General features: G+C 40.5%; 1 protein-coding gene across 1 annotated transcript; it reads right to left on the bottom strand.

Annotated features, from left to right (window-relative positions):
- Positions 1-26,591: 26,591 nt before the first annotated feature.
- cdh6 (cadherin 6) lies at positions 26,592-160,803 on the bottom strand. Its single transcript, XM_042498026.2, has 12 exons — positions 160,720-160,803; positions 119,802-120,144; positions 90,467-90,761; positions 89,402-89,521; positions 85,782-85,955; positions 64,215-64,402; positions 58,027-58,277; positions 53,707-53,843; positions 52,467-52,588; positions 41,351-41,468; positions 39,070-39,321; positions 26,592-30,825 (listed from the first exon to the last, which is right to left on the bottom strand). Exons 2-12 carry the CDS (start codon positions 120,051-120,053, stop codon positions 30,278-30,280), a joined length of 2,457 nt encoding a protein of 818 aa, XP_042353960.2. The 5' UTR covers positions 120,054-120,144; positions 160,720-160,803; the 3' UTR covers positions 26,592-30,277.
- Between the last annotated feature and the right edge of the window lie 108,504 nt (positions 160,804-269,307).

The raw sequence follows: 269,307 nt of genomic DNA, 5'->3' as shown, positions 1-269,307 counted from the left end.
TTGGAACAGTCAGTGCAGCAGCTGCTATCTATAATTTAACAGTAGCACAGGGAGTGAAAGGAGGTATGAAGAATTCAGAGAGGTGCACGAAGAGGGGAAACCAAGAGCCTCAGAGGCCTCTCTCTCTCTCTCTCACACACACACACACACACACACACACACACACACACACACACACACACACACACACACAGCAGAGTACAGTGTGTCTTCCGCTGGGGAATCTAAAAGCAGATAACATTAGTTGTCTCTCAAGTCTGGACCTGGTGGACTTGAATCAGTGATTTGTTTTTCTTTTTTAACTTCATGCTCGGGGATTTGTATTTTCTCCTAAACACCAGGATTTTTGCCCAAAGTCCTCAGAGTACTTCATTTTTTTAAAGTGCTTAATAAAAGCAAAAATTATATTCTTCATTTATTTTTTAAAACCAATTTTAGTGAGAATTAGTGAGTTCAAGTTCTAAGATTGCAAAGCTCTACAATGGTATTCTTTAATATACCGGAGTTGGATCGAATTCAGGCTTATGAAATATGTATTTCTGCAGAAATGATCAGACAAAAACACCATCAACATAGTTTTTAAAAACTAAAATTGTAATGGAATATTTATATATTCACAATCTTGATTTAAAGCTCCTTTATTTTCATATACTCTCTTTCTTGTAATTACAGTTTATATGTAGATGCTTTTAGGTTTAATTTGGAGTGAGATTTGGTATCAGTGAAGCCAATTAATTTTATTTGAGTATACTTTTTTTTATTACCCAACTGCAAGGTTCAGGATAATCACTCCTCAACCCTGTGTTTGTTTCATAAGTTCAGTAGCCATCATAGCCTATGATTTATGAAGTGAATTCACTCAAAGAGTTAAAACTGTAAAATGGGAATTTTCAAATGTGAATTAGTTTGGTAATATGTGTAATTTAGTTAATTGTAACAGCAGCAACAACTGTATTCTCCAACATGTTAACATTGACTTTTCAACCAGCATTATGACAACACCAGCTAGGCAGGATAAAGCTGTCTTTCATGACAGCTGGTCGTACTAGACTGAAGGTTTTTGCTTTACACTGGTGTCTCTCTTTACAGACACATGAAGGTATCTGTTTCATCATCAGTCTCTACCTGGAGTGTTAATGTCACTTGGCAGGTTTCCATTAACTCTCAAATTGTGCAAATTGAAACTGTGAATACAAAATACGCCTATGGAAACATGTCAATTTCAATTTTGCTTTTATAGCTCATATGATGTGCAACAGTGGGTGGCGGTAATGCGACTTTATGGATGCCAACCGCTATTAAACCCAAATGGGGGAGAAGAAGAAGAAGAAGAAGAAGAAGAAGAAGTAGTAGTAGTTGTACAACAAAGTCACATGACATTTTACAAAACATGGCGAGATGTGTGTGGGCAGAAGAAAAGACCGAGAGCTTCTTAACTCTTATATGAGACGGAGAAATTACAACGATATTAGATTGGCTTTATTGACCGGCTGCAATAGAGATAAACCTGCTAATGTTTTGAACATCCATCGTCATGCTTTTTTGAATGTTATCACCAGAGAAAAGTTGCATAACATTGCAAGAAAGGTTGCATAATATCACTCACTGGAAATGCAATGCAAGTTTTGTGCAAATCTGAAATGGATATGCACCTACAGTCAGTTACCTACAGCAGATCTGCTGGTTAAATTTTGTGCAACCAACATCATGCTGTACATTCTGAATCCCACCTTGTTTATGTGCACATCATGTGTCTGTTTTATTAACTATTTTACACAGCTTCTCCTGCACATCAACAGGAGTGTTGGAGACTGACAATGAAAGCATTTTATACAGCTCCATGAAAAAATGTGATTCACCCAAAACTGCTTGCTCAGTGTTCTCCCTAAGGACCATCTGCAGCTGAAAGTTTTCACCAAGTGTCTACAGCAGGTAATGGGTAAGTGTGCCCGCTGGACATGTAATCTTTTTTTTATCAAGTCTGGCCAGAATGTCACCTGGAGGTCCATACATTTAATTATAATTCACTGGCAAGCACCACACCATAAGCAAGGTGCACTTAAATGATTTATTCATGAAAAAGTTATTGGCATGTGAGGCTTGACAGTCACTTGTAGTTCTTACCCCCGCTGGAAAGTATGTGGCCGAATTGCTGGTGGACCCAAAATGGAGTACCTAACAGTCCACACTCAGAGATGCGTCTGCTCTTGGATATCTTGAATTGCACTTGTGTCTTAAAATAATTCAGGAATGATTGGATTTTCATGTAAAAGACAAGTGTAAGCTTAGATTGGTTTTAATTAGCATTAAGTAGACTACAGTGGTGTCATCTGAGAAATAAGGCAAGTCTGAAATGCAGTTGTGATAGTGTGGGCTAAAGTGGAGGGTTGAGGTGGTGGATATAAAACATTTGAGGAACCAAAAAAGCAAACAAGAGCATAGCTTCTTAAGTTTGGGCATATACATCCACACCATCCATGCTTTTCCAGTAATTCTGTGGAAAGACGATACTGGTGAAGATTCTGAGCTGGTTCTCTGAAAAGTGAAATCCCAGAGGAAGATAACAGCAGTAAGGTAAAAGGTGACAGTGTTTTGATGGCTGTCATGGAAATAGGTTGTGGTTTTGAGATTGAATAAGTGAAAGTTATGTTATACGAGTAGTGAAAGTGGCAGACGCTATTTTTGCTGACCAGTAAGACGAGAGTGTTGAGTGTGGTAGGTTATTGATGATGGAGTTGTGGAAGTGGACGATCAGTAGTATTAGTACATGATTTATATGTAACCCTTTTCACCATCGGCTCGTTAAATATGAGACAATTTACTTAACACTAAATAAAGCATCAAGGCTCCTCAAACTCTAATTTATACTCATATGGTGAAAGAGACATCTCATTGTAAAGTAACTGTCTAGGGAAAAATATGACTCTCACTGTCTTGTATATTTAGAGGCTAACAGGCATACCTCTGGTTTTTTCCTTTAAACCTTACCCTAATATAAACAGGAGGAAAAAACACAAACACTGAATCTCAGTTGTAGAGTTTGTATTAACAATATTTAAAGACAATGCAAACCCTTTAATATGAAAAATAAAAAAAAATAAAATACCCAGGTTTTTTTTAGTAATTAGTCTTTCTTTTGGAGTGCACTCTGTTTAAATTTGTTTTAGCAAGCTTGCTTTTTTTGGGATCGTTGGCGTGCTTTAGAACTCATGCAGGACAACAGTACCTCCGTGTGGGGAATGTAAACGGCTCCTACCGCAGGGAAATCCTCCTCCAGCTTCTCCGTCTGCAGCAACAACAGCAGTGATGAGCAGCAGCCTCCACAGCCTCTCCAACCAGTGGGAAAAGTCGGTCCTCGGCCCTCGACACACACAGCCACGACGTCCCTGAAGCTCCCTCAGCTCCGGCAGCCTCCTCCGACATCCGTGCGGGGAAAGGAATGCGAGGAATGCGGCGACGTCTTTCCCACGATGGCGGCGGCTAAGCTAACTCCGCTAGCTCAATTTTGCAGCCGAAAACAGACACGCTCTGTCGGCAATTCACAGTCCATAACTCTGTAATTTAAGAGCGTGTTGACTGGCGAACCGTTAACAATCAATTAAACCCAAAAATAAATAAAACAAACATGGAGTAGTCTGTCTCCTCTCACTCATCTGTGTCTCTGCTCTCCGCCCTTGTTCTTCTCCTCCTCCTCCGCTGCGCACTTTTTTTATCTACTTCCTCGCACACCCAGGTGAACCGGAAATGATAACATTACAGATTATTATTATTAAACACAACTTTTAACATTTTTTTAAAAATATTGAACCAGCAATGAAATACATTTTCTAAAGGCACATATTTACCTGTAAATTATTAATAATATTTTAACCTCTTCTTTATCATGTGAATTTGTAACCATGACAACTGAATAGTAATCAGGCATCTCATCAGTAATTCAAAATATCCACACATTTTAAATGACAGGAAACCAATAACTGATAATATCAGGTTATTACATATAGGTGAAAACTTAGTTCCAAATGAAGAGGACACAGTGTTGGTTGTGTGTCTGCAAGAGGCGCTGAACTTCTGAACTTCTGGCATTGATTTGCTAACTACAAAAGCCATTCTGCTGTGAATCATCCTCCAATAAAGGACTCCTCTCAAAGATGTCAGAAAGAGTGGCTAGATCTTCTTGGTGCATTTTAAATTGATGCCTTTGTTCATGAGGAAGATAATGATGGCGCTGATGGTGCTGGCTTTGAGGGAGAGGTGCTGCTGGGGCCGTTTACAGTAATGGGAAGAAAGCTGAAGCTCTTGTTTGGGCTTTGATGGGTGTTCTCCCTTTTAGGTGGAGGTACCGTTTATGCACCTTGAGGAAACTGTTGGCAGTTGGTTGGTGAGAGAAAGGTATGATAAGGAGTGCAGGATTTGTGTATTTACTGTTGATTTGTTTGCATAGTGTGGTGGAAATTGATGGGAGATGAAAGAGTTAGGATGATGAATGAGAGCATTAGCTCTAGACAGGGTGAAGTTTATGGTTGCCCACTAGGCTAGAACGGGTGGAGAGAGAGGACCGCAGTTTAGTATGTAAGGAACTTGCTGCTGCAGGACTGTGGAGGAAAGTGCTGACATCCTGGTGCTGAGAACAGAAGAGATTTTCACTAAAGCTGTTCAGGGAATGGTGTGGGCTGATGGAAACCTTGGATGGGGTCATTCTGATTTCATCTAAACAGATCATCGTCTGATGCTGCATCCACTGATTTCTGTGAGGGAGGAAGATTCAGTTTTCCTTACCATTCACTAATGATCCATTAAATGCCTGAATTTAACATAACTTGAAGTCCTCAGTGATGTGAAGCCATGCTAACATACCTTTGCTACCAACATATTGTCTTTCCAACTCGTAACATGGTGCATCACATGGTGACGCAGAAGGTCACTTCTTTCAGTGACCTTCTGCGTCTACTTATTATGTTTTAGGTATCCTTCTACGTCAAGTACTCTGAGCTGTGGTTACCGTGATGTCAACAAATGCACATGGTAATATGAAGCAGCATGGTTCCTATGTTAACACAATAGCACATGGCAACCAATGTGGACCATCATTATGGTTTGGATTTGGCAACAAAGTCACAGATGGTTGGAATTAGGCAAAAGATTGACATAGTACCGTGTAGAAAAAAACCTCACACCAACATAGGAAGCGAACCCTGGGCTCCCACACCAAAGTCAGTTTTTTGTGGGACCCATCTACCTCCCCAACCACCCACCCACCCATCCTATAAGCACACTTGCGCAACTTATATGATGTTGTTACTAGCAGCATTATTACCTTATGTCCTTCAGCAATTCATGCACATGCACCCGATTCCATCCGAGTTATTATGTGAGTGTGACACCATCCAACCCCATTCCAGGTAGATGTGGAAGGTGGCTGTTTGGCATTGATGAGCAACATGTGGTGATTTTGATAACAATTTTCAACACATTAACTTAAAAATGACAAATGTGGGTATTTATAATGGCATACACATTGGTAAAGTCTAAATTCTGCATTATTAAACAGCAAAAAGAAAAAGTATGGTGTTTGCGTTCTGTGTATGTAAGTCCTGTATGGTGATATATGCACTTTTACTTTTGTATTGACAAAATTACTTTAGTCACAAATTTTTGGGGTCTGTTGTTGTGAATATACTTTTATGTATGTTTTATGGATTTTGTCAAATGTGGTACCAAGACAAATGCAAGAAATGAACAGTACATCCCAAATCCAATTAAGCAGCGGTATGAAACATTGAGAGTGCAGCGCTACATGAAGTGTTCACATGTGTCATTTTGGCTTTTAGGCAGAAATAGATCATCTTATCCCATTATGAACCTAAGATCTTATATGGCTGTATCAGAATCAGATTGTGGGCTTACGCATGAGCACAGAAGACAAAGACGCCTGATCTGCTTTGCATCATTGGCAGGTCTACATACGATTTGGATGTAATGTATGTATTCATCTTTAATTTGAACAAAGAAGGCACAGAAATAATCCCATTTAAAATTCCGTTTTACAGTGTAAAGATCTCATCTTTGATGATGCATGGCTGAAAAGAGAATTATGTAGGTGTACTTAGCATATTAATTTAAGCAGTGTATTGATTAAGTTAGAGTGGTGCTTTTCTTGCCAGGAAAAAAAACAACCTATTTTTAGCACAGCAGCACTCTGCTTTTGATGGCTACATGCATTCAGTGGGTTTTAATCGATGGGATGTCTGAAACAGAGCATAAAGGTATGTTTTAGCTGGCTGAGGGCAGTGATGTGAGCTGGATGTGATAAGATGTAATTACTGCACTCAAAAAAGGCACAGCAGCATCATTAAACCCCCTCTACTGTGGACAAAAGATCTGATCTTAGCTCGAGGTAGAGATCACAAATCACTCCGCTTGTTCGAATTGTTTCTTTGACTTCTATTTAGAGATCAGTAGTTACTCACTGACAGCAGTTAATTTCCTTTTTTTAAGAGAAGACATAATGTTGCTGTCCTATTACACATATGCCAGAGACTTCATTAGTTATTCATGATGGTCATCACTTTAGTAGGAGTACTGTTCACTCTTTTGCCCATCTGAACTCTGCACTAGCAGGGCTACTGTAACTATTCAGAAGAGTAAAACTTCAGCAACCACAGTCATCTGCCTCACAGTGATCCAAATATGATTGTTTCTGTCCCTTCTGTTTACGTGCATATGAAATGCAAATATAATTCCTCTCTATAATACCATAATGTTACCACTCTTTTTATTTCACTGCTGGCATTGCAGCCAATGAAACACAGAAAGGAAAATAATTCAAAAGACCAACGATTCTAATCAGTCCAGGTAATATGTTAAAATTACTTTAACTTTTTCATGAAAGCATGAAACTTGTTACACTTGCACAGTTTGGGGCCCTGAACATTTTCAGAATTGCAGCCATTACAAATATGCCTGGCAGTGGCCATGGCAACCATTTTAGTGACAAACCAAATCAGGTTTTTTGCATTGTATCTTCTGAACCAACAATGATGTCTACCCCTATGTTTTTATGTTCGAGGATTACAGTGATATGATATACAACATCATAAACCCTTCAGGTGAATAGTTTAGGGTAAATTCAGAGATGTAAGAAAGAAATCAATCAATCATGCAGTAAGGACTCAAAGGATTACAATTTCAAAGGCTGCAACGGTTTCTGTGCACTTTTTTCTTTTTGAAGCTAACAATCTTGCAAGTAGTGATCCAACAAAATCCCCAGTCTTTGTGAAATCTGATTCTGTGACCCTAAACAGTCAGAGAGTATCAGACCTTTGTCTTTGAAATGCATTTTTAAAGTATTCTAGGATATGGTAGGTATTAATTACGTATATTGCAGCATTAGATTCTTATAAATGCATGAAAATGAGTACACTTGACTTAACACCAACAATGAAATATTATGATGAAGCATGGATGTTTAGAAATGCATAATATGTATGTCACTTTACTAAACACATACAGTAACCCATGATACTGCATGGACTGTTGTATCACACAATGAGTCCTAACTACGCTTGACTGTTGATGTGTGAGTAAGTGATTATAGATATTTATAATGCATTATAAGCTCCAGCAGTCAACCTCTATATTAGATTGGCTTTTATTGAGTGGCTGCAATAGAAATAAACCTGCTAATGTTCTGAACTTCCATGTTATCACCAGAAAAAAGTTGCTCAGCATTGAAAGAGAAGTCACATGATATCACTCAATGGAAATGCAGTCATCTTGCAATTGTGTTTTGTTACTATTTTATAAATATCGCTTAAGTTTTGCACAAAATTTAACCAGCAGATCTACCCACAGTAGATCCCCTGGTTAAATTTTGTGCAACCACCATCACACTGTGCAGCTAATTTATCATCAAAAGCATCCATAAGACACTTGACACTCATAATTCATTATCAGTCACATGTATAATGTTTTATGACTGTTGATATAGTGCATCAGTAAGCATTATGTGTTTGTGTAGTCAAAAAGCATTATGAATGCATTATTATTCACTATGAATGCCCTCATAATACATTATAGATGTGGTCTTCATAGAAAGTGTTACTGAAATGAGAGGACCTAGTCCATGTTCCTAGCGGCAACAAAGTCGACCAATGCCAAAACATCGTCTCAGCCAAAACATTGCACACAAACACACCACAAAGACTACAGCCAAATGCCACATTAAATATGGTATGAATACAATTGAACATTTTAATTGAATTTGTTCTGCACCTGCGTGAGAGGAAATAACTCCATTGCAGCAGGTGGCAACCAACTGTAATAGTCATTCAAAAAGGAAAGCTGGAGGGCCAACCAGGGTCAACGAGGGCCGATGGTGCGAGACACACTGCAGCATTGACGGCAATGGATGCCAACGGGCCGACATTGACCATTGGCCAACCATGAGCTTGCTGTGGTGGTTGCTCATGGTTGGTCCTTTTAAGCTCAAAGGACCTTAAAAGGACTGATGTCAAACCATTGGTCAAATCCAGAGGCAGCAACCCCTTTGAATAAACCAATCACAGAGCACCACCTATTTCTCATACTGTCAAACACACACACACACACACACACACAAGAGACATCTGACACATGAAAAAAAAAAAAAAATTACCCAGGGTCAAAACAACAGACACAAAGGTTTGCAGCACAATTTGCATGAGTAAGTACATGCGGGCAATGACAGTAAAATTTAACCTAAATTGCTTCAAACTTATCAGAAATCACATAACTATCAAAGCAGCACAATTGTACCTGCATGCAATGGTATTTTTCACATATTTCTAATTGTTTGACAGTGTGGAGCCCCTTTGACAATAATTAAAAAAACATGAGATGGCATCACTGTCACAACTTAAAGCAATACAAATTGCTAAGATAATTTTCTTAAATTCTCATCCCTCATGCCTTCAAAACTTAGCACCAGATATTATATATATATACATATGTAAGCGGCAGTTGTAAAGTCATCGAATCCTAAGATCTCCATGGGGCAGTTAGCTTTTTCCATAAAAAGCTCTAAATGTGATATAAACAATTTTTTCATTTTTTTCATTTTATTTTTTTTGTCTTATTGAGTTTTGTAAGTGCATGTAACCCTGATAATTGTGTCTTTTTGTCTTTTTTTACTGTAACTGTATGTTGTAATTCTGTGTAATTTTGATGTAAATATTAACCTTTTTCTCTTCTTTTTTACCATAACTATTATTGTGTGCACATTACTGTCCCTTTTTTTCTTTTTCTTTAATAAACAACCACAAATATTAAGATTTTTAACAAAAGTGTTAAAGGTTAGCTGAAATGAAATATGAGATGTGTGCAGTTTTTACTATTTTTAATTCTTTAATGAAAGCCTAAAGCCTTACTAGGGACATCAGTAAAGACAGGAGCAATAGTCAATAATCAATTACTACAGCGTGTTTGTTAACAGACTGAGGTTATAAGTTATTTTGCATTGTCCCTAACAAATAAACAATATAAATAAATAAATGGAAGCACACCTGCAGAGGATATCGAGTGTGGCTTGCCACATAAAGCACACTGGAACTCTCAACACTCAACATCAGTTCACTAGTAGAAGCCTGGAGAATGTCTCCAAAGCACCGCTGCTCATATGGACTTCACAACCTTGATGAGATTTGAGACAGACTCTCCTCTTTATCATTTTCTCTTCATCTGCCAGCGATGGTGCCATTCATCTGAGCAGTGTCTGTTTCCAAGCAGTTTATTTTTACTGGAGAAGACTCATCAGTCGCTGTAGAGAAGTTTCTGCTTCTTCTTGTCTAGATGTTTTTTCTCTCAGCCCATCTGTGGAGGATCTGATTCACGATGAATCCCACCAAAACAGATCCAACGAGTCTGCTCTGAAGTAACTGCTCAAATCATCTGCTGTTTATTCTTAACTTAACTGCCAGGAAGAGGAGGGTTTGCCATTTTGATGTCCAAATCCAAATACAGCAAGAACAAGTCTTCAGCATATTAATGACTGGATCATTTTAGCCAATAAGACATAAACATTATACATAACTTAAATCTGGGATATGCTCGAGCCAGACATGATCACAGCATGTTTCAGCCACAAAGTGAGTCTATGTCACAGATTCTTCTCCAACAACATGCTTAGTTTCCAAAAGCCGAATCGGAGCTGGCAAAGTTTATTCATTTGAATTGAATCCATTTTTTCTTTTTTGTGGAAACAGATGCTCCTCCATTCTGTCACTCTAACGCTTTCCTCTGTTTCACGCTTCACTATTTCATACAAGAAAAAGAGAACTCTTCAAACCTGCATCCCTTCAAGTCCTGATGCTTGGCATCTCTACCAGAATCTATTAAGGGTCCATCTTCCAGAAAGCATTTAGGAGCATCCGACCCTCCTTTCTGTTCTTCTTCTCTTCCTTTCTCTCCCACTGCTCCGACAGCCTGCACATGAAGGGTCTGGATCTCAGGCTCAACTTTTCCTGAGCTGCTTTCAGACGCCTTTCACAAGTCTTCCTCTGAAACCTCTGAAAATTAGTAGAGGTGTATTTTTAAAAAAGCTAGGGGAAATGTCCAAATGTCTAGAAAACTGTATGTATAATAATCAGAATTATATTTTAAAAATGTTGTCATAATAATTATTTTTATGCACTTATTTTCAGGTTTATTTCCTGTGTTTGTTGTTGTTTTTTTTACTTTCTTTGGGCAATTTCTTCCTAAGTTGCTCATTGCTTTTTTGAAAGAAATCAGGCGAGTTTGCTCAGTTTTCCAAGGGTTATCATGTGTCTACCCCTGCAGATAACAACATGGAAATCTAGTTTACTTCCTCTTTTTTGTGTCCATATAGCATTTTCGTTTGTTTGTTTTGTTTGTTTTTTGTTTGTTTTTTGGTAGCAGAAAATTGCTGACAGGATACTGCAAATGCATAACCCTTTAAAACCTGGATCCATATCAGTTTTCTTGTACTGCACAAGCCTTTAAAACTCTGAAACATAAAAAAAAAAAAAGTTTGATTTACTATGAAAATGGGGGAAAATTACAATGAAAACAAGAGAAAAAATACAATGGTAATTAGGGAATATGCAATGAGCAACTTGGCAAGAAATTGCAAAAAAAAAAAAAAGTTAAAGACAACAACATATACAGAACAACATATTACAGAAAAAAACATTATTTTCTATGTTATATATATTTTTGAATAATCTTCTTGTTTAATTTTGTTTTGTGTGTTTTTTTTCCTTTTTTGTCACTTATTATCAGGTCATTTTATTGTAACTTTTGCGTAATAACTGGCAATTCTTCGGGCCATTTCTTGTTAAACTGTTTGTTGGCTTCTTCCCAAGCTTTTAAAAAGAAATCAAGCCAAATTGCTCATGTTTCATCTGAGGGTTTCAAAGGCCATTTTGATATAGCGCTAACTTAACGTTTCGTTAACAGGGTTTGCTAGCCTACACAGCTAATAACAGGTTTACAGCACAAAAAAAAACATGACATTCAGCAGCAACATTCAGTGTTTGATTGATCTGCTACAACAGATGAGCCTTTCTGTCTTTGAAGTGATCGTTTCTGTCTGAAACAATTCAAGATGGAAACGAACATTTTCATGGTAACCAGTGATGACTCCTGCACTGCCTAAGATATGATTGGCTGGATTAAAAGGAGCAAAAGAGCTTTAATGAAAATTTTTTGAATTTTCAACTAGAAGTGCTTCAAGCTGCCATCTTGTTTTATAGGAGGCAGAAGTGACCATATTTGAATGGACGGGTGAAGCTGTGGAGGAGTGAGGGGTGGAGAGGTTAAGGGGATTGGACTTGCTTTCGGAGCCAGCCTCAAGTGGCTATTAGAAGAACTGCACTTCTGCACTGACGTCGTTATTCAGTCATGGATGTTACCACTTGGTTTTGGGGGTTTGTGTATCTTTGACTTTACATGTGTTCTATATTTTCAGTGTGTTTATTGTATTTGTTTTGGCTTTCTGCAGCACATTTCTGTTTTTGTTTTGGAGCTTCAAGTGTATTTTTAAATCATTCTGATTTGCTTTCTGTCTGTCTGTCATCTGTCTTTCCTTTCATCTCATCATTTATCCATCTGCTTTCACTTACTGCCTCCTTAGTTTTAATATTTATACTTTTTTTAAAATTGTTTGCTTCTCTCCACCTCCCCAGTCATCACTGCTGGATTATATCTGATAATATGGTTCATATTTTCAAAGACTCAGCAGTTTGATGTCAAATCTCAGCCAATTATATTTCTATTATAACTTTATGTATTTATTTACCTATATATTCATTAATTATTTGCATGTTTATTTATTTTTCTCTTTCTTTGTATACCCTGCCTTCTTTACTCATGGAAGTGTTTCCTCAGGTCCTGGTTTTAATGAGTACTGTTTTTTGTTTTTTATGTTTTCATTCACATGCTTGTGTGTGTGTGTACGTGTGTGTGAGAGGGGTTGGGGGGGTATTGTATTGTATGAGTTACTTAGTTTTGCACTTTACTGATTTTGATGTGATCAGTAATTATAGACGTTTTTCATAGCCTCAGTGCTCTGCCAGAATGATGGAAATGCTTCATTTGTCCTGACAGACAGCACCCACAGCCCGCTGTCACAAAGTCCATTTGGCAACAGTCATAGACACAAACTGACTGCTGATCAGCTGTTTGGCATCCTGACTGATCTCTGTCTGAATAGGGAAAACATGTTTAAGTAAGGTTTTAAGGTCACTTGATGTCACCTCTTCCTGCAAGGTAAGACCGCTCAATAAAAGTAATGAGGAGCTCAGAAAAAAGTGACTTCAGAGTAGATGATGCCCATCAGTCAACTTATCCGGGGGCCATGTCCCGGGGCCAGCAGGTTGAACAAAGCACTCTCCCCCAGCAATGCTTTCCAGCGCCTCCCTGGAGACCCCGTGGCGTTCCCAGGCCAGACAAGAGACACAACCTACTATGACATTTTTGTAAAACAACATTCTATTCTATGACATTTTTAAGATTTCTTTAAGGACATAGTATACTATAACATTTCTACAATTCTTTTATGGACATACTTAACCATGACATGTTTATGATTTCATAATGACATACTATTTTATGACACTGAGAATATAATGTGGTTCTTAATTACTTTCCAAACAACATAATATAATAATAATCATTTTTATGATTATTTTTAAACAACACACTATACTATGACATTTTTGTAACTACATGCTGAAGTAATACAGTACTCTAAATACCAAGAGGGAAAAACAGCAGAGCAAGTGAGAAATATTGTTGAAATTATTACATATTGCAAAACAACCCTTACCACAAGAACTAAAAATTACAAATATTATTTCTGTATCTATTTGCATTTTTTCTTATCTAGGAGCAGGAGTTCTAGCCTGCTTTGACCTTGACGTGTCTCGTTGTGTTCACCATGCCTGTCCCAGTGATGATGTCAGTAAGCTGAACCCTTGATGGATTCTCTTGAGTGTTTTTTTTTGTTTTTTTGTTTGTTTTAATGCCAGTTGACAAAATTTCCCAAGTTTGTCAAAAGAACCGATTCCTTCACTGCCCTCCGTGTCTGTCAGTAGCAGCCCTCTTCCACCGGTGTTTGTTGTGCCTGTGGCACAGGGAGAAGTTCAGCACCTGAATCAGTCCAGGCCTTGAAGAATGAATGGTCATGCATTTTAGAATTAATCTGTGTATGCTTTCCTGAATATACCAGGTCTGTCTGTGTGTGTGTGCTCCTCTTTGTGCCGGGTGGGGTTAGTGAGTTTGATAGTCATTTTTATCTTCTTACATGACAGCCCCATCAAAGATTAACAGTGAGCAAAAACATGAAGCACTAATGGAGGCACGCAGTGTACTTGTAGCATGGTAAAGTTACAGCTGTCATCGTTAATGCTGTAACCACACACAAACGTGCGTGCACGCACACACACACACACACACACACACACGCGCGCACACACACACACACACACAGACACACACACACACACACACAGACTGAGAGTTGGACTGAAGTGACCGATGTACTCCACCTCTTGCAGTCTCTTGTCCATCAGCTGCTGACAGATGGTGTGAAAGAGAAAAAGAGCAGAGCACAGAGTAGAACAGGGTTAAACCTTTAAAATCTTTTACTGTGAGAAAACCAACTGCCCTCCATCCAAAAACAAAAACTGTCTGACTTGAGCCCAGAATAAAGAGACTGAATCTTTTATGCGACTCTGTTTTATCTATGTAGGTTATTTATTCATTTCTTCGTTTCAATTACTGACAAAAACATGGTCATGTGATGTTAAACATTTATATCAAAGCAACACTGGCCCATTTTTAATATATGATATTGTTCAGCGTGTGTGAAAAATAAAACATCAGTAGAATCCAAACACACTGCTAAATTCATGTCATTGTCAAATGTCAAAGGTGTTATGACAGGACCAGATTGACCCACTATGGAGCCTTGGGGTAAAAATAATTTGTTAATAACCCTGTTTCACATGCTTTTTGCGTATTGTGGATTGTGCACGTAGGACAAATGAGTCATCTATCAAACTCACTGAAGTCCTGTCCACACCAAGCACTGTAACCATAACCATAACTATCACCACAACGTTGTGAGCATCCACACTGATGAATGATAAAAAGTGGTGCTATGCACATGCTGCATGCTGACGTTGCGGCAATGGTAAAAGAGGACATCAGTAAAGACAAAATCAACTTCAGAGACCCCATCAGTGCCAGAGAGTGTTTGGCTGCCTGTCTCAGGAAAAAATGACTTTTTTTGTGTCATCTGCAGCATCTGCATTGAGTGATCATACCATGTCAGCGATTATTCTTAAATCTGAAATGTAAGAGAGAAACTGCAGTTAAGAAGCCAATATTGTAAGCACTTCTAAAACTTAATTTTGTAGAAAAATGTGCCTGAAATGTACTGATGACACCCAAATTGACGACTTTAAATTTGATTTTGATCTAAATTCAAAATATATTATGTAGCCTTTAAGTCACCATTTGGTGATTTTTTAAAATAACACAAGGGACTTTACAATTGAGAGACAATTTTTGGTCCAAATTAGATGTTAGGATCTATGTTGGATGCGACGTCTAAATAAGAGAGATTCTGATTAGCTGTTAGTATTTCTATCTTTTACAAAATTGCCTCTGGAGTGATCCAAACAATATAGTTCACTACTTCCCTTGTCGTTATAGTTGTCATTGTAGAGTGGACTCCGCCATCCACTTGAGTTGGAATGATTTTTAAAACTATAATTATAGTTATAGTTAAAGTTATGGTTCTTCCGTACGTGTATTCAGTGGAGCTGTTACAAAACTAGAATACGCATTTCCTGGGGAACATGCCTGTGGATGCTTAAAACTGAAATTAATTTAAAACCATGGCTGAAAATGCAGAAATACATAGCTGAAAATGCAGAGATATATTACAAATTGCCAAAAAAATGTCTGAAAAACTGGCAGAAATGAAAGCTGAACTGTTTTAAACTAATGAAGCTGCAAGATGAAGTGGAAGAGTGTCAAAGAAAGAAGTTGATGTTAATTGATAAGGTTAAAATAATAAATGTTTTATATGAGGCATAAAATGTAGAAAACAATTGAGAGGCATAAATGTCCTTCAAGCATAACATTTTGACATTCGAATGGTGTCTGTAGCTGAAAGTATGCCGACGTTTCAGGGAGGACAGGAGAAGTACTGCTGGTATTGATAATAGCAGTAGTAGTAGCTGTAGTGATGGAAGTATAAGACATAGCAGTAGATCTATCACTACAAGGAGTAGTAATAGTATAAGACGCAGTAGTGGCGGTAGTAGTAGGGATTGCAGTAGTAGTAGCAGAAGTAGTTGTATTAATAGTAACAATAGTTCCAACCACTAGTATTAGCAGTAATGGCAGTAAAATTATCTTGGTACTAGTAGTAGTAGAAGGTGTTGTAGTAGTACTACTATAGTAGTGTCAGCAGTAGTAGTTGTATTAGTACTACTAGTAGTAATAGCAGTGGTAGTAGAAGTCAGTTTGCTGGTAGTAGCAGTGGTAGTAGTAGAGTAGTTGTAGTAGTAGTAGTCATAGTAATACTAGTAGTTGTGGTAATACCACAAAAACAAACGGGAGCTAAAGGAGTGACCTACTAATCAGAAGCACCTGTTTGTCTGTCTGACAGTGATAAGTCATTGTCAGATCTGATAAAACACGGAGAAGTACTTGTAACCCACATAATATAATGGACTACATATGGGAAAAAAGTAAAAGAAACAAGGGACATTGAAACTATAAATTACTATGCCTTAGAAATCCTATTTAAGAAAACATGACACATTTGTTCTCATTATTTTATTTATTTATCTTATTATAAATTTTTATTCTTGTTTTTTTATTCTTCTTATTCTTATTTCTTCTATTCCATTGGGGTATTTCCATCCAATAGATACTGCAGAAAGTGGTGTGACAATGATAGTTTAGCCAATCAGAAAGCCGCTTCCTGCAGATAGTTTCACCCACCTGTACAGGTTTGTGGGTAGCAAGTTTAGGTGTTTTTTCACTCTGTGCATGCAGAGAGACAGAGAGCATTACGTCGTAGCTTCTAGATTCAAGTGAAATAAAAGACATAGAAACTGGAGAAAAACAGGAGGAGTGATTGAGACAGAGTCTTCGGAAGATAACCTCACTGTCCCCTTAAGCGGTCGCTTGTACAAATGGCTACACAAGAGTTAATTCAGCTCAGTGGCTGCTGTTTACCAGTAGCTTGTTAGTGCTAGCTTGAAGTACTATGCTAACTGACTAGCTCTCGTCTGTTCACTTTGGTTTTAAAGTGCGAAGATTTTCAGGTGTTTCTCCTTGTACTGTTTCAAGGAGCATGAGCCCCGTGGCCTTACTGGGCACAACTATATTTTATTGTGGTGCTCAACCCACTTACGGAGATTGATGAGCATAATTAATGCCTTTCTATTAGAGATTCCTTCTACTCAGCAGTTTATTGTATGATTTATTTTACTGTCTGACTTATTCAGTATATTTTAGTTGTCAAATATAAGGTTATTCACAAGGTCTATGTGGTGAATTGAACTTTTTTACTTTGCATTTGTGAAAAAAGTTGTTTATTATGGCAGCTAAATTGTTACATTTATAATTTGCACTGTTAAAGGGCATGTACACAAAAAATAAATTGAGATTCGGACAAAAGGAATTTGCAGAATTTCATATTATTTTAATCTAAATAGTTCATGTTAATATGAATTCCATGATGTTAAAAAACAGGTAAAACATACAGTTTGAAGTGGTAACTCCTGTTATTTTTCTGACCCTGTCTGTTGACAGGTCAGTTTTTTTGTGATGGGTTATTTCTTCATATGGACTTGTCCAGTAAGATAGATGGTGAGCCTCACCACCTGGATCTAGAGAGAGACCAAGATATCCTCTAAATCTTAATTGAAGTAATACTTTCCATACCCTGTGTTACATACTGCTTGAAAAAGACACCCTACAGCAAAAACTCTCAGTAGTGCTGTTGAAATGTTTTGAGCACCACAAGAGGTTAATGAAGTGATAGATATGTCATATGTGTGGATAAAGTGAAAAATGACTGAGATATTGCAGTTTAAAAAAGTCTCTACATTTGAGTTTTGCTCAAACTTGATGACAAAAATTAACATTAAAGCATATGGGAGCTGGAAGGGATCTCTTATTGCTTTGAGGCAGATAAAGAGAACAAATCTTATGCCTATTGCTTAAATATGAGGTGAAAGAAGACAAAAATGCCTACGTTTTGATGTACAAATTGTGTATGAAGACCTTAAATTGTGGGCACCAGCGGAGATAGTTTGAAAAAAAATTGTGAAAGGCCAGAGGCAGAAATATCTAGAGTGGAAGATGTCATCAGTGATGTCACCCACTCTAGCTCTGAACATTCTGTCCCCATAAGAGCCCAATATAAACTCAAAAAAATGCCTGAAAACAGCATAAAACTTGAACTGCTAAATTAAAAAGCAGTAAAAGATGTTAACGAGCTGAATAATAGCTGAAGAGTTAAAGGTTTTGTGACCCGTTTAAAGTTGAAATGAAGTCTCTAGCTAAAAGTGTGTGGAAACAGTTAGCTTTCAAAATGGAGTGGGTTTAAGAGGATTTGAGGATTCTCTCCTTTCGTTTTTTAATGGGACAAAAAAGTTGATAAAAGTTGAATATTTTCAAGAGTTTAAAGAGTTGAAATGAGAAAAGTCATATCACCCATGTCCTGAAAGAGCACAACATTTTCATAGTTGACTAGTTAAAATGGCTGAAAGTATGCTGAAGTAGTTAGATGCCAAAAAACATACAGAAGAAGAAAAGAGAAAAATAAAGATTAGAAGAACATAATAATAATAGTAATACATTGGATTTATTTCTTGAACTCAACGTCGCTGGGGGCTAGGAATTGGCAGAGGAGAAGAGATGGGTTTTGAGGTGGGACTGAAAGATGGCCAGGGACTCAGAGTCACAGATTTCTTGGTGAAGGGAGTTCCAGAGCCTAGAAGCAGCCCTGGAGAAGACTCTAGCTGTGTCCCAATTCAGGGTCTGCATCCTTCGGAGGACCCAGCCTACGCAGCCTTCGGAGGCGACTCCTTCGGAGGCACCTCCGAAGGCTGCATTAACGGTTGTTAATTGGGACAGTCTAGCCTTCGGAGGATTTCCTGGTTGCGTCACCAGATGTTCCCGCCCTTACCCCCACATCAGCTGATTCCTGCTGTCAAGGCCAGAGAGAGAGAGAGAGAGAGCGGGGGGGGGCACTAAAGCAAAGAAATTATTGTATTTTTAAAATTTACTTTTTATTTAAATTTTGCTGGAGGAGGAGGACAAGCGCCTCTGTCCGCGTCGGAAGCTGATTTTTCGCGCAGTAGAGCCTCCGTCAGGGGACAGAGCTCTCCGCTGCTGCGGACGGAGCTCTCCGCAGCTGCGTACGGAGCTCTCCGCAGCTGCGGGCAGCACAGCGGGGCTGCTAGGTGGCTACATGTTAGCATGACTAACGTTATGACTAATTATGAGATTTTAATGTCCCTCTAAGTTTAACATATCTGGCGTTTGATTTTCATATGAGTAAAAACCCACATTAAGTTAAATCAACGCTCCGATCTCCACTCTGTGCCGCCATTATTTTTGAAGATCGCGGGCGCGCAAGGAATCTTGGGAAATGGAAGGCCGCGAAGGATAGTAGCGATGTGTCCTCCAAACAGAGGGAAAAGGAGGACGCATTTGTGGGCTGCGAAAGGAGGAGCCTTCGAAATTGTGACCAAATGGGACAGCCTTGGCATGGCCAGGACGTAATCGGCCTTCGAATGCAGCCTCCGAAGGATGCAGACCCTGAATTGGGACACAGCTTCTGTCCCCAAAAGTGCAGAGGATAGATTCATGGTTGGAGAGAAGATTTGTGGAGGCGGAGCTGAGGGGCAGTGAGGGTTGTTAAGGGGAGAGGAGGTCACTGAGGTAGGGGGGGGTCCAGAAGGTGAAGGGCTCTGAAGGCGAGGACCAGGATCTTGAAGGTAATCCAATGGGAGACAGTGAGCCAGTGAAGGTTTTTTAAGACTGGGGTGATGTGGTGCCAAGATTTGGTGCATGTGAGGAGTTGGGCAGCTGCATTCTGGACTAGTTGGAGTCTATTGATGGAGGTGGAGCTGATGCCATAAAGGAGTGAGTTGCAGCAGTCCAGACTGGAGGAAATGAAGGCGTGGATTAGTCTTTCAGCAGCAGGGGGGGTGTAAAGGTTGGATCTTGGCAACATTCCGGAGATGATAGATAGAAGGAAGTTTTGACAACTTGGTGGAGATGAGGCTCAAAGGAGAGGGTGGAATCAAATATCACGCCGAGGTTGCAGGCCTGAGGAGAGGGGGAGACAGTAGTGCCGACAATGGTGAGTGTGGGATAATTGATTTTGATGAGAGTGGATTTGGAACCGATGAGGATGAGTTCTATTCTATCACGTCCACACTAATAACACAGAGTATAATAACAGCACAACCGTTTCTGTCTGTGTTCTCAACTGACGCCGTCCAGCGGTGTTCTATGTGCACTTGATAGGTGCCTTTTAGCATCACTGCTCTTACCCCAAAAGCACTGACTAAGCCCCACTATTTTCCAAGTTCAGAATGAGAACAAGATGGATTGCCGACAATCAATGCTACTGCCACTCAAAGCAGAAGAAGAAGTAAAAGCTAGACTGTGACCTACACATTGGAAAAAAAAATAGGACATCAAGACCAGGTGATCAGACTGTATTTGTATTACTGGATTTTAGCTGAACTGGTGGGGCTTATGCCAACATTCTGCAAAAAAACATTTGAAATAGATTCTTTTATAACAACAGCTCTTTTTCACTGCCTGGTCAGGGCAGGAATATGCCACTTGACCATTCTGAAGGTATGATTGTGGAATGGGGAAACAGAGTTGTCATGCTTTTAAGCCATCTTTGGAGGTCACAGCGCCTTAATGGTTTCTGTATAAACAAGACAGTCTGCGGGCAGGACAATGAGCGGGACAGGTGTGACGTTTTGATGGCATGTTATGCATGCACCCAACCTTGAAAGATTTAAAAAGTAGCTCTTAGCAGTTAGCAGCTACTGTTGGTTAACTCAAAGAAGATCAGTGGCCGCAAATGTCCACAAATTGGAAAAACAGTGAGACTGGGGAGCTCCTTACACTCCGAGCAGAGGACGAGATCAGCTACCATACAACAGGGACAGTAAATCATTTTTATTGCCATGTTTATGCCATTGTTGTTGCCAGCGTGTGTTTTATGTCACACTAAATTCAGACGCTGTTGTGTTACACATCATGCCTGTCAGGCCTCTTTTAATTCTCCATCTCTGAGCCAGCATGTATAGTACTGGCAGCCTGAAACTGTAGCAGCTAAATTTAGCTAAAATAAGGCCATTAATCATTGTATTATTCATACCTTTGGTTTTCCTGCTGTGATAAGTCAAAATGTCTTTCACTAAATAAGCAGATGTTTTCATATTAAAAATTGAGTGAGTATTGTATTGTGTATAGTGTATATCAGCAGCACAGAGGTTGACTGACTGCGTGTAGTGACTTTGAAATGTTTAGTACAGAAGTGTGACAGCTTGAAGCCAGAAGTCCAGACAACACACATTTTCCCCCAATTTCCTCATTCCTGACAAATGTTGGCGATCTAAAGGAAAAAGCCTCCAGTCGGCACAGCATTTGAACTTGTGCCTGTCACTCTGTGAGACACGTCTCGCTATGACAGTTTTCAAACATCCTCTGGAGACGAGTCTGAGACAGGAGGTCAGCGTCCAATGTGAGCACAACAGGATATCAGTTGGAAGGCAGTGGACACACACAGGGGCTGTGTCTGAAATCACAGACTGCATGCTACAGACTCCATAAGTATGAACTGCATACTGTGTACTAAATTCATGATAAAGTATGCCATAAAACTTGCGGTAGATGAGCCAGGTCTACAGAATCCATATCCAGTGATCACTGACCAAATCTGCCCTTGCAGACTTTACGTGATGACAGTGAATACATCACAGTATGTGTTACTGAAGTCTACGAGGACTCAGTCCAGAAGTCCTGAGAGTGGACATTTGAAGTCAGCCTCAGACTTGCCTGCAGCTTTTTTTTAACCCCTGGTCATTTATAACATATGTTTTCTCAGGCCTCTGTGATACAGATGCTGAAGGCATCCTTTGGCATCTATGAGGCACAGCCTTTACTGTCTGAATGTCACACAGTTGTTTCCTGGGTGAAACATAGCAACTGTAACCAGTGGTTCATATTGTCAAGCGGTTGTGGTTTGGTTGTAGGGCAACAAAACTACTTGGTTAGATCCAGATTCAAACATTTTTTGGATTAAAATAAGTACATACTGTGATGTACTGTAGGTTACGTGACAACAGCACTGACTTTTGCTTTCAAACTATACATGCAGCACAGCAGTCTTATGGATAAAAACTCCAGTTTTGTTTGACTCATCATCTGTCCCTCCCACACTACGCAGATGATCTCACTTTTTATACAGTCAAATGCTCTGAATGTAAGTACAGCTGTGCATGGGTGAACACTGGAGTTAGCTGAAAGCCTTGCCTTTCCACAGACATTCCAAAGGATATTTGACAACATGGAATGGCAGCTGGCTGGTAACATGTAACTGAATTGATCATGACCATACCTGTCTGAGCTACTGTTGGAAGAGAAGTGATTATCACAAATGTAAACCAACTGTCACATAAGATTTCTGATGAGGACCCAAATGCAGAACAAGAAACTGCAGACAGGTGTACAAACAAAAAGCGAGCTTTAATGCTGAAGAAAACCTTAAAAAAAAGTAGATAACCAAAACATAAAGTACAAATGAAACATAAATCAAAAACTAACCAAACAGGAACAAAGGAGGATGACGAGGAGGAATCCAGCAGCAAATACTGTGGGGACAACAGGGAGGATCACAGATGAAATGACCAGGAAGAAAGGGAGACACAGGTATATATGCACAGAGGGTCCTTTCCAATAGGCTAATTTATGATTCCTCCCTTCCTACCTCTTCCGATGACCCAGAAATCATTTCCCCTCCGCCATCTTGAAAGATCTTCCAACGGCACAAATGCACTTGGAGGAGGCAAAGATGGAAGAGAGAGGAGGCTTCTGGAGGAGCCCAGAGAAAGGATACATCGGTGTATCCTACACGGAAGTCTTTTATCGCGTGGTGAGACAACAGAGCTCCCAGAGGGTTACGGAGATTCTTAAGTTGCGTTGTGTCATATATATATATATATATATATATATATATATATATATATATATATATATATATATATATATATATATATATATATATATATATATATATATATATATATATATGCCACAACTTCTCATGCGTCTTTATTTATTCACACAGTTTATTCTCACAGTGTGCGTTCTGCAGATTCATTAAAGAGATCTATGGATATCATAGAACACCATCACATGATGAAATGTAGGCCTGATTTAATGCGCCGTCTAATTGTGTGTGATAACACTGACAGAGAAGAAGTGTTTGGATATTTTAATTATAAATGTTCTGGCATCACACAAACAAGCAGCTTATTTAACTTTGGCCTTTTTTGTTTTCATTGTTTTAAATTAACGTTTCAATCAATGATGTGCAGGTCAGGCCGCCCTTTATCAGAACTAATCCACCAGCCGACCCGTTTACGTGCATTAATCAATGACCTGAACCCAAACCGCACACACTGAAACTGTGTGTTTCTACATAGTACATTGGTATGAAGACAGCAAGTTCTCATCCATCTTTTATGTGATTACATCTCCAGTATGATCTCGTGTGCACAGCTGATATCCTACCGAGGTTGGTTTACCTGATGTTAGTGTATATTTAATATAGCCTATTCAGTGTGGACACAGAGAGGCTTCCTTGATATTAAAACATGCCGTTAGACCTTCGTATGTGCAGAAGGAAATATTTTTACTGCGCATTATGACTGGAGAAATGAATCAAAATATGTTGGACTTGAACAGATGTTACTGCTCAGAATCAGAATAACGCAGCGCAGCAGCTGATGATGAAGCTGCTGCTGTGTGACAGAGGAGAGAGAGGAGAGGAGAAGGAGGAGAGAGTGGAGGAGGTAGTGGCACAACTTTGTTGTCGCTTTTTTAATTATTGGGGGGGTCACTAACACACACTCTTACACAGAGAGGCTGTGTGGTGTATAACTCTGCAGATAAATAACAAGGAAATAAATGCCCTAAATAATTATAACTCTGATCCCTATATGAATTAGATTTTCACGGATTCTTCCCTCCATTTCAGTCTGATAGCTTATCAGCTGTGCAGCACATCATCTGTTACTGACGCTGTGGAACCGAGGATTTCCCAATTCACAGCTTCCCCTCCTCTCTCCTCGCGTCTCCTCCTCGACTCCTCCGCCTGCATCCTCTGTGGGAGGGACTACGAAAGAAGGCGAGTGCAGTGTTGACAACTCCTCTGTAAGGAAAATAGCTATTGGCTCTCCCAAAAGTCGCTAGAAGTAGCTAGATGATGTAATCAACTAATATGCATAAGATGAAATTCTGAGAGAGGCAAAACTAATAGAAAAGGCTGACCAGGTAGTTTACAAACTAACTATTTATGTATTTACAAAGTTGTTTTTGTTGCCATATAACTATAAAGTTAGCTTTTTTTTCCCTTTTTGCAGCTTTTTATTGAGACCTAATGAATGCAGAGCAAAACAAAAACGTGGTCTTGTAGCTTATATTTGGATAGAGGAGGAGAGGGACAAGAAACAGAGAGAAGAGAACTGTGTGAGGGATTTTTGGGTGTGAAACTAAAAAAGAGTGAATATTTAAACAAATACGTAATGTCTCTGCTGTAACTGTACAAAATCATCGTCTGTGATTCGTCGTAAACTGCACACGCTGATTCATTTGCAGGGCAGGCAGGTGTTGCTCAGAGTGGTCACAGAGTGCGCTGCAGGTTGGGACTGCGGGGCTGCTGGTCAGACTGGCTGCATGAGTGCTGTGTGAGTGGTGAGGAGGAGACGGCAGCCGCCCTCTCTGTACTCGGCTCTCGTGAGCGCAGTTGTAACGTGAACTGCAGTACAGTACATGTTAGATGCTTTTTGTAGACCTTTGTCAACAATCATTCCCCAAATGACCTGAAAAAGACGCTAGATTTGTTGCTCGTCGCTTTTGACTAATTAAGTTGCCAAGGGGGTCTGAAAAGTCGCCAAGTTGGCAACACTGGGCGAGTTGAGGATGCTTGGAGTTGGGTTAGTGTATTGGAAAGGACCCAGAGAGCCAGTCAGGAGAACGAGGTGAGGGAGGTGGACACAGGGAGAAGGAGGGAAACACAGGGATTGGCTAACAATCAAAGGTGTGGCAGGGAATACAAGGGTGGAGCAAACAATACTAGAACAAAACAGGTGTGCAGGGGAGACTCTGAAACCAGGAAAGGACAAATCAGGCTGATAAAAGACATGAGTGACAGAAAACAGGAGGGAGACAAACAAAGGCAGGGAGGACTAAGGACACAGAAACCATCAGGGAAAGTGAGAACAGGTGAGGACAGTACAACTAGTGAGAGCCAGGTGAAACCAATCAGGGAAACACTAAGGCGAGAAAACACACAAAGATAGGAAGTAAAACCAGACATGACACATGAGGAGTAATACTACAAAATAAAACAGGAAATAGAACATAAGTAACAAGAAAACATGACAGAAAACCCCAAAACAAAGTCCACAAAATGACACACGACCTACAATCACACAATTCTACACAATTAATAGTTTTCAGTATAATAGAGTGGTGAGTAATGAGTCACAAAACGCGGAAGTCCGTTAGCACTCCCGGTTCCCTTGTCCAAAAGTCTATGGGTTTTTTGAATGGGTTTTCGGTAAAATGCCCTAAATAAGGTCTTTGGTTGACACAGGCTAAAGATATTAAGACGTTTTGTTCTGCAACATAAAATACGTCCATTTAAACCCGATTTTTGAACTTTTAAGATTTTACTCGTCTTAAAAAAGGCTGTTGCTAGCAAGTGGCTAAATGGGACTACATTATTTGTCGGGGATGTTTGACGTCATCACAGCAGACACAGAAACTCATTAAACCCACTTGTCCGCCTTTACAGCTTTACAGGGTCCCACTCGAACTTGTAGATTTATCTGTTTATAATATTTTTTGATCATGTTTTAACATGTTTTTACAGTGTTTGTAGTGCTGACGTTTAATACGTGTGACCGCGATGTAGTTTGTGTATAGCCTAACAATAGCTTTTTGCTTCTGTTGATTTAATTTACGCTTTAAAACACACAAAAGTGGTGTTCATCTGTGAAGATTATTAAACTGAACAAAACGTGTGAGTTTCATAAAGTTGCGTTCGTCACAGAGCTTATTTTTGGCGATAACCAAAAATCCCATTCAAAAATCCCATAAGGTTTTTGATGAGGGAACCAGTGCGTGATTACTTCCTGGTTGGCCTACAAAAATACGTCATCCGTTCACCACTCTTTGTTACAATAATCAAATATTTGAGTGTTTAACATGTTTCTTAATGTATTCTAAAAAAAACTCTTTGTATGACGTTCTATGAAAATGCACACACAACAGTTCATACGATATCATACAAATTAGCACCCCATAAATGATGTTACATCATTAATGTACAGTTATGTTTAAGTAACTTATAGTGGTTACGTTTAGGCAATGCATTTTGGGATGGTTGTGTATGTCCAAATGTCTAATGTCAGAAATTCTTCCATGTGACGAGCTGGGTTTGACAACGTGTTGAAATAGTTTGTTGGTGTGCACATAACATATAAAGTGACTTTGCATGTTTTTGGTGAATATCCTGATTTTACTCTATCTGCACATTTCTCTGAGCAGCTGAGTCAGTCCATCTTCTCTGAGAGGAGTTTTCCAGTTCATGCGCCTCCATGTCTTCTCTCTCTGTCGATTTCTTGTGTGAATAGTGCATCCATTATGACTTTCTGAAAGTGTTATTGAGTAACTCTACAGGCACTTTTACTGAGTGAGATGCAGATGATGTAACAATGATAATCAGCATTCCTTCCCGTGGCTGTTTCTTTCACTGCAAAACTTTATTTTGATAAAATTAAACAACTTGATAGTACATCATATAGGGACAGCAGTCTGCCCACAGCGAGTTTCACATCTCCAAAATGACATTAAAAAACAGTGAAGCTGGACGATAGTTTGATTTTTTTCCTTCCAAGAATATCATTGTTGTGTCCTATAAATATTTGGTACAAAAAGAATGAGTTAAAATAGAAAGAAAAATATGTGGACATTTTTGTTTGAAGCCTTCAGAGCAGACCACGGTCACAAAACACAACTGGAACAAACTGCTGCTGTCACTGAACTGTCAAAACTCACGCTTCAAACTCCTTATATCGACTCAGGTGGACAAAAAGTCTAAATCACTACATGATCCTGACTTCATAGATTTGTCCCCAACTTGAAATATGTTATTTTGATCATAGCACTGAGGTTGACTGTTGTGGTTTTGACCTTTTGCTTCAGTAATTACTGTGACATCAAAGCAAATAATAAATACAGTGCCTTCCAGTTAATTACAACATTGAACAAGAAAACCTCATCAATCTGAACGAGACACAAAGCTTGGTTGAAGAAAACTAGGCAAACAAACTGGTAAATAAGAAAATCTGTTTTTTTTTCTTTTCTCAGACAAAGCAGTGAGTGAAATCTCTGCCACAATACCTTTGGGCAAAAACAGGTGGATCATATCCTCAAACTCTGTGAGTACATGGGAGAGAGCAGGTGTGAGCAAGAAACAATATGAAGCAGAAAATGAGCTTAGCAGTCATTGAAACACATTCAAGCTGGAAAGCTGGCTGTGTAGTAGAGCTGTCACTTTTTCAAAAGGTCATCTTTAAATAAATGAGTCGAAACAAACAATTTCTTCAAATTTATTTAAGTGCAAACCACAGAGCCCTATTCTAATCTTAGTGCTACACTGTAAAAGTGATGTTTTTGAGTTAATCTGTGGTGCCTTCACTGCCTCTTTAGAGATGAGCTGACAGATGCCTTTGAAAGTTATGTTGCGACAATGTTACTGTGAGGCAGTTGCATCAAACAGTCTGACTTCCTAGCCAACATCTGTATGTGGGCTCCATCTGGGCAGTGAATGGGCAGAAAAATAGGTCCTTTATGATATTGTTTATGGGTTCCATATTGGCCCCATGCCAATTGCCAATTGGGTTTAGGCAAGTGTGCCCTACATGGGTTATGCTCGGGCTACCTGGGCACCAAGTGGGTACAGGTCCAAAATGGGCATCTTATCTGGGGGCCACTTAGGTAAACTCACACTGTGAACAACTGGCCTTGGGCCAATATGTTACTCTTGGGGCCCATTTTTAAGCCTGTTTACTATCTACATGGGCCCCACATACAAAGAGTTGTATTGTTGTTGAGTTGAGTTGTACTTACTTATATATTAGTTTGTTCACTATTGACTTTATGAAATGAGCATCTTATATGTCAAATTCATGTCCTTTGCTTTTCATATGTCCCCCTCCCAACACTGTTATTTCTCCAGAGTTAAGCTGGTCAAGCTGGGGTTTTTTTCTTCTTTAGCTGGGTGCCTAGTTCCCAAAATGTTGAATGATTGATTTAACAAAACACTGACTTTCTGTCTCATTATTCTTGTAAATGCTAATATGTTAGCAGCCATATACATACAGCAGATAAAGAGCAACAATAGCATTAGTTTGGAGTTAGGTTAGGTAGGTTAGTCTAATATTCTCTCTCCTTTTTGCTTTGGTTTTGGTCTCCACCAACTCCTGAGAAAAATATCTGTCTCTTTGGCAGCTAAATGCTCTGCTGTGTTCCCCAGGTATCTGCTGCTGGAATGCTGAAATCAATACTTTTCTTTACATTACTTGTAATCATTTGCCCCATTGTTATTCATTCAAGTATGGATCAGTGCAGCTTCACTATTTAACCAAAACTTCAGTCTTTGCCTAACATGGTAATTTTGAGTTTGGTAGCTTCAGTAACACTTAAACAGTAATCTGAACCCCCGAATCAAAAGTGACAGCTCTACTGTGATGGCAAGGCTTCCCCCATGTCCTTCATGTAAATATATAGCATATTATGGATGAAAACACTTGTTAGCATATGTCTGTATGATATCTAAAGATGTATTTTGTTATTTTTGGAAAAAGACAGTAGTTAAATGAAAGATTTATAGAACTTAGTATACTTCCAATGTGACCCAGTTCAACCACATTTCAGACACAATATACATGTAATCAAGAAGAAATCTAGAAATCTAAAAATTATACCATGAACATTAATCTTCTTTTTGTGTTGCACAAAAAAATCAACCCCCAAAGAAGAAAGATCTTAAAAAAAAACCTACATAAACGTAAAGAAATCAGTGCATTTAGTCAAATGAATTGTCCTCTTTCTACTCTGTGTCCCCGAAGAAGGCGATTTTTTCAAGCGAGGATCCTTCAGAGCAGCTCCTCTGGAATGGTCCTTTTGTACAAGATGCCAAAAAAAGACAAAACGCAATCATGTAAGAGTCATTAGCCCCCTCCAGTCTCAGCCAACCTACAGGCGTCCACAGTTCAGCTCGAAGGGCAGCAGAAGGGCACTTAGTCAAAAAGAAAAGAAAAACTTGTCCTCCACATTCTCTTAACTTCATATCTGCAGAGGTACTTGTGCGGTTCGCTCCTGGAATTAACGTTTTTTGTTGACTGATTAAAACACTTTCCTCCATTCAGTTAGCTGTGAATGGCACATGTAAAGCCACAAGAAACACAAAAATGGTTATTTGGTAACCCAGGAGAGATTAAAGAAAAGCCTCACAGTTTCAACTCTCAATACAAAATACAGATATTTCACACTCCATTCAAGACTGAAATTAGTCTTTGAAGAGGTTACCTCTGATGGAGATACTTGGACTCCACTGTTGAGCTGGTTAATTTACATTTCTACATCCATTAACCCTTTGAAACCCGGAGCAACATTACTTTTCCTGTGCTGCTTTCATACACATTTCACAAGAATTTAAACCTTTGCACCCTAAACAAATTAGCTTGATTTTTTTCAAAAGCACAGCAAAGATGCAGTTAGCAACTTTGTCATAAATGTTCGCGAATTGCAAGAAATATGTATATTTAGAAAATTATTTATTTAAAAAGAAAAATGTTGGGAAAAAATGCCTAAAAAGCTAGGGAAAATGTTTAGGGAAAAATAAAAAGAAGCTTTAATAAAAGTTTTAAAAAACACATAATTATGATTCTTTTAGCACTTTTTTTTAGGTCACTTCTGTGTTTTTTTCATTCTCTCCTTTTGTTTTTAACAGAATTTTCACATTTTCAACAGTTCTTTTGCTATTTTATGGGGGTCATCTCTTTCATTGCTTGTTGCCTTTTCCTCATATCCCGTTGCCAAGTTGCATGGGTTTCAAAGGTTAATTCTCATTCCCCAATCAAATATTTCGGACTTTTGTCCCTTATTGAAAATTATTTGGTGAGCTCCATTTTTCGATCCATGTGTAGTGAAGATAGGTCAAGAATCAGGTGGTTTTCTTGAATATCCCATTAAATGGAATTTGTTTATATTTTTAAATGACTTTTCTTAAAACTCATCACAAATGTACACAGTCTCTATATTGAGTTTGTGGTAAGATGATGCTGTCCTGAGCCCTGCATTGGTCTGAATCTTTCCTGAAGCGGTCTTTGACATGAACATGAGTGTGGCTGTGGTGTCTCTGTTAGCAGAAGTCACTGTCCTCAGCCCCGTACAGGTCAGCTAGTTTCCTGAACCTGGGCCCCCAGTCACTCAGGTAGTGGTAGTCCTGCTCGGCCTCAGATGACGCAGAGCCCAGTGAGCTCAGTGACTCGGCCACTGAGCCAGCACCCTCGTAGGCATAGGTGGCCAGTGAGTCATACGGCGGTGCTGTCGGGTTACAGTCGTTCTCCAGCACTCTCTGATTGATGAACTCGCGCACGTCCCCATTATCCCTTGTCGCCATGCCGACTGGCGGCATGATGAGGCCAGAGGCGGCGGGAGGAGGGCGGCGGTGTGGTGGATACAGCAGGGTGTCAGTGGGGATGATGTCACGCCTCTGTTTGGCGGACTCCTCTAGGGCGGCGGCAGCGTCCGGGTGTCGCAGTGCTCCGATGTCGAAAGCCTGGGTGTCTTCCTCGCCTCCGCCCTCGTCATTGTAGCTCACTACGTTGTCCCGCACATCCTCCTTAGAGATGATGAGTGGCTCCTGCTTTCTTTGGCGTTTCAACGCTGTGAACAGAACCACGATCACTGCAGAAGACAACAGCAGAAAGACACACGATTAGACATATTCACAGGGAACAGCACTCATGGCAAAATACAGACAAAGAGGACAGATTGTAAATCTGAAGCCCATTCATGTAACACTGAATTCATCAAAAAAGTACTCTAGCATCCATATGTGGCCATTTTCAAAATTCAGTGTTTCTCAACCTTCTTTCAATTTCCTTTTGTTGCCTTTGGAGTCTTAGTGTCACAGTTGGAGGCACTAAGGTTTTTTTTAATCTTCAATATACCCCTTAGAAACTGTTTGGTGCATTTCACACGCTTTTTTTGTTTAGCTTTTATCTGTTATTTTATTGTAATTGTTTTATCTTTGTAAAGTGTCCTATAGTGCTGAGAAAGGTGCTTATCAATAAAATGCATTATTGTTATTATTATTATTATTTTCGTTCTCTAAGTTTTGATAATTTTGGCTGTGTTCATGCATATGGCATACATTTGGCAAGATTGTGAATTTTTGTTTAATCTGTGAATTTCCAGCTCACCTTCTACAATAAGTCTAAAATACACTGTGGAAACTAAATTGTTACATTCAGACTGTTGAGTGCAAAAAATGCACCAATGAAACCTATCCAAACAGCCATTTTTGATCCCACAACCATCAAAGCATAAAAACATGCATTGTATGATTTCTGGGTGTCATTCTGGGCTTTTGACTTGGCTATTTTCCACCTGACAACATAATTTTCACCATATTTGGTAAATGGAGAAAATACATGCTATTTCCACTAGATGCACTGTCACAATCAATGTCGATGCTGAAAAAAAAATCAACTTAGCATGAAGTATATTAAAATAATTCAGTTATTTAATTTTTTTTTTTATCCAAAACATTGTTACATCATGACAAAAACCTCGTATTCAAAAGGTTAAAATTAATGAATATTTGATATTTATAATTAGAACTGAAAAATGGAGTCAATGGAAGTAGGAAAACATATTCATGTATAATACTTTTTAAAGCTTGATTTTGACAAGCACATTTTGTATGCAGAGCGATCCAAGTGTGTGCAATATTAAAGCGGGCACTAAGGCTTAATGGATGCCATCCTGTCACATTTCCAGTCTGTATGTGTGAGCATGGCTGCCTGAGTGAGTTGGGGGTATGTAGTATAATAAGTAAATCAAAACGATCGGTAAACTGTGATGGATGTAACAAACACAAACAGATAGACTGGTTTATATTGTTCCTGTCTGCATTAGGTTTCTTTTTCAGTTAGGTGTGGCTAACCTGGGGATTTGTTTGTAATAGCTGTGATTGTGTGACCACTCGTGTTTCTTGAATTGTCCGATTTCCTTTTCGAGATGTTGCCAGATTCCCAAATCTAAGCAATTAACGTGGTGAGTACTATCTTAGGGTACAGATAGGGCTGCGCAGGCCGGTTACAGGCAGCAAGAAAGGACAGCAGCCTTTGATTTCAGAGAGGGCTCAGCCATAAATAATCATGCAGAACATTTGATTGGCTAAGCTCATGCAGGCCAGTTTGAATTTAAATCAAGTCAGAGCACAGTGGGAACAAGAAAGAGCAGAGGCGGAGTTAAGGTCAGGGAACTGAAATAACCGATAATGCATACACAGAAGCACTGCAAATCACAGCATGAAATGTCTGCAAAGGAGCAGGGGAGCGTCAGCTGTGCTGTGAATGAGAGAATATCAGATACTGAGAGAAAGTGTTAAGGTAGATACAGAAATACAAAAGCAGAAAGATTTGTTTAGATAAAACTGGTGGTGACTGCACAGTGTGTACACGGCAAAGAGAGCAAAGGATGATGATAAACAGTGGCAGAAAAAAACAAAAGAAAACGATGTCATTGTAGAGGTGATGATGAATGCATACATATCAACACTGCTAAAATACTACAGCTTAAGGCTGCCTTTGATTCATGTTGATTTCAAATAGGAGCCAGACTGAGAACTAGGCTCAGAATTTGCTATTCTTTCTAGTTTAGATGCACGTCTGAATATACTTCCTCTGTAGGCTTGGGTGGTATCAGTGTATACCAGGGTATTTATATATCCATAAGGTATGTTATTCAAAACTGTCATAAAAACAGGTGCTCCTCTTTCTATTAAACTCATTGTATGTCGTGCACAGCACATCAGGGTGATGAGAACTACCTTCAGTGACAGAAATCATCTTTGGAAAAATTGATTCGGTGTGTACATTGAGTTTTTAGTTTGGCCTATGTCCTATTCACTAACATGGAGAGGCAGGCTTTATGACCTATACTGCAGACAAACAGCAGGGGGCGATCCAGACTGAAAAGTTACACTTTGGGGGAGCTGTCATGTTGTCCATGTTTATATAAAGTTTTTGGGTGGAACAAACAGCTCAGTTGAATGACACAGTGACAGCTAGTGGTGGAGGGAGAAGTTACAGGACTATAAACAGCCAGACGCCAGTAGGCAGAGAGAGAGAGACTATAGGTATAACGGCATGTTTTTTATATCGAACTTGGTGAAATGAGGATTTATTTGGGCCAAGCTGGAGCTGGTGATAATTGGAACAGTGGACATACTAACTAGGTTACTAGCAAGAGTAACCAAGCTGGTCTGGTTGAGTTTTATTTTGTTTCTGCCAAGTTTAAATTTAATGGAAGTGTTTTTTATGAGGTAATGAGGCAATTAAGCCTTTTCAGTGTTCCATGACTGAAAGAAAGCTTAATTCAAATGATGTGCAGTTGTATTTCTCTCTTTGATTACGAAAAGAGCTGTGACAGTATGACTTTTCTTAACATTTTCTGGTTTCCTTTAAAGCTGAAAGTTAGCAGCACAATTGTAATTATACTTTATATCCCAGAAAATGTGTCAGAATATATTACATACTGCCCAAGCCCATTCCTCTATTTGTGTGAGTAACATTTTCTTTTTCTTAAAGACACTGTTCTTTGAGCATGATCACACCTACAGTGCAGTTTCTTTGCTGAGAACATTGGTCTGAAAGTTAGTGTATTTTTGTGCACAGTTCCAAGCACACAGGACTCAACATGATGAGTATGATGGACCTGTCTGCACTTTTTGCTGTAATTTATCTTCACTACTGTTCATCCCAGTTGAGAGCACTTGAAGAACTATTGTAGCTGAACATGAGCAGCACTCCAGAAAGTAGTTTGCCTGAAGTTCATTTTGGAATTGCTGGCTATTATACAAAGTATATCTACATCTATTTCTTTACATCAAAACTTTAATTTTGGGGTGGAAATTATGTTTGTATTCATAAACCCCAGTTTTGGAGGACAGCTGACACCCACATGTCAGTGTCGTGATTGGGGGCCACCTGATAAAGCAGGAAAAAAATATCTGTTTCTTTTAAGGGCTGTAACTATACCTAGTATTGATACCTCTTACTCTGTACCATACTGTGTAAGACATGCTTTCATATCATGTTGTGTTGTATCTAATCAGATTGCATCATACCTCATCATACATTATTAGACTGTGCATTGCATTGAGATGTACCATACTGTCATATTATATCATATCACATCGTATTACATTGTATCGCATCGTGTTGTATAGGACTGGGTATTGTCAAGAACCTCACAATTCAATTCAATTTCGATTCTTTTGGTCATGATTCGATTCAATTCGATTTTGATTGGATACTGATCCAGTTGCTTCGATATCGACTTCAGTTATGTGTGTTGATGTCAGAAATAACAAAATAATTCATTCGAATACCTTCTGATGTGTTCAATAAAGTGTGCATTTTCCGTACTGATTTGAAAAAAACTGACACCAAAACTTATTTTATGATGACATTATTCTTTTTAAATGAAAATTAAATCTTAAATAAAGTACAGAAAAGTACATGTTTTTGCCTGAGCCGAACTTAACAAAAGTAATAAACATTCATGCAGGATTTGTCTACCTGCATTTGTGTGTGATCCACAGCTTTAGCGTTAGCAACAGATTGCAAAACATCTGCATGTTGTCGGCTCAAATGGTTATGTAGGTTCGTTGTATTGTTGCAGTGTTTAATCACTGACTCACAAGGCTCACACACGATGTAACTACTATCAACTTTGTGTATCCAAAAGTCGGCTTTTAATGTTGTTGGCGCTGATTTTAACACACTGCTACCTCCGCTATTGTCGCCGTGATCTCCGTCACCTCGAGTCCAATATCAGACAGCGCGCCTGTCGGTGTCTCTCAGGCTGCAGTTAGCGTCAGACGAGTGTGTCCCTGTCTCACTGCACATCCCTGTAACATCTGTAACAGCTGGTTTACTCCCAGTAAACAGCGGTTTACCAAAACCTGTCCATCACAACTGCCCCCCCTCCCCCGGGGCTTTTAGTAACCCCAATGCATGTACAGTTAGCTCAAACCACACTTCAAAATTCCCATCCTTTTTTGCTTGCCCCCCACTCCTTTCTCTCTCCTCTCTTCTTCTCTCCTTAACCTGACCAACATATCCCACTCTCACTCTCTCACACTAATTAATGGAACAGCTGTGAAGCAGAGTTATACATGCACAGTTAAAAGTTAACAGTCCAAGTGATGTTGTACTCCTTTATCAGAGCCCTTTAAGAGATTAAATTGTTTATTCTAGTATACTATCCTATATCAGCACTCATGGAATGCCTCTCAATCAATCGAATTGCATGGTCGGAACTAACTGTTGTATAATTAAAAATGTTCCGTGTGTCTTGTATCATATTCATATTCATGTTGGTGTTTATGCTGTTGCTAGGGCAACAGCTTTGGTCCCTATTAACTTCCTATAGACCACATCACAATGCTTATTTAAAATATCTTATGGATAAAACACTCCATCAGTTAGTTCTGAGCCACCTAAAAAATGGGCCACAAAAAAAAAAAAAAAAATCAGTATCAGTTTGTGTATGCTAATTTTACTATATGTGTAGCATTATCTCCTTTGGTGCCATATTTTATCATAAAATGATGTAATAACTTAACATTGGGTATCTTGCTTGATTTTTCGTGCCTTTTGTGTTTTTAGCTTTTCACATTATTTTCACATTATTTTATCTTTTACTTTCTGTTTTGTTTTTGTTGTGAAGCACTCTGACATTTGCTCTTAAAGGTGCTATAAATAAAACATATTATTATAATCAGTCTAGCATTTACAACCTGTCATTCAACAAATTCTTTATTTTATAATACTTATGTACAAACTTGTCAAACATCAAAATAATCACCTCAATTAAGGCATTACTGCTATTTTATCTTTCATGCCTTTCATACTTTAAAAAAAAAATCCACATATTCCTGGACAGTTCCACATTCAAATGAATATTAGAAGTTTTTAGAATTAAAATATTTTCATTAATTTTAAACTCACATGTTCTCATCCATTCTTTCTTCTAGAAACTCCCATTTATTTTTTTAAAATGTTTTACAACTTTCATTCATTGTGGTAGTTATTCAAACACATTTAAACTCTTTAGAATATTTAACCGTCTTTGCAGCTTGGTAAAAGTAACCCTTTTAGATTTTAGTGTAGACTGTAGTGTCAGCTTTTCACCATCCAGCATTCACACTGCAATTTTTAAGGAAAATACCTTTTTTTATCTTATAAGAATTGGACTGTTTACATACTTGACATACTAAACCCTTTGAAATCCCCACCTGGAAAAAAAATGGAATTTAAAAAAAATCCATTGTACTATTCCAAAAAAGTTTTAAAAAATCTTTTTTTTCACCATAATTGGGGTGTGTGTGTGTGTGTGTGTGTGTGTGTGCGTGTGTGTGCAGAGTGGAGGTTGTTGATGGCTGGCTGCTCTCATCTCTCTGCACTCATGTTCACATGGACACTGTATTACTGCCCTGCCTACATCCCTGACTCACATACAGCTCGCGGGTGGGTGCTCACTGTAATTAATGCTGTTGCACGGTGACAACCGCAAATGAGATTTATCGCTCCTGATTGTATAGCAAAATAGATGTGGTAATTAAAGAGTTATTCTAAATCTAAGGGGGGTAGCACAATTACTCATTCATTTATTTTTCAGTGTCATCTAGCCGACTCTTCTGACAGAGAGCGAGAGAGAGAGAGAGAGAGAGAGAGAGAGTAGGCAGGTTTCCATTACAGATTTGCGCAAAATTTCAGCGATCTTATCGAAATGTTGATAAAACACAACTGTGAGATGACTGTGTTTCTATTGAGTGATGTTCTGTGAATTATCCTCTGGCAGAAACATTCCAAGAAGCATGGTGATGGATGTTCAAAACATCAGCAGCTTTATTGCTATGTAGCCAGCCGTCATTATTTCCAATCCAAGGCCACGTAGGCGTGTTCTGGAGCCATAATGGAAAGGCAAGCCCCTTATACGTGAGAGTGGCCATGTATGAGGTATCTGGGAGGTGATAGTCCACTATTTTACAGAAGAATTATGGATTCAAAAGTTGTGGATGATCCGCTCAACTTTTGAGGAGTCATGAGATCCAATAACAGCTCTTGTAGCTCCTGCTACATCATGAGGGAGACAGTTCCTACTGACAAGCACATAGTCATAGCATCATGTGACCTTTCTAGGTCACATGATGCTATGACTATGTGCTTGTCAGTAGGAACTGCCCAAAAAGTGTTTCTATTACAGTGTTTTCAAAATATGGCTTTTTTGAATCACCTGAAATGCCACCTCATGAGTGTTTTTGCAATAAATGACAAATATTGACATGTTTCCATTAGGCGTATTTTATCTTCACAGTTTCAATTTGCGTAATTTAACGGTCTGTCTTGTGACAGAGTGACTGCTGTCTCATAGACAAGGTCCAATGCAGGTTAAATACAGATCTGTACGTAAATGCCACTATCTGCATTACAAAAACCACTGTGTGCAGGAAAGCTGTTGCGAATTATGGACAAGGGGACAGAATTTTCTAAATTGGGCCCCTCATCCACACCCACACCTACACCCACACAGTGTTGCATAGACTTCAGTGTTCTTGCCTACATAGTTGCTGCGGCTTCTCTGATACACAGTATGTTGGCATTCAAGATCTCTGTCTGTAAAATATTCTAAAATTGGTGTAAAATACTGGTAATAACTATAATATACATTTTTCTTCTGGCCATTCAAAGTACTGCAAAACAAAAAAAACAAACCATGAATGTGGCACAGCATTCAGTATGACATCATTACACAGACTTTCTCCAGCAGCCCCAATTTCTGGCGTCCCTGGTGTGTGTCCACTAAGTCTGCAATGACTGCACTTTCAGAGGCATAAATATGTATTCATTTTCCCAGCAGCCCACTGGACTGTGACCACTGCATGAATAAGAGGATAAGTGGGGATGTGGTGGCAGATGAGATGCATTCATTTCCATGTGAAGTTTGATTCTGACGAGCGGCAGCAGCAGAGAAGAGCTATGGACCCACATTGTTTTCTATCACAGCAAATGAGAAAGCATGACGCCAAACAACATGTGTACAGTGCTGTACAAATGAATCCACTGCAATGGCTGTAATCATACATGTTGTGTGCACCCATATTTCCCTTCAATTCTGTAACTGTACATTTCCTGCTATTTAGGGCCAAAAGACAAGTCCAAACTGTTCCTGGCACTGGAAGTGTGACAAACATATTGCTTTTGTAAAAGTTATTATTTTGCTGTGCTATCACATGTTTGAAGGGCTTAGGATGCTCAAAACTATACGGAAATTGGCACACATGTCAAAAGTAGCAAAACTGCAAAGATGTGCAGTGATTGGACTGCGCTGTGGCCAGATGGCTCCACAGAACCACCCAATGTGTAAAAAGCCTCAGCTGGGACAAAGCTGCTCGAAAATTAATAAAATTTGGTACCCATATTGCTGTCATCGTCTTCAACATGTTTCTCATTGGCTTTCATAAGCTCCGCCCAACCAGGTTTCAGCCATCTTGAATTTTTCATTTTTAATGTATCGTAAGCACATTTGTTCATACTTCTCACAGAGGGTTTATTGTATTATTTTCAAATTTGGTTGGTAAAGCATTCCAACTAATATGATGCTGAACTGCACGAATGAGGATGTCAGAGGTCATGTGACATTGCACCATTTTAAGTACTTTACAGATATGGGACATTTCAAATCTCCACTGAGGGCATCGTACATATGACTGCATGCCAGAACTGGCCAAATCGTCCAATCTGGTCCACTGGATGACTTTGCACACCTAATATTAGAGCACTAGTGAAGGCTAAGAGGTGCCAGCTTTCAGCGTCAAGTTAAACAGTGAGGAGCCGATGATTCTATACTCACTCAGCAGTATAATGGCACACAGCAGGATGGCGATGAGCGCTCCGGTGCTGAGTCCAGGCGAGCTGCTCAGAGCCTCAGCATTACACAGCTCCATGTTGCCTTCACGGTCACATGTGCACACCCTCACAGTGAGAGTGCCCGTGCTGCTCTGCATGGGGTAATCGCCATCGGTGATCACCACAGGAACCAGGTAGATGCTCTGGTGAAGACGGCTGTAGCTGGCACGACGTGTCAGGATGCCAGCGGTGTTATCTGAGAAGGAGAAAGTATCATTGTAGCATGCATGCAGTGCACAGTGTGCGTGACACTTTGTCACACAGCAGCAAGCCAATAAAAATCACTTTATTAGCAGGCTGGAGAGAAAAATGTGGGTCCAAAAAGGCAAAAGTCACTTGTTCTGTATCAGTGAGGAGACAGAGCATGCGGATAGAATCTGTTTTACAACTTCAGGCAAAGAAACCATCCAGCAGACTCGAGTGACACAAACTTCATTCATCTAACTTATGTCAGTACAAGAAAGTTTCACAATCAAAAAGCAGAAAGGAACTATTTCTGAGTAAAAGGATCAGTGTAGAATCTTCAGATCTCAGAACAAATAATTTAAAAATCTCTTAAAATTACATACCATGTCCTTACGAACTAACAGCCCACACGTAACAGTGGAGTGTTTGTGAGGCAGAAAGAACATGAGCATTTGTTACGAGTACATACATATTGAAGTATGAGATTAATGATGATAAGATTTTTGTTATTTATTTGTGGGAATAGATTTTCTGGTTTGTAGTTCTGAGTCATTTATTTGTCCTGGATGTCCTACAAGAGAAATACAAGCGTGAAGGAATAAGCCAACATTTTAAGAAATGCATTTTTTCTTTCAGAGACTTAGAAAAGAAGATTGATATCACTACTCTTGCAACAGATAACACAAATTCAGCCAATCCTTGTGAATTCTGCACAAGCTTGCAATTTTGTCCAATCACCGCAACTCTACCTTTAAATTTTCCATTTAAAATGGGTGAAATGTCATTTTGTTGTAGAGCTGCATGCAGCGCATCGATTCACTCAGCCACTCTCTCTGTTAATCATGGGACTGCTGCTGCAGGACCAGAGCTCTGTTACTGGAGTCACAGACAAACAGTGACAGGGCTAACAGTTAGCATCACACGGCTAATGGTACCGAACAGTTTTTTAAGGTCTAACATCAGTCAAGCTGTTTTGCTGTCAGTGTGAGATTAACAGCTTGGTGTCAGATGTTAACTATGGCTGCAGGGCCTCCAGAGCATATTTTGCAGAGTGGCAAAATATGGTAAGTAGGTGTGTGATCAAGTTGTGTTGTGTTAAGTCTTACTATTCCAGCAAATTGTCTCTGCAAACTCATCAAATGGGCCGTTCTGTCAGTGTTTTCAGTGTAAAAGCGTAACGCCAAAAGCCAACTGGAACACGGTTGGACAATATCAGATGAGAGCATGCTTGGACAAAACCTGGGATGTTGTTATCATATGCTGGTGGACAGCCAGATGGCACTGGACGTGTCCACATGCAACTCGCACAGGTGGCATCACTTGAGAATGCAGCCGGATGGATCCTATAGTGTACGCATGAAACGCTGAAGGACAGCGTTAGGTAATAACGCTGCCATTAACAACATGACATCAGGAACATGAGTGCACTATAGAATGGGTGGATGGGTCCCAAAAACAACTAACTTCCATGCAGGAATCCAGAGTTCACTTCCCATATGGATGTGTGTTTTTTTTCTATACCATATCAAATTCTGTGGGAAACACTGAAGCCTCATAATGACATAAACTACTCCTTCTCTGAAGCAGCATCACAACTTTTTTTGCAATTTTCATTTGCCCCCACAATGTCATTGCAAAAAAAAAAACCTATAAACATGACAACTTGGATCATAATTTTTTAGGAAAGATGCTATGAAATCTGGCATTTTAGGTGGCAACAATCACAAAAAAAGGCTAAAAAATCCTGGAGATTTCTTTTCATCTAGCTCTTAACCAGAAAGTAAGTTAGCTATTTCCAAATGTCCAACTATACCTTAAAGACAATCTTAACAGAAAAAATAAGTAATAAAATCTTTTGAGATATTGTCCCACCCTGCTATATAACAAAGTATCTGGACCCTAATCACTTCATTTGACAATCACAATGATTATGGTATTTTGCGTTACAGTATGACTTAAGTTTATCAGTGTACTGTCAACTGATACGTTATTATCACTGGGGAATAATGCCTGTTCAGCATGTCTCTGGTTTGTCCCACCTCCGTTGTCTCGGACAGTGAAGTTGCTGCGATGTGTCCCTTCAGGAGCCAGGCTGAAGAAGAACTTGTGTCCCATTGATGGCTCATCAGCGTCCACCGCGCTCACTGTCTGGATCCGCTGTAAGAGACACAAACACATGTTAACAACATGCGAGTGGAGTTGAGTGAATTAAGAGCAGTCAGTGAGTGGGACACAACTGTCAAGGTTAAAGGTTGTGTTCACAGTGACAGTCAACACTGCCGTTCTTGTTGTGTGCTTCCAACACAACAGCTTGACTCTGATCAGCAGCATAGTGTCTGTGCTCTGTAAGTCAGCAATATCTATACACATATTAATATCATACCCAAATAAGACAGCTGGGTTTACTACATCATACACAACAACTAATCCAATGACTGCCGTCAACCCTTTGTAACCTGGATGGACAGTTTTTTTATGTGCTGCTGCATTTCGACACCCTTCACACGCAATTACACCTTTGAAATCTGAGCAAAGAGGTTTAATTCTCTGTGATGATATGAAAAGGCAATAAGCAAATTGCAAGAAATTGGTGAAAGGTGACAAAAAACATTGAAAACCTGAACATTAATGTTTAAAAAAGAAGAGAGAGGGGGAGAGGGAGGGAAATAGAGAGAGAAAGTTACTTTACTTTAGAACTGATTTTGAATTAATACATTGTTGTTAATTGCTTCTCCGTTGATAATTATGTACTTGTAATGTATATGTATATGTATATGTATACATATATACACACAGAGAGAGAGACATAGAAATATTGATATAGACACACAGAGAGAGAAAGTTGGGCCTGTAAATTTAATAAATATATAATGAATGACTGCATGTAATGTATGTAAAATGATTTTTTTGTGAACTGCTTTGGCAATAACATATAGTTTTTCATGCTAATGTGTAACTATACAGGCAGTGTTTTTCCTTCTTGGCATGTTGCCTGTAACACCTCCACTGCTGCCCTTTGGGTCAGCTGCAGGGACGTCAGCTGGAGCCACCGTTCACTGATGTTTCGCCCCCTACCCAGTACATCTACCAGTGGGGGTGGACAGTGGCCAGTTGGGGACGTCTCCCCGCCACTCCCTGCAGCTGGCACTATCAGGGTGTTGTACCCCATGCACCATCCCTCCTCCATAGCTACAACCAGGAGCTTGACTTCTCGGCTTCCTCTGCACGCTCTTTAATGGCCCTCTTCAGTCCAGTCATCCCAACTAACAGTAGAAGTTGGATTGCCGGCTTCCCCACAAAGCCCTTACATCCGACTTCAACTGGGTGAATGGCTGCATTCCAGCCTGCCTCCCTGCACTCTGCTGCCAGCTCAGAATATTTATGCCGCTTGAACTCATTTGCTGCTGGTATCCCTTCCTCCCAGGGTACAGTAAGTTGAATGACGAGGACCTTCCTCGTCGCTGGAGACCACGATGTCTAGTCTTAGAGTCGTCTTTGTGATCTCAGATGGAAATACTAGATGCTTCCCCAGGTCAACCTGCATTTCTCATGCTTTTACAGGTGTGCACAGTGATGTCTTTCTTGGTGTAGACCTCTGGGCATTTGCTCCAGCCCTGACGAAGGACATGAGCTGCTGATGGTGACTTGGAGAGTTGTTTGCTGTCACCCTGCAACTCTCCAGCAGCTCAGCCAGCTCCCATAGAACCTGATTGCCCCACCATGTAAAGTGCCCTTGCGCCAGTGCAACCTTGCACCCTGCCAAGATGTGTTGGAGGCCAATGTTGATGTTACTGCACAAAGGGCACCGTCCCTGACTCCCAAACCACTGGCATTGGTTTCAGGGGCATGGGAGTGTGTTGTACGCTGCCCTTATCCGGAAGCTAAGCCGAGCCTGAGGGTTGTGCCAGATGTCTGCGCAGCTGCTGATGGTGTTGCTTCCCACCATGTCCACGGTCTTTGATGGCCCTGTGAGACTGCTTTGATGTAAGCCGCTCCTGTTCCACACAAGAGGCCTCCTCAACAACTATGCTCTTCCTTTGCTGCGTTGATGCTTTGGAACAGAACTGCACAGGTTCGTCACAGCCCAATCCTGCCCCGATGTTTTACACAGACTTTACACAGACTGCAGTGTGGGGATGGCTTTTTCAACTTCTGCCGATGCCCTCCACCTTTTCCCTGTTCGGACATCCACCTCTGCACTTCTTAACATTTGGTCCCTGTACTCCCCCAACTCAAGCACTCCTGCTTGTACCCAATAGTGAAAGACTTCAAGGGAAGCTGCAGCGTGTTTTTACTAAAAAGACTAAAAAGCAGTGGGGGAGGCCCAGCCACTTCCTGATGTAGTTGTTGACAACACCATCCATCCTGCTGACTGCTGATGTTGGCATTTCAGATCTTGAGAGGCCACATGATGCACTGGTAAAGGGGGAACTGATAGCATCACATCTTGTATTTGCCTGGAAGTTGGCTGCTGTCAGTCTTTGCCAGGCCATCCACTAGCTGCTTCTGTACCACTCTCCCCATTTGTCTGTCCGAGAGCTCTGCGGAGTACTCCCTTCCAAGGCTACAGATTGGCTGCTCTTCCAACCACAGAATTTCCTATCCTCCTGCACTGAAGCCTCTCAATCCTCACTCCCTTCTGGATCGAGAGGCTCCGAGATTTTGACGGCTTGATCTTCAGTCTCGCCCATGTCAGCTTATCCAAACGCTTTAGGAGTCTTGAGGTACATGGGGCTTTCTGCAAGATGGTTGTTACATCATCCATGTAACTTCTCAGTGCAGGGAGTCTTTCTCCAGATGGTACCTTCATGCCTCTGGCTACTTGCCTTGCTCCAATTAAGATGACCTTAAAGGCAGTGATGTAGAATATGGGAGAGATGGAGCACCCCATGGCAATGCCAACCTCCCAGATCATAGAGGCATGCTCGATACACCCGAGGAATACTGGGAGACAAGCCTTTAGACAGCCTGTGTCAATATAGTTGTTGCCCTTAATGAAGCTGGCTAACCTTTTCGATAAGACAGGGAAGAAGATTTTCCCCGCCACATTTAACAGAGCTTTACTCCTGAACTGGCTGATGGTTGTAAAATTCTGTTCTTTGGTGGAACTTTGGCTCCATCTCAGTATTCGTCCTTGATATACTGCTCCAGATCTTCTTTGGGGATGTCAAGCATACTACTTCTCTTCTCATCAAGCAGCTGGCAGGCATACCTGAAAGGGTCTTTGAAGAAGTCTCTTCTCTCCTTCTCCTTGCTTTTCCTCCTCCTCCTGATCCGATCTGCCCTTCGAAGTGTAGCGAGCCTCCGTTTGAGATTGTTCCACAGCACCTTCAGACTGGCTTTGTCCACCGGGGCTGCTTTCCTCCACCTCTTGCTCAGCTGGTGTCTGTTGTGTATCAGCTCTTCAATGTCTTTCTCCCTTCGTCCTTTGTTTCTGGGTTGCGGCTTGTCTGGGTCTCATTTCGCCGAATCTTCCTCTGCACTCCGCGTAAATGATGTTGCCCACCATGTTCAGTTTGCATTCCGCTTTCCCTTGCAAGGAGTGCTCAAGGACTCAGATGTTCATCGAGTCTGTGCCAGTCCTCCATGTTGTTTGACCTAGGCCACTTGATTTTAATATAGCTAATTTGAATTTCAATTTGAGAGGCAGAAATATTAGAAAATTACCAGGGGGAGTCTATACCTATGAATATGAGAATTGACAAAAGGTGACAAGAAAATGACCTGAAAATTAATTCAAAAGGAGAGAGAGAGAGAGAGAGAGAGAGAGAGAGAAATATTAGAAAATTATCTCAAAAGGGATGAAAAATATCCAGAAAGTATACTTGTGAATATTGGAATTACAGATTAAAAATATGTTAAAGAATTTATGTTTTTTTAAAGTCTTTGTTTGTTTTTGTTTTTTTCTCTTATCTTCTTATTAATTTGATGGCCATTTTTTGGGTCATTTCTTGTTAACTCATTACTTTCTTCCCATGTTTTTGAAAGAAATCAAGCCAATTTGCTCAGGTTTCAAAGGGGTAATAAACCCTTCTGTCTTTTCTGTCATGCTTAAAATATTGCTGTTTTCACAACTTTATTAGTTTTGTTTTCATGTAAAAGCTATGTTCTTGCCTCTATTCTACATTATTTGCTTTCTTTCAGTATTTCTCCTGAGTGTGTTCAAATGGGACTGAACAGAGTGCTTCCCGTGGAGCGCTGAGGAATGAAGCAGCAGCGCTTGAAAGCAGTGTATTTGGCTTTATTTGAGCAGAACAATGAATGTTTGGATCTCACTGAGTGTATGGACTGACAGTGGAGGAGCAGATTATGCTACAGTAGAGGTTTGGTTCGAAGTTACTCTGGGTGTTTTGATGCCTGTTCCCACAGTGTAAACTTGTCACCACTGGGATCCATTGTAGCTGAGTGAGCACAGCTGCCATTCTCTGTGAAGAAGCACGCTGCAAACTTTTTACAGCTAGCTTTCAAGTCTACAGGGGTTGAGGGCTTCTTACTCCAAACATAGACTTTGGGTGGGGAATAACTTGAAAAGCCAACCAAAACTGACAAAAGAGCTGAATGGAATCTCACTGGGCTTTAGGGTGTTGGATGGATCTATGAATTCAGTGTGGAATATGAGCTTCAATGTTGAGTTGAAAAAAGGCAACATTAGGGCTGAATAACAAAACTGATGTACACTTTGAGTTTCACTACCAATACCAAAACAATGATGTCTGATATCTTAGTCCAGCAAATTTAAACATATTTTAATCCTTTTTCCTTGAACAGAATGGCAAACCTACACAACACATCTGTGTTAAATAAAAGGTCCTATGAAATCAAGTCTGACATTAGAAATATTTGTTGTTTGAGATTAGGAAATTCTTGATGAAAGAATGAATGAACATGTTGAAGAATCTGACCTCACAATTGATGCCACCTTTACCACACTACACTACACTACACTACACTACACTATACTATGCTATACTATAATACACTACACTACACTACACTACACTACACTACACTACACTATACTGTCTGGCTGTCCTCTTGCGTATTATAAAACTGTGACCGATTCTGTTTGGCCTCATTCTCAGTTGATGTTGTCAAGCGGCATATCATGCGCACACGAAAGTGGCTTTTGGCGTCACAATCTTACAATGAAAGCACTATCAAAGCTGCAGCATTTCACAAAGTGAGAATGAGAATGGGCTGATTCATCAGGTGGACCAAACAAGAAACATGACTGGTAACATTTCTACTGCTTCATGTGTATAAGGCGTCTGTTTAACTGTGTTAAATCATAACGACTTTAGAAAGTGGTGATATGTTAACATTGTGTTTGGCTTCCCTAAACAAAAACAATGAATGCAGCTCAGAGTAGCGATAAATCCACATCACTGCACTGCAGGGGCTCTGGTGGATGCTGAGCCCTGGGGAGCTGTACAGAATACTCCTGCTGTTTCTCAGCTGGTGACTATATATGTATTTTTTCACTTTGTACCTACACTCTTATTTAATTGAATGTGAGACACTAGCTTTGAGATTAAAGGCTTTAACAAAGATTTATGTCAATAACACACACGTGCACATGCACACATACGCCGAACAAATCCGGAGCCTGAGGGAAGCAAAGAGGGATATCCAGCCAACAAATACTGATGATTAACAGTGATGGACAGATGAAAGGCCAAAGGAATTAAAGGATAAAAGGACGGCAGGATGACAGGGACCTGAGGAGACCAGTGGCAGCAAGCCACCACAATGAAGAATGTCAGGATGCTGGACTGAGTGTGTGTGGCATCAGCACAGTCTGTTTGCACAGTGACTTGTGTTTTATGGTGTTATTTTTAACCTGTTGTGTGTGTGTGTGTGTGATTACACATACAGAATTTAGTTTTTATCCAATTAAATATGGCATGATATTAGATGCATGATATACGTATGTGTGTGTGTGTGTGTGTGTGTGTTGACACCCTGTTTACAATAGTTAATGTATGAAAGCTACTGTCAGCATCCATGACAGATTAGCTAGTCAGCACCACAAAGAAAGAAAGCAAGTGGTCTCCAGGAACACAGCCAATGAGCTTCACAGCTGCAGGAGTGTGTGTGTGTGTGTGTGTGTGTGTGTGTGTGTGTGTGTGTGTGTGTGTGTGCGTGCGTACATACAGTATGTGCACATAAGCCTGTGTGCTTTAATCACATTAGTTGCATTTCATACAGTATATGATGATTCAAATCAGTGGCATCACAGCAGAGTACAATTACACTAAGTACGGTTTAAAGCATTCAGATTTTTGACTGATGAAATATTCAATATTACAGAGGTCTAACAAAGTCACAGTTGTTTCCCATTGGACACAAAAGTCCTGAATTAGAAAGCTAGAGGGGAAGCTAGCTAACAATGATTTATGCCAACACTTACCTTGGTTCAGTGGCTGTCTAACACACATAAAACAAAACCAGGAAAAAAGTCTGTTCTCTGTTAAAAGTAACGCCATGTGGCTGTATGCCTCTGTGCACCAGTCAAGTTGCACTTACAGTTTGCATCTATGTCTGTGAAAACATGGTTGCTTCAAACACAGAAGATCTCTACAGTCAGCACAGTTTCAGCATTAGTGTCATGAATTCAGTATCTGACCAAATGTCCCTTCTATTCCTGAGATATGATGTTGGGTAATGGCCAGAAAAGTGTTTTTGCAGAATACTATAATGTCACAGGTGACCTTTGACCTCTTAGATATAAAAGTCAACATCAGAACATCATTAAATCCTATGAGACGTGTGCAAAATTTGAGCATATGAATTCTTACATTATGGCCAAAAACATGTTTTATCACACTGACCTTCGACCTTTGACCATCAGATTCTTATCACTTCATTCTTGAGTTCAAGTGAATGTTTGTGCCAAATTTAGGGAAATTCCATCAATTCATTCACAAGAATGAGATGGAGCTCAAGGTCTTAGTGGCCAAATTCTAATCAGCTCATCATTGAGTCCAAATGAATTTTTGTGTCAGATTTTTAAAAATCCCTATAAGGTGTTTTTGAGACATTGCTTTCACAAGAAGAGGTGAGTGCAAGGTTACCATGACCTTGACCTTTGCCCACCAATGTTTAATCAGTTCATCCTTGAGTGTATGCAAAAGTTTTTGCCAAATTTGAAGAAACTCCCTTGTGGTGTTCTTGAGATATTACCTTCACACAGTGAGACAGATGAGGTCACAGTGACCTTGACCTTTGACCTATGACTACATAAGTGCAACTTGAAACCTTAAAATAATCCTTAAAAATTTCTTAAACTCTGCAAAAAGGAGGTTGGTTTCTTGCTCTGTAGTGCTGACCAGTTAATCTATCATGGATGCTGACATGAGCCTTCATGAATTAAATATAAATCACATAAACCATGCAAAATAAATTGTGCCTGATTCATGTAAAAAAAATTAGCAGTTTTTGTAGAAAAAAAAGGAATATTTCAGATTGCCGTGATGCACTTGTATATATAAAAATATTAAAAGCATGAGACATGTTGACCTATATTCATCAAACCCAGAACAAGGGTCAGTGTGGTAATAATGGCTGATTCCATGCAAATGCTGTGTTGTTCTATTCATAAGAGGGGATTATCAGCTCACTCTAGCCTCTTGCACTTGGCATATCCCATAAGCGATTCATAAAAGCGCAATAACTGGAGTACCACCTGCTCTGCTGGGTGGCCTATAGAGCGAGGTTGATCAAGTTCAGTGTTTCACACTCAAATAATATCACACAGCAGCCACTGGTTGAAAGCAGTCCACCACTACAGTATGTGTGTGTGTCTGTGTGTGTTTTATATTTATGTATAACAGTGTGTGAGTAAACTATTTATTTTTGTAAATTTTTTGTAAATCTGACTCTTCAATGTCATGGGAAAGGTAACATCACTCTGCAGTAGTCACGGGTATTTATTGCCTCTGGCTCTTATTAGCACTAATGGAAACACAACACCCTAGTGAATGCGTTAATTTCAGCTCCTTAAATGGTAAGTTGCAATTATACGCTACCACTAAAGACCGCCCGACTGTGCCCAAGCAGCACTAAAACATCAATCCAAATTAGTCTGCAAGCTCTCTTTTTTTAAAAAAAGAGAGGATCTATAAAGAGAAGTAACCACTGTAAAGTTTTCACAGGCCCATGTCAATGCTCATTTACTGTTTACCAACTTATTTTTCAGCTTGTTCGTGATGTGTAACCTGACACAACAAAAAACAAAACAAACAAAAAAAACAATCTACACACAAAAAGACAAACTTGTCTGCTGCAGAGCCGTGTACACAGCTCTATTCGACCACCAATGGGAAAGGACATATTTAGCATGGTAAAAAGTGGAAAAGGGGCTTTAGACTGAGTATTAAAGGTGTTCCGGACTAAGATAAGATCAGTCTGATCTGTCTGATTCATGTGATTCCATCCCTCTTACATTAGACAAAAGAGATGAAACACTCCAATTTAACAATTTGTCTTCTTGACTCGTCATGAGCGCTTACTTTATAATAAGATCTGTTCCATCCAGCGCTGTTTGTTGCATTTTGTGGGTGCGTGTGTACTGTAGGTCTGTGTGTGTGAGTGTGTGTGTGTGTAGGTGCAGCAGCGGCACTGTCTACAGCACTGAAAGGGAACAGAGAAGATCGATTGACAGACAGAACATGTCACTTAGTTCGGATCCTGCTTGTAGGAAACAGAACTTTCCACTTTCTCGAGGAGAGGGAGAGAGAGAGAGAGAGAGAGAGAGAGAGAGAGAGAGATATGCAACAGTTGTTTGTATGTGGCTCCCCTGCTGATTCTGACAAAGAATCATTCCTAAGTCAGAGCTCCACGCTCTTATGTGACTGCTCTGATTGAATACATTTATACCAAAATAGGTTCAGATTATGTAATCCTGACATATAACCTATATTATGATGTACTGGACGAAACCAAACAAATCTATGTAAGATCAGACATTTAGCACCCTCATGTAGACAAAATGGAAAGACACAGACATTTTAGTGTTGATTTCTTGAGCTATGGCCAAAAAGCATGTTTTATGAACAGCCAGATTCTAATCAGTTCATTCTCGAGTTCATGTATACGTTTGTGCCAAATTTAAGGAAACTCCCTCAAGGCCTTCAGAAAATGTGTTGATGAGAATGAGACGAATGCAAGGTCACACTGACCTTGATCTTTGATTTATGACCACTGTCAGTCAATTTTTGAGTCCAAGTGAATGTTTGTGCTTAAGGCAACAGGGTATAGTGTTCAGGAAAATTGTATGTATTGCATAATAAGAGCAAAGTTATAATAACTCCAATTGACTTTTAAAAGTTGCTGCAGACCGAGAGGACACAAAACCTGCAGTTCCACCTCAGAATCTCCCCTCATGCTCTGCCTCCAGCCCAAACACTTAACTCATTTTATTGAACAACAGCCAGAGCACATAGTAATTATATGAGTATGACACAACATATGACATTGTGCTGGTTGCTCTGATTGAAGCATTTGATTATTTTTAGTCGCAGGAACCCTCTAAAATGAAAAATGTTAGGAGCGTTTATCTAATCAATGGCGTCAGCCAAAGCTACAGTGTTTATACAGCTAGCGCCTATTTAGTGTCTTTATGACTATGTTGGTGTGTCTTGTGTGGGATTATTATGTTAATTTAAATTCTAATATACTTTATTTTCCTGACAGTGCAGTCCTGTCCTGTTCCACTCTCTGCTCTGTCTGTCATTTCTCTGCACACAGAGCCCCTGCTGGCTGGGGTGAAGTAATAATTAGCAGCTTCTCCACATAGCCACGGCAGTTACGGTAAAATAATTCGGGTAATTGCTTAGAAGAGAATAACCTGTGTTTAAAACAGGATGCAATAAAATGAGTGCTTTTTTTGTCATCATCTTTTTTCTCCACAAGAAGCACAGAGGCCTGCAGGGAGACCCCGATCTAATCAATTATGTGTAAAATACTTGGATGTGCTAAGCTATGAGGGCAGCAACACATTTTCATGTGTCTTTTATCTCTCTTTACCCTTACCCTTTCTTATTTTCAAAGTGAAATAAACATTGAGGAGGCAGGACTGTCAGTATGAGAGCGCTCTGATGCTTGTGCTGCTCAAAATGACAAACATAGCTGGTGGCAGATTAAATCAGATGATGCTAATTAATATTAATTCTGTGAGTAACTTGCTTGGTTAATGTGCTCTCTGCGTGTTAGTGTCTGCACTCAGCAAAACACTGCTGGCGAGAGAAAGAAACGCCACTATATCAGATTGCGAGTCTGCGGCAAAACCGGCAGTGGTGAGTCTTCTCTTCATGTGCGCATCAGTGTCAGCATTCCTGAACATAAATAACAGATGCAGACGAATACCTAGAGCATAATATGTAGACATTGAAGTCCACTGCAAAGCTGCAACATGTGACAACTTTGCATGATAATGTGTTGGCTGCTCAAATGACCCTCTGTTACAAAATCTCCCTCTGGAGTCAAAGTGCCAAATACTTTTTGTCAAATCTTGATCATTACATCTCAGTTGATCTATACATCTGCAATCTGTATTAAATACTTATCTCTACTCAATTAACTTGTTTCTCTTGATTTAAATAGTAGTGAACCCGAACCCACAGATCTCATTGCTTGGACAACCAATTTTGATGCTGCTTAACCATTTAAAACAACATTAAATTGGCTCGACTTCTTTCGAAAACATGGGTAAAAGGTAAAAATGATACAAACAAGAAAATTACCTGAAAATAAGCAAAAAAAAAAAAACATTAAAAAACATTAAGAAAATTTCCTAAAAAGTGCTGAAAATAACAATAAAATATCTAAAAATATTTATATTATTACTATAGCTTTTTGGACATTTTCTTGCAATTTTGAACATTTCTTGCCAAGTTGGTCACCCCCCCCCCCCCCCAAAAAAACAACTTTTTGGAAAAAAATCGAACCAATTGCTGAAGTTTCAAATAATGCAGCACAAGAAAACTGCTGTCGATTCAGGTTTCAGAGGGTTTATCAGATCAAGTCTGCTTCACTGTCAGAATTAAAATGGAAAGCGTCCCCGAGTACAAAGTGATCGTCACTCTTGCCTCTATCTGAGCTTTACATTATAACATGTCTAATTTCCCAAAGTGTAAAGTGTTCAAGCATACGTACCTGACCTGCCTTGGTCCTCTCACACACAAAAGTTTCATATGTGGTGGCAAAGGTGGGGGCGTTGTCGTTGATGTCCAGCAGGCGGATGTATACAGGAACATGGCTGCTCTGACGGGGATTATCTGAAAGGCAAACACAGGAGAAATAAAAACCCAGCTCCTCTCTCACACACCTCCACACACTCTCACTGTGAGCTGTCTGCTTCTCCAGCCACTCCACTGACAGCTACCACTGCGCAGCTCGCTGCCTTGCTTAAGGGCACCTTGTCATTGGCTGATGGAGGAGAAAATTAGTCATAATGTTAGTCACATTTAGCCTCCTTCCCTCCTGTGTCTTCACCCTCTGAACGCACACACAGACAGCAAAGATCAAATGCTGAAACAGGAAAGTAAACAACAAAATAAGTTTTCAAGATGTAAAAAAAAAGCTATATTTCTGGAGCCAGTCTGTTTATAGAGTCCTGTCATTTTCCCAGCATGACTTAGTGGAAGCCAGGAAACCAATCAGGCGTCCATTTCACACTTCAGCCTGAGTCAAACTGTTTGTGGAAGCTGGCACTATTTGATGGGAATAAAACCTGAAACCAGAAAAATACATTTTTAATTCAACAATAACTAAACATAACAATATTTGGCAGGACTCTGTTTTCATGATAGGATGGGGAATCAGCACCAGGCAGCCCTCATTATTTTTATGTACATTTCTTTACATTGGCTGTACAGTGAAGCTTAACCCTTTCCCCCGAGCAAGTTGGTGCGATTTCTTTCAAAAAAAGTAGAAAAAGGCAAACAGCAACTTGGTAAGAAATGTTCTACAAATTGCTAGAAATAAACACATTTAGAAAACAATTTTTAAAAATCTATAGGGAAAAACCTTATTTATAAAAAGCATTATATTGTCATTATTATTCAAAATTATATTACAAAATTGTAATAAATTGTAAGCATTTATATCGAGGTCATTCACTTGTTTTTTTTTTAAGTTTTGTTTCATTTTCTCACACTAATTTTTCGCTTTCCAATTTTATTTTTACATTTTGTTTTTCATTCTTTTCATTTCTTCCCCCATTAATTTTGCTTAGTTTTCTTGTTTTTGCATTATTTATCATTCTTTTCCCAATAATATTCAAGATTTTTTTTCTTTTTTAAAAAAAATATTTTTTTCTTTGTCTTTTTTTCACTTATTTTCGAGTAATTTTCTAAATGTTTTAATTTTAAAATGCCATTTTTAACTGACTTACTGAACTCAGTGGCGATGACCGAGATGTTGTGCCAGGCGGTCTCCTCTCTGTCCAGGCTTTTGAGCAGGAACACAGATCCGTTCCCTGGATAGACGTTGAACAGGCGGTCCATGTCAGTGCGGCGGTCGATAGAGTACCTGTAACCAAACCAGTAAGTGAGAGGGCGAGAGAGGGTCAGAGGGTGAGATGAACCACAGTAACCTTTGGATCTGTCCCTCAGCAAGGAGTCCCTACAATGAGCAAAATAATTGAATCCTCTCAATCTGAGTCTTTAAAGCAGTGAAAGGTACGATGGGAGATCATAAAGTCTGCATCACAGCGGGCGTGAACTGCTGTCTCAAGCTGCTATGTTGCTTCCCACAGGAGCCTGTGGTCAAATGAGCCATGAGCCCTCTGACCAGACAAAACTAAAGCCTAAGGTTTTTATAATAACCCAAATCAAACTATAATAATCACAGAAATGTTTCTACGGAGGCCTGTTAACTTGTGAGGATAAATGACAAATAGTGTTTGCTATAAAAATATGCAGAAAAGTGTCTTCACTAACCCACATTTGAATATGCCACTGAGAACAAATGGTTTTCATCAGGACATAGTTAAAGGAATAACCTCACATTTTAGGAAACCATCTTGTTCACATTATTTCACAGATCAGCTTCATGATACTGTGTTGAGTACAATTTGAAGTTAAAAATATGCATACCAAACCTGGAGTAATCAACACATGTCCCATAAACATTTGTGTTTTAACCCCTTTGAAACCTGAGCAACTTGGCTTGATTCCTTTCAAAAACATGGAGAGAAGTTAGAAGTTGCTAGAAAATTACCCAAATTTTAGCGAAAAGACAAGAAAGAAAAAAACAAACAAATAAAAAGGGTAAAAAACAAAACAAAACAGAAGATAGGTAATAATAATTCTAATAAAAATTCTAATAACAACAGCAAAATTTAAATAGTTTTCTGTACATTTTCCCCTAATTTTTAACTATTATCTTCTAGCAATTTCTCTCTCTCTCTCTCTCTCTCTCTCTCTCTCTCTCTCTTACCAAATTTTCAGGGCATTATCTTTTCCCTAATTTCTTTCAATTTGTGGGACATAGTTTGCCAACTTGCTCAATGCGTTTTTAGTCGTGTTTTCAAAAGAAATCAAACCACTCAATGGACTGTAACTACAATTAATTTGTACTGAAACTGCTCCTCAACACTGTATGTGTGTGTGTGTGTGTGTTGATAGATAGAAAGATACAGTAGGCTAGATACTGTACATTGATATAGTGAATACTAAATGAGATTCAATTAGAATACATTAGATTAAATTCAGAAAACAACCAACATGATAAATAATACAATACTAAACCACAGAAATGGTGATACTTTGATCTGTGAGGCTGGACAGAAAAAGCGCTGTTGTACAATGGCCGACCTTGATATTCTAACAAATGGAATCACATAATTGTGCTGCTCTGGAAGCTGCTGCATTCTGTTCTCTCCTCCTATTCAATCTATCAGTAGCTGGCTCAAAACAGCAGCGCTCCTTGAAAATCTCTACCCAGTGACTGTGGACTGCTCACAGAGCATTCTCTATTTTTGAACTAGTTGCTGAATGCAGCTATTCACAGCTTTACAGCACTCCATAGATAATAGAAGTGAGATGCCTTTGCTTCTGTCTTTTTCTCCTGCCTGTCAAAGCGCAGGCAAAGTGCTCTGTGAACAGGAACTGCACATTGTACTGTATGTGAACAGTGTCAGTGTCTGGATCAAGGCTGGTTTCACTATCGACTCCAAAATATAACATCACACTGCTGTCAGCTGTTAATTATGTACCACTCAATCTTAATTATTGTTTTCCATAGAGAGATATATGAATCTGAAAGGAAACATTTCTACAGTACACCCTGCCTCATAATTAGAAAGCACTCAGCAGTAATAATAGTTCACTGACGCAATGTGAATAGCGATATAGTCACACACACAAAGGCACAAACACAGGAATAATTGGAATAGTGTCTGTGTGTGTGTGTGTATGCGTGGCCCCTTATGACACATCATTTTAAGAGTACTCCATGGTTCCATGCCTGTTTTAATTGGAATACGTTCCTCATCAGTTGCCTGCTTTCAATGTGGGGAAATAAGGGCTTAGTTCCAGTCTCCAGCTGTGCTGTGTCCTGCCTGCTGCTGCTGTCAGCTGTCTATCCATGCAGAATGATTATTTCCGTTTAGCTTATCCTACACGTTTTACCCAATTTTAATTTAGTCTATTACCAGTTTATAGACCAAATCACAATGTTTATTTAAAATAACTTAGGGATAGAAAACCGCTGCGTCATGTACATATGATCAAATTGCACTGAGCTCTGCCTACGCTGCGTTCATGGACCCACAAGACATCTGAATTTAGAGAGGGGACACAGAATGATACAAAGGGACACGTATGTATTTAAAATCATCATCAGCCGCCACACATAAACTCTACTTCTGTGGGAAACACTGGAGCTCAAACTGTCCTAATTCCATGCATCATCAGTATTGGACAGTGCTGCGGTGAGGCGGGGGGGGCTTTAGATCCAGCCTGTGGGTGCAGCTTCCTGTTGTGTATGTTTGTAGTCAGCAGTTTTTACACACAGACGGCTCGGTCTATAATCTTAATAGTGATCACTATAGCACCAATCTTTTAACCTACTTCTCATTTCTCCTCTGTTCCCCCGCTCCTCACACTCCTATCAGAGCTCCTCACAAGCCTTTAGAGAATCCAGGTCCATTTGAAGTCAGACTTTATCCGACTTCAATGTCGTTTTGCTGAGTTTTTTAAAACGTCAGGACAAGAAGTGAAGATATGCCAACTCTGGCTCTTGTGTTTCAGGCTGCTGATGATAAAGCACTGACTATTACCGCTTCATGACAATGCAGTTAAAAATGATTTAATTGGCTATAGGCTAAAAAATCTCCATCTGGAGGAATATAAGCCGAGCACCAGCCTTACAGAGTAGATATGTATCCTGTAGCAGAAAAATAAACACGCAATTTATTTTCAGATGGATTTTAAAGCAGCTAAGTACACAGTTTCCCCAAAATGTGTGACTCATCAGGATTGCAAAGTGGGGCTGCAAGAGAAAAGAGTGTACCATCCCCACTGAGCGACATGCCACACATTCACCTTATTTATCCAGATTTATCTAAATCCTGATATCAGCAGGACACTGGCAGGCTCCAAAGGCTCACATTAGGTAAAGTTGGTACAGCAGCTGTGACCAGATGAGTTTTTTTCTAAATTGAAAAATTAACAACATGTCCCATCTGGCTCTACTGCTGTCAGCAAGCACCAATGCTGACATAAATAATCTTATATCTCTATAATTGAAAAAAAGAGAGATTTGGTGATTTGAATAATAAATGGACTGTCAATCCGCAACAAACTCAAGTACAAAATATAGCTGATAGTAGCTGTCGTCTGTAACTGGAAACTAAAGCTGGACTTTACACACTTTGCTACAAGTTTTGCTCACTTGGGCACACTGCAGGAAAATAAGCACATTTCTCATAATGTGATGAAAACACAATCTCAGCTACAGTCAATAGAATTTGAAAAAATGAAACACAGTCCAGTAAGACTGAAACTCTCTGAATTCCAAAAGTGTCTCTGAGAAGTCTAGAAGTAATTTAGTGGTCGCCTTAAAGCAGTGATATTCAACTTATGGCCCGCGAGCCAAACATACCCTAATAGGGTGCTGGGTGACCCCCAACCATTTTCTAAGTCCCAATAAAAATAAAGTGACTCACACTGGGAATTCTTTTTGTACTTTTAGTATACATAAGGTGCCAGAGTGCATAAAAAAGCATCTAAATAGAGCATGTGCCGGTGGAGGATCCCCCACAGAGGTCCTAGCTAAGAAACTAATGTCCTTAAATCCTTGAAAAGTCCTAAAAACGTCCTAAAATCTTTGAAATGTCCGAAGATCCAAGAAATTTTCCAAAATCCTAGAAACACCTTAAATCATACAAATGGCCTAAAATTCTAAAACCACCCTAAAATCCTAGAAACATCCAAATCATAGAAATGTCCCAAAATCCAGGAAACATCCCAAAATTCTAGAAGCATTTTAAAATCCTAAAAATGTCCTAAATTCGAAAAATGTCGTAAAATCTAAGAAATGTCCTGAAATGTCCTGCTGTGACTGGCCACCTGGCCTCCTGTCATTTTGCAAAAGTGGCCCCAAAGCAGAACAAGTTGAGTGTCCCTGCCTTTAAAGATTCCATGGGTTAGTTCATAATCTATTTTTAAGGAAAGTTAAAAATGAAAATACCACTGAGGTTTTTCCTTACTTGACCATGCTGCGAACTCTATCAGGGTCCATGGCGCTGACCGAGCCCACAGCCGCGCCCACCGCAGCGTCCTCCTTCACCTCCATCAGGTAGCTGGCTTTGTCGAACAGTGGCGGCTCATCCTCGTCTTCCACAGCAATCCGAACCGTGGCCATGTCTTTGGAGCCTGCGGACATGAAGCGAGGGTCCACCTGGGTGTTCTGGACCTGGATCTCCACAGTGTACGAAGGCTTCTTCTCAAAGTCCAAAGGCTGCAAAGGCAAAGAGAAAAAACAGGACACACAGGAGGGATTATAGCGGATCCTCTCTGTTGGTACAATCATGGGATCTGTGGAAACGTAAAGCTCATATTAACACTGCCTGGAAAAGTAAGGTCACCAATCGACTTTATTAGATTTATTATATGTACAGTTATACAGATGGACAATGTACATCTGATAGGACAATATTCTGACTCCAATACAGCTCATGTTAGCATCATGTTCTGTTTAAATATTCTGAATTAGCCCTTTTCCCAAATTTAGCATTTTCTGATTAAAGGGATAGTTCACCCAAAAATTTAAATTCAGCCATTATCTCGTCACCCTCATGCTGATGGAAGGTCAGGTGAAGTGTTATAGTCCACACAACCACTGCTGGGGGTTTTCTGGAAAAAGGCATTGGAGTCATCTCCAAAACGAATGAAGCAAATGGTGACCAGGATTCAAATGTAAAACAGAAACATAATATAACTATAAAATGTCTCCATACTGTTCGTCCAAAGTTGTCCAAGTGTCCTGAAGCCCCAACATGCATTTTTTTTAAATAAAAAATGTCACTGACACTATGTGTTTGGCCATAGTTTGTTCTACATTTTAGTGATGTCCTACATTAGAAGCTACAGGCTACAGTACAAAATATGGCTAAAAATATGGTGTCAGTGACGTTTTTTAAAACATCTTTGCATGCTGGGGTTTCAGGACACTTGGATTACATTGGTCGAACAGTATGGAGGCAGTTTATGGTTTTTTTTTTTTTTTTTAAGTTTGAATCCTGATCACAATAAGCTTTATTTGTTTGGGAGATGAGTGCAGTGCCTTTTTCCTGTCAAAACTAAGCTATAAAATTTCACCTGACCTTCCATCAGCATGAGGGTGAGTAGAGAATGACTAAGAGTTTCATTTTTGGGTGAACTATCTCTTCCAGACATAAAGGATATGCCTTTTTTATTCAGGCTTTAGGGACATTATTTGGGCATGTATACAGAGCATTCCCGATATAAATCTGAAAAAGGCTTTGAACGGCATTTTGCAGCACACTCCTGTCACAGGTAAGTTGTCACAAACCAACTGTCAGTTTCTCAGGCTGTGAGGGAGAGATGCATTGCCAATAGAAAGGCCCACATTTCTGGTAGGAAGGAGAAAGGCGCCTACTTCTTAACATTATGAAAACTTGGGTATTGACAGGTTTTTTGGATATGCGCAAATTTCAGACAGTGCTTGCACAGTTCAACAAGTCCACCACCTTTGAAAAACCTTGAAAAGAATCCAATTTTGATGCAAAGCAGCTCCAGTTGTTCCACTTTTTCATATTGTCCATTTTCGATGTGATAAACATCACGTTAGGGCGCATTAACGGGATGTAAATGGTAATATTATATCACATTCATTTGTAATTAGTCATATAAACAACTTAATGTGAATACTGTGTTTTTTGGAATAAAGCCAAAAACCAAAGACTTTGTGCCTGCAAACCTTCTTACAGAGCATTTTTGTCTCTTTTAAGGCAATGACACACCAAGCTAACCCCCTCATTTCCACCAGATCCGTGTTCAGTCCAGCTCCGATACGTCACAGCAGATGGAGCAAATAGATTACACTCTAATCTATGTGTTAATCACTGGCTCCACTGTGTTGTGGATCGACTCCATCTCAGCACCGACAGTCAGGATGCTTGTGGATCAGATACTCAAGGCTTCTATTTTTGCCGGGCGCCAGAGCACTTTGCATCAATTCAGCCGAATTGAACACAGAGCAGACAGGAAATCAAACAGCGATACAACATTAAAACATCTGGTTAATTTTCAAAAAAAAAAAAAATCTCTGTGTTTACATCTGATCATATTTCACTTAAATACATCAACAAAAGGTCACAATGAGCAGATCCAGGCCTGTATTAATAGGTCAGAGGTTTTCAGAGGTCACTACCGACAACACCGACGAAGAGAAAACCACAAAATTATTTATGACACTTAACATCCTGTTTTATAGGGAGAGCCACAGAAAGGAAATGGCGTGGAACAATTTATTGGGAGTTATGGGAGTGAATGGAGTTACTACTTTTTCTTCTGTACTGACATTAATTTGCGTGATTCTGCAATTAAAAACTCTGATTGGCTGTTCATCTCAGCACACGACAAAAGAAACATGAGTGAGGAAAGTAAACAAAGAGCTTTAGTCGTAGGAAGAGATTATGAAACAAATTTATATAAGGTCAGATGGTGTTTCTGTAGCAGAATCATTTCCTGGTGGTTTGTGTTGTTGTTCACTGGCACACTGTAAATATGTTTTGTTGTTTCAACACTGGACTGGATTGTGTTGTTAATGTGCTAACTAGCATCACAATTCTTCCTTTACTCTTGCTTCTTTATTATGTTGTGACAGGGTTATCACCTGATGCTTTCCTTTAGCATTTCATGCGAATAGTTCAGTCTGGCCATTTTCTTAAGTTTTCTTATTTTCTCCCACTTGTGCGTGTTGCATGTGGACGCATCCAGTGGTGTCTGAATGCATTCTCTTGTGACGGCGTCCAGCTGCATACTTGGTGTCATGCTCACATGCCAAAATCCCTGACAGAACGGCGCTCTTGGATGAGCCTGGAGTGAGAATGGGCTGCTGACCTATATTGACATTTAGACATCAAATGCACATGCTGACAGCTTATTCACTTGACAAGTGGCAGTTCGGGATATATGGTACAGTTATTGATATAAGAACTGCTGTAGTATCATGACATACTATGTTAAATAAAGATAAGCCTGAAATGCAGACTAAATTTTTATGTAGGCAGGACTTGTGAAGCAGGCAAAGATTGTTCTGGCTAGCCAAAACACTAACAGTTTGTTACTGTACATATTCACAGTAGCATTGATATCATGCAGAACATCACATCTACTTGTGATCCATCAAGGGAACGACTTTATTATATGATTTAATTTGATTCCTGAGCTGTAGCGCATTAAAGGCAGGAGTCACAGAATGTGTGAAAATATCTGTTATTGTATCAGGGTTGTCTGGGTGATAACAGAATGAAAAGAGCAGCTTATGCTGTTAGAGAGAAGTCGAACATTAATAAAAATGTGATATAATTCAGCTAACACATTCAATATGATACGATAATAGTTTTTAAAAAGTGCAAATAATGTTGATAAAATGTGCTTATTGATATTGGCTGTGACAATGCTGCATGTTGTTGTTTCAAACAAGAACAAGGCATCAGATTTAGCCGAGCAGCTCGACATGAGCCGCCGCTGCTTCCTGAAGGAATCCTGGATATTGTGCTCATCTTGTATCCTGCTGACAGAGAATCATTATTTCTTTGTTGAAACTTGAAGATTTTCTTAAGGTTGTGTCAGCAACAAGAACAAAGGAATGTCTTAAATATCAATGGTGATTGTACATCAGTAAACAGGCGCTGTGTGAGGACACTGATAAAAAGCTGCCATCCTGTGTGGTGGTGCCTGCTGCAAAGGCTGTGACTGCGGGTTGTGAAGGTAAAGATGAAGAAGTTTAATTTGGCTTCTTTCATCTGTCAAGCATGCCCAGGCTTTGCATATTTAACAGTACGTGTAAAACAGACTACGTGGGCAGGATCCTTATGAGTGCAAAGTGTGGGATCTGCTGAATCACTGTGTTACATTCATTTGATTTAACCAATGCCCAGAGAAAAATATCCAGATAATTAAAAGCTAGCCTTGTTTGAATGTGGGCATCAGGACAGCAATACATTTTCACATTATTTACTAAAGATGCAGTTTGAACTCTGCTTTTCATTCTGTGTGTGTGGGCGAAACGGTGGTGCTGTGGTAAGTGCTGTGGCCTCACAGGAAGAAGGTTCCAACTTGCCGGCTGGCTGGGGCCTTTCTGTGTGAAATTTGCATGTTCTCCCCATGTCAGAGTGGGTTTTTTACAAGTTCTCCAGCCTTCTCCACACAAAGATATACAGGTCATGTTAATTGGTTACTCTTAATTCCCCGTAAGTGTGAGTATAAATGTCTGTCTGTCTCATTAGCCCTTTTTACACAGAGATGGCACTAAAGAGCCACTACAGAGATCCTTCTTTATGGCGTCTTTGCATTTTTACACACAACCAAATGACAGCTGCATCATGTCCCTCCAGTGTGTGATTTGGACAGCATGCCAACAATGCAGAAACAAAAAAGGCATGACATGTAAAACAACAGCGTCTGCCTCTGGTGTTAGCAGTGCTTTCTAAACATTAACAATGACATAACATGTCAATAACAGTAATTTATTGTCCCTGTTTTACAGTGGGTGCTCTTGTCCTCTGTTCAGAGGGTAAGGAGCTCCCAAATTTTTTCTTCTCTCAATTTATGGACATTTTCGACTACTTTTCTGATTGATAGCTGCTTTTTAAAACTCCTGCAGTGGGTCTCACACATAATACACTGTCAAAACATCACAACCGTCCTGTCCAAAAGCCCATTCTGCCAGCAGTCCCTTTTACACAGTCCTTGATTCTGCGCTGTGTCTACCTCTGTGCCAGCTCAAAGGCAAGACAACTGTGCCCCCATTCTGCATTCTCACCTTTTATACAGAACAGCAAGGTACAGTAATGGCTGTTTTCATGGACAGCACCCAACTAACTCTAAGCAGGTAGCAGTCTCGCCATCCGCACATTTGACTGTGCAGGACACCAGGGAGGAAGAAGTTTTTAAAATCTCTGTGCATTCAGCTCTCAGGACTTTTGTAGCTTCTGTTTGGTTTGGAGTTCAGTTTCTTTCCTGCGTCCTGTTTGCACTTCAGATCTCTGCGTTCTTTTACTGTTTCATGTTTGCTTTCAGACAGAGTCTACTAAGTCACAGCTGATGAAAACCCAACATTTCCTAATTATCCAGCTTCATAATAAAATCCTCTACGTAACTAAATAACAGGGCACTTTTATTGTAAAGCATCTTTAGGAAATACAATGTGTTTGGCACCAAATTAGTGGAAAGTTGTTAGTTGCTTTTCTTCAATAAAATCAAGCCTATTAATATGGCAGGGAGGAAAGTAAAAGCCCAAACAGCCACAGTGAGATGTTAGATGCAGAGCTGGTGACCTGTTAAGGGTCTGCAGCCCCCTGTGATCCTCAACAGGATAAGAACTTAATTTCATTCTGTGATACTGGAATTTACTCTGCTGTTAATTTACTAGCCTATATATTATATTAAGGTTGATATATTGCCTCTAACAATCACATTAAGAAATACCTTTGTGAAAAATGATACAACATTATAGGCATTAATTAACATTAATGCATGTATTCATTAGGGGAAAAAAAACACATTTTCCTAGTATAATGCTTTGCAAAAAATCAAAACGTCAATGTAATATAATAGAAATCCGAGAATAAAAGTAACTTCATACAGTAAACATATGAAAGTAAATACAGAAAAAAAAATAAATAGATGAAAATAAAAATGAATCTGGTAAAAAAAAAAGTGTAAAAAATGTATGATGATAAACAAATTGTCAGTGTTAAATAATGAATATTTGAAAATTAAAGTAACATAATAAAATAATCATTTAAACAAACAAAATAAATTTAAAAAAGAAAAAAAGAATAAATACAAACAATAATAAATCTAGTAAGAAAATCACGTTAAACTATATGGTGAAAGAAAATAAATAGTCAATTTACTATTAGAAAATAGAATTGAATAGAATTACACAATAATCAAAATACTAATATGCTTTGGATAAAAACATCCATATAGAATGAAAATGGGTTTTGCCAAGTTTTTAGTGAAGCAATTTAATCACAAAAAATTGTCAACCTGTTAAAGGGTTAAAGCTATTAAGATATTTTTCATTGTGTTTCCGTCTCATTATTGCTGTCTGTAACTCTGGCTGTCACATTACACCAGCAGCAACAATTTACAGAGGTACTCAGTGCTCTGAGCCCAGTTTGGTCCCTCTGCCTCTCACCTTGCTGACACTGATAACTCCCTCCTGGGTGTCTTTGTCGGTGGAGATGTCGAACATGTCCATGCCGTCTCCACTGACGATGGAGAAGTACATCTCAGCATTCTTCCCGATGTCTCTGTCTGTGGCTACAATCCTTCCAACTGAAGTGCCAGCCTTGGACAACTCCGAAATTTTGAACTGGTAAATACCTGAAAGCACAGAAAATGAGACTGTCAGCTGAGGAATAGAAACGTGGTTCTCAGTAATTCTGCCATCAAAGGTTGTTGGCAGATTGTTGCCATTATTAGCCAGTATGTAAAACAGCTAACTGCTGGCTTCGAGGACACCCAATGGTAGAATGAAAAGAGCCCATCTGGACAAGGCCACCTTCCACATTGCATTACTTCAAGGGCCTGTGTTAATTTTTCAAAGATAAGGCCATATTCAGAATGACATGAGAGCCATGTGAATAAAAACAGCTCAATAATGTATATGAACAGAGCCAGTCCATCAGCACAGAGGGCTCCAGCAAAAACAAAAAGTTTAACCTTTATCAACTTTTGCTATAAGGCAACATGACGTCATCCAGCAAGGGATTGCATTAGCCAGTCAAATACATGCAAGCACACATTCCAACATTAGGTGAGTTTCCATTACAGATTTGAGCAAAATGTATGCAATATTTTCAAAATGTCAATAAAACACAATTCTGAGATGACTGTGTTTCCATTGAGGATGTTCTGCAACTTCTCCTGGTGATAACATTCAAAAAATCATGGCGATGGATGTTCGAAACATCAGCAGCTTTATTTCTGTACTAGCCGTCATTCGCTAGATAGATAGCCTTTATTGTCCCATGGGAAATCCTTTTTCACATACAAGCATCAGCATCATCAACGCCCCAACAGAAGCTTCTTGATCATCTGGTGGCGTTGGATCGTATTGAAAGCTGAGCTGAAGTCGATGAAGAGGATGGATGCAAAGGTGCCAGGTGATTCCAGGTGTTGAAGGAGTGGGTGGAGGAGACATGCCACAGCATCCTCTGTCCCCTGCCTGGCCCTGTATGTAAACTGATATGGGTCCAGCTGTTGTCTGACAGTTGGCAGGATGGAGTGAAGGATGAGTTTTTCAAAGCATTTCATTATGATGGAGGGGAGCATGATTTCTTGGGTACAGGGATGATGGTTGATGTTTTCCAGATGGTGGGAATGGATGCTGACCTGTAGGAGTCCCAGAAGATGGAGTTGGGGGGGGGCAGTTCCATGGCACAAAACTTCAGCAGCTTGGCAGACATGTCATTAAGCCCAGGTGCCTTTCCAGCTTTGCACCTATTAAGTTGCTGCTGCACATCCCTCACAGTGAACGGAGGAAAATGCAGGTACGTCCGGGGGGAGGGAGGGCCTTAAGCAGCTCCTCACATGTAGCAGAGGGGTCTTGGGTGTCAAAGCGTGTGTAGAAGGAGTTCAGGGTGTCAGCAAAGGTGGTGGGATCAGAGACTGTGATTGTGGAGTGAGCCTGGCTGGGTAACTGACTGGTAAGGAGCTAGATTTTATTGAAAGCTTGTTTTGTGTTCATGCTGCTGAACTGCTGAGAGTGGTCCAGTCCTTGTGCTGAAAGGCTTTGTGCTTTTCCCTCAGGCTGTTTTTGATATGGTAGGTGATCCAGGGTTTGGAGTTTGGATATTTTCTAAAAGTTCTTATAAGGATGATGTGTGACACGCAGAAGTGAATGTCGTCCATGACCACTGAAACCCTATAATCCATATTTTACATTTGTTATTTCAAATTGTGCATTTTGAGGGTTAATGGAAATGGATGGATGAGGATGGATGGGGATCGCAGGTTCACAGGGGGGACACACACATGCTCTGGTCCTGTCTGAAGCTACACCTGTGTTGTGTTTCCTGGTTGCGCAGATGTCTTGATCCAGCTCGACGTGACCTTCTGCTGCCGTTATTATGCGTCATGCCTCCAATATAAATATACACAACACCTACAATTTTTACAGGTAACATCAAATGCAATCATAGAGTGCATTTAGTAATTTTACATCTATCACTATTGTGATATGATATGCTATTGTTAACATTATTGCTGTTGCATCTCTCCCACTCGCTCTCCCTCTCTCCTTCTCTTTCCTCTTGTCATTACTGTAATTGAATTGTTATTTACGACATCTATTGCACGTGTGTCCGTCCTGGAAGAGGGATGTCTCTGCAGCCGCTCTTCCTGGGGTTTCTACCATTTTAATTCCCTCATTACAGGTTTTTTCTGGGGAGTTTTTCCTTAGTTGATGTGAGGGTCTAAGGACAGAGGGATGTCATATGCTGTAAAGCCCTCTGAGGCAAACTGTGTTTTGTGATAATGGGCTTTATAAATAAAATTGAAAATCATGTCATGAATGTTGAAATTGGCTCTCAAGAGCAAAACTGTTTGTGTACCAGGCTGTAAACGTCTTAATTTCTGCAGTTAAGTTGTGCATGTTAACATGTGCGTATGTGGGGATTGGCTCTGTTTTGAAGCCGGCCTCAATTGGACAACAGAGAAACTGCAGTTTTCAGCACTTAGGCATTGGCTTCATTTTTCAGCCTCGGAGGTTGCTGCTTAGTTTAAAATTATTTTTACAGTATTTGTCTCACAGTCTTGTAGAGTTCATATTTTATGAGACTTTTTTGGTTTAGGGATTCATTATTATTTTCTCTTAAATGATTAAACCTCCAAGATAGCCACAGATTTTCAGCTCTGAAAGGTCCAATCTCAGCCATCACAAAGACTTCATATTAGGTTCTAATGCAGACCTTCCTAGCCTTGTTTGGGCCAGCGTCCCCTATCCATCATCCAGGTTCCTTAGCCCAAACTATTCATGTTGAAGATTATTCTCTGTTACATCAATAAAAAACCTGTCATGGAATTCCAAATATCAGAGGTAACTGGAGCTGACAGTGTGAGTATCACTATCATTAGTATCCCAGGAACCAAAAAGCAATGTGAATGGAAATTATATTTATGATTGTTAAACAAATCAAGGGTAGAAATTTGATATTCTAACTTTAATTAGGTCTCATTATTGATCACAACAGCAGCCAATCAGAGAGTGCTTTGGTGTTCCAGCTGAACAAGAAGCCTTCTCATTTAAGGAACAACATTAAAAAAGCAGGCAGCTTACCAAAGAGAGAGTCTAAGTACATATTTTAAAACAGGTAATATTACATATGAAAAATAATCTAATAATAAAATCATGCATAAAATTCTTATAATTTTTAAGCACTTTTCCAGGCCATTTACTTGTTTGTTTTTTATTTTTATCTATGTATTTATTTTTACTAATTTGTTGTGAATTTTTAGGCCATTTCTTCCCAAGCTGAGCATTGCCTTCTTCCCATTTTTTTTTGAAAGAAATCAATCAATTTTCTCTGGTTTCATAGGGTTTGAGGAAATAAGTTCATTGCTTTAAAGTTAGCTTGAGCTATCTAAAAATTAGTTTCAGCTTAAGTACTTGTAGATCTAACAAAAAGCAAGGGCAGCCGACTACAGACCTCTGACCAATAGACAAGTCTTCTTGTTATGCAAAAAAAAAAAAACTAAATAAAAAATTAAGGCAGAAGCAGCTGAAATATCTCAAACAAATCTCTCTCGCTTTCCCTCTGTCTGTGTCTCTAGTGCTTGTAGTTCTCCAAAGTGCCCTGCTCAAAGTAGGGTAGCTTTCCACTTTTACGCATGTTAACAGAATTCACGAAGGAGTGTGACCGCAGCGCTGGAGCATGCCGCTCCAGAGGGAACAATGAAAAACTGTGCGCAAGTGAAGAAAAAAAAGCCTTGTCTGCAGCAGGGACAGCCTGGTTGAAGTAAATCATCAGACGATGATGATAAAAACATGTCAAATTATAGAACTGTGTCAGTCTGCATGTAGGACTAGACTGGCATATAAAAGCAGACACACACAAACACCCTCCAAGGACACCTCAATAAACCCCTTTTAAAAATATTGCTCGAGGTGCCCCCTCTGATGTTCGCTGATCGCAGGCCTAGAGGGAGGCACCACCACACTAATGAAAAATCTGCTCATGCTGAGTTGAGTAATGGACAGTTAAGCTAAAGGTAAGTTCACAGAGGTCATCTCACAGGTAAATAAAAAAGTTTGTTTGTGGTCAATGAGGAGCAAAGCTTCTCTCTCCACAGTCACACAACTACTGGAGGTGACCTGTGGGCGGGTCAGAGCTTTTACGTGGCACAAACTGAAGAAGAGGGGTGCAATCTGTCTTCCACCTGATCACAGTATGTTGGATCTTCAACTGGAAAGGACAAACTACATGACATATCGTCAGCTCCATGACAACCTGCTAGAGCATCCCTCTCCCATTGGTCAAACTGAAAAACCATAAGATTATGGAGACAAGCAGTGGTCCATTTGTTTTGATTGTAAAATTGTAAATTCAGGCTAATTACCTTGTTAACCCTTGTTCTATCTGTGAATTTCCAGCTCAGCTCCTACAATAAGTCTAAAATACACTGTGTTAAACAAAATTGTTACATTCAGAATTTCATTCATTCAAAATGCTCCATTGAAACTCATTCAAACTGCAATTTTTGATCCCACAGCCATCAAAGTATTAAAAACATGCACTGTATTATTTCTGGGTGTCATTCTGGACTTAGAATTTGTCATTCTTACTATTTTCCACCTGATGATGTCATCTGGACCATATTTGGCATATGGAAAAAATACATTCTATTTCCACTAGGCACACTGTCATAATCAATGTTGCTGCTAATCATTGACATATCCCAGACTGTCATTAGAAAAAAAAGATCTACTTAGCGTGAAGTTATATTGAAAATAATTACTTTTTTGTGTGATTTTCATCCAAAAACATCATGACATCATGATAAAAACCTGGCATTAAAAGGGTTAAAATTCTATAAATGTATGGATATTTTGTATTTTTACATTGTATTTGATATAAAAAAATAAACTCAATGAAAGTAGAAAATTCTGTTAATACATAATATTTTGTATAGCCTGATTTTGAAAAGAGCATTTTGTGTGCAGAGTGGTATTAGTGTGTATTTGACACTGCACTACTACTACTACTAATAATAATAATAAAAATACTACTACTGCTACTATTACTACTACTACTTCTACTAATAATAATGATATTAATAATAATAAGTAGTAGTGTCTGAGTAAATGTCTCCCCCTCAGTTCCTCAGATAAGATCAGAAAAGTGTTTTTGCAGAATATTATGATGTCACAGTTGACCTTTGACTGACTCTTGGATATAAAATCTCATCACTCTATTATTTTATCATATTAGACATATTTGTGTTAACTTTTGTCATTATCAGTGTGTCATTATCAGTGGATTCTTGAGTTATGGCCAAAAACACATTTTGTGAGGTCACAGTGACCTTGACCTTCAACCACCAAATTGTAATATTGTATATTGTATATTGCATTTATGAGAAAGAGAAAGATGTAAGGTTACAGTGACATTTGACCATCAAATTCCAGTCAGTTAATTTTTAAGTCAATGTTGAGGGTTGTGCCACATTTGAAGAAATTCCCTAAAGATCTTCATGAGATAACTCGTTCACAAGAATGGCACTGATGAGGTGACAGTGATCTTGATCTTTGAACTATGACCACCAAAGTTGAACCATTTCAATGTTGAGTTCATGTGAACATTGGTGTCAAATTGAAAGAAAGGTGTTCTTGAGTTATAATGGGTTGGACGGATCAATGGACAGACAACATGATGCAGAGCTGTCGCTGCTGCTGAAACATAAAAAGACAGACACTGACCAAAGTCCTACTGTCTGCTGGGCTGCAGCTTTGTCTTTCTTTAATATTTATGTGTTTTTTGTTTTCTATCTTTCAGTGTCTTATTGTGTCAGTGACCCTCTACCTTGTCATTTGCTCCTTGCTGCCTTTTAAGCCTAGCAGGGGCTTTGTCTCATGTAATCCCTCTCACGGTTTCATTAATTCTTTTCCTTTGGGGTTTATAGGGGATTTTTCTTGGTGTCACTTAGGCAGGTGTTTGTCTGTCTTGTCTAATGTGGCCCTGTGGGGCCCCTTTAGAGTGTTACTCGGATTAAAAGCTGCACAGATAAGCCTGATTTAACATAAAAGCTGAAACATCACCACCTGAGTCAGACTGACTGCTATTGATCAAACCCCATTAATCCAGCCTTTCATGTGCTGTGAGTCAGTGATGGAGCAGGCAAAGCAGGTCATCAAAAATGGATGCAGCGCATAAACTCAAACCAAGACATTGAGAAAGTTTGTCTCCCCTTGAAAAAAAATCTTTTGACAGCATAAGTGCTGAATAAAGAAACAACATCTTTCTGTTATCTTAGAACTTCATAAAGATGGTTAGACAGGTAGACAGCAAGAACAAAAGAGGCATTCCTGGTTGAAAAAAAGTGGTGTAAATGCTGATGGAAGCCAGGCGCTGGAACAATGTCTCCGCCAGACTGCTGACTATCATTAAAAAATGTGTTTCAATGTATTTTTGTGAGTGTGATGTATCCCTTTGTTCTCCGAAATAAGCACTTACACCGTGTTTTGCCATCAGTTTGTTATGGCAGTTAGAGATGGCTGTTGTTGAGTTTTCCTCTTTATTGTGAAACAAACAGCCTTGTCCTGTGTGAAAGACAGCTCGTTTGAGTCGCTGAATGGAGTGCAAGCACACAAACATGTTTAAATGAATGCAAATGAAATGTCACTCTGCTCTATGAACCCGAGGCACTTCCACATCAGGACGCTTTCCTTTACTCACGATGTGTGAGTGTGTGTGTGTGTGTGTGTGTGTGTGTGTGTGTGTGTGTGTGTGTGTGTGTGCGTGCGTGCATAAACTCTATCTCAGAGATCTTTTGGTGTGTATAAACCACTTGAGTGAGTAGTTTTATGCTGCTGTGACACAGCAGGTGTCACCAGCCTGGCAGCTAGACAGTACTCGACCTGCCACTGTTTTGGTATACTTATATATGTGTTTGTGTGTTTGTGTGTGGTATACTTATATATGTGTTTGTGTGTGTAGCCTCAGGGAGGGAGAGTGAGATAAATGATGCACTTATGTGTAAACACAGTACACACATTATCACACTGCCACAGCTGCAGCTGCTCTCACCCACTATCTTATCATTTAGCAAATTATCATTTCACCATCTTCATGATACATCCACATGAACGTGTTTGAGGCCAGCTTTCCAGCCCTGGGTTCTCAGTGAGGAGTTAGTGAAGTGGAACAGTGAACTCATTAAACAGATGTGAAATCAAACTAAACCTATGACCAGCCAATGATATACCAACTAGTTAAATCAAACCAAGCGTATACCCCTTTTTCATCAAAATTAACACGTCTGTGGGGTTTTTTTTAAACACAGATGAACCTGCTATAAATAGGTTCTAGACTGCTTTTCCATTGCCTGTAGAGCAGAGCTGTGCACACGGTTCTGCACCTGTATGCATTTTTGTGTGTGGGATTTTTTCTTCTTTTTTGTGGTGTGTCACATGCGACATCACGGACAGGATCTGCCGACAACGACATGGAGCCAGACACCACAGGACACCCCCAAAAGGTGTCCATGCCAAGACTGATCCAAGGACACCCTGCCTTGGATGTGGGCCACCAGCACCTCCCACAAATGCTCAAGTAGTGCGAGATGAGTGGAACTGCACGAGTGGATACATTGATGAGTGGATGCATCAAGCTGCGTGTCACATATTTCTCAGGGCATTCCTGAACAGTTTATGTGATGTGGCATGATGCATTGTCCTGCTGTGGGGACCACTGCCATTGGGGAGTGGCATTGCCATGAGAGGAGTACTTGGTCCGAAATAGTTTTTGGATAGGTAAAGTGCATCAGCATGAATGCAAGGACCCAAGATTTCCCAGCAGAACCTTGCATTGTAACAAAAAGATCACAGTTAATCACTTCACCAGCCAGTGGTTTTAATGTTTTGGCTGATCGATGTACAAGGAGATAAAAAACAAGGAAAGAACCAAAGAAGGGAGGACAGGAACACAGACTCTGGAGAGCTCAGCCAACAGCTTCACGTGTTATTTTCTCTAAAGGTTACGGGCTGTGTGACAGCATTCTTTTCCCATGTGTAGTGCTCAATGGACCGCATGTTTATACACTGCAAATATACATATATGCCCAGACTGAACCATTACGACCTCACAAAGTATTTTTACTTTACTATTCCAATACTTTTCCTGTTCTATTTATGGACCTATCTCTCAGCGAAACACTAAAACAAACAAGTGGAGCCTGGTGAAACCCTGAGGAGCCCAGAGGTAAAGAGAGGAGAAACACATTTCATCTCCACTCAGTTTTCTTTCTGGCTGGTTGGAGATTGTGTTGCCTCTTGGCTCTGACACCGACAGCACTGATTGGAGTCCTGGTGTGAAGTGAAATGAATTGACATGTGTGGACCCCGCTCAGTATGACTATGTGTTCTGCTCTTATGAGAAGCAATTTCAGAAAGTCTGAGTGAAGGACAGGGTTTGTGGATAAGGGACATGAAACATGCAGTATGTAAATGATTAATTATCTTCATATTGATAGAAATATAAGCACATGTGTCAAGTGCAGGGACTAAACCTCTTGAAAACTGAGCAAATTGATGTGATTTCTGCCACAAAACATGGGAAGAAGGCCAGTGGCCCAAAAATTTGCAAGAAATTAGTGAAAGGTTACAAGAAAATAATCTGAAAATAATTTTTGCAAGAAATTAGTAAAAAGCCAAAACATGTTAAAAGTTACAAGAAAATTAAAGTTAATAAAACACAGACAAAAATGAAAATTACCTTAAAAAGCACCATCCCTTGTAACATTGTTTTAAATACATAGTTTTAAGAATTATATTTGTAGTTTTCTGCATTTTCCCCTGTTTATTGATACTATCTAACAATACCCCCATCCCCAGCAATTAATTTTATTGTTTTCTAATTTTTTTGCAGTGTGCAGCGGGAGTTATTGCTCTATATATTTTTTTCTATGTTTTTTAAAAAAATCAAGGTTCACAGGTTTCAGAGGGTTAAATACTTGTGAAAGGCATCTGAACGTAGCATAAGAAAACTGATGTCTGTCCAGGTGTTAAAGGGTTAAAGAGAGTGCTTAGTCCACTTGCAATCTGCTCAGCACATCCTTGAGTGATCTTGTCTCCCACTGTGAACAGGAGACGGAAACAGTGAGCGAATGGGTGCTAATGCTGGCTGGAGATGAGGAGGCAGACAGTGACACTGTGATCCAGAGGCTGTGATTGAAGCAGGCAGAGATGGAGAGAGGGGGAGGAAAAACAATCAGATGATGGAGAGATGGAAATAGAGAGGCAGAGAGAGAACTGAGTTCTGCCTTTGTGTCAGTTCATAAGGATTAGATGAGAGAATGAGTGATGTGATCGAGGCCAACTGAGCAGTAATTTACTCACTCTGTTACACTGCTGCAGACACACACACACACACATACACACACACACAAACACACACGCAAATGTTACTTTGTGCCAGAACAGTCTCTTGATGAAAAGCTGCCACATTTGCGGCAGCTGTTTCTATGCTCAAACTTTGACTGTTAAAATGCTCGTACCAAAGTGACATTAGCAGTGATTTACAGCGAGCTGCAGAACACTAACCAGCTCAGACAGACACGAGTCAAGCGCTGCTCACAACAAGCAAGTGAAATGTTGTTGTCTTGACAACTAACAAAGAAAAGACGACATATGGGGAATAACTTTTTTTCAGAGCACTGTAAATGCATATCCTTCGCATTAGATTACAACACTGATGATCAAAGATTAGTCTTGATATCAATTTCAAGTGGAAGAAACTCCATCTGCTGATGAAGACAATGTGGTATGATTGAAAGCTCCAGTACACCTACTAAATGGTTGTAAATGCTTTTTCTCAAACTATGAACAAATAACTTAATAACTTATATGGACCTAAATTAAAGGTCTCTTTGATAAAACATGATGCTCCGTTAAGACACTTTTAACAAGCATTTAAGTCTTTTAAACCTGAGGAAATTGGTTAATTTCCTTCGAAAACATGGGGAAAAAAGGCATGAGCAACTTGGCGACAAATTACTGCAAATTATTGCAAGAAGTTGACAAGAAAATGACCTGAAAATATGCAAAAAAAGAGATTGAGAGAAAGAGAGAGTCTTAAAAAAGGAAAATATGTACAGAAACCTGCCATTATAAATATTATACCTTTATAATTAAAATTAAGGTACCTTAAAATTAAGTAATTTTCTTGTATGTTTTTGCAAATTTCTTGCAAATTTCTTGCAAATTTTTGGGACATTTCTTGTTAGAATGCTAATTACCTTATTTCGATCTTTTTGAAAGAAATCAAGCCATTTGCTCAAGTTTCAAATTGTTAATTAAATGAATAAAAAACTGCCTATGAATATAGCACCTATAATAACAGAGTGCAATGCTTTGACAGCAAAAGCAAAGCAGAAGCAGGATAACCCAAAGGCAATCTAACAACAGAAAAGCCAAACACTGAGGCCCAGCAACAGCAAAATTGATGTTCAATTAATAAAAAAACAGAGGACACAAAAATATAGTAGAGAGAAGACAGATTTAAAAAGATATAGCAGTAAAAAGAAATACAATAAAAAGAATAAAAAATACTAAAACTTGAGAAAAATTGAAGTGTGGCCTTCTCACTCTTTTTCCTTTGTGTGTGAATTATGTTGTTTTTTCCACTACAATGCCAGATTAATGGGTATGCGAAGTGTGTTGAGTATAATGCCGAGTTTTCAGTCAAAATTCTGCCTCTCTTTTAACTCATTGAGTGCCAGCCCTATTATATAGTGGAAAGTGGCTTGTGCCAGCTTTTCTGGCTCCGAAATTATTAAAACTGCAGTGAGAAGAGCCGATGCAGCTGCAGCCCACCAGATTGCAGCCATGTTGCTACCTACTGCTGTGTACTCTGTAGGCAACATTCAGTTTGTGAGTGATTCAGATTCTCAGCTGAGGGAAGAAGCAACACAACCCAAGTCGTCACGTTGCTGCTTTGTCAGTGAACTTGTGTGTCCACATATTGCACTCTATTCTGTGTCTGCTGGTGACGTCAGAGGGATGTCAACAAAGGCACATGGTGGGATTATGCTACAAAAGCCCACGGCAACAAACAGTGGGATGTCAACAGAAGCATACGTTTAGGATTAGACAGTTAGGACACAGATGGTTGGGATTTTCCCTATTTATCTGATAGTTTTCTAATAATCCTCCTTTTTAAAACAAACTTGTCTGTAATTTTCTTGTCACCGTTTTCTAAATTCTTGTAAGATGTGGGATCTTGTGTATTTACACATGATTATTATTTTCTGTCTGCATTACTCTCTTGCCTTATTTGCGGCAATGTCGTTGCTTTTTGCTGTTATCATTTTTTCACATTCAGAGGTAAATACAGACAGCACCAATTGGTTCTTTTGTTGTGTGGTAGGAAAGTCAAATAATGCATTTCCTCCTTTATGGGATTGCACACAGAGCCTGATGATGTAAAGACCCTCAAAGTTAGTTAAAAAATGCAGAGACAACCTTGAACTCTCTCTCTCTCTCAAGATTTCACTTCATCAATTTACCACAAACTCACACACAGTCCCACACAGTAAACCTCTGGAGGCCCCGAGGGGCCAGGGCCCCAGGGACGCTGACTGCTTTGCCTGGATCCTGTCTTAGCTCACAACGCTAAAAAAGTGATGTTTGAAAAATTCAGTAGCAACATCTTTTCCAGAGAAAGTGCTTTTGTTATGCTGGATAATCCAAAAAGCATGCTGTCAGTTTTCATAGGGACTATTTCTTCAGCCAAAAGTAGTTCCACTGAAGCGAACCAAAATTAGCATTTGTACACTGTTATTTAAAATAAAGGTAAACACAATAAAATACGGTAAAGACTGCTTTCCCATTGCCAGTAGAGCAGAGCTGTGCACACATTCACATTCAATATCACAGACAAGCCACGAAGCAGGTAAACAGAAAGAAAGCAGACTGGAGGCCTGTGAAAACTTTACCGTGGTTACTTCTCTTTATGTATCAACGTTTTTTTGGTGCAGTGCAAAACAGTCTTTGGAGACCTTGTCAAATACTCACATGTTAAGTTGAATATGGAGAAAAAATAATAATAATTCTTGCATGCCTCCACAAAAGTTCTTCATCAACATGGATTCAAAACGCTAATTTCTCAGCCTCTGGTTTCTAAAGAGGCCTCAGGCCAGATCTGACCTGGCTAAATACTTGATTGACTGACTAATTACACCTGCACCATGGAGGAGTCAGCTGGAAGTGAACACGTACCAGCTCACCGCTACAGAGTTCAAACAGACGATGATCACCACTGCTTAACTTTCTGTCATTCTAAGACTGATTGATGCTGTCAGTGTTGTTAAATGTTTGACAGGGGAAAAACCCAACCTAAGGGAAAATAATAAGTCCAGAGGCTGTTATGGTTTCTGACATGTAATCAGAGTAATGGGTGGGGCTAAAGGTATATTCATTTCCCTGAGATCCACTCTGTGCTGAGGAGCCACCCTGCTTTAAAGGTAAAGTTAATGTTAAATTTATTTAGTAATCATGATTGAAATGTATTTTTTGTTTCTTTGTTAGTTCACTCGGATTGAAATGTATTGTTAATTTCATTATTAGCTTTTTTGTGTTGATAACACACTGTTATTTGACATTTAAGGTTTAATATTGTATTCTTGTCTTCACCAAACATGGCAAACATGGAACTGACCATTAATTGCCACTTTTGATTTTTGGGAGAATAAATCACACTAAATCTTGCATGTCTGTGTCTCTGCCATCCTTTTTAATTTTTTTTTTTTTTTTTAAGTCTTAGTCCAGTGTTGTGGTAATACACTAACTTCACCTGAGTCACAGATGCGACAATGTCATTTTGGTTTGCATTTAACAACAGCCAAAATTTATCAAAACCTACATTAAAAAACTCGTACACAACTCATGCAGTATAATCCAGGTCTCATTTCTCTATTGGAATTCTCAGTACTTCCCAAACACGTGCACTTTGATAAAATATGATATTTAAAAGGGTCTCACGCATGGAAGAGTCCTGCACCTGTGCTGTTTATGCACAAGTGTGACTATTTTAGCTGAGTCATCATTAGGAAGGACGAGTAACTGACTTACAAGTGATCAATTTGTGGTAATTTCTTGCAGTTGAAAAAGAAGTCAAGACAATTTTCTCAAGTTCTAAAGGGTTAAGTTCCAATCATGAATATTAGAGTGCAAAGTTGTACAGGCTATCTTATTGTGAACACTCTGTGGGCTGGTGAGAGGGATCTAAGCTCTGAAAATGTGATCAGGATGAAGTCATCAGTTTTATCTTAGTTTGGGTTCAGAGACAGTTTTAAACAAAAAGCCTGAATTTCACAGCTTGTGATGACAAGTTTGTTAAACATACCTGTTCACAGACTAGTATACAGAGTTTCATTATCGGAAGCTAGATTTATTAGTCATTATTTAAATGTAGCTTACATGGGAAATATAGCATCCAGCCTTTTGGAGGATTGGTGTTTACAAGGGATTTAAATTAGGATGCCTCTGCTGCTTTGATTTTGACCTCATGAACATGTAACACAAACTTTTGGATTAACCCTTAAAGAGCACTGCATTCAGGACTGAGGTGGCCATGTTGGTGTCTTGGGTCTTGGGTTGCAAAGACCGAATTTCATGCCATCTGTGATCCAAAACGTTCTCATTCTCACATCTTTACATGTTGTTGCTTTGTCAGTGAACTTCTGTATCTACATATGATGCCATAGGTGTCATTCTGCATCTGCTCTTTATGCTCAGGGGTGCAGCTACAGCAATGTCAACACACGCACATGGTCGGATGATGCTGCATGTGGTTATGTTCAGGCAACAACAACACATGCCAACCAACGCCGGGATGTCAACAAAAGCACATGTTTAGGATTAGGCACAAGTAGTTAGATGTAGGCAAAGGAGGTATGGTAATGAGTAGAAAAATGAATCAGATTCAGACGGGAACCTAACAATGGACTCTCGCATGATAGTCCAGGGTTTGTTGGACCCATTCACCTTCCCTCCTACCCGCCCCACAGGGACCCTCATGCTCCTCATATAATGTTGTTACTGCCACTGTTTCAACTTAACTCAGTCCAGCGGTGTATGATGCAGATACAATCCGTTCAGTCCAGCTACATTCTTGGCTGATGCCCGTATCATAATGCCATGAGAGGTGGCTTTTGGCAGTATGATCTTATGCCAAAGTCATTGCAAAAGCAGCAGCATTTGATGACTTTGAAATGAGAAAGACCTATATGCTACTCCTTCCTGGAATTTGTTCAAGTGGCGGTGCCAGATACCAGAGAAATGCTGAACTGGCTGCAGGCTCAGTATGTGCTGCTCTGTTTCTTCTTACTGTATATCAAACTGCTTAGGATTTTGGACTGTTGGCCTAACAAAATAACAAGTTTACATAATGTCACCATGACATTTATCCTGACATCTTATAGATTTTAAATAATTAATCAGAAAAAAATGTCAAGACTAATAAATAATTAAAAGAACCATAACTTGCAGCCCTGAACCAGAGGCAGTCCAATATGTGGAAATTTATGATGAATAGAGAGTAGTGAATTGACAGGCTGTCTCTAGCTAACTCACTGCAGCTGGGGTCCTGAGAGTCTGTGCCGCTTGGTACAAAGCCCACATGTTTACAGTGAGAATGTTCCTCTGATTAAGGATTAATTAAGTTAAATTGATTAAGAAGGCTTTCAGGAAGAATTAATGTTACTTGGACTACAGACACACACACACACACACACACACACACACACACACACACACTGGTGAAATCATTTCCATTCCCCAAGCAGAAAGGGCTGCAGTTTTAATGACTCAACACACTTTGAAGGAACGGTGCTCCTGGTGTGATGGAGAGGATGAGTTACAGAGGCGGTTACAAACTTCATTGTTTTTGTGCTATTGCTGCAGTGCAGCAATTTCTGACCTATGACATCTGAGACATGCGACCTCTGAGCACGACATGCTGATCAATGACAAGTGACCTACGCAGAAATTAAGAGCAGATAAAAGTAAACAGTTGGTTGCAACTTACAGTTTACACTCAGTGGGGCATTTATGCAAGAGGTTAATGTTTTTGGCTGGACTACAGCAGCGCAGGGCCGGCCACATCAACACAAGGCGATACCATTGTTTCCCCATAGGCTCACACTTTTTGAAATGAAGCAGCGCTAACAGTCCTCAAATTGCAGTACAGGCACAGAATGACACCCAGAAATAATATTATGCATGTTTTTATGCTTTGATGGCTGTGGGATCAAAAACTGCAGTTCTAATGGGTTCTGATTTTTTTTATCTTAAAAGTATGAATGTAACTATTTTGTTTCCACAGTGTATTTCATAGTTATTTTAGGAGCTGAGCTGGAAATTCACAGATTAAACAAAAAAATACACAATCTTGCCAGAATGTATGTCATAAGCATGAACACAGCCCAACTTATAAAAAAAAAGAATGAAAAGCACATAAATTGCGCCAAACAGTACCAAAGGGTTTAAGACATGTTGCAGTGAGGCTCAGAGCAGACAATCAAAGCTCTATTAGTCTGTTCACCCAGTGCACAGATTTAATTTTTTTAGGGGTCAGTCAGTCAGTAGCATGTCCTGTGATTGGTATTTGTTGGCACTTCACAGCAACAACTCAAGCCACATTATGTTGATCACTGATCAGTGGTGGTGTGCAGTCCATTAAAGGTTTCGCCCCACCTGCAATTCCAAATATGAAGTATAACCCAAAGGATGTTTAAAATACAAAATACAACAATGCAAAGGTGGAAACACCCTATGAGGGCCTTATGCACCATGACGCATGATTAACAGGAAACAAAATATATTGACAAAAGAAAATGAAAAGCCAAAATACACAGATCCACCTTTAGGCCAGTAGCCCCACCTCATGGACAAGTAAGACCACGCCACTGTTGAATAGGCACATGCAGTCTTGTGGAAAGACACAAAGCACTTTAAGATAGTAAGTGCTGTAGTATCTGTTACTGTGCTATAATGATGGGCAGATGGAGCCTTATAAAATTTCTCTTTATAAATGCTGAAAATAGATTTGCTTCAGGGAAAAAAAAGAAGAAAATTGTTGTGTGCCTCCACAGAAATTCTTCATCAACATGGACTCAAAACGCTCATTTTCTCACCTGCTAACTTGCCCTCTGGTTTCTAAAGTGGCTAGGAGGAGAGAGAAATGGCCTGACCTGGCTAAATACTTGATTGACTGATTGATAACACCTGCACCTTGCTTTGAATCTTCAAACGCAGCAACCACAGAAACATCTGGTGATTTGTAAGACTTACAGGCCCTTCAGGACAGAAGCACTAAAACACCTCTCTGATTTGAATGCTTTCACTCTCATGTGGACAAACACCACATTCTCATTCCATGCCATCAAATGTTGCCACTTTGCAATGAACTTTAGCATCTGTCCTTCTGCGTTTGCTATTTATTTGGGCTGGGCAAGTTAACGTGTTATTATCGTGTCAACTCATAAATTAATTAACGCTGACAATTATTTTACCGCGCATGAATGCAGTTTTTATTATTTCTTTTCTTATTGTAAATGTCTGTTGCTCACTGGCTTTATTTTGTAAAAGTCTGTTGCTTACTGCTGTGGCACTCACAGAAACCGGAAAAAGAAAAGCATTGGCGGATAAACAAACATGGAGAAGGGTATGGAACTTTTACATAACCATTTTCATTTCAAAGTCCTTACAGACAGTGCAGTCGACAAAACCAAAGTTATTTGTAGCCACTGCATAGTGGAATTTTCTTATCACCGGAGTACTTCCAGTCTGAAATATCACCTAATTGCGATACACACAGTTGATACCAGCAAATCATTCAACGAAGCGAACAGTGGAGCGAGGCTTCAGCAGACTGCGTTAGATTTGGGAGAAGTATAGAAGTATAGATAAACAAAGGCAAGAGAAGCTAACAAATGCCATAGCAAAGTGGATAGCTACAGACTGCAGGCCGATTAATGTTGTGGAAGACATCAGTCGTTCTCGCAACAAATGATGGCAGTTATGAGATACCCTCAAGATGCAACATCTCAAGAAGAATACACGAGTTGTATGAATAGGAAAGGACTGCAAAAGCGACAACTTTACAACGCACACCCTCTGTTGCTCTCACTGGGGACTACTGGACATCACTGGGTAAAGATAATTTATTCAAATTGCACAGCAGTGGAATGTGTCAAATAAAGTCACCAGACTTAGCACAGATAGTGCAAGAAACATGAGCGCTGCTGCGAGACATCTGCCTTTTGAACAGGTCCCCTGCTTCTTGGACAGTCTCTGGCGTTCTGTCACAGTATCTCTGCATAACAGTATGTTTGACAATGTCCTGGCCAAGTGCAGAAATGCTGTGGGGCACTTTCAACACAGTCCAGCAAATGCTGCAGAATTCGAGCAAAAACAAGTTAAACATGGACAAACGAAGGACTCGCTTGTGCAAGACATTCTAACCAGATAGAATTCAACTCTGGGCATGATAAAAAGCATCCGCAGAAATGAACAGCCACTGAGGGATGTCCTCACCACACACACCAAGATTGCCATTCCAACTACAGCTGAAATGGACAAACTGCAGAGGTTGGAAATGCTACTGGAGCCTTGCAGGTATATTTTACATCATATTTCTTACTATCCTGTCGAAGTGCATGTAAGAGAGACATAGTGTGTTTATATGTGTGTGTAAATTATTGGATTGAATAGCAGGGAACTCATACGATTAATCATGATTAAAACTTTTAATTGGTGCCCAGCCCTACTATTATTGTTCCGGGATACTGTTGTGATGACAACACAAGCACATGGTGGGATCAAACTTCAAGTGGTTATGTTTAGGCAACAAAAGGCAACCAAATCCCTGATGTCAAATATGCACATGCTGCCTTGAAGCAAACACTAGATTCCCACATGTAAGTGCGGAGATGGTTGGATCCACCCACTGCCCTTTGCATAGGGGCCTTTGTGCTCCCCACAATATACTATTACTGGGGGTGTTTCAACCTGACGCCGCCCATTGGCATATCATGTGGATGCGACAGGTTCCGTCCAGCCCTGTTCTCAGCTGAAGACATCCAACAGCATAACGTGTGGACATGAAAGGTGGCTTTTGGCATCGGGTATTTATGCCGAAATCATTGCAAACGCAGCAGTATTTAACATATTGGGAATGGAATGGAATTAGTGAATGGAACAGGCTTGCAGAACAGAAGTCTGAGAAGAAATGAAGCAAATCACTCAAGGCATCCTTGATGTTGTGTTTAGGGTAATCGGATGGATGGATGGACAGCCAAAAACATACTGCCTCCAGCTATAGCTATAAAAATCACTGAGACCATATCAACCACCAGACACCCTAAAATGACAGCAGAAATCCTGAAACAGGGTATGCTTTGAACACATGTAATGTCCGCTCTGTTTTTCCAGGCCAGGCAGTGTATGAGCTGAGCCATAAGGTCATGCAGTGGCCTTTGTCTGAGATCAGTGGTTTATGTGCAAATGTGCCATGTGATATTCACTTTAAGTACAAATATTACTGGGACCACTACAGAAAATGGCAGATAACATTTAATATAGCCCCTGAGGCCCCTCTCTAACCCTCCACTTTGACAGTCTCATTGCCGGAGCAAAAGGCTTTGAATCCCTCCATCACCTGTGTGTCCTCACCACAAGCAAGTCAGATATTCAGTTTTTCCTAACATTACATTTATGGTGGTGGTGTGGCACACACTTATACTGTCATAGACTGTATACTGTGGTGAAATTTCAGCAGGGTATGAAGGCATGAAATATTATATATTGCCCAAGGCTGATGCACCCCTCACTCCTCCATAGTTCAAACAATCCAAGATGGCAACAGCTGAAATGCAGTACTCCAGGCTTCAAAATGGCAGTCCACAAACCAATGGGTAAAAAAAAGGTAGATATGTTGATTTATACAGTCCAGGGCAATATGATTCAATTAATACAGCATTTTTTGAACTGATATTCAAACATTGTTTGATGGTCTAGACTGGATATTCATACTTTACAGATGCTGCTCGATCACCGATTCTCATGGTTGCCATGGTCACACAGCAAGCTGCGATGCCATGGAAAGTTGAACCATCATCAACTCTGATGGCGATGGCAAGTAGATGTGCATGTTGACAAGAGCAGCAGCTGCCTCTTCTCTGTGCCACCTCAATCCTGCAGATCTACAACAAGGCTACACACTTCCCTTCCTTTCACTTAGTTCTCAATAACAACTGGAGGCGCAACAGGCTTTTTGGAGGCGTTTAAGACCGACTTTGCTCTCTGAACTTGTGTATCCCCACTGGGACTTGTAAAAGACTGTTTTTCTGCTTGTGTTCCAGAGAGGTTGAAACAACAGCAAAGCAGCTGATTCCATTTCAGCTTGAAATAACATGACTTGACAGACTCTTTGCAGCTGTCAGAATCTGAAAACTCTGAATTCATTAAATAAGCAAAGATAAACTGCCTCATTATATGAACAATGCTTGCTCTGCTTACATAGTGGAGTAGTAACCAAGTGACACATGTAATTAAAACCAGTGGTCACTTGTCACTCACTAATCAGTGTCTACATGCTGTGCTGCCCATGGAAAATCCAAAAATTCAAATTTTTCTCATTAAATGTTTTCAGAGGTGGTCGGTTGTGTGTTAAAGGTGGTTTTGAGACTCTAGTGCTGGTGCTCCTTGTTCTATGAATTTGAAATGCTGCAATTTAACCCTTGCAAACTGCAAGCGACCTTTTAACCCTAAACAAATTGGTGCAATTTTTTTTTTAAAAATTGGGAAATGGCAATGAGCAACGCGGTAAGAAATGTTACAAACATGGCAAGGAATTGATAGATGTTAAAGTAGTGATGCATGATAATGATTATTTCAACCGATACAAATAAAGCAATAATTTCCAGCTTCTAGTAGCCAATAAAATACAGATAACCCCTTAATTTCTTTTTGTTTGTTTCTCATTACCTGAGGGTATGAAAGGCTGAGATGTAGTGAGTACAGATGAATTTATCATTATAGCACTGACCTAACCAAATATAGGTGACATCACTCAGTTAACACAACAAAAACAAGAACAGTTCTGACTCTCCAAATGGACATTTTGTTTTCAAATTAAATTCTCTGACAATCTGTCAAATCAGAGTAACTGTAAATTGTATCACATAATAATTATATAAAAGTTTTTATACAACCAAAAGCCTACGGCTGCTTAGTCTGTAGATTAAACACACCAGCGAATACAAATAGATCGTTAGTAGACTGCTGTGACCTCCAGAATATTTTGTGTTTTTTTACATTTTTGTTTTCCTCCCTCTTTTTTGTCAACTTTTATGTCAACTTGAATTGTAAAAAATAATGCCAAAAATAATATTCTGTTTGAGTTACAGTGGAACTTCACAGTGGAACATTCTCCAAAATGTCAGGAAGCACCACAGCTACAGAACAGTCCCTAAAGTAGGCCTAACAGCTTTGTTGTGATCTCTGCATATTTACATGTTGTTCTGCTTGTTGTTGGAAGGAATAAACATCAGATATCAGTTTATTCCTTCACATAACCGAGCTGGAAACCCACTATACCTGAACTCACACCGCATCCAGCGTGTCCTCTCATTACTGTCATACACACATGGAGCAGAAGGAAAGAGGGGGTAGACGGTGGCCGCTTACACTGGTGTTCAGTGGTTACTGAGAGCAGCAAGCATGGTTATAAATGACAGTGTATTTCCTCCTTTTATTGCACAACATCCATAACAGTGTCCCCTGCACAGTGTCCCCTGCACTACAGTGGAAAAAAGAATTGAAGGAAAATCTGGTCAATGGCAGGGAAAGAGTTAAAAAAAAAAAAAGAAAAAGAAACAATGGGGGAAACCCTGCTGCTGTCTGTGATGACATGTTTTGGACTGATCTAGCATGTGCAGCAGATTGACATCACGTGCAGCATAATGTAGTACTGGCCGAGCGAATGTTTTCAGAAAGATGTTTTAGCTTACAGTTTAACTGTAACACTAGATCCAGCCGGCTGCTATTGTTTCACACGGACCATTCCACATAACATGACCCAGCAGCAAGAGCGTTATTGGTCCGGTACAGTGTGGTTTTCTTAGGTCATGTAGCACCAATTGTACTACAGAGGTGGCTTAGTTATACGTAAGGACTGTCTTTATATCCGTGAATTACATCTTTAAATGCAACACCTGACTGATTCCTAAGGGGACGTCTGATTGGTGGATAGAAACATGACATTCAGTCACTCTGACATTTGTGTATTAACATTCTGTCTCCTTCTTTGGTTTTGTTTTGCCAGGATGTGGTCAATTTCAAGCTAAGAGCTAATCTCAGAGACCCACTTTAGCAGACATGACTACAAGCATTTTCCTCTCATCTTCATATATAAAAGGTATGGGAAGACAGCGATCATTGAGCTCTGTGATTAATGGGAGTGTGTGACTGAATGTTTCTTACTCTGAACGAAGCAGGGAGGGTTGTCGTTGACGTCAGTGAGGGTGATGTTCACCACGGTAGTTCCAGTGAGCCCTCCTCTCTGTCCAGCCATATCTTTAGCTTCAATCACCACCTGGTAGTGCTCCCTCTGCTCACGGTCCATGTCACCAGGACCCAAGGCTGTCCGGATCACACCTGAAAAAATCACACATTCTTTGGTTTCTATCTGCTCTTCATTTTCTTTTTGTGTTCATCTTTAGCCGCCTCTTAACAGAATCCTCCATCAAACTTTAGAGAGCAATCTGAGAACGCGCTGTTTCCAATTAAAATGTACCAGTTGATGTGAGACTTAGGGAAACACAGCTGACTTTCTCGACTCAAACAGTTGTGTTTACTCTTGTTTCTTCTGTGGGCGGTTGAGAGGAGGACCTGCCATCTGTCACACTGATATTGTGTTTTTTTTTCAATCAATACACAGCCGTTTACATGTGTTCTGCAGATATAATCTGGCATATCTTCAATAGTACTTCAAAGCATCTGATAAGCAGGTCACAAAACACATTCAATCATTTTGGTTTCCACCACACAGAAGTTAAGGACAAAGCAGAAATTGGTCTTGTGAAGATGGATATCAATCTAATGTCATAAGTACAGAGCAGGAGTGAGGGCATGCTTAGCTTAGCTTAGCTTTAAGACTAGGAACAGGAGCGAACATCTAGCCTGGTCCTGTCCAACGTTAGAAAATACAATACAGTGGTCCCTCGTTTATCGCGGGAGTTACATTCTAAAAATAACCCGCAATAGGCGAAATCCGCGAAGTAGTCAGCTTTATTTTTTACAATAATACAATAATACAATTTGCAATTTTTTTATTTTAGATGTTTTAAGGCTGTAAAACCCCTCACTACACACTTTATACACTTTTCTAGGACAGGCATTATCATCATAACATAACACATCAACACAAACACAAAGTTCAAACCTTCTTAGAAAAATAAGTCCAGTATTATAGAATGAAACCAAAGATCAAAACCTGTTTTCAGGCCCAAACATTTGTTTGAGAAATAAAAATATAAACGTTTTCCTATAAATAATTATGATGGCTTTTAGAACTAACAAATTTAATTTTTAACGATAAACCTACGAGGTTGGACACATAAGAAATTATTAATAGTGACTCACGAGTATTTCACAGTTCCTCCGACCATGCCTAGCGATCGAAGATTTATGTAAATTTTGCAAGCTGAACGCATTCTGTACTGTACAGGAGACACGGCACGGAGGAGATTGATTGACAATGGTCTACAGTCCCTTAGCCAATCAGGACGCAGAACACAATGCGCTGTAAAAAAAAAAAAAACATTCAAAATTGTACTAAAAAAAATTCACAAAACTGCGAGGCCGCGAAAGGTGAACCGCGTTATAGCGACGGACCACTGTACTACAAAAACCTTTAAGGCCATATCCACTCTGATACCTTTTTTATTGTTAGACAGGGCTTTCAAAGGAATAGTTTGTAAGATTAACATCAAGGATTACAGATTGCAACCAGATGAAACTCCTGGTTAGAACTTCTTCAGTGTTGAAAGAGGTCTTAACCAGGAGCCGAGCTAGAGGTCTAAACCAGTCAAACATTGAATAAAGCAGATTCATGTGGAGAAAAAAAAAATTCTGATTCTCTCGTTGTGGAGGAGTTTCTAACTACAGTGGTCGATGCAAAAATGCAGATGTCCTTATGTAGAGCCGGTATTAGGTTTATCTGTTCTGGGCTAGAGCTTTGACACTTTGACCGAATCCGATTGAGCTTGACCCGACCTCCCTGGATTGGGCTGGGCCGGGCTGTAATTTCTCAGGCTTGAATCAGGTCAGGTTCTTGCCAAATTAGCGTTTATTTATTTAATATTTTTATAAAACTGTAGTGACCTGTCTCATGCTTAAATGGCACTTTGGCAGAGTTTTAATGGACTGAATCACAAGAAAGAAAGACAGAGGGTGGAGAGAGAGAAAGTGACGGAACATGTGGAGAACCAGGTGAGAGACAGCTTAGGCCAGACCACTACAGAAAACAAGAGAAACACAAAGGGGGGCTGGAAGGTGACTTGGTTGGCAGGTTCTGCTTCTCCCTCCCCAGCAGTGGCAGAGATGTAAATAACATGCAGCAGAGAGCAGTGATCAACATCTACGTGCTGCATCACCATCACTGTGCGTACTAGACACACTGTGGGGGCAGCCTGCTCTGCCAAAACTGTCATGCTAGACTGAGATGACAGACAAACAGAAGGAAGAGCAGAAGGAGAAGTGGTGCCAGGAAACACGCCAGCCCTTGCTAGCCCAAACCTGGGACTGATGATGAAGCGTTACAGATCGCACACATCATGGGTGTGCAGCAGTCAAGGTGGAGGAAAACAGATGAGTCTTTGCAACGCAAATACAGCGACCTATCAGAGCGGTACCAGGAGCACTGTCTATCACTGCAGGATGGCAAAGGACTACCCACACAAGAAGGATGAAATCACAATGGGTTTGTAGACCGAGCTTTAATGTTTTGGACTTGACATGTCATGACTGATAAGTCGCAAGAAAGGAAGTGGGAGCATGTCTGCTTCATTCTCACTGTTTTCGAAGGAAATCAAACCAATCTGCTCGAGTCTCATAGGGTCAAATACCATCACTTTTTTCCATGCTGGTTTTCATGCTTTGTCATGCTAGCAGAAAAGCAAAAACTCACAGCTTTAGCTCTTCACTGCTATGTGAACAGTCTGATACTTTGGGATGTCTGACTGAGAGGCTGATATCAGTGAAGATAGGTCAGTGGCAGCTTTACACTTTGATGCTTTTACTTTGAGAAGCTTCAGGAAGTCTGGACTGGAGATAACATCAAGTTCCAACTCTTCATGCATCTGGATGGGGACTGGAGCCTTTAGTACTTGCTTGATATCGACTGAAATGTGTTCATAGCTCCAAATCTCCAAAACTGTAGGCTATCAAAAGCATTCAAACTATTCTTTTTTTCAGATAATTTCTAATTCAAATCATAAGGTTGCTGATTTCACACTGTATTCTCTTTTTGACAAAGTTCTTGTACGTATGCCTGAGTTTTAATAACATTTCATATTTGAGAGGCATAGCTGATTCTAATCAATGAAAAGATCAACAAATTCTCACCCAAAGACGTTGCATATTGTTGTTTTGTCAGTGGACCTTTCTGTCTACATATTACACCCCAGATATCCTCCTGCATCTGCTTTTAACATGCCGGGACGCTGTGACTAATGCCAGGATATAAACAGAAGCATGCGGTTAAATTTTTCAGCTCCTTATATTTTGTTGTTACCAGCAGCATTTCTACCTGACACTGTCGAGCAGCATATATTAACACATTTCCCAGCCCAATCTTTTTCCTTTTTGAATGACTTCCCCTCCTTCGGACTCTCAGACTTTAATGAACATTCCCCATAAATTCTGCCGTTAGGGTTTGTCGCTGTGGGTTCTCTGAGAAAATAAGACCTTACATAACTTCATACCTCTGATGATATGTAGATATACTGTATCTGAAAGCCTTTGGTTTTCCTGGAAGTGAAAACCATTCTGTACAACATGCAGAGTTAGAGAGATTTCAAAGATAATTGTGTCAAACATACCTGTGTTTGGGTCCACAGAGAAGTACGGGTGTCCCTGGCTGATGCTGTACACTAGTTTGGCACTGTTCCCATACATACTGTCATCAGCATCTGTAGCTGTCACCTGGATGACTGATGTACCTGAGAGAAACATTGACATAGTTATCAGTGACCCAAGAATCACCACATCTGGGCTACCCCTATGATGCTTTAATTACTTGGAAGAATTTTTGAAATAATGTCACTTATAGTGACATAACAAAAAAAGGGGCAATACTTTCTATGAAGACTACATCTATAATGCATTCATAATGCTTAATGACTACACTCATAAACACACATAACACTTACTCATGCACTATATCAACAGTCATAAAATATCATAGATGTGACATAATGATTTTAAAGTGGCAAGGGTCTTATGGATGTACTTAATTAGTTATAAAGTAGAGCTTGACTGTTGGGGCTTACAATGCGTTATAAATACCTATACTCACCTAGACACCCATCAACGGTCAACTGTAGTAAGGACTCATAGTGTGATATAACAGTGAATGCAGTATCATAAGTTATCATTCTATTTGTTAAGTAAAGTGAGGTACACATTGATGCATTTCTAATAATGTATGCTTCATCATAATGTTTCATTATTGGTGTTAACTCAAGTGTAATTACTTGCATGCATGAATAAGAATCTATGCAGTATTACAAGTGATTAATACCTAAAATACACTACTTTTATACATTTTAAACACTAAAGTGTGACACTGTGACATCTAAAGACAATGTGTCAGAGTTTTTAGTCACAGAATCAGATTTTAAAAAGACTGGGGAACTTTCTTGGTCACCATTTGCAGCATTGTTGTCTTCAAAAAGGAGTAAAATAGTGCACAGAAACTGCTGCAGCACTTGAAATCCAAAGTGAGTATGCTATATGCTGTAGCTAGCTAGCTAGCAAATATTGTCCCCATCCCAAACAGGCAAGCCAAGTTAGCCACTGAAATGTTTTCTATTGTGTTTATGTGTGTAGTCACTACAAATGTGGTCTTCATAGAAGTGTTATCAAGAACTCTCTTCTTTCCTTACCAATATCAGACCTCTCAGGCACACTGCCGGAGTAAACTTCTTTGCTGAACGACGGCTCGTTATCGTTGATGTCGTGGAGTTTGACGGTGAACTCTGTCTCCGGTTCCAGCTTCTGACCTGTCCGTTTGTTTACCACTGTGGCTCGGAGAATATAAAAAGCCTTCTCCTCACGATCCAGGCGGCGAGTGGCGTGCAGGTCACCATTGTTCTCATCAATGACAAAGATGGACCCTGCCCCCTCTCCAGACAGAACATACTTGACTAAGCCATTGCCATGGTCCTGGTCTGACTGGAGCTAAAGATGGACACACATACAAAGAGGAAAGGACAAATTATTATCCTGTATCAGAACAGACTTCAGTTCAGTTCATAGTTCAACAGCAGTGTAACGTCGAGGGTTGTACCCAACTCAGAATATCAGATCGAATCAGATTTGACCATTAGCCTATATACGAATATTTGAAGATTTGCTTGTTTTTCCATAAAGGTTTTAAAGTTTAATCAGGGTTCAGCGGGATGTAAATGTAAAAGTGGTCATATAGTAAACAAGCTAATGGCACTAAAAACAGATTACAAATCCACAGAAAAACAAACAAAATCCAGATACTGTACAATATTTAGTTGCTGTGAGCTGTAATTTCACTACTTCTGTTTAGAGGAGAGAAGATGCCGTTATCTCGGAGCCTCACAATGCAGAGTGTCTCTTCTTTTGTGCTGCTGCTGCCTCTACCAAAGAGTAGCGTGACAGTCAAGAACACTCACTCCTCAGCAAAGTCTTGAGAACAAAATGTCCCCAGAAGCACACTACACAGCATACTGACTAGACTGCTTGACTTGAAGCACACTCAGTTGACTGAGGGGTCTCCAACTGATGATTTGAGTCTCCAACTTTCAAGGGGCAGCCCTGGTAACATCCAAAGACTTCAGTCCTTATCTGATCTATAAAACTTGTGCTTTCTTGCACTTTAGAGTTGTCTTATATTTATCTCTCTGCAGGCAGTTTGATGCGGCCCACTTCTTCCTCTACAGTGTACAGTTTAGGATAGGCTACACCCCCAAACTTTAAAGAGATGGCAGTGCCTTTTATTGTGGATATAAATGCTATTTTCAGTGTTCTACTATTTACAGAGCTACAGATAATAACTCAAATACACCAAGTAATGGCTGGAAAAAAAATATTCCTGAGATTTGTTACACTGTTTTACAGTATGACGGCCTTCCCCTCCATAAATTGATTCTCTAAATTTTTATTATTTCCTCCATAGTCTAAGGGGCTCCCACAACCCATGTTTATGTCAACCACTGAATAATGGATTTTTCGCTAATATCCGATATGTTGATATGTAACAACTCATATGGCTGATAACAGATATTGATAAATCCACTTTTTTACCCTCTTTGTAATCACCAAGTCTCTTTTGTAGTGGAATTAACATCATACTTTTATCCTGATGGTCCAGCAGACATGCAAGACATGAAACACATTGTTTTTCAATGTGTAATATTCATTCATTTTGAAAAATAAGAAAAACACTTCAACATGTTTTGTACATGTTCACTTTGTCAATGAAAAAAAAAACAGTTTGTGACACAGAAAGATATCAGTATGTTGGATGAATCTGATATTTACCAATACCAATACCAATATCTGCTGATGACAATGATGTGCAAATATTATCGTGCATACCAATTATGCAACATTTGTAAGTTATTAAGCAGAAACTTAATATTTCACTGCAAAATCCTGTGGTTAATGACTGGTTAGTTTTTGGTTATTAATAGTAAAAAGTTTTTGTGCCAATATCCACCATGAACACAGCAAGGTTTCTGTAAAAACAATGTTTTTCTGTAACACTATTCAAAATATGGGTCACGGTTCACTAAAAAAAAAAAACATGTTTGGGGGCTGAAAAGGTAAAAAAGGACAACAGGCAAACTCCACACAGTAGGGCTCCTCCACCCCCAGTTCGAACCGAGGTGCGACAATGCTAACCAACAATGCCTCAATGCCATTATTTTCTTTGAGTGATTGGGATGGCCCCAAACATGCAGCAAGGCTGTCCTCAGAAGAAAAACAATAGATCATTTGATCAAATGCCTAAAAACACCTGTTTTTATCTTTATCTTGACCATGACCGTGGCCTGTCAAAAACAACAGCAGAAGGACCATAATGCTGTTATAACCCCCAAAGCCTCTTAGGGAGGTCTTGGTCAACATAGATAGTGGTTTGGTTTCCTACTAACAGTTTGAGTTGGTTACTTTTATCCACGACCACCATCTTTCCCTAAAGGGTAAGTCCAGTGACTGTCTATATTTTTATTATTGTCAGTTAATCCCACATGCAGACAAAACAACACTGAATGTCTATCTAACAAGTACTGTGTGTATCTTCAGCCTGGTAGATCTCCTTACTCTGAGACGCAGAGCTCCATTGTTGTTAAAAACACATCAGTGAGCCAAACTGTTGCATTGATACGCCTTTTCCACCAACATTGAACCAGTTCTGCTCTAGTTCCTGAACAAACATTTCAACCAAACATAATTAGTATAGAATGTGAAAAGTTGGTTCTCAGCTAGCACCAAAAAACTGCAGTTTTTTCTTGACCTTAAGGGCAAACAACTGATGACATCAGTGGGCATGTCATATCCTTCAGGTTGGAAAGACAGGATGGAGAAGTCAAGAAATCTTCAGAAAAGTCTCAAAAAGTCTCATTAATTGTTAGTTCCTGATGGGATTTTTTTTTGGTGATGTACAAATATCTTTAAAAACAGGACAAATTTTTGCAGGTCATCAATACAATCCACGATTTTGCTTCTACTATTTACTTCTGTTGTGCACTGTGTGACACCTTCCTTGATTACAATGGTTCCACTCAAAACTGATGGAGATGCAAGAATCCTGAACAGAGCTGGTTCAAAAACCAGAACTGATTTGGTGGAAAGGGGCTATGGGTAACATGTTCCTGCATTACCATGAACACACACTGTAGTTTATTTTTACTCAGTCATATATACACACCATCCTGCTGCCACTATTTACTAGTATGATTAATCCATCGCTAAAAAGTAGTCCCCAACAAGAGCGCTGCTTTCATCCTGTTTAAGTGATGTTTGATAAACAAAAAAAGACATGCTTGTGAGGCGATTTTAAAAGTTTACATCGTCAGTGGGCACAAATAAAATTGGGTCGGGGAGCCACAGAAAGGGCAAGGAAGTCAGACACTATTGAGCACATCTAAGCTGCATTTCCAAAAAAAGCATTCAGTATAGTACCTTTAGAACCAAAATAACTCTAGATTTGTTCAGTGTTTCCACCGCAAACTACTGTTACATTTGGGCGGTGTTGTTGTCACTTACTGCTCCGCCCAGCAGCACTCGCTGTATTTCTTTGTTCACCAGTGATAGAGAGTGAGGTCTGCACCCTGTTAACCGTTCACAGAACGAGGCTGCACACCAACATTTACAGAACAAATAGTCTCTCACTATGGGATATTCATTCTTGTCAGGCAAGAACAGGGGTTTAGTGCTGCTGAAGCACATAGGAACAACTTTGCACCACCTTTATTTCTCAAAGTGAGGATTAGAATAGGATTAGAATGCCCTGTACCCTGCACAAAACTAAAAAAAAAATGTATCACAAAAAAAAGGTACCATCCATAACTTTTTACTATGGAAAACAATGCATACTGAACTGAACTGAACTGAACTGACCTGCTGGTGGTAATGCACCAGTTGTTGCTTGTAGTGTTTTTATGGGATTTGTCGACGATAACAGAATGAAATGTTAACAGCCTCATCCTCTTATAGATTGGAAAGTGCTCAGCTTCTTTAACGCTGCCATGTACTTTATGTTATATTCTGCCACCCTGGATTGATTACACTCTCCTTCCTCAGTGGACTGACATTAATCATCCCTGTTAAAGTATAAGGACCAAGTATATGTGGTGTTTTAGCCCCGTCTGGTCTTAATTAGTCCATTTAGTTCGTTCATATGTTAATCCTTCACTATGGTTTCCCTCTCTGTATGGAAAGGGCTTACTGATGGTACACAGATGGAGGGAAATGAGAACACACAGGCCAGTGGATGATAGTGACAGGTTTATATAAGACAGAAGCAAAGAAGAATAAAGAGGGAAAACATAGAAGAAAACCAAGAGTCAGCTCAGCACTAAGCAACAAAACAAGAATCTTCTGAAGGCAAAAAGTGTGGCTGCAAATGAAGAGAGAGCAGCAGAAAGCCAGAGTTGGTGTTGTGCCTGAAGGAGTAAAAATCTATCGGATCTGCTGTGAGATCTGCTGCTTTTACTCTGATACCTGCAGCAATAACCTGGCTCTTTCTCTCTCACCTCATGTCTTTGTCTGTATCTCTCGACCTCAAGTAGCTCGCTGTTCACCTTTCATCCCTTCATCCCTGCTTCACTCCTTCAGGCCAGGTGTTTGGGTGAAGCCTTTGATTGTGTGTGTGTGTTTGTGTGTGTGCCTGTGCGTGTGTAGAGGTATGTGTGTGTGTGTGTGTGTGTGTGTGTGTGTGCGTGTGTGTGTGTGTGTGTGTGTGTGTGTGAGCCATTATAGCTGCTTTTTTTTTTCTGAAAGATGTGAGGTACTTACAAACACAGGCTCACGATAGCATTACAAAAGGACCTCATAGTTTTATTTTAGAAAACATCTGACCCCGACCTGATTTATTCAGAACCCATTTTCATTTAGATATCTGGAGGTTAGAGGTCAAAGAATCCCTGTGAAATGGCTATGCTGTTTTTCCTCGCCGAAATTTGGCCTAACTTTGGAGCATTATTTAGCCCCCTTCCTGGGAAGCTATGATATGGCTGGTACCACAGGATTCTTCGGGTCTTCTGGTTTCATATGAAACCACGATCATCAATCAAGCTTTAAAACCTAGTGCCATACATTCTCTTAAAGAAAGGAATGTAAGCCAGAAATCATGGCAATTAATGCAATTTATTAAAAAAAAATCCATCATCTATGGATCTTGATCTTATCACACTTAACATGATGCTGATAGCCCTCATTGAAACTTAACTTTTTAACATTGCTGTGGTATGTGATGTGTAATGTGTGGTTAGATTTAGGCACATAAAGCACTTGGTTATGGTTAGGAAAATATTGTTTTGGTTTAAAATACCAATTTTTGGGAACACAATCCCTGCTTGAAAAGCAGTGATGTCTGTAAGAAACAACTGCTTGTCGTGGCAATATCAACACTGGAAACACAGCGATGGGTCTCTGAAAAAACACCCAGCGTGGGTGGCTGAAAAGATATTGGAAAGCCATCAAAGACTCATTAAAATACAGCACTGTTTGTTAGATTCTAAAAGTGGATTGCAATATGGCAGCCGTCTTGCCTAGATGTCATGTCATCCACTACCCCCTTCCCCTCCTTATGACGAAGTCAGCTAATATATTCTGTCACTTCTGAAACATTGATGATACATATGAAACCTGCAAATGTAACTTATCCATGGCTTGCAGAAATGTGCAATGCCAAACTGGGCTGCATCCAGCAGCAGCTTTTTAGATGGAATCACTTGTCAATCAGTGTTCAGGGGAACAAAGGATGAAACACCACGCTTATGTTTTATTCATTCAGGGACTTTACATGTTAAGGACTCTGTGGTTGGTTATGTGGGACTTTATTAAAAGGAGAAATAAGTGGGTTCTGCACTTCCCCACAGCATGGCTTTTTATCATAACCAATACCTCGATGAGTGGCTCAGCTTCTCAGTTTTCTGGCCTTCAAAACTCACTTTCCTGCCCATACCAATGAGCCTTGATGGGAAACAAGACTGCTGACTCACAGCCTATCTTTCTTCCTCTTAAAAAAAAAATCAAATTTGCAGACTTGGCCAGTTGGAGTTTTGCTAGGTTGTCAATGAGAGGATTTTCCTTTCAACTTAATATCTCTGTTCCCACAGAAGTCCTGTTCCTCTGAACTGAAAAAAAAAAGCCATGGCCAAGGTCTTTTTAAGCTATTGATGTTAATACAATGCAGAGACGGTCTGAAACGTGCTCAGGATGACTGCCTACTCCACATTACTCATACATGATCTGACCAGACCGACTGAAGGCTTTGCCCCTCTTCACCTTTCTGAGCATTGCTTTTTACTGCTTGTTGACTTGGTGCCCGCCACACTGTTCTTCTGCTTTGGTTGACATTGATTCCAATTAGTTTCTATCCAAGTGCCCAGCAGATAAGAGACAAATGAATGAAGAAACATACAGAAAGACAAAGTGCTCCATGGGCCACCAGATGCTTCCAGAAAAAGCTTCAATACCCCTTGGCATACTTTTCACATAGCTGAGTTCTTAACAATCTTTTTCCAGTGGTATCAACAGTCAACACATTTTTATCCCAAGTAGTCACATATTGCAGCTTTGTCAGTGGACTTCTACATATTTCATATTAGGTGTTTTTCTGCATCAGCTATTTCTGTTTCAGGATGCTGCTAACGTGATGTCAACACGATCACACAATCACCTCAACCCCATAGGTGCTCTCGCCCTCCTTTTATCATTACCAGCAGCATTTCAACCTGATTTGGTTTGGCTAATCCTGTCCACATGCATTTGTTGCACAATGAAATGTAAATAAGAGTTGTTTTAGCGGTGTTGTACTTTTATTTTGAAAGACTGTATGCATCTCACGAGCAGAAACTGTTTTTTGTTCTGTTAAAACTGAAGTGTATTTTGAAAAGACACAATGCATTTAACAAGCGTAAACTGACACGGCTTCCCAGAACATCAACAACAGACACACCCAGAATACCTAGCATGTCATATGTGGACATCAAAAGTCCAATTAACACACTGTAATATGCGATGAGTTGGGAGTGTGAATGTGTTGGCACTACACTTCCCATGATGCCATCAAATTGTATCTGTTTGTCAGACCTTCCATGTCTTAATGGCCACACATTTTTAAACTCATGCAGTCAGTTTGCAATGTGGGTTTTCTGTAAATGATAAAATTATAGCCTCCAAGCCCAAGGTTATAATGACCCTGTTTGACTGCCTGTGATTGGTAAAATTGTTGTAGTTCCCCTTTAAATCAAGATGGCTGGGTTACTAATGAATGACTGACATTGGCTATAAAGCTTTGTGAATGGAGTTGAACTGCATGTATTAAACAAATACTGGAAAGCTGCTCCAAACTGAACACAGGTTGAGTTATATAGTGAATGATAATGATTTCATTGAAGTCTCTACTTAAGGTGGACATGCTTCTGGTGGATTATGGATTATTGAAGGAACAACTAAACCACTCGAAATAGAATTTTGTATAACTCTGATGAGGATGTGGGGATAATTAGGCTCATACACACTTGCACCACATTTCAAAGAAAGCAAAAAGGTAAACCAGATGCATGCACACACACAGTCAAATATATTGACAATGTGAGAGCACTGAGGTATGTTTAGAGACATTATATTTCACACTCCATCATTTACAGCTCCTTTTCCCTCCACCTTTGAGAGGGAATACTTGGGAAAATTCAGATATTATTTTTCCTGAGCATGTGAGCCAAAGGAATTGTTGAACAGATTGTGGAACAGCTGCAGTGATAATGCAGGGTGTGTTGCATGAAATCTGTATGAGGAATCAACACTGTCATTTATAACAGCAGTCAGGATGAAGGGGATGATGTTTCTGATCTCACTCAAAGTCAGGTACACTGAGTACTGGAGTGTGCTTTCTCTCCTTTGTCCTACCTTCAGTTCTTTCTTTGTTACTTTATTTCCAAAGTATTGTTACAAAGATAAAGGGTAATTTTGCCCAATAAAGCAAAAACCAGTTTTCCATCTTCTAGTGCATCTACCTCAGAATCTTCTGCTGCTACCCAGATACAACAGAGGTATAAGGGATTTTAATATTTCAAGCTCAAAGCATTAAAAATGTACATTTGAACTAGAATAAACGCCAAGCGGTTGTATACCTTTGGGCACCAGTCAACTTACACTCACAGCTGAACATTATGATGTCACAGTGAAGTTGGCCTTTGACCACTTTGATATAAAATGTCATCACTTCATATTAGCCGTTTGTGTAATATTAGAGCTTAGAGCTATATATATATATATATATATATATATATATATATATATATATATATATATATATATGTGGCAAAAATAACTTTGTGAGACTTACATGTTTTGTTCAACATGATAATCTTCACAGATGAACACAACTTTTGTGTGTTTTGAAGTGTAAATTATATCACCAGAAGCAAAAAGCAATTATTAGGCTATACACAAACTACTTTGTGATTGCGCGTATTAAACATCACCACTACAAACACTGTAAAAACACGTTAAAACACAATCGAAAAATATTATAAACAGATAAATCTACAACTTCGAGTGGGACCCTGTAAAGCTGTAAAGGTGGACAAGTGGGTTGAATGAGTTTCTGTGTCTGCTGTGATGACGTCTAATGTGTCCGACAAACACTGTAGTCCCATTTAGCCACTTGTTAGCAACCGTCTTTTTTAAGACAAGTAAAACCTTAAAAGTTCAAAAATTGGGTTTAAGCGGACGTATGTTATGTTGCAGAACAAAACATATCAATACCTTTAGCCTGTGTTAACCACAGGCCTTATTTGAGGCATCCTACCGAAAACCATTCAAAAAACGCATAGACTTTTAGATGAGGGAACCGGGAGTGCTAAGGGGCTAACAGACTTCCGCGTTTTAGGACTCATTACTTCAACATTCTATTGTCCTGGTTTCCTGATGTTCATATTCAGGACAGTGTATTCACATAAAGAGAAACATGGTGATAATACGTCCATATGCATGACTGTCATAGTGTTTTGTGATTGTGTGCAGTGGTGCAGGTGTGTATATGCAGCATATCTCATGTCATGTCTGATGACTGTCAGTGTCTGTGTACACACTGAGTTACCTCCACAGCTGAGGATCAGCTCAGTTTGCTCTCTGGCTGTGTGGACTCTGCTGTATTTACCAGTCGTCTGGCTTCACGTCTCCATCTGAACACCAGTAATAGACAAAAGTGACAATAAAAGCTTTGATAGCAGTCGAGGGAGAGCTGGCAGAGGACGGGGCCTGCACTTTCTATTGGAGGACTCCAGGTAGCATTTTCAGTTTCCCCAAAGCTGGAATAAAATACTTGGAGACAAGTAACTTTTGAAAGTACATCTATGATGAGCATTAAAGTTGATTCTTCACCTTGGAAGTAGTTTGGCAACATGCACTGACCCAAGGTTGGCTTTGTAGCTTTTTAAAAAGCTTGTGTGTGTTATTTTTTCTAACTGTTATTTCCAACTTTAATCTTTCACTCTTAGGCAGATACATAGGAAAGGTCTCCAGTGCTACGGATGGATAACTGCTGCTGATCACACGTCAACAACTTATAAGTGCATTTAGAGAAGAAATCCACCATTCCAATGTTTTTGTGTGTGTTAAGACCTGAAAGGGTTAACATATATGTATGTACAGTACATCGTTATGGTCTAATTAGGCCATAAATGCTGCCTTCCCATGCTCTTTGGAAATATTGTATTTACTGGATTGAGGAGTTATAAGCACATGAATGGTGATAATTATGAGTAGGAAATTGGTAAATTTCAATGACACCCGAGCTGCATGATGTTTCAGGGTGGCAGAAATGGCGGAAAGCATGAAAACACTGTCAACTATTGACAGTAAACTTTGAACTATACCTGGAATCCCTGATCCAGGTCTACTCTCCTTCTCGCCCACTACGCTCTGCATGCGAAAGACGCCTGGTGCTTCCAGCCCAGCACGGCCCTAAATCTCTAGCCAGACTCTTCTCTTCTGTTGTTCCCAAATGGTGGTACAAACTTCCAAACTCTGTGCGTTCTGAGTCCCTTTCTACTTTTAAGAGACAATTGAAAACTCAATTGTTCCGAGAACACCTAGGCACTTAACCTGACTCTTCTCCTCTTTGCCCTTTGGGGTAGATTAAGTCAGATGGTCCAAAACCCAGCACTTAATGATTCTCTAGCAGTGACAAAGTTGTGTGATGTTGTATGTTGACTGTCATCGTAAGTAGTGATACTGAGATTGTTGAATCTCAGATGCTGAGATCGCTACTGGTTATTACTTTGGTTTCAAAAAAAAGGGGGGGCTGTGCGGCACTTCTTCTGCCACTAGACGGCAATGCCTGTGACCAATCACACCTGAAGCACTTTTTGCACTTACTAAGGGTTTTTTCCTTAAGTCTAAATTCTTGCTTGTGTTGTACGTCGCTTTGGATAAAAGCCTCTGCTAAATGAAATTGTAGAATTGTAGAATTGTATAAAGCGTGCCAGGCGAGTATACTAACATTGATAACAATGTTTTATCATAACACAAGTTGCAGACTCAATGTCATATATACATAAACAAAAGTCAATGTTAATGGTCAATGGTAAAAAACTTTAAATATCAATTTTTTATCACATCTTAAATGTAATCTTGTTTTAATGTTAACTGCTGTCCATGTAGAGTGAACTAAATTAAATATTAAAATCTATATGTAAAAAATAAAATATATAAAAAATAAAATAATACAGCGATCAACCTTTTGTTTCCACTTTAGGACCTCAAAGCTGATTGAACACAATTACGACGAAAGAACGACTTCCAGGCTTGGAAACTATGACATTCCAACATCACATGGATGTGGCAAAAGACGAACACAGTGTAACTCTGGATCTCTGAATCTTTCCACCACAGTCCGGCCCAGTGCTGCAGACAGTAAAGAAATCCTAATGAGCAAAAAAGTCTTATGGTACCCAATAAATGTGGGATCTATGCCAGTATGACAGTGGTTGTATGGTGGAGAAATGGTGGAGACATGGTGGAGGAGACAGGGATCTGGGACACATAAGGACTCCAGAGAGCATCCTCTGTGCCGTAGTGAAATGTCTGCGGGCTTCGTCAGCTCATGTTAGGTGAAAGCATGGAGGTGTTGCAGCCCTGCAGACTGACAGATCAAATCAGACTGAACACTGCTGGAGAGAAAAGGCAGTAAGGATCAAAAGGAGAGAGAGAGGGAGGGAAAGAAAGAAGGGCAGAGTGTGAGGGGGAGGGAGGAAAGCAAGAGGAGCAGAGGAAATGAGGAAGAGGGGAAAAACAGAGGAAATGTAAGATTTTGTGATGTGAGGAATACACACAGAAAAGGTGTCGTTAAAAGAAAAGTTCAGCAGAGAAGAGGAGGACAGACAGAACAAAAAATATCAAGAATGAAACAAGAGAACAAGAAGTCAGCTGAAATAGGACAAAGAGGTGAGGGGCAGCAGAGAGAGAGAATACTGAGAGGAGGAGAGTGGCGGTGAAACACTGCAGGTCGACAGAAAAAAAAGTCTCCGTTCACAGCTGAACAGAAACAGCAGCTTTTAGCAGCATTTCCTAAACTTGCTTGAAGCAGAATATTTGATGCAGTCAATAGTGATTTGGTGTTTGAGTTGTTCAATAATAAATGAAACAGAATGGTGCGATGTGCTGAGCGAATTGTTCACTTGGCACAATAGTTGCAGATTGGTCATGTGACATGTTGTCTGTAAATATCAGCCCAGCGTGAGTCATTTGATGAATAAAATATAGGCGTCTGTGTTTGTGAATGCCCGACAAATAACTGAGCTTTATCACACTGATGCTAAAAATGACTTCAAAATCCAATGTTGTTATTAATCAGAGCTGCTCATGTCTCACACAGTGGTCTGATACACCCAGAGATCTCACAGTGTCTACAGGATGCCAACTGTTAGATTTTAACCCTTTGAAACATGGATAGACACCAAGTTTCCTGTGCAGTGTTTAGATCCTCTCACAAGTTATTCAACCCTTGAAACCAAGCCAATCTGTTTTGATATCTTTTGAAAATAAGAGGAAAAAAGGCACATTGGCAAGAAATGCCCCACAAATTGCAATAAATAAGTAAAAGGTGGCCAAAAATGACCTGTGTCTACAAAACTAGATTAACAATTATTATAAACCTATATTTTAAATGATACAGAAAAAAACAGAGACTTTTTTTTTCACTATTTTCAGAATTTTTCAGGTAATTTTATGTTACCTTTCTCTTTTGCTAATTTTCAGGCTGTTTTTCTGTTACTTTTTTTTAACCTCTTCACAGATTTTCAGCTAATTGATGGGCCATGTCTCATTAAGCTTTCTACCCATGTTTTTGAAAGAAATCAAAGCAATTTGCTCAAGTTTCAAAGGGTTAAGGTTAAACCATGATTTTATATCTGTCAGTTGATAATTTGTTATTTTGTCAGTAATGATTATTGTCTGAACATATTTTTAAACATCTTGAATAACCCTGAATCAATTCAAAATATCTGGAGGCTAACATCATTACTGTCTTTAAGAGGCTATGTCATGTCATGCCATTTTTTTTTTAACCCTTTCATACACAAGCAAATTGGCTTGATTTCTTTCAATAACATATTTTTTGTTCTTTTTTTGTTTTTCCTTTTGTCCTGAAGGCATTTTTCCCCTGGCTTAAAAAAAAAATTCTAACTAACTTCTAACTTCTCAGCTAACCACTTGAAATATGTGGAACATTTCTCACCAAGTTGCTCGTTGCCTTTTTTCCCCATTAAAAAAATCCAACATAATTAATAAGGGTTCAAAGATTGAAATACTTGTGGCAACTGGACAATCTAAGGCACCCACTGGTGCAACCATGTTGGCATAGCTTTTAAAGGGGGATTAATAAAACTGAAATTTGTTTTGATTTGATACTAATAATATGTCTGAGTATGTTGGCTCTTTAAACTGATACAAGGTAATTAATTTCTAGTTCAAATTTGCCTTTTCAAAAAAAAAAACAAAAACATGTTGTCGACCCTCATTTTGCACTTTATTTTGAAGAAAAAAAAAAGTATTTTGGCACCAGTATCAGAAAACCTCCCAGATGATACTGAACCCTAGTTCTATGAGTTGCCATGAGTCACCTCCGAATCTGAGAAGGCTTGTTCACAGCAAATGATTTGTACTTTACCATCAATTTACTCCTTCACATAAAAACTGTATATTTGTCTTTTTAAGGAAAAAGACAATCAGCCTATTTGAACAGCAACCTAACATGTAAATACAGATACAAAACACACTAATGTTGACTATCTCAGCATTAGTGTATGTATATCAGATAATTCGTCATATTACCTGTAAAATAAGAATCTTCAATATATCTGCATGTGATTCTTTCATTCTCTTATTATTTGAGTTTTGAATTAGCCTATACATACTTGGATTACTGATATTCAGTTCTAACTTTTGGTTCTGATGGTCCACCCCAAGATTTTCAGAGGCCCGACCCCCGGGAAACATTTCTGGGAGTGCCACTGAGGCTTCCAGCCATGTCATACAGTCTTCACAAACAGATTTATTCTGCTCAGTTGTGTTACATTTTTCCCTTTCTTTTCTGGAGGCTGTGAATGCTGCTGTGGGCTGTCAGACATGGAGCGGACTGCAGTACGATGGACTCAGCTGATGCCTCCAGTTGTTTGTTATTTGTTGTTTTCTGTTCTGACATAGAAAATGATGATGTCAAGCAGAGTGGAGGTACTGCTTGCTGTGTTTCTGAATATTAATAAATTGAGTCAGGACTGGATAAATATTCAGAATCAGTCGATTCTCAAATGTCTGCGTTCCGTGCTATCAGGAGTAAAAAATGATGTTGATGTTTGTCTAACCATATCATAGCCTCTTCTCAATGTGTCCCGTCCCTGCTAATCTGTCTCTCAACAACATTGTTGTCACCATGGCATATCTGAAGCACCCAGCAGCCCCCCTGCAGTGAAGGCAACACCCCAGCAGGGAGGAAGGTCTGCTGACTCCGTCTTGCTTCTCTCTGTGTTTACCTCAATCATAGCAAACTCCTGTTTGTTTCAAAGCTGACTTTGTTTTGTGCTGTCAGACAGCAGGCTTCATACAGAGCTGCACAATACCTCCCGGCATCTGGCTACTGATCAAACAGCACAGCTCCCACTATCCTCACGCTGTACTGTGTGCTAACTTCACTAATAGGCCTTCGAGTGAGAATCTCTTCTCAATATTAAAAAGAGCAGCCAGTTAGATAGAAAATCCCCTGTATAACCCTACTATCTGTGCACAAGGTGAGTGAACATTACATGCCTTATTACTGTTGCAGTAATCCATCATCAAACAGCATATTTCATGTCTGCCTTCACTGAGGGCCTTTCTTTCCTTCAGGTCATTCATATGAACCACACTGTGTTCACTGTATCAGCTTGTGTATGTTGATCGACTTCTGTCATTCATTCATTCGTCACCATAATGACGCCGCCTCAGACACTTCGCTCGGCAGCAAGTCACAACACCCACATTTATAACCTGCCAAGCAAAAGATGCCACTGAAATAACTAGTCTAGACATTCCATTTTGCATCAAAAGCAGCGGCTGTCATCACTTCTGGGTTATGAATATCATATGCAAAAAATAGATAATGGAAGAAAAATTTAAAAAGTAGCCTGGTTGTCATGGTTCTCCTCTCATTGGTTCAGAGCTCCAGAGTAGCTACACGGAACGTAAGATGACATTGTTTTGTCAACTGCAGTCAGGCCAGCCGTTTGGAATTTCTGGCAGGGGGACAAAGTTTTCAAAAGCGGGTCATCATCAAGTTGAGGGGGGCTAAAGAAAAAAAATCACAGTAGGGGATGGCTGGGGCAAAATGCATGACCTCTCGTTCACCATAAATGACTTAATTTCACGGTTTGGGAAAAACATGCCCTTAAAATCCAGTTGTGGATTTTGGACACAAAATACATCCACTTAACGGTAACTGTCACTCCACTAAGCCAAATCAAAAAACATTACTTCTGCCCCAGGGTTTAAATATTATTTTAAGAGTCTAACCTGACAAGACATGGTTTATACCATTTGATGCCTTAGGTCGTCCACTTTAGGATGATATGTGTATCTTTACTGTAGTTGTAAAACTGAGCCCACTGCAGCAGGTTTTATCTGCTAAAATCAGTCTGCCTAACTCCATCACCTGCAGCTCCGCCTGTCACACCTGCTGCGTCTTCACACTTTCTGTCCAGACATTTGTCCTTTGCCTCTCTGCTGCTTTCATTTTCCTTTTCTCTGTCCTCTCTGCACCCTGGATTTTCTTTTGGAGCCCCAGATTTTTGGTGAGGCATTTTGAATGAGCTAGTCAGGCTGCAGTTCGCTTCACATCTTTCCATCAGCAGCACGTGTGACTTCTGCTTGTCTCTGACCCACAGATGGACTGAACCATGTAATTGTAATTTTGACTTCTTTGTGAGACACACAACCTCCCACCGCCTCACCAAAATGTCAGAATTTAGTTCCTTTGCATTTCAATCACGTGAGACATCCTTCCCTTCCGTCTCCTCATCAAGATTCAAATTCATTTGTATTCTGAACTGTGATAGGAGGCCGAGGGGTGTGTTTCTCACACCTTAGGGCGTCGGTCCTTTGCATTTCAATCACGTGAGACATCCTTCCCTTCTGTCTCCTCATCAAGATTCAAGTTCTGAACTGTGATGAGTTCAACTCACACCTTTGATAGGAGGCCGAGGGGTGTGTTTCTCACACCTTAGGGCGTCGGTCCTTTGCATTTCAATCACGTGAGACATCCTTCCCTTCCGTCTCCTCATCAAGATTCAAATTCGTTTGTATTCTGAACTGTGATGAGTTCAACTCACACCTTTGATAAGAGACCGAGGGGTGTGTCCCTCCACAAGCATAAAATGTCTAGTTTTCCCCATGCTCGGGGTCTTTCTTCATCCTGACCGCTCACATGTTGATTGACCTTTTCTTTGCAAAGGAAATAAAACCTTGTCGGCCGACAGAAGTCTCTATTTCATTCTTCACCAGCAAAAGCAGCAGAGAATTTCCACCACAATTTGGTGTCAGAAGTGGGATCCCTCGAGTGATCGTCTGGGACGGAACGCGGACAGTGACAGGCCATCCTGGAAGAAAAAATCTTTCCAGTCTCCAACCTCAAATCCTCTTCTGAGAAGGGAGAACTGACCGCAGACGCCCCAGATCGTCACCGCTGGGATTCCAAGAACGCAAGTCAGAGAAATTCATCTGGTGAGCATTGAAATATTGACATTTAAATTCTATTTCGTTTAAATTTGGGTTTAATTCGGCAACATACTCTCTTTTCTCGGTCTATCCACAAGCTGTGTCTGAGTTAGGGTAACTTAGCTCAGGGGTCAAAGTTTAAAAACTTTGGATGCCTTTTATTGCTTGTGGCTTAACGAAGCAATCCTTATCAGAGACGTCTGTATTGTAACTGTCGTGCACGGGTACCACATTTTGTTGAAAAATGGGGGGTAATCTCTCCGGTGACATGCCTCCGGAGAGCCCAGTTAATGGATGTGATGAAAAGAAGTATGGGGATAAAAGCATAGAATATTTAAATGTCTGGGCAGCAGAGTTTGGGTTCCCAATAGGGGGATCCCTCAGTTTAAAAAACATATCAATGTTAGAAGAAAAACTAAAAAAAAAAAAGAGCAAGAAATGAGAAAAAAAGGAAAATTTCTGTTAAGAAATTAGAAACTATAGAGGGTCAAAAAGAATGTTGAATGTGGAAAGGGGAAAGGGGAAAGGGGAAGCAGAAAAACTGAAATAAGAAAATGATGCAGAAACAATTACCTCTTTCACGAGAAACATTTGAAACAAACGACACTTCACATTCACAAAGAACACATGACTACTTGAGATTTTCGCCTTCTTTGTACCCACAGTTGACAGCTTTGAAGTTGGACCCAGACCTCGGCGGCAGCCCACCCTCTCATCCCTCAGCTCCACCACCATACAACTCCACAACGCCCAGCAGAGAAGAGAAACAGACCTCCAGCCTGATGCAACAAAGGACAAGTCCAGGAACAGCTTCTTCTCCATCACAAGACACTACAGGCAAACCCTCCTCTCCAATTGCACAAAGACTGCGCAACCCAAATCAAGATGCTAACTTCAACATGCCCATGATTGAAGTGTCCGAACAAGAAGGTGCAACATTGGTCTTCAGCGATGGACTTGCTGACATCACAGCAGCCTCTCAACACCTACCTAACCCCACAGCATCAGGAAAAATATTTGCTGAGCAACTCCTCATGTTTTGCCAGGAGTTTAAAACAACCACAAGAAACAGCACAAAAAGAACTTCACATGGCAGCAATAACCATGTATAACACAACCACTCGAGGACATGGAAAACCAGGTCAAGGAAATAAAGGCAGAGGACGTGGCCATGGAAAAAACAGCGAAAGAAGAGCTAGCAAACATCTCAATAATTTTGCCACGGATGCCTTTTATCGCTGTGGTGAAAGTGGACATTGAAGCGTGACTGTCCTACTACACCAACATCAGATCCAGAGAATACTTCAGACTGAGGATGGTGGGGGCTGTCGGGAGAGGAAAGGACTCCTGCTGACAAGCCAAACCAACTTGTAAGGTCCAAAGAAGGTACTGCACCACACTCACACATACATACTGAACATATTGAAACACAATCTATCGAGACCACAGACAATGACATGTAACTGCTTTAACATATATTTCAGTAGCGTCTGACATTTCAAGAACTTCCCACAACATACGTTGACCATTTCAGACCAAAATGTTGTGTTCTTAGTTGATTCAGGAGCCACACACTCTGTGCTAAAAGCTTTAGAACTCACTACAAAACCAGAACTAAGCGGAAATTACGTGCACTCTATTGGTTCATCAGGTCAAACAATTAAAGAGAACATTACTGTCCCACTCAAATGTGAGGATGAGTTAAACGCAAATTTCAAACATGCATTCTTACTCTCAAGGTCTGCCCCATTAACCTGATGGGCAGAGACTTGATGTGCAAATTAGGCCTTTGCCTGATCTCAACACCAGAAGGTGTAAAGTTCATGAGACTATCCGATCTGGAACCACACCTTTCACACTCCTTTGTTCACCATACATCAAATTTGCTCTATGAATACCAATGGAAATTACAACCATCCACTGCTTCTGAGCTTGTAAATGAAGCCAGAAAAACAGTGTCAACAGATGCAACAGACTTTATGATACCAGAGGATCTGCATTGTACCTCTCATGTATCACTAGGACCTGATGAACCATATGAGGAATGTTGGTTGAGAGACAGATTAGACAAACTTACTCTGACTCACATTTATTGGACACAACATAAATGTGCAGTATCAGTCTCTCTCTCACACCAACCCAATGTGATGTGTATACCATGGATCATTCTGTCCCACACATCACACTTGCAAACACACATCAGATAACTGGAAGATCTGGGCCCATTAAATAAAGACATGTCAGCGCGCGGCCGATTGGCAAGAAACATCTGATCGATCAATTTTTTTTTTCACTGCAGTGCTATTATAAGACTTTAACATCTGTTGTGCACACTCAAAGAACAACCCAGCTGGTACCACAAAGCACTTCTAAATCTTTTTCCTTTTTGACTGAAGAACAAGCTTTGAAATCCCAGCCCTACAGGAGATCCCTAAGACACTGTGGGCTGTCAGCAAATATGATGTTGGCCTCATCAAAATTGCGAACCTGTTGTCATCACTCCAAAAATCTAATTTCAGACCTTGCAAGGCTCAATACCACTTAAACAAGAAGCCATTGATGGCATAACACGGTATTTGAGTCTCTTAAAGCAGCAGGAGTAACTGTTCCTGTGATGACTCTCCAGTCGCACATACCTTTGTTCCCTATCAAGAAAATCAGGGATAAAAATCAACCAACAGAATGGCGTTTTTGTTCAGGATCTGCAAGCAGTGAATGCAGCAGTCCAACCTAGAGCCCCAAATGTTCCGAATCCACACCATCTTGTCTTAAGTCCCACCAAATCACGAAAATTCTTTTCGGTGGTGGATCTTTCTAATGCTTTCTTCAGCGTTCCAGTTCATCCAGAAAGTCAATTCTGGTTTGCTTTCAACTTCAATGGACAGGGGCTACACATTCACCCGTCTATGCCAAGGTTATTGTGAAAGCCCTACTATTTACAATGGCGGCTCTCAAAACAAGTCTTGAATCCCTTGTTCTCTCCAGGTACTGCTTTGCTACAGTACGTTGATGATCTAATGATCTGCAGCCTACCAAAGAGCAGTGTGAAACCAATACAGTCAAACTCTTGAAACACCTCAAAATACTGGTCACAAAGCCAGTTTGTCTAAACTTCAATTTGCCCAAGAAAAGTTGTTTTCTTGGGTCACGTCCATCACTTCTGAAGGAAAAACTCTTTCACCAAAAAGAGTAGATGCAATTCAAAATCTTCCAAAACCCATCACAAAAAACAGATGATGTCCTTTCTTGGCATGTGCTCTTATTGGCGAGACAATTCATTTCAAACTATGCCATTCTTGAAGCTCCACTTTCTTCTCTCATTCATGGCAAAGAGTCTACAATCGCAAAATAAGATCACATGGACTCCTGAAGCAGAACAATCTTTCACTGAACTAAAGCTTGCCTTACAGACCGCTCCAACCTTGGGACTACCTGACCCTACCAGACCTTTCACTCAAACAGTTGATGATAAAAATGGATGTATGACCTCTGTCTTGTTACAGTATCACGGACATAAACTAAACCCCTGTAGCTTATTTCTCTTCAAAACTAGATCCTGTGGCTGCAGGCCTCCCAAGATGTCTCAGAGCTGTGGCTGCGCTGAAAAGGCAGTTATGGCCTCCAGAGACATTGTGGGCTACTCCGACATAACTCTCCTGGTCCCACATGCTGTGTCCATGATTCTACTCGAGCAAAAAACTTCTCACCTCTCCACAGCACGATGGCTCCGATATCACACAATACTTTTAGCATGCCCTAACATCACTGTCAAAAGATGCAATGTTTTAAATCCTGCAACTCTCTTCCCACACCACATGCCCGGAGAGGAACATAACTGTGTTGCTATCCTCCAACAAGTGTGCTCCCCAAGACCAGATCTACAGGAAACACCACTAATCAACTCAGATCTGGTTCTTTTGTAGATGGATCTGCTTCGCAACCCACAAACTGGTGCAACAGAGTTGGTTTTGCTGTGGTCACTAATCATGATACTCTCATCTCTGGTCCACTCCCCTCTCACTATTCTGCACAAGCAGCAGAACTAATAGCATTGACAGAGGCATGCAAACTGGCAAATAACAAAACTGTGACTATTTACACTGACTCAAGATATGCATTTGGTGTTGTGCATGATTTTGGCACACTGTGGAAACACAGACAATTCTTAAAATCTGACGGAAAACCTATTCTCCATCATGACAAAGTCGCAGCTCTCTTAGATGCCATTTTGCTCCCAAAATCAATCGCTGTTTGTAAATGCCTTGCTCATACTAACAACTCAGATTCTGTTTCTCTAGGAAATGCAAGAGCTGATGCCGCAGCAAAGAAAGCTGCACTCCAACTCATGCGCCCTAATGCTGTGTTTGTTTCACTACCTGCCTCTATTCCTAGCTCTCTTACAGCAATACAATCTTTTGCCACACCACAAGAGAAGATGCTGTGGAGACGCTGTGGTGCCACACAAACAGACGAAGTGTGGCGAGGACCAGATAACAAACCCTGCCTGCCCAAACATTTCTTCCCTCACTTTGCAAAATTGACACATGGGTTGGACCATGTGTCAAAACGGGGGATGTTAGATGCAGTAACTCAACACTGGTTCACCAAAGGTTTTTCTCTTCATGCGCAGAAGTTCTGTCACTCATGCATGGTTTGTGCAACACATAACGCAGGTAAAACCAAACCAATCACGCACGCTGCTCACCCACCACCAGAAAGACCATTTGAACACTTGATGATGGACTTCATAGAACTGTCACCAGCAGAAGAGAAAATACTGCTTAGTGATGGTTGATATGTGGTCAAAATGGGATGAAGCTTTTCCAGCAAAGCACCAAAGCAGCCAAGTGGTAGCAAAAGCCCTGCTAACGGAGATTATTCCCAGATGGGGAATACCAACCAAACTGAGTAGCGATAACGGCTCACACTTTATCAATTCTGCAATAACCCAAGTCAGTAAATTTCTTTCCATTGACCTCAGACAACATTGTGCATATCATCCGGCCAGTGGAGGTGCTGTCGAACGAGAAAATGGCACACTAAAATCAAAATTAGCAAAGTGTTGTGAGGAAACTGGATTGTCATGGACAAAAGCTCTGCCAATCGTTTTAACGCACATGAGAATGAGAAAAGATCCAGAGTAAACATGAGTCCCTTTGAAATTCTTTTTGGCAGACCTCCATCCCTAGGAGTGGAACCTGTAACTAGGCCACTCCCCTCCACTGGTCTATGTGAGGATGACATGTTAGAATATTGCAAAAACTTATCTTCCCTTCTCTCTCAAATCTCTCAACAGGTGAAAATCCAGCTTCCACCTCCAGCTTCCACATCGCTCCATAACTTCCAACCTGGTGACTGGGTGATGATAAAGGACCTAAGAAGGAAGCACTGGCATTCCAGACGCTGGCGAGGTCCATTCCAGATACTCCTGACAACGCACACTGCCGTAAAGATCGCTGAGAGAGCAACGTGGGTCCACACCAGCCACTGCAGAAAGGTCCCTGAGCCAACAGAGGAATTCAGCTGCCAACCCGAACGACGTGAGGACGGACAGCGCGACGACGAACGAGCAGCACGAAGAACGACACGAGGGACAACTCTAAGAAACACCACCTAGATCAGACCACATCATGCACCACCTGATCCTGCTCCTATCATGTTCAACAATACTGATAGAGGCCTACACCTACAAACCTGCACAAAATGTCACACTTCATTTCACATCCCTGATCCCCATCATTATTCCAGCTCAGACCTCGATTCTGATGATGACACTTTGTAAATATTGTATATTTTTTTTTATGTTTGCTTTCCCCTTCTCCTTTTTTATCTAACGACTGCCATGATGATACATTTTAAAATCCATGTGAATTAATGTGTCAGATAATCAAGTTGTAGTAACTTTGGAGTTGTGTTTATTTTATTTTTCATTCATTTTTGTTTTATTGTTTTTCTTGTATGATTAATCAATAATCAAAAGGGAGGAATTGTAATTGTAATTTTGACTTCTTTGTGAGACACACAACCTCCCACCGCCTCACCAAAATGTCAGAATTTAGTTCCTTTGCATTTCAATCACGTGAGACATCCTTCCCTTCCGTCTCCTCATCAAGATTCAAATTCGTTTGTATTCTGAACTGTGATAGGAGGCCGAGGGGTGTGTTTCTCACACCTTAGGGCGTCGGTCCTTTGCATTTCAATCACGTGAGACATCCTTCCCTTCTGTCTCCTCATCAAGATTCAAGTTCTGAACTGTGATGAGTTCAACTCACACCTTTGATAGGAGGCCGAGGGGTGTGTTTCTCACACCTTAGGGCGTCGGTCCTTTGCATTTCAATCACGTGAGACATCCTTCCCTTCCGTCTCCTCATCAAGATTCAAATTCGTTTGTATTCTGAACTGTGATGAGTTCAACTCACACCTTTGATAAGAGACCGAGGGGTGTGTCCCTCCACAAGCATAAAATGTCTAGTTTTCCCCATGCTCGGGGTCTTTCTTCATCCTGACCGCTCACATGTTGATTGACCTTTTCTTTGCAAAGGAAATAAAACCTTGTCGGCCGACAGAAGTCTCTATTTCATTCTTCACCAGCAAAAGCAGCAGAGAATTTCCACCACAACCATCTCACAGTAAATGCGGCATCAGATGGAAAGCAGAAATGTGTTTCAATAAAAAATCTCTATATATATTTAAGGTCTATATATATTTATTATGTAAATACATAAATGTTATTGTCAGTGCTAAAAGTCAGTGAATTAATTTTGTAAATGTCATTGTAGACACCTGTTTGGACCTTCTGTATGACCAAGAGAGATGCTGGCTGACTTTGAGCCCTTTACAACTTCAAGAACGTTTGTTTCAGGAATGAAACATAATGAGCCATGTGACCACTGTTGCAGTAGTGCTGTAAACTTTAGGGACTGTATTCTCTAAGAGTACTCTCAGAGAGCTTCTAAATTTGCCAAAAATGTCTAACAAGGAGTCCTAGCTTAGGAGTGATTTCAGACAATTCTCAGAGCAAGAAGGGGACAGAAACTTTCAAAAAATCTCAGTGAGGAGCTGGGGTTGACCCCATTGTTAGATATGCCACATTCTAACAGATGACATTAGTTATCACAGACATGCCCTTTTGTGAACGTGCAAGGTGTGGACATCCAGTGGAAATATAATGAACTGCATCACAATATGAAAGTGTGAAAGTGTTTCCAGTTGCTATGTAGTATTCCTGAAATTTGGAAGATTGCTTATGTTCTACCCTTTTTAACAGGAGGGGACCCTACCTGCTTGAATAATTATCAACCCATTTCCAAGTTATCCATTTTGTCAAAGGTTCTTGAGGGTCTAGTTAATGATCAGTTAAAGGATTTCCTCCATACTAACAATTTTCTCTCCCTATATCAACCTGGCTTCAGGAAACGACACAGCACTATCACAGGCTCTCTCAAATTCACCAGTGATATAAGAGACTTGCTATATCACAAAGGAAATTTGTACAGCCCTCTTTGTTGACCTTTCTAAGGGCTTTGACACAGTGAAGCACTCCATTTTGAAGCAACGTCTGCTTGATATTGGTATATCTGAGTAGGCCGTTGGCTGGTTTGATAACTATCTGTCTGACAGAAAGCAATGTGTTCATTGTGAAGGCAGCTCATCTACATTGCCAAATGTTTCTACTGGCATCCCTCAGGGATCAGTTCTGGGCCCAGTTCTGTTCAGTATGTATGTGGAAGCATTGGGCAGAAATGTCCCTAACGCCAAACATTTTTAAGCTGATGATACAGTCATTTGTTGCTATGGCTCCTCCCTTGTCGAGGCCCTTGGCAATTTACATTTCGCTTTTAAACTTGTGGAATGTCAGCTCATCGAACTACAGCTTGTTTTAAATGCTGCCAAAATTAAACTGATTATTTTTTCCAATGGTATGAAAGCAACTGAGCCCCATTCCAGCATTTTGTCATTACAAGGTTGTGAGATTGAACTTGTGACCTGAAACAAGTATCTTAGCATCTTAATTGATGATCGTCTTTCTTTTAAATCTAGGGCCGGGCGACGCGTCGACATAATCCATTACGTGAATACGATTCACATAACATGCATCGACACGTCGCACCATTTCACACAGCGCGCCTCATAAGATCGTGAGCAGCGCCAAGCATGTTGTTTTTTATTTTGCCGTTCATGTTATCAAGTTAGAGTGTGCACACTGCACGCTCGAACAGCGCTTGTCAGGCGTGTCTGAGCTGCGTGTCAGCTGCAGCACATCTAGAGAATCGGTGGCTCGCCATTTGCATAGGCATGACGCTCGCGTTTGTTGACTCTATATCACTTTATAACATAGTTTAAAGTCTCTCTGTTACACAATTGAGGAAATACAAAAGAGTTTGTTCTACCTCAACTTCCTTGCTTCCCTTTCAAAACAAAAGCTATCTGTCTGTGCCTCTGTAGACAGAATGCCATCCGTTGCTGATACAATGTATTTTATTTTGAAAAAAATTACAGGATGAACCCCATCCTGTAATTTTTTCCAAAATTAATTTAATTTTTTTCCAGCTGTGCAGGAGCTTGTATAACTTCATAAACAAGTGGAATATGTGCTTATAAATTTGAAAAAACAGCACTCATATTAGGAGTTAAGACTGGGCTTTATGATGCAGAAAGAATGTACTAGTTATAATTATTTATGTTAGAGAATTAGAAAATTAGAACACTAATTTTACTGTAAGATGTTTTGTTGGACTGCTAAATTTGAGGTTTGTTACTGTAACAAAGGGTAACTGTTTTGTTACACCTCCTAAAAGTGACTTCAGTTTTACATTGTTTTATTTATTTTGCTGTTGGATTTCTAAATGTAGATTGCACTACATTCCTTTTACTTGAGTGGAACAAGCTCTTGCATTAATTTTATTTTGGAGAGACTTCATATCAGACTGTGAAACACAGATTACCAGTTAAGACTGGGCTATTTTTTGTTGGGGAATAATGCCCTGTAGTGTATGACAAGTTTTAAAATGTTATTTTCGGTAAATTCGTTATATTAATCAAGTAAAAAAAAAATATTAGTCCAATCAATTAAAAAAAAATTAATCGGTAGATTAATCAATAAGAAAATAATCATTAGGTGCAGCCCTATTTAAATCACATGTAGAAAACCTGGTAAAAAAAAAAAAAATTAGGGTTGAAATTGGGATTCTCTTTCCCTCACAGGTCTTGTTTTTCTTCTGCTGCCAGAAAAAAGTTGGTTGCTACTACCTTCCTCCCTGTGTTTAATTATGGCGACCTTTTATATATGAATGCCCCTGCAAATTGTCTGCGATCTCTGGATTCTGTGTATCACGGTGCCTTCAGGTTCGTAACGGGCTGTAGAGCCCTCACTCACGCGCTTTATATGCTTGAGTTGAGTGGCCCTCTTTGGCGCTGCGCCGCTTTACGCATTGATACACTTTTATTTATAAAGCAAGTTTAGGCCTACTCCCTCACTACTTATATGATTACATTTCAAAGACTCAGAGCAATTACTGTTTATGTTCCACTGATTTGTACTTACCAAACATGCCCAAAGTTCATTCTGAATTTGGTAAGCACTCTTTTAAGCACTCTGCACCTGCTGCCTGGAACTTACTGCAGAATGTCAAATGTTGAATTTAAACTCATCACCCCTGGAACTTTTAGAAAACTGTATGAGAGACTTTGCTACATATCGCACTTGTTCTTGCTTAAATGTAATCCTGTTGCTTTTAACTAGTATGTATCTTATTTGTTTTGTTGTGTGAGTTGGTGTTGTTTGTCTTTAATTGCTGCAGCTTAGGCTGCTGTCTTGGCCAGGCTTTCCTTGAAAAAGAGGTCATTGTATCTCACCGGGACTGACATGGTTAAATAAAGGCTAAATTAAAAAAAAAATGTATTGAAATGTTGTCATGCCTTTATTTCTGGCATTATAGCATTACAGCGTTACTGCATCGAGTGGGAGATGAGCACACTCAAACAAGATCGACCACAGACATTTTCTTCAACCATTTAATCTGTAGCATTTTATTAACTCACTGTCATTCAGCGTTTGAAAAAATTTCTTCCATGTCTTTCTCTTTCAACCATGTTCTTCTCTGCTTAAGAAAGTCTTAGAAGTCCTCCCTCTTACTTTTAACAAGTTTTCACCTTAGGAGCTCTCTTAAGGGCAAAGATTGTTCATGAATAACTTTTACCTCTATCTAGTCTTTCTTCTTCAAAAACATCATATTTTAAAGAATTTTCGTGAAGGACCACCTGTATGTATGACGTATTGAAAAACATACCTTGGGGATTTCTAAATACCCTTATAAATGGTAATACCGCCCAAGCCTAATGAACAATCTGAACACATAATACCTCTGCTGTCACAAGCATGGAGGCATACCAACCACTGAGTGCTGAATGCTGAGTGTTGTCCGAGGCCACCGACAGCCTCGTGCCTTCTCCAGCATCTGTGGATCCCCGCTGCCATATGAATTTGTATCTCATGCTCATGTAAAGTAGTCATGTACAGGATCATTACATATGTACAGACATCTCTCGGCATTGCGAGCTGAAAACAACTCAACAACCTCCCGATATCGTCACTTCACACTGCACTGTCTTTGTGCCCATTGTCTTGCTGTCAACCTCTCTGCCTCTGTGCCCTGAATGCATTCTGCAGTTACTGGGCCACAACCGCATCATCATCGACACAAGATTTGGAAGAGCAAAAATATCACACCGTAACAGTTTTAGAGATTCCATTATTGGTGTTGCGAAAACTTCTCAGTGAGGGAGCAGAGCTGCAGCAGCGGAGCTTTCACTGCTCCACAGCAGCTCCAAAACTCTGACGCACATCCAAAGGCACCTAAAATACACACTGTATAGTGTTTGCTGTGCTTTGGGTTCAGTGGCGTTGTGAGCTGAAGTTAAAATCCTTGTGAGAAGAATATTTGTGTGATTATGACATATTCCAAATATACCACAAAGACTTTGGTGGTATGTGTTTTTGTTTGAAGGAAATAATCAGCAGCCTTGCTGGCATAACTAGGGACACTGAAGCTGAACATCTTCAATTTATACTGACTGTAAAGCTGTTATGCCCTATTTTTTTAATCACCACCTTACAACCGTCTTACAATGGGATCATTATAGTGAAACAAATGTGGGACAGAGGCGTAAAATGGCGGACACCTGATGGCCCCTTCCCTTCTCCCTATCCCCCTGCTTCCAGCAACCTTGCTCAGACCACACCCATCTTTGAACTGGACTTTGATTTTAATCTCAAATGCACACCTGTGAAGTTTTGTGACTGCATCTTGCATGATTGTGACACTATTCTATTGAAAAAACCTGGGGCACCTGGTGGCTCAGTGGATAGAGCAGGCATGTATAGAGGCTGTGTCCTCGCTGCAGCGGCTGCAGGTTCGACTCCAGCCTCGGCCCCTTGCTGCATGTCATTCCCCATCTCTCTCCCCATTTCACATTTGTGCTGTCCTATCAATTAAAGGCAAAATCACCCAAAAAACATCTTAAAAAAAAAAAAAGAAAATAGCTGTCACAGACAGACAGACATAGGCCTTTTTAACACAGAGATTGCACTATAGAGTCACTACTAAGTCCCTTCTTTACGCCTCCTCTGTATTGTAACACAGAACCAAACAACGGCGTCATCATCACAGGCACAGCATTCCAGCATCACAGAATAAAAAGATGCCTGGCGGGCATGACATGTAACACAACACAGTGGCCTCAAGTTTGACATATAGCATCTGCATCAGTATCTCTCTCTAAACTATAACAATGACTTAACATGTCAATAACATTCATTTAACATCTTGATTATATGGCAGCTGATCTTGTCCTCTGCTCAGAGGGCAAGGAGCTCCTGGACCTCATTGTCTCCCTAATTTGCAGACATTTTTGGCTGCTGTTCTTGTTCTTTTAGTTAGCTGCTAACTGCTGCTAGCTGCTTTTTAAATCTCCCACACATAACACACAGTCAAAACGTCACACCCATCCCGACCACAATCAAATCCTGCCAGCTGTCCCTTTACACAGACCTCCATTAAGCGCTGTCTCTACCTCTGTTGTTGGCTCAAAGACAAGACAACTCTTTCCCCCTCTCTGTGACCATACTTTATATACGGAACGGCAAAGTGGCTTTACAGCAAGATATTCTGGCCTTACACAGGGAGTGTGAAAGGGGCTTTATAAACACCTGGCAAAACACCAACATGTTCTCATCCCATGTGCTCATGTTGCTGCTCTGTAGTAGATTTCTGCATCTACATATCACGTTTAAGTATCCTTTTGCATCTATTTCCGGGATGCTGCTACAGTGATGTCAAAACAAGCACATGGTGGGATGACGCTGCATGTGGTTATCTTTAGGCAACACAAGCACACGGCAACCAATGCCGGGATGTTAACAAACACACATGCTGGTGAGGATGGTTAGGATTAGGGGAAGGAGGCACATGGTAAGGTGCAGAAAGAAATCATCACATTAATACTCCTGCTTGGAAGTCTAGGGTTTTTTGGACACATCCCGCACCCCTCTGGCCTACCCTGCGCCTTTGCACTCTGTATATTCCCAAGTATTGTACGGATGCAGCATGTGCCGTCCAGCCTTCCAACGGCATATAACGATACTGCAATCGGTTCTGTCTGCCCATGTTCTCAGTTGATGCTGTCCAGTAGTACATTAGGCGAATCCTCAAAGTGGCTTTTGACAGGTGGATCTAATGCTGAAAGCACTGCAAAAATGGGAGTATTTGATGATTTTGGAATGAGATTGGGTTAAAAATACTGAAATACAGCTTAGATTCGTCCCCACTACAATGCCCATACCAGACAAGTAAGTCTGTAGCAGCAAAACTCCTGAGCATGTAAAATGAAACACAGTTGGTTTTCATTGCTTATAAAGTCAACTTTTCATTTATAAAATAAAAACTGTGATATCATCTTTACAAAGCTAATTGTGTTTTTTTGTGTGTAAATCTTCACATGAGAGCTAAATCAATGGTAGATGAATCTGAACACACTTTGTGGCAGAGATCATCAGCAGGGGTCATTCATTATGCTTGCTCGCACAGAAGTCATGAGCAAAATGGGTAAAGTGTGATTAACTTTTGCATAAATTCATATTAACAAAGTCTGCAATTTAGGAAAGAAGAACAAACATTGCTGATGATTTCTAACTAATCAAGGGAATTTTATTTTCTGCATGGGACCACGTCAACATTCAGTGGGAGGCAGTAGCACAGCTCCTACCTTGCCGATGTATTGGTAGTCGCTGCCTGTATACTCCTCCTGCAGGAAAAACTGGTTCCACATCCAGCCTCGTCTCACTCTTTTGAGCAGCTTCTCTCCTCTGATCACCGCTTCAGTTCTCTCTCCATCCTTTGTCTCTTTTCCCCGTCCATTGAAAGACAAAGCGTGCAAGGACAGGCCAAGACAGAGCAAAACAACGCCCAGTGAGATAGTCCTCATGTCTCTGAAGGCAGTGTAGGACGTACAGGACATAAATGTCTTATCTTCCCTGCTGGATCACCTTGAACTGGGAGAAGGCTCTATCAGTCATAGTCCTTCAAGTTCTGATTGACTGGGGAAGGAGCTGTAACACAAGCAGAGAAACAGAAATGAAAAAAAATATGGCAAGGCTTCACATAGCAACTCTGAGTTCCACATTTAATTAAGTTTGCCTTGTGAGGGCATTTTATGGATTTCTTGGCACCTGAACTGCTTGATGTGGGAGGGCAGGATTTTCATCTTATTGATTTGGAAATGTATGCGGACTAAGTTGTGGTAAACAGAAAGAACAGCACAAACAATCATTTACAGTTGCACAGTGGTCTGAGTGGGAGGCCACAGGGCTTACCAACCCTTCAGCCTGAAGCAACTTCTGTGGAAGGAGCATCAGACAGAAGCAGAGTTCCTATCATTTGAGAGGCAAGTTGTGTGCCATCACTTAGATACAACCCTTTACTTCAGGCATAGGAATTTAAAGGAGGATTGCCCGTGTGGAGATGTGATATGTATCAACACTTTCTTTTCCCAAGATGTCACATACTGCCACTTTTCCATTGGAGTTTCAACCTAATGCTGTCCAGCGGATGCGACAGGTTTCGTCCTGCTGTCTGCCGGCACATCTAGCACAGCAAATGATTCTGTCCTGCCACCATCTCACCTTACAACATCCAGCAGTGTACCCCACAGTTGCAAAAGGTGGCTTTTGGTGTCGCAACTTACACTGAAATAACTGTAAAAGCAGCTGTATTTGATGACTTTGGAGTGAGAATGGGTTGGAAGTGCAGCTCATCGAACATTTGATTTAAAAAATAAAACTCAAGAAGAAAAATTTAAGTTACCTCTACATTGACTACATATTGGAGATGCTTGACATGCAGTAACATCCACCTATATTTCAGCATATACTTTACTATCAGATACTTAGGATCATTTAATGGTACCTTTAGCATTTTTCAATCCTAACACTATTTTCCCATATTTTTGTATCTCAGTGGTAACTGATGTGGTTTCAGAAAGTGTGCAGACCACCTTTGTGACCTGCAGTGAAGCATTCTTTGTCATGCTGCTCAGGAGGTATTGTCATCCACTAATCGCAAGATCGGCTATGGGTTTCTATTTCACATGTTGAAGTATCCTTGCGGAAAGATACCGAAACTTAAATTGGTGGAAGTGCATGTGAATAAAACTGAGTTGGTAGCCTTGGCCTGCGCTGTATGAATGTTTGTATGAATGGTGAATGTGACATGTGGTGTAAAAATAACTTTAAGTGGTTAGAAGATTAGAAAGTCGCCATATCAAGATCATGTCCTTATACCATCTGCACCTGAGTATGTTTGCTTGGATGTGTGCACACTCGGTCCGTCCTCTCAGTGACCGATGTGAACATCATTTTTTTAAATTGGTCCAGTACTGAGAGAGAGGGCTGCAGCCAGCAGCCCAGTGTAACACTGTGTAACCAGATGGGGCAACTGTGCACCGTCACTGTACACCTAGTAGAAGAGGTTATTTTGGCCACAGACAGGTTCAGATTGTTTTTATTTTATTTTATTGTATTTTATTTTATGAGCTTTTATTGCCTTCTACCATAGACAGCTGGACATGATAGAGGGAGAGAGGACCATAGCAAAGGGCCAAGGTTAGGATCCAAACCTGGACGGCCATTTTTTTTTTTTAATTTTATTTTTAACTTTTAACATAACGTGTGCATGTGTGTGTGTGTGTGTGTGTGTGTGTGTGTGTGTGTGTGTGTGTGTGTGTCCTTTTATCATTCTGTGTGACCATTTCTAATTTCAAAGGTCCTAATGAGCCAGCTCCAAAACTAGAAAATCTATTTGTGGCAGCAGATGTTATATCATGGTGGGCCATAACAATTCATGAACATATGGGACACCGTGCTTTGAATTCAATGGCCACCCGAATTCATTTGCGCTGTAGTTTACCTTTTGTGAGATTTAAGAACAAGACCTCCACTTGAGTGAGACTTAGACACAATAACAAATCAATAAAGCTAAAGATAAAGAGATGCTTCAGACACTTAAAAATAACAATATGACTCTGGCAAAACTTGTAATGACAGTGCCTCATCTGGTTACATTGTGGGCATTAAGCTGCATTCCTCTGGACCCATTTTAAAAAGTGTTGTTCCCATCAGTCATTTCAACACAAATATGTGGCAAAATGCCAAAGTTACTCTTAAGCAGATCCATTATCTTTTTACCCTCAGTGGGTCCTCCTGAAGTATAAAGTAGGCTTGGGCGGAACCACTGTAGTATGGTATACCAGGGTATTAAGAAATCCTGAAGGTATGTTTTTCAATCCCTTTATAAATACAGGCGCTCCTCTTTCTTTTGAATTCATTGTAGTGCACAGCACGCACCACCAGAGCTCAGTCTGTAGTCTCTACTGGTGAAAGGCAGCTGAGCTGAAAGACACAGGGACACCTAGTGGTGGAGGGAGAAGTTACAGGACTGTAAACAGCCGGTAGGCAGAGAGAGAGTGTGGGGAATAACAGTATGTTTATACAGCTAACTTTTTGGACCAAGCTGGGGCTGGTGAGATTCATTTTGTTCCTGTGAAGTTTAAATGAAGTGTGTTTTATCATGAGTTAATAAGTGACAAAGACTCGTCAGTCTTAAGCGCCCAAAATAAAGTTGAATTCAAGAGGTGTGCAGATGTATTTATCTGTTTAATAATGAATATAGGTGTGAGAATATTACGTTTCTTAACATTCTGTGGGTTTCCATTGTTTATTCATTAGTCTGAAAAGCTGAACGTAAGTAACATACTCGCTGCAGGGTGGGGGATATTAGCACTGCACACGTATAATGTCATATACTGGGTATGAAATATTACATACTGCCCAAGTCTAGTATAAACCATGGCTAAGATGAAAATACTGTTCTTACTCAGAACTTATTTCAGTCACTAGTACTCTGCTGAGTAGTTAAGTTACCATCAATAAAACACAACACTATAGATGTCAGACGATGCACTGAAATACCACTTTCATTCACTAAGTAGGTCCAATGACTTCCTATTTATTGTTTTCCTATCTTTGTCAAGAGACTGTTAGTGAAACAGGTCCTGCAAATGCTTCACATTAAAAGCCATCCAGCAAACAATGAACGATACATGCTTCATGATGTATAATTTGATCCAACAAATAAAGCAAATCAAACAGCCCAAGCACCTTGGTTGAACAGCCCTATAAAAAGTGAAAACTCAAGTCAGACACCCACACAAGAGAGTTCTCTGAAGCTCAAAACAATTTGTACACACACACATACTCACACAGCCTTTCTCTCTGACAACGTTGAATACTCCCATTTACCACGTCCGTCTCTCCATAAACACAGCTTTCTTTTTGCTTGGCATGAAAAGGACACATAAATGCACTCCCACACCCAGTGCCCAGCCTTACAGTCATTAGTAACACACAGGGGGGAAAGATGCTTAACAAAAGCAATAGAGTCAGACTCTGCATTAACACAACAAAGGCAGAAATCCATTGAAAAGGCCACCGTGAGGCTGTAATAACAGCAGACACACCAAACATTTCTGACACTGAGAGGAGATACTGACAAGGTTAAGAAATATGAAAGGTAAGTGGCAGGTAAGTGGCAGGTAATCTGCGGTATCTATGGCGACTGAACGCTGCGGCTTGAAAAGGCCTTTTATCAAGACGTGTGTTTACACAATGACAGTGAATTATTAAAATAATAATATTCTTTGACTGATTTTAAAGTGAATAACGAAGGTAACACTGAATACCTCCTTTCTGCTCAGTCTCTGTCTTCAGTCTCAGGACCTAAACCTCCCTCTTCAACCCTTTCGAACCTAGATCCACATCACTTTTCTTGCGCTGTGTTCTTTAGGCGCCTTTCACAAGCATTGAAACCTATGGAACCTGAGTACAATGATTTGATTTGTTTGAAAACATGGGAAAAAGGCAATGAGCAACTTGGAAAGAAAAGTCTGGAAAACCAAAAAAAAAAAAAAAGTAAAAAACAATGATGAGACAGTGACACAGAAATTGGCTGCAGGGAAATTATTAAATATTATCCAAAAAAAATCTAGAAAACTATATTTTTAATTGCAATTTTTAATTTAATTGTGTAATTGTAATTTTACTATTGTAACTGTAAAATTGTGTTACGGAAAAAATATGTTCTATTTTATTTCATCTTATTTTTCACTCTTTCTAAAAGTCATTTTCATGTCTCTTTTTGTTTTTTTAAGGCAATTTTCTTGTAATTACTTATTAATGTATTGCTAATTTGACAGGGGGCATTTCTTGTTCAGTTGCTCATCATGTATTTGGAAGAAATCAAGCCAGGGTGCTCAGGTTTCAAAGGGTTAAGCCTCTGCTGACTTACACAGCTGAATTTCTATTTGAAGCTGTATTATTGGCAATGGGTCAAATGATTGTGTGTAATGTGTATTAGGTTGCTTGTTGTGATGAATCCACATGAACTGTCACCAACCATGCAGTTCTCAGCTGTATGGAGCATTTTAGCTTCTTTAAGCTCATTGTTTTGGTTTTTCAGCGGCTACTATTTTTCTGAACCACAGGAGAAGCAGAAGCTATTTTCAGTTGAACTAGCTCTGATAAAACCACTGTCCACTACCGGTCCAGCAGCAACCAGCAGGCAGACAGTTAAAGAGCAGCTGGTGAACAAAGTGAAACATTTAGCAGCTTTATTTTTGGCTTTGGAGCATACACACATTTCACTGACTGCAGCTCGTAAAACTGTGTTGATTACAGAATTGGCCAGAATTCTCTTCTCTCAACATGGGAGATCAAGGACACTAAAAGGAAGGAAGGGTCATCGTGACAGCATTTGAATTTTTTTCATTGGTGCCAGACTCCTGAATATTATTAACCACGGTCTATTATTTCATTATTATTATCATAAACAGCTGTAGCCTACCTGCTGTATATGGGTGCTTCAGTGATTTCACTGTGATTTGGTCATAACTGTTGTCCAGTCAGTGAAAACATTGGGGTGGAGGAGTTTGCGTGTCCCAGTGATCCTAGAAGCTCAGTTGTCATGGGCTTTATGGGTTAGGGTCACCCATGGCAAACAGATCCTAGGGGTGGGACCAGACCCTAACCCTAACCCAGACCACCAAACCCCTAATGATGAATACATAAATGGTTGATGATGGTGAACACCTGGTGGCCAGGCCTTTACCCATGGGGCCCGGCACAGCCCGAAGAGGCAATGTGGGCCCTCCTTTCTGTGAGCTCACCACCCATAGGAGGGGCCAAAGGGGTCGGTGCGATGTGAGTTGGGCGGCAGCCGAAGGCAGGGACCTTCCTTGGCGGTTCGATCCTTGGCTGCAGAAGCTAGCTCTAGGGAGATGGAATGTCACCTCTCTGGTGGGGAAAGAGCCTGAGCTGGTGCGCAAGGTTGAGAAGTTCCGACTAGATATAGTAGGGCTCACATCGACACATAGCATGGGCCCCGGAACCAGTCTTCTTGAGAGGGGTTGGACTCTCTTCCACTCTGGAGTTGCCTCTGGTGAAAGGCACCAGGCAGGGGTGGCAATACTTATTACCCCCCGGCTCAGTGCCTGTATTTTGGAGTTTACCCCAGTGGATGAGAGGGTAGCCTTCCTCTGCCTTCGGTTGGGGGGATGGATCCTGACTGTTGTGTGTGCCTATAGTTCAAACGGCAGCTCAGAGAATCCACCCTTTTTGGAGTCCTTAGAGGGGGGTGCTGGAGAGTCCTCCTCCTGGGGATTCCCTTGTTCTGCTGGGGGACTTCAACACTCACGCTGGCAGCGACAGTGAGACCTGGAGGGGCGTGATTGAGAAGAATGGCCCCCCCGATCTGAACCCGAGTGGTGTTTTGTTTTTGGACTCCTGTGCTTGCCACAGATTGTCCTTAACGAACACCATGTTTTGGCATAAGGGTGTCCATATGTGCACTTGGCAGTATGATTACACATTGTGACCCGAACACATTGTGAGGGTCTATTGGGAACGTCTGGCAGAGTCTCCCATCAGAAGGAGCTTCAACTACTACCTCCGGGAGAGCTTCAACCATTAAGCCAAGTGGGCCATGTTCCGTGCTTCTGTTGTTGAGGCGGCCAACCGGTGCTGTAGCCGTGAGGTGGTCAGTGCCTGTCATGTTGACAACACCCGAACCCATTGGTGGACACCTGCGGTGAGGGGTCCCTCCAAGCTGAAGAAGGAGTCCTATCAGGCCTTCTTGGCCTGTGGGACTCCGGAAGCAGCATACAGGTACTGGCAGGCCAAGCGGAGTGCAGCTACAGCGGTCGCGAAGATCTGGGCATGGGAGGAGTTCAGTGAGGCCATGGAGAACGGCTTCTGGATGGCTTCGAAGAGATTCTGGACCACCATCCGGCATCTCAGGAGGGGGAAGCAGTGCTGTCAACACTGTGAATGGTGGGGACAGTGCGCTGCTGACCTCAACTTGCGACGTTGTGGATCGGTGGAAGGAATACTTTGTAGACCTCCTTAATCCCACCGACAGGCCTTCCAGCGAGGAAGCAGGGCCTGGGGATTTGGGAGTGGGCTCTCCTATCTCGATCTTCATTCCTATCCTCACCTATGGTCACGAGCTTTGGGTAGTGACCAAAAGAACAAGATCACTGGTACGAGTAGCAGAAAGAGAAGCTTGGTCATTGAGTTGAGAGGAGCCAGACGAGGTAGCTTGGGCATCTAATTAGGATGCCTCCCGGACGCCTCCCTGATGAGGTGTTCAGGTGTTTCCACTGGTAGGAGGCCCCGGGGAAGACCCAGGACACCCTGGAGAGACTATATCTCTTCCCCCAGGAAGAGCTGGATGAAGTGGCCGGGGAGAGGGAAGTCTGGGCTTCCCTTCTTAGGCAGCTGCCCCCACAACCCGACCCCAGATAAGTGGTGGAAAGGTGAAAATGTGAAAGATGAAGGTGACTTCATATAATGTGTGGGTTTTTTGTTTTTTTTTATTTTGTGGAGGCATTTTTCAGTTTACTATGGGTTAACCTTTTGATGCCTTGACAGACTGGATTGATAATTTTCAAAAACATGGGAAGAAGGCAACAACCTATTTTAATTCGCAAAAAATATATAAAAAGTATAAGAAAATGACCTGAAAATTAATTCGGGATTTAAATACCTGCGGAAGGTGTGTGAATGCAGCAGAGGAAAAGTTGCTCCCAGTTTCAAAGGGTTGAAGTGTGGTTTGCCTCGCCCATCCCATTAACTTCAATATAAGCAGCACCAATATATGGCTCCAATGCAAAATCCGAACACGGTCACTGCCATAATGACCAGTCTTTCTTTTTTAGTTTCCTTTGAGACGATGAAATCTACTAACATTTTTGTGGTCACAAGATTGTAGATTATTGGAGAGGCTGACTGATGCTTAATGACTAAAATATGAATTTATAATTTTTGTGGGCAAACACTGAATCATTTATTTCATTTTATTTGAACTGAATCCAGCTTTTTAATGTTTAATCATCATTTTTAACAGTTAAATCTTGATAATTAATCCTCATTGGTTTAATCGGGCAGAAAGGTTTAAGCCTCATTTACAGAATGTCCTCTGCTGCTCACAGGAAATAACATCTCGTCTCATTAAAGTTGTGAGCAGGTTGTCTGGAGTGTGTAGGGCTAAGGATTACTCGTGGTAAAGGTGTGTAAATATTCACCGACAGAGATCTTCACTGCGCACACAGCCAGCTCATCCTCTCCTCTCTCTTGCATGCAACATTTCAGGTGTCTCCCTTATATGATGAATTGTCTTGCATTAAATAAACATTTCCTCCCAAAAAATCTGATTGACCACTAACTGAGGGGTTCTAGCATCTGAAAAACACCTCCCCAAAACTGCATTTGTGCACTTAAAAACTGCACTGGATCAATAAATCCATACGCATTCACATTGAAGGATCTGGAAGGAACGCTTACACAGCAATTACTCCACTGAAAGGAAATATGCTTTTATCTTCCCACACAGAGCTCTGTAAGTGTCTTGCTGCAACAAGCAAAAATAATGTCCTTTTTTATCGGAGCTATTTCCATACAAATGTAACCCGCTGCATTCAGTTGACACAGCATCGAGAGGCTTTGTTCACAGCAGATCAACGTCACATTGTCAGGATTCAGAGTAACTTTTGGACAGTAAAGAGTGGGGGGAATGCCTCTGTGCTGCTGCTCATCAAGGAAAACCAGACGCCATCATGAACCCACTGATTAAAGTGACTAATCAACTACCCTGGTTGGCTGTGCACTGACCTTGCAGAGCTTGATTTAAAGGATAATCCCACGCATCAGTTCACATTTTCAGCACTAGGGTGCAGCCCTGATATGCAACAGTTTTTCTGAACTACCAGCCATCACAATATGACAGTGGTGAAGGCTTCACCAGCAACACCTAAGCAATGCAATTCCTGTATCCAAAGACAACCTTTCGCCTGACCAGTTAACTAAAATTCCTCTCATTCACTGCATTGTAGAGACATTCAATCTACTTAATGTTGTTGAAGTTAAGTTACTGATGTTGTTGAAAGCTTTCTCACTCATTCTTACAGTCCTTTAGACTGTCTTGTCTCTGTCTTGCACTGTCTAATATTCCCACTCTCTGCCTGCACTACATTAGGCCCATTACGTTGATGCTATATGAAAAGGCTTTAATTTAATCAGGTGAAAAACACACAGGAGACTGACTGATTCTGGCTGGACGCCTTCACTTGCTTTTTAACGAGCCTTACCAATCCATTATTGTGCACTGAAAGAGGCTGGAGCCTTCAAGTTTTCCGGTTCAAAGGGATTTCCCCCATTGCCTAGTTATTCTAGTGTGTATTAGCATGTGCGTGTGTGTGTGTGTGTGTGTGTGTGTGTGTGTGCGTGCGTGCATGAAGTCACCAAAATGCTGTACTGGCCTAAGCCCTCAAGAAGCCAGCATTAAAATCGCAGCAGATTAGCCCCCTAACATCTGCTGATAATTCACTTTCATTTTGGTCCTGTTAGTGTATCAATGTAGCTCACTCACTCTGTGTTTTTCTTTTTATTCAAACAACTGAACAACAGATATCTGAATCTGCAGTGTCTGGAGGTGAAGCTTTAGAGCCCGTTCTCGTTTGTAAAATACCACCACTTTGACAGCACTTTTGGTTGCCTTTTGCATCCTTATGAAATGCTGCTAGACAGCATCATCTAAGAATGCGGCCGGACAGAAACAGTCATGGTGGTATTATATGCCAGCATCCTGCCACTTCACCAGTAATGACGCGATATATGGAGCATGAGGGCGCGCATAGGGCATGCACAAGGGGTTGTGGATGGGTCCAACAAACCCCTGACTTTGATGCGGGAGTCCAGTGTCCACTTCTTGTCTGGATGTGATGTTTTTTTCTACACCTTAACATGTAACCCCCCTTTCCCTAATCATAACCATCTGTGCCAGCATGTGCATTTGCTGCCGTCCCGGCGTTGGTTGCCATGTCTCCTGTTGCCGAAATATAACCATGTGCAGCGTCATCCCACCATATGCTTGTGCTGACATCAATGTAGCAGTATCCCTGAATGTAAACAGCTGACACAGAAAGACACCTAAAACATAACATGTAGATGCCTATAGCATACACAGTTGATATCTGTAAAGGACCTCAGCACTGTGTTTAAGATGTTATACCACAAATTACTATCTATTTGACATCACTGTGGATCATTTTTTAAAGCACACCAAAGTATTTTAAAATCCAAATCCATCTTTCCAGGCAAGGATTTCAAATCACCCTTTTGTATGTTGGAGAGTGTTGAAGATATCGGCCGTAGACATTTCTGCTTTCTCAGCAATACAATGGACCTAGACTGCACTTGTGGTGCTCAAAGTGCCAAAAAATACAGAAGAAAAACTCTCCTTCCAGAACCTGAGAAGACCTGAGAAGTTTTGTGAGGAAATGTTTTTATTTGTACCAAACTACACCTGCCAACAAAATCCCCACACGGAGGGAAGTGTTCCAATATCTCCAATACTTAGAAACTCACACCAAAAATCTCTAAATTTGAAATAGAGCAACAGATAAGATGAACAAGTAGTTTTTGATTTTCGGTTTAATTGTCTCTTTGATGTCACATCCCACTTGTATTTTCTTTGTTTGTTTGGAGAGCGTAATCATACTCATCAAGATGACAGACTTCTCATCTGTAAACTAAGCACTGATTATTGCTGTCTTCACAGTATATGGTAGTATTGTCATACAGTGATTTTTTGGCATCATTACATCCCAATCATTTTTATACCATAGGACTCTGGGAGCATAGAAGCAGATAAGCTTTGGACTCAACCTAAAATGTCTTCAAAAAGTATTGATGGTCAATAACAGTAAAAAGTAGAAAAGATTCAGTAATGATGTTGTCTGCAGGATAGTCTGTAGTCTGGATATGGGAGCAACTACAAATCATCTGATTGTATCCTGTAACACTGCTTATTCCCCAACAGCCTAATTATGTGTGATAGTCAGATTGATCATTTTATTGGAAACTTTCCAAATACTGTTATGATTCCTCTTTTATCCAGAGGGGCTTTGAAACATCATACAGTGTGTCACTGTACAAATATCAGAGGAACTCTTGACACTTACTTAAATCTATCAGCAGTTGATCTTGAGCACCATCTGCTCAAAGAGCTTAACTGTACCAATGCAGCCCTGCAGGAACTGAATGTAAACACAGCAGACTGATAGTGATTATTCATGCCAAGATTACCAGAGAAAAGGCTGGTGAAGGACTGTTGAGGCCGTGGACACAGGACTGCCTTGTATGCACATGTTTTGGTAAGCTAGCTGCTTAAGATAGAGTTTTAAATAAGTAAATATTGAGTTAATTTCAGTTAAGTTCTTTTGAAAACATTAAAAGCATGATTTAAAAGGGTTGCTTAAATAATGTTGCATGAGCTTTGATTTTCACAAGACTACACATTCACAAGACCTGGCATTCAGAACAGCTGTATGATGTAGACCTTCCTTTTATGTGTAATAATAATAAAAAAAGCTGAATTCTTGTGATCCATGTTGGTCTGCACAGCTGATTTAGTATTCCTCCAATCTAACACTATGAGGAGTTGAGGTTGAGGATTACTCAAAAATGTTCCTGTACCCGTTCACCCCTTTTCGAAAACAGCCCTGCATTCAAATAATACTAGGACCTGCATTGGTGGGGTGTGTTTTTTCCAAGTGGCAACCTCCAAGGCTAAAAAATTAACCGAAACTTAAGTCCGTAAAACTGCAGTTCCTCTGACAGCCACTTGAGGCTAGCTCGAAGAGGGAATCAGCCCCCATAGAGCCCAATGTTAAAATATCCAACTTTGTAGCAGAAACAAACATGTTTACAGCCTGATAAGAAAAAAACAGTTTTGGTCTCTGTGCTAATTTCAACATTTATGACAACTGTGTGGGGGCGGAGTTTGTATATAACTCAGCAGTTTACATGTTATTAAGGCAAAAATGAGAGCCACTTTGAGTGAAAGGTGGGTGCTGTGTTTTGGCGACAACATTGGTTTGGTAACGTAACCATTTCATTTCATGAAAGCCTAATCCCCCATGCAACCTGAGCCGCTTTAATCTGAACAAAGGGGAGATAATAGATGTTGAAATGTGTGTGTGTGTGTGTATGTGTGTGTGTGTGTGTGTGTGTGTGTGTGTGTGTGTGTGTGTGACAGTTGCAAGTTGTTCACCTTTGCAGAGTTTAGCCCTTTGATTTTTTTAGAATTTTGTGAGAAGGCAATGAGCAATTTAACAAGAAATGATGTAAAACTTAGCAAGAAATTAAAAAAAAATGTTGCAAGAATATCACCTGAAATTAGCAAAAAAAAAAGACAGAAAGAAAGAAAGAAAGACAGAAGGAAAAGTGACAGGACCAAAACGGAGATGATCGGAAAAATTGTTGGAATAAAATAAAATAAAATAAAATAAAATAAAATAAAATAAAATAAAATAAAATAAAATAAAATAAAATAAAATAAAATAAAATAAAATAAAATAAAATAAAATAAATCGATGTGTTTTTCTGTATACTTATTTTAAATATATACTAATAGTAATTGTAAATATAATTTTCTTGACATTTCTCCCTAGATTATGATTCTCTCTCACTCTGTTATTCTTATTTTTCAAGCTAATTTTGCAGTTATTTTCTTGTCACCTTTTACAATTTTTTGCAAATTGCAGAACATTTCATGCTAAGTAGCGGACTGCAAGTTTTTCCATGTTTTTGACAATAATCAAACCAATTTGCTCACATTTTAAAGGTTTAAACACTTGTGAAAGGAGAAATGTTCAACTTCTTTGCCAGGCAACCCTGCATTGGTTTGCCAGTGCCCCCTGTGTTGCTGCCTGTGCTGATCCCCTGTCTCTCTCTCTGTCTCTCTCTCTCTGTCTCTCTCTCAGACCAAACCTCTGTTACTGCACTGCTGATATCTCAGCTAAAATGTCCAAGACGCATATATTTTACTGTACTTTTGGGCTATAATATTTGTGTTTGTGAGCTGGGAGTGGGCACCATACTATTTCTTGTTTTGTGAAAAACTCATGTATATTCTAGTGAAATGTTAGGCAGGTATAAACAGTCCCTCCAGGATTTTGCGGGCTGTTTTTTTATTGTTGCAGCCTGAAATGCCTGATTTCGCAGTACCTTTTCTAAAATGTTGCAATGCAAGTTACAATATTTTCAGTTATTGTTTTATCATGAGTTGGTAATTTTTTAAGGTACAACTACACAGATTCACATTATAATATGATGCATTTTCAGAACCAATGTTGGTTTCGAATAAAACAAATATTATGTTTATAACAAACAGAGAAAGAGAGGGGCTGAGCGGATCAATACGCTATGCACAGCTGCACAATCAATGAGTTACACTGAAGTTGCAATTGGACAAATTGGGTGCTTGAGTTTGCACAAGTTGTTGCGATTGTAACATTAAAAAATCCTGGATGGACTGTATTAAGGTATGAAAAATTAATACCGCACAAGCCTACTCTGTTGTACCTAAAATGGATTCATGCACTGATTGTGTTGTGTAGTTGTGTAGTCAGACTACCTGCTGTTGCACTACATGACATCATGTATGCACAAAGAGTTAAGGGGAAAGTCTCAGGATTCCAGAACAACTGCCTTATTTTCCAGCCAAGGCAGCCAAGGAAGAGATTTATTTGCCCATCTGGTGCAAGAAGGACTCATGGAGATGTTTAAGTAAAAGAGAGAGCTGTCATTATCATTCTACAGGCTCCTTAATGACATATGTCCAAAGCAAACACCCAGTGAGCCTTTCCACAACAGTGAAGCAAGCAAACATCAAGCTGCCACAAAACACAGGCTCCTTATGATGAAATGTTCCAGTACAGCACAGAAATAAACCACAAAGTCTATTCAATTGTTTTGCCGTGACTCATGCTGTACATTTACACTATCAATCTCAACTGCAAAGAGCTCTGCACATCACATGCAGGCCAATAAAATACAGTTAGACTTCCGGCCAGGCGCATAACTACGCGGCCTGTGCGAGTTGATATGCCTTAAACAGTGAGTCTGTTATTAAAGCAGACAGGATTCATACAACAGTCTAAGCCAGTTTAGAACTGCAGCACAGGCCAACATGATGCTTCCCCTCCAATCTCTGCTCCTTTGTCTCGACAAACAGTGATAAATGTTCATGACCTTCAGGTGACAATCATAGCACCTCCTCTGCTCCCTCCATCTCCTGCTTCTCCTGATGCATGGCTCTGTGTGTGTGTGTGTGTGTGCTTGTGTGCATGTGTGTGTATGTATGTGTTGCCACCTTGTAGACAGCCAATGAGACCTCTGACAACTCCCAGAGGACCAATTAGAGGTGAAAAAAGGAGAATGTCAGCCACCGAGCAGCTTGTGTGTGTGTGTGTGTGTGTGTGTGTGTGTGCGTGTGCGTGTGTGTGAGACAAGAACAAACCCAGCCACCCCTTTCCATCAGAATAGACCAGCCATCTGAAGGCAGCCAACAGCATCCACAACGCCTGCCCAGTTTTAACTCACACACTCTGTCTCTCCGTCAGAAAAAAAAAACACACACACACACACACGCACACACACACACACACACTCACAGAGCCGTCAGATAGTCCAGTCCCTGGTCCTTGGGAGTGTGAAGTCTCATTATGAATAAACCATAAACGAGGTGCAGAAGCTGCACCTTGACTTTAGACACTTGACTACAAGTTTTTAAAGAGTGAACTTTTTCTGCAACTTTTTTGTGATCCGCATGACATCGCCATGAATCATTCTCTGTATTATAGGCGACATTAGGAACATGGGGACACAATGTAACTCCTCACAGTCACAGCAGATTCATGTCGGTCTACCTAATCCACATACGTCAGTCTGTCAGTCATGTTGTTGGATATTCAGTCTGAGGGAAGTGCAGAAAAAGCCAGGCACTCAGTAACCCAGTTTTTGGCTTGGTGTATCGTAAACATCTTAACTGGGTTATGATTATGAGGATCCCAGATAACTAAGTTTAAAGTCACACAGGCATGGAAATATATTTCTGTTTTCAATGAGAGTTCAGACATTTTGGTGTCAACTACATGTGACTACTATTAACACTCCTGAGAAGAATATTTAGCTGCATTCACACTGACCGTTCATGGGATTATCACGTCGATATTCCAACTCGCCATTGTGTATAAAATAGTTTTGTGTAAAAATTAAAGCTGTAAGACATGGCAATGGGTGGCAAAAATGTGAGCTGTTAGCATAGCGGCTAATTGAAAGAAAAAGAATGGCCGCCAAATATGACCACAAACTGGAAAAACAATGAGTTTTGGGAGCTCCTTACCCTCCAAGCAGAGGATGAGAACAGCTGCCCTATAACAGAGATGGTAAATGATTGTAACTGACACGTTCTGCTTTTGTTATTGTTTAGAAAGTGCTGCTGATACATATATTACAAGTGACAGTAGAGGCAGACGCCCGTGTGCTAAACATCATGCTGTCATGATCGCAGGATGGCCTGATGCAGTGTATAATCACACACTGGAGCGAAATGATGCCGCTGTTGGTTGGTTGTGTGTAAATACAGGGGTGGTATGAAGAGGGGACTTTGTTACGCCCTTTGGCGCAAAAGTGTAAAAGCGACTTTTGTGTCTACTGTGCAGGGACTGGAAATGGACATTAGGTGCAAATCCTCTTTCACAGCAGGCTGTAGGTCACTTTGTATATAAAATATCAACGTATATTAGAGTTCTCAACACGCTTAAAATACTAAAACCCAAACCAAACTGGCTGGTGTGAGCTGAAGCCCAAATCCAGCCCATCTGAGATCATCACACAAGTCCGAACCTGACCAAATCTAACCCCCCATAAAAGCACTGGTCGGCTTCTACTGCCCAGGACACACCGTTGTGTGGCGGCACAAGTGACACGTGCCTCCAGCAGAAAACGGACCAGCTCAGTGGATCACTGACTTTCCACACTATTTCTTCCAGAGAAGCTCCCTGCTTCAGCTGGGAGGAAGGACAGAGAGCTCAGCATGGAGCCTGGCTGCTCCCTCTGCTTCTCTCCTGCATGCAGAGGAGATACTGAAACGGGAGGTGATATCAATCAGTTCATCAATATATGATATCTATATTAGATATTGTATTCACAGAGCAGAGTGCTAACCTTTTTTATGTTGTTTTTTTTTTTTTTGCAGCCCCAGCCCTACCCGAACCAGCCAATCAGCGCAAATTTTCGGCCCAGGCTTTTCGAGAACAAACTATGTCACTAAAAACAACGGCGAGAGGCACACTGGCTGGCGGAACATTTCCATTTCAACAGCTGTAGAGTCCTGGGGTCCCCCCTGAACCCGTTGATTGGAGAAGGAAGATGGAACGCCGCTCCAATCACAAACTTTACCTCAAGAAAAACCCTCACCTTCCAAGGAGGAGTCAATCTGATGCAAGGGACTGCACATTCATTTGTGTTATAAAATCAATATGAATCTAAAACCTCAACCAATATGTGAAATATGGCTAAATTAAATGTACTTTTTGTCCAGTAAAACCATTTTTTGTTCTTTAAATGTTCTCAAAAACATATTTACAACGGCAGAAAGCAAACCTAAATGGATTGTAACGTATATGAAAACATGAGAAAGATTCTGTAAAATGTAATCAAAGCCCAACCTGACAAGCACCTCTTACCCCATAGATCTCTACACTGAATCGGTGGAGTCACTACAGCGTATATCCTACATCACCGTGGCATATGCCACAGCCGGATGTGCAAGACAACCAAGCCCCAATAAGACAGCATTTGAAGTCTCCTGTGTGATTTATGCTGGCCTCATCTGAGTACAGTAGGCTAAAGTCAGGCAGCTGCTAGGCTAATTTATGCAATGTAAATTTTCATAGGCTAATGCTATTAACATTAGCATGTTGTCTATGTGGAGAAAATGTCTCTGGCAGAAAATAATTATTTTGTCTATGAACAGAGCCAAGTTATGTATTTCTGTTTAATGTTTCTGCTTTTACAGCTTGTTTTATGTGCATTTTAGGTGTGTTATATTTATCACTCAAACCTTACTGCACTTCACAGAAAACTCAACACAGTGGAAATATAGAAACAGACACCCCAAAGCCAACTAGGTGCAACTACAGAGTAACACAGACACACCACCACTCAAGTATAAATGTTCTCAACAGCACAGTCCACTTGTTTAGGCTACCTAGTACTGTGTAGAGCCTATATACAACTGTATCAGCCTTTAAGAGTTTACAGTCAGGCTAACATGGTGCCAGTATATAGGCATAAAATCAATACAGGCTGACTCACTGATTAAATGATCACCTCCAAAAGCAAAACAGCACATTTGCTTTGGTTGTTTGGTTGAGAAAGAAAAGTGAAATGTTGACATGCCATCAGCTGTTGACATTTATCCTTGAACATGAACCGATGACCTCCAATATATCTGCCAAAGGGCAAATTACATCAAATTAAGGCGCTATTGGAAGTGAGCCACTACTGCCCTGGCAAAGAAAAAGGGAGATGCTACATGTCCTTTACTGATTTATTCATGAAATATCGATTGTTACTGATCATTTCTCTTCCATGGATGTAGCACAGCTGTTTTTGTTCGGCACCCTTGTGAGCCCCCAAGCTTCATCAGTTACTCAGTATTCACTGTATCCAGGTAGTCAGCTGGTCATCAACCCAGACATACTTTGCAGCCCTTTCTGACAGCAGAAATCAATAATGCCAACACATCAATATACACAGATGTTGCCCAGACTGACACAAACGCATGAGTTGTCATCTTTGTGTATGAGGGGCAGCCAGTGTGTGGTCTGCAGGCCATCACAAAGCATCCTGACTCAGTTCTCAACACTCCTGCTGTGATCAAGACCCTTATTATCACCACCCGCTCTCTGATGCTCCTAAATCCAACAAAGAACCCAAAATCAACACTTCAGTTCTTTCTTAAACAGAGACCAGGTTTCATAAGTTATGCAGGGCAGCTCTTAAGTCCTAAAGCAAAGACCTGCAGCTCTCGCGGGTCCACATTAGTTTGAGTAGCGTGGTCTCATGATGTTCTGTGAGAGAACAAAGAGGTTTCAGATGAAAATAACATGAAACTGACAGAAAGACATTTTACAGCCCAGAAAGTGTCTCCTTCACACTGATGTGCAAGAGGCACTGTAAGAGACATGGAGGAACTGGCAGTGGAAGTTTGAGTAGAGAGATATGGAGAAGTACATTTGCCTTTAACACCTAAATGCAACTTAAATTTAATCTAAAACAAAGTTTAGCTGACGTTAACATGAAGCAGTTTCAGCTGGACCCATCATGTGGGTCTTCTTGCTGAGCCCAGGCCCCCAGGAAAGCCATTCCGCCCTGCAGCAAATTTTTGCTACAAGCAAGATCAGTTGCCTTCGATATAGCACTTAAAATACAATGCCAAAACACTGTTTACTTAATGAGGGCATAAACATACAGTCACTAATCCCAAGTGGGAACTCTATCACCTAGTGTGTCTTTGGTAAATATTAAGTTCCATGTAACCCATAAATTAAATATACTAGTATACCTGATTTCCACATAAATTAGTGTGTGTACATGGGTTTTTTAAGCACGGGAAAACCCACTATATTTACACAATATACTGCTTTCCCATTGTCAGTAGAGCAGAGCTGTGTACACCAGTGTATCTTTCTGAGTGTGTTATGTTTTTTTATGGTGAGTTACTAAAATGCCGGAAAACAGGTTAGTAAACAAAAGCTAGCAGCAGTGAAAATGTTATGGGCGGTTACTTCTTTTCTATATCTCTTACTTAATCAGTCTTTCTTTCAAAGATTAACAGACTAAACTTGGAATGATGTTTGAGCCTTGCTTGGGCAGAGACAGATGGTATGTTGTGCGCCCCTGTTAATGTTATCTCACCAGTAAAGGGGCTAAAATTCGCTAGTTCACATGGGTGTTGTATTTCCATCAATACCTATCAGAGCAGGGGATAAATACACGTGACTACTGCAGAGTCATGTGTTACCTTTACCATTACATTAAAAAGAGAGATGTATGTGGGTTCTGTTGTGCAGTAGAGCAGTAGAACTGTTTGAGTACACAAAAAAGAAAGTCAATGCTCACACTGAAAAAACAGCAATATCACAAAGGTGCAGCACTCTTGTTTGTGTTGCACTGTAGCTTTTCACCTGAAGGTATTTTCTACTGAAGTCTGCAGTACTAATACGAGTCTGATGCAGTACTGGATGCACCTCAGCAAAGACCATTGTTGCTTCGACTGTGTAGGACAAACAGATGTGGGGGAAATTCCATTAAAACTTTGAAAATGACACTGTAAAGTATCAAATGAAAAGTTGCAAAGCAGCACATGAAACCAGCTTCATCTACTTGATGTGACTGAGAGCAGAGAGGAAGAGATAATTGCCTCATTGTATCAGTGAGCCAAAGACAATCTTGATTAATGGCATACTGGTAATTTGCATTCATTGACTTTTATGATATGGTTGTAGATACTCCCTTTGACTGCTGTCACCAATCCTTTGCTACAATATTTATTTGAATTAATGAGTTTCTTTTAACAAGTAGAAATACAACACAATAACACATTTCAATCCTGTGAGTCCTGAGTTAAAATCATGATAGTCATTCCTGCAGCTGAAAGGATCAAGAATGTGCACCAATTTACATCTGAGAAACAGAATTATATAAAGAAATTGCTTTGTAATCATTGTAATTCTACTGAAAAGATTCTCTTGACTTACTGCAGATGCATTTTTTTCTAAGTGCTCATAAAAACAGTGTGCTTTATCCACAGAACACCTTCAACACAAGTGCACAAGTCTAAATCAGTCAGAGGATGCTCACAATGTTAAAATAAGTCTAAGCTGAGGAGGTCACACTCAGATCCAGCTCCATATCAGGCAGCCCAGCCGAAATAATCATAACAGACCAGTGTTATAGCACATCAATATTAATGATGGCACCATCAACAGCACTATCTTGTATCTACCTATGCAGCACCCCATTGCCACATTCACCCCCTTAATATTGTTAAGGAATAATGGTCTGCACAGGTAACCTAAATGTAACAGGTGACAGTAAAGGAGAGTTATAACAAGCAAAATTAAAACAAATGGTATACACACTTTCAAGGTTCTGTTTTTATCTATTTTTATTCCATCTGTCCATCCTTTCTATCTGTAGGCAACCACATTTTTCAATCATCATTGTCAATATTATGTATTACAGCCCCCACACTGTTTTGCCTGGGGGGTTCCTTTTTAAAAAAAACAGCAGGACATTTCACTCAGATATTGACCTATTCCAGATCTGTTAAAAGTGTTTCCAAGCAAGGGCTTGGAAGGTATGTTTTTATTCCTGTCATAAATACAGGTGCTCCTCTTTCTATTGAAGTCTTTCTAGGCAGCGCACAGCATGTACCATCAGAGCTCAGTCTGTGGTCTCTACTGGTGGAGCTGAAAGACAAAGCAACACCTAGTGGTGAAGGAAAAAGTTACAAGGCTGTAAACAGCCGGGAGCCAGCAGGCAGAGAGAGAGCGTGAGGAATAACAGCATGTTTTTACATCTACCTCTGTGAATTATGGATTTATTTCTACCAAACCAGAGCTGGCAATTGTTGGAACAGTGGGCTTACTGACTATATTACTAGCAAGAGTAACCAAGATGATTTGAGTAAGATTTATTTTGTTTCTGTCAAGTTTGAGTAAAGTGTGTTTTGTGATGAGTAAATGAGGCACTTAAGCCTCGTAAATATTCCGAAAGTTGAATTCAACCTATGTACAGATGTATTTCTGTTTTATAAGTAAAGTAGGTGTATGGATATTGCTTTTCTCAACATTTTCTGGGTTTCTATTGTGTATTTATTAGTCTGAAAAGTAGTGCTGGCGCTGCTCACATATAGTCTTCAGCCCCAAAAGATGTAGCAGGATCAATAAAAAATCTACATACTGCCCAAGCCTTATTAATTTTTCTATATTTATTTATTTTGGAATGTTTCACTTTCTGGTCTGTTGCTCAAATGACATGGTGGTGGTGAAGTTTATCCCTGGACCCGCTGAAGTTTTTATTTCATATTCACAAGCTATTTTGCCCTAAAAATCAAAAGCAGAGACAAAACTGTACTCACTGTACTCTTCAAAAAAGATGTGACTTTGAAGCTTCTTCTCTTAAAATGACTGCTGTTAAGTTTTGGAATGTTGCACCCACAGCACATGAACACACAACATAGCAACACAGCTGTGGACCTAGAGGAGTCTGCAGCGGACTCTTTAAACCTAACGTAAAGACACAAGCTGAGGCTGACCACAAGCAGCAGGATTACTAATTACAGGTAATCACAAGGATATATATATGTACTTTGGTTGAGTGAACTGCTCTATCCTGAAGCCTTGGCACTTTTCTAACAGTAAAACAAGCCTGTGTAATGCCAGCCTTTGACTAATCTGCCCATCCATTTAAATGCCTTCACACCTTCCAACCAAAACATTTTGTTCTGAAACTATGCAGCTGTATTTATTATATTGTAATTATTCTGCAACAACTCCACAAACAGTTGCAAGAACTAATCATCATTCAATTACTTCAAACAAAATCATCCAGCAAAATGTCAAAAGGCAGCTAAATAATCCACAAAAAAGAAATAGTGCCAAATTTATATTTACACATATTTAATTCATTTCAAACATTCTTTTTAGATTTTATCTGGCTGTGCTGCTGATGGACAACTGGTCAATATGGTACAAACAAGTATCCACAGACGAACACACAAACTGGTGACATATCAAGATGTATGCTGACAATGTCCACGTGAGGTGCACGTGAGGTTATCAAGTGTTTGTCCACAATGAAGTATGATGGTGAACATCACTGTTATATTTCACTAACTCTTGCTTTACTCATTTGTGAGGAAAGAAAAGTTTCAATCACTCTGGTTTGACTTCTTTTGAAAGGTGCAAGAGGCCAAGATACTGCAGGAGTCTTGCTTTCAGCAAAATCACATGATCAAAAAACATCAGTGCATTAGTGTAAACCTGATTTTTGCACATTTCCTTTCATTTTTAGTTAGTCAGAATGCTGCTTTGCCATTTCATGATCACCCCACACAAAACTTGCAATATTTTCTGACAAGCTCACCTGACACGAATGAATGGTCATTGGGATGAATGGTCATCCCAAATTTCTGACACAGTCAGAATTTTTTTCCTGGCTGTCTTTGATTGCAAGACAATGACAACGGCCATCTCACTGTGCGACGTAGGACCACTGATTTAGAGCTACGACCAAAGAAATCGCCACATTTCTGTCACAATGGTAATCTTTTGACTTAAACAGCCCAAAATCTCACACTGTGATCCTGGCTTAACTCATTATTTAAGTTTTTATGTCGTCTCGTCATGCAATTACTGTACGAGTACCTGGAGTGGCCAAAAATCAAGAGAGCAGACTCTCATTACAGCAATAATTTATTACACACAATATATTTTATTTAAGCCTTGTTAAATGCGTAATGTCAACAAAGAAGTCTTAGAAACTGTTTCTATGTAGTGTTATGGCTTGGTGAAACTGGATTTCTTCTCGAAATGTGTCTGACTTCTCTTCCTATTGTGACCATGTCAAACGTGAATGACATAAGTAGTTTGACCATGGCTACAGCAGTAGTGCATGCAATTTTAAGAAGGTCCTTGTACCCGTGCATGAGCACAGAGAAAACTATTTTGGGCTCTGCACTGAGTCATTCAAATCCAGCTGGTAGATGTGTGGCAGCTGTGAGTAGTGAATGATGAGCATGCGATCCATACAAGATAAAATCAGTGCCCCTGCAACAAAAGCACAGCAGCATGTGAGGATCAGGCCAGGTTTTGAGGTCACTCAGTGTTTAAGGAAATCAATGAACTTGTTGATGGTTTTGCTGACTGTGTGGCAGCGGGGTTAGTGACTGGAATCAGTCAACTAGCATTGATTCCATGTTGCAAAGCAGCTACTGGGATGGTCATTAGGATGTGTTTGTCTTTGATTTTACTGTTTGCATTTACTGGCTCTAATCAAAACCTAGAGCATGACATGATTAGCATCATGTTTAAAACCTGCAGACTGTCCTCATCCCGCCTGTCCCCTCTGGTGTAGCCCATGTAACAGGCGTGTGGGGGAGGGGCTGCATATGCAAACGCTTTCAACAGTGTGTCCATAAAATGACCTAAATACTGAATATAGTATTTATTGTTTGGACAATACAGAGTAAATGGATGTCAAGATCTTTACTGCATGCAAAGTGAATGTTACTCAAGCGCTGATGTGAGTGGGATGTAAACATTTGATCTAAAGCTCTGAGATCCTTTGCATTACACTGAAGCCATTTACAAGCAGGCTTTTAGTGGAGTGAAGCGCTTCACAGGCACTGACAAAGCACACAACAGGACATGTACATTGTGGGTCATGTAATCCCTGCCCTCTGTGCTTGACCCCAACACACACACACACACAGACACACACACACACACACACACACACACACACACACACACCACACACACAAAAACACATTCTGGGGTGAACCATTCCCAGCAATTACAAATTCCCAACCAACCAGACTAATCCCCCATGCAACCTGAACTGCTTTAATCTGGACAAAGGGGAGATAATAGATGTTGAAATGTGTGTGTGTGTGTGTGTGTGTGTGTGACAGTTGCAAGTTGTTAGATACTCAAAATAGAAAAAAAGACAGAAAGAAAAGTGACAGGACAAAAAAGGAGATGACCTGAAAAATTGCTGGCATAAAATAAAATAAAATAAAATAAAATAAAATAAATCAATATGTTTTTCTGCATACTTATTTTAAATATATACTCCTAATAATTCTAAATATAGTTGTCTTGATATTTCTCCGTAATTTATGATTTTTTCTCAATCTATTATTGTTATTTTTCAAGCTAATTTTACAGTTATTTTCTTGTCACCTTTTACAATTTTTTGCAAATTGCAGGACATTTCATGCTAAGTAGCAGACTGCATGTTTTTCTATGTTTTTGACAATAATCAAACCAATTTGCTCACGTTTTAAAGGTTTAAACACTTGTGAAAGGTGTCATAACTGTACAAGAAAACTGATGTCAATACAAGTTTCAAAGTGAGTCAGTTTTGTCCGAGTCTGTACTTTTGGGGTTTGAAATGTTAACAGGAAAGTCCTCACAAGGATACATTTTAGACAGTGTTTGTGTGAGTGGAGCGAGCTCTGATGATTGATGCCATGTGCATCAACAACAATTAGTGATGGATAGTGTTGTTGGTAGCAGATGGTACTTTAGGATTTGCAGTGTTATATAACCCTAGAGAGGGCTTGGGGGGGGGGTCAGCAGGACTGAGGAAGATGACAGACCTGGCACATCACGAGCTGCTTTCATCACACATCAGCAGACCCAAGACACAGCAGAACACAGTTGGGAAAATCATTGACCTGAAATCCTGAGAGGTAACGTCACAGTGTCTTGCCTTGATGGGTTGAAGGGAACTTTTAGATTTCACAAAGACTGCAACCATCAATCAGTAATTTAAAGCTACACTTGGTGACTTTGATGGAAAGAACTTTTTGTCATATTTGCTGGAACTATCACCTCAACCACGCAGTATAATATCAAAGAGTCTGTGAAAAAAAATCATGTCCCTCCTCCTCCTATTGCCAGTGGCATTTGCTAAAATCCACGGCACCTTTTGGAAAACAGCCAATCAAAGCCAAGGAATCAAAAGCAGCTGTCAATCATGTCAGTCACAGCTCGTGAACTGAGATCCAACAGTCCTGCTCGGCGGCACTGATCAAATATGAATCCAACTTCTGTTACTTCATTGCCTATTTCTCTCCTCAGATGTTCTTAAAAACATATTTTAGTGTACTGTTTAGTGGTAACATGAGGTAGTTTGTGACGCAGCTGCCATTTTGGAAAAAGATGAGCTAAAAAGAAGCACTGCCCACCGGCCAGAACACATGTTCTCATTTAAGAAATTACACATTTCAGTGTGCTGTTTAACTGTAAAATTAGAAAGTTTGCACTGGGCAGTGGGTATTGCTTCAGTTTTGCTCCACTGTATCCAAATGCGAGACTGGGACACATACTTTCTCATTTAAAAATACATATTTTAGTGTACTGTTTAGCAATAAAATGTTAAAGTCTGCTATGGACAGTGCTTCATTTTGGCCCTCTTTCTTACATGGCGACTGGGTCGCAAACTTTCTCATCTTATTATAAAATGTTTCTGAAAACTTTTGAGATGACAAATAGGCAATGCTGTAAAAAAAATCTTGATCCATATTTATATTTGCATATACACTGACAGCGATGCATAGCCTATTGATTGATCGATTAAATTTCACACTCGATTAAATTATGAACAACCAATTAATAGCTCATTGAATGATTATCTTTCCAAAAAAAAAAAAGATATTTTTCTGTCTGTGTCCTTCTCCTCTCTCACAGTAATAGTAACAGCTGATCATTTAAGACACACTCCCTGATTTGAAAGTAAATCAACCTTCTGAAACTACACTTTTCAACACCATAACAAAAGCTATACAAACATTAGCTGAAGGAACAAAGATATTTGAAGAAGGCAAACGGAGGTGTAACACTGACTTGTTAAGGTTACTTCAGTAAAAGTAAAACTCCACTATGTGCTGAAAAGGCTTTAGTCTGACATTGTGTTTGGCAGCGAGAGCCTGCTTTAAAGGACTGTTTTACTGTGTTTACGAAGGTCTGTAGTGGCGCTCTATTTGCAGTTCTTTCATTCACAAGGACATTTCATCATGTGAACTTGTGTTTTATGGCTGCTACAGGGCCAAGAAACAGCAGGAACACACATACACAGAGACAATGCTTTTGTCACTCTGCTTTGGAATGTAGCAGGCCATTACTATGCAAATGAGCAAACGTCTCCTCTTGTAAACTCCTGTGTGTGTTTATATGAGTGTGTAAGGAGCGCGGGGATGGTTAAGAGAGTGTAAAAACATACAAACAGGACAAGGCCAGGTTTAAAGAAAGCCTCCAGCTGAGATGAGCATCTAAGATGCTGTCTAGCAATCCACTGCGTTCCTTTACTATGGCAGACACACGCTGCAGTGTCATCACAGAACTTTTCAATACCTTCCCCTCCTCTCACTGCAGGATGTCTGTCTTTTATCTTAATCTCTTCTACAGGGGATGGATCCAATTTGGAAGCAGTTTAGGAGTTGAGTGAGAAAAATCGACTTGTTCCAAAAACCACAATCAAATATTTATGTTCTGCCAGCTCAAGCGTCCAGGCCACTCATTTCTGTGTCACATCCAAAAATGACCAATATTAAGCTCTTCGGTGACCGTTCCAGCTCCAAACTGTCTGATAGGGAAGGAGAAAACACCACATGCATGTGCACAATAATGCACATTAAAAGCTGCTCTGTGCACATAATTCTCAGCTCTAAATGCAGCGGTGCACATAACTTTGTACAAAAAATATGTTGTACAGAGCTGACCACACTTTCCATATTTACTCACACAATGAAAAATGTAACAGACAATGCTGAGGTGTGAAAAGAGGAAACTGACAGCACACAGACACACAAGACAGTGCAGCAGCTTGGTAAAACAATGTAGTTAATGTAGTTAACTGAACTATGTTTAGATTTTGATGTGCTGTTACTGTGGTGGGACTCTGAAAAAAAAAGCACAATAAAAGACTCATATTACAGCAATCATTTATCACACATCATCTATTAAGTAATATGTGTTGTCTGTGTGATTTTACCAGAGAATTCCTAATATGACATAAGAAAACAGCAGCAGTTGCTGAGAAGCAACACCAAGTCATTTCAAATGATATTGTAATACATTAAAAATGTTTAAACTCTTTATAACTCCAAAGATTTGGGGGAAACTGATATTGAGAGAGCAACCATGTTGGAGGTTATATGGACATATGGATGTGAACCATACACATATATTATGGACTATGTATTCAGAGGGCATTAAAAGGGTCTTCACTATGTCATGGTGTTAGCATTAGCCACCCTTTGCTTTATTTGTAATGTACAGCTAAGTTAACATTAATGCTTTTCAGTACGGTGGGATTTAACTACAACCTTTTGCTACAGTTAACACTCACATGCGACTGTCAAGGAACAAAAATACTAAGTTGAACAGCTGACATAATGAGCTAACGTTAACAAGCTGAAGTTGGCCATAATGTTAATGGCTGTTAACTAACATAAGCTCACAACAGCAAAGTTTGCTGCAAGGTGACGTTATGCGCAATGTTACCAGTACCATGTATGAGGTTATATAGTATACTTGTCACTTTGCAGCAATTTTTTCTAACAGGATGTTGCCTTACCGCAGAACAAATACAGACATCCTTGTTTATCTTCTTTACGTTGAGCTGACTGTGAGATCTGTCTCACCTCTTAATCCAAAGGAGACATTTTCCTCTGTTTATGTGCGGTTTAGGGAACGAGATCAGTACACTCCATTCTTTGGCCTCTCAGGATACCTCGTATCAGTGTTGCATTTACCTCATGCACATCATTTGACCATTTTTGAAGTCATAACTCCATAGATTTAAATGAAACAGCAGGAAAATCAAAATTTCTGTTGCTTTTCCATGGAGGTCTACAGACAGGATGTCTGAGTGCATCTTGCAGCTGTACAAAATGTGATTGGCTCGGGGCTTACAAGGGCGGGGCTAAGCAATAGGTCAATTGTTATATGCCCGCATTAAGAAACGGATGGTCGTAACAAAAACCAACACTACAGCTGTATCTGGAGCGTCACAGTTTGAAGCATAGGGCCAAGCTGCTGCATTTGAGATGTACTGATTCTGGCTCCCCCACCTCTCACCTGATGCATGCTGGGATAACCTAAAGAAAATGGATGGCTGGACTGAAGATCAGAGAGTGAGCAGCTCACAGCCTTGTATTGGTTGTGGGTGGTGGCTAAAAGAAGAGCCTGCTGTCCAGTATACGTATTATCTAACAGAGGAGAGTGTATTGTGTATGAGGAGAGTGGAGAGCTCTTGGCTCTGTGTGCTAGTCTGTTGTCCTCAGGGATTAAAGTTATTAACTCAGCCTGACTCACAGGCCTCACAAAACTACCAAACAAGACCGTGGCAGGCAGGTTAGAGCTCTACAACAACACCAAACATTTAGAAACGTTGAAGTTAAGATGAGCCAAAATGGGATTCAGACACAGCTTCAGTAAAATAAGGACTCATTAACACATAGCTGACATATACAAGGTGAACCACGAGTGACAATAGGATTTCTGGTTCAATTTCCATCATTGCTGGCAAAACATGTAGTATTTTCTATTTAAAGCGCCTCACAGAGGAATACACTGAAGATAAAAACTGGGCCAGAAAACATGTAAAAAAAAAACTGACAGCCCATCTAGAGTGCAGTCCTAAAAGCCCCCTTTGAAATACAGCCTCTTTTATTACACTGTTTTATCGCAGCAGCATGTCCAATCCAATCCAATGAAAGTGAACCATAATCAAAAAAGGAATAAAATTGAACTACTTAACCTTTGTCTTTGTACTGATACACTCTCCAACTGTTCTCACAGCCCCTCAACACTGAAATACAATCAAGCTCAGTCCTGGTTAGTTTATGCAGGAGTCTATTAAAGCTTCTGTTGTAAATGACTTTTAGCCTGCAAACACGCTCTGTCCCGCCTGCTCCTTTCACCTCCAATTAAAGCAGATGAAGGCTGATGATGAGGAGCACTTCACAGCAAACAAACAGAACAGTCACATGGAGAGAGTTTCCTTGTGAGCATGTTTTTCTTTTTTTTATTTTTAGTCCTCTAAATTTGAGTCGAGTTCACACACTGCCAGCTTCTCCTTAACACCTGTAAAGTGTTTTCTATCTGTGTCTCTGCTTCTTTAGGTGACCTCCACTTGAATGTGCCATCATTATCCAATTTTCTTTCACAATGCACTATCCAACAGAATGCAGAGGAAAAAAACATTGAAATAGAAATAATCTTTAGAATTCTCACCAATTCTCTGACATTGAATTTTGTCTTAATTTCAGGGATTTTCTGTGGATGCAGCATTTCTCCATCAGGCGCTGATGCTTGTTATTTCTGTAACAGCTGCAGCATGAATTTCAAATGTGAGGGTGTTGACAGTGACTTACATAAACTCTAAAGGAATCCATCGCAGAAAATATATCCTTGGAGTAACACTTTCTCCCCACATAAAACCCCTTTTCCACCAAAATCACGCATACGCAGGTTTTTTAAACTGGCTAAATATGTCCTTTCCCATTGCCAGTGCAGCAGAACTGTGTGCACGGCTCTGCAACAGACGAGTGTGCCTTTCTGTGTGTGTGTGTGTGTGTGTGTGTGTGTGTGTGTGTGTGTGTGTGTGTGTGTGCGTGTTTGTTTTTTTTTTAGCGTGTCACTTTTGATGTCACAGACAGAGAGCAGGTTGGTAAACAGTAAAAAGCATTTTGGAGGCCTGTGGAAATTTAACTTCTTCTCTGTATCTCTTACTTATTCAGTTTCTCTATTAAACGTGGTGCAGACTAATTTGTGTATTTGAGTGCTGCTTGGGCAGAGAAGGACAGTATTTAGTTGTGGCACATCAATTCATCTCAGTAGTAAAGGAACTCAAATTAGCGTGCTGACCCAGGTGCTGTGTTTCCATCAGTGCCAGTCAAAGCCAGAGCTGATAAATACCCATGACTACAGCAGTCATTTGGTGTGAATGACAAACATAACCCTTTCCATCACATTAAAAAGCAAGATTTTTAGGATGATGGCAGGTCGCATTTGTGCTGACTAATTTAGAAGGATGTCTGAGAACTGCTAGGACAGAGACGGACAGTATTTTTTGGCGGCGTTTTGATGCATTGTTGCAGAAAAGGGACAAAAAATAGTGCGTCCATCTGGGGATCATTTTTCCATCAGAACATTTCCATTAAAGACAAAAGCCAAATGTTAGTGGGTGCTAATGGGTTTTTGTTCAGATGATGAGGCTACAGAGAACCTATATAGAAAGTATCAGCAACTCTGCATCATAGTGCCTTTTTGCATCTTTAGTTACTGGCTTTTTCTTGCTTCTAACTTCATCATTTCCAGCAGCAGCACCAGCAGCAGTTTACAGTGAAGCAGCCCTGTTAGGCCACAGTGCAGTGTACACCACCTGCTCAGCTGCATACTGAGTGCACACACACAGTTACAGACTAACTGGTGAAGACAATGGAGCATCCAGCTGTCTATTAACTAGATATTCTGTCTCAGGAGTTTCTAACCAAAGTAAAAAAAAAAAAAACAGGACTAAAACATTACTCAGCACATGGTAATGGAGCACCATGTCAGCTGGATGTGTCAATAAGCAGCTGTTTGCTAACATATACCACAGAGCAACTTCACAATGTGCTAACATTTCAGAAGTTGTATTACAGTTGTAATACAGCTATTATGCTACTCTGCTATTGAAATATAAGTGCGCTATACCACACTTACTGCAGAGAGCATAAGACTCCAGTTTTGTAGCCAGCTGTGACAAGTTTCCAGTTATTAACAGAGGTTTGGTCACAGCTTGTGATTAAGACTGCTGTCTGAGTCCACCTGAAATCACGTGGAGTCAGCTCTTCTTATAGTCCAAAACAGTGCCAATTGAGTATAGTTTTTTAAATAATAAAAGCGAGAAAAATTCTATAGGGGAATATTAGAAATGCTCCTTTTCCTCTCAGCAGAATCAGAATCAGAATCAGAATCAGAAAAAGATTTATTGCCAGGTATAGTTAACACAATACGAGGAATTGTCGAATTCTGGTGGGTTGGTGCAACATAAATATAGAAAAAGAAAACAGATAAGATAGAAGATACAAATATAAAATATAAAAAGTATGAGTCTTACAGTGCAAAACAAAACAAGTAACACAAGTAACAGTGTAACAGTGCAAGAAACAGAACCATGGAATTAAAGTATATACAAGAATGGTTGGAGCAGCCGTGTGTGTTTGATTGACAGCAGCCGGCAGGCTGCCGAAGTGTCCCCGTTAAACCATCACACAGTGAACAAAGTTCTCTGTAGCCTACACGTCGTGAGCAGACACCATATTGTTTGAGGTTTTAAAGATTAAGGACTATGTCCTGCAGCAGACACTTACATTCCAGTTTACATGCTGTTAAATGTGCTGCAGCTGAGCAACTAATTCTAGCCATCAAATTGACGTTAGCAGCGCACTTACCTCCTGTTTGGTGGATCGGTCACCTCTCTGCGCTGCAAGACAACACTTTGTTCATGCTGATGGAGGAGACTTTAGCAGGGAAGTGTTGAGTAGCTGCTGTCTGCCTCAATCAGTACAATAACAGGATGTTAGAAAAAGTCAAATAATTTTGCTAGCGCAACTAAAACTTTTAAAGTACATGTGAACATGTTAGTCTGACTGAGACTGTATTAAGTTGAATTTCTCAAAGTCACACTAACACACCTAGATAATGCAGTTGGAAATTGAGCAACTCTTTCATCTTTACGCCTCAAATGGACCTGAATCGGCCTATTCTGCACATACTCCACTGTCGCCACACTAGCCTTTGACCCAGAAGTCAAACAAGAATTCATCAAAGAAAGCCGGGTAAAACAAAAACAGAAAAAAAGAATAGAAAACAAGACAAAGGTAAAAAGAAAATGGTAGACTACGTACAGATGTACAGCACAGAGTCAGAAAAACTTCAGTTAATGAATGGATTAAATTGCACAGTAGTCCAATTTAATGGCCTTATGTAGCTCCATTTAACTGTGCATGGAAATAGACTGCGTCCTTGTTTGTTTTGTTTTTTTAGGTCATATTAATTTTGTTACTACAGATGGAAAAACAATTCGATTGAGTTTTGTGATTTTTAAAAAAAAACTTTTTACGTGAATATCAGCAACACAACCTCTTCAGCTTCTCTTTTTCTAAGAAGACACCACGAGACGATGATCAGTTTGCTGTAGAAGACACAAAGGATTCAGTTTCATTTCATTTGCGCAGACAGTCTTTTCACTTGAGCAGTGTTTTATTATGTTGGTGAGACTACCTTGGCAAAGCTGTGTGTTCTCTTCATGTCCCGGCACTCCCCCTCCACTGCTTATTTCGTCTGTTCCCTTTTTCTCCTCTTTGTTACCTCAGGTTAGCTATCAGACACTAATTAGATAGCTTGCATGTAGGATCAAAAAAAACCTCTCATCTGATTTCAGTCAAAATGGTGAAGCTGTCAAGAGAATTTTGACACTCTTTGTGACCCGGCTTTGATGAACAGCGATCTACTGTATTTGCAAACACTGCGCACTGGGCCCACAGAGCTGTAATTGGAGGAGCTGTCAAGTCAGAAAGAGGGAGGCTGAAGTTGTCTTCCAACAACAATTTAGCTGCTCCTTTCCAGACAGATGCAGCTGAACACCTGTCAGAGAAAAACTGTTCATTTGATGTAAATGCTTTCTGCAGTGTGTTAAAAGCTGCTGCTATTCACATGCACACCATTTTAGTATGTGCTGCTGCCTCCAGTCATGGACAGGAGGTGATACCTAACCGCTAACGTTGTCTAATATCACGTCTGTGCGCACACACAGTTTAAATAAAACATTGCTTCGCTGTTTTCAAGCCATTACACACAGTAGTGGCGATAGAGGTCTATAGGTTAGAAAACAGACCTGGGAACTGTTTGAATCAGCAAATAGTCCAGGAAAGTGTGGACAGGAAATGTACTCTCCATGGAAAAATAATGATCAAAAGAACACACACACACACACACACACACACACACACACACGCACACACACACACACACACACACACACACACACACACACACACACACACACACACACACACACACACACCTCATGTAGCCAAACTTCTGCTGCCTAATCCACTTAATGTCCCTGACGATGCACCTGGACCAAATCGTCTCACCCTATTCATTCACCCCCCCACACACACACACACACGTATACAGAGCACAAACACTGTTGTCGGGGCAGTTGTAGGATGTCAGCGTGAATAAGCACACAGAGCACTGTCAGGGCTTCATTAGCATTCAGAGCTTCATAATGAAATGTGTGTGAGTGGCTGCTCTATCAGGACATATCATGTACTGAGTGTTTTCACTGCTTTGAAGAGACTGTCCATCTCAAGTGATACCCGATAACAGTGTTTCTCTGTGACTTGTCTGCTTGACCCTCTAAAGCAGTGATACTCAGGCTATGACCTGCAGGCCAAATGTGGCCCCTGATAGGGTGCCAGGTGCCCCCCCCCCAATAATTTTCTAATTCACAATAAAAATAAAGTGATTCACACCTGGAATAGTTTTTGTACTTTTAGCATACATAAGGTCCCAGAAAATGTCAGTGGAGTAGGTCCTAGCTAAATGTCAACCTAAAGTCCTGGAGAACATTCTAAATTCCTAAAAGTGTCCTTAGATCCTAGAAACATCCCAAAATCCTAGAAATATCCTGAAATCCTCAAAACATTCTAAAATTATAGAAATGTTTTAAATTCCTGCTCTAAAGACTGCACACAGTTAGAAATAACGAGCAACTGGCACTATGCCAGCCAATCTAGCTTTGTTGTAAAGCATTTTAACAACTCACACTTGAAACCTCGTAGATAGAAGCTCTCAGTTTTAGAGGCTGGATGTTTTGTGTGTTCCAGCAAGCCTGACAGGTACTTTAGTCATATAACATGTCACAAGTTCTTCTTTTCTGTTTGAGGCTAAATATGTCTGGATTAAGAGGTCCTGGGCAGAAATGTGCTTTTGGGTCCCCACTGACTCATCCAGCCTCGATGCTGCCTGTGATATCTCACGTTATAAACTGGTTCCCCACAGGACACAATCACTACAGTCTGTTGAGCGCTCACACACTGCTCAGCTATCACAGGCTACAGTAATGGTAAATGGACCTGCACTTGTGTAGCGCCTTTCTAGTCTTCCAACCACCTAAAGCACTTTTATACTCCTAGTCACATTCACTTATTCACGCACACTTGTGGCCGAGGCTAATCTACAAGGTGCCACCTGCTACTCAGTTTTTCTGTCATTCACACACTGATGGAACAGCCATTGGAGGCAATTGGGGGTTTGCCTAAGGATATTTCAACATGCAGATCGGAGGAGGAGCCGGGGATCGTCTGATTAGTGGATGACTTCCTGAGTCAGCTCTCATGTGAACATGTAATGTATGTATCAAAGAAATGTAGACACATTTTAGTTAACCACCAACATCTTGTGCCACAGTATCTATCATCAGCAAATCACCTTTAAGGATTGAAACAGTGTCGGAGAGCTGAAGGAAAGCTAAAAATGCAAATGAACATCAGTTAATGAAAGACGCATTAAATTATTACATAATTTTGCATTTCAAATATTAAAAATTTAAGACCTGACTATGAACCCCCCCCCCCCGATAACATCGATAACATTAAGCTGATCAGATGCCTGGATTATCTTATCACCGTATCGATTACTTGTGTTGCTGTAGGCTGAATTTATGTCGCACGGGACTGATGTCCAGCTGCCCTTACAGAATGTCTGCCAGTGTTCAGCTGTTGACTCAGTATATACCAGATGAGATTCTTGTGACTGTGTACTAAATGTTCTCCAGCCTGCAACTTATGGCATCATCACACACTTAGACTTAGTGTGCATGTGCTTTTAAAGGACAAGGTTAGACCAGCTGTACATTTACTTTGCTGATATAACCAGGGGTGGGCTATAAATCGAATATACTTGATGTATCATGGCTTTTTCTACGTGTCATGTATAAAATGGCTTTATCACAAACGTCGATTATAAATTGTCTTTTTGTTTTTTTAGCCATCAGCATGAGACTCATTTCTACATTTCATTTCTTCCTCTTTAACCAACGGCTCTCTGCCTCTCACAGACACACACAGATCAGGGCTTTAGCAGAGCTCCAGACTGTGTCTATTTAGTCATATTTTGTGACCATGGAGCACCACTATGACTTGCAAAAACTATTAATATATGAACTGGAGAGCTGTTAGTTTGTTTCCAGCTTACAGAGAATAAACTGTCAAGTTTAACTACGCTGCAGTAATAGTCTAACTTAATGAATGGTAGCGGTGGTAAACTGTATTTCCTGTGCTATGTGTTGCACATGTACAAGCCTGGCTGTAATGTGGTTACTGTAAAAACAAACTATTGCTTTTAACTTGAAAAGTTAGTGTGCTGGCTGCCTTATGTTTTTAGGTTCACTGAGTATGACAAGGCAAGTCTAATAATCCCAAAATTACCTCAAGTGCTCCTGGCTATTTACCTGTTTTTTTCCAAAACTGACTTTACATGACATTTAAGAAATCAGGTGACAGCAGAGAATAGAGTCCTGATGCCCTGCCTGCATTCACTGAAACACTGAGGAAAAAACACATCAGTGTTTCCAGCCAAACTGAAGTTGCCCTCAGTCAGCTTGATAAACACATTCGGCATGTTTCCAGTCCCTAATTTGGAATGACACACTAAAATACTTTTTTACATTCAGGCTTTTCTGGTCATCTCAGGAGCATTGCTATACTTAGATCCATCCTGAGTTTGAGCGATACACAGGATTACACGCTTTTATCTCTTCTTGCCCTAACTGCTGCAGCAGCCTGTTTGTTTGCCTTAACCGAAAGGAGAGCGCCTGCAGTGTGGGGAGAGTGCTGAAAAAAGGCTTTTACCTCCAACAAAGACAAGGGCCAAATATCTGCCTCTGCTTGCTGATGGCTTCACTGACTTCTGCTGTGATTATGTACAGATGTTTCCGTGCCTGGCTCCAGGTTATTGCTGTGAACTTTTGACTGCATGACTGACCTGACTGTGTCCAGGCGTAAGACTACAGGTGACTGAGCTTCTGCCATCAGCGCTCTGTGGCTCTGCAACTGCCACTGACTCAGTCTTCTTCCATAAATCTCTTAAGATAAGTTATATTTATTTGTTATTACCAGTTGCCTGGTATTCTACTTAATTTTCTCTCCCTGCTTCTTTAATTTGCAATATCTTGTATTGTTTCTATTGATGCTCTTCATCCTTCAATCATCCAATTAATCTTTGAATTTTTTTGTGAAAAGCTAAAATTATGTTTGACCAAAGACTACATCAAATAATTTCTTGCAATTTGCAGAATTTCTTGCCAAGTTGCTCACTGCCTTTTGCCCATGTTTTTTTCAAAATAATTCTAATTTACCTAGATTTCAACTCATTTGCTAAAGGCTGAAAGGCATCTGAATGCAGCACATGGAAAGTGATTTTGTTCCAGGTTTTATGGATTTAACTCCTGCTTCTCGCATATTCTGGATGACATTTTGATGAGATTGAAAGCAATAGAAACAACGTCTTTATGCTTTTGGTTTTTGCCGATATTCTGCAACTTTGACATGTTGGCATGTTGTTCGACACTAAACTGTAAAACGTGCATGTTGATGAAGTGTTAATCACGGGCCACGAACCGTGGCAGTCCGCCAAACTTGGGGAGTTTGGCAGAGTTGATGATTCATTTTCCATAGTCAAATAGCCGATGGTGTCAGCAAGTACAACAGCAGTTCTGTCAGCATGCAGCTCCAACAAGGTCTGCTATTGACGAGAAGTGCTTTGCTTCAGATTAAAGACAGTAAAGGTTGGGGTCAGGACCACCCTGGGATTTAGATCCAGCCTTCCAGGCTAAACTAAGAGGAAACAAGGTCCCTATTGTAGTTTGGAGAGCTGACCACTGAGGTCACAAACAATACATGGTGGTACATGCTGGCACTGTAGGAGAGGCTTCCTAAGCCAGCATCTCTGTCTGTATCAATGTCACACAATTGGCTGGACCTTTAATGAACTACTAAGCACAGCAGCTCAGAGTGGGTGCTCACAGAATTAACTGCAAACGGCATCTATTAATATTCCTGTTTTTTGGCAAGTACATCTAGAAGGACTAGACTTTTTACAAATTGGCAGTGTCTTCTGGTAAATTTAGCACGTTTACTCTTCACAAGAAACTTCTGTTTTAATCCAATTATAATTTATAGAACATATTCACAGTGGTCACTGCAGCCTGCCAGAGCATGCTGCTGGGAAAGGATGTTGTTGGATGAGTTGTCCTGGTCCAGACCTTTAGCCCTTTGAAACTTGTGCAAATTGGGTTGATTTCTTTCCAAAACATGGGGAGAATGCGATAAGCAACTGAACAAGAAAAGGCCCAAAGATTAGCAAGCACTTAGTAAAAAGTTACTAGAAAATTACTTGAAAATAAGCAAAAGAGATAAACTAAAAGAGGAATTTGAAAAGACAAGTGCATCTGACAGAGGATGACATGGATCGATGTTTTCAGTTTGCAACGATATGTGATCAGTGCTCATACATCATTGCTGATATATTGATCCAGTTCAATGGATCGTCATACGCCTATTTCTCACTGCACTAAAAACCTACTCATTCTAACATTTTGTTTTTTAATGTCATGGAAAATTTACGATCGCTTTTCACACCAAGGTCACACAACTCCTCTATAGTCACAGGTATTATTAGCTCCGCCTCTGATCAGCATTTATGGAAACACAACACCTACATGAATGCACTAATCCTAACTCCTTAACCAGCAATTTGCAATGACACACTGAAGCTAAATACATCCATCTCTTCCCAAGCAGCACTAAAAAATTGTTACAAATAAGTCTGCCCCTAGTTTGAAAGAGAGACTGAATAAGTAAGACATGACGAGAAGTAACCACCATTAAGTTTTTGCAGACCCCTGTCCATGCTGCTCTCTGCTGTTTACTAGCCTATTTACCTGCTCGTCTGCTGCAGTACACACAGGGAAAGGAGTCTATGGCCAGTTTTTAGGTTTACCCATGTTTAAAAATCCCATGTACGACGCCCTAATTTTGGTGGGAAAAGGGGTATCAGACTGACGGTGGAAACAGAGTGCAACAATGTGACCATTCTGCCTTCTATCAGGCAAGAGTATAAGAGTTACACACAGACAAAACCTCACAGTTAAAAAAGCATGCTGCCCAGCGGCAAGAATACATTCCTAATTCCCGATTCTTTAGTCAAACTAATAGTTACAATAAACCCATTCTGAGCCAACCGCCCAGCAGGAGACTTGTTTCTCTCACTCTTTGAAGGCTGTAAGTTCAGGGCTGTTTGACTGCACAGAGGTCACACCTGAGTTAATGAGGAATGTTTGTGCGGACTGACTCAAACCACGAAACAGGGAGGATGAATGCTAACAGGAAACCCCACAATCCTACAAAGTATAAATCAATGATCTCAACGTGGGGTCCAGGCTTGGAATTCCAATGGTCTGCTGGCTGTTTCCACGGATACATTTTTAGGGGTTGAGAGTTGAATTTCACTGTTGTGCATGTTCCTATTATTCTAGAGAATCAGTAATTGAACAAATCATAACCAATCTCTCCACTAGTGTATCCATATATTGGCCCAGTGTTGATGTGCTGTTAAAAACCCAGATAGTCAAGTCACCAGATATTTCCTCCTAGCTCTGACTGAGCACTTTCAGAGGTATCAGTCAGAAAATCCGAAAATGAGTGACCACAGCTGCATTATCCTGCTTTCAACCTCAACTTTCATGAGTATTTTGTCAGCGGAGAGAGTTTTATGATGACTAACTAACCCTTTCAAAGGCTTTCACACCATAGGAAAAGACAAATTATAAGATTAATTTAAAAAATCCTGAATACCTTTGGAAATGGTCATTAACACTTTGAAACATGAGAAAAATGGCTTGGTTTCTTTCAAAAACATAAAAAGAAGGCAGTGGGTAACAAAAGAGCAAATGACCCCAAAATTAGCAAGAACTTAGTAAAAAGTACAAGAAAATTACATATAATTTAGTTTAAAAGATGAAAAAGAAAGCAAAAAAACAACAACAAGGTAAACAAGTCTTAGAAAAAGTGATTAAAAATATAGAATATTTAAAATTCATAAAATGTATATAGTCTATAACATAATATTAAAAACATTGAATTATTGTAATTATAATATAGTTTTGTTCCCTAGATATTTATCCTTACTTTTTTTTAAGTTGTTTTTTTAACACTAATTTCTTGCAGTTTGAGGAACATTTATTACTACGATGCTCATTGCCTTTTTACATGTTTTTTTTTAAAGAAATCACACCAATTTTCTCAGGTTTCAGAGTTTGAAATACTTGTGAAAGGCATCTAAAAGCAGCACAAGAAAAGTGATCCAGATGTCAAAGAGTTAAACAATAAACATACAGTGTAAAAAGATGTTGCCCTTTCTCTGTTTTTGCAAAACATGTGACAAACCCCCCTCTCTCAGAGGTAGAGAATTTGGAATCATTTTCTGTGGTTTAGCCTTTATTGTAATCAACACTGTTGCTACACAACTGCCCAGATGTTGGAAATCCCACCCCTGCGGCACGCCAAGCAGGTCATCTCCAACACTGACCCAAACCTGCTGCCGTCAACATGCAAGCTGTTCAGTCTAAGACAAAACACACGTTCGCCAGCCAGCTCTGACCCGAGCTGACAGAGCTTCATCAGCAGCCACCAGATACAGAGAGTCACAGACACACGAGGCAGAATGAGCTAAGACCAAGGAGGGAAGCAATGCTGGAATCGCTTTTCAATGTAAAAATGATGTGGGTCACATGTGGGTGTGATATTTCAAATGGCTGAAGAGACGCAGGGACATGGATGTGAAAAAAATCTCTTTAACTTAACCCTTTGAAACATAGAGCCACATCACTTTCCTTGTGCTGCTTTCAGATGCCTTTTACAAGTATTTCAACCTTTGAACCATAAACAAATTGATGCAATTTTTTTCAAAAACATGGGGAAAAGGCATTTGGCAACTTGGTAAGAAATCCCCCCCCCCCATTTTTTTCAAAAAGCTAGGGGAAAATGTCTGGTAAAAAATAAATAAAGGGAAAAACTATTTCATAATTAATGTGACAAAATCAGTAGAATTAAAGTACATTTTTTCCAAGTAATTTCGCTGTCCCTTGTTTTTTTTGTTTTTTGTTTTACAGATTTTCTGGTATGTGTTGTACTCTCACTTCCTAATTTCTTGCTACATTCTGGGTCATTTCTTCTTGTGTTGTTCATTGTCTTCCTCCCATGTTTTTGACAGAAACCAAGCTAATCTGCCTTTAGGTTTGAAAGGATTATATCCTTTGATTAGATGCTACCTTCACGAAAGGGAAGGATCAAGATGGAGTCAGAGAAGGAGAGAGAGAGGGAGGGAGTTGAAAAAGACAAGAAAATGAGTCGGAACGGATCAGCATCACTCCATTCTGCGCCGTACTCTCTGCCTCTCTCTGCTCAAACCACAAAGACTGATATAGAAAACTAACAGTGTCATTAATGTTTCAAGCTTTTCTCACTGATGAAGTCCAGAATATCAAACTCACTGAGCCACAAGATTTCACCCACTTACAGAAACATCCATGTTGTTATAATAACACGCAAATTTACATTTCAGATAGAAAACAAACACTAAACCAAGACAGAAAACTTCCACTATAAACACACAAAGCGTCGTTTCAAGCGACCATTGTAACTGCAATTAACGCGTCTTATTTTAACCTATTTAAAAATAGATCCCAAATAACATGTAGGTGGCATGTGGAGCTCGCCACGCGCATTTATTACGATTCGTGAAAAAAGTACAAATAAGTCATTCATAAAAATGCCACTAATTTATTCAACATTTATTTATGATAACTTCCATACACATTACTGGTTTCTACATTTCTGTTTATGTTAAAACAACGACAATCAGCGCTCCGCGAGACCTTAACTTCACAAAAAGAGAAAATATTAATAATTTTAGTAAGAATATGTCTCTTTTTTTAATATTTATACAGCGTGGGATTTCCAAAAACTATCCCCAAAAGCGGCTGAAGAAATCCTGATATGGAAAAAAAGTTCCTAACTACCTTATATTTCCTCACTTGTATCATCAAACAGCCTCACTCGGTGCCCGCGTGCCCTCCGTCACAGTGCACCAGTGACATGCTGCAAAAGACTCCGTGAAGAGAAGAGCTTCTAAATGATGCTACCACTACTTTGGCAAAAAAGAGACAAGGAAACAGGGAAATAGCAGTGGTGTGATGTGTTGAGAAGCCGCTGCAGGGAGCGAAAAAACAGCGCGGAGCAAGTTGACTTACCGCTGAGTGCCGGGGATGAGGCGAAAACCAGAACAACCAACAGCGCATCCAGCGGAGCCCGACTGCTCTCTGCCTGTCCCCCCCCCCTCTCTCTCTCTTTCTCTCTCTCTCTCTCTGTCTGTCTCCCTTGCTCTTTCTCTCTCTAGTCCTGCCCCCCCCCCCATCCACCCCACCAAATTGAGGAGTTGAAATGGCTGCTGATTGGTCATTACAGTGCCGTCGGCGATTAAAGGGACATACGCGTGCTCACACGCACGCGAACAGACACCACGGGCTCCATCTCCATCCCAGCTCCAGCCAGCAGTTTCAATCAGCCCTCATTTTCAGGAGCCAGCTTTCTTAAGGAGAAGTCCGGCTCATTTAGAGAGCTTTGCAACAAGTAGCTCCTTATGAAAAGGCCTGTGTGGTTTTGGGATGGCTGGAATAGGCAGGAGCTGGAGGATCTCAGTCAGTACCTCCAGTCTGCAGGTCTCACAGCTGAGGACGGCTGCTCCTGCCTGCAGACTTCTCTGAGGCGCAATGACACTCTGAATGTGGCAGGGTTACAGTATTCTGCACCATTAAAGGGGCACTAAGTAAGTTTGTATTACTACAACAAATTGCTGGAAAAATCCAGCCAAATTCTTACAGTAATGTAGGTTTTTGAAAATACAACAAATACTGCAAATTTAGATGCTTTTTGGAGACAATATCACAAATGTGTTGAATTATTTTTTATTGACACTGTAAAATAATGGTCAGATGCTGGTAACTGCATGTCATTCAGTAAAAATCTGTGCTGTTATAACTTGCTGTAAAAATACAACCTAATTCTAATAGCAGTTTTTCCAAAATACAGTGAAAAACTGTAAATCTAGTTGCTTTTTATAATATTATTGCTTTAACAATAATGCAAAATTCAAACAGTAATGTAATTTTTTGTGGATGCTTTTTAAAGCAAGTATTACACTCTAGATCCCATATTGTAACATAAAATACTGTTTTAAATTTAACAGTAATATACTTTTTATGTAACTTATGGTACTGACACTGCAAAATAGCAATCACATGCTGACAACTTTAGTCATTTAGCAGAAATCTACAATGACAAATTGCTGTAAAAACAATTTCTAACAGTAGTGTTTTATTGTTAGTTGCATAAATACAGCCCCAATATAACTAAATGGAAAGGGTTTTTTTTTTTTCAAAATACAGTAAAACACAGTAAATCTCGATGCTTTTGGTGACTATTATTTCACTGCAAATCTCATATTCTATTGTCAAATACTGTTAGAAATTTAATATAATGTAATGTAATATAATTTAAATGTTTTTTTTTATGGTTTTATGGTATTAATATTTATGGTATAAAACTTCACCTGACTTTCCATTGGCAGGAGAGTGAGTAGATAATGACAGAATTTTCATTTTTGGGTGAACTATCCCTTTAATAATCCTCCAAAAAGTAAATAAACCACTGTACCTATTTAATTGTTTGACATTTTGAGAATTAAGCTTATTCTCTACCTTTCCTTTACCTTTTTAACATTTTCCTTTCACACATTGAGACCACTGAGACAGAACAGGATCTCATCCTGAACATAAAGACAGTGATAAAATGGCGGCTGCTGGTCAAAATGGTTTTCTTTCAACACAGGGCAGCACCACATCAGGTCATCATGGACATGAATCAATACATTATCGATCAGTGGCACAGTCACATCCCAGTGCAGCATTATTAGGATAAAATAGGGCACGTGTTCTGGATGGTACAACATCATGGAGTCATCATCAACATGAATGAATGCAACACCTGCTGTCACAGAAGATGTTGCGACATAAGGTTACAGGAATGTCTGTGGTAATTTGCTTCTGTTCATAAAATGTACCTGTACTCACTAATATGAAGGATAATGTGTGACAGAGACTCTTAGTGCAGAGCTTCAGAGAACAGGGGGCGGGCAGGTGTCAGATCTGTGCAGAGCACCAGCACAAAAACACTGACACATCAGTGACAGTATGATAATAACACCCTAAACACAAGTCTCACTTTATGCAGATCAACAGCATTGAGAGAAGGTTTAATGCGTCCTTTCAGATTTTAAGGCATCGGGGCGGGGGGACGTTATGGCAAACTGTGAGACGAAACCCTTTGAGACCATCCTGATGACCTGAGCTCTAAACTCTGCTCTGCTCTGCATATCAGTCTGGACCATAGACTACATGTAAAGGTCGTAACATGACAGTTCCCCTTAAGTGAAGCTTTTCAATCTGGATCGCCCCCTGGTGTCTGATTGCAGTAAAGGTCATAAAGCCTGCCCCTCCATGTTAGTGAATGGACGTAGGCCAAACTAAACTAAAAACTTGACCTTGATTTCAAGAATGGTGTTATATCAATCCAATGTATTATTATTATTATTGTTATTATTAAAAACTTGTTGTTTGTTCAAGTGTTATTTTTCTAAGTTCAGTATTAATGAGTTATTTAATTACACAAAAAGGGGGCGCCTGGTGGCTCAGTGGATAGAGCAAGGCTGAAAAATAAAGGCCACTTGAGGCTTGCTCCAAAACAGAGTCAGTCCCCATAGAGCTCCATGTTAAAATGCCCAAATTTACAGCAAAAAAAACACAGATTTACAGCCTGGTACAAAAAATGTTTTGGTCTCTACAATTTACCAGTTTATGACAATTATGCGGTGGTTAATTTTCATAGAACTCAACCTTTTAAATGTCATAAATTCTTAAAGTACACATAATAAAGGATGTGATTGTTTGACTGACAGGTGGATGCTGTGCATTACTACAACAACATTGTTGGTTAGGTAATGTAACCATGGTGTAACCCCAAATTTAAACAGACAGTATAGGTCAATTTTATTTGTAAAGCTCATTAATACAAATCACAATTTGCCTCAGAGGGCTTTACAGCGTAAGACATCCCTCTGTCCTTAGACCCTCACACAACGAAGGAAAAATTCCCCAAAAAACCCTGAACAGGGAAAAAATGATAGAAACCTGAGGAAGAGCGACTGAGGAGAGATCCCTCCTCCAGGACGGTTGGACGTGCAATAGATGTCATGTGTACAAAACAGATCTACATAATAAAATTACAGTAATCAACAGACGTAGCCATAGCTGTTGCTATTTCAGTGTGTTTTCAGTTGACTAAAGTTATTAACATTTTGGTCGCCTAACAAAGTCTCCTTCAGTGTTTTGTCGTACTTTACCCTTTAAAACTTGATAAAATTGGTTTGATTTCTTTAAAAAATAAAGGGCGAAAGCAAAAAAGTAATTTAACAAGTAATGACCAAACAATTAGCAAAAAAAAACAAAGAAGTTGCAAAATCCACCTGACATAAGCACTTTAAAAAAGAAAACACATGAAAATGACCAAGAAAAAGTGCTGGAAAAGAAACTGTAAAAAGTATATTTTAAGACTATATTGTAATGCATTTTGTTATATTAATATTATGATTACGACTTACTACTTTTGGGAGATTTTCCCCTATTTTTGTTTTTTTTTAAACTTTTTTAAATCTTCCCTTCTTTTTAAAAATAAGAAACGGGGTTGTTTTTAATTTTTCACCTTTTTTGATTTGTGAGAAGTTTCTTTCCCAGTTTGTTATTGTCTTTTATCCCCATGTTTTCAAAATCAAACCAGTTTGCTCAGGTTTTTAAGGGTAAAACAGCTTTTGAAAGATGTCTGAACGCAGCACAAGAAAATTGATATCAGTCCAGGTTTCAAAGGGTTAAAGCACCCCTAATGAGACGCAGGCTCCTTAGTCTGTTTTAAGCCTGTTTTGGCTAGTGAAAATTAACATTAGTATTTTCACAGCTAACATAGGAGTTAATGCAGTGTGCTAACCTAGCTAGCTGCTACATTAGGGTTATTCTCACCCTTTGATCAAGAAATGGTCACTTCTGGCTCCAAGGTGGCAACAGCCCAAATGCTTAACCTGAGATTTCAGAACAGCAGTCCAGAAACTAATGGCTGACATCACTGTGGCTATAGTCATGATTTTATTCAGAATTCAAACCTATAGACTACACTATTTCTCTACAGATGTCTCATGGTGTAAAAGGGCCACCACATTTCACTCAGCAGTGTCACGGCTCACAGATAATGACAGAATTGTTTTTAATTGACCTGTCACTAAGGCCCGCCCCCTCAGCTCACTCAAACAAAGTCTCGGCGCGCTGCCTGCACTCCCAGGCCCCTCTCTCCACACATCTACCATCATCTATACTACAGAGCCATCACTGCTTCAATCTACCGGCAGCAAGGAAGATTTAAGTTGAGACAAAGGCACAGGCTGCATGGCACTCATTTGAGTGAGAAGGAAGGCTGACAGCCTCTGATTTTGGAAGGATAATAAAAAGTAAAAGGTTACAGCGGAGTTTTTTCAGTACTTTTTCAGTTTTTTCAATACTACCCCTAACTCTTCACTGCTAAAGCAACAAGCTATGGCACTGCCAATGATCCAAGGCCAAAGCAAGTCTACCAAGAGAAATACCCAAATCCACATGTACATGATGCTGGCCTAATGCTACAGCCACAACTGCAGTTTCTTGGTGCAACACCAGATGCCATCATATATGATAACGGGGAAGCGAGAGTGCTTGAAATCAAGTGCCCTTTTGGAGCAAGAGAGATGACCATAGCAGAGGCAGCCTCAACCACTAGATACTTCTGTTTGGTCAACAAGGGACAAAACAGTGTCAAAGTGTCAAAAAGCCACAACTGCTACTTTTAAAATACAAGGCCAGATGCTTGCAACTGGACTTGACTTCTGTGCTTTTATTATTTACACAATGAACAATCTATACACTTTAGAGAGATTACAAAGATGTCCCGCTCATCAATGCAATGATTTCAAAGCTCTATGAATTTCATGTAAGAAATGTTTGTGATAAGAAATTTATCTAACCTCCTCCTGTCACTTTGTGGCCCTTGGTCCCTCCAGGAGCTGATTCACACCCTCTTTTATAGATAAATGGGAGATAACTTTGTAGCTCTAGAAGTTACAGAAATTAATTAATCAACACATGCCAATATTTTTATCATTTGCAGTTTGCTGTACCTGTTTTTAGGAGATGGACGACACTGATTTGCTGCTGTAGCCCTGGTGCTTTTAGCTTGGTGAGGATGGAGAAACTTCTCACTGGGTCCTCCACTGACAAAACAACTAAACAAAAAAATATAAAGTTATATTAGAAAACTATGGACTTTATTTACTGGGTCAGCACAAGTTAACCAACTTCTGAACACTGACTAGCATATTTTACACTTGTGTTGTCTTGTTTTTCTGTATACACCACTTCTCCTAAGGGTCAAAAATGACTCCACTAAACCCCTAAAATAAAACAGTTTGATTGAACTTTAAACCCCAAATCTATTTTGCATGAAGAAACAACTTGTCATTCACCACAAACTTTGTTAATATCCAGGTTTTCCCTCTATATAGTGTGACAGAAAGTGAGGTGAATAAGGACCCAAATGCAAAACACAAAAAAAGCAGACTGGTGTGGAAACAAAAAGTGAGCATTTAATTCTGATAATGTCCAAAAACAAACAGGAATCCAAAAACAACATGAAGTACTAATAAAAGATCAAAGTGAAACAAACCAAGATTATAATGTGCAGGCAGGAGCAAGAACAGTGGAAACAACAGGGAGAGCAACCATGCAGGATTGCAGGGTGAACAGAAGCAGGGACAACAGGCAGAAACAACAGACAAACTGACAAAAGACAAAGGGAAACACAGAGGTATATGTTCACCGGCAACTAATCAAGACAATGAAAAAACACTGAGGTGGGTGGACACAGGGACAGGAGGGAAACGCAGGGATTGGACAACAAATAAAAGTGAGGCAGGAAACACAAGGGAGGAGCAAATGAGACTAAAACAGAGCAGGTGTGCATGGGAGACCAACAAGGAAAGACAAACAAGACTGATACAAGACAGGTGAACCAAATCAGGGTAACACGGAGACAGGAAGAAAAAACACAGGCTGCATATGAGGAGTAAAAATATAAAATAAAACATGAAACAGAACATGAGAAACAAGAAACAAGGAAAGCACAAAGTCCACACTATAACAAAAAAAAAACTAAACCATGACATAGCATAGAGAGACTGAATTTAATCAGTGGAAGCCACTCATTTTTATTACAACACACCTGTCATAATTGGGGTTTTTTTTACACTAAAGTAGAGGTTCATAATTATTATATTGTTGTTATTGTTTTGATTATCATTGCTAAAGGTGCTGCATAGGTGCAAACATTATTTGTTAGCAAGATGTTTAGCCTAAGAAGGTAGAAGAAATGCATGAGGGTCATTTTAAATGCATTTTGTTACAGGGAAACAATATCAATCTTGTGCAAAATAGTATATTATAGTGTATAGTGAGCACAGTATGGGGGGCTATAGTTAACATTGAGGTGCAAATGTCAAAGAACAAAATACTACGTTGAACAGCTGACATTATGAGCTAATGTTAACAAGCTGAAGTTGGCCATAACGTTAGTAGCTATTAGTTAACTTACGCTAACGTTACCTAAGTTTGCTGACATAATGTATGAGGTTATACTTGTGACTTTGCCAAGCAAATTTTGTTGACACTACGTTGCCTTACCTTAGAACAAATACAGACATCCTTGTGCTTGAGCTGACTGTGTGGTCTACGTCACCTCTTAATCCAAAGGAGACACTGTGCTCTGTTTATGTGCGGTTTAGGGAACAGGATAAAAAAAACCCTCAGTTCTCTAGCCTCTCAGGATACCTTGCATCGATATTACATAACCCATGCACGTTGTTAGACCATTTTTTAACTCATAGATTTAAAGAAAACCGCAAGAAAATCAACATTTATGATACTTTTCTCTGGAGCTCTATGAGCAGGCAGTGTTGCCAACTCCTCTGTAAGTGAAGTAGCTATCGGCTCTCCCAAAAGTAGCTAGAAGTAGCTAGATGACATAATCAACTTATTTGCGTAATATGAAATTCTTAGGGAGGCAAAATTAATAGAAAGGGCTGACCAGGTAGTTTACAAACTATTTACATATTTAAAAACATTTTTTGTTGCCATATAACTATAACATCAGCTTTTTTTCTTTTCTTCTTTAAGTGAGCTAATGAATGCAAAGCAAAACAAAAACGTGGTCTTGTAGCTTATATTTGGATAGAGGAGAGGGACAAGAAACTGACTGAGTGTGTGAGTGAGACTGACTGAGACAGAGAGAACTGTGTGAGGGATTTTGGGGTGTCAAACTAAAAAAAGAGTGAATATTTAAACAAAAACGTAACGTCTCTACTGTAACTGTACAAAATCATCGTCTGTGATTGGTCGTAAACTACATATGCGTGGTTCATCTGCAGGGCAGGCAGCTCTCAGAGCGGTCACGGTATCCACTGCAGGTTGGGACTGTGGGGCTGCTGGTCAGACTGGCCGCATGAGTGCTGTGTGAGGGCAGAGGAGGAGGAGACAGCAGCCGCCCTCTCTGTACTTGGCATGGATCTATTATAAATCTGGATACAGCCATGGAGACGGGGCCTCGTTCATTTCTATGAGAGCTGCTCAGTGGCGCATGAAGCACAGAAAGCTTTTTCCGGGTTTAGAAACATGTAAAATATGCAGGTCTACTGGCCCATAGAGCATGCGTGGTAGAGATTAACGGCAGCTGAATGCGGTCTAGCACAGCCAGATGTGGCTGAGCGGTTACCTCCCGCCAGCTAAGCAACCGACTTCCGATTTAGCACTTCGGCTAGTTTTTGAATGGCGGTCTAAAAAATTTAATCTTGCGGCTCTTTTAGATTTTCTAAATGTTATTGAAGCGGATGGTTTACATCCAGACATTGATAGAACACATTTCGTGGGGGTTTTGATGCTCACAAAAAATTATTAACAGAATTACAGACGTCTCTTTCCCCATGTTCGCAAATGATGAAAAGTCTTTCTGGGCCAGTGTGCATCACGTGACCGACTCAAACATTGAATTTCCACTTCCAGCCACTATGTAAATTTTTCATCAACACATGGCGCACTTCCTGGGGGCTTGGTACTTGGCCATGGATCTGTTATAAATCTGGATCAGCCGTGGGGGCCGGGCCTTGCTCATTGCTATGAGAGCTGTTCAGTGGCGCATGAAGCAGAGTAAGCTCTTTTTCCAGGTTTAGAAATGTGTAACATATCCAGGTCTACTGGCCCATAGAGCATGCCTAGTAGCAAGGGCGTAAGTCAAGTCAAGTCAAGTCAGTTTTATTTATATAGCCCATTATCACAAAACATGGTTTGCCTCAGAGGGCTTTACAGTGTACTGACATCCTCTGCCCTTAGACCCTCACATCACCCAAGGAAAAACTCCCAAAAGAACCCCTGTAACAAGGAAAAAAAAGAGGAAGAAACCTCAGGAAGAGCAGTAGAGGATAGTGAGGGATCCCTCTTCCAGGACGGACAGACAAGCAATAGATGTCGTAAATAGCAAGTGAAATACAATCATGGCAAAAAAGGAAAGAGAAAGAGAGGGGGAGAGGGGAGAGAGGAGGGGGGGCACAGAACAATAGAAACAGATGCATGTCATATTACAATAATGGTAGGTGTGAAATTAGTAATTGCTCTCTATGATGATGTTGATAGAGATGATAACAGTCTCATGCATATGTGAAAGGGAGTTGTCCAAAGGCAAGATCACAGCATCGGCGCAACCAGGACCAGACCACGATCAGGGCGAGCAGGGGCACAGAATCAGTACAGCCACAGCAATTTGAAGCACAACCAAAGGCAGGGTCGCAGCATCAGCACAGCTATCACCACGGGTCAGGCACAGTCAAGGTTACGGCCAGGATCCAGGGAAACTAGGAAACAAGGGAGCAGGAACGCTCCCGAGAGGCAACAGGATTAGCGTAGTGCAGTTCAACAGACCCAGGCTCCTTAATCACGAGCCCCAGGTAGTGAGAGTACCACATGGCTATCACAGAGCTAAGCTAAGCTTGCACATGGCAATGCAGTAAACAGACATGCATGATTTCTGGATGGCAGCATTGAGAGAAGGAAAGGAGCTCAGCATATCAGAGGAAGTCCCCCGGCAGGTTAAACCTATGTCAGCCTAACTATGGGCTGGTCCAGGCAGCCTGAGCCAGCCCTAATTATAAGCTTTATCAAAGAGGAAGGTTTTAAGTCTACCCTAAAAGTTGAAACGGTGTCTGCCTCCCTGACTGAAAATGGAAGATGGTTCCATAGGAGAGGGCGCAGAAGGAAGGCTCTGGTTCCCATCCTACTTTTGAAATTTTGGAACCACAAGTAACCCTGCATTTTCAGAGCGCAGGTGATCTTGAGGGTTGGTAAGGAACTATAAAGCTTTGACAGATAGGGATGGAGCCTGACCATTTAGAGCTATGTAAGCAAGGAGAAGGATTTTAAATTCAATCCTGGATTTCACAGGAGCCAGTGCAGAGAAGCTAAAACAGGAGAAATATGATCCCTTTTCTTGCTTCCCGCTAAAACACTTAGCAGCAGCGTTCTGCACCAGTTGGAGAGACCTAAGAGATTTGTTTGGGCAACCAAATAATAGGGAATTACAGTAATCCAGCCTAGAGGTGACAAATGCATGTACTAATTTTTCAGCATCTGTTTGGGATAGGATATGTCTAATTTTTATGACATACGCAAGTGAAAGAAAGTCATTCTTTGAAGTTTGTTTTATATGGGAGGCAAAGGATAAATCCTGGTCAAATAAAACTCCGAGGTTTCTTACAGTTGTGCTAGAGGCCAAGGTAATGCCGTCTAGAGAAATTAAATTGTTGGAAAAGGAGCTTGAGGTGTTTTGGGCCAAGAACAATAACTTCAGTTTTGTCTGAATTCAACATCAGGAAATTACGGCTCATCCAGGCTTTTACATCCTTAAGACATGTTTGAAGTCTAGATAGCTGATCAGTTTCATCTGGTTTTCATAGATAGATATAATTGCGTATCATCAGCATAACAATGGAAATTTAAGGAATGTTTTTCTAATTATGTTGCCTAGAGGAAGCATATATAAAGTGAAAAGGATTGGTCCAAGCACCGACCTTGTGGCACTCCAAAGCAGACCTTTGTATAAAAGCGGAGGGTTGATCATTGATGTGAACAAATTGGGAACGATCTGATAAGTATGACTTAAACCAGGCTAGTGCCATTCCTTTAAGGCCAATTGAGGATTCAAGTCTGTGCAGTAAGATTTGATGGTCAATGGTGTCAAATGCAGCACTGAGATCTAATAGGATTAAAACAGAGACCAGACCTGTGTCAGAAGCGATAAATAAGTCATTATTAATTTTACTAGTGCCGTCTCCGTGCTATGATGAACTCTAAAGCCTGACTGAAAGTCCTCGAATAAACTGTTGTCTCGAGAAAGTCACAGAGCTGATGAGCAACCCTCTCTCAAGGATTTTAGAAATAAAGGGGAGATTAGATATCGGTCTATAGTTAGCTAAAATTTCAGGATCGAGAGTGGGCTTCTTTAGAAGAGGTTTAATGACAGCTACTTTAAAAGACTGGGGTACATAACCTGTCAATAAAGACGTTGATTATATCTAATAAAAAGCTGTCTAATAAAGGTAAAACTTCCTTAAGGAGCTTAGTTGGGATGGGGTCTAGCAGGCATGTTGATGGCTTAGATGCAGAAACCAAAGTATAGAGTTGATGAAGGTCAATGGGGGAGAAATGGTCTAGATAAATTTCAGGCCTTGCTGCCATAATCAGGCTATCTGAGTCTGGGGTCAGGTCAGTTGAGGGTAAGAGGTGATGGATTTTATCTCGAATAGTTATGATTTTATCATTAAAGAAATTCATAAAGTCGTCACTGCTTAGGGCAAGGAATACAGGGCTCTATAGAGCTGTGACTCTGAGTCAACCTGGCTACAGTGTTGAAAAGAGAAAACCTGGGATTGTTTTTGTTTTCCTCAATTAGTGATGAATAATAGTTTGCTCCTGGCATGGCGGAGGGCCTTCTTATAGACTTTAAGACTGTCCAGCCAGACTAAAACGGGATTCTTCCAGTTTGGTCGAACGCCAATGTCTTTCAAATTTTCATGATGTTTGTTTCAATTTGCTAATCTGGAGGTTAAACCATGGGGCTAATTTTTTTGTTTCATTATTTTCTTCTTGAAGGGTGCAACAGTGTCGAGAGCTGATCGCAGTGAGCCAGTAGCATTATCGATGAGACAGTCAATTTGGGAATGACTTAAGTTAGTAGTAGTGTGCTCAGGAGTTGTAAGACATGGTAATGATGTCAAAGCAGAGGGAATTAGTTTCTTAAATTTAGCCACTGCTGAATCAGATAGACATCTAGAAGAGTAGCTCTTACTGAGAGGCTTGTAGTCAAGTAATAAAAAATTAAAAGTTATCAAATAATGGTCAGACAGAGCAGGAATCTCAGGAAAGACTGATAAATCTGCAATATCAATGCCGTATGCAAGGACTAAATCGAGGGTGATTGTAGAAGCGGTGGGTGGGTTTATGTACATACTGACTGAAGCCTATTGAATCCAAAAAGTGTGGAGAAAGCAGAACTATATTGTCACTATTAACATCCATGTGAATGTTAAAATCCCCTACGATAATAATTTTGTCTGATTTGAGCACTAAACTTGATATAAGCTCAGAGAACTCAGATAGAAATTCAGAGTATGGGCCGGGAAGCGTACACTATGACAAATAGAATTGGCTGTAAAGTTTTCCAGGATGGGTGAGAAAGACTAAGAAAAAGGCTTTCAAATGAATTATAGTTTAACTTGGCATTAGTGTGAATTGCTAAACTTGAATCAAAAATAGCAGCGACTCCCCCTCCTCGGCCAGTGTCCCGCGCAACGTGACTATTTATATGACCAGGAGGAGTGGATTCATTCAGGCTAACGTACTCTTCAGGACAAAGCCAGATCTCAGTGAGGCATAATAAATCAATATGGTTATCCGATATTAAATCAGTGACTAAATGAGCCTTGGTTGATAAGGATCTAACGTTCAAGAGTCCGCATTTAATTCTCCTGTTATGATGCTGTATGACAGGAGATGAGTTAATTTTTATGAGATTTTCATGTACAACTCCCCTTTTGTTTATTTTAGTATTAAACAAATGAAGTGGTCGGGGGACAGACACTGTTTTTATAACATTTACATTATGGGTGTGTGACTGTGCTAGAGGAAGCTCAGAGAAGCGTGTAAGACTGCGACTCCGAAACCTGGTCCCAACTCTGGTTTGTCATGGCTTTGGGCCTCTAATAAAATCGGCCAGATTCTTAGAGAGGAGAGCGGCTTCATCCAAAGTGGGATGGATGCCGTCCCTTCGGATAAGACCAGGTTTACCCCAAAAGGAGCACCAATTATTAACGAAGCCCACATCATTTGCTGGACACCACCGCGACAAACTAAACTTTCTTGTCAAAGCGACCGACGAAGTTGAGCGAGCCGCCGTAAACACCGCCCGGTCCGAGCAGCATCTGCCCCGCAGCATCAGCAGCAGCAGCAGGCTGTGTTAAATAACAGCTCAGAGACACAGCACAGCAGAGAGGAGGACTAACTTTCATTCATTCAACATTTGACCACGAGTCAAATGTTGAATGAATGAAAGTGGTGGCACTGAAGCTCTAGTAATATCGTACCTCCTGTTGGGAAGACATTTTCATTCTTTTGCCCAGCCAACAATTTAAAATTGTTGGCTGGGCTTTCTTTTTCCCCTCAGCTCTCTTCATACCACCGCGAATGCTTCCAAAACATAATGTTTAAGGGACGCTCAGGTCCGTGGTGGGCGAAACCAAATCTCAGTGCTGGAGGGGGGGGCGCAGACCAGTCACTTTTTTTTTTTTTTTTTACTGCCATTGAGAAAATCTACCACATTGTCGTGTTTATAATACCTAACATTCATTTTAAATAATTATGATATGATATTGGGGGGGTTGTGGTGGCTGGTTTAAATTATTGGGTGGGTTGCAACCCACCAATCCCCCCCAAAAATTACGCCTATGCCTAGTAGAGATTAATGGCAGCCGAATGCTGTTGAGCGTGGTGGAACCGTTAACGCCTGCTGGCAGAGCGACTGACTTCCGGGGATTAGCACCTCGGCTAGTTTGAATGGCGGTCTAGAAAATCTAATCTTGTGGCTCTTTTAGATTGCCAAATGTTATGAACCAGATGGTTTCGTCCAGACAGGGATAGATTTTGGGTTTCGAGCCTCACAAAAAATTATTTACTGATTTACAAACGTCTCTTTCCCCATGTTGGGAAATGGGGAAAAGTCTTGACCAGTGTCATCACGTGACTGACTCAAATGATGTAATTCCACTTTCGGCCACTATGTAAATTTTGCATCAACACATGGCACACTTCCTGGAGGCTTGTACTTGGCTCTCATGAGCTCGGTTGTAACATGAACCGCTGAAGGGGATATGTAAGATGGTTTTGCAGAGCTTTGCCAATACAAGTAGTTTTTTTTTTTTGTCAACACAATCATTCCCCAAATGACCATAAAAAGTCGCTAGATTTGTTGCTGGTCTAAAAGGTGGCTAGATATAGCAACAAAATTGCCAAGCGGGCAACACTGTGAGCAGAATGTGCATTGTGCAGCTGCATGAAGTGTGATTGGCTCATAGTGTTCGAGGGCGGGGCTTAGCAATAGGTCATCTACTGCCTCAACCATGATCTGACCCTTAATGTGTACCTGACACTGCACACCTGAATGCACACCTCTCCAGGTACGTATCCACTGCTGTCATGTGTTTGAGCTCTTTGGGCCCCGCCTGCCCTCCTGTTGCCCTAAAACACCCATGGGCCCTCACAGGAGTCTTTAAGTGCTTGTTGATGCTGCATGATGTGAACTGGTGACAGGATGTATTTGTTCTTGGTGTCCTTTTTGGGATGTTCAGCCTTCCACATGTGTGTCTTCATACTACTCTGAGGCTGCCGTTTATATGACGGGTTGTTCTCCCTAATGACATTCAAACCAGAACACACTTGTAATTTAAGGGCACTCAGGTATTGACATACCAGAGGTGCATACATGCTCCTGAACGAGAAGTTAAGCATCTTTATTTCTCTTTCAACATATTTGTGAGAGAAAACGTTTTTGAATCAGGCCAGTTATTCAGGAAAACCTTTATGAAATCGCAAAGGTCAAATGGGACCTAAGCAATTGGAAAATTGTCAAACACAACAGCATCAAACAAAACAGCATCACACAAAGACAGCAGAAAAAAACTAGTAAAAATTCTGTTGGGAAATATTTGGACAATATCCTTGAAAATATAATTTGAATAATTTAACTCCAGTGCACATAAAAGAATTGTGGGGAAATAAAGCTTTAAAGAATTTGAGTATGAAAGAGCTTTCATGACTTAACTATTTAGCAGGCACACAGAAATACATTTGCCAAAAAAAATGTTTCTGATTCTACTTTGTCAACTTTTCAGGGTTTTTGTAGTTTGTTTTTAGATTACTCATACATGAAATGGATACACTACTCAACCAGCCAGTTGTCTTGCCATGTTGGGGTAACTTTAGCATTAACTAACATGTATTAGGCATCAGTTTTTTATTTGTTTGACCAAAGTTAAATTTTTTTTGTTACCAAAACACATCAATCTGTAAAATGCCCATTTAAAAATGCAATACTACTTAAAATTTACAAATTACTTTCTGTAAATTATATATTTAAAAATAGTTTTTAGTGAGAATAGTTTTTTGTGATTAAATTTTCTTTAAGTTTTGTGCAGACTATAATAATAAATCATACATACATACCCACATCTCATCCATATGTGCCCCGATGTTTTACAAATTTTGTAGGTATTGATACCCCAGATGGAAAGTTAACCTTTTGTCTAAACCTCCCCTTCCCACCCCAACCTGGCTGGTTTAGAATAACGTGTGATGTCTAAGTCATACTTTAAAAATAAATAAACAAATAAAATTAAGAGTAACTTGATAAAATACATGAACAAATAAAGACTAATAATAACAATAAAAATAACAACAATAACAATCTTAAATAAAAATGTGTGGTAAAAAAGGAATAGTCAGTGTAAACCAAGTTTACTGTGCTAAATAAAACCAATCCATTCCTTTAAAATCACAAAAATCATCTAAGATCAGAGGTTACTGGCTTAAAGGCCTTTCATCTGCATCGTGCTGTCTTCATCCAGCTTTCATTCAGTTGTTTGTGGAGTGAACATGTGAGATTAGATTATTTTGTTACATATGAAGCTGAACTGTATCTTTTGCAGTGTGTTTTAAATTGGTACCAAGATCTTTGTACCTCTAAAATCTCCCTCTACCCCAAGTGATAATAATGGACCTTTAAACTTAACCCTGTCACATCAGATTCTCCCTTGAAATTTGATGATTGCACTTTTCACATTTTAACTGGAGATTGTGCTCCCTCTTTGTTTTGTTTGATAGTTTAATTTGTCTGTCTGTATTTATTGTTGTGACCTTGTTTTAAGCTGCCCTCTTGACCTTGTTACTCTTGGAAAAGAGATTTTAAATCTCAGTAAGTCTTTTACCTAGTTAAATAAAAATATATATACACACACACATATATATGTGTGTGTGTCTATATATATGTATATATGTATATGTGTATATATATGTGTGTGTGTGTGTGTCGGCCCTACAGTGCTAAATCTAAAACACAAGTGCTCTCAAGAGGACCATTATGTGCCTGTTATGGTACATGTGTGAAACATGTACTCCTGCGTGTGTGTTTGAGGGTGAATTGAGCGCCTGCAGGTAGACCAGCCACGTCATTATAGTCTGAAAGTATGTTGAGCTTCCAGCAACTCTCCGACACTTTGAATCTTCCTCTTGCTGGTGATGGCGTTGGCGCTGATTAGCAGACTAACAGATTAGAGGAAAAAGCAAAACTGTGGCTCAAACCATTCACATGTGTTATCTGTGTTTTGATGAAAGTTGTGTTTCTGCCATCCAAACTTGCCAGTTGGCTCCTTTGCACTCTGAAGAAGTGCTTCGATTCCACATTACTTCTGCCTCACGAGCAGCTCTGCCTCCCAGAAATACTCAACGTGCTAAAACAACACTGATTCAAAGCACAGCCTTCAGCTTTTTTTGGATTATTTTTGCAATTACTGCAGCCAAGAATGTTCACCATTTTTAGTAGATTCTGTAAAATATTCCAGTTCAGCGTATGTCCTTTTATTATTGGCATTGGTTAAACACACAAGTCAATGAAAAAAGGGTTCCTAACCACCTATCAAAGTGATAGACAAATATGATTAGCATGCCTTACTGCTAACAATGACTTGTTTCTAATGACTTTTGTTCAAAGAAAAACTAAAACGTCTGTACTAATGTGCTAAATTTAACAAAAAGTGAAAAATATTATAAAAAAAACCGAAACTAACACTAAAAACTGTTTTTAACACTCTTAACATGGTATACAACATTGACAGCCCTGTTGTCGCCTTGTTTAGCCCGATTTGTCTGGATGTATGCAGTATGTCATCGCCTATAGGTGGTTGAAAGACATTTTACTGTTTATTAGACCAGAGAAAATTTGATTTTCCCTGGAAGCTTCCCTTCATTCTTTTGAAAATGTTTGGAGACCTCTCCAAAGTTATATTGATTCTTTGACCTCCTTGCCTGGTTGTATGACAGAGCCTCCTCGTTTGTTTATTTTCAAAATTTTCCTATTTGTTTGCTTTATTTTTTTAGTCATTTCATCCAAATATTTATTCATTATTTTCTTATCTTGTGTGTAAGGTATTGGTAAACATACTATCATTGCAACCCATAAGTTTTGTCATATTTGTTGTCATTGGTGTGATTTTCGTTATTGCCTTTGTTTCTGTTACGGTCTCTCTTTGGGGGCAGAAGGGTAAGGGGAAAATGGAGATGGAAAAAAAAATGAAAGAATGCCTGGGTGCTCTTTGTATTGTATGCCCTGCATTGTACTTCCATTAAAAAAATAAAAAATAAAAACACTTAACATGTCCAGGGTGGTTTATAACTATCTGCCAGGTTAATGTTGTACAGCAGAATATAAAAAAGTTTAAATCCTTAATGCATTCATTTATCGGCCCCAACTACTTATCCTCTCAAGAGTCAGCTGGGTAAAGTGATTTAAACAGTCCGCGACTCAAACCTGAGCAGTTTGGTTTCACTTGTGTCAAAACCATGGGAAGAGGGCGAGGAACAACTTAACAAAGAATTGAAAGTAATTAGTGAAAAAAAGAAAAATTCCCGTAAATAAGCAATAAATAAATAAATAAATAAATAAATAAATAAATAAATATTTAAAAACACTTTTATAAAGTTTGAAAGACAACAAAAAAAGGAAATTATCGCAAGAAAATGCTAAAAATATATTTTTTAATAATATGTATATTTACTTTTTTCCTGTAATATCACTTTAAAAATATAATTACAAGAATTGTTAATAGTTTTCTGGGCATTTTTTTTTTTTAAAGATATATTTTTTGGATTTTTCAATGCATTTGTTTGAAAGGACAGATATAGCACAAAAGGGAGAGAGAAGGGATGACATGCAGCAAAGGGCTGAACCCGGACTCTAATCCCGCGGCCGCTGCAGCAAGCACACAGCCTCTGTACATGGGGCACCTAATCTACCAAATGAGCCACTGGGCGCCCTGGTTTTCTGGACATCATATCTATCTAAAAATCCTCCCAAGCTAATTTTCAGATCATTTTTGCATGTCACCTTTTACTATTTTTTTTAAACATTTCATACCAAGTTGCTCATTATTTTCTTTCCCATGTTTCTGAAAAAAACATTAGATATTCTCAGATTTCAGAGGTTTAAATGCTTGTGAAAGGTGTCTGAATACAGCAAATGAAAGGGTGATGATGTAGGACGCCACCACATGTCTTTGCTAAGTCATGTTGAAGTTATCCTAATGACCAGTTTCTGACCTGTAAGTAGCATTCACACCAGCATCTTAATACCAAATACAAATGGGAATTCCACTTTTTCTTTAAGTGTTTTATCCTCAACAGAAATATCCACATGACCAATAAGCTGAATCATGGAAGGTGACACATTTTGACATGTCTATGTGAGCTTATTGCCGGTACAGAGCCAGACTTCTGACGGGGAGTCTCAGTCAGCCTCAAAATCAGAGTAGCCAATGCAGGCAGCAGACCTGTATGTGGTTCTATAGATACTCCATTAGATTTAATATCATGCTGTAGCTCTATTCTGGTGGCATCGTGGTGTTCTTAATGTCTGCTTTCGGTGTCGGTGGTCTTATAGTCCTCTAAAATATTTTTTAAAAGAGTGAATGAAAGTTTTTTTTTATTTCATTCATGAGTCATTTAGTTTGGGAGTTATATGTGTTGCAGAATATATATGATGTAGATCTATTTCCAGTTTGCTCTACAATCGACAACACTGCCCATTTCATTTATACTGGAGTCCAATTCAGAATGGTACTTTTTGTTGCAGCTTTCACACAGAGAAATCTTATTTCTTGATAAATTCAAAACAGTCGGGTGCACTCTTCCTGATACTGAAGTGTTGTTATTGTTGTTGTTACTGTGTGGATTACTGCCTTGCATGGCCTCTTGTTTCTCAGTGGTTAACTTGTAGTAAAGACCAGTTACTCTGGGCCGGGTGTAGTGATCCTGATGTGGGTGTTTTATGAATATTCTGCAGACTCTATTCAGCTGCACTGCAGTAACTGTTGTGAGTGGCAGGCAGGCAGATGGAGAACTGTGGACAGTAAATATAAAAACTGTTCAGTCACCACTAATGAACAAAAAAAAAGGAGGCGCATGGTAAGGTGTAGAAAAGAACATCACATTCAGATAGGAAGTGAACACCAGACTCCTGTAGTCCTGAAGTCTGGAGTTTGTTGACCCATCCACCCCCGGCCCTTGAGCCCATACTAGAGGGATCTTGGTGCTCCCCATATAACGTTGTTACCAGCAGAGGTTCAACCTGACACTCTCCAGCAGTGTATCATGCTGCCATGGCAGGTGCGGTTTGGCAGCATATAATAACACTGCAGAGAGTTGTGTTAGACTGCGCTCTCAGCTATGGTGGCTTTTTGCATTGAATTGTTATGCCGAAACAACTGTGGTATTTGACGACTTCAGAATGAGAACAGGCTGAAACATCATGACAGCCACACAATGTCTAACATCATTAGACCTTTAAAATATTGTCAACCCAATTTTTATTCTAACCAAAGTTTAACATCTTACAGACGGAAAAAATCCAATTTCTGATGTAAATGGAATGGAAAATGGTCTGCACTTGTATAGCGCTTTTCTAGTCTTCCAACCACTCAAAGTGCTTTAGACTGCATGGTGACATTCACCAATTCACACACACATTCACAAACTGGTGGCCGAGGCTACTGCAGAGGGTGCAACCTGCTACTCAGTGACCATTTACATGCACTCACACTCACAATTTGGGGTTCAGGATTTTGCCCAAGGATATTTCGACATGTTGACTGGAGAAGTCTGGGATCGAACCGCTGACCCTCTGATTTGGGGCCAACCCCCTCTACCTCTGAGCTACAGCCACCCGATATTGACATCCATTGCCAGCTGGAATGGCTTTTAATTAGCTGTGTGCACAGAGAGTGGACTGGAGATACTACAGGAACAATGCAGGGTGTTAAACTGTGAAGAAGTGTGGAGTTTCTATGATTTAGTAGGCATACTGTGGCAATATGGATATATTCCAGAGATACATTCCAGACTGTATATTTGTTGTGTATGTGTTTGAGATAATCATAAGAAGAGGCAGCTTCCCTAGATGTATTTCTCATAGCTCATGTTTTCATGTTTTTACAGTTTTCATATCTGAAGGGCCTATCTGGATCGAAAGGAGGATATTTCATCTTTACTCTATCCATCTCTATTATAAGTTGCTGTTTATTGCTTTTAGAGCTGGGTTGCATGAGGAAAAAAAGATTCTAGTGCTGAGCATGTCTCAACTGTTATAAACTCAGAGCAATTTCACTTCCTTTGAGTCCAAAGCTTTCCTGAGACTTAGCTAAAGTCAGAGTGAAGGAAAGCCGGGAGAAAACAACAACTTCAGGCTTGAGGAAAACGCCTGTCATAGTTTTTGTAAAGCCAGTGATGTGTAATTTTTTAAACCATGCTCTTGTTCAAATATCATAAAGAAATGCCAGGATTTGAGCAGCTTTAAAGTATAATCATGTCACATGTTCTGCAGACTTAAAGCCAACCACCTACAGTGGCTGCAAGTATCACAGGACACAAACATTTTACATAAGATGCATTGAAAATGGCCATTGTTTCTTTCACTAATTCAGTCCGTCTGTGAATATTTGAGAGGATTCTCTCAGGCTTAGCACAGGAATCTCTAATCCGCCTTAAATCAGTTACACCATATTGGCTGACTGGCTCTGGCAGTGCTGTTTACTGTGCCTTGCCAAGACAAAGTGAAAAACTGGAGCTCTGACTAAATACGGGTGCTGGGATGGAAGCAGCAAAATTCACTTCTCATTGGGGCTCTTTCTGTGGCTGTATAAACACAGAGATGGACATTTTCCACAGCGTTATGGCACAATTTCAGTAAATCTTTTGCTTGAAAATAGACCTGAGAATTGTGACACTGTTGATATCTATCAATACCCATTTTTGTTCATTCAGTCATTCCCCTTAGTTACTGGGGAAAGTCATTTTCTCCTCTGTAGCAACAATCGTCAAGTAGCAGCTGTAAGATAATATTGTTAGATTTTGAAAAAGTAGGTAACTGAAATATTTTGCAATCCATTTTTGGTTTCCAAGAGCCCCATTTCAGCCTGGTATTAAAATGTTATCTGGATCTGTTTCTTGCTATCCTAATTCTGTGCTCAGATGTGAATATGCAAACAGCTCAGATGGAGCTGCCAGACCACAAACAGAAAACCTCAGGGGAATGGAAGCAGAGCAGGATACTTTTTAGGGATCACTATAAGGTGCACAACTGCAGGCTGAGGGTCACGTGACAGATGGAGAGGCATCAGTAGGCTGTTTGTAGTAATGCTAACTTGGCTATGCATTACTTAATGCTGCGTGAACACCAGGGACAACAGACAAGGGAAATTCAGGAGTTGAACTCTATAGCTTCGATGTGTTCTATAAATACTTTATAGTGTCAATAAATTTAGAGCCAGAGGAGAAGCTTGGTAGCACAGGTGGGACCAAGTAAATCTCAAGTAGGTCACAAGTCTTTGCACTCGTGAGTCAAGTCGTGAGTCAAGTCCCACATCAAGACAGGCAAGTTGAGTCAAGGCTTACAAGTCCCAAGTGTATTGACATCACAGTAACAGCATCCCAGAGCATAAACAGCTGATACAGAGGGATACCTTCAATGTCATAAGTAGACGCAGAAGGTCACTGACAGAGCAGCACCATGTGACGAGTTGGGAGTATGTTGGCTCCTCACCGACTAAAATGCAGTTTTAACAGTATAGTAAATATCAGTGCTTTTAAAAATGAGTATATATTTGTTAAAATAAGTGTGACTAAACTAAATCATAAGTTGAAGCCTATCTCAGCTGATGTGGTGTCTAAATGATTGAATGTTTAATGTATAAATGAAATAAAAAGATTAATGTTAACATTAGATTCAGGAAACTGTGGCCCCTGTAAGACCAGCAGCAGTGCTGATGTGTGTCAGTTTTGTTTTGCTTTCCTCGAAGATATTTAGCACGTCTGCTAACAAGAAAATGACCTTTTCTTGGCCACATTTTTGTACACAGTTGCAAATGTCTATTTAGATTTGATCAAATGCTTTCCATCGCCTTTATGCTGTAACATTCATTCCTGTATGTGGGGACAGAAGTAACATTTTACATTGAATGTCTAAATCAATATTGTGACTCTCACATTGCCTTTGAAAACAACTAATTGACTGAAGTTGAACACAGACACAAGTTACCTACACAAAAACTGTTTCTGAGCGACAACATCAAATCTATGCCTGTCACAATGACTACTTTTGTTTCAAGATCTGTCCAGCAGTAACTGCAATAAATGATATTATTTACATTTTGATACCACTGACATGGCAATATAGTAGCATAATTATGGAAGTGAAACCTTTCAAAAGAGCAAGGAACTGTTAGTTCTTGAGAATATTCCAACACTGGAATTGGAAAATGAAAGAAAAAAAAACAACTTTTTTTTTTTTAAGTTATTAACATCTGTTAAAAAAGTGTATATAAAAATGTAGTACCTTTATAAAAGTAGCCCACAATTACAGAGTTCATACAAAAGTTGTCCAACAAAAACGAAACCAAAGTCATCTGGGCTGTAAATACAGACAGTGTGGGCAGGGCAGTGGCAATGGGGGCCCTGGGGTGAGGGGGCCCATAGAGAGAGTTTGGGCAGAAAAGTAATTCAGATTGCCACCTTAGATATATTCCTGTGTTCAAAGAATAATTTACACTAATTTACAAATGGTGCCATCTTCTACATAAACCATTAAAAAGGCAAACCCATCTCCATCATGGTTTCCTTTTTTTCATTTTAGTAAAATAGTCAGCAGCAATCTGTAACAAAATATGTCATAAAATATATGCTTATTCTATATGAAGTATGACAGTGGAGTTAATGATTCCCTCTAAATTCATTACTACAAGTGACACATTTAATGATTGTACATTCATTTAAGAATATGGTTACACTGGCATTCCAACAAATCCTCATATAACAGTTGGAGCTGTATGATATCTGATTAATATGAGCCCCAGGTATCATTTTGTGTCAGCTACAGGATGCTGTTACCATAATGTCAACAAATGCACATGGTGGGATGAGTAATCCTTATGTTTACACAAGAACACATGGCAACACGGACCGCAACGATGGTAGGGATCAGGCAAAAGACAACAAAAAAAAGTAACGGATGGTTATTTTGGCATCCACCTCTCCGCCCACCTGCCCTATAAGCACACTCATGCCCCTTATATCATGTGGCATTCAATGCGCACGCTGTTGGTCCTGTCCAGCCGTGTTCTCAAGTGACACTACCCAAGCACATTGTATGTGTGCATTGCCAGACGGCTGGTGCCGTCCAGCCATCCTCCAGTGCATAATAACAACACCACTGGTTCTGTCTGAGCGGGTTCTCATCTGATACCACCCAGCTGCGTTCCAGTTGAACACAGAAAGTGGCTTTTGGTGTCACTCATGTACGCCAAAAGTACTGACTGGACGTATTTGATGCGTTTGGAATGAGAATCAGCTGGAAGTACATTATGTACTTAAAGGGATACTTCATTGACTTTCAGCCAGCTTTGTATCAAAACAATGTAGGTGGGACGTGTAGATGAACTGTAGTAAACTTCCTTCCATCTAACCAGTACTGATATATTGCCTTCCTCCATGGTGAAACTCTGTCAGATGATGCAAGTTGATGCAAAGCACGTCATCCGATGGACTTGCACAGGCTCTCAGGGCTGTTGCTCAAACTACAGGCTGTGCCTCTGCATTTTCATATTCCCGCCACCCACAAACACAAAGAATATAGAAGCTGATCAAGAGACAGACCTGCCCCTCCTTCTGTCTTTCAAACTTGGACTAAAATCCAAGTCAGTACTGAGTGATTATAAATCAAGATCACGTCACTAAACTGCATGTATCTGAACTAAAATGTTTTTAGAAACACATTTTAGTGTTGTGTTTAGCTGTAACAGCGAAAGTTTGTAAACCGGAATTAGGAACCATACTGCTTCCTGCAAATTGAAAATGGATACCAAAAACTGGGACCAAACGGTAAAATTAAGCAGAGCTGATCAAATATAAACCAATATTCAGTTACTGAGTTACATATTTTTCCCCTCAAATGTTTTCAGAAACATGTTTTAGCTTACTGTTTAACTGTATAAGGAGATTGTTTGTTGCAGGCCAGCCACTGTTGTTCCGAATGGACAGGGATACATTACCACACCCAACAGTGGGATTGTTTATTGGTCTGATGCCGAACAAGTTATTCTGGTAGTTGTAAGTTTTCAACTTTTTAAGCTAAAGTATCTTGTTTCTCTGTTTTCTCTGGTCATGTTGTTCCATTTTCAAAAGTATTTGTGTCTTTCTACTGCAGAGACATACATTTTATTAAAAGGTCATCTTTCCATCAGTGAAATTATTTAACATAAGGTTAGTTTTAGAAAAGTTAACATCATTATGACGTGCCTCAAAGTTTACTTGGTTTCATGTAGTCCCGAACACTGATCTCCTTGGGCAAAGTCCTTTGTTGAAAACTGTTTTGTGACCTATCCACCAACCCCAGCCTCCCTTCTTATGCCGACTACTTCATTCTTTACAATCAGCACATTGGTTACATGTTTTCAGCCTTCCTTATTACCTGCACTATACACAGATTACTGGTAACTGATTTTGTGGGTAGTATATGAATTGTGGTGCATTACTTCTTGTAGGTATACATATAAACAGTGCATAAAAACAGCCAGAGCTCTTAAACCTGGTAAAGATCTAGTACAAGCCAGACCATATCCACATACGGTATGACCCAAAAGCATTCTGACTGTTTCTGCAGTGTCATTACCACACATTTTTTCTTATGCAGGTAAACTGTCAAGATCCAGGTGGAAATAAGGTTGTGGTCTCCGCACTGATCTTTCCAACAAAACCTGAATCCTTGTTACTTTGTTTCCTGCTGTTGTCATTGTACTGTTAACAAAAGACTAAAAAACACGAGCCAATTGCTTAGCAGGACTTCCTGAAAGCAAATAAACATCAAATTTTTTTTGTCAATTTTGAGCTGAATTTCTACTTTAGTCAAATTATGAAAATATTAATTGCAGACCACTTAATCAATATGTAACTGCAGAAAGTTTTTTGCTAGTCCTCCAACTTTAAAGCCCTGTTGTGCAGATATAATAACATCATCCTTTTTCATCTTCACTGCCTGCGCTGTTTATAGACAGGAGTCACTTCAAAGTCATCCATCTTTGTATTCATTCTGGACACACAGAGTGTAACGGGTGAGGTGTAGACCCAGATGCAGTACACCGATTGCAGAACTCCTCAGAGACGTCCGAAACACCCCCCTCATCCTCCGAGAGGGAACCGTCCCCCTCCGAGGCAGAAACCACGTCGTCACCCTCAGACGGAGCAGACACAGGGGCAGGATGAGGAACAGAACCAGAATCCCCCCGGGTCGAGGCGAGCCTGGAGGGTTGGTCCGGATGCAGACGATGGAAGTCCTCCACGAGTCGAGCATCCAGGATTTGGCGAGCCGGGACCCATGACCGTTCCTCCGGCCCGTTCCCCTCCCAATCCACCAGGTACTGGAGCCCCCTCCCACGGCGACGAGAGCGGAGCAGGCGGTGCCCCGTGTAAGCAGGAGCCTCATCAATGATGCGTGGAGGCGGGGGAGGCTGAGAGGCAGGCTGCAGGAGACTGTCTCTGAAAGGCTTGAGTCAGGAGACATGGAAGACGGGGTGGATCCGCATAGTACGGGGCAGCCGTAGTTGGACTGCCACCGGATTGATCACCTTCTCGATGGGAAATGGCCCGACAAACTTGGGAGCCAATTTCTTAGATTCCACCCTCAGGGGGAGATCTCGGGTGGACAGCCACACCTTCTGCCCCACCTGGTAAGGAGGAGCTCGGGAACGGCGACGATTTGCTGCCTTGGCGTTCCGATCTGCAGTTCCCAGCAGGGCGGCTCTGGCCTGAGTCCAAGTCCGGCGACAGCGACGGATGAAGGCTTCAACAGAAGGGTAAGCAGTCTCTTTCTCTTGCGCCGGGAACAGGGGGGGTTGAAACCCATAAGTGCACTGGAATGGTGACAGGCCAGTGGCAGAGCTGGTGAGGGTGTTGTGGGCATACTCCACCCACAGCAGTTGCGAAGCCCAGGAGGCGGGGTGTTTGGATGTCATACACCGGAGGGCCGTTTCCATTTGTTGATTCTTCCTCTCCGTCTGGCCGTTTGACTGTGGGTGATACCGGAGGACAGGCTGGTGGAGGCATCCAGGAGACGACAAAACTCCCTCCAGAATGCAGAGGTGAACTGGGGGCCCCGATCAGAGACCACGTCAGAAGGGAGACCATGGAGCCGGAACACGTGCTCCAGGAGCAGCTCGGTGGTTTCTTTGGCAGAGGGGAGCTTGGGCAACGGCACAAAGTGGGCCATCCTACTGAACCGATCTACCACTGTCAGGATAGTGGTGTTGCCTCCCGACAGTGGCAGACTGGTTACAAAGTCCAGAGAAATGTGGGACCACGGACGATGAGGCACAGGTAGTGGCTGTAGATGGCCGGCAGGAGCCCCCCGAGGAACTTTATTCTGATTGCAGACAGGGCAGGCATTTACAAAGTCTGTGGTATCTTCATCCATGGTGGCCCACCAAAACCGCCGTCGTAGGACCTCCTTGGTCCGTGTGATCCCTGGGTGGCAGGAGAGACGAGAACTGTGAGCCCATTGCAGGACCTCAGATCTTAACCCCCGGGGAATGAAGAGTCGGTCCAGGGGGCACGAGCTAGGACCCGGCTGGTCCTCCACAGCAGCTTTAACTCGCTCCTCGATCTCCCAGGTGAGGGCAGCCAGGAGACGAGAAGGGGGAATAATACTGTCCGGGTTAGAAACTGACGAGACAGGGCATCAGGCTTGACGTTGCGGGAACCAGGTCGGTAGGACAGGGTGAATGTGAACCTTGCGAAGAACAGGGCCCACCGAGCTTGACGGATGTTGAGTCTCTTAGCTGAGCGGATGTACTCGAGGTTCTTATGATCTGTCCAGACAAGGAAGGGGGTCTTGGTGCCTTCTAGCCAGTGTCTCCATTCCTCCAACGCCAACTTCACCGCCAATAGCTCCCGGTTGCCGATGTCATAGTTCCTCTCTGCCGGTGACAATCGTCGGGAGAAGTAAGCACAGGGGTGAAGCTTCTGGTCCTCAGCAGAACGTTGCGACAGGACAGCCCCCACACCCACATCGGAAGCATCCACCTCCACCACGAACTGTCTCTCGGGATCCGGGATCAGGAGAATGGGAGCTGAACTGAAGCGTCTTTTGAGGAGCTGGAACGCTGCCTCCGCGTCCGGGGACCAACGGAAGGGAACCTTGCAGGAGGTGAGAGCAGTGAGAGGTGCTGCCACCGCACTGTAGCCACGGATGAACCGCCTGTAGAAGTTAGCGAATCCCAGGAATCGTTGCAGCTGTTTGCGGGAGTCATGGACCGGCCAGGAGGTGACCGCTGAGACCTTGGCAGGATCCATCTCCATGCGATCAGGACCAATGATGAAGCCCAAGAAGGGAACAGAGGAGGCGTGGAACTCACACTTCTCAGCTTTCACGAAGAGGGAATTTTTTAACAGGCGTTGCAGGACTGTCTGGACGTGGTGTATGTGTTCTTGCTTCGAGCGGGAAAAAATCAGGATGTCATCCAGATACACAAATACGAATTTGTTGAGCAAGTCTCTGAACACGTCATTGATGAGAGCCTGGAAAACAGCCGGGGCATTGGTGAGCCCGAAAGGCATCACCAGATATTCATAATGTCCTGTGGGAGTATTAAATGCTGTTTTCCATTCATCCCCCTCACGAATCCGAACCAGATGATAGGCGTTGCGTAGGTCCAGCTTGGTGTAAATGGTGGACCCCTGGAGCAGTTCGAAGGCGGAAGCAATGAGGGGTAGAGGATAGCGGTTCTTTATGGTAATGTCATTCAAACCCCGGTAGTCATTGCAGGTTCTCAGGGAGCCATCCTTCTTGCCCATGAAGAAGAACCCAGCACCGGCGGGAGACGAGGAGGGGCGAATGATGCCGGACGCCAAGGCGTCCCCGATGTATGTGTCCATCGCCTCTCTCTCTGGTGCCAACAAGGAGTACAGGCGCCCCTTGGGAGGAACAGAGCCGGGCAGGAGGTCGATGGCGCAGTCGTAGGGTCGATGTGGAGGCAGTGACGTGGCCCTCGTCTTGTTGAACACCTCCCGGAAATCATGATACTCAGGGGGTACCTTAGAGAGGTCAGGAGTGGAACGGGAACTGGCAGGCGACACAGGCATGACTGTTTGACGTAGGCAGACCTGGTGACAGGAAGGGCTCCAATCCAAAATGGACCCCGTGGACCAGTCGATGTGGGGGTTATGGAGGCGAAGCCAGGGATAACCGAGGATCAGGGGAATGCTTGGAGATCTCAGAACGTGAAACCTGATTGTCTCTAGGTGCGTACCAGTCAGGAGCATCGAGATGGGGGTAGTCTGATGAGTCACCCTCCCCAGGAGATGGCCATCCAGCGTGCTAGCCGGAATGGGACGAGGAAGAGGATCCAACTTGATCTCCAGCTGTCGGGCGAGCTCCTCATCCATGAGGTTGACGTCGGCTCCAGAGTCAATAAAAGTAGCGAGGGTGTGAGATCCTCTCGTCAGTTGTAGTTGGACGTGAAACAGGGGTCGTTGATCAGGAGCAGAGGTTGAATGCAGGAATCGGCTCAGCAGAATGCCCCTGTCTACTGCTGAGCCCTCCCTTTTACCGGACACCGAGAGACAAAATGGCCGCCCTGGCCACAGTACAGACAGAGGTTTCCTCGACGGCGTCTCTCTCGTTCCTCAGGTGTCAGACTGGTGCGACCCACCTGCATGGGTTCTGCTCCCGAGGGGTGATCGGGCTGGGGACCAGAGGCAGCAGGTGTCCCATACTGGTGATTGGGAGCCCGATGATTAGTTCCCTCCAGAGTCCGCTCTCTCCTTCTGGCCTGGATCCGTCTGTCCAACCTCGTGGTCAGTTCAATGAGCCCATCCAACGAGCCAGGGAGGTCGAACGACACCAACTCGTCTTTTATGTATGGAGCCAACCCGTTGAGAAAAGCGTCACACTGGGCCGCTGTGTTCCAGTCGCTCAACCGGGCTTTGGTTCGAAAGTCAATAGCAAAGTCTGCGACTGTTCGGTTCCCTTGTCTCTGACTCAGGAGGCTTCCGCTGGCGTCAGGTCCCGCTGAGATGGGTCTGAAAACCTTACGCAATTCCTCCGCGAAAGCCTGCAAGGAGGCACAGGCTGGCGTGCCTCTCTCCCACTCCGCCGTTCCCCATAAGCGTGCTCTGCCGGTGAGATGGTTTATGGCAAAGGCCACTCTGGCTCCCTCTGTGGCGAAGGTGTGTGGCTGCAGGGCAAACAGGATTGAACAGTTTGTTAGAAACGGGCCGCAGCCCTCAGGATCCCCGGCATATCGTTCAGGAGCCCCCACCCGGGGCTCGGATACAGGGCTAGGAGTTAGCATCTGAGGTGGAGAAGGTGGAGCAGGAACTGGAGCAGGAGCGGTGTGATGAGTCAGGGTGGTAGCCATTTGTTGTACCTGGGTGGCTAACTGGGTTAGCGCTCGCTCCAGCGCCGACGCCGACTGGCGAGCTTCAGCCGCGTTGGAAGTGAGCTGAGCTTCGTGTTGCTGCAACATTCCTTCCACGCGGGCAAGACGAGACTGGAGAGCGGTGTTTTCTGCTGGGTCCATGTTTGGCCAGATCGTACTGTAACGGGTGAGGTGTAGACCCAGATGCAGTACACCGATTAACAGTTCTAGTTGGTAATGACGTTTATTTAAACCAACACAGAAAATGCACCAATGATGGTGAAACAGTACTGGTAATTGTCCGTTCTTCGAGCGGAACGCCCAAACAAAGTCTCTGGTGAATGGACGGTGGGAAGAAACGGAGCTTACTGCACTCGACGCCGTCAAGGAGGAAATCCCATCGTCCGCTGGATCGGCGACACGTGTGGAGGTGCCGTCGAGGAGAGAGCGGAAGAGTGGTCGGGGACAGGCGGAGATTTCGTAGCCGGCGGAGCAGTCCGTGAATGCAGCGGTGCCGATGGGGAGCAGGCAGAAGGATCGTCGGGGACAGGCGGAGGTTTCGTAACCAGCGGAGCAGTCCGTGAATGCAGCAGTGCCGATGAGGATCAGGCAGAAGGATCGTCAGGGACGGGCAGAAGGTTCGTTACCAGTGGAGCAGATCAGGAACGCCGAAGCAGAGCACGTGGTCAGGAACAAAAGGCAGGTAGGTTCTCCAGGGAGCAGGCGAGCAGAGCAGGTCGGGGACAGGCAAGGTCGGCTTCGTGTGATCAGGCAGGTAAACGCTGGAAAGTCTTGCATGCTGCGAAAGAACGATCTGGCGACAAGTGTGTGTACTGAGAGGGCTTTTATCAGGTACTGATTGCTGATGGGCTGCAGCTGAGAGGTGAGTGAGACGAGGTGGCAGAGGAGGTAGGCGTGGCTAGCAGGTAGAGAGGGTGAGTGGAAAAACACTGGCAGAGTGGCAGGAGGTGGATGAGAGGCAGAAACCGTGACACAGAGTCACCTTGTCATCTAGAGTTCAATGTCCAGGGACTGCTCCAAAGTCCTTAACAATAAGAATATCAGAGTGTCTGCACAAATACACCTACTCTCATATTATTCATATAGCATCAGCTTGTATGCTCATGCTTCACACTCACTTGTATTTTGGGGAAATTATTGCTAAATTAACGTCCTTGTGTCCACCTTTGGCTTCTTTGTTGGCAAGGAGACCTGCCTCTGGGAGTTTAACTCCAACACTAGGGTGGCTTGATTTTATGAAGTCATTAAGGCACAGTAACTGTCAAAACAAATGACAAACTAATTTCAAGGAACAGAAAAACAATACTTCTCATGTACCCAGCGGCCCACCATGCATGTGACAGACAATCAAGCAATCACACAGACAAGGTCACACAATGCAAACAAGAAAAGAAAAACAACCACACAAGTAAGGAATAGAAGGAAGTAAAGAGTTGTTTTGCTTACCCAAAAAAGGCTTTGTAATGATGCTACCTCAGGTAGTTAAAAACATTTCAAAGTTCGTGGGTTTTGAGTTATTGATTATTGATCTTCCAGCCAGTCATCAACTATTTCTGCTTTGACAGTACTTTTGACATAAGATCCTGACACCAAAAGCCACCTTTAGCATCCAGATAATGCTGCTGGGTGGCGTCAGGTGAGAATGCGACCAGCGAGAACCCGTTGTGTTGCCTCCTTCCTAATTCTAAACATCTGTACCAGCACATACGTTTATTGATGTCCTGGTGTTAATTGCCATGTGTTTGTGTTGCCTTAACATAACCACATGCAGTGTCATCCCACCATGTGCTTGAGTTTACATCACGGTAGCGGCATCTTTTAACATAAATAGCAGACGCAGAAGAATACCTAGAGCATAATATGTAGGCGTGGAAATCCACTGCAAAGCTTCAATATGTGATCACTTGGGATGAAAACATGTTGAATCTTCATAAGAGAGATATGTGTTGGTCTAAATTTCATTTTATTTTAAATTGGCATGTTGGTCTGAAGCATATACAGTGTGCAATGTGGAGTGAGTATTGTTAAAAACGTTAAGGAAAAAAGTCAGTTCCCCTACACACTTATCACCTGTGCGTTGTTAAACAAAAACACCTTCCAGAGTTATTGAAACATTTCTACTTTTGAAACATTTATGTGATTTTACAAGGATGGGAGAAAAAGTGGGCCAAAAATGTGGATGGCCTGCTTATCCAGGTCATAGTGATTCCAGTAAAGAACAAAATGTGGGAAGTGTCCTAAGAAGCATAGATATGTTGTGCTGGAAGTTCACATCACGACTGACTACATAGGATCATTTGGTCATTTTTGAGACTATTGATACAAATCTACACAATAAACTATTTTGTGTAATGTTTGGAAAAATATTGTATTAGGTGGGTGAATTTATGGTAGGACAATGCAGAATAATAAATATGAGATAAAGCAACACATGTATCAAGGATCATTTATTGGTTCAAATGCACATCTGTTGAGCCTTAGTTGAAATGAATTGGATTAAAGTCATGTTGCTTAGCTGTATTTAGGGCACAGAGGCGCTTAAAATAAATTAGAAAAGCAGCATACTAACAATGACAATGTGAACATGGTACTGTTTAGCAGATTTAGAGTGCCCTAGGAATGAGTCCTGAAACCAGGAAATTAGTTTGCATTTTAGGACTCCCAGTTCTCTTGTCTCAAAATCAATGCTTTTTGGTTAAAAGCCAAAAATAAGGTCTGTGGATAACACAAGCTTAAGAGACTTTAATGTTTTGATCTACGACATAAAAATGTTTTGCAAATACTCCACTGTGAACTCTAAAGCTTTTATTATTAAAAAACGTAGTTGCTAACAAGTGAATGGATAGGGATACAGAACGTCACCACACTGAACATGACTTTACAGCCTTGTTGTAGTGGCAACATTAAGTCATGTGACCATAGTAAAGTTTGTTTGCAGCCAAATGTTAGCTTTTTACTGCTGATGGCTGCATTTAGGCTTCAGAAATCTTTAAAGTGGTGATCATTTATGAAGATTATCATGCTGAACAAAACTTACTTAAGTATCATAAATAAATAAATAAATATATCACCATTTGTTCACCACAGAGTTGTTTTTTTTTTTTGCAGTTATCCAAAATCCAATGAAAAATCCCACAGGCTTTTGACGAACGAACCAGAGCGACACTGCCTTCCGCATCGTCCAACTGAAAAATATCATCCCTGTAGGACTCTATAATGAATATCATGGATACCACCTAAAATTAGTGTGTTATCATGCTGAAATGTGTTTAAGACAAAGTACAGCTGAGGTTGATGGGAATGTCATCACTTCTGAAGGTATTTGAAACCAAAGTATCGGACACATTTAAATGCTGACCTGAAATGTCTCACCAACATCACTGTAGTTCGAAGGGACATGATGTATGTACCACATTTGATGACAACCCATCCAATAGTTGTCAAAACATTTCACTCTGAGCCAAAAATGTCAGCGTGCTGGAGGCAACATTAAAGGAATAGATCACATCCTCTGAGAACCACAGAAGTCTGAACCAAATCTGTCTATTTGATTGGATAATTAAAAACTTACATCTGCAAAATAAGTCGAACAACAATGAGGTTCAGCAAAATCATAGGGATTCATCCTTACGGGAGGGGTGTTTTGTTACTCTTTAAATAATTAATTTGTTACTAACGTAGTGTAACTTGACATATGTCCCATCGATCACCACAGCCTTTATGCTGACTTTCTCACTCTTACTAGTAAATCAGTTGCTCTGAGCATCTAATAATGATACAGCCCTGTGAGTATCGCTAACAGGTACCTCATTGCATTAGTATCAGACACCAATGGCCACTGACCAAACCTCAATTCTTGATGAGTTGGGAGTTAGAATGGATTTTCCACAGTCAACAGTCATTAAAAATGAATTGGGCACAGGACAAGATAGTTAATCAGTGATACAATTTGACAAGTGAAGCAAATCAGAAAAGATTGTTATTTTGAATGATAAGATGTTGAGCTTCCTCAGGTCTGCCAGCTTTGTGGTAGTGTTTGAAATACCACGAGTTTCCTGTCAATGTAGTGGTGTGTGAGCTGTGTGTGATTTGGCCTAAATCATGGAATAGCTGAATGTCTTGTTAAGTTAAATATCCTTTTGCAGGGATTTATGACGACCTTGCAAAGAGAGTACGTCAACATACAGAGTGATTTTATGTCAAATACGGGCTGTCTGAATTCCTTTGATGTAAATCATCTGCTGCAATATAGAAATTACAGCAGCAAGGTTTTTGATGACTACTGCAACAAGGGAGGGATACTCCAAGCTTAAGAGAGCATGTTACTGATATGTATTTAAAGCAAGTGGGTGGGGGGGGTGAGGTACTCAAATCCTGCTTAGGGCACCAAAAAGGTCTGTGCCGGCCCTGTGTGCTCTATTTATATTGGAAATATTGGAATGAGACTTTCATCATGTATGTCTGTCAGCATCAGTCACCACACTGAGGTGCTCCGGCTTTAGCTTAGTCAACGCCAGTCTCAAACAAGCGCGACCAAACCCCTGCTGTTCATATACACATACACACAAGTTTGCATACATGCACACACAGAAATGTCATTTATATGCACAGATAAAAACATACAGTATGTAGACAGACCAAATGCATCCACCCGTTCTCATACACACTGCACATACACACACATACACACACGTCAGTTCATCAGCTTAGCCAGTGACAAGTGGGCCTGCCAGTCTGCCTGTCTCTATCAGCGTGACAAACTGTGTGTGTGCGTGTGTATGTGTGTGTGCGGGACTGAGCTTGTCTGAGCGGCTCTCTGTAGAGCTTGCTGAGCACAGCTAATCACTGAGTGGAGCATCTTAGAGCCCTCTGATGTCCTGTGAGGTTCCCAACAAACACATATTGGCACACACATGCATGCACACACACACACACACACACACACAAACAAACGCACACACGGACACTCACACACACACACACACACACACACACACACACACACACACACACACACACACACACACACTCACAGTGTCCAGGGGAGCTGGGCTGCCTGAGGCAATGGGAGAGGAACAGAAAAGATACTCCTTTGTGTCGTGCTGCCAGCCCCCATCTGTTTCTCAAGAGAGACAGCAGTTTAAATACAGGAGTGTTTACACACAGATGTTTGAATGATACAATGGGATTAATTTCATGTCTTACCCTTTCAACTGCCTTTCTCAAAGGAAATACACAGTAATTTACAGTATGATGAAAAATCATGTCTTTACAGCTCTCACTTTCCATTATTATTCAACATTTCATGCTAATTTTGCCTAAATGTTGTATTTTCAGTATAGCGTTTTCCCTTATCCTGAGGGTGGTAAACATCACACACTATTCAACCCCGTCAAAACTCCTTTCAGTGTGCGGTGCAGTGACCCGTGATAAAGCCACATTTGCTGTTGGTGTTAACATTACCTGGCTTTGTGACACTGCACCTGATCAGAGTTTAACAGGGTTCTGACATTGCTGTGGTACCAGAGGGTAAACATGCTTCTATTACAGCTATAAGTTCATCAAGGGGTTGTCAAAGCAAGGTCATGAACATTTGGAAGAGGAAATGACACATGCATTTTTATTAAAAGTGAATGAGCAACAGTCTTGCTCAGTTTACTAGGTCATTAATTGACTTGAGATTCGGACAATAAGGCCACGTTTAGACGAGAACAGCCCTACTACAAACAGAAAGTCTTCCTTTGTGTTTTAAAAAAACATCATCATTCATATGATAACATTGTTAAAACGATCCTTGTGCATATGGATCCGCAAAAAAAAACAAACAAAAAAAAACACTGTAGTATGCATGCCAGGCCAGTAGTTTGTGTATAATTTTGTAATGACACATCATCGAAGAACACCACGTGCCTGTGCATAAAGGCATTCTTCTATAGAGTGGTGAGTGTAAACTAACAAGGAGATAGTGGCAAACGCATGAGAACCAACAGTGATAATGAACCCAGTAGAGTCAGCAGCATAAACACAGCTCAGTAGCCTGCCATTGTTGTTATTATTGTTCTCCTACTGACGCTTGTCTGTTTGTCTGAAACGTAATGCGCCTGCCCGAAGTGTGGCTGTGATGTCACCGTTATCACAGGATCTGCACATTGCAAGTTTACATGACGACAGAAGGGGTGGAATACTGGAACCTGGTTTCAAAAGTCTGCGTTTTCAGGCCCCAAAAACACTGTTATGTTATTGAAAGGTCAAACTACAACAAAAGTTGAACATTTCATGCAAGAACTGTACGCGTGTAAATGGCCCTTAAGAAGTGAGGACACACAGGATCTGAGACTAAAGTTAAAATGATTGATGGAAATCAATAATGCAGGTGGGTGCATGGATCAGTGAAGAATGTTGTTTACTGCAAACTAACAAAGCACACCAAACAAACACAGGGACCATGTTGTATCTGAGCAAGGGGAACTGAGCAGGCTAGATACTTTGAAAGTATTTTCAGTTCCCCATCTACACTTTCATCAAATGACAAAGTCAGTAATTTTAGCTTGCTGAAGATGGAAGCAGCTAGTCCACTGCTTCAATCAGTTAGTTAGATTGTCAGCAACTAGCTAAAAGGGGGCATATATCGCCACCCATCATGGAGGAGTCGTACATACTTCCATCAATGAATGGATTCTCTCCCGGTACATGTACATTGGGATAAGGACAGTAGTCCAGTTAAATAGCCAAATTGAGCTAAAACTATAGCTCCACTAAACTGTGCATGTAAACATACTGAGTGATTGAGGCTGTGTCCAATCAACAGATATTGCATGAAATGCTGCCTGGATGCCAGTGAGTTAGCAGACAGACATGGAATGTAAGACAATGGAAAATGTATAACAATGTATAATTATAAACAAACAACCAAAAATAAACAATGTAAATAATACAAGGAATTCCATTTGGCCTCCTCAGTGTCAGGGTCCTGGTGCTGTTTGCTCTGGCTTGCTGACACACTCATGGTTTACTGAGACACTTAAATTGAGTCAAGATTACAGAAAAATTACTGGCTCAAATTTTATGAACCTCAATGGAAGGATGTAGCATGGACCAAAGAAGAACCCATTACATCTTGAAGAGGATCCAAATCAGGGGATGGATACACAAATTATTTTTTATTCCGTTTTGCTAAAAATTTGAGATGGGGTTTTTGGCGTTAGCAGAGGTCTGTGCTCCCGGAGTGTCCCTCTAGTTATTCATGTTATTGGCAACACCTGTTGTTTTCCTTCTGTTGCAAAATCTCAGAAGTTCAATTGGCCCAGAATGTAAATGTCTTTGAAGCAACTGACTCACGAGAATCTTGGGAGATGGAGAGAAATTCAATATGACTAACCTGTCTCTTCATCTTGTCACAGTGGAAACTGTTCAACAAAAGTCTAACATTTTCTGGCAGACACTTAAATTTTATAAAATGAGAGCTCTTGCATTTTTTCATAATATATTCCACAGTTACACCTCACCTGCTTTTTCCATCATTACATCTCCAGAGTACATACTGTAGTGATTATTTTCAAGTGAAAATTGATGTAAAGCATTGTGTGTGGAACTCAACTGCACACTGGGTACTTGGTCTTTACTGACAGTCTGCCACAAGTGTTTATAGCATGTTGATTGTTTTGCATAACATATAGAAATTGCTATAGGTTACTTTATGATCACATTGGACACAGTTGGAAACATGTAATTAATTATAATTAATTAATTGGACTTACGCTGACTTTCATAGCCTTCTCCTGCTTCTTATTGATCACTCATGCCAAGACAAAAATGATTATTTTGCATCCTTATGTTCAGTAAATTAAAACAATAATACCTGTTAGAACTTTAGACAACTATTCCTTCCTACAGACATTTCAAAGACTGTGAGAGGTAAGACAGATTGTGTACGCCCTTACCATAAGAATACACCTTGAGTGCATCTCAACAACTTTCATGCATATTGCAAAATAAGGTTCTATTTCACACAGACTCTACCTTCTACTGGAGTCTTTGGGTAATACTCCTCTAATTACAAGCACACATTCACACAAAGAAAAGCATACAACCTGACCAAACAGGACGTGCCTACCTGAATATGTGTAGACCCCACAAGATATAGGAAGGCAGATGTCTGCTGTCAGACATCCTTTATATTTTTTTAGCAACAGCCAGTAACACTCTGAGCAGCAAAGCTTGCCTGTTCATATGGTTCTATCTTTTAGATACGTGAAGCTCTTTTTCGGGTCTGTGCTCACTGGAGCAACATGGGACAAGTGAAAAGGGTTGGGTGTATGTTGGTTGTATTTTGCCTGACCCCACTCTGGGTGAGATACAACATGTTTCCGTACACCTTGATGACCCAGGAAATGTGGTGTTAAGGGTATCTCTTGCTTGTTTTTTGACCCCTGCAAGGTTAGGCCAAAGCTCCAACCAATTTGGTTGCTTACCATCAGGGTTTGCTTGGGCACCCTACTTCTCAGAGGAAGAAGGCAAGCTATGGCAGATGAACTTTTAGCTGGTCAAGGTCAATGTGGCTGGGTTGGTGTTATGTTGCGACAAGATGTTGATTCACCAGTCTAAACCAACTGTACCCACACAGTCAGTGGTTCGATCCTCAGCTCCTCCAGGCAACATATCGAAGTATCCTCGGGCAAGATACTGAACCCCAAATTGCTCCCTATGCTGGTGGCACCATGAACAGTAGCCTCGGCCACCAGTGTGTGAATGTGTGTGTGAATGGGTGAATGTGACATGTAGTGTGAAAGCTCTTTGAGTGGTCAAAAAAGACTAGAAAAGCACTATACAAGTACTGTTCATTTACCACAACTAACACAATAATTTGAATTCTTTTAACATCGTATAAATGGACTGAATGTTATACTCCTTTGCTTCTGGTTGAGGCTGTGACTTTGTCTGTCAAAGTTCACCAAAGTTGAACTCCACACGAAGTGAAGATGCAAAATTTCTTTGCCACCAGAAGTGATTGTTGTATTTGCTACATAGAATGGAACTGAACAAGAGGGAAATATTGGCCAATGTTAATTTCGCTCATGTGTACCCATCAGACAAACACAATAATTCAGGTTTTTCTAACATCATGTAAACATGCTGACTGTGTGAACACGTTCTCGTCCTTACAGGAGTATACCTCAAAGAGTCCGGAAGAGGGCTCCGCCTGTGCTAATTCGACTAGGGTCAGAATATTGTAACCTTCTTTGAGTCATTCAGCCTCCAGCTTGAAATTGCACTGCAGTGTATATGACAATAAATAAATACATAATGCAAACTGTTGAGGCACAGGATGCAGTGTAGTTATAGCCATTCTTTTGTAGCCTGTAGGTTAATCTTGAACACACGTCAGACGATGAGCTCAACATTCCAACCTTCGTTAAAATCAAATAGAGTTACATCAGCACCATTCTGTCCTCTGCCCACCAGTCACACATCCAGAAACACACCCACCCTCATCCTTAAGCCCTTGTAAAAACTCTGAGCCATGAAAACAGGCGCTTTGCAGGACTATAATAGCCCCCCTTTCTCTCTACTTCCCATTTTACAGTATTTCCTTCTCTGCTGTGGCATGGGGGGTGGCAGTGATTAGAGACCCCCTCCTGACTCCACAGATGGATGCTGCCATCCCCCTGCCTTTACATTCCTCTCAGATCACACCACTATGTAAGCCAGTAGGACTGACTGGTTTGCAGTGAGGTCAGCTGGAAAATACCTGTTTATAAATAACTATTTATTTTATTTAGGATTAAATAAATAAACCTCATATTTCATAGATAATTATTTATTATGGCACCCAGTGCAGTTTCTATCATTACACACACAAGGCTTGCATCACACATAATGTGGTCTTTGTGTGTAAATCCATGTGTTAAAAAATTATTTTTTTTGTACATTACAAATTTCTGCTGCAGTGTTCATGTTTGACATTTAACACAATGGCAATAATGAAGGATGTCTTCTCTATATGCTCACCTTCTGAATAATGAACCTCCAACTTTTTACACTCATGCTGGAGAAATATGTGCTCTATCACAGTATTCCTGAAGCTGCTCTCCATATGGTAATTATCACAAAAATCTATTTCCACCTTTTCCTACCAAAGCTCGTCAGTGTGTGCTCCTGACCTGGCCTCATGACTTGTGTAATGTGTGATAATCCATTTGCACAGGTAGATTTATTAGGCTTAGGTCTGGTTTCACACTGTGTACACAGCTCTGCTCTACTGATAATGGGAAGGAGTCTATAGCCCATTTTAAGCTGGTTTACCTGTGTTTAAAGAAACCTGAGCACATCTGCTAATTTTGGTAGGAAAGGGTTATAAAAGATTTGTTTGTTCATTTTTTCCCATCACTAGTACAGTGTAGCTGCACAATGAATGTACCTGAAACTAAGCGGGTCTAGGTAATTCAAGCAGAATAGCTGCCACACATGGTGATTACATGCTAATGGGACAAAATGCTATCAGCTATCTTCTTTTTTTTAGATTATTTTTTGGGGCATTTTCTCTTTTTTTATAGGAAAGCGTGAGAGAGACAGGAAAGGTCGGAGAGAGAAGGGGGAATGACACGCAGCACAGGGCCACAGGCCGGACTCAAACCTGCGCTGCTGCAGAAGCAGCTATCGGCTATCTATATAAGGTTTATGAGTCTTGCATATGTTAGTGTTTGACATGTCTAGTACACTATTTGTCCTCTTTTATTGCATCATTAAAAAATGTATTCCATGCTTTTGTTATTACAGTTGTTTACATTTTGACCAATAATTGAATTATCTGGTTTTTAGTATCCTTGGCTTTGGCTGTCCAATATCTGGACTTCAGCCATTAATTTTTGGGCACTTAGCTCTGCCAAAGACAGATTACTTCAAGTTACATTTTTCCAAGAGAAGCTTCTGGCACCTCAAACCTCACATGGGGCATTTCTCAAATAAAATCAGGCACAAAAAAAAAACTAAAGGAAAATGAAAGAAAAAAAAACAGAATGAAAATCCAATCATGCTTGTCACCAAACATGGGGCTGTCTGCCATCGTTTCCATCGCTGCCAAGTGATATTATTCACAAGTTGATGAGGAATTTCCACAGAGCAACTGAGGAGAATCCTCCTTTTGTCTTCCTTGTCCATCTTTGGAAAATCCTCTCACTCAGACAAGCGTGACACAGGATTAGATTTATGACGTGAAATATAAAGTGAATGGGTCCCTGAAATTCCCGTGAGGAAGCAAGAGAGTCTGTATGATAGGCCTGTGGCCGCTGTGTGTCGGGAACAGTTTGTCTGCTGCGGGCCCTTTCCTGTGTACAGCCGTAATCCTGTGTACATGTGTTTGTGGGTCTGCAGGGGGGTTAAGCCCCTATTCAGACCCAACTATTAACCCCCTACCTTCCTTCTTCTGTTCTTCCAGCCCTCTTTTCTGTCCTTCTTCCATCACTGGGACTTTCCCCTCTTTTCTCCCCCCTCTGTAACGCCCTCCAGTCGTCCCTCTCCCCGGCAGTCCTGCCCTCCTACTGACTCTGTCCCTCCTTTACACCATTCTTTCATTTCTTGGTGACTGTGTGACCAGACAGACATGAGAGACAGCAATTTAAAGACAGGAAGTGCTTACTGTGTCCCTTTTTAAAAAACACCTCACAGTGAGAAACAATGAGGGTCACAGAATGGAGACAGGACAGAGCACTGAAGACCTGCAGGTTACAGACTCTGGATTAGTGCTACTGAGAAAAAAAACATGACATACTTACTCAGAACATTAGCATCGACGTGTGGGTGAAACAACTGTACCAGGCTAACAGGCCCACTACTGTATTTAATACTATTAACTATTAGCTGAAGGGGTCTGTATCAACATCAGTTTTCTTGTGCTGTGTTCAGCCACCTCCTATAAGCTATTTAACCCTTTAAAGCCAGAGAAAATTGGTTTGATCTCTTTCAAAAATACATGGCAAAAGGCAATGACCCACTTGGCAAGAAATGACCCATAAATTGTAAGAAATTTGTAAACGTTAATTTTATTTTTAAAAAGGTGAGAGAATTACAAGAAAATAATCAAAAATAGGGAGACATGTACAGAACACTATACTTATAGTTATCGTAATATTGTATTCACTATTATGTTACAGGAAAAGAAATTGATTTTCTAATTGTAAAAAGCTAGGGGGAAAATATCTAGGGAACAAAGAAAAAAGCTATGGAAAAAAAATCTGTATTTGTAGCTAATTGTCATAATTAAATATTTTAAATTCTGTCACACAATTATTAAATTTTTTTAGGCACCTTTTAAAGTCTAATCGTGTCTTACCTTTCAATTTTCTTGAACTTTTTTGCCAATTTCTTGCTAATTTTTGACTAATTTCTTTTTTGTTGCTCATTGCCTTCTTTATATTTATGTTTTTGAAAGACATCAAGCCAATTTGGTCAGGTTTTAAAGGGTTAAGGTCCTGCTCAGGCTGAACTCATATAATCTGGGTAAATCCAGTGATTCATTACTATTTTAGTCAAGCCAGTTCAACCACGTGAGAATTTTTTTAATTCATCCCATTATTTTGAGAATCCATTTCATACCACTATTTGCTGGTTCTGATCAGTGCTCATTCTAGAAAAGTGACAAAATGAATTAAAATGTCATCATGCATAACACAAAACTATCCACCTTAACAGAATACAGCCATGCTAGCAGCTGTGCACAGTTTAATGACAGGGATGTCTTTTTCAGCATATTCTCATAGAACAGGTCATATGATATCCTATGAAAATGCAGTTTGTTAATTCAGTCCAAACCCCACACATTTTTTCCCAATGATGATAAGTGTTTCTCTATCGTAGAAGAGTCATGCTTCAGCAGACATGGCCATAGTGTCAAAAAAAAAGAAATATAGCAAGAAAAGTAGCAAGGATTTGAGGAGCTACTTGTAGCTGCATCTACATACATTTGGGAAATTAAAGTTACTGTGGTTAGATTTAGGAAGAAAAAACATGGTGAGGATGTACCTTCAAACAACTCAAAGTTCACTCAAAATTCACCTAGCTCTGAACACAGTTCCACCCCGACCTGCCTCCTTACAGACCGTTCAGCACTGCTTCCTCATTGACTCCTGTCAGCACATAGCTCACATGGTTGCCTCCTTTTAAAACATTTGAGATACAAAAAACATTTGACAGCATTACTTAGTTAAAAAAATACCAACAGTCTGTGAGCTGACAACTTTGTAATGAATCCATCCCATAATCATCTGGGCTGCTCTTAATGTAAACCAAAGATCTCCAACAATTCCAAGTAAGTGTGGTCTTCAACACTCAGAACTCAATATATAAGAGCATCTCCTTAATGTCCGTAGGTTATAGCACAGATTTGGGGTTTTTGAGAAAACACTCAGGGCTGGAGCCATGACACAAGATGGAGGACGTTAGGACGCGTGACCACAGTTAGTTAGCACGCTGACAGCACTGTGACTGCAGGGGAATACAGCCCCTTTCCTCCGGCTCACACCTTTTATTCATTCCTTTTAGGAGTACTATAATATGAAAGTTAAGATGAAGACAAACAGAACACAGGATTCAGTCAACACTGAGGTGCTATGGGGAGTCAATGTATATGTATCTGTTGCTTTTTACCAAAGAAATTTAAGAAATGGCCCTTTTATTTAAAATAGTGCATTAAGTGTGGAGAGGTGACTCACCCTGACTGACCCCGTGTGTGTGTGTGTGACTAATTCAGTCTTCAGACAAAGTGTAGTCTCTCATCGCACTCAGCCCTCCCTCAGCTCTCATTTCATGCTGTGTTTGAGGCACTTCTTAGCGAAGGCTGCCAATTAATAGCCAGCTTTGAAATGTCTATTTAATCAACTTGTTTTCATGTAACTGGTTTTGATCATGCTCTTTTTCAACTGTGTTAGTTGAATTTATTTTATTAAGTTAATTTACAGATTTAATCTTTTTTGTTACCTTTTGTTTTGTTTCCTTTTATCCTCTTAATGTGTGTTTTTATGTAACATCAAAACACTTCTTAAACTTTTCCACCTCTAAATAAAGTTGATTTGATTTTCATTTTTATTTGAAACGACTTATTATTGATAGATTTCATGATGTTGTTTATAAGTAGGAGTGCAACGGTACATAGCAGCAGCATTTCAGTTCACTCCTCCGCGAGTCAGTATAGCATTAAAAAATCCCAAATACAGAAGGATACTTTTTTTAAAAAAATCTAAATGGACAGTAGTGCGAGTGTCAAAGACAGACACAGTCCTCTTGCTGGGGACTCAGGCAGCATTTTGCCTACTGGCAACTTTAGCAAACTAGGCATAAACTATGTTACAAAACATTGAAACAAATGTGTAATTCAGAACTTTAAACAAACACTATCAAAAAAGCAGCAAGTCACATTCATTACTGTCGGCTATGAACTGAAAAACATCTCTCATGTTATGAAATTGAAAATAAAAAATGAAATAATTATAAACCAGAATTACCACCTTTGGGTTGTCAAGTTGCACTTCCAGTTTCCCGCCTCTCGCCCAATGACAGCTGGGATAGGCTCCAGCAATCCGTGACCCTTAAGGGGACAAGCGGCGACAGACAATGAATGAATGAATTCTTAAGTTGGCTAAAAACATGTTTGTCCAGTGTTCACTTCCTGTGTGGATGTGTGTGGGGTTTTTTTCTACACCTTACCATGTGCGTCTTTTACCTAACCCTAACCATCTTTGATTCTGGTCCCTTATCCTAACCATCGTGACAGTCCTCGCTGATGTGTAAACATAATGACCATGCTGCTTTCTGCATTGTGTGACATTTGTTGACATCACCGTAATGGCATCCTGGATTGTAAACAACTGATGCAGAAGGATACTTAAAACTTCATAGGTAGAAGGCCCAGACAGAGCTGCAACATGTGACGAGTTCAGAGTGAGGACATGTCTTGAGATATCGTGTTCACAAGAATGGTACAGACAAACCAAAAACATAATCCCTGGATATGTGGAAACCTGGTTCTGTCCCAAGGTAACACTAACTTGTAAAAATGACAACTTGTGGTTTTACAGGGGATTATGAGTCAGACTTTGTTGGGCACGAGACTTTCTGCACACTTGTTGTCATTGTGAGGTGACTGCACCAGACTTCAGTGAAGTACATCCAACTAATGAAACTTTACATCATTATTAACTGAACCTAGTAAACGCAGCTGTGTGGGTGTGTCCGCAACCTACTAGTTACCTTTCATTTGTTACCAGACTTGTTACATTTAATACTGATGATGATCTGCTGTTGTTATTTCATGCAAACCTGGTGAGCAGCTGTGCAGCCATTCCATCTGGTCTGTGCAGTCATGGAGCTCTTTTATCAGTCCAAACCATGTGCGTGTCCCTCAGTCCCTCAGTTACCTTGAACCATGACCATTTCCTCTTCCTGCTGCCTCCATCCTGTGTGCTTGTCTTTATTACTACACCCAGTCACTCATCCTTCCTGAGCACACACTGTCCTTCACTAAACAACACACCACTCACTGTTTCAGAAGAAAAGATTTATCCGAGGGGATTCACATGTGGCCTGATCTCAAGTAAATTTCCATGAGCTGTAAAAACCAGTCATTAAATGAAAGGTGGGAAGTATACATAAGAGGCTGGGGTCAGCTGAGACAAAATGGTGATTAAATATTATGCTGGAGCTTTTTGCAAATGACTTGGCATGCTGATTATTGTTTGTATGCAGTCATTAGTTACCTCTTTGAAACCCAGAGTGACATCACTTTTCTTGTACTGTTTTCAGATGCCTTTCACAAGTTTTTAAACCTTAAAACCCTGAGAACATTGATTTCTTTAAAAGAAAAAAAAACATGGGGAAAAAAGGCAATACGCAACTTGGTACGAAATGTTCCACAAATTGAAAATAAAAATAAAAAAATAGTAGATGTAGAAAATTATCTTTTAATTATATTATCAATTAATTATCTTTAAAATAAATAAATAAATAAATAAAATAATTAAATTTTTAGGTAATTTTCTTGTACTTTTTTTTCTAATTTATTGTTTATTTCAGGGTCATTTCTTCTTCTGTTGCTCATTGCCTTCCTCCAATGTATAAAAAAATTCAAGAGCTAAAAGGGAATGTAACCCTGCGTTATTAATTATAATGACAGAGCACAGGTAGGTAATCAATAATAGGTAATCAGTAATGTAATACCTGGACCAGTAACAATAATAAACTAAAATAAAAGCTGGCAAGAAAAAAAAAAACCTCTGTTCCCAAGGTTAGTTTTCTTCGCGTTGGGGCCCTTTTTCAATGTCAGTGCATCAGTGTTTAGGAAACCTTTCACACGTCTTGGGGTTCAATAACAGTAATTCAGTTTGGCTAACTACCCAGTCCACACTGGGTATCTCTCTCTGTAGATCTTGGGATATAGAACCTCTCACGAGCCCAGTAGGAGGCGCTCCAGTGGACGGTGGGACGTGGTTGTGACCCCTTTCTACGGGTGTCACCAAAAACCTGACCTATAAGCAGGTCAAACAAGATCCAAATGGCTTGTTAACATTTATCCACTGTATGTATACTGTTAATTTTCTAATTTACCATAATTTATCACCAATTAGTAACACTCTTTTGTAACAATCAGCTGAAATCATGCTCTCAAAAGGGTCTAGTTGGACAACAAAAATATGTCTTTCAAGATCAAGTGTTCATTTGCAGTTATGAAACTATAAATGCATTCGAAGTGCTTTTCAGTGGACTGTGATTACATTAATAACCAACAAAAGATAATTTTCCAAAGATAAAAAAACCACCATGACATACTCCTTTCATTTGGTCAAAATTGCATTAACATTCATAGTAACTTAGAGGCACTAAGGCTCAACATGCTTAGCTGTCACTCCTTGCACCAGTAACAATAAGAGATTGCACTTAATATTAACCTCTTTAGTCACCACAACATGAAATAACCCAAATCAAATAATCGTACTAATACTTTGTTTCCAATATCTGTAGTAACATCATCCCTTGTAAACAGCAACTGAAATAATCAGTGTCTCAACAGTTTACATATAACACCAAGTAATCATGCTTGCTAAGTGGCTAGGCCCAAGCTAATAACCATTAGCATCACAAAACACAGTCTCAGGTAGCAAGCACCATTATTGCCTTTTTATGGTTATATGCGGCAGTTAACATAAGTATCAGCACATTAACACGAATATATATACTGTATAATGAACCAAACAGGTTAACAATGTTTTCAATCACAGCTGAGTCAATGTATAAATGAGCTTTACAGCATTTCACCCCGCCAGATCGGCGATAATCATCAGGTCTCCGGCGCTGCTCTAGGTTTAAATGTAACAGTACAGAATGAATACAACATTGCCTCAAAGAGTATTTCTATCTCTAACCCAGCGGATGTCAATAGATTTGATTTTGTATCGATCAGCACATGAAGCAGACAGCGCAGGACATTTCCATCAAAACAGGAAGTAATGACAGAAACTTAGGGGCTAGTCACCTGGGGCTCACGGGGTTCACTGCTTGGCTAGTTGGGAAACCTGTCTAACGGAGCCCTTTGCTGCAGCTTGTAAAGTACAATGCTGGTTCTGTACAAGTGTTTTTACCCCATTCTTCACTTTAAACACTTTTAACATCCTTTGATAAATGTAATGTATTTTATCTTTATATTTATCTTAATTGAATGTTATCTCTTCTAAATTTTACTTTTAGATCAACACTTTTAATAGTTTTTAATGCATATAAATCAACATCAATGAATTGATTACTCGTTACAAAATAAAATGAATTGTTTACTTCCCAATTAAATGAATCGTTTTATAGGTATGAAGACAATATTAAAGGTATGTCACTTCAGAGCCTGGGCTACAGGAACAATACCTGAATTAAGAATTTCAATATGATATTTCCATGGCCTACATAAGTACAATAAATATTAATGAACATGAGTTACTCTCTCTCAAAGCCAGATTGGAGAAGGAAGTCTCAAACTTGTGTTGTCATCAAGTATAAAATCTGCTCTGATTCTCTACCTTAGTCTGAGTGATCCCTACCTCGGAACAGGCCAGGTGGGGCAGGGCCAGGCAGGGCCAGGCTGGAATTTTTCATTTTTGCCCCCAGGCTTGAATTGGGTCGGGTTCTGGCCAATTTAACAGTGGTTTTGGTTTTATGAAACTAATAGATATCATGAATAAATGGCAGGAGTTTTAAGGAACTGAATCAAGAGGGGAGGTCAAAAAATATCATATTATTATGCATTACTATGCTATTATTTATTCATTTTCTTTTAAAATAAAAATGTATTGTGGGATTGCAGGAATGACTAGTCTCAAGTCGAATTGAGTCTACTTACACTTCAAAACAGCAAAAACTCAAGCTCAGGACAAGCTCACAGACAACTAGCTGGAAGACTACAACAAAGTCCTTAAACTCCACCTCCCAGAATCCCCTTCTGTCAACTGCTTTTTAAAGGTGCAGCAGTCTATGGTGACAGTGTCAGATGATAACATGTTTAGACAAAACTAGTGACATTACTATATGCAGGACAGCACCAGGCGTGTCCACATGCAATGTGCACAGGTGGCATCACTCAAGAACACAGATGGGCGGAACCAGTTGCGTGCTCATAAAAACGCTAAGACATCTGGTAATAACGCTGCTGGTAACATAAGGAGTATGAGGGTGGATGAGGAGATGGGTCCCACAAACAACCAACTTTTGTATCTGGAGTTCACTTGCATGTGAATGTGGGTTTTTTTCGACACCTTACCATGTGCCTCTTTTGCCTAAACCTAGCCATCTGTGACTTTGTTGCCAGTCCGAACTATCATGACGGTCCTACTGGTTGCCATGTAGAGTAAACATAAGGACGATGCTGTATCATCCCACCATGTACATTTGTCGACATCCCGATAATTGCATCCCCATCTGTAAACAGCTGATGCAGAAGGATACCTGAGAAGCACACCATGTGATGAGTAGGGATGAGAATGTGCTGGCTGATGGGGTGAGGCTGGGACTGAGATCAGACCTTAGTGCATAAAGGATCAAATGCAGGCAGTGTTTGACTGGGGATGTTTTGATACTACTTGCTACTGTGTTGTTTCAGCTAATACCCTTAAGATATTCAATATTGATACCAAGCCTTAGTGTTGTAACTAAAGCTATTATTTGAACCCTTTAAAAAGCACAATACTACAGATACTCTCCTGATAAAAGCTGTAGAAACTGGTTTAATCGGTGGAACCGGAGGAACTGTCTGAAAAGCAAAAACACCATAAATAGCAGGACTTTTTTCTTCAGACTCTGTAAGTTGGCTCCTTTACAATGCCCTTTTACCCTGTTTTCTGACAGAATGCATAAACAAAATGCTATTTGGCTGATTGCATGTAAATGCATGGACGCAGGCAAACAGAGAGAGAGAGCTGCAAGTTGAGTGTAGGCAGCATGGAGTGAGGTGAAGAGGAGTCAGATAGTCAGCAGGATATTATCCAGGCCCTTTTAAGTTTGTCTCCCACAGCTTTCACAGCAGCTAAAATGCTCATTGTGTATTTGTGAGCAATAACTGACCAGTGACATCTGACCGAACCTCTTCTAAAGCTCAGTTCACAATGATGGTGCTGCCAGAAAATACAGTGTTTATCAGATCTCTCGCTCTCAATCTGTCAAAAAAGTTTTCATGTTTAAATTAAGTTCTCAGTCTGAAGTTTATAAATTAAAGTTTTTAAATCTCATAATCTATGAGCCAACAAGTTCTATAAAATGGATCAAAACAAACACTGTGCACACTTTCGCATAGTCTGTCCTCGACACCATCTATATCTTTGCTCTTATTACCCAGAAATGTGACATAAGTTTACTTTGGTTCAGACTGATGTATCTCAACAACTGCTGGATGGATTGTTATTTAAAAGACTGGATTGACATTCTTGCTCTTCAGAGGATATATCCTCTTTTCTTTGCTTTCCCGCTAGCAGATTAAAATCTTTTGTGAAATGTCTTGACTGTTTTTAGATGGACTTACATAAGGTATATCAGGCTGTTCTCATGAACTGTGCATACACCCTAACTCACACGTATGTTCCAAAATCATGTACCAGTAAGTCATGTGCAACCAACCAACATGTTCTCACATGTTACCCTCAAGGTCAGTGATTTTCTAACCACTGTGGCGCGGCACACTACCGTGCCTTGAGATATCATCAGGTGTGCCATGGGAAATTATCCAATTTCACTTTATAGGTCCAAAAAAATATTATGTTGTCACTGCACGTAATTGGTCAGCGCAGGTGCCAGTAATGTAGTAGCTGGTAGAGTAATACTCCTCCATGTCAGTGGGTGGCAGTAGGGAGGGCAGTAATTACCTTATTAAGACAACATAATTAGTGATGCCTGATAAATGTGACAAGAAGTGCGACAGCAATGGATAAATATTCGAAAAGGAAAAATGCAAAATCTTACCTGGGTCCTGGTCAAAATTATAACCCAGACGAGATGCCTAGTATGAGTGGTGGTCAAAAGAAAGCAAAAACGGTGAGTTTGAGGCAGTACAGCGAAGGTTATCTTTTGTTTGGATTTATTTTCACCGGAGATCCGACTGCACCGACTCTGTTATGCTTGGTGTGTGAGGAAAAGCTATATAACAGTGCCATGGTCCCAAGCAAGCCTAATCTCCAAACATCCATTACTTCAAACCATTAACACGGCCCATTTTGTTCACCTGCGTGAACACACTGAGAAACAGGCAACTTTAATGAGAAAAAACCACAAAGGTGTCTGAGGGAGATCTCAACGCTATCTACCTAGTAGCCAAATCAAAAAAGTCACACACTGTGGCAGAGACATAAATACTACCTGCCTGCAAAGCCATTGTAAATGAGATGCTTGGACCTGACGTAGTTCAACAAATAGCCAAATCCTCTCTCTCAAATAACACGATAGCCAGATGTATTGATGACGTGTGCAGACATCGAAAATATTGTATTGGAGAGGATTATTTGCAACTTGATTAATCTAGGGATATTAGTGGACACACTCAACTCCTGGCCAATGTGTGTTTTGTGGCTGGAGACAACATAAGAGAAAATCTCCTATTCTGCAAGGCATTGCCCGAGAGAACAATAGGGGAAGAAATTTTTCAGGTCACATCAGAATACTGTATCTTGAGCAAGACATTGTGACATGGGGTTTAATTTCTCCCTCTTGAAAAAGGAGATTTGTGAGGGATTTGGGTTTTTTGAAGGGTTGGGTTCTATATCTCTGTATTGTTAGCTTTATTTTTTTATATGTAGCACTCCCTCTATCATTCAGATATGCAATTACAATTACAACAGTGGTTTGCTAAGAAAAGTAATCTTACATTTCTTACTGTATATCATTGAATGTTGAATGAGTTTACAACATGGCCTGCCTTTGTCATCTCAGCAGGGGGGAAGAGGACATGAAAGGGGAGAACATGTAGGTGAACACCGTTGTTTGTTCACCGACAAACAACAGTGAACACCGTTTGTTTGTCGGTGTATGTGTGGACTGAGACAACAAAGAAAGATATATATATATATATATAGAGAGAGAGAGAGGTAAACAGAGGATTACATTTCAGAATGAGGTTCATCATTTAATCTTATAGGCCCATCTCAAACTCTTGGTGGAAATATGTCTCCAGTCCTCTACACCAAACATCAGTCCTTGTGTCAAAGAAAGGTGACAAACGACTGCTCTTGTAGGTCCGAATGACCTCAGGAGTTCATTTGGATGTCTGAACACCCTGTTGTGAACTGGAAGAGACCCCACAAAACTGTTATCTCTCATGGCATCTTGAGCAGGAAAGCGTCAAAGGCTTTTAGTGGCTTAAAAGCAGAACCTGCTTGCAGATGTTAACTGGGGAGTCTCAACAAAATTAATTTAGAACCTTCTAATAACTCCTGTGGGTTCATAAAATAGTTTCTCTTGACGTGTCCCCCCTTGTATAGGGAAAGTTGAGCTCTGGAGTTCCCTAGAGGAAAAATGTAAAGACCATGCCAAAGCAGTCCACTACAACAATGAACCTATGACCTAAGTTCTTTGTAACACGGTATTATTTCCCCGCTGTTTCAAATCCAAAGAGGTACAAAGCAGGGCTGTCCTCTCTTCCCAACTTTCTTGTGATCTCTCTCGAACCCCTAGCAATTGCAATAAGAAATAACTCGAACATCAAGGGGATTCAAACAGGGAAACAAGATCACAAACTGTTTTTATATGAAGACAATATTTTTCTGGTTTCATACAATCCACAGTCCACTGTCCAAATATTAGAATCGCTGATCGGAAGCTTCTCAGAAATATCTGGCTATAAGATCAACTGGACTAAATTAGAGGTTATACCTATATCACAAAATGCCACACAGCCAATCTCTAATGTCTGGTCATTTAGTTGGATTCCCACAGGTATGACCTGCCTGGGTATCAAACTTATGAGTGATATCACCAAAATGATGAAAATATTGAATCTCAAAACTGGGGCAGGCTGAACATATCTCCACTGGGTAGAATTAACCTTAGCAAAATTATTATATTACTTTAAGTTAACTATGTGACCTATATGCTACCACTTCATTTCCCTGCCCAGACCTTAAAATAATTAAATAAATGTATAGAATCTTTTGTCTGGCAAAAACAGAAGCCCCTTTTCAACAATACTGAGTTATACATAGCTAATAAAAATGGGGGCCTCTCTCTCACAAAGCTTGACTGGTATCATTACTCCTTCTCACTTGCATAACTGTCTAAATGTAATTTTCCTCTGCACAGAGCCCCTACATGGGTTAATATCAAAAGATGAATACTCAATCCCTTTCCAATAGATTTAGCTGTTACACAAGTAGACCAGACTCAGATGGTGCTTAATCCGGTGATTGAATTTTCAAGAGAAAGTTGGAAAATGGTGCACTGTTACACGAAAGCTAATTCCTTACTTAGCTCAACAGCATCAGTGTGGTTTAACTCTAAAATTAAAATAGCAGGCAAACCATTCTACTGGTATCTGTGGAATGAAGCTGGACTACTACAACTGGGGGATTTTTAAAGGATGGCCATATGGTCACATTTGAATGCTCAAGACAAAAATATAAATGAATACATAATGACCTTTGGAAACATTTTCAACTTTTTTTCAACCACCATTCTATAATGAAACACAGGCCGGAACCAAATACTGAAATTCAGGAACCTTTAAAAACTGCTGCTGCTAAAAGAAAAAGCTCCTCTCTTTTTTTCAGATAGAACAATGCACCCAAACTAGAGGGTCTCATAATGGCATGAGAAAAACATATTGGGGAAGAAATTGATGAACAGCAATGGAAAGAAATCATCTCAGGCTGGCACAAATCAGCACAAGAGGTCCAGACACAATTTACCAACTATAAGATCGTCAATATGATACTGGACCCCAAGCAAATGGCTGGACTTAAATTGATAGACAATGATCTCTGCTGGTGCTGTCATAAAGAGACTGGCACAATGGTTCACATGTTTTATGAATGTAAGATGATGGAGGATTTCTGGGGAAATATTTTCTCTCTTATAAATATACTTTTTAACATGTCCCTGATTCCAACCCCTGCCACATGTATGTTAGGTATGATCCCAAGAAACCAGAAAATAAGTGACTACTCTAAACAGTGGTCCCGACAGGCTTTGTTAATGGGATGTAAAGTCATTGCAAGTCACTGGAAATCAGAAACACCATCATTGTTTGAACACTGGAAAGAAGTATTGACAAATATTGCAGGACATGTATGTGTAACATATAGACTCTCAGGATTCCAGGACCAATACCTGAATATATGGAGACCATTTTTGGACAATACATAATCATAACTATGACTTGATCCTATACTCTGTCCACTGCAACAGATTTATCCAAGTTAACTAAATGTAATGTTGAAATGCAACTTCTTCTCTTATGATACTTTTCTTTTCTTGTGTTTATATCATTTTATTTATGTGTATGTGTATATGTGTATGTATATACATATATATATATGTCTGTGTATGTATGTATGTTTGTATGTATGTATATACACATATATAAGTATTATTTTGCAAATTATTTTACTTGTTTATTCTTTTGAAGAATTGAGATTTATAACAGGATGGGATGTGGCTGGGTATTTGTATTTGTATGTAAAATAATATCTGGCATTTGAATTAGTGTTTGCATCGATGGAGCAGCAGCCATGGTTGAGCGCACCTAAGGGTTCGTCAGCAGAGTGAAAGGTGTACACCTGGATGTTATTGTCGCACACTGTTTTTTGAACCACGAGGAGAGCTTGTTGCAAAGACTTTACCAGCAGACCTAGCTCCTGTAAACCTGTAATATGTGGAATATTTGAATCTTTATGAGAGGCCATAAAGCCATATTGCTCCATATGGAGATCCAATAGTTGTCACGCGGCAAAGTGCTGGCCCGTTTGTATGAGCTTCGAGAGGAACTAAAAGTGTTTTTGACTGATGAAAGGTGAGATGACACAAAGCTGCTTGCAAGTGATGAGTGGTGTGCAAGGTTGGCATACATGGCAGATATGTTTCAGCATCTGAACGAACTGAACACACCTGCTCACAAGGACAGATAAAATAAATGGATTCCATTCAAAGGTGCACCTGTGGCAACAACATCTGGAAAGTGGCAACCTGGACATGTTCCCACTCACCCAGAAATGGCAAGATGTCAACACTGTTGCATTATGTGAGACAACAGGAAAACACATGAAAACACCAGAGGAGAAGTTGTCGTTTTATTTCCCCTCAGCCTCCACTGATTGCCTTGACTGGGTAAGGGACCCATATATGTAGCTCAGCAGCAGTTTTTGGAAAGGACATGACTTTGCAGGAGCAGGAGAAGCTAACTGAACTGAGGCAAGACCAAGGTTTAAAGCTAGGCTTTGCTGATCTACCTTTGGACAGTTTTTGGTTGACTGCTGTCAAGGACTTCCCCATGGTGGCAAAAAGAGCTATTTCAACATTGCTTTCATTTTCCACAACATATATATTTGAGCTGAGCTTTTGAAGCATGACTGCCAGAAAAGCCAAAAACATAGAGAGACTGAGAGCTCTCAAGGAAGAGCTCTATGTGTGTCTTTCTTCAATTCCTGCCAGGATATCAGCTTTGTGTACGTTGAAACAGGCCCAGGTTTCACACTGAGTGAGTAAAAAACTAAACTGTGGTTACATGTACTGTATTAGTTATATGTCATTTTGTAACATTTATTGGATTGTGGTGTGCCGTGGGATTTTTCTTAATCTAAAAATGTGCCGTGCTGCGAAAAAAGTTAAAAAACATTGCTCTAGGCTCTGCTACTGTGATGCCAACACAAGCACATGGGTAGATGCTGCATGTAGTTAGGTTTAATCAACAGCACATGACATTCAATGGCAGGGTGTCAACAATCACACATGGTTAGGATTAGACAACAAGGGCATGGATGGTTAGGTTTAAGCAAAAAGGCATATGGTAAGGTGTAGAAAAACCATCACATTTACATGGGAAGTGAACACTGACCTCCTGAGTGAAAGTCCTATGTTTGTTAGACTCATCCACTGCCTCCTGCCAGCCCTATAGGAATCTTTGTGCTCCTTATATTGCACTGTCACCACCAGCGTTATAACCTGATGCTCTCCAGCGGCATTACATGTGGACGTGACAGGTTCTGTCTGGCCACATTATCATCTGCGCAAACCGTCTGCACACCATGCTATTTTGACAGGTGGCATCTGGCAGCATATTATAACACAGTGACCAGCTCTGTCAGCTGGTCAATGTGTATCAGCTGTTTTCTCAGCTGATGCTGCCTGTTGGCATTATTATTTAGCTGTGAAAGGTTGCTTTTGCCATCGTAATAGCTAAAATCACTGCAAAAGTTGCGGCATGTAATGACTTTGGAATAAGAATAGGCTGAACACAAGGATTTTGGAAGGTTGCAATCACGTGATGAATGTGGTGGTGGATTGGTAGAGTGGGTTGTTCTCTAATTGGAAGATCAGGGGTTCGATCCCAGATTCCTCCAGGCAACATGTCGAAGTATCCTTGGACAAGATACTGAACCCCAAATTGCACCTGATGCTGTGTCATTTGAGTGTAAGAGCGTATGAATGGTTACTGAGTAGCAGGTGGCACCATGTACAGTAGCCCCAGCTGCCATAGTGTGAATGTGTGTGTGTCAATGGGTGAATGGGACTCGTAGTTTGAAAGGGCTTTGAGTAGTCAAAAGACTAGAAAAGTGCTACACAAGTGCAGTCCATTTATTTTTTTCCTAAACCTAACCTTTGCAACTTTATATTAATTAGGAAATTTTACATAAAGTATGTATCATCATTCATGGGGCATCAATGAACAGGCTATCATATGAACCATTGTTTGAGGCCACATTGGGAAACAATAGAAAGCATTCTGACTGGAAACATGACAAACTAGCATGGCATGTGCACAGCTCAGGACAAGCTGGCTCATTGTCAGAGCACTTTGTAACTTTGCTCAGAAAAGTTATTAGTCTGTTATTATTTTTATAACAACAATTATATGAGCAATCCTGCCATTTTTAGCAGAACCAGTCAATGTGTGTTTGAAAGCAAAATGTAGCTTCTATCTGTTTTAACAGCATATCGATTACAAAAGTTCTACCTTATCTGACTACCTTGGCCACAGCAATGGAGAGCTGAACAATCAACCTTTATTCAAACACACTTGCTTTGTTTATGCACCTGTGTCCGTGTGTGTGGGTGGACGGAGGGTGAATAAGGTCACACATAAGAAATAGGCGAGAAAATGTGAAAGATGCATTGCTAGACTGTGGTGGGTGGGCAGCAAGATGAGAGAACAGAGAAAAAGTGATAACACATGAAAATGAAGAAAGGTGTTTTTTCACCTTGATCTCACCTTTTTTAGTATTGTTTTTTTAAGTAAACTGACAGTGTTCAGTCTTCATTGACACTGTACATTCCTCCTCGGTTCCTTCACCTTCTCTTTTTCTATTTTCTACAGTCGTGTCAAACATGTCCACACGTCAGGAAGTGATCCTCTCCTCTGACTTATGACAGTTTGAAACACCTAGAAATGTGAGGTGGTCTGATCCTGCATAGATCAATATCATCCATTCAGTAAATCTGGAATGTCACAGCACACAGTCTAATACATTATGTGTGCCATTAGTACAGCAGCATGGCTTTATGTAGCAGGGAAATGGCAATGTCAAATAGCTAATGCATAGGAGAGAAGCAACAGGAGGTGGACAGGTTATATTTAAATATTTCAAATATTCTCATATAAAAACAACAAAAAGGGACTTTTACAAACAGTAAAAGATGTTATAATAAAAATTTGCTCCAGCCTTAAAATATGTTGTCTAAACCTCTCTACTTATCAGTCCCTCCAACATTTTGCAGCAATGCAATTTCCAAAGTTCACTCAAATTCAGCCAGTCTCCATGAATTCTTTGTGACCTTGCAATTTTGTCCAATTACTGCAACTTTACCACAGATTTGACTTGGATGATTTTTCTGGTATTTTTATGCCTTTAAAGGGCCAAGGAGTTTAACCCTTGGCTGCTGTGGTGAGGACACAGGGAAGGCTGCTCTATCCACTTAACCATCGGGCACCCCTAAAATTTGACTATTTAAAAGCCCCCCCTGGAGCTCACTCCAAGTGGGGCTCTTCCCTGCAGCAGAGTGCAGGTGAATTTTAAAATCTTCCAGAGTGAGAATACTAAACATTTCAGTCACAAACACAATCAGACAGGCCACTATAAAGCACTGGACACAGATAATTGTATTGAGTAACTGTCGGAGATTTTTAACTTTGCAAACCATAAAGTGTCAAACCCACTGTCAAGCTATCAGAGGCAACCTGGGCTCTCCTTTGCCTGACGCTGAGGCTGCAGGAGCACAGTGTCTCTCTCTCACCTGATGATGAAGCTTTGGGGGTCAAGGTCCTGGACTCTCCTTCACCTGACAGCAAAGCTGGAGAACACACAGTGGTCTCGCTCTCATCTGATGCTAACACTACTGTGGTTGAAAGGGACAGCTTTGTTAAAAAAGGCACTTAAAATCCGCTTTTTGCGCTTAAAGATACCTGAATTGAATTGCAGAAAAAGACATGTAAAGTCAAAATCTGCTTGTAATCCAAAATGTATTACAGCTATGTACCAAAAAACACCCTTTTCACCATATTAAAACAATCAGCAGTGTTTGGACAAGTATTGTGATCTTTTACTTACTGTAAGTAAGCATAGCAGTGCCTCATTTTAAGTCCTTCATTCATAATTTTACTTGTGTCAAAGTGCAGACTATTAACATTCATGTGGAAGTGGATGGCCTCTTTTAGCAAGTAACACTGCTAGCAGTTCATGTTATCAGTGATGCAGACATGTGCAGGCAATTTCATATACTGCTGGGCAGTGTTGCAGTCAAGACTGCCTAAACTGAAACCAGATCCACATTGCCATAAAAACACCCAAAAAACTTTTCTGATAAAACAATCAAAGAGTGTTGCAGAGGTAAATCTTTTGTTCGGGGATTTTCCTTTGTTTTCTATAAGCAAACAAAGACGAACCAACACTTAGGGATCTGAAATCAACTCAGCCATCTTATTCAACGCTCCTTTTGTGTTCAGGCAGTTTAGTGATATCTCCACAGTTGTGCTCCTGACCAGTCTAGAAATAAAATCCAGAATAGACAGGGTATAAATGCAGGGACCCTCTTGCTGTGAGGCAACGGTGCTAACCACGACGCCACCGTGCTGCCCAGTGGAGATGTAAAGTAGCATAAAATTGGAATTCTGTAACACAGTTACTGTCAAATTGAACTAGGTTCCTCCAGAATTTCTCAATGACGCAATCACAAAGATGTACGCAACATCTGTCAATCCTCATGATTTAGCACGACATTGCATTATTATTTCCAATCATGGCAACTTCAGTGCACATTTTCACAATAAGGCAGACGAGGTCGGTCCAAAGGTGAGAGCTGAAGAGTCTTGCATGAGAGAGTGAACAACAATCTGGCAATGTGTGCATGGACAGGACAGACTTAAGCCTGGCTTGAGCGGTGATGGTATGCAGCTCGGAGTGCAGGTGAGAGTGGTGAGCTGATGAGGTGGGATTGGCTGACTGGTGGGGTGCCGTGGAGGCAGGGTGAATAGCAAACCACTGCAGGTAGGGAAAGGAGCAGACTGTGACATCAATAGCCGACCATCAGGTTGATGTGTCAGGGCCTTTAAAAAACATAGAATTCAACCTCATGTACTTTCCACTACTGCTGATCAAGTTCACAATTCAAACAAAAGTGTTTGCCACAAGTCTACTTTAAAGTGCGAACACTTGAAATAAAAAAAAAAAAAACTTAGGTCACTTTAAAAATGTTCAGCTTCAACAAGCTCATGGAGTGCCTGTGGGATGTCCTAGACCCCGTCCTCTGACATCTGACCCTGTACCTGCCAAAGGCCAGTGACTCCATGATTACCTTCAGCAGGACTGAGAAAACACAGCTGCAGCTCCACAGTGCAGACATGGACATGTATGGAGGACTGCCAAGCTAGTGCTCTTAATGTTCATGCTTCATCATTTTTCAATTGTTATATTATACAATTATGCCAAAGAGTTTAGTTCACACAGAGGATGAGGAGGGTTGTGTTTGAATGCTTCAGTGCAAACCTTACTTGAGTTCACAAACAAACGGACAACTTTATTTGATGGTTTAGCCATAGCTATGCACCCTAGAGCACGATATATACTAGACTAGTCAGCAAGCAGCAAACGGGTTGCATGTCCAACTGTGAAAACATGGATAACTTTTTGGCACTGTACATTTTGCAAGGACTTTTTTACCTTCGTCTTGTTTTCTTCCCTTCTTTTTCTTTTGTTTTTCCCTGCTTTCTTCTACAAACTTATGCTGGACGACTGTAACATATTTACATGTATTTTAAAAGACTAGTTTTAGTCTAACACAAAAATTCAACTTTTTCAAACGTCATGTAATCGTATTGACTGCATTGAAAAACATTACTGGGTCAGTTGTTGGGATTCCAGTATTTCTGTTTCAGAGTAAACTTCAAATTGCGGAATGGACGTGACTGCCAGCCTTTTTGAAAGCTCTTTTCTGCTGGTGCCTTCAAGGACACCCCAACACCTGCGCCTTCAGAAGTCTTTCCTGCACAAAGCTGCTAAATTGACACATACCTTTCATACTGTCCTTACTTGTTATCTTATTGTTTTTGGGTTTTTTTTGCTGGTTTAGATTTTCTGTAAATCATTGAATGTAATGCCTTTTGCTGTCAAATCTTAGATGTCAGAGCTGGTAGTGCAGTTTTTTCTATTAGTTAATGACCATAGCTTAAATAAGATCCATGGTTCCTACTGAGAGCATGGCAAATGAACCTGAGCCTTTCATGGCAACTTTAGAGGTTGTTCAATAAATTGATTTATTCCTACATGACAAATCTGAGCAGAATGTCCATCCAAAGTAAGCCAGGATGTTTTTTATTCAGTGGAATATCCAGCATTTTACTGGAGTTATGAGAGGCTTCACTTTACTTGCTTTAACTTTTATGGCAAGTAAGAAACAACTTGAGAAAGTCCCTAGAGAGCACATCACTGTCACTTGAAAAATGTTGACGAGCGGTGGAATATTTGTCAGGGGTTTTGAATGAGCCTCTTAGAACATGAAATTTGCACTTCCATTTCATGATCATATGCAATTTGTCCAGGGATTTTTCACTGCTGACAGGGGGGGGGGTGTCAAAAATCTTAATTATCTATAGCAAACTTGTTTTTGAAACTTTTTGGAAAATGTATGTATGCTAAGTTAATAATCTTTTTTGAAGAAAGAAATATTCCCAAATGAGTAAGTACTTAAAAAGATCTTTGTTAGTGTTTCCAGCTTCTATTTTGTTTTCCACTATATTTAAGTTCAACATCAGTGAAGCTGAATGTGTTGTGTGAGGGAACAGCTATATTAGCCAGCATAACTTGTATAGAAAACAAACTTCAAAAACCTTGACAATCTGCCCACAACCAACCCTGTCTTGGAATTCTGTTTTGTCACGACACAGCTTTCCAGATGACGTTGTTTTTGCAATGTAATCATTGTCTGAATTTAACCTGGTCTTATTCCAAAGTCATCCAATACAGCTGCTTGGTTAGTGATGTCCGTCCGTCTGACACTGACAAAATAAGCCATCTTTTTGTGGCAGTATGATACACTGCCAGATGGCTTCAGTGTGAAATGCCCAACACATTCTCATGCTAAGTCATCACATATTGACACTTTGTCAGTGGACTTCCATGTCTACATATTACACTCTGCATCTGATGTTGACATTCTGGGATGAGATGGGAAGAAAAGCACATGCTACAGATTGCGCAACAAAGGCACATATGGTTAGGTTCACACAAAAAAGGCAGGCTTAGGTGTAGAAAAAAACCCCATTCAGACAGGAAGTGCACACTGGCCTCCTAGGTAAATGTCAGAGGATGGTCAGCGCCATACACTGCCCCTTCCACCTGCCAACAGGGCCCTTCATGCCCCTTATATTATGTTGTTACCCGTAGCGTTTTAACCTGAGGCAGTCCAGCGGTGTATCATGCAGACACAACAGGTTCCATCTGGCTGCATTCTCAACTAACGTAACACAGCCCAGTTCTGTCCTGCCCAGTCCTCAGTTGACGCCGTCTGCGGCATAATATCATACATCTGTGAACATACACAGCTTTTGTCATATACCACAATTCATCTTTAATGCCAGTAGTTTTGCTCAAGGAGCCTGCTACTGTGATATCTGGCTAACAATTTAGTCAAGTGAACTATTGAGTTCCAGACTGCAGATTAAATAGCAAAAAGATTTTTAAAAGTAATAGTCACTCCAAGTAATGACTAAACATTATAAATAATATAATAGTAGTAATAGTAAAAGATAAATCTTAAAACAGATGAAGCAAAAAGTTACTGATAAATGTTGAAACAGATAAAGCTAAAAGTAATAAATAAATGGTCCAAAGTAAAGGTAAAGTTAAAAGTGTTAACAGATAAAATTTTAAGAATCAATGTTAAATATATAGAAAGCTCGGAGGAATCAATAAATGTTAACATAGATAAAGTTAAGGTAATCAATAAGTGTACAAAACAAAAGCCCAAAATAATAGTAATGTGGTGCCTTGTAGTGTTTGTGGTGTGCTTTTGGGGTTGTTTTTTGTGTGTGTTTGGTGGTGTCTCTATGTGTCCTCCTGTGTTGCAGGGGCTGGGCATGGCTTCCGGGTGTTGGAGCTCTGAGCACACTTCCTCACCTGCGCCTCATCTCCAATCACCTCCCCAGCAGCATAAAACCTCCTTCACTCTTCACCGGCCCCATTTTTTCCCACCTCACCAGTGGTAGATCGGCCGTTTCTTCTGAGAAATGTGCTCTCTTCGTGTTTTCTACAGTGCCTTCCTTAGCCGAGCTCCAGCGCCTCGCCTTCAGACTCAGCCACTCTCTGCCCCACCAGCCTCATGCTTCTCCTCGCCTCCTCATCACCTTGGACAACCGCCGCTCTCTGCTCACGTTTCTCCTCGCCTCATGACCGCCATCAGCCCCTCCAGCCTGACCAGCTTCCTCTGCCCTCATGCTCCCTTGCTCCCATCCCCCAAACTCCACTCCCTTCCTCATTCCATTCTCTTCATCATTAAAACTCTTTTGATTGTTCATTCCCCTTTTTTGTGTTTGCTGTTGGGTCCTTCCCTTCCCCTTTGGTACCGAGCAGCGTAACAAGTTAAATGATAAAACAGATGAAGCTAAAAGTACATGACAAGTGTAAAAAAAACAGATACAACTAAAAGTAACAGATAAATTTTAACATAGATAAAGCTAAAAATAAATGTAAAAACTGATAAAACGAAAAGTATTAGGTAAATGATTAAAATAGATGAATGTAAAAGTAATGGATAAATGTAACAGCTAAACAGATAACGCTAAAAGTAGTAGATATATGTTCAAAAAGACAGACAATGGTGTGTCAGGTGTCTCTTTAGTCCTTTTGTTGGTGAGCGCTGGTGTTTTGTGTCTGTGGCTGTGAGCCTTGACTTCAGCCCCCGTCATCTGACCAGCTAATCCCAACAGATTCATTAGCAGCTTCTCTCCTGACTCTTAAATGTCACACAGAACAGACACACAGTCCTGCTCCTTCAGGAAGGAGGAAATGAGAACAGATAGAGACACAAAGTAGAAAATACTGCAAGTCGAGCTGGAGAATCCTTTTCCATCTTTAATTAAATATTTCAATCATAACAAATAGATAATACGGTAGATAAATTATATTCTCCCCATCTCTGCTAATAATTCAGTGACGTATGCTGCACAGCTCTACTCTAGCCCAAACCCAAATCTGTTGGGGGCCAAATCAAATATCAAGGACCACATACCAGTGTTTGTGCAGATTTATACGTGTTAACTACAAATTGCTTTTATTGCATCAGTCCAATTGCAAAGGCAGTTTACATTTTTGAATGTGGCAGTGCGATGCAGACTGATTTTTACTTGGTTTTAATTGACACAAATAAAAGCAGACACATCCATTGTTTCTTAAGTCAAGCATGACATGAGTTTCCACAGGTTTATTTTCATACCAGAAGGAAATAAAAGGAAGCTTAAGAAGCTAAAAAACAAACAACAAAGAACAACAAACTAGAAATACAGCCATGTCTCCTTGCACTAATCAAACTGAAGATCAGTGTCACTAGTTCGGTGTCTGACCAAATGTACCCACTTCTTTCCGACTTGTGCAGATGATTAATAGACAAATACGTGTTTCCGGAGATGTTGCAACTGAGCTTTGACCTTGTAGCTATAAAATGCCAGAATTTCATGATTACATCCCTATTATATATTTGTGTGAAACTTGAACTTATTCTTGATTTATTGCCAAAAACATATTTTATTAGGTCACCATGACCTTGACCTTTGACCACCAGATTCCAATTAATTCATTCTTGAGTCTTGTGCCAAATTTGAGGAAACTTCTTCAAGGTCATCTTCGGATATTGCATTTACAAAAATTGAGACAGATGCAAGGTCTCTGTGACCTTGATCTTTAAACACTAAATTCTAATCAGCTCATTGTTAAGTGAATGTTCATGTCAAATTTGAAAAAAAAAATCCTTCAAGGTGTTCTTGAGATATCGCTTCCATAAAATGGGACACATGCAAGGTCAGCATGACCATTCAACTGGACATTTGAGCCAAATTTGAGGACATTTCATTATGGTGCTCATGAAATATTGTGATCACAAGAATGGAATGGGCAAACTAGGGGTGTAATGATACATGTGTTTTCTCCCGAACTGTCACGGTATTGACGTCATGGTTCAGTGCATGCTGTCGGACGAAGAACACATCTGAGTCACAGGCATTCCACACTTCAGTCTCGATGGGGGCGAGCGTGGTAATGCCACACTGTTTGCCAACCGCCACAACAGAAAAAGAGCAGAAGGAGGAGACACCATCTATGCAACAACTCAAAACAAGAATGCCGAATTCAGATGACGTTGTTGTTTCAAATCAGTAATGTGGGTTTTGGGTTCCCAGTGAACTACGGCAGCAGTTGAGAGCTAGTGGACGAGGAGGGGGGGGACTAAATGCGATGAAGTAAACTGTAATTTGCAATTCTGTCTGGCCAAAACAAATAAAAAGAAGACTTGTATCTGGGATTTGTTGCTTTTTTTCCAGTTGTACTGAACTTGTATTGAATAGTGACCCAAAACAGAGGTACGTACCAAACCGTGACACCTGTGTACGGTTACAGCCCTACCGACAACACTGAGGCTTAATGCTTCTGGCTACGGCTGTTACTGTCATAAAATGCTGAATGAAAAGTATCCAAAAGACCATAACATTCAAATTAATCAATAAATGCAGTAAATGAATACTGAAAAGTACAAGTCTGACACTGCCAGTCATCTGTGTCTGTTGGTGCAATGTATTATGCATAAAACTGCACAGCATAATAATGTTCAGTAATGGATGAAATAATGCAAAACTGTTGCTTTGCTGCATTCGGCACTGGTTCAGTGGGGTCGAGGCCAGGCTTTGGTCTCAGTTTCTCTTTTGGTCTCAGCACATGAATTTATCAACAACATATGAGCTCCATCAGATGTTTGAGTTTCATTTGTGCTATGGAAAAAGAGATAGGGTTTCAAAACAAACCTTGTGTTGAGGGGTGCATCAGGGAAGTGCCATAAGTCCTCATTACGTTCACTGCTGAAGCAGAATTTCATGTGATCCAGCATGATTGTGTCAGGCGGCAGGGCTGGTGCGGTGTGTGAGGTGCTGCCGGTTTCCCAGCTGCTGATGGCTGCTGATGACCGCACCCTCCAAACAGGATGGAAAACAGCAGAGATGACAGCAGCAAACGATCCTGTACACAGAGGGACAACAGAGCAGAGGTGAAACCGTGAGCCAGCTCTGTCTCTATTTCTCTGTCTCTAAATTCCAGTCATGACAGTCAGTGTTACTGCCATCCATCCATCCATCCTGCAGAGGAACGCAACACCCACTGCTCCTGTCAGTCACACACTGATTGGTTTGGCATTGTCATTGCAGCTGTCAGTCACTTTGCCTGCATCTACCTGCTTACCTGTCTATCCGTCTGTCACTCAGTCACTGTGTGTATATTCACTCTAAAATCTGATCCTGAGGGCTGCTTTAGGCCACTTGGCCAGACACTCCTATTATTTGCATTAGCTGCTGAAGAAACTGATTGACGACCTAAATTAACAGTTTGTGCAGATGACACAGTCTCGGCTGCTGTTTAAGTTGCTGTTTTAGGTTGCCAAAATGACAACAACCAGATCTGCATTGTTGAATCCTTGCTGCACAAACGCAACTGATCCATTTCAGATTGTAAAATCAGGAGCTGCCATCTGTCAGTCACTCACTCGTGAGCTGGTATAGTGAGTGTAAATACAGATAGAACAGTCAGAGGTTAAATGCACCAACAAAACCTCAGACATAGTGGGTCTGTAGATCCATGATGGTAAGAATGGAGTTGGGGCCACTTTCAGTGTCTTGTGATTTCAGTGAGAACAGATGGCCCAGTCAGAGCTTTGAATTCTCACAACTGTCATAAAAGAAACCACATTTGAGGTGGATGCACACATATTCATATTTTTATATTTTGAACTTGCATTCTAGTTTTATACATTGCATTGTGGCATAAGGCACAGGTTATATTGTACACACTCAGCACATTATTTGTATAGTAATTAAAAAAATCACATACTAATGCTACTTGTCTATGACTGTATATCTTTACATTAATGTTTTTACACTCTGACACATTCATACACACTTTATTTTTAAAATATATAAATATTTACATACTAGTGCTACTGTTCATTGTTACTGTATTTCTATTTTTATATTTCTATTTTTATATACTTGTGCTGGTACATATTTCTACTTGCCATAATTCTTTATGCTGGCATCAGAGCAACTTACAAACCACAATCGGCTGTGTTCATGCATATGACATACATTAAGGTAAGATCGTGTATTTTTATTTAATCTTGGAATTTCCAGCTCAACTCCTACAATAAGTTGGAAATACAATATGGAAACAAAATTGTTATATACATAGTGTTAAGTCCAAAAACCACTGAAAACCATTCAAACTGCAATTTTTGATTGCATAAAAAACATGTATTGTATTATTTCTGGGTGCCATTCTGGACTTTTGCCTTGGAATTTGCCATTTTTACTACATTCAACTTGATAACATTATTTTTTTTACCATATTTGGCATATGGAGAAAATACATGCTATTTCCACTGGGTGCATTGTCACAATCAGAGTTGCTGTTAATCACTGACATATCCCAGACTGTCATTATAAAATAAATAAATAAATAAATAAATCTATTTAGCATGTAGTTTATTAAAAATAACTCATTTTTGTGGGTTTTTTCTCATTTAAAAACAAAGTGGCATTGTGACAAAACCTGGTATTTAGAGGGTTAAAATTCTGAAAACTAATGGATATTTGATATTTATGACTAGGACTGTTGGTTAAAAAATTAACTCAATGACAGTTAAAAATATGTGTGTAATATTTTTAAAGCTTGACTGAAGCAGGCCCTAAGGTTAAATAAGCCCTTGCTCCATTCATAAAAATGCTATCTGGAGTATTAGGAAAGAATACTCTGCTTCTCAGAAAATGAAACATCTGTTACATTTTCTGTGAGCATTTGCAGCTGCAGTATTGATAGTTTCTCCAAAGATACTTATTACCCTTCATTAATTATTCACTTTAATATACAACTGCGGGCTTAGTGGCTCATTATGAGACACCGTGAAACTACTGTGTTTAACTGCAACATACACCAGTCAAAGGGATCTTTTACATTACATTACACTAGTTGATTTTTAATATGTTTTCGTTCAATGTGACTCTCAATACCTGCATTCAGTACAACATGTTCTCATCCCATCTCATTATCAGTTATTGCAGCTTTGTCAGTGGACTTTCACTACATATTACACTCTAGATATCCTATTTTATATATTTCCGGCTACTGATGCCAGGATGTCAGCCAAAGCACATGACTGCACTACAAAAGGATTTGGTTATGTTTAGGCAACAAAAGCATGTGGCGACCAACACTGAGACATCAACAAAAGCACATGTGTAGGATTAGACAAAAAGGGCACATGGTTAGGTAAAGCTATAGGGACCTTCGTGCTCCTTTTTTCTTATTACGTTGTTACCGGCAGCATTTCAGCCTGATGGCATCCCTTTCAACCTGTCCCGTTCACATGAAACAAAGCAGCATAGCAGCAGGTTCAAATGCTGCTGGTAAAAACGTAATATAATGAGTGAAGGCACCTATTGGGCAGTTGGAGGATTGATGGATGGGTCTAACAATCCCTGGACTTTCATGTGGGAGTTCAGTGTTTGCTTCCTATCTAAATTTGTTGTTTTTTTTCTATGCCTTACCATGTGCCTCCTTCCAATAATCCTAACCATCTGTTTGTTGACCTCTCGGTGTTGGTTGCCATGTGCTGTTGTTGCCCAAACATAACCATGTGCAATGTCATCCCACCATGTGCTTGCAATAACATCACGGTAGCGGCATATGGCAGCATAAAGACCAGAGGCAGGATACCTTGAACATAATATGTAGACCTGAAAGTCCACTGCAAAGCGGCAACATGAGACAACTTGGAATGAGAATGTGCTAGTTGGACAGATCACAGCAATCACAGGCAGGCAACTGACAGCAAAAAAAGACTGAAAGATTTATTGTCAACCCAAAAGTTGTGAAGGGTTTAACTGATCTGTAAGTGACAAAATGATTTATATACCACTAACACAGCTGTAAAGTAAAACCCTCAACTACTCGAAAAAGCAAGTGAAAAGATCTCAACTTCATTTATTCTAATAAAAAGCAGTATGCCACCAATAATACTAATACATGCAAATGTGTGTTTGCGTGTGTGTGTGTGTGTGTGTGTGTGTGTGTGCATCCGTGTGTGTACCATCAAGCTCTGCCTTGTGTGTATGTGTGTGTGTGTGTGTGTGTGTGTGCACTCGCGCATATATATAACAGGGAACATACTCATCGTTACACAGTCACCAACAGGGAACGGCAAAACTAACAGGGGACATTTTTTAAGTCCCCACTTGGACATGCTCTAAATCATCATAAAATCATGTGTTATGGCCTCTGGTGAAATTTTTCAGATTTTGCCAAGAGGGGACCAAAGTGTGTGTGAGTGTTTATATCCATATTCAGAGCTCTCCCTCCTGGTTGGAGCTGGTATTTGAACGACCCATTCACACACGTCGCTTTTAACACTCCTCTCCCCAGCAGCCTTTCAGACTGCAGATGGGCCGTTAAACAGGCTTTAGTAATGTTAATGTGGGTGACATGAAGGCCACAGAATGTAATGTATCAAATATGATACAAATAGCATGATAGGGTTAATAAAGACACCAGTCTCCTGAAACGTGATTTGTTATTAGTCTTTGCATTAAAATTCAAGGCTTGGCTTTAGGTGATTTCATAAGTTTTAAGCTCTATACTGTATTAAAATAAAGGGCTCCCCAGAAGGCAGGAGAGAAATCAGTATTTTAGAGCCTTAAAAAAAGCAAGAAAACTATAATCCAAGCAGAATAAACCTTTACATAAAATGATCAGCAGTAAGATTTTTTCTTTTTAGGTTTAATTATGTAAAATGATGTAACATCAGACCTTGACTAGACCTTTAAAGTTGTTCAGTCCCTGACGATACTGACCTGACCAGTTTTCATGAGCACTGAATGTCAATCAGTTTTTCAATATACTTCAATATACACTCTCAGTCTGTACTCATAAAAATGTAATTTGTTTGTGGGTGCACATTATAGAAAACATGTCCAAACATAGGATAATGCAACATGAGTCCACTGTTGGCTGGTACATAATGACAATTAGTTCCCTCTTGGATAGCATGGAGTGACGTTCACACTCCACCATGTAAAGAATAAATAAAATGAGATAGATAAGACTTACACAAAAAGAATCTCACCTAAATAATTCAAAAATTATTCCTCAACTATGATTACAATGACTGTGATTATTATAATTATAACTAATATTTTATAACAAACTATAAAGGCTCAGTTTTAGTGGATGGCTTAACCATCTAGCTTGACACTGTTTTACAATACGGCTTCCCCAGAGGGCAAGGAAATATTTTAAAATCTAAAGAAAGGAGAAATAACAATAACAACAACAATAATAATAATAATAATAATAATAATAATAATAATAATAATAATAATAATAATAATAATAATGGTAGGAAGAAAATGTGGAGAGAAAATACCAGCAAGATCTTTACTAATTTTAATGAATTGCTTAAATTAGTTTATTATCAGAATTTAACTTAACCTTGAGATTAGCTCAATCCTCCAAAACTCCCTTTGAGTTTTTAGATGCACTAGAAGCACTAGATTTCTGTCAATCTTACAATGTACATATGTTTTGTTTCTCTATAATCACAGGAATGCATTTTATTTGCTGATCTACTCTACAGGCAAAAGAGGTCCACACTTGTGTAGTATAAAGCAACAGGGGTCCACAGTTGGCTGGTACATAATGACACAAGTTACTTGTAAATATATCTAAACTAAATCATGTAATTTTGTTTTGCATCTAAAAGGATCTGTAAGTATGTATTTTTGTAACTGAATATAAAGGCTCAGCCGTTGTGGATGTCTTTACCATTTTATAGCTTGACACTGTGTTTAAAAAGGGGGCTACCCCAGTCCATTCTCATTGTTAACTTTTCAAATACATTCCCTCTGTCAGTGCTTTTGGCATACCTGCATCAATCTGGATCATGGCAGGATGATGTGAGATGAGAACATAGCCGGACAGAGCCAGCGGCATTGTTATTATACGTCAGTAGACAGCCAGACAGCACGAGGCACATCTGCATACATCTTGCGTGGCTAGCATCACTTGAGAATATGGATGGACGTACTCAAAACTTCCATTTAACAGTTTTTACAAGCAAAAAAAAATGCCATGCAAGTTTTAGGTTTTATTTTTGAGGATTTAAAGTTTTTTTTTCTATTGGGAAAAGAATATTAAAACAAAAATGTTTTTTTTTTTTAAAAAAAAGGAATAAAGTTTCATCATCATTGAATGATGCCTTTTCAGAGCCAATATTTGCATAAAATGAAGCAAATAATTTAAAAATAGCTTTGCTGGTCCAAAGTCTTCTTTGTAAAACATCAGAGCCACTCAGAAATACTTAGAGGGCAACTGAGGAACTGAGTGGATTAGTTGTGGGCAGACATACAGTGAAAATCAGATTTTAACCGGTTTAAATAGTTAAGAATTCTGTATAGTTGCAGTGATTTGACAAAATTGCAGGGTCTCCCAGAATTCACAGGAATCAGCTGAATTTGGCATTTATTGTTATGGTTGAAATCCAATGTATGTGTGCCCATCTATAGGAATCCATTTTATTTGTCGCTCCACATTACAGAAAAGAGGTCCACACTTGAGTTGTATAAAGTGACATGAGTCCACTGTTGGCTGGTATATAATGACACAAGTTCCATCTTAGATATATAGTATAGAGTGACATTCCCATTTCAACATGGATAAATGACAAAGAATAGGAAAAAAAGAAGTTAGATGCATTATTGTTCAAAGAAAATAATCTTACAAAAATGTAATAATAAAATTATTTATTTTTTTAGGGAATTGGAGATAGAAATATCATTTTAGTTTTTTCGTACATTGCTTTTTGAATCGTGCACCTGAATAAGTTTTTGAGTTGCTGTTTAAGAGTGTGCTCCTTTTTACCTTGTGTTGAAAACACATTGACAACCCATCATGATATAAATGACTAGAGCAATCTTTAATGGTATTTATAATATGGGAGGTTTTGTGAGCAATCAGTTTGTCTCAGTTACAGGGATAAGTCAGTTAGAGGAATGATTAACCTCTGAAACCCTCTGTTCAACTGCTGAGATGAACTATTTCAAATTCTATAGGTTTTGGCTGTACTTTTGGCTGTACTTTAACTTTAAATTCTAAAAAAGGAAAGTCAGTCCACACTTTGTCCCCTCTTGGCCTGTACAAAATGACACTTCTTGTTTTGTTTTGTTTTGTTTTATATTTTCTCCAATGTTTTAAATTAATCTTAAATCTGCATTAGACAGACAAAATTGTATATACACATTACTAGATCTCAAGAAAACCAAAACAACTACAACTACTAAAACAACTAAAGAAATATAAAACAGCCAACAATACAAAAACTGCAGAACTAGGATCAAAATAGGATTCACTTTCAAGTAAAATAAAAAAATAACGCTGAGAGATTTGGATTGGATTGTCTGCTGTGTACGACCTTTAAAGTCTTCTGTTGTAGGAGAGGGAACTGAGAGTTTTTAAATGGGTGTACTGGCATGCAAAATTACCAGCACATTTATGGATTGTGTCTTTAACAGAGGCTGACTACTCATTTTGTATTGGATTAAATGATTTGCCATCTCTCTGTGTGCATGCTGCAGTGACCAGAGGGACTTATTATTATTCAACACAGTTTTGGTTTATATGAAGAATTTAAAATTCCTTAAAGGGTTTTTAGTTTATGATGTAAGCATTAAACAATCCTCCACATTGACTGAGTGGAGTGTCCAGCACCCATGTGCCTTTAAGGTTGCCTCTGAGAAATGAGTGACTTGGAGAGGGTGAGGGGTCAGCGTGTGCAGCTCTGTGCCAGGCCTTGATTCTCTGCAGTGTGGGGGTTGGTTTCTTTGTTGTTGACGATGGTCAATAGGCCATTCCACATTAAGCTTCAGAGATGCTAATTTATATTAGCTAGAATGTTACATCCAACTCTGACTGCCTGAGACATGGGTCTGTCCCCTGTCCTGGGTTAAGCAAGTGGCACACAGTGCTTATTTTAGCTGGTACAACATCTCTGGATTATTGGGAAGAACATCCTAAAAGTTTACAGATTGGGCATATAATTCTCCACTCAAATTCCCACTAGCTTGAATACTGATACAAAAGTTGTACTTTTTTTTTACTGGATAGTTAAATATTTGAACATATTTAATCACCTAATAATTACATGAATTTCATGGCAAACCATTGTGATGTTACATAGTTTATTGTGCCAAGTTAACATTTAATTGTTCTAATCATAATAAAAGGTTTGGTTTCAACTATAGGAGTAAAACAAAACTAAAGAGTAAGAGTGATCGTCTGATCATCATGTTAAACATATTCAGGAAACAGAAATAAAATGTCAGAATGCAACATTGAGCCAAAGAAAAAACATGGTGGATTATTGTAGTTTTGTAACATAGGTTTTGTTATTGATCTGTAATGTTGAATTTATGTAGTCCATTTTTCACCTCCTGAACCCTTTTCATTTGAGCTGCAGTGATATAAATTTAAAAGGTTTGGTCATAAATCAGTTTGAACTTATATATGAAAATAAATAGTTTTCTAACCTATAAAACATTTAATGGGGGCAAACGTGTATGCATGCTTAACACAGCGCTGAGAAACAAAGCATTTTTTAAGTGACTGTAAGATTTAAAACAGCAAATGCAACTTTAAAATGGCCTCCCAAATAATATGTCAAGATCCACTACATGGTATTTTTTAACAGTTTAACAATATACCATCAGTAGTGTATCAGTGTATCAGCGTACCATCAGTAGTTGCAATTTATTTATTAGTTATCAAGTAGTATTGACAAAAGTGAAATTAACAGTCTGTTAACAGCCAGCTTAGGAAAGATGACACTGACATGTAAAATTACCAGCACATTTATGGAGCGAAATGCATCCCTAAAGGAGGTTAAATATTCATTTGTTTGTGAAAAAATTGTTGTTCATCTCTCTAAGATGTTAAACATTTGATTCAGTGGTGCTCTGCATTATTAAGTAAGCAATCACATGGTGTTATAGATATATTGTTAGATTTATGAGCCTTCAGTTGATGAAGCTGACAAAAATATGTAATTTCCTCTACACTGAAGAGGTGGAGTGACCAGCACCCATATGATTCTCAGATCCTAACTTTGAATGTTGAACAGTGGAGACTGCTGCCACTGAGAAGTGAGTGACCTGCAGTGAGTGAGGGGTTTGACTCTATGCAAGTGAGTCTGTGAAAATCTGTCAGGCCTTGATTCCCTGCAGTGCGGGGGATGGTTTCTTCTAGCTGACGATGGTCGTTAGCACATGACACATTGAGCTAAGGGGTTGCTAACTTCTCATATCCAAGATGCTGTATCTGATTTAGACTGACTGAAACGTGGCTTATTCCCCCATCCTGGGTTTAACAAGTAGCACACACTGCTTATCTTGGTTAGTACAACATCCCTGGATTATTGGGAAGAACACCCTGAAATTGTACGGAGTAGGCATACAATTCTCCACTTTAATTCCCATTTTAAATACTGTTTTTTTTTTTTCAAAACTTGTACTATTATGGATATTTATGTAGTTGAACATATTCAGTTACCTAATGATTACATCTGTTATTTCATGACATACCATTTTGATGTTGCACAGGTTATTGCCTCAAGTTTACATTTCATTATTCTAATTATAATAAAAGGTTCTGTTTTAACTAAAGAGGTAAAACAATACTACAGAATTAGATACTCTGTAAAGCATCTACAAACATTATTTAGATAGTTAAAATGTTGTCAATGGTTATTGATTGTATGGAGTAAAACTAATTTGGCCCTTTTAAATGTTTTATAGGTGAGCTACATAAAGAGTACATATTTGTGTCCTGATTGTGTGATTATCATTTTAAACACATATATGAACAGAAAGTCAATGTTGACATGCAACTTTGAGCCAAAGATAAATGTAGTGGGTTATTGTTGTTTTGCAACTTTTGAAACCTATTAAAAATTTAATGAAGGGCAAACGTGTATGTATACTTTACAAAGTGCTTAGAAAGACATTATTTATTAAGTGACTCAAAAGATTTAAATAGCAACTGCAACTTTATAATGGTCTTCCAAATAGTATTTCAAGATCTGCTACATGGTATTTGTTAACAGTTTAACAGTTTATTACCATTAGCAGTTGCAACTTTATAGAAACCATCCAAACAATGTTTATAAACAGTTTTCAAACCAACTATTAATAGTTAACAAAGTGTTATAAATATTTGGTCTATCTATCCAAGAGATATTTATATTGTATAATTTACTTTTTTGTTTTACAAAGGTTTACAAATTAGTTGGAAACCATTAATACTTAGTTTATGTATTTATACAAGACTGTTTAAGTCTTGGTATTTGACTAATAAAATAACAATCTATAACATTACTTATAATGGGTAAAGTTAATTAGTTATCATTTCTTCATTGGTTATCAAGGAGTATTGACAAAAGTATAATTAACAGTCGGTTAACAAGTTATTAATGATGCCTATAATACAGTATTGCCAGCTTCAGAAAGATGATACCGACACGTAAAATTACCACATTTATGGAGTAAGATGCATCCCTAAAAGAGGCCGAGTATTCATATGTGTGAAAAAAAATGTTATTCATCTCTGTATGATCTATGTACATTTGATTCAGTGGCTTTGTGCATTCTTTAGAAAGCAATCTGTCTTTATTACATTCACACACAGTTTTATAGATATATTTTTATATTTACTTGGCCTTCAGTTGATGAAGTGGACAAAATATGTAATTTCTTCTACACTGAAGAGGTGGAGTGACCAGCACCCATATGATTCTCAGATCCTAACTTTGAGTGTTGAACAGTGGAGACTGCTGCCACTGAGAAGTGAGTGACCTGCAGTGGGTGAGGGGTTTGATTCTCTGCAAGTCAGCCTGTGAAAATCTGTCAGGCCTTGATTCCCTGCAGTGCGGGGATGGTTTCTTCTAGCTGACGATGGTCGTTATGGTCGTGAGGACATTACACATTGGGCTTCAGGGTTGCTTACTTCTCATATCCTAGATGTTGTATCTGACTGAAACATGGCTTTTTCCTCTTTCCTGTGTTAAACAAGTGGATGTTGGGTAAGATAATGTTAAACTGTAAAGAGTAGAAATACAAGCAGAATTCCACATTTGTTGTCAATTGCACAATTGACTACAAGCTATTCAAAAAAAGGAGTTAAACATGTTTTTCACATGAAGAAACATCTGCTGGGAAGTGACATAATAACCACATGTATGTAATATCACTGAAATAATTGAAAGGTAATTATTTATTAAGTGGCCCTCTAAAGCAGTAGGGCATCTTGGCTCTCAGTGGCTCTGTTTGTCTGAATTTTTAACGCAATGGCCATCAGAAACACATTAACATTAGTTAAACTTTAAGTGCTAAAGAGTTGTTTCAGTTGACAACACTGGAATGTAAAGACCTGTAAAGCTGAGTGTCAATGTAAACTTATTTTAGCAATCTCACATGCCTTCATGCACACTCTCTGTGCCGCAGTGACAATGCTGTATACCAGCCCTGTATTTGCCAACTAATTTACAACTCTATGTGTTACCAGCTATAGTTATCAAAAACAACCAAAAAATAGATATAACAATAATAAAAACTTAGTTCTGGGTTGCACAAACCTCTTTGAATGGGGTCAACAGAAGATAACTAGTGAAGGCCCATTCATAGATGTGTATCCTGCTGTGATGGTTTTGAGATGAGGTGTTGGTGGCTCATCACCATTTCAATGCCCATCAAAAACACTAACATACCAGTTAAACTTTAAGTGCTAAAGAAAGGTTTTAGTTCACAATACTGGAATTTAAAGTCCTGTAAAGCTGAGTGACATTGTGAACTTATCGTATTATTATATTATTTATTATGTGCCTTTCACTTCATGCACACTCTTTGTGCACTGTGACAATGCTGCATGCCAGTGTGTGTAGTATATGTTATAGACTGTAGTCATTAAAAAACAAACATCTTTGAATGGGGTCTAGATTAGATAATGCTAAAATACACTTACAAACACAGGTGTTTCATCCATCACTAAAAAACTATTCATTTTGAACACAATGGAACACATTACAAAACAAGATATTTGGTGTTCAAATCCATTACCTATCATAATAGCATGAAAAGATTCAGAGAACCTTGAGAAATACATAAAAGAGACAAGGCTAAAAACCAAAAATGAATGGCCATGACCTTTGACCCATAAAGCTGCACTGCATTAAATACCAACATGACTGAAGGATATCACAAAATGAGCTCGGGGACACTAAAACCACTGACAGTGGACACAGTTTATCACTGTATCTATAAATGCAAATTAAGACTTAACTATGCAAAGTGAAAGCCAGATATCAACAAAATCCAGAAACACTGCCAACTTCCCGGACCTGAGCTCATCTGTCACGTCACAGTGAATACTAAGACAAGTTATAATTGTGTTCACATTATAGCCTTTATTTTAAATAGCTACAATGACAACATTTCTGGTGCCAATTTACTAAACAATGAGAAGCTTTACTGAATAGATACATTTTTGTACTAGATATTTTTCTCTTTACAAAATGCACCTTTCTATTTCTTTTTCATTAATCTATGGTGGAGTGTGAATATCACTCTGTCCTATCCAAAAGGGAACTTGTGTCATTATGTACCAGCCAACTTGGGACCACCGTCGCTTTATTCTATATGTGTGGCCCTTTTTTCTGTAATGTTGATCAACAAAGAAAATGCATTCTTATGCATATACATTGAAAGCACGCACATACATTGTAAAAGAGATCCTGTGCTTGTAATAACTCTTAATGGGAATTTCCAGTAAAAGTCTGATAATAAATCTATTTTTATGATTAATCAGCAAATACTGTTGCTGACCTTTATATCGTTTTGGTCCTTTCTGGGAAACCCTTCATTGTAAAGGTGAACATCTAAAGTAGGAATTCCAGTATGTTTTTTCCATGGCCAAGGGATCAGCCAGTATGTGTGATATCTCTGATCTAGACACTAGAGAAAGAAGTCTCAGACTTGTAATGTCATGAAGTATAAAGTCTGGAGCTGCTCCTTCTGCTCATCGAGAGCCTAATTTTGGGGACCAACAGAATGTTTGTTATCCCTTAAACCCAAATGAACTTTATTATATTGGTGTTGTCAGTTCTGTAACAGAAAATGTTCCCATATATTTATAACATTGTTCTGGCTGTTCTCAGTGTCATCTAGAAAATCTTTCACAATTTCATATCAATGGAGCAACTCTACACTTTATATCACATGACATCACAAGCACTCCAGTTTTTGGATATGGGAGCGAGTTGCCCATGTTTACTAATGTTTTTAGACTGCCTTAGATCATAGAAATAATATGTATGTATTTTAGAAATGGGCATAATTTCCCATTAATACAGTATCAAGCCATAAAAAGGTTAAGCCAGCCACTAAAGTTGAGCCTTTATATTCTGTTACACAAACATACTAACAAATCATATTTGAAGAAGAAATGTAACATTATTCAGATGAGATTTTTTTTCACAAGTATTATTAAATATGTTTGTATGTGCTTTACATGGTTGAGTGTGAACGTCACTCCGTGCTATCTAAGAAGGAACTTGTGACATTATGTACCAGCCAACAGTGGACTCATGTCATTATATCCTACTCAAGGGTGGACCTTCTTCTGTAATGTGCACCAACAAACAAGTTGCATTTCTTTAAGTACAGACTGAGAACACAAGCATATTGAAAACTTGATTGACATTCACTACTTGTGAAAACTGGTCAGGTAAGTATTTTGGAAATTGAACAATTTTAAAGGTCAAGTCAAAGTTTGATGTTACATAATTTTAATTTAAAACTCCTTTTTTAGTTTTCTTACAAAAGGAAATGGAGTGTGGACATTTTTTTTCTTTTAGAGTGCAAGGTTCAAAGAGTACAAACAGAAGTCGACTTATGAAGGCCCATTCATAGATGTGTATCCTGTTGTGATGGTTTTGAGATGAGTTGTTGGTGGCTCATCACCATTTCAATGCCCATCAAAAACACTAACATACCAGTTAAACTTTAAGTGCTAAAGAAAAGTTTCAGTTTACAATACTGGAATGTAAAGTCCTGTAAAGCTGAGTGACATTGTGAACTTATCGTATTATTATATTATTTATTATGTGCCTTTCACTTCATGCACACTCTTTGTGCACTGTGACAATGCTGCATGCCAGTGTGTGTAGTATATGTTATAGACTGTAGTCATTAAAAAACAAACATCTTTGAATGGGGTCTAGATTAGATAATGCTAAAATACACTAACAAACACAGGTGTTTCATCCATCACTGAAAAACTATTGTGAACACAAAGGAATACATTACAAAACAAGATATTTGCTGTTCAAATCCATTAACTATCTGCCATAATAGCATGAAAAGATTTAGAGAACCTTGAGAAATCTCTGCATAAAAGGGACAAGGCTAAAAACCAAAAATGAATGGCCATGACCTTTGACCCATAAAGCTGCACTGCATTAAATACCAACATGATATCACAAAATGAGCCTGGGGACACTGAAAACCACTGACAGTGAACACAGTTCATCACTGCATCTATACATGCAATTTAAGACTCTACTATGCTAAGTGAAAGCCAGATTCAACAAAATCCAGAAACGCCACTGACTTCTCTGGACCTGAGCTCAACTGTCATGTCACAGTTTGATTTCTTTCTTTTGGAAGCAAACAGCTTTTAAGGTCTAGTCACAGACTTGTGTTAAATCATTTTATAGTGATTAATTAATTAAAATAAATATATTATTTATTAAAATAAGTAATTATATTGCTGATCATTTTATGTATAATGTTACTCGTTTATAGATTTATTTTTCTGAATTTTTGGTGATACATTGGTAGTTACAATTGGTCTGGTCTAAATATACATATATATATATATATATATATATACATATATAAAACAAAGACAACAATAAAGTTATTAACAGTAAATAGTAAGATAAAACTGAATTCACAGGATTATGGGAGCCTTCTTTAAAAGATATACTTTGCTTTGGCAAGTATTATTTCTGTAATATTTATTATCACAAAAAATGTTGATATATTGCAAGCAATAAAGTTTACATACCCATTTTTAAAGATACAAATGAAGTTTTAGTGAAAAAGAAGCACTCTATAGGTGAGAGAACCAGGATAAACCAGTTTGACTGCAGTATATGGATGTCCCCCCTTTGATAGGCAGACGTCGCTCAAGGCTTCAGGTCCCCTCTTGGCAATTTCTTTAAAAAATTGTAAAAATCACATTTGCAGTAATATTGTGAAAGAAGACCTCAAAAGTAAATTTTCAATTCTAGTTTTGTATTTTTAAAATGACTGCTAATAAAGGTTCCCTCTTGGATAGTACACTTAGATAGTCCCCTATTATTCATGTTCGCATGTATGTGTGTGTGTGTGTGTGTATGCCCTTGACTCATTCTTTGCTGGTGTTGGAAAATCTGTGTTGCCTGTTGCTCATCAGAAACCATCTGTGGTGATAACAGATTTACTGTGGAATAGGATTTCACACACACACACACACACACACACACACACACAAAAGCGCTTCAACACTAAAATTCAGAAACATAAACCACTGAGTCGCCTGCATGTTTAGCCAGCAGGGTACACTCCCTCTATGGCTCTGCCCCTCCAAGGTCTCTGCCATTATTTTTAGGTTTTGTGGGAAACTTTGTAAGGTTAGCAGGGGCAGATTTAATGTCATGATTAAGGGGTCTATGGCCAAGTCCCTACCTGACGAAGAAAAAAACGAATTTGTATTTTAACTTGAGCAAGACTAAGAGTCTACATCCCCTATGAACTTTTTCCATCCATCTGTTTTCTCTTGGTCTGCCTGGGTCTGGGTCGTGGAGGCAGCAGGCTCCATGACCCGCCTCCTGCCAGAGGGACATGTAATCCTTCCTTTGTCTGCCAAGGAGTCTCCTTCTAGTTGAATGTATCTCTGAAGGGGGAATCCTTATCAGATGCTCAAACTACCTCAACAGGTTCATTTCAGTGTGGAAGAAGTAGCACGTTCTCATTCCAAAGTCATCAAATACCGCCACTTTTGCAGTGATTTCAGCTTAAGATCTAGACTAGACTCTAGAGTCTAGAGTCTAGACTCTAAGGCCACCTTTAGAGGCTGTATGATACACCACCAGGCAGTATCAGCGGTGAAAGTAGAGCAGCACCTGCTGTGGCAGCATGATATGTGGATGGGCAGTGTCAGTTGAGAGCGCAGCTGAACTGAAGCTGTCCTGTCTAAACGCTGTCGGTAACAAAGTATATAAGGGGCACAAAAGTACCCACAGGGCAGGTGGGTGGGAGGGGCACTGGATGGATCCAACACCCCCCATATTTTCATGCTGGAGTCCGCTGTTCGCTTCCTGTCTGAATGTGATGTTTTTTAACTATAACCTATAACCATTGATAGCCTAATCCTAAACATGTGCTTTTGTTGACGTCCTGGCGTTGGTTGCCAGATGCTTTTGTTGCCTAAATATAGTCACATGCTTTTGTAGCGTAATCCCACGATGTGCTTTTGTTGAAATCCTGTTGAAATCAGTGTCGGCATCTTGGGATGTCAACAGTAGATGCAGAAGGATACCTGGAGCCTCTAATATAGATGATACTGAGAGTGTAAAATATAGATGACAAAACTCCATTGATGAAGAGGCAATATGTGATGCTTGGGATGAAAACATCTTCAAATATATAGAAAATATGAACGTTATTTTGTCTAAAATGCACATAAAAACAATTTCGAGCTTTGAAAAGTTGCCTCCAAGAATCTGTCCCATAAACAAGTGCAACCAACCAACCTAAACTGCCATCCCTACAATCCCCACTCTCATGGCTGTCAATATAAGGAGATGTTTACTGCTGATAGTTCTATGTGTGATTTTAACATTTATGAAATACACATGCTTGATTTAGTGGAAGAGAAGTTTTTTGTCTTCCAGTCTTGTAGCGGTTGGGACTCAGCAGTGTAGTTTGTTTTCAGCATAACATTAGCTTTTTAATACTGGCGATTGTATTTACATTTCATTGATTTTTGGAAATAATCTTGGTGAACAAAATGTGTGAGTTGGTTTGCCACAGAGCTTATTTTCTGAAATGATCCACAATGCAATGGAAAAATCTTATTGGCTTTTTGACGAGGGAACATTAGCTTCCAGGCCTACAAAAAAAAAAAACATTTTAAAATCACTGGGGTGCTCTATTGATGCAATGGAGCACATTCAGGTAGTTATAGGTTTTTTACCTCTTAAGCAAAAATGTCCTTTTTCTTTGTTGTCTCTGTAGTGTAGCACCGATTTCAAAAGTATTTGTGTCTTTCTAGTGCAGAGACATCCTAGTTTTATTAGAAGGTCAACCAGCAGTGACAAATACTTCTCAATAGATTATAGTAGTATAACAAACAAACAAAAAAAAACATTTTATATATCCCTTTCATCTATTTAAATGTAATTGTAAAGTCACATAATTGAGTTTTATTTTGGTTTCACGCAGGACATGAACATCATCTCCTGGTTTTTTAAAGTCCATGTTTTTATGGCCCATCCACCCCCCCGCCCCACACAGACTTTGTTCCTCCCTATACTTAATCCATGTTTTCCCCATGACAACAGATCCTCATCGACTATGGACTTTGTTATGGATTTTTACTGTGTAATCAACACATAATTTTAATAAACTTCATGCTCACTAGCATATAATGTGTTGTTAAGACTTTGTCTCAAATTTAAATATTTCTGTAAGCCTGGGGTGGAATTTCAGAATGTGAAACTTTAGATAATATCCAGACAATTATACCATTGCTAAAAAACATGTTATAACTAAATATGATTTTGATCACAGGTTACATTGCTACCTTATTAAATGGAAAAGGTCGCAATGTGCACATGCACAAAAATTCTCAAAGCTGGACACAAAGACTTCTGGCTGGAGCAGATCATTGGTTCAAACCCAGCCTATTTTATGAGGAATTTCTGATTCCCGAGATCAATTAAAACTCCATTTTACTTCTGTTAGTAGATGAACAATTATGCAGTACATTTGAAAGGAACAGTGCTGACTCTTCCTGCCTCTTGAATGGATAGCAGCATGCTTTCACTCCCATAAGAATCTGGTAGTATCTATTATGTATTAGCAAAATGCTGTATAACCAGAAAAATGTCCTGGCAATACTGCTGAGGGAGTCCAGACGTGATTCAGGCTACTGTGTAGAGGTAGAGATAAAGAGGGAAGGTGGGGGGTAGAAATGAGCATTCATGCCTCACAAATATTTTTTTTTCAGGCCTCATACACTCAAACAGTCACAGGTAATAATGCAAATGTGCTTTTCCCCAGCCCCTCCACAGCCCTCTCCACCACATTAATATTTTCTTTTGCAAACAATTCTTGTCTCCTGTGAAAAGCTCAGCCTCTCCAAATGTGTGGATGAGAGTTAGTTCAGACTCAGCACAGGACAAGAATGGGAGAACTGCTGATGCAGTCTTGGGCTTCCGCTCAAGAGACTAAAATTAGGATAAATTTTTAAAGGAAGTTTACAAAACTTAAAAAAACAGATGGTTTCTGGGTTTAAAGTTAATGAAAAATCCAACTGTTCATGTTAAACTACAAAAGGTGGAAACAGAGAAGATCTTGCCCACAGTCCTAAAATTCTTAATTAGAGGATGTCACGAGTTACAGTTTAGTATAGTGCCACTGCAAGGTCTAATTCCAAAGTTGTCAGATACCGGCACTCTTGAAGTGCTTCCGACGTAAGATCCCGACACCAACAGCCACCTTTCTTGTCTGCATGACATACCACTGGACAGCTTCAGATGAGAACATGGCCGTATAGAACCATTCACGGCATTTTTTTATGCGGGCAGATGGTCCTCATGGCACCTGCATGATATGTCGACATCAGTTGAGAACATGGCAGAATGTAACCTGTGGTGTCGGCATGATACCCCACTGGACTGTGTGGAAGGTGGAAGTAACGACGTAATATGAGGAGCATGAAGGTCCCTATAGGGCAGACAAGCGGTGGATGGGTCCAAATAACCATGGACTAACCACTCATGAAGGAGTCCAATGTTTGCTTCCCATCTGAATGTGATGTTTTTTTCTACACCTTGATGATAAATTTAAAATAAGACATGCACATCTCATAGTGGGTGCTGGATCCAAGATGAATAAATGAATTTTTATTCTGCAAACACAAGCGATGTTTTGAGCCAATATGCTCTTCACCAGACTTGAAGAAGTCTGAGGACTTCTCTTAGGGGATCTGCCACTGGCGCTTTTTTAAATGAACAAGCTCTATTTTGATGCTGTTTAATGCACTCTGGCACCGTATGTATTTAAGTAGTTAATGGCTCCATGCTTCAACTGTGATCACAATCCTTAACAAAATGTTAACCACATATTGGCCTAAGCACTATCCTTCAGTAACCACAACCATGCCATAGTTGATAGACACAAATGTTGCAGAGAAATTATTTACAAAAATGCAGTTAGTGGATTTGATTCTGGGTTTTAAAGAATAATTTAGCATTTGCGTTATGTCTGAGCATAGGACGGAAGATTGCATTAATCTTATTAAATGACACAAGTTCACTGTTTTGGCTGTGTGAAGACTCCATGCTGCAGTCAACATGAGTGGCTACATCACAAGCTGTTTCCTCTGAGAAGATCCACATGCTTCCATTCACTGCAGGAGCCACAGTGTGCTACCCACTTGAATAGAATAAGATAAACTATTATGATAAAGGTAAAGCCTTGACTCAGTTTGCTGAAATATCCTCAAACTTCCCTTCAGATATCAGTGAAGGTAACTCAAGTGTATGTGTGAGAGGGAGAGCTGCTGAAGGTGGAACTCCTCACATCAGTGAGCAGCTGTCGGCTCTTGTTAGTGCAAAGGTTTAGCAGGTGTTTGACCCTGAGAACTTGTGCTTTGATTGGGTAACTGCAGATCTCAGCTAATTCACTGAATACACCAGTACAAGTTAATGCAATGCAGTACAACAACCCTGCAAAAAAAAAAAAATTTATAAAGTGCTCCTCACACACTCAAAGACACTGTATAATAGTTAGAGCATTTCAAACAACAACAACAACAAAGAACACATAGCACAAGCATATTAATAGCATAATTAAATAAACAAACAGCATATTCATTCATTCATTCATTCATTTTCTGTAACCGCTTGTCCTTGTAAGGGTCGCGGGGGGGCTGGAGCCAATCCCAGCTGTCATTGGGCGGAAGGCGGGGTACACCCTGGACAGGTCGCCAGACTATTGCAGGGCCAACACATACAGACAGACAACCGTACACGTTCACAGTCGAACCTAGAGCAATTTAGAGTCACCAATCAACCTGACCTGCATGTCTTTGGACTGTGGGAGGAAGCCTGAGACCCCGGAAAGATCCCAAACAGACATGGGGAGAAAACAGAAGGGCCCCCATCCACTAACCAAACCCCGTTCCAACCGGGTTTCGAACCACAGACCCTCTTGCTGTGAGGCAAGGCAGTGCCACAAACATACCACAGGGATACAAACAGCATATTAACAGCATATAAAACACACATCACAGTCACACCTTCAAAGCTTGTTTAAAAACGGGCAATGTTTTTAAGGTGGAAGAAGGTGTTTTTTGTGAGCTGAGTGATATGTTGATTAAAAGAGAGGTGACTATCAAAGATGATACCCAGATTGCAGATATGGGGGATAGTGAGAGGGTGCAATTGTCTATATTGAGGGTAAAGTTTTGAGCAGAGTTGGTGAGGGATTTGGGGCCGATGAGAATGATGTCAGATTTATTGTAGTTCAAAGTGAGGATATTATTTTGCATCCAGGAGTTTATTTCAGTGAAGCAGCTGGTGAGTGTGAAGTGGGTTTCTGTGGTGATAGAGCTGGTGGAGATTTAGAGCTGGACATCTTCGGTGTAGCAGTGACAACAGATGATGTTGCCAAGGGGGAGCAGGTAGATGATGAAAAGGAGGGGACCAAGCACCCTGTGGGACGCCTTGAGGCAGAGGAGCAATGGAGAAGGAGCATTTGTTGATATGAATGAATTGTCTTTTGTCGGTGAGGTAGGATCTGAGCCAGGAGAGAGCAGTGCCGGTGATGTTTTGGGAATGTTCCAGTGTGTTGTGTAGTGTATTTCTTTGAAAGGTCCTGAAACATTTTTCCTCAGTTGGCTTTATTTTATGCAAAAGTTAGAACATGGTATGTTGTTGGACCACTCAAAGCACTTTCACACATTCACGCATACACCAGTGGCCTAGGCTACAACAAGCTGCCAACTGCTGCTCGGTTTTATAATACATTCATGTAATGGTCAGTGAATGGTCTGAACCCCAAAGCAGAGACAGAACCCAGGTAGCATGAGGAACAGAGTTTTTTTTTCTCTGGCAAAAACAAAAAGGTAAGTCGGCAGGCTGAGGCAGCAGGAGGCTGGCTGGCTTCCCTGTTATCTTCAGAGATGCCAAGGTTAAGAGCAAAAAAAGGAAAAGGCGGGCTGATGACAGAGGAGAACACACCAGAGATCGAAGCACTAAAAGTCACAGGAGTATTGAAAGCGATCACAAAAGCACACACTGTAAAACGCTGTACAAATAACATGTGTACGAGCAATACCATACGCGATGGAATTATCCAGTGCAGAAGTGAGGTTGAGACCAGGCTTATGTGGAGAGCTTGATTAGAAGACCGCTAACCGGTGTGTTTCATCAGCCACCGTGTGAACAGCCAGCCACGCCCCCTGCCACACACAAGCACTGCAGGAAAAGAGGGTGATAGACAGAGACAGAGCAACAAGAACAGAAATCATACACACACACACACTGTACAAAACCTAAACCACAACAATCCAAACACAATTACACACCATCAGCAAAACCATTTAAGGGGTTCTGTATCTTGCTCAAGGATGCGTTGACATACAGAGAGGAGGAGCTGGAGACTGAACTACCAACCATCTGATTGAAGGGTGACTCACTTAACCTCCTAAGCCACAGCCGCCCCATGTATGATGAAGACTATCCTCATTTAAAGAAATGACAGCAAGTCTAGTTTCTTTAAAGGCCTGCACCTATGTTAGCCAACGGACCTCTATATTTTGACCATAATATTTAACAACACATTCTCAACTCATGGCATATTGCTGCTTTATATTACGCTCTAGATCTCCTTTTGCATTTGTTGTCTATGTTCTGGGATGGGATAACAACAAGTCAACAAACGCACATGCTGGCACAGATGGTTAGAATTTGGGGATGGAGGCATGCAATAAGGTGAGGAAAAAAAATGTCATTTTCAGATGACAAGCAAACACTGGACTCCCACATGAAAGCAGATGGTCTGTTTGACCTATCCAGTGCCCTTTCTGCCCCTCAGCCCCATATTATTCTCCATATATTAAATTGTTACCAACAGTGTTTCAACCTGATACCTGTCCACACGTCATAGGCATATCGTGATGTGGCAGGTGCCATCTGGCCGCATTCTCAAGCAACGCCACCCATGCGCATATCATACAGATGCTGCATATAATGAACCGAGACCTGTTCTGTCTGCCCACGTTCTCACCTGATGCCTCCTGGTAGCCTATCATGCACACACAAAAGGTGTCTTTTGGCACCACAAACTTATACCAACAGCATCGTCGAAATTTTACAAGTTTGGAATGAGGACAGAATGAATTTAACCATTTACTCCTTTTAGCTCTGGCTGAGCCTGCTGAGAGAAGACAAGAAAAATATTACTCTTAAACTGCTTAATTTTCCATTACGTTCACCGGCTAGATGCTGACTTTGTCAGCTGGTGCTGGGCAGGTGGTGCACTGGGTTTGTCAAAGCTTTCCTAAAAATATCTGCCTGACGATTCAGGCAATGGCACTGAATGGATCAAATCAGTGAGGATGCAGGCCATAAAACCTAAACAACAATCGCTGTAAGACAGTCCCTCAAGGATTTTGCATGTTGTGATTGCAACAAATAGCACAAATACAGCAATTCCCTGTGAATTTTAAGAAATTACTACTAAATCTACCTTGTACATTGAATTCAGCAAGAACTCAAAATTTTGTTAAATCGCTGCAACTTTGACTGTTAAACTTTGACTGTATAAAACTGTTGAAATCTTCATTGTAGAGCTGCATTTAGTGTACTGATTCACTCAGCCTGTCTCTGTGTTTTTATCATGAGACTGCCGCTGAGTCATACACAAACTGACAGGAAGAACTGTGAGCATCACTCAGCTAACACTTAGAGTTTGAACTGTTTAGTTGTTTATGTAAGACAGTTAGGACTGTTTACCAGTGCAGTGTTTGCCGCTGCTGTTGTGTTAGTGCCGGGCAGAGAGCAGGAGGAGAGCAGCTCACAGCGACTTTAATTTAAAACTGCTTCGGAACAGCAACGGTCAATTGTTGACAATAAGCTGTTGCTGCCCCCCTTCCACCTAAAAGGGATTCTAATTCAGTTGGAAACACTAGATACTATTATAAATAATATTATGATAAGGTCCAAGTACTTGCAATTTTCACCTGTCCCTTTATTTCATTGCAAAAATATTGGAACTTTTATCACTTTTTTTCCCCTAGAAAAGCTGCTGCAAAATCAGGCATTTCAGGCCGCAACAATCACAAAACAGCCAGTAAAATCCTGGAGGGCCTAAAAAGGGGTTAATTAGAGGAGCTGAGTATATCTGTAGAGCTTGCCACTGCAAGGGGCCTCTGCCACATTTACACCATCATTCAACCTATTGCTCATTTATTGATTAGTGCAGCCAGAAGGGTAGAACTCCAAAGCTTCATGTCTCTGATACATGAAACATAATCACACAAAATGCTTTGCAAATTATTCCCCAGTCCCCCTGTGTGTGCTGAGCACTTTTCAGCCACATGTCGTTTTTATTTTAAGTTAACCTTTTGTTGGGATCTTGTTGGCTCAGGCACGTGGAGAGCATGGTTTTAAACCAGAGCACTCACTGGTCATATTATAAGCACTTTCTCCCTCTCATATGAGAAATCCCTTCAACACATACTGTATAGTACAAAATTCCCTCTGCTCTGTCCTGCAGATTGGAAAGCCTTTACTAGTCAATAGAATCAGTCTGGTGCTTGAGAAATATCACTGTGTCTGTTTAATTAAAGGGTCACCTCTCCAAAATTACAAAATATTGCCCTCCATATTTACTTTCAATGACCATAAAGAATACTACATCTGACAGAAGTGCATCCTGTATATTTGTAGAGATGCATCCAAATCTGAAAACAATGTATATATAATGCGATGAAAATACAATTTTTCAATCAAACATTACAACATACAACATTCAATCAAAGGTACCTGGAAAACATTTTTAGCAACTGCTATGCTTCCTCAAATTGATTCATGCTATGCTTTATAGCCACAATTTGAAATTGCCCACTCTGTTTGCAAAATAGGACTCTGATTGATAGGACTGATTGCCCCCACCAAGTGACACAACAGGCTGGGAGTGCCTCAAGAGGAGGGGACACTGTGTGTTGGAGGAGCAGGACTAAAGGCCAGTGAAGCAGCTGGATTTCTGTTTAACCCTCAGAAATTAAACATCAAAATGAAGCATAGAATCTGTGTTTTTTTAGCTGTATATATTAATTTTCTCCATTAAAAAAAAGAAGGTTCACCTACTTAAGCAAAAGCACATCCAAATCATGTATTGGTATATCTTCCTGAAAACGGTGGGAGTGGCAGGAAAAGTGCATTGCTACATTGGAGGATCTGTATCACAATGTATATTAAATTAATTAGAGAACTTGATACATCAGTTTGGGATTCGCAGGTCTCAGTTCTTCCAACATCTGCAATGACGACGACAGTGCGTGTAGGTGCAGCAGCCAGTAGCTCCTCAAGTCCTTGCTACTTTTTTGCTATATTTTGCTATATTTTTCTTTTTTTTTTTGACTCCATGGCCTATGCTGCTGAAGCAAGTTTTTTCTACGATAGAGTAGCACTTATCAACATCAGGAATAGCTGTGTGGGTTTTGGACTAAACGCAGCAGGATCCCCAATGGTGACGTGCTGAGCGGCAAGTCAGACCAGAGGGGAGAAACGAAACCCGAAGCACCAGACAAAGAGAGGGAGGAGAGCCGGTATCAACTGTTCCTCCATTAAGCCTTTTTCTGGCTAATGTCAGGTCGCAGGAGAGTGGAGTGGATGAGATGTGATTGAGGCTCACTCAGCAAAGGGAAATAAGAGACTGCTCTGCGCACATCTTCACAGAGACCCGGTTAACCCCTAACATCCCGGATCAAGCTGTTGCATTGGATGGACTGACCTTGTGGAAGCCATTCCACAAGACTCTGATGCAAATTCAAAAAATGCACTGCAGGAATTGAATGATGCCATCAGCAGCAACATGCCAAAAGAACCAGATGGAATTTTCATTGTAGCCACTATTGTAGCTTCATTGTAGCTACAACTCAGCCTTCAACTCCAAACATTTAGCAGGATCAAGGACAAAAATAATTTTGTTTTTTTAAACTTCCTTCTACCTTCTACCTTTTTTGTCATTTGCCCTCTGGAATATTTGATTTTAATACACCAGCTACTAAAGCAGCAGAGTTAATATAAATAGTATGTATACTATGGGAAACTAAAGGAAAGGTCATGAGGTGTCTGTGCATTATCCCGTGGTTATTCTGAGTGTGGGTAATGTTTCTTTTTTTTTTCAGTGTTTCTTCAAGAAGACATAGGAAAATGACCTGTACCTGACACTCACCAATGAGGTGTGGTGTTGGATTTGTTAAAACATTAAAACAATGTCAAGGGGCACAAGGGAACACCTCTTTCCATTTAAGATCATGCAACATTTCTGTTGGACTCCCTCCAGATTGTTATGACTTAGGTTAGGAGAAATGCCAAACTGCCAGCCTGTTCTCATTCCAAAGTCATCAAAAAAATGTAGTTTTTGCCAACATATTCTCACCCCGAACTTGTCACACATTGACATTTGGTCAGGTGACTTTCCACATCAACTATGACATTTTAGGTACCCTTCCCACATTAAGCTATGATGTGCCGGCATGCCGCTACAGAAATGCACGTGGTGGGATGACATCATGGTGGGATGATGCAAGCCGCTACCGTGATGTCAACAAATGCACATGTGAAGTAGCATGGTCCCTATTTCCTATTGGACTGTCATGATTGTTGGGATTAGGCACCAAAGTCATGGATGGTTACATTAAGGCAAAAAGGACACATGTTGAGGTTTAGAAAGAACACCCGCACACACACACTGTCATGATTCCTGCATCCTCCTCCTCTCCTTCATTCCAGTACTTTTCCACTCACCTCACTCTGCTCTGCTCTACCTGCTAGCCACGCCCACTGCTGCAGCCTGCTCTCCCCTCAGCTGCAGCTCATCTCCAATCAGTGCAGTATTTAAGACTCTCCTGTTCACTCACTCCTTGCCAGATTGTTCCTCTGCCATGCATGACTTTCCAGCGTTCCTTTGCCAGATTTCCTGTTGCCGACTCAGCCTGTTCCCGACCAACCCTCCGTGCCTGCCACCCGGTGTACCTACCTGCCTTCTGTCCCTGACCACGTGCTTCGCTTTGGCGTTCTGCATCTCTGACGGCTTCACTGGCAAAGACCTCCCCGCTCGACCACGACGATCCTTCAGCCTGCTCCTCGACGGTACCGTTGCATTCTCGGACTGTTTCCTCGGCTACGGATCCTCTGCCTGTCCCCGACCACGACCCAGCGTTTTCCCCGACGACGTTTCCACACGTGTTGTCGGTTCTTCGAGCTACGGGGTTTCCTGCTCTCCAGCCACAGTGAGTTCCAGCTTCGTGTCTTCACCTCGTCGGATTACCAGAGACATTAATTGGGTAATTCACCCGAAGAACGGACTGAACATTTGTGAGCTGATCTTTATTTGTGTTGGCGATAATAAAGGTTATTACCAACTGACTTTGAGTGTTGGCGTACTGCTTCTGGGTTCATACACACCCCGTTTCAGTACAATCTGGCCAACAATGGACCCAGCAGACCCTAACACTCTGCAGTCTCGCCTAGCCCGTGTTGAGGGAATGCTCCAGCAACACGAGGCTCAGCTTTCCTCTAACGCGGCTGAGGCTCGCCATTCTGCCTCGGCGTTGGAGAGAGCTTTGACACTGCTGGCAAACCAGGTTCAACAGATGGCCACCAACTCAACACGCTGTTCCTGGTTCGAATCCTGCTGCGACGGCTCCCAACTCGGCGCCACCTCCCAGTTCCGCACCCGAACCCCGGGTGGGGACACCGGAACGCTACGCTGGAGATCCAGAGGGCTGCAATCCGTTTTTGATGAACTGCTCCATCCTGTTCGCTCTTCAGCCACACACATTCACCACCGAGGGAGCCAAAGTAGCCTTCGCTATCAATCATCTCACTGGCCGAGCACGATTATGGGGAACAGCGGAATGGGAGAGAGGTACACCAGCCTGCGGTTCATTTCAAGCCTTCACCGATGAACTATGGAAAGTGTTTGGTCCCGTGTCCTTGGGTCCTGACGCCTCCGGGAGCCTACTGAGTCAACGCCAAGGAAGTCGGACGGTCGTCGACTTCGCCATCGATTTCAGGACTCAGGCCCGGCAGAGTAACTGGAACTCGGCCGCCCAGTGCGATGCCTTCCTCAACGGGCTAGCACCTTACATCCAGAACGAACTGGTCTCTTTTGAGCTCCCTCATTCCCTCGATGGTCTCATCGAATTGACCACAAGATTGGACAGGCGGATTCAGGCGAGGAGGAAGGAGCAGCGTCTGGAGGGAGGTTCCCACCGGTTCCCAGGTCACCAGCGGGCATCACCACCCCCGGCTACGCTCCAAGCGGACTCGAGTCTGGGAGGGACGGAGCCTATGCAGGTTAGCCGCACCAGATTAACTGCTGAGGAGCGTGAGAGACGGCGTCGGGGGAGACTCTGCCTGTACTGTGGACAGGCTGGACATTTCGTTTCCGGCTGTCCAGTAAAAGGGGGGGCTCAGCAGTAGAGAGGGGCATACTGCTGAGCCGATCCCAGAACTCTGCTTCCAGTCTCCGCCCCTTGTTACACGTGCAGCTTCGGTTGGGTGAAAAGACTCACACCCTGGCCACGTTTATTGACTCTGGTGCCGATGTGAACCTGATCGACGAGGAACTGGCTCGTCAGCTGGGATTAACCCTGGTCTCCCTGTCACGTCCTGTTCCGGCTAACGCCCTGGATGGTCATCTTCTGGGAACCGTGACCCATCAGACTACTCCCGTCTCCATGCTCCTGTCCGGCACCCATCTTGAGACCATCCAATTCCACGTCCTGAGGTCCCCAGAACTACCTTTGATCCTCGGATACCCCTGGCTGCGTCGACACAATCCCCACATTGACTGGTCCACCGGTTCGATTGTGGCATGGAGTCCGTCTTGCCAACAGACCTGTCTACAGTGGCAAGATTCGTCTAAGGGGGCCACCCGTTCCTGCACCACTCCAGACCTCTCAGGAGTTCCCGCTGAGTACCGCGACTACGGGGAGGTGTTCAACAAAGCCAGGGCCACCTCCCTTCCGCCTCACCGCTCCTTCGACTGTGCCATTGACCTTCTTCCTGGAGCAGCCCCTCCCAAGGGTCAACTCTACTCCCTCTCCGCACCAGAGAGGGAGGCCATGGACACATACATCAGAGACTCCCTGGCTAGTGGTCTTATCCGGCCGTCCTCATCTCCTGCTGGGGCTGGGTTCTTCTTTGTGGGGAAGAAGGACGGATCCCTGCGGCCCTGTATTGATTATAGGGGGTTGAACCAAATTACTGTTAAGAATCGTTACCCCCTCCCTCTCATGGCATCTGCATTCGAGCTACTACAGGGGGCGACCATCTTCACGAAGCTCGATCTACGTAACGCCTACCACTTGGTGCGCATCCATGAGGGGGATGAATGGAAGACGGCCTTCAACACCCCCACTGGACACTACGAGTATTTGGTGATGCCTTTCGGGCACACCAATGCTCCTGCAGTCTTCCAGGCCCTGATTAACGACGTTCTGAGAGACTATCTAAACAAATTTGTGTTTGTCTATCTGGACGACATCCTGATTTTCTCCCGGTCCAGACAAGAACACGTCCATCATGTTCAGACTGTGTTACAGCTCCTCCTCAAGAACTCCCTGTATGTAAAGGCGGAGAAGTGTGACTTCCACGCATCCTCAGTCTCCTTCCTGGGATACATCATCGGTCACAACAGTATGAAGATGGATCCCGCCAAGGTCTCCGCCGTTACATCATGGCCAGTACCTGATTCCTGTAAGCAGCTGCAACGGTTCCTTGGGTTCGCCAATTTCTACAGGAGATTCATCCGGGGTTACAGCACGGTGGCGGCACCCCTCACAGCCCTTACCTCCTCCAAGGTTCGGTTCCGCTGGTCCTCTGAAGCTGACAAAGCCTTCGAACACCTCAAGGGGCGCTTCAGCTCTGCTCCCATTCTCCTCATCCCCGATCCTGATGGGCAGTTCGTGGTGGAGGTCGACGCCTCGGATGTGGGAGTGGGAGCAATCCTCTCGCAACGCTCTGGTGAGGATGGGAAGTTGCACCCATGCGCTTTCTTCTCACGGCGACTGACCCCAGCGGAGCGCAACTACGACATCGGCAACCGTGAACTCCTGGCGGTGAAGTTGGCGCTGGAGGAGTGGCGACACTGGTTGGAGGGGGCCAGGGTTCCATTTCTCGTTTGGACCGATCATAAGAACCTGGAATACATTCGCACTGCCAAGAGACTCAATTCTCGCCAGGCCCGTTGGGCCCTGTTCTTCGCCCACTTCACCTTCACCCTCTCATACCGCCCGGGCTCCCGTAACGTCAAGCCTGATGCCCTTTCCCGCCAGTTCCTGGAGGAGGAGGAGGAGTCGTCTCTCCCTGACAGCATCCTTCCTGCCTCCCAACTCCTGGGATCCCTCACATGGGGCATCGAGGAACGTATCCTGTCGGCCTTGGAACAACAGCCGGGTCCCAGTTCCTGCCCCCAGAACCGGCTGTTCGTCCCAGAGGGGTTCAGATCGGAGGTGCTTCAGTGGGCCCATTCATCTCGCCTCACCTGTCATCCTGGTATCAACCGAACGAGAGAGGTCCTGCAACGACGGTTCTGGTGGCCCACATTGATCCCCGACACCAGAGACTTTGTGAACTCTTGTCCGGTCTGTACACAATGTAAGACCTCTCGCCAGTCTCCTGCTGGTCATCTGCATCCGCTTCCCGTTCCGCATCGCCCATGGTCCCACATCGCCCTGGACTTCGTCACCGGTCTGCCACTGTCAGGAGGCAACACCACGATCCTGACAGTGGTAGATCGGTTCAGCAAGATGGCGCACCTGGTACCCTTACCCAAGCTCCCCTCTGCCAAGGAGACAGCGGGATTGCTCCTCCAGCACGTCATCCGACTACACGGCATCCCTTCTGATGTGGTCTCCGATCGAGGCCCCCAGTTCGCCTCAGCATTTTGGAAGGAGTTCTGCCGTCTTTTGGGGGCATCCGCCAGCCTGTCCTCCGGGTACCACCCCCAATCCAACGGACAGACTGAGTGGATGAACCAAGAGATGGAGACGGCGCTGCGCTGCATGGCCTCGTCTCACCCCGCCTCCGGGTCATCACAGCTCCTGTGGGTGGAATTTGCCCACAACACCCTTCAGAGCTCTGCCACGGGACTCTCCCCCTTCCAGTGTGCGTATGGGTACCAGCCTCCTCTGTTTCCTGCCCAAGAGAGGGAGACGGCCTACCCCTCGGTGGAGGACTTTATTCGTCGTTGCCGCCAGACCTGGAATCGAGCCCGGACAGCGTTGTTGCGGGCCGCGGGTCGCTACTCCTCGGTGGCTAATCGACGCCGATCCCAGGCTCCTCCCTACCAGGTGGGTCAACGGGTTTGGTTGGCCACCAAGGACCTTCCACTGAGGGTGGACTCCCGCAAGCTGGCTCCTAAGTTCATCGGTCCGTTCCCCATTGAAAAGGTTGTCAACCCTGTGGCTGTCCGTCTGACGCTGCCCCGTACCATGAGAATTCATCCCACGTTCCACGTCTCCAGGATCAAGCCGGTCCGGGAGAGTCCTCTGCAACCTGCCGCTCAGCCGCCTCCTCCACCGCGGATCATAGATGGGGCCCCAGCTTACACGGTCCGTTGGCTCCTTCGTTCCAGGCGCCGCGGCAGGGGTCTCCAGTACCTCGTCGACTGGGAGGGGTACGGTCTGGAGGAACGGTCCTGAGTTCCGGCTCGACAGGTCCTGGACCGCCGCCTCATCGAGGACTTCCATAGGCGTCATCCGGATGAGCCATCCCGTGCTGGTGCTGGTCGTGGGTCGTCCGTTCCTGCCCGTTCTCCGTCTCCTGCCCCTGGCCCTTCTGGTTTGGGGACCTGCTCCAGCGGTTCCGTGCCGCCGCCGGGGAGGGATCCTCCTGCTGATGACGACGACGGTGACGGTGGCGACGGCGATGACGACGATGTCGATGACGTCGATGACGGGGCTTCGGCCATGTCCGAGGAGTTTTGACCCTCCTCAGTCCAAGAATGGGCTGCAGAGATGGCAGGAGTGGAATCATTCCAAAATATCAAAATTTAAACACTTTGGAAGATTAGAATTATTAAAATATTGGTTGGGAAAAAAAAGCCAATTTAGCACGATAACAAGAGCTTAAATTAAGTATTAGCATCTACTAGCATTTAGCAGTGTGGCGCTGCATTTCTATTGGTTGGTTAATAGATGTACATTGTAACAACAGTCAGACAGATCATCCCAAATTTCTGACATCGTCAGAAATTTGATCCCAGGCTGTCTATGACAGTGACAACAGCCATCTTTGCACCTCTCTCACTGTGTAACGTAAGACCACTGTTTTGGAGCCACGACTAAAAATCGCCACGTTTCTGTCAGACAGCCCAAAATGGTACAGTGTTTAAAGGGCTTTAGACAGGTGACAAATGAAAGTTAAACCCTACGTAAAGTGTCATTAAAATGTTATTTTACCATGAGCATCCAGATCAGCATTGTTCCCAAAAACATCACGTTATACTCATCAAAACATTCAGTGAGCCCTGTGATCTGTGTGGAGGGCTTCTGAGGTATAATTTGTAATCTCATTGATTGTGGCTATTGTTTTTAGATTTATTAATTTATTGATATTGTATTTTTCTGTATTCATCAATGTTTTGAGTTGAATATTGTATGTGCCTCAGCATCAGATGAGTTATCTTCTAATTTATGTAGTTTTTGGTTTTTTTAAAGGAAGCTTTTGCTAAACAGCAGCCATGTGGCCACAAGTGGCAGCTATTGAAAAGTTGTAAATGGTAAAAAGTACTGTGGCAGTAGCAGAAGGCAAAAACACTCAGTGTAGTCAGTGAGCATATTTTGTAATGGCCACTATACAGTAATATGATCTGTTAGTCAAGTCAAGTCAAGTCAATTTTATTTATAGAGCCCATTATCACAAAAGATGGTTTGCCTCAGAGGGCTTTACAGTGCACGACATCATCATCATCCCTCTGCCCATAGACCCTCACATCACCCAAGGAAAAACTCCCGAAAAAGAACCACTGTAACGGGGGGGAAAAAAAGGAAGAAACTTTAGGGAAGAGCGGTAAAGGATGATGAAATGTCCAGGATGGACAGACGTGCAATAGATGTCGTAAACAACAAATGAAATACAATCATGGCAAAAAGGAAAGAGAAATAGAGAGGGGAGAGAGGGGGAGAGAGGCACAGCAATAGTAGAAACAGACGCATGTCATATTACAATAATGATAGGTGTGCAATTATTAATTGCACTCTATGATGATGTTGAGGGTGATGATAAGAGTCTCATGCACATGTTGATAGGGAGTTGTCCAAAGGCAAGATCACAGCATCGGCGCAACCAGGACCAGACCACAATCAGGGCAAGCGGGGAGCACAGTTTCAGTGCAGCCACAGCCCAAGCACAACCAAAGGCATGATCACAGCATCAGCACAGATATCACCACGGTCAGGCACAGTCAAGGTTACGGCCAGGATCCGGGAAAACTAGGAAACAAGGGAGCAGGAATTCTCCGGAGAGGCAACAGGATTAGCATAATGCAATTCAACAGACCCAGGCTCCGTAATCGCGAGCCCCAGGTAGTGACAGTACCACATGGCTGTCACAGATGTAAGGCTAAGCTAAACTACCAAGGCTAAGCTAAGCTTGCAAATGGGAATGCAGTAAATAGACATGCATGATTTTCAGATGGCGGCATTGAGAGAAGGAAAAGGAGCTCAGCGTATCAGAGGAAGTCCCCCGGCAGGTTAAACCTATGTCAGCCTAACTATGGCCAGCCCTAATTACAAGCTTTATCAAAGAGGAAGGTCTTAAGTCTACCCTTAAAAGTTGAAACGGTGTCTGCCTCCCTGACCGAAACTGGAAGATGGTTCGATAAGAGAGGAGCGTGGTAGCTGAAGGCTCTGGTTCCTATCCTACTTTTGGAAACTTTGGGAACCACAAGTAACCCTGCATTTTCAGAGTGCAGTGATCTTGAGGGTTGGTAAGGAACTATGAGATGCGACAGATAGGATGGAGCCTGACCATTTAGAGCTTTGTAAGTAAGGAGGAGGATTTTATATGTTGACATATCCTGAAAACTTGGGTCCAAAATATATGCTTGTTTTTCAAAAGTTCAGTAATTTCCAGAAACAGCTGGACTGTAGCACATAGCACTCAAAAAACGCTCCACATTTAGATCTCTCAGGCTCTATTTGACTGTCAGTGCACAGAAAAGAATAAAACGTCACACCAGCAGATTTTCCTGGGCTGCACTGAGGTCATTTCCTCGCCTGCACTGGTTTGGTACATTGATGACTCAGTGTGCAACCCAGTGGGAGGAGAGGTGTACAGTCCAGTGGTGTATTGCCAAGAATGAGTGTGTCTCAGCCACCCGCTTACTTAACACAGGTCAACAGCTCAGTTTACTTGTCTTCCATAATATTTCACTTTTTTTGAAGAAGGCCCAAATCCACACAGCTGCTCTGTGTGAAGTGTGCATGTTCTCCCTGGGTGCTTTCAAACAGGGCAATTTATGCGTCCTCCCTTCCCTACCTCCACAGGTGACATGGAAATTGTTTCCCCTCCGCCACCTTGAAGGATCTTCCAACTGCACAAATGCACTTGGAGGAGAGAGGAGGATTATGGAGGAGCCAAGAGCGAGGATACACCGGTGTATCCTACACGGAAGTCTTTCATCAAGTTGCAGACTATGGAGCTTCAACACATGTGGCACAATTTGATGCATGGCGGGAGCAGCCCAAATGTAAGTAGATCGCGACTGTAATACATGGGGATAAGCATATCAGTCAAAACTGTTTGTCTGCATCATAAAATGGCACAACAATGCCAGAGAGAAGCTGGAAGAGTTGTGTGCAGAATAAATGTTTAGGATTCAACACATCATTAAAGACTTCAATGTTTGATAGCATATTCCTACCGCACAGGGTCAGTCCCCTGTCATCAACACATGTAAATAACATGCTGGATTAGAACTGTGAAGAATCTGATACAGTTTCATCTCATGCAGGGATGGAAGAAGAGACCTTAGTCTGATTAGAGTCAGGGCTGAGAACAATCACCTGTTCATGGGGCGGCGACACACAGCCAAACGTGCCTGGGAGTGAGTGATCGCGAATATAAATCAGGGCTGCATATCTGTCGTAGTTGCTGTTTCGTGTAATACTGTCAATGTGAACATAATGCACCGAAAAAGGTATCTGTAAGTGAGGGACAACACAAGGCAACCATGTCCACAATGACAACTTTAATGTAGCTGCCCTACTAATGTGATCTGATACAGCATCACGTGTTAATAGTCAGAGCGCCCTGTAACTCCAAACCTGTTTCACATCCCCCAGACAAATACTGATGAAGCTGGGTCTCTGGTGTACTCAGTCCTGCCCAAGTGGCCAAGAAGTGGGAGAACCTGAAAAGGAAGTATAAGGTATGCAAATGTTGATATGTGTGTCCTTGTTGTGTTTGATCAGACCTCATATCATGTCACCCATTCATAGAGCCTCTCATCATACTGGACTTGTGTAGTGGGGCGCCCGTGGAAGCTGTGGCCTCGTCACACATCGACCCGGCTCCCTCTTCACCTGTGGCCACCTGTCGTCCTGCCACGGCACCATGCGAGCGGGAGGAGGAGGAGGGCAAGGAGGAGGAGGAGTAGGACGTGCCAAGGCCGGGGACAAGTGGCGGTGTCAAGTCCTCCAGTACCACTTGTCCCAAGGAACGATGAGAAGCCGGCTGCTGCAGCGGCTGGAAAAGAAGGCTGCAAAGGACGATGAAAGTGCCAGGATTAACCAGAGGCAAACGGACTGGTTTTTAGATTTGTTTGAGGAACTTGTTAGGAAGATGTAAGGTCTTTTATATTTGATTATATTTTTCGTCAGAGCGCTTTTTGGCCCACAGCTTTAAGTTAAGGTTATGTATGATTGCAGTGTTTATGTTTGCAGTAGGAATATTTATGTTAGGCAGCCCTTTTTAATATATGTTGCACATGGACTTTACATTCACAACGAATTTAATGTAGTTGTAGCAGCACAGAAGTGCACATTCACAACGAAATAAATGTCACTTTCTACACTCACTCTCTGTTGTCTTGTATGTATTTCTGGTTTGCTGAGTATTATACAAATACCTTCATTAATCCAACAGTGGAATATGTGTTTGAAGCAGGTTGTTGTACACACAACACTAACATACAGACAGAAACAAAACATCAACAAGAACCAAGTTACACACTTGGCTGCTGTAATCCCTAAATAAGAGATTAATACACATGATACAGGTGAAACAATAACCGAGTGCCCAGATGAACTTATGTCTTTTAACAAATGAACACAACAAAACGGGCACAGACAACAACAACAATAAAGCTAGAATAGCCAAACTAAAAGCTATCAATAATCGTGCTCCTGTAAGGCTGGGGTGAGTACCGGTGGGGCAGGACTCCCCTCACTGGATGTGGAGGAGGCATAGGGTGGCCATCGTCGTCCTGGATGGGATCCACTATGTCCCCTGCCGTCAGACATACATTTTGCAGGACATCACATGCAGTGATGACAGTCGGGGCAAAGGTATGGTCCACCTCCACCCAATAATTGAGTGTGCTTTGGCATAATGCCGTTTGTATCTGCTCTGTACCCTCCCCTGCACTATATATATATATATATATATATATATACATACACAGACATTCATATGAATACAGACTATCCATCTCTCTGCTGCCTGTATACGTAATGTCATGTATGCCAGATATTGTTTGGGTTTGTATTGTTCTTATATGTGGCTCTGTGGGCATTAGTGGCCTCAGTCAGTCTGACAGCCGACCAGCTGTGCAGCACGTCATCTGCTATCAACGTTGCTTCGGACTGACGCTGTGGGACCGAGGATTTCCCAATTCACAGCTTCCCCTCCTCTCCCCTCGACTCCTCCGCCCGCATCCTCTGTGGGAGGAATAAGATGCGAGGAGAGGAGCCGAGTGGAGGATGCTTGGAGTTGGGTTATCATGTTGGAAAGCACCCCCTGTGTCAGTGGATTTGCTGGCTTCCTCCTGCAAGTCCAAACACATGCAGGTTTGGTGACTCTAATTTGCTCGTGATGGAACAAACCCCTTTATTCATACACTCATTAAATGAATAAAAAAGATGGTCTTACTTTTAATGCTGTCATCTAGTATGACGCGACTGATCTTTAATCTACTCATACATGAAACTAACAGTGAAAGTAATAAATGTGATTGGCTGTCATCCCAGCCAACAATTTTTGGGTGAGAGAGTGGTACAATGTAACCAATGCAATGCTTTAGTAATGTTTTCAGCTGCAAACTTTCTTTTAGTTTCCAGAATGTTCTTCTTAAAGTGTTTTTTTGTTTTGTTTTGTTTTTTTGTTAAAATATTACACTACGTTACATTTTTATAAAAAAAAAATAGTAAAAATAAAAAAGTTCTGTAATCTCAGGCCTCAATAACATGTTCTGAATGTTGCTTTGGAACATTTTCTTAATCTATTCTCATGTAACATTGTGGAAACATTTTATAAAAGAACATTCTATGATCTGTCACATCTCAACATCACCAGAACATCCTCAAAATTTTGCAGTATTAATGTTACGTTTAACCGTACAGGAATTATTTAAAATGATAAACATTCTTTAAAATATTATTGCAACTTGTAGGTAACGTCAGCTAATGTTGTGAGAACATTTCCTGCTAGCTAGGATTGTCACAACCTCTAAAGCCTGATTTATAGGTCTGTGTTGAATGGACAGTGTACCTACAGCTCAGACTCTGGGTAGATACATGTCCTACCCTGTAGCCTAATGTGCACCTCCCCAGAAATGTAACTTGACACTGCTGAGATGTAGGTGCCCTTTTTACTTTTGTAAACAGTGAAAAAAAACACCTTATTTACCTTTATTTCACAGTTAAGAAACAATAAATGTGTAGAGAAAAGTAAGCTAGCTGCGAGGCAAACGTATGCAAAATGACGGAAATAATAACGGAAATGTCATAGGGTTATGATGATAGCATTAGCATGTTTCAGGTGTTTTGTCTTTACATGTGTTTTGTCTTGTGAGTTATAATGAAAACAAATTAATACTGTTGCTATTAGCCATATTTAATGTATGTTTAAGGTGTTAAATCAGTCAACTAAATGAACTTTACAAAAACTCAGTGAATAACCCCACTGTCAACTAGTGTTTTGGAGGTGTAATTACAGTGCAGTGATGCAGAAAAACCACCACGCAAGTTCTCCTTCCCTGAATCCTATCCATCCGTGACTTTATTGCTTAATCCCAACCATCGGTGCCCGCATGTGTGTTTGTTGTCATCCCAGCTTTGGTTGCCACCTAGGCTACTTGTGTTCTCTAAACATAACCCCATGCCGGGTCATTCCATGTGCATTTGTTTGACATCACAGTAGCAGCATCCCAGAATGTAAACAGCAGATGCAGAAGGATACCTAAAACGTGTAACGTAATGTAGACGTGAAAGTCCACTGCAAAGTGGCAACATGTGGGATGAGAATGTCTCCGTTTAACTCTTTGCTATTTATACCATGCCAGTTTCTCTCAGTGTCATGTATTGCTACAGATGGATGTACATTGGATTTATTTAAAAGTCTCAAGAATCATCTACAGTTGCCTTTGGTGCTCATATCATATCAAGAATTATTGGAACATGTAAAAGAATAGGTTTTAAACACGGGATTGCAAATGCAAAAGCCACATCATATTGACATTAATTATTAAAGCCTCTGACAGCCTTCCACATGGACTAAAAGTGTCCTGTGGATATATGCTGTATATAAACTACATAATGTTTTGTGGTAGTTGATTATGGGAAACAGCATGTATAGCATTTAAATTATATATTACTAATTTAGCAACATAAATGAAGGGGAGGGAGAGAAATGACTGGCAAGAGAAAAGAAGAGACAGGTCATTGGGGTGAGGCTGGTGTCATGAGGCTATCAGGTAGACAGGAACAGAGAGCCATACTGTAATTACTGAGTCCCTTTACACTGTTTTATCTGCTCTCATTAACAGACCAGGAGACAGGTCGGGTGTCACTGACTGTTGTGCCCTTCTTATTTTCACTTTCTAATTATTCTCTTGTCCTGTTCTCTCTGCTAACCAGCAGGACTCTATGTGTTTAACTGGTACTAAAACAGATTAATTAGCAGCAGGGGGCACTGTGCTCTCTGCCAGCCCTTTGGCAGTCATTGTCAGAGACCAGGACACTCAGCTTGTGCCGCCTGACATGTTCCCACAGTTACAGTCATGGTACAACAGTTCAGAAGTCTTGTAACCCATAAGCATTGTGATCATTTTCTTCTCTTCACCCTGGCCCTTAACCCGTCCTCTTGTAATTGGGTGCTCAGTGTTCCAATAGAAAACTTGGCTCAGTGAAGTGACAGGTTGGTCCTTCAGCTCTCCCTCCAAATACAGATAGTTCAGCTTTTAACATTAAGAAATACCAGGTATGACTTTGGGGTGGTTCAATAAAAATAGTAGAAAACTGTGATGCAACATTGCTCTGGTCTTTAGTTTGCTTCTCTTGTCTTTCATGCACATTTCACTACAAGAGAGCCAGTCAGTAAGAAACACCTTGTATTCTCAGCTGGCTGGTCAAGAAGATCAGCACATACAGTTCTAGACCTTAAGCTACGTTTTTGTTGAACACTTTTGGTATAGCACCCTTAGAACCCATACGCAATTGGTACAGAGATTCACCTAAACCCTAAATCTGTTTATAGTTTTCCACTGAAGACAGTACTGCAGTGATTCTAGAAGGTTGCTGCCAGTCACTTGGGATGACAAAACAGGAGGCTGCAGTTTATTTCCTATTCAACTTTCCTTTCTTTTAACCATGACCATAATCATACACTAACCTTAACCATGTGGATATAAATGTAACCATGACTATAAAGGTCCTCCAACCCTGACAAAGAATGTAAGACCTCCTCAAATATTTGTGCCTAATCTTAAAACCAAACTTTAACCATCAAGTTGTCACATCCTTAAAATGATTTATTGCCATGATTTGTTTTGGAAGTTTTTGAAATACTGTCATCCTAAACTTCTGTTGCTCTGGAGGACAGCTACAATATAATGTGTTACTCGATTTGTTTAACTTGGTGATCCAGATAGCAGTTTACCTGTCATGTTATACTAAGCTAGCAAAGCAGGGTCCTGACTATTAGATATCAACCATCTTTCTTTCGTTGCCCAAATACCATTTTTTATGTATAGTTGAGATTGTTTGAAAATGACAGTCACCAACCATGTTTTTTTATTACCTGGTTAAATAAGACTAGAAAACTAGCCTAGCTAAATTTTCTTATTTTCTCTTAGATATAGTGACAGTTTAGGCCATCAACGTCATCTTGTTTGATTTATATCACATTGTTTAGCCTTAATCCTTTCTTGTTGTTCTGATGAAACTTGGTAAAGTTACTAGCTGTAGGCTAACTTTATATTCAACCAGCTTTGTATGAAAACAATGTGGGTAGTATATGTAGATAAACTGTGCCAGATGACATGTTTTACATCAGTTTGTGTTTGCTGTTGTTTGCTGAGTCTCACTTGCTCTCAGGGCTGTTGCTCAAACTATAGGCTGTACCTATGAATTTTTGTATTGCCCACCAGCAATGTTGCCAGCACGAACAAAAAGAGTTTAGAAGTGCATCAAAAGATAGACCTGCCCCTTCCTCTCTGCCTCCCTCTCTCTTAAACTTGGACCAAAATCCAATCAAATGGTAAAATTAGCCACTGCTGATTGAATATAAATCATGATTATGTTACTGCACCAAAAAAATTGTCACCAAAGAAAACTAATTTTATTGTTGATTTATTTTTGTTTTTGTGCTGTAATTGTGATAGATTGTGAACTGGAAGAGAGAACATACTGCTTCCTGCACATGAAAACTAGTTAAAATGGAGATCTGTTGGTAAAACTAAGTGCCAATCAAATATGAACCAGGATACTGTTACTGAGTTGTTTATTTCTCACATCAATTGTTGTCAGAAACACGTTTTAGCTAACTGTTAAACTGTGATACAACACTCTTTCTTGCTAGCTGGCCACCATATTGTTTAACACGTACAAAGTCCCACTACATCGCCCATCTGCAGGAGCGTGTATTGGTCTAGTGTAGCGCAGTGCATTCTGGTGGTTCTAGATTTTCTACCTCTTGAGCAAGTGTCCTTTTTCTCTGTTTTCTCTGGTCATGTAGCACCAATTTCAAAAGTATTTGCATTTTTGGCTGCAGAGACAGACTATTTTTATTAAAAGGCCATCTTTCCAGCAGTGAAATACTTCTATACGTTAAAGCAAAGAGCTATTGAGCGATTCATTATTTGATTTTGGAGTTTTTTTTAAAGCTTGAATATGTGTTAACTTGAATCTTTGCTCCTGCTATTAAGTATTCAGCTTAATTAAGATCGGCTAAAGTTGTTCAACAATGTTCGCTCACACGGCTTTGTAGAAAGTTTGTTAGCCCAGTCATTGAAAGCCAGTAAACACAGATCCTGTCTCATCCTCCTGTCTCCCTCTCTGCCCTCCTTTGCCTTTCTTTCACTGTCGTCCTCCCCCTCGCAGGTTTAATCCCTCTCCCCATGCCTGACTCCCACTGCTCACTCAGCTCACAGCCTGTGTGTTGGGCTGTCAGGGAGGGTGAAAATTGGAATGAGGTAAACGGAGGGAGTTAAGAGGTCAGTGGTGCTGGGTGAGCAGCTGGGGAGAAACTTGAAGACTTCCACTGCCTCTCTCTATTCTGCTAACAGCCAAAGACCAATGCAAATGGCTGCTGCTGAATGGCTGCTACAAATCCCCCTCGTTTCTGTACGGAGACACAAATGAACTCTGGACTTTAGATAGAGAAGATTAAGCGAGAGAAGCAGAAAAAGGATGTATGTGTGTCTGAATGTGTGATCTCATACTTCTTTTGAAAACCAGTTTGAGCTTTAGACTCTCAGCATGAAAACCTTTTAGACAGCTCCAATTTTTGATCAAGGGAATAGTTACGGATTAGGATTTTGGTCCAGGTCGTAAGTGAGAGATTTAAGTTAGGTCAAGCATTAAGTAAAGGGATACTCCAACTTAATAGTGATCATTTTGTCCTCACTTATTCACCCAACCTGAGATGCTTTATGAAAACACATTCATGCAACTACTGGTAAAAGCATTTTCAGTAATTAAATATTTTGAAATGATTTCATACTTGAGCTCTGGAATCAAGCAGCAAATTGGAATACATGATTCCACATTCCTCCAAAGCAGTCAGATCTTTGATTTCCTCTGAGCTACATGGAACTGTATGGTTTATATTATATCATGCTAACTGGTTTGCCTGAGTGGTGCTTACTACAGTGTGATCTAATACACCAGCCGGTTTGGGTCTTATTGAAGCAAGCATGGACTTTAATGAAGTCTGCATGTGATTTTAGTAAAGCATGCATGCAGCTTGAATTAATGTGCATCTTCTCTTGTAAACTGTGCTTGCAGCTTACTTAAAAGTGCAGTCGTTGATTCCAATCCAATACACTTTTTGTCAAATTTGACAAATACATTCTCCTCATGGTTTACCAAAGTCTGTTCTATTTGTACTGAAAAAAAAATACATTCATTCAAAAAAAGTTCACTAACAGCCCTGGCTCTGTAAGTGGTAAACAGACAGTGCTGTTGCCATAGCAACAGGGAGAGTTTATGCTTGTCCACAAGATAGAGAAAGGCTGTGGAAAAAGAGACAGGAGAGAGGCAGTTGGAGTGAGAGGAATGGTAAATCTGGCAGCACATGTGTAGGGACAGAAATTCATAGTACATTATAAAGAGACACTGTAGAGAGACAGCCAAAGAGCAGATGGTCAGATGGAAAAAACTTAAAAAAGAAGGGATATGATTAGGCTAGGACCAAAAGCCACCTCAATATCAATGAGACTTTTCAACGGATGGAGACCTCCAAGAGTTCACGACACAATGCCACTAATATACGGAAGTGGCAGGCGCTCTCCCACAAACTGACTTTATCTACTTTTTAAGCCACTTTTTTTATGATATGCTTTTCGGATACTGGTGGTTTTTAAAAATACCTTTTAACTGAACAAGGGACTTTAGCAATTGGAATGTAAATTATCAGTGATAGAAGCTGAGCACACACTCGAGCAGCCATGGCCCCACTTACTTCAACATCAGGCTGTGAGGGCTGCGTCTGTCTTAGTGAGAAGGTCGCTGAATTAGAGCAAAGAATCTCAACACTCTACAAAATCCAGGAGGGTGAGAAAAAAATGGGCACAATCATCTTTGGCCCTGCAAATGTCTGGGCCCACAAAAGGCTCAGTCTTAGGACCAGTGCTTTTCACCATCTATGTAAATGACACATCCTTACAAAACTGTAATGCTCATCTTAATGCAGATGATACCATTCTATACTGCACCATTCACACACACACACACATACACATATATGTATATATATATATGGGCTGTCAAATGATTAAAATTTTAATCAGATTAATCACAGTTTAAAAATTAATTAATCATGATTAATCACCATTTGAACTATGTCCAAAATATGCCTGTCAGCGAGACTCACAGTGATGCTTCTCTGTAAGATGTGAGCGATACAGGGCATGTGATAGAATGGTAGAATACGAGCCGCAGCGATCATATTGTGTGCACTGTCAGTCCCTACTGTTGTAACCTTTTCTTCAATTCCCCACTTGCGTGCTACAGTTTGGAACTGTTCTGCACATGCCTCCGCAAAGTGACGTTCTTCTGTTTTCATTATAGTTAGTGCAAAGGACGTCAATTCCCATGCTTCAGTGATTTGATGTGCAGTTACTCCCAGGTAATTATCATTACTCACTGACGTCCAGTGGTCTCCTGTCAGGGCGACATATTCCGCTCGAGCTAAAACCTCTTCTTTTTTCTTTTTTTTCGTTTTCATACAATTCGTGGATTCTAGTCATTATCATGCCTCTTGTTGGTGGTTTGTAGGACGTGTCAAGGGACGAAACTTTCAAAACATCGGCGAAGCCCTTGTCTTCAACAATGCTAATTGGTCTACAGTCCTTTGCAACCCATTTGGCAATTGTGTTGGTTAATCTGTCCGAGGAGGACTCGCTTAATGGCCTGCGTTCATTCAGGGTGGTCTGACGCAAGCCAGGTGTTGCACTGGAAGCCCCAACAAATGCATTCTTAGCGTTGAGATGATACTTTAAGCTTGAACAGCTTCGGTGAAACTGAAACTCCTTATTGCAGTGTGTGCAAATTACTATTTGTTTATTTATAGTTCCATCTTTATTCTTTTGAAATTCAAATTCCCCATTCAGAGGGCCAACCTGTTCTTGCTCCATTGTTGAGGGATGCGATGAGTTGAGTGAGTGGAAGTATGGGATTCATGGAGCGGGTCATCTGCGTATGCGTTAATAAGTCAAATATTTTAACGCAATTAATTCAAAAAATTAATTACCGCCATTAACGTGCTAATTTTGACAGCTATAATATATATATATATATAATTTACTGATATTGTGTATTTGAAGGTTTATATGAGAATTAAAAGACTTGAAGATGGATGCTGAGGTTGCTCTGTTTCTGCTAGGCAGGTACAGGCAGGCAGGTTTTGGTGTTTCACAGGTGGTGTATTATGAAGAAGTAGTATAATTTTGTTACAATACTTTGGGATACTTTGAATTTTCTCAGTCTGTACCTTACTTGTTATATTTTGGTCAAATTTCCCTTTAATACCACTTTATTTCTGAAATAATAATAATGTATACTTTTACTCCAATACATTCCCCTTCAGCATTTCTGTTACTTCATTACTTCAAAATAAATTAGTGGTCCTAGCTGGCAAGTTCAACCATCAGTTAATCATATCAGGGCAAGAAAAAATAAGTTCTCTCAAAGCCAGTTAAATTTGGATTTACAGTATTGCTCAGGTTGTATGTCAGATTAGATGCCTGCATTACACTTGACATTAGACCAATTCATGATTTTCAGTTAGGTGGTCATAGGTAAAGGTTGCTACGTATGACCTTGTGTCCATCTCATTCTTCTAAGTGCAATTTCACAGGAAGGCCTTGAGAGAATTTTCAGAGAGTTCACTTTGACTCAAGAATAGACTGATTTTTATTTGGTGCTTGTAGGTTAAGGTTCATGTGACCTTGTCTCCATCTCATTGTGATCTCACAAAGCATGTCTTTGGCCTTAACTCAAGAATTGAATGAAAA

This window comes from Plectropomus leopardus, chromosome 12 (assembly GCF_026936395.1).
Source record: "Plectropomus leopardus strain MGB_pleo_1.0 chromosome 12, ASM2693639v1, whole genome shotgun sequence".
NCBI classification, from domain to species: Eukaryota; Metazoa; Chordata; class Actinopteri; order Perciformes; family Serranidae; genus Plectropomus; species Plectropomus leopardus.
Note: the sequence above shows the minus strand (reverse complement) of the source record. Positions and strands in the feature narration are given on the sequence as shown.

Coding starts and splice junctions, on each gene's coding strand:
- cdh6 (XM_042498026.2), bottom strand. CDS start 120,053: ATGTCCTGTACGTCCTACACTGCCTTCAGAGACATGAGGACTATCTCA. Junction 85,956..89,401: donor CTCTGTGGACCCAAACACAG/GTATGTTTGACA, acceptor TGATTTTTTCAG/GTGTGATCCGGACAGCCTTG. Junction 64,403..85,781: donor CCCTCCCTGCTTCGTTCAGA/GTAAGAAACATT, acceptor CTGTGCTTTCAG/GTATTTACCAGTTCAAAATT.